Source organism: Zalophus californianus, chromosome 5 (assembly GCF_009762305.2).
Source record: "Zalophus californianus isolate mZalCal1 chromosome 5, mZalCal1.pri.v2, whole genome shotgun sequence".
Lineage (NCBI taxonomy): Eukaryota > Metazoa > Chordata > Mammalia > Carnivora > Otariidae > Zalophus > Zalophus californianus.
This window is the reverse complement of record NC_045599.1, coordinates 106,037,348-106,310,937: the sequence shown is the minus strand read 5'-3', so window position 1 is coordinate 106,310,937 and position 273,590 is coordinate 106,037,348. Positions and strand designations below refer to the sequence as shown.

Genomic DNA, 273,590 nt, shown 5'->3' with positions numbered 1-273,590 from the left:
TCATGGTTACAGAAGGGAGGTGGGCAGGGAGATGGGGGAAATGGGTGATGGGGATGAAGGAGGGCACTTGTCACGATGAGCACCGAGTGACTTATGGAGGTGCTGAATCACTATATTGTACACTTGAAACTAATTTTACACTGTATATTAATGAACTGAAATTTAAATAAAAACTTTTAAAATAAATAAATAAAAGTGCTTGTCAACTTGTGTTTGTACAGTACTTGAAAGCTTTTCTTTATTATATAAGACATACAGTAGAAAATTCTGAAAAAAAATAGGAATATAAATAAATAAATACCATAATCTCAGTAGCACAAAATACCTACTGTCAACATAATGGATCTTTTTTTGGTATTTTTCCGTGTTCATCTCTAAATATACAAACAGGTTCACGTCAGTACGTCTTGTGGGTATATCACCGGAAAGTCTCACCTGTGGACAATTAGGAACATCATGAACACAAGGGGATCTGGGAGAAGGTACAAAACATATCTATATACTCCCCATTAAACCACCTGTCATTTCAAAGACTCCACCTCAGATGAAAGTCCTGTTATTTTTATTTTACGTTCATTTTTGTGGTCTCAGTGAGCTCATTTGTGTCAGGTTGCATTCGGCATTGCCCTCCCCACCAGGCCCCGCACTGAGAGGGCGACTTCAGGCCAGAGATCCTGCATATACCTGATGGGAACTTCAAGGTCTTCAGAATGATGATACATTTACAAGACAACTAAATTTCTTCCTTGCTAGGGACCGCCTCTCATAGCTAGGTCTTAGGTATTGTTCTTGTGCCAATAAACCTATGCCTCATCAGAGTCTTTAGGGTGCAGTTAAGAGAAAGCCCAACTTCAAACTAGCATAAACTAGAAAGTGAATTTATTGACTGACATTATTGAAAAGCAGACTTGACTCAATGGCCCCAGTGAGGTCACTGGTGACCTGGTTTCTGGCTGGCTCCAGTTTGGGCTCCTTCCTCAGATTCTCCATGGTGTCCTTCTGCTGTCCCTGCAGAGCACACAGCCACCTACCATAAACACCTTTTGGCTGCTCTCACACAGGTCCAGTGATTCACGTTCCCTCAAAAGTACATACTGGGTCATAGACTCATTCCTAAACTATGTGTGTCCACAGGCTCAAAAAGGACTAATTGGGTTGAGCCTGAGTCATACTCCCAAACCTTGTGTTCTAAAGTGAAAGAAGGTGGTTCCCTCAAAATTTCAAGAGGAAAAATGGATTCTGGATAGCAGAAGCAATTGTCCACTATAGAAGCCCTCCCAGAAACGGATGGGTTGGAAAGATGGGGAAAGAAAACCTGCCCTTCCAAATATGCATGGTTCTTTTTCTTACAAAAAAAATGGCATTTTACCAATAAACTGCTTTTTTAACTTACAAGGACATGCTCTTCACAACACTGGGGAGATGATAAAGAGCTTTCATGTTTATAGACAGTTTTTATCTTTAGTAACTACAGATGAATGCCAGCAAGATTAAGGTCACTCTCAAACCAGGGCAAGAGCCAGTTAGAGCCCTCTCCAGTGCTCTTTGCACAGCATAGAAAACAGTAGCCTGGCAAGGACAAGTCAGCATTCTGAGAAATCACAGTATTTGCCCAGCAAGGAACTCCTATGGGAAGTTAATGCTGCCCCTGCCCACATAACCAGTCCTCTTCAGAGGAGAGGAAGTGGGTAAGGCTGTAAAATTATTTACCCTCAATAACTCAGTGAGACTCCCAGTGATGAAACTGAAAAATGAAAAGGGATCTGCCATCAAGAAAATTCTGTTGAGCTTTGTATGAGTCACTGCGGGAATTCCTACACACAGTTCCATCTTGAAACTGCAGGGCCCACTACTTCCGACAAGAGACCACACCGGCCTGGGGAGCTGTGTGAGTGGTCACCCCTCCTGAGCATGTTCTCCAGTGGGGCTCCTCTTCTTTCTTTTCTTGGCTTATTAGTCTTTTACTCTCAGGTCAGAGAGGGAAGCTAATCATACTCCTCAGTTCAAGGCACATAGTCCTCATCAATCTGGTGAGCTCTCTATCTTCTTTGAATTTCTTTTACTATTTCCCCCCTTCATCCCTGACATACATTCCCATTTTTCTCTTTTCATAGGCATCCACTTTACAAGAATGTGGTTGAGCAGTTTTCCAAAGCACTTATGCCACCTGACATTCTCACTGCCGGTGAGAATAATAACACTTAGGATGCTCCACGACTTTGTCAGTTACAGTCCCGTCGGACTTTTGAATTTTTTCCAAGATGATGGGTGCATAATGATGCCACAATATAGCTTCTCTTGTCTGGCGGGAAACATAAGAGATGTACAAGACATTGCACATCTAAATTTATAGTGTACGAATATTTATAAAGCAAGGCACCAGGTAACCAGGACCCAAAACAAAAAGTAAAACATAGAGAGCCTCTTCAAGTTCCGCTGACACCCACTCCAAGCCCATGTGTCCCTTCCTGATCACAAAACGTTCCTCCTCTCCTACAGATAATCATTATTCTAAATTTTGCAATAATCATTCGTCCTTTTTATGGTTCTACCACCTGTGTATGCATTCCAAAGTTATATGTATAGTCTTGCTTGTTTTTGAACATCATATGAATATCATATCATCTGTAAGCTTTTTGTGTTGTTTCTTTCACTCGACAGTGTATTTGTAAGGTTCATTCATGCTGTTGTGTATTCCTGTAGGTTGTTCGTTTTCATTACTGAATATTTTTCCAAGAATGGATATGCCTCAAATTATTTGTTCATTGTATTTTAGATAAACACTTCACCTTCTGTTTCAGTTATCATGAACAATGCCACCCTGACCATTCTCGTACACAAATCCTGGTGCACACATACAGAACCTTCTCTGGAGTATACTTCTGAGAGTGAAATTACTGGGTCAGAGGGGATATACATTTTGAAACTTAGGAGATAATGCCTGTTTCCCAAGACATCTACCCAGCAGTGTATAAGAATTTCTCCTATTCCACATCCTCATCAACACTTAGTATTACCAGATTTTTTTCCCCCAAAACTGGTAAAGGATATGATAGCATCTTACTGTGTCTTTAATTTGCATTTTCCTCTTTACTACCAAGGTTAACAAGCACTTTTTCTTTTGTTTATGAACTATTTGGATTTGGGGAGTGCTAGGGGGACAAATGCTTATTTTGCCCGTTTTTCTGTTGGGATTCTCAATTTTTTCTTATCATAAATCGATAATTATTCATATAAATTATGAGTAATTTACATATTTTGGATACTAGTCCTCTGCTGATTTAATCTGCTGTAAATACACTATTTTTCTCCCACTTTGTGGAGTAAATTTGACCTCTTTACAATATTGAGTGTTCCAATCCATAAACATGTTTTAATCTCTTATAACCAGATTTTCTTAATATCCCTTAATAAAATGTTTAAATTTTCCCCATAGAGATCTTCAGTTTATACCTTGACTTTTTCCTGGGTACTTCATATTATTGATGCTATTTTACGTGTATCTTATTTTTAACTTTTTATATTGTTTGTTTTTGGTATTCTGAAATGCACTTTATTTTTGAGTAGTGATTTTTTTCCCCTCCAACCAGTAAACTCTTATTAATAAATTATCTGTAGATTATATTGAGTTTTCTATGTAGACAGTCAGTTTAGTTTCTTCATTTTCAATCCTACTTTTTTTTTTTTCCCTTACCATGCTGGAGAGAAAATCTAGTTCCTATTTTACAGAAGTTTTGATAGCAGGCATTCTGTTTCATTCCAGCTCTTTAAGAAAAGGCTTCAGCTTCCACCTGGGGTATGTATTATGCTTATGCTGTAGGTTTTATGGAGCTACCCAGTAGCTTTGCTGGCAAGTTCTACCAAACCTTGCCAGAAAAAACAAAAACAAAAACAAGTTTATTACATTAAGAAAGTTCTCTTCTGTTCCTAAATATCTAAGAGACTTTTTTTTCTTTTTTTCATGAATGGATACTAAATTTTATAAATGCCTTTTGTGCATCTGTTGAGATGATCAAGTGATTTTTCTCTTTTAATCTACTATTGTGACAGACTACACTAATTTTCTATTCTGCATTCCTAAAATAAAGATTGGCCATAAAACATTACCTTTTATTTTTACATATTCCTGGGTTGAATGTGCTAGTATTTTATTTATGCTAGCCTCGTAAAAAGAGAATGTGCCCTCTTTATTCTCTGAAGGAGTCTATATAAAATAAACTTGTTTTTGTTTTTGTTTTTTCTGGCAAGGTTTGGTAGAACTTGCCAGCAAAGCTATTTGAACTTGAAGTTTTCTTTGTGAGAAGATTTTGACTACTGGTATGTTTTTTAAAAAAATCATTAGAAAGCTATTCAAGTTTCTACTCTTAAACCAATACTGATAATTTTATAAGAAGTTGTCCATTTAGTCTAATTTTTCATTTATTGGTATAAAGTTTTCCATAATACTTTCGTATTATTTCATATGGTCTATAAAATCTATAGGAATGTCCCTTTTTCATTTCTATTATTTGTGCCTTCCTTTTTTTTTTTTTTTATCACTTTCTCGTGTAAGTAGCCCAGGCTCATGCATCACATAAGCCTGCCAGATAACTCCTTAGCCCTTCCAGATCAGATACTTCTGCACAGATGATTAGCAAGCCTGAGACCTAACTGTGTATGTTGCTTGGGGACAAATGAGTTTCAAAAAGAATTAGGATGGGTCTTCTCTTTCATTCTCAACATTAACAGTACCTACCCAATGAGATGGGTATAAGAATTACCATAGTTAAGGAAATTGAGTTTCAATTGGCTACACAGCCAATAAATAGTGGAGCCCCAATTCTACCATGTCTTCTCTTTTCTTTTAAACCTGAGTTTTAATTCTGCCATTTGCTAGCTGAAGTGTCCTTGGTGTATAGCAAGTCACATTCTTAAGTCTCAATGTCTTCATCCACAAAATCATTTTTAATTTTCCAATTTGAATATACATAGATAGACACAAATAGGAACTCAGACTACACACAGACTACAAACTTGCTTTGATCATATCTAGAATATCTTTCCATGTCAGTATTTTCATTTTGAATGGCTCTTAACAGTTGGTTGGTATTTGAAGCAGGATCTTCATGTTTGTTGAATGAATGAATGACAAAATCAGTGAAGACCCAAATGACATCTTTCCCTGTAGTTGATACAATACATTCCTGGTCAACCCAGCCATACCTCCCTATCTGACTCCCATCCTTTGAATATCATCCCTTACTCCAAATCAGAGTGGGGGGCAGGGAACCAGCAGCTTCATAGATCTTGGTCATGTGTGTTAAGCAAATGCGAGAAGTATCGTCATTATTCACTCAGTACTAACCAGTAGTGCTGAGGCCTTCCCCAGGTCTTGTCCAGGAGAGAAAGGCTCTGATCAAAAGACTTGTATTCACAACATAATACTAAGTATTTTGAAAAATTCACACCCTGCTCTCTCCATGAGAAAAGACTTTGTAGGCCAGAGGAACAGGCAACAAGTCTCACTGGTTGAATGAAAACAAGCTCAGTATCATAAGCCGCACCTGACTTTCTCCCTCCTACTCCCTGGCGGCAGCTTCTAAACTTAAGACGAGTGCCACTTACTGTTAGACTAATCACATTGCAATTTGAAAACTTCTTAAATCTCTGGAGTCTAAATGCCAAATGAAGACAAAGGACTTATCAGGAAAGATACTAATTGACCTTTGATAGCTTACTAAATACGACAAATTGTGCTAAATGCTTTGTAGCCATAATCTCATTTAGGCCTTACAACAATCCTGTAGTTTTTATTTCTGTGGCTATTACTGGTTTTGTGAGCACACTCCAGGGTTTTGAATGCAACCACCTAGATCACAGCCTGTGGGCCAAATCGTCAGCTGCCTGTTTTTGTACAGTCCACAGGCTAAGGGTTATTTAAGTGGTTGGGAAAAATCAAGAGTATTTCATAACATGAAAATTATTTAAATCAAGTTTCAGTGTCTATAAAGTTGTATTGGAACATAGCCACACTCCTTTGCTTAGTTACTGTCTCTGGCTGCTTTTTACCATAGTATAGTTCAGTAGTTGAGACAGAGACCTTAGTGTCCTCAATCCCTAAAATATTTACTAACCTGCTTTTTACAGAAAAAGTTTGCCAACTCCTGACCTAGATTCTAATTTGGATACACCACCTGGGCAAGCCACAAAACTGATCCTCAGTCTCACAAAGTGGAAGAACACCTACAAAGAGCGGTTTTTGAGGAAGATTAGCGCTATAAACACAGTATCTCCTTAGGATACCTGAGGAAGTCTAAGACATAAACGCCTTTACTTGTTCAAAGGAAGCTCATCATTTCCATCTACAAATCTGTTCCTCCCTTAGACCAGTATCTTGTAGTGCCTTGAGTATGGACTTTAGGGTCAACATATGGGATTCCACTCTAGGCTCCACTATGACTTATTAATTATATGATGCAGTAGAAAGGCGCTCAAGCATGGAGGTTGAGTGCTTAGGCTTTGAAACTAGATTTCAATCCCGGCTCTGCCTCTCACTAGCTTGGTGACCTTGGGTAAATTACATAACCTCTCTGAACCTCTGCTTCCTCACCTGTAATATAGATGTAAAAAGTCATACTGATTGCATTAGGATGCTGTGAGGATAAAACTAATTTATGTATGTTAAGTGATTACAACAGCGCTAGCAAAGCTCTCTATATATTTGCCATTGATTTCCCATCTAATTAGGATAAAGCAAACTTCTTCCCTTGACCATCTGCCTGTACTCTGCCCTCCATCTGCTTCTCTAGCTCCAACCTCTTACCTCTGTTGCATCCATTAATAGCCTTTCTCACCCAAATCATGCTTATTTCCTCACGAGACACTTGTACTTGCTGTTTTCAGTGACCTCAGAACCTAGCACAGGCCTTTTCTTTGAAATACAGCACAGCACAGATGAAGCTCCCTTCCAAAGCCCTTAACAAATGTGAACATGTAAACCTAACTTGAAAAGATAATGTAGACAAGGAATTTAGAGCAGGCAATAGGAATAAAATTAGAAGCAAGATTCTTCTGAGTGTTGCAATGGCTGGATAGTTAAAACACAAACTTAGAACTTCAAAAACTAATTCATTTGTGTTCTTGTTTATCTTTCTTCCACTTTCCTCCCCACTCTCCATTTCCATGGTAACTAGACCGGTGTCAGGCAGAGGACCACAATTTTCACTAAATGGATACAATTAATAAATGAACAGTGACGGTAGGGAGTTTGGGAATATAAACAAGCACAACCTGCTTATTTTTATCAAAAATTTACATGTGCTCAATTTATAGTGGATATCTACAATTTGACCAACTCAGCACCTACTTCCTGAGAGGTGGACTACCGTCTCCCAAACATGGACATTTTGGGGACTGCCAAATTCTTACAGGATTTAGGCCCCAACTGATTGGCCCAGTTGGAATCAGAAATACCACCCCTGATTCCCCCTCTGGGCTGGTTAGTCAGTCTTCCTTTTTTCTAACAGTGGTGCCCGAAGACTTAACACTTGGGAACTGCTAGCAGCTGTGTTCTCCATCCATTCACAAAAAGGCTGGTTTGTAAAGAGAATGGAGCTAACAGAAAGAAAATAGGAGAAACAATGAAAGGATCTGAATGAAGTTTGAGTCCCAGTTGCCCTGGAAATCCTCCTAGTCCTGATCATAGTTTGGATGTTCAATTTATCCTTCAATCATGAAACAGCAGTTATCTTTTCAAAAAGTTGTTTTTGCTTCAAATAGGTTGTGCAGTGTACTAATACAATATTCCTTTAACCCACTGCACAGTCAAGCCATCTAGAGATTTCTTAAAACCAGTGCCAAAGCCCCACCCCAGAACAATGAAATCAGAATCTCTGCGGTCTGGGAATCAGTAATTTCAAGAGGTGACAGGCTATTCCAGAGATTTAGCTTTGAGGAATCAGTCTATCAGGAATATTCACTATAACTAGGTAGGCAGAGATGTATTTTGACCCTCACAAGATTGAAAGGCTGTAACTTTTAAACTCGCAACAACTATGAGACCACTAGTGTTCCCACATCTCATTGTAATTGCAGTTCACATTAGCACTCTAGTTTTAGTCAGGTGCCACCCAGGCCTCCAAGATCAGATCCTCCCAAATTAGATTCCTCATGGAATTTTAACCCCTAATCCTCCCTACCTACATACACACACACACTCTTACACAAATGATGTGACTCTTACGTGACTCATTTAGTTCTTTCCATAATTGTGAAGCAGCCAAAAATTGGTTTAGTACCTCCTAGCCCAACATCCTCAAAGTTATAAAATGGTTGAGGCCAAAGGAGAGATTTCTTTGAAGAGTTGCTCAAGTGTTATGCAACATCCAGCTGCTCCCCCAAAGACGGGGGGTTCCTCTCCCCCTTCGATTTAATCTTGAGAGCCTGGACTGTGTTCCCAGTGCCCCAAAATCTTTATCAAACACATATAGAAAAAAAAATTGCCCAACTAGCTGCCTGTCTAGTAGAGAGCTATCTACTTGGCAAGTCTACACTCCCAAGAAAAGGATGCATGAATGTTTCATATACAAAATAGGCCTCCGGCCACATTAAACTGGACTTCGCCAGCTCTAGGAATATAAACCTCAATACAGCAAATCCCTGAAGGGTGGTATACTTGGAACCAAGAACTGGGGAAGAATTAAAAGTAGACCTCTGGAAAAGATACTACCTTTATCAGTGATTTTTTTTTTTTTTTGAGAGAGAGGAGGCAGAAAGCACAAGCAGGGAGAACAGCAGAGGGAGAGGGAGATGCAGACTCCCCAGTGAGCAGGGAACCTGATGCAGGGCTCGATCCCAGGACCCTAAGGCCATGAGCTGAGCCCAAGGCAAATACTTAACCAACTGAGCAACCATGGCCCCCTTATCCGTGATTTTTTTATTTTTTAAGATTTTACTTATTTGAGATAGAGAACACAAGCGGTGGAGAGGGAGAAGCAGGCTGCCCATCGAGCAGGGAGCCCGACGCAGGGCTTGGTCCCAGGACCTGGGACCACCACCTGAGCTGAAGGCAGCCGCTTAACTGACTGAGCCACCCAGGCGCCCCTTATCAGTGATTCTTAATCTTGAGTGTGCATCAGAACCTGGGGGCTTTTTTAAACCACAGCTTGTTGGGCCCTACCACAGAGTTTGACTTAGTTGGTCTAGGGTGATGTCTGAGAATCTGCATTTCTAACAAGTCCCCAAGTGATGCTAATGCTGTTGGACAACACTTTGAGAACCACTGGCCCACATAGAGAGAAAGACCAGCAAAGAACTTCAAATACCAAGTACACTCTCCACTAAGACCCTGGTGGAAGAGAGGATGGAGGGCAGTAAAGAAAGTGCAGAAATAAAATGTCAGTGCTCAAAAACAAGCTGCCTTCTTGCCCACATAGTCAGCTAGGGTGGGTGGGTAGTTAATAAACGAAGGGTCTAGTCCAGTCATTTAAAGACCCAACTGACTGAACCTTCATCATCTTCAAATGGCTTCCAAAGTTATCCCAGGTGTGGCATTCCAACCAGCAGCTAAGAAAATGGAGGAAAACGCCAAGAAACTGTTATGGAGGAGGCCTGAATTTTTGCACCCATATTCCACTGCTAAGAACTTAGTTCCATGGCTGAATGTAGACCCAAGAGTGAAAAAATGTAGACCCTGGCATGGCAGCCATATCTCAGGGGAACAAGCATCTCCAGTACACAATCCAACGGTCTCTGTTACCAATCCCCTTCCCATTGCAGGATTCCAGCCTTAGCAAGTCTGAGTATAGCTTTAAAGGAAATGTATAGCTAATTACATAGACATTTTACTAAAATGAATGTAACAAAAAGGGATCAAAGGATTTATTATCTGAGTGACTGGAAAAAAGTAAATAGACCTATCCAGGGCAGGAACAAGAAGCTGAGATAGTGTGTTTACAGAAGCAGTCAAGAGGAAAAATAAAATTGCTGTTTTATAACTCTACGGGGTTCCTCTCTTTTAACATGTTATACTACATTTTTAGAGATCAAGTAAATTTTTAAGTAAATAAATCTAAAGATTTTATAATTTCACATTTATACAACTTGATATCTTTTATTTATCTACCACTCTTAAAGCAAATGACAAATCTACTTTTCAAAGATGAAAGCTTGCTATTACTGAGGATATCTTCGATGTTTTCTGCAACTCCAAATCCAGGAATGTTCCACACAATCGCAGCACTTTCCTTTTTAAGGTGATTACTCTTAATGTATACATATATACTCATTTCCCTATGTTTGCCATACAGTGCAACGCCTGTGACATCTCATAATTGATAAAGCTGGAGTCAAGCCGTTCACATGACTTCTAGTTATAGCGCTTTTAAGACTCTCCAAGAGCAAATTAACGAGTATATACCATTTACTGAAAAGGAAAAGAGAAAAGCAAAAAGAAACATCCTTCATGGTCTTTCATTCATTTCATCAATTAGGACACACAAGGCAGCATCTTTCTCTATAATCTGGTCTCTCCTATGACCTGAATTTTCTCTTTGTTGTTCATTCTGTCCAGTACAATTGTTGCTATCATCAGCATCCATTGGTTCAGTTTTTACTCTCATCCCTGCTTCTGAATGAGGCAAATCATCAGGCAAAGAAGCCAAGCAATTCTGAATCATCTCAATGACTCGTTCCAGATGCTTCTGAAACCTCTCAGCTGTTTCAAGGCGTTGACGTTTCTGCACCTCCATCATGACTCTCAATGTCTCTCTTGCTTGGTGGGGTCGGTATTCATTTATGAGATGATGCACATGTACAAAAAGCAGCTTAAGATCTTCTAGTTTCTCTTCTCGTTTTATACTCCCAGGACTCCTTATCAAGATATCTAAGAGATCTAAGAAATTAATAAGAATAGACATATTGAGTTTTCTCAGTTCCTTCTTGTGATCAAACTGCATAGGATGAAGCCGTTCGATGCCCTGACTTTCTAAAGGGCGGATAATAAGATCATCACATTGGAACTGATTGCCAAACATCATGTAACTGTCTTTTATTGGAGGTGGAGGCTTGGGAGCTAGGCCTTCCTGAATATTTTCATCTGTATATTCCTTGATGTACTGCATTGGAGGTGGTGGAAGAGCACTCACTTGTTGTGGCTCACCCATTGCGGAAGATCAAGAACCTACGGAAAGAAACCAAAGATTAGAGTAGAGCTACAAAATAAACCTGTCACACTGGGTGACTACAGACAGTATTTTCCTTTTTTTTCCTTGGCAGTTTGGGGCCCAGGACAAAATGATCTCCTTAGTTTCTAAAACAACATGGAAAGGCTGCCATCTTTTTCTAATTAGCATTATATCTTCAATCATCCAACTATTTCTCCTTCTCTGCTTAAGACTTTCATTGGCACAAAAAAATGTATGTAGTGTATTTTCATCTATAAATAAAATCTGGATCCCACACCCCTCACCAGTTATATCATTTCTCTACCCCCTCTATAGCTAAATCACACATGCTGTCTCCCCATCTCATATCACAATCACTTTTGTTGTATATTATAGATTGATTTCCAAAAGCAAACACTTATAACATCAACATTGCTATATTTCAGACAGCTGGTGTCATCACCTGAGCTTCTTTGATGAAATGATGATCCAATTCTATACCTTTTCCCCTGCAATGTACACATTTTTTATGGACACATTAACTTTTTTATATCAACGGCAGAATTCCAAACCCAAATGTATCCTCTATACATATGCTCTAAATAGAGGTTCCATTTTAAGCTTAGGTATATGATAAAACGAGAAAACCCTGACTGCTCATTTACACTGATCTTATCAGATTTTCAAGGTATAACACCACCATCCAACAGCAAAGATGGCAAATACACTGGAGGCAGTTTTACTCTGGGAATTTGTGAAGTACTAAGGGCAACTGTGGAGCAGCCCTGAGGTACCACCAAGCCACAGCGGTGAACAGGATGCTGCTGAGAACCAATGAGGCAGTGGTCAAAGGCATCATGATCTACTATAATTTTACCAACTCATAATTCACTGCTTCTGCATATTCATTTTAGTCATTATCCAATTTGGCCTCAACCTCTTAACTCCACAAAAACTGCTCAACAAGGTCATCAACAATCATCACACGAGCAAATCCAATAGATATTTTTCTAAGGTGATTTTACTCAATCTTTCAGCAGCATTTTCTTCTTTTTCAACACAGTCCCTTCTCCCTCAGCTTCTGTGAGCTTCCATTTAGGTTTTCCTCCTACCTCACTGGCCACTCCCTCTCAATCTCCTCTAGCACCACTCCTCTACCCAAATTTTAATGTTGACCTGTCTCAAGAGGGTTGCTCTGGGGCCCTCTTCTCACTGTAAATTAAGGAATCAAAAACTCAAGTGCCAAAGGGAATAGGCAAGCAACTTAAAACAGTTAAGTACTCTGGGGCAGGGATTCATATGAATTAAGCATATGAATGCCAAATCTCAAAACCTCCAGCCATTAGCATTCATGTGATAAAGAAGACTCATTGCCCCTCAGTTTATTTCTTAAAAAAGGGCAAAAATCAAAGATTTTATGCAGAAATCTCTCAATTTGTAAGTACTGGTAATTAATTCCAGAGATCATCAAGTACTGTGGGGTCAAAAATAACTTGTCTACAACAATCTTTGTGGTCTTTGGGCCAATAGTTTTAGACCTCTGCTTTTTATTTTCCCTGGGTTATTATCAGTCAATTCCATGGCTTTTATTAAACACCATTTCTACCAGTGGTTCTCAACCAACGGCAATTTTGACCACCAGGAGACATATGGCAAGGTCTGGAGATATTTTCACTTGTCACAACTGGGGGATGGGGTGCTACTGGCATTGATGAAGGAACAGAAGCCTGGCTGAAAACAAAGTATAAGCCCGACACTCTGCAACCAACCCCCACCCCCCACTCTTGGGTGAGACACATGTGACATTCTTCCAGAAGTTCCCAACTATCTTAATGTTAATGCCTTACTAGAAGGGTAAACAACCTTAACTTGACAATGGCAAAGCCTCCGGTATCCTGTGAATATTCTTTAACATACAAAAATCCTTTTGAAACCTCCCTTTTCCTTACCTTCCCCGACCCCATAGTATATAATCAGCCACCCCTCACAGCCCCGGGGCAGCAGCTCTTTCTGCCCATGGGTCCTGTCCTGTGCTTTAATAAACCACCATTTTGCAACGAAGACGTCTCAGGAATTCTTTCTTAGTCGTCAGCTCCGGACTCCACCCCACTGAACCTCACCTATATTCTAAAACTTCATCAGCATCTAATGGGTAGAGGCTAGGGATGCTACTAAACACAATGCATATGACAGCCCCCAACAAAGAATTATCCAGCCCCAAATGTCAACAAAATATTGTGCCAAAGTGGAGAAACCCTGTTCTGTGTTTATGACTCTGTACTTTCTACCTCCAATCCAGACTGCCTGAACTCCTTCTGGGTGGTTCATAAAATATTCAGACCCCCCTCCCCTCCCTATCATCACAAATTTATCAAATCCTGTTGATTCCACACCTTCACCATCTCAAGTTCAGCAATTCTGACCAAGCCACCATTTCTTCTTGCCAGGAACATAATGGTTTCCCCAGGGCTTTTTTTGCTTTCACTACTGCTCTTCCACATAACAGCCAGCATAACTGTTTTCATCCAACATTCGTTCTCCTTCATTATATCCTAGGAGTACCGTCTTTAATCTAGTATTTCAACACTATTCTTTAACTATACCAACTTCTTCTGCCTTTGGGTCTTTTCATATGCTTCTTTTCCTGCTTCAGGCAGTGGCTTAAAATGTCACCTCTGAAGAAATAACTTAGTTGATTAGTCATCAAATCCAGATCCTACCTTCTTTCTTTTATTCTCTGAACCAGTATTTGACTTCTCTCCCTGGCCAGACTATAGGCTCCATGACGGGAAGGACTCTTATCATAGTTCTATGTCGACAACCTTGCACACACATAAGCTTCATAAGTATTTGTTGAGCAGCTTCATCCATTTCAAGAGGGCTCCAAATCAATGGAATTTGGAAATATGTACAAACACCCTTAACGTGTATTCACTCTTTTGATTCTTTACTGTTTGTCTAATATAGGACAATGAGTATCCAGAGATGATGATTTTAACAACAGATAATATCTGAGTACATACTATGTGCCAGTTTACTTTTCTCAGGGCTGTGAGAAAAGGTGCTCTTTTTCCTTTCTGGAGATGAGACAGTTGTGGCTCAGAAAGGTTGAACCACTAGCATAAAGTCACAGATTTAAGTAGTAAATGATCAGGGAACAGAAGGCAAGCTGATGACAAAGCAGAAGCTGACACCCCACAACCCCCCCCCCCAGGATACATGTGATATTCCTCAGGCACGCCTGGCTGCCCTAAAGGAAAAACAAATAGTTAACTTTGATCACAATCCTACAAGACATGTGTCTCCCTCAGTTTATAAAGGTCTTAGCAACCTACAAGAACAAAGCTTTCCTATCATCAATAACCTAGCTTTCAGAAGGAAATGTAGGTACAATTAAATGCCCTTATAACTTGCAGCCCATTGACAGATACTTGAAGTGGGCAGTGTATATTCCTTCAGGAAGTTCCCAACTACCTTAATTAATGTTAATAACTTACTAGAGGGGTAAACACCTTAACTTGACAATGGCAAGGCCTCCGGTATCCTGTGAGTCTTTAGCATATGAATGAAAGTTCTTTTGGAAACCTCCCTTTTCCCTTACCTCCCCCGACCCCATAGTACCAAATCAGTCACCCCTCAAAAGCCCGGTGCAGCAGCTCTTTCTGTCCACGGGTCCTGTCCCCGTGCTTTAATAAAACGTCATCGGCTCCAGACTCCACTCCACTGAACCTCACCTGTACCCCAAAACCTCATCAGTAAAGGATCCAGAGTCTAAAGATCTCAAACACTACACTATACATCTTTAAAGGATAAACAAAACACTCCCTCCATCCTAGTGTTGCTTAAAATACCCAGGAAAACAGACAAAAAAACTACGAAGTTCTAAGGCTACTACAAAAGACCAACAGATCCTAACTACCAAAAATAAATCTAAAAATAGGAAAATGCATCATAAGCAAAATTAAAAGACAATCCCATTCTTCTGGAAGAAAAATGCTTGCAAGCTAACCAAGAGCAAATACTAGAAATTTTATTTTGACTTTTTAAAAACATTTTTGACTCCACCCCCACCAGAAGGAAAGCACCAGGACTTCAGGAACTGCTTATCTTGTACACAACTCCACTTCCACCATCTCAACACCTAGAAGACTCTCAATAAAGGCCCCCAGGATGGTTTTTTTTAACCTCTATTTTTTAAAACCTAGAAAGAGACAAAAGAGGAAAATGAAAATGCATATGCTGAATAAAGGCAGGAAAATATTCAGACTAATACATTTCTAAAAGCAAATTTCTAAAAAGGATGCTTTTCATCTAACAGACAATCAAGATTTCAAATATTCCATCACTATGGAATATAATATCATATATTATATACTTATATAATATAGAACACCTTCCATGTAACAGGCGCTGGATTCCAGCAGAGGTCACACTATCCTTTTGATGTAGTTCTTTTGGAATGTTTTTGGTGAAGTTTGATGGCGTCTGGAGCTGACAGCCAAGAAAGAATTCTTGTGACGTCTTTGGTGCAAAACGTGGTTTTACTAAAGCAAGGGGACAAGACCCGTGGGCAGTAAGAACTGCACTGGGGTCCTGAGGAGTGGCCCATTAAATACTTTAAAGTTGGGAGGGAGTTAGGGATAGTGTAAGCCTCCCAGGAAACAAGGTTTCCAGGATCCTGAGGGGGCTAGCTATTGTTAGGAAAGGTCATTTATTACTGGTTAGTAAAAACTAAGTCATGAGACCCTTCAGATGTCTATCAGTGGGCCATATACTTCGGGGATGATTGCTAACATGTATCTGGGGGTAGAGACAAAGGAAGTTTCCAACAGAATTTTTATATGTTAAAGTAGACTCACAGGATCCTGGGGGTTGGGCTAAGATTACCTGTTGCCCTTAGCAAAATATTAACATCAAGGCAGCTGAATCCCTAGAGGAATGTCACTCTGCCTGTTTTAAGGACTTGTCAGTGAGCTATAGGTAGTAAGGAAATTTAGTAATTCTTGTTTCCCACATCCCTTGTACCAATATTTTCACAAGATAAAATTCTAGAAGTAGAATTGTTGGTTCAAAGAATATCAGCATTTAAGATTTTGATACTGCCAAATTACATTCCAAATATATATTTGTTTCCTGTCAGTGTGTGTGAGAATTCTCGTATATTCTCTTGGGTAGTACTGGCCTACCACCCAAGAATGTTGTGGGGTGGTTGTGATGATGGCTTCTGTGAGAACTGAGGTGAGTGGGTCCTTCCCACCCCAACCAGTTTCCCTACAGGGCCAGAACAGCTATAAGCCTTATTCTAAAACTGCGATGACCTTCTGAATGAAGAGAATTACAGAAAGTAAGGTGGGAAACAAAGGCGTAAGGAATGTAGTTAAAATTAAATCTCCTTACAACCTGTAGCCCATTGACAAATACTTGAAATAGGCAGATTATAACATTCCTCCAGGATCCCACAAGTCTTTAACATATAAAAGTCCTTTTGGAACTTCCCTTATCTTTACTTCTCCCAACCCCAAGGTATAAAATCACTTGCTCCACATAATCCCGCGGTAGCAGGCACCAGCAGTGGCTTCAAATCCTAAGGTCTTTCCTGCATCACAAGGACATAAAAATGTGTATTAAGGGTGTTTAATGCTGCAATGTTTGAAGAGTACGGAAAGCCAGAAATAATACATGACTTCATCAATATGAGTGGATAAAATATTTCTATATAGTATTATGCAGCCCTTAAGGAAAAAGGGGTAAAACTTCATGAGGGTGGGGTTATACACTGCCCCGTTTCACTAATTTACAACACAGGATAGCTGCAAATAGTGACAATATTTTAACGTAAATTCTGATTTATAGAAAGCTGAATGAAAAGTACAAAGAACATTCCATATTCTTCACCCAGAATTTCCAAACGTTAACATTTTCTCTCACTTGCCTTACTGGTCTCCCCCAAATACTCATGTTCCCTTATAACCATACTACTACCAAAATCCGAGAATTAGCATTGATCTGGTACTTCAAAAGCAATTTTAGACAGCCCAAGTTCCACCCCACTCAGACATTTTTAGTTGGGCGTCCTGTTTTGTGTTTCCTAACACCACGTGCATTCCTCTTTTCAAGCTGCCATTTTCCAAAAGCCAACTCCGTGACAGGTGCGTTTTAAATCCTCTCCGTCTTCCTACAAATTCTTGAGTTAAGTACTACTGTAGATTTCATTTTAGAGAGGAAGTGTTTGCACCAGATCAAAAGGCTAGTAAAAAGCACAGCCAGAATTCTTATTCTGGGTCCTTTTCGTTACACAGTACAAGCTCTCTTGAGTCAATAAACCATGAATCTTTAAAAGGAACTTGACATATTACAGCAGTTATGTTTATTTCTCTATCACTTCCCTAGAATGAACTTTTCCAAAGGCAGGCATTATCCTTAGTAAAACCACCGCCAAGGGTTACAGTCTATTATCTGACTCAAGATTCACCTTCTATAGTGTTAGTTCCAAGCTAGGGGCTTAACCAAAAAAGGAAGGTATTCCAGGGTCCCGCCCCCAGACATGTGATTCGTTTCGTCTACGGTGAATGGGGCAGATGGAAAGCAGCTTAAAAAAACAGACCAGATGAATGTGACCATTAGGCTTGGAATGGGCCAGCCTCCTCCACCCCCACCTCCCCACTAACTCAGCCGGTTTAAGCATCTCTCCCCGAAGAGGGAGGGCAGGGATGGTCACTCTCAGCTGACAAAAGCCGGAGGCTAAAGTACTCGCCAAGTCCACACAGCTTAGCAAACCAGCAGCGCGCAGGACTTGAACTCAGGTCTCCCAACCTGAGGTCCGGCTCGGCCTCCCCACACAGAGGAAGCCCGCCGAGGGCACCTTCTACCCGGCTCCCCACGAGCACCAGAGAGGCGGCAACCTCCGACGGACGAGGGAGAGGAAGATGAGAGAGTATACCCCGCGCCAAGCCTCCCCCATTCCCAGCCCGCCTTGAGGAAGCCGCGAGGTCCGGAAGGAGAAATGCACGCGGAACGAAGCCCCAAGCCATCGCCGCCCACTCACCTCAGCTGAGGGTTTAACACCGGAGCCGCCTTCGCCTCCGCAACCGAAATCCGACTTCCGGCCGCCTCCCACAGGAAGAAGCCCCTGACGGTGTCCTTTGATTGGCTGGAAGAGCTGTCTTTTAGGTGAGGCTCTAGTCCCGCCTCCAACCAATAGCTTGCTATTGCGCCTGCGCATATCTCCCCCACTTTGGAGGTTTAGTCGCCTGCGGCTTTGGAGGTGGGGGCGTATGTGTTAGTACTTTCTATCAGTAGAAGTAGCAACTGGTAGCTTCGCTCCTTTTTAAACAACGCATCCATATGCCTTACATGAAGTTAGAAAATACAGATAAGCAGATTTTTTAATTTTTAAAAATTATATATCTAATCCCACTGTCAAAAATAACATTTATTTTTTTAATCGAAATATTTGTGAACATGATTGGGAATCAATAACATTCTCAGTTTCCATTTCTTCACTATACATTCATATTTATTCTCATTTAGAAATTGAAGCATGTGTAATTATATTTCCAGGTAACAGATTAACAAAAAATGTATCAAAGATTTCTTTCGGAGGTAATTTTCGTACAGACTTATAAATTCGTGGGGATCTTACAAGAGCATAGTGGACATAAAAAATAAGGTTATTCTGATAAAAAGTTTTCAACTTTACCTCTTTAAAATAAGATTATTTGAATTTAATTTTTTACAAAATTATGGGGTTCAAGTATATACAAAAGTAGAGAGAAGTGTACTTACCCACCTTCAATGAGTAGCTACCCATTAAAGCTAGACATTATTTCAACATGCGTCTCTAAAATAGGACTCATTTTCCCCTATAAACACAGACCCATTATTTCATTTAAAAACAAATTAGTAATTACTTAAAATCCTCAAAATCAGGGGCGCCTGGGTGGCTCAGTCAGTAAAAGCGTCTGACTCTTGATTTTGGCTCAGGGTCATGAGATCGAGCCCTGTGTCAGGTTCTGTGCTCAGCCTGGAGTCGCTTGAAATTGTCTCTCTTCCTCTGCCCCTCCCTCCCCACTTCTCTATCCCTAAGGGGAAAAAAAATCATCAAAATCAAGTCATTATTTGGATACCAATTGTTTCAGGACCCAATAAGCTGTTGAGACTGGCTGATGTGTCTTTCAATGACCTTTTAATCTAAAGGCTCTGTTAAGTAATAAAAATTTAACCCAGTAAATTTAAAAGATCTAATGGGCTATATTAATCTAGTCATGAATTGGGCAGAATCCCACCCAGTAAGTAAAGGGGAACTCTAAGGATTTGTATAAAATGGAAGGTTTTTACAGAAAAGAGGGTGGAGCAAAGAAGTTATTAGCAAAAGAAAAGTTTTGTTTCACACAAGGTCACATTGCCTTAAGGGGCAGAGCAGGGGCCTTATTGTGAAGATTACCTCTTCTTCCTTTGAGAGTGAGGGGCAATGTCCCATGCCACAGATTACCTCATTTGGTGCTGACCAGAAAATTCCAGATTGATTGGTTTAAAATCAAACCAGGAGAGACTCTGGACTCAGGGAAACAAACTGAGGATTACGGAAGGGAGGAGCTTGGGGGGACTGGGTAACTGGGTGATGGGCATTAAGGAGGGCATGTGTTGTGATGAGCACTGGGTGTTATAAGCAACTAATGAATCGCTGAACACGACGTCAAAAACTAATGATGTACCATATGTTAGCTAACTGAACATAATAAATAAGTTAATTAAATAATAAATAAATAAATAAATAAAATTCCACTCCTTGCGACACCTGGGTGGCTCAGTCAGTTAAACGTCTGCCTTTGGCTCAGGTCATGATCTCAGGGGTCCTGGGATGGAGCCCCACATCGGGCTCCCTGTTCAGCCAGGAGCCTGCCTCTCCCTCTCCTCTGACACTCCCCCCTGCTTGTGCTCTCTCACTCTCTCTCTGTCTCTCAAATAAATAAATAAAAATCTTTTTAAAAAATTCAGATCAAAAACTCAAAAAAATCTTTTAAAAAATTAAAAAAAATAATAACAAAATTCGGCTCCTGGGAAGGTTGAAACTGCAGTGAAGTCTTAGTTTGCTGTCCTGGGGACAAGTGACTCCACCTTGGACCTGGATGGTTTTTTCCTTTTTTTAAGATTTATCTACTCATTTTAGAGAAAGAGAGCACCAGGAAGAGGGGCAGAGGGAGAGGGAGAGAAGCAGACTCCTGGCAGAGCATGGAGCCCACAGGGCTCCATCCCACAACCCTGAGATCATAACTTGAGCCAAAACCAAGAGTCAGATGCTTAACCGACTGAGCCACCCAGGCACCCCTTTGTGGTTTTCTTTTTAATAGCCTTCTCCATCTCAATTTTCCCCCCGTATCAATGTATTTGTTGAAGAAATCCATTCACTTGTGAGCATTCCCCAATCAGACTTTTCTCCCCAACTAAGACCAATGTTGTTACAAGGTTGCAGGATTCTTGTCTCACAGAGTGGAAGAATAAAAGGGCAAAGTGAAGTGAAAGTTTATTAAGTGAAGGTGAGAACAGAAAGGAAAGGAAAAAGCTCTCTAGAGTGAGAGGGGTCCCAAATGGGTTGCCACTGTGGGCTTTTACTGGCAGTCTTTTATTGAGAAATGACCAGGAAGTTTGTGGCCTTGAAAATCTTGTGCCATCTTGGTTTGAGCAAGGATGGTTGATAACATCCTTAATGGCTTACTTCTTTGAGGTCTGGTCAGTTTCTGTGATTACAATGTAGCTGCAAAAAAACAAAACAAAACACTCCCTAACATTCAGGGCCAGGCAGTCTGATTTGTTCCCTTTATCTCTGGTTTTGTACATCTCAGCATTTCTCCACATCCGGGATTTCTGTGAGCCTGGTCACGTAGCCCCCTCGTGAGCCTAGTCAGGAGAGTCAGGGGCCTCCTATCTTTCCTGCCTGGACCTTAACCCTTTCCTTATTCAATGTGACCTACACCAGGCCCTCCCATGGTTATTCTTAGTCATCATTTTACTCCACGCTCAGCAACATTTGGCACATTTGATCCTTTGAATTGCCCCAGCACTCAGTTCTCACTTCTTAGTGGAATCTCATCCAAGTGATAATATCCAGGTGATATCCAAGCCCTGGCAACACACTCTCCTTTATCCTCGGACACCCTTAACAAACACTATCACACATCCTTTACTCAATTGCACTTCACTCAGTTGCAAAGACTCAAATCAAAGATGTTTTACTCCTCTTTCTCTGAGACTACCATACCTGCCTTTTTGTATTGCTTTTATTTAGAATAAGTAAAAGTCCCAAATATAACCAATTTTCACCACTCCTACTGCTATGGTCCTAGCCCATGCCCCAGGACTGGAAACCAGACTTCTGAAATAGCCTTCTAAATGGTTTCCTTGCTCCTACTTTTGTCCTCCCCTAGCCTACTTATCACAGTCTTAAAATAGAAGACTTATCTTTATTCAGAATTCTCCAACGTTTTCTGTCATATTTACAATAAAAATCTAATGTCCTCACAATGGCCTATATAAGGGCCTACAAAACCCAGTCCTTGGCTGCTTCCCCGATATTATTTCCTACCATTTTTTTCCATGCTCACTATTCTCCAGGCCTTATTTCTTTCCCTCAAAATTGCCACCATAACTCTTGCCTCAGGGGCATTGTATTTGCCTGGAACTCTCTTCCACAGATATTGACATGCCTCACTTTCTCACTTCATTCAGGTCTCTGGTCAAATGTGACCCCCCTCAGAGAGGTCTTTCCTGGTCACTATATAAAATAGGTTCCCTAATCATTCTCTTGGGGGATGCTCCAATCCCTTTACAATGCATTATCCTTTCTTCATAGAACTTATATGTGATATCATATTATGATATCATATTATGAAGTGATATAATATTATGTGATATGATATCATATTATGTATATTTATTTATTTTTATTGTCTTTCTTCTCCATCAGAATACAAGGTTCATGAGTGTTAGGGCCTTTGTTTCATTCACTGCTACATTCTCAGCACCTAGAACAGTGGCTGAAATTGGCAAGTACTCAATGGACATTTATTGTATAAGTAACAAAATGAATTCAGTCATCATTTTCAAATGAATTCACAGTGTGACATGGAAGGATAAATCAGTCTATTTAGCCAAAGCCCCATTGTGTGAAATTATCTTCCTCTAATTTTTGCTATTATTAATACACAGGATGAACATCCTGGTGTATATCTGTTTGTACATATGTCCAATTTTTTCCTTGAGATAAACTTTTCTTGAGATAAACTTCCAATTTCCTAGGAAATTGAATTGCTGGACCCAAAGGTGCAGTGTCTTTCAGGTAATAGCAGGATCAAGGCTAGAATCTAGAACTCTTAACTCTCAGTCTGGTGTTCTTTACAATAAACTACAAATAAATAATGGTATGAAATTCGTATTGTGAAAGGGGCTAGTGAAAATATAGCATGTAATAAATATTTATCTTTGTAGCTATATTTTCAGAATCTGAAAGGAAAGTTTACTCCTTAAAGATGCCTTCTATAGCTTGACAAGGAATATGTCCATTCGACAAATCTTTACTGTATGTCTACTGTGCCAGGCACTTTATAGAAGGTAAAAAAGACAAAGTCTTGCCTTCTAATGGAGAGACACAGACAGCAACATGCAAACAAATATAAGAATTCCAGATAGTGATAGGGCTATGGAGGAAAAAAATAATGCCAAATAATGTGATAATTATGTGGTTTGGGGGGCAGCTATTTTATTGAGGGTAATCAGGGAAGCCTCTCCCAGAGGTGACTTTGAAGATAGGACATGAATGATGACAAGGAGACAACCATGCAAAGGCCTGGAAGATAGCAGGCACAAAGAGCCCCAGGCTGCCATGATCTTCCGGAGTTACAGAGACAGAGGGGGCCTGCGTTCTCTCCAACTAATGAGCAAAGGAAGAGTGGTAGATGAGGGGCAGAAACAGGTGGGGGTCCATGGTGACTGGCATCTTACCTTCAGGAGTTTGGCACATCATAAAAGACATCATTATTTACCATTTGAGCCTAAATGGCAGCAGAAATATTTTCTCTACCCTGTTGATTTTTTTTTAAGATTAGTTTATTGAGGAATAGTTTACATACAATAAAATTAACTTCAGGTTAATTTCAGTTCAATGAGTTTTGATGAATACATACTGTCCTAGAACAACCACCACCAGAATTAAGATATAAAATACTTCTATCATCCCAAGCAATTCTTTTTGTGCACCCTTTGTATTCAACCCCCTCCCTTCACCCCCAGCCCCTAGTAACCACTGATCTGATTTCTGTTCATATGGCTTTACCTTTTCCAGAATGTCATATAAATGAAATCATACAGTATGTGGACATTTCACGTAGCATAAAAACCTTTGAGGTTCATCAGCGTTGTTGAATGTATCAATAGTTTGTCCTTTTTTACAGACAAGGAGAATTCTATTGTGTGGATGCACCAAAATTCATTTCTTCATTCACCAGTTGATGGACGTTTAGGTTATTTTCTTATAAACATTCATATACACATACATTTTCATTTCTTTTGAATAACTACATAGGAATGGGATTGCTGGGTCTTATAATAGTTATATGTTTAGCTATATAAGTGTCAAGCAGTTTTCTAAAGAGGCTGTATCATTTTTCATTTCTACTAGCAAACTATAAGACTTGCAGTTACTCTGCATTTTCAACTGCACTTGGTATTTTCCTTTTACTCTTTAATAGCTATGTAGTGCTTTAGTTTGCACTTCCCTAGTGTTGAATATCTTTTGTGTACTTATTTGCCATATGTACCTTCTTTGGCAAACTATCTGTTCAAATTTTTTGCCCATTTTTCAATTGGCTTTTCTGTTTTCTTACTATTCCGTTGTAAGATCGCAGGTGCATACACACACACCCAGGATGTAAATTCTTTATCAGATATGGGTTTTGTAAATATTTCCTCCCAGTCTGTAGCTAATCTTTCATTTTCTTAACAGTGTCTTTCAGAGAGCAGAAGTTTTTAGTTTTGATGAAGTCCTATTTATCTGTTGTTTTTTTTATGGTTTATACTTTTTTTAGTCTATCCAAGAAATCTTTGCCTAACCCAAAGTCACAAAGATTTTTCCCATGTTTTCTTTTTCTTTTTTTCTTTTCTTTCTTTCTTTCTTTCTTTCTTTCTTTCTTTCTTTCTTTCTTTCTTTCTTTCTTTCTTTCTTTCTTTCTTTCTTTCCTTTTTAAAAAATATTTTATTTATTTATTTGTCAGAGAGAAAGAGCACAAGCAGGGGAAGTGGCAGGCAGAGAGAGACTCAGTCTCCCCACTGAGCGGGGAGCCTGATGCGGGACTCAATCCCAGGACCCTGGGATCATGACCCAAGCCAAAGGCAGACGCTCAACCAACTGAGCCACCCAAGCATCCCTCTTTCTTTTTCTTCTTCTTTTCTCCTTCCTTTTTCTTTTTTTTCCTTTCTTTTTTCTTTCTTTCTTTCTCTCTCTCTTTCTTCCTTCCTTCCTTCCTTCCTTCCTTCCTTCCTTCCTTCCTTCCTTCCTTCCTTTCTTTTCTTTCTTTCTTTTGCATGTGGGAGTCCAATTGTTCCAGTACCATTTACCCTGATTCTGATTTTGTTGGTCTTACTACCTCTCTCATTGTTAGCTGAGTTCATAAATAAAAATCTCTGAGCTCATATTAGTCAATTACATTGTATCTCTGCTTGTTAATCAGCCCAGACTGAAAAATGGAGGCTAGAAAATTAAAATTTCCAGTCCCTGTTTCTTCCTGTCATACGCTTTTTATCAGCTTCATATATATTGTTTAAAGAATGCACTTCGGGTGAGTGTCATGGCTAATGCATTGTTCCCCCACAGTCTACTGTATAGTTTCAATTTGTAATCACCATTTTCGTGTTACTGTCTCTCCAGTACTGCAGACTTTATCACTAACAACCATCTCAACAACCCAGACCTGCCTGTAGCAAATGGGAGGGGAGGATGCCAGCCGTTTGCTTTGCTTGCTACACCTTTCCCTGACAGCAGGGGGCAGCAGTAACCCTGGCATTTGGGAACTATCCCCAGTTTACACTTTGATTTACAACAGCGAGATTTGTGCCCCACATAGGAGGTCCCACTGAGGGACAATTTCAGTTAGCTCTTGCAAGCTGAAGAACTTAAAAAGGATTTAGAATCCTACAAAAAGGTAGGGAAGCCCTTTTGGATAATTTGCTGTAGCTGTTACTGTGGTTAGAGTCCACATTTACATTATGATGTGGAATTTCACCAAAGAAAAAATAGCCATGCCATTATCGTAACTGTTTTTGAGTCATCACAAAATCTACCCATTTCATTGGTTGCTTGATTTATTTCCTACACATTCCCCAAAGAATCTGGGCTATATCCCACCCATTAAAGGTCCTTCTTTAAGGTCCATCTCAAATGTGACCTTCTCCAAAGGGTTACTCAAAGTTCACCCAAATAAAAATGAACTCTATATCCTCTTATAGCCTCTATTCTGTACTTACAGCACCTATCTTCCTTAAGTCGTAATTATCCACCTGCTTTATTTATGTGGTGAGAGCTCAGTTCCTGATTTATCTGGCATCAGCTCTGACAATCCCAGCATTGCCTCCCACATAGCCAGGGCTAAATATATTTTTGGTGAAAAATGGATATTGATCAAAAGCAAAAGAAAGAAGAAAAACCCCATGTCTTCTGAATGGCAAGTGTGTACAATGTGAGCTGCTTGCTTTTGATATCACTTCACATCAGGACTGGGACTAGGGTCAGGTGTGAGGCACTTGCCTCAGATGCAAAATTAAGGAGGGGGAGCAAAACTTAGTAATCAAGATAAATATTACCTAAATGCAGTACTTTAAAGATAAATAGGAAGGCAAAAATCCATCCATGATGGAGAAAATATTACAGTTTTATTTTTTATTATTTTTTTTATTTTTTTAAGAGACTTTACCCATTCATTTGACGGAGAGGGAGACAGCGAGAGAGGGAACACAAGCAGGGGGAGTGGGAGAGGGAGAAGCAGGCCTCCCACGGAGCAAGGACCCCGATGCGGAGCTCGATCCCAGGACACCGGGATCACCGATCCCAGGGCCCCAAGCCAAAGGCAAACGCCCAATGACTGAGCCACCCAGATGCCCCGAAAATATTACAATTTTAAATAAAGACAGGATCAATAGTGCCCATACTACCAATTAAAGAGGAGAGGTACTTCCGAGGGACTCTATTTTTTTTTAAAGGTTTTATTTATTTATTTGATAGAGACACAGCGAGAGAGGGAACACAAGCAGGGGAAGTGGGAGAGGGAGAAGCAGGCCTCCTGCAGAGCAGGGAGCCCGATGTGGGGCTCGATCCCAGGACCCTGGGATCATGACCTGAGCCGAAGGCAGACGCTTAACGACTGAGCCACCCAGGCGCCCCTTTCCAAGGGACTCATTCAAAGATTGGAATTATTTTCCTGAAAGCATGAGTGGCAATATCCTCTTAGACAGATTTCTAGAGTTTAATCATGCATTTGTGTTCTAGTAAATTTATTCATTCCCCAGTATATATTGCTCATCTACTGAATGCCAGCTACTATCCCAGGGGCTGCAGATACAGTGGCCCAATCCACCGCAAGCCCAGAAGCTGTTTCTCTGCAGTTATCTGAGAAGGTCTTTATCTACTTGATTCCACCTTTTTCAGGTCCAAAATGAACTTTTCTTAGAACCTTGGGCCTCCAAAGGGTGGAGACAGATTTTATGAGCCAGACTCCCATAGTCTCCTTTACCCTATGTATATAGACTCCAGTCCTTGTGACTTATGCAGGATTTGGCTATCTTCCTTCTCAATCTACTTTCCTTTGTCCCTTTATCATCTTCCTCCAACTCTGACACCTGAGTCCAAATTTGTCCTCCAGCACATGTTAACCTGGGCTGAGGAACCCTCCAATTTAATCAGAGTTGAGGAGCGTGGAGAAAGCTCTGGTCTGAGAGTCAAAAGACCAGAGTTCAACGCGTCTGGTAGATAACCTTAGGCAAGCCATATCTCTTCTCAGCAAAATGAGACTCTTAGGCGGAATCAGTAGCCTCTAAGTCATGGAAATGCTTTCCAGGTATCTACTGAGGCAAAGGGCAGCCTAACTGGCAGGGCTTTAGCTGGATCCCTCCATCCCCACCTTCAACCAGAGCACCTACACCTTCATCTCTTTGTTTACTGGATTCCAGTTAAGATTTCATATGAAAAAATTTTTTAAAGGTCAAACTGTACCAAAAGTTTGTAAATCACTGAATCAAATGGTTTCTAAGTTTTTTAAAAGATTCGATATTGATTAGTTCTGTTGGTATCACTCTATGTATGTATCATTTAGTATATACACCTTAGAGATAGCAATCTCACACATTTCAAAGCGCATGTGAAGAGTCACGTCCAATGGGGAAAAAAAGGTTTTCTTCCCAGGGTTCAGGAGAAAGCTCCATAATTCCATAACCAAAAAGCTCTGTAAGTACAATTTTTAAATAGACTCTATTTTTTAGAGCTTTCTGGTTCAAAGTTTTAGAGTTTTAGGCTCATAGCAAAATTGAGTGTAAAGTGTAGAGTTCCTGTACAACCCCTTCCCCCAACTACTCATAGCCTTCCCCACCATCAACATTCCCCACCAGACTGGTACATCTGTTACAACTGATGAACCAACATTGATACATCATTGTTACACAATGTCCATAGCTTACACTGGGGCTCATTCTGGTGCTAAATATCTATGGGTCTCGACAAATATATAATAATATGTATCCACAATTAGAGTATCATATAGAAGTTTTACTGCCTTGAAAATTCCCTGGACTTAACCTATTTATCCCTCCTTTCCTCTAAACCCTGGAAACCTCTACTCTTCTTACTGTCTCCATAGTTTTTCTTTTCCAGGGTGTAATATAGTTGGAATCATATAGTATGTAGCCTTTTCAGATTGGCTTCTTTCACTTAGTAATATGCATTTAAGTTTCCTTGATGTGTTTTCATAGTTTGATAGCTCATTTCCTTCTTTTGCTGAATAATATTCTATTGTTTGGATGTACCACAGTTTATTTATCCACTTACCTACTGAAGAACATCTTGGTTGCTTCCAAGTTTAGGCACTTATGAATAAAGCTGCTATCCATGTGCAGGTTTGTGTGGAGTTTTCAACACCTTTGGGTAAGTACCAAGGAGCACAATTGCTGGATCATATGATAGGAGTGTGTTTAGTTTTGTAAAATACCACCACTGTCTTCTAAAGTGGCTGTACCATTGTGCATTCCCACCAGCAATGAGTAAGTTCCTGTTTCTTCACATCCTTGCCAGCACTTGGTGTTGTCAGTGTTTTGGATTTTGGTCATTTTAATAGGTGTGTTGTGGTATCTCGTTGTTTTACTCTGCACTTCCCTGATGACATATGATGTGGAGCTTTTTCTTTTTTGTATGTTTATTTGCCATGTGTGTATATCTTCTTCGGTGAGGTGTCTGTTTAGGTCTTTGGCCGATTTTTAATTGGGTTGTTTGTTTTCTTATTGTTGAATTTTAATTAAGAGTTCTCTATATATTTTAGATTAACAGTCCTTTATCAGATGTGTCTTTTGCAAATATTTTCTCCCAGTTTGTAGCCTGTCTTTTCATTGTCTTACCAGGATCATTCAAAGAGCAAACAGTTCTACTTTTAATGAAGTCAAATTTACCAATTTTTCCTTCTGTGGACTATGCTTTTGGTGTTAAGTCTAAGAACTCTGCCCAGCCCTAGATCCCAAAGGTTATCTCCTATTTTTTCCCCTAAGAGTTCTATAGTTTTACATTTCACTTAAGTTTGTGATATATTTTGTGTTTGTTTTTTAATAAGGTATAAAATTAGGTCAGGGGGTTTTTTGTTTTTGTTTTTGTTTGCTTATGGATATGCCAATCCTCCAGCACCATATTTGGAAAGGGCACTCTTTCTTCCATTAAGTTGCTTTTGCACCTTTATCAAAAATCTGTTGGAAACGTTTGTATAGTCTATTTCTGGGTTCTCTATTCTGTTCCATTTATCTTTGTGTCTTATCCCTCCACCCATGTCACAGTCTTAAGTACTGTAGCTGTGTAACAAGTCTTATACTTAAGTAGACTGATTCCTTCCACTTTATTCTTCTCTTTCATAATGATTTTTGCTATTCTAGTTCTTTCTCATCTATATCTACAAAATATCTCTGGCATTTTAATAGGAGTTATATTAAACCTATGTAAGTATTTGAAGAAAACTGAAATTTTTACTATGTGGACACTTCCAATCCATGAACATATGTCTCTCCATTTACTTGGATCTTTGGTTTCTTTCATCAGCATTGTGTCATTTTCAGCATATAAATTCTGTATAAGTTTTCTTAAATTTACATATAAGTATTTTTTAGCTTTTGTAAATGGTATTGTATTTTTAATTTTTTAATTTTGCATGAGTTTTTGGTAATTAATATATAGAAATGTGATTGGTTTTGTATTCTGCAAACTTGACCTCACTTTTTATTTTTTATTATTATTTTTATCTCCTTTTTATCACCTAGTTTTTGGAACTTTTTTGTAAATTGCTTGGGATTTTCAACATACATAGTCATGTATTCTGCGAACAAAGGCAGTTTTATTTTTTTTTCCTTTCTGATCTATATGCCTTTTATTTTCTGCCTATTGCACTGCCTAAAACTCAAGCACTATGTTGCATAAAAATGGTGAGAATTGACATCCTTGCCTTGTTCCTGATCTTAGGAAGACTTCACCTGGTCATTGTGTACCATTCTTTTTATATACTGCTGAGTTCTATTTGCTAATATTTTGTTAGAAATTTTTGTATCCCTATTCATGAGTGATAATGATCTTCTTTTTATATACTACCTTTGATTTTGTAATCAGAATAACACTAGCTTCATAAAATAAATATCCTGGAGGATATTTTTACTGGGCATAGGCTTTTGGGTTTTCCATTCTTTTCTTTCAGCACTTGAAAAACATTGTGCTCCTTTCTTCCATCCTCCTTAGTTTCTGATGACAAATCCACTGTCATTCAAATTGCTTTCCTGTATAGGTAAGGCATCATTTTCCTATGGTTGTTTTTAATATTTTGTTTTTGGAAATTTAACTGTGATTTGTACTGCTGTGGATTTCTTTAGGCTTTTCCGGTTTGGGAGCCACTCAGCTTTTTGAACCTGTAAGTTTATATCCTTTGTCAAATTTTGGATGTTTTCAGCCATTATTTCTTCCAGCATCTCTTCAGCCCCACCTTTCTTCTTCTCCATCTGGGACTCCAATGACGTAAATGTTGGATCTTTTGTTCTAGTACCACAGGTCCCTGAAGCACTGTTCATTTTTTTTTCCCAGTCTGTTTTCTCTGGGTTGTTCATATTGGGTAGTTTTGATTGTTCTCTCTTCCAGTTCACAGATTCTTTCCTCTTTCCCTCCATTCTGCTGCTGAGGCCAATCACTGAGTTTTCTTTTCTTTTCTTTTTCCAGTTATTGTATTTCAGTTGTAAAATTTCCATTTGGTTATTCTTTTCATCTCCTATTTCTTGGCTGAGGCTTTCTGTTTTTTTCATGTGTTTCAAGCCTATTCCAAATAGCTTTTTTATGAATGTTTTAAAATCTCTGTCAGATAATTCTAACATCTGCTGTCTCAGGGTTGCCATCTATTCTTTTTTTAAAGATTCATTTATTTATTTGAGAGAGAGAGAGCGTGCATGCATGTGCATACACATGTGCAGGGAAGGGGGAGGGGCAGAGGGAGGGAATCCCAAGCAGACTGCCCGCTGAGCATGGAGCCCAACGCAGCTCCATCTCAGGACCCTGAGACCACAAACTGAGCCAAAATCAAGACTTGGACACTTAACTGACTGAGCCACCCAGGCACTCTTGATTGTTTGTTTTTTTCTTAAATCAGTGTGAGGTCCTCCTATTTCTCAGTAAGACAAGTGATGTATCACTGGAAGCCTGGATGTTTTTGTATTATGTTAGCAGACTCTGTGTCTTATTTAAACTTCTTTTAACAAACTTCCTCTGCCCTTCTCCCTCTCTGGTGGGAGAAGGGCACCATCTTGTTACTAGTGTAGAGTCCAGATATCCCACTTGGCCTCAGTTCATATAGCTGAGGTTGGAGGTGCTTCTCACTACTTTCTGGCATGGTGAGATTCCCAGCTCCCTACATGGTCTCCAATGACATGGGGATGAATGAGGAGGAGCTTCGTTACCAGCTGGCTGGATAAAAGCCCTTGCTCCTTACTTGCAGTTCTCTGACAACACCCAGTTGGGAGTATGGGATGCCTCATTAGTCTAGACTCCCCACTTGACCCTTGCTTGCATGGGTGGGGAGTTAGGGAGCATGGTTTTTTCTGCAATGTTTAACTGGACTAGTTCTTGTCTAAAAGCTTTCTTCTTCTTCTCCTTCTCCTCCTCCTCCTCCTCCTCCTCCTCCTCCCCACTCCTCCTCCTCCTCCTCCTCCTTTCTCCTTCTCTTTCTTCTTCTTTCGGAAAGCTTTGTGGTCTTTCTTGGCTACTCCTTGGTCTTTTGGCTAGAGAGATAAAGCTTTTGTTGGGACTTTTTTTTTTTTTTTCAGGATTGCCAGCTTCTTCTGCAGCTCCAAGTCTGGAATGTATAAGGCAAAAAGAAAACTCAAAGAACTCATCACCATGTTGTTCTTCATTTCCTACAATTCCTGGCTGGTCTGTCTTCTTCTCTCTACCTTTCAGAGTCTTCTAATAGATCTTTAGTCATATAAACAATGAGAGGAATAGACAAAAATATGTCTACTCCATCTTTCTGGAAGCATAAGTCTAACTGGTCCCTTTTGGGGTAAGCAATGAATGATCAAGGCAATTAATGGGGCGTTTTCCTTCAATTTCATATCTACATGTTCTAAAATTTCTAAAATAGATACAATTTTGCAATAAGGAAATGTGTTTCATTTTTAAATGATTTAAACTCAAAGCCATGTAGAGTGCATTATACCCTTATTGGCTATCACCAACTATGTTCACAAGGTTAGTGGAATCAGGGAAGGTGATCACAGCACATTACGCTAACACAGCATCACAGGTTGTGTTCTCCAAGAAGCAGATTTTGAGATGGCGTTTTGTGAGAAGGATGTTAAGGAGCACCCTTGGGACCAGCACCTGTGTAAGGGAAGGATGCAAGCAGGAGTGCACTCAGGGCAAAGCCAATCTGTGCTGCAGGCTCCATGGAGAGCTCTTGAACTAGAACAGCCCCTGAGAGTTGGTCTGTGTTGGAATAAGATGGCCAGATCTTCATACTCCACATCAATCCATTCTTATTGTGTGCTCTGGGAAGTGTTACCTTGGGTGAGGGAGTTCTCTGAAGCCAAGGCAATTTCCAGACTCACTGTCAGCTGAAGGACAGCCTCCCAGCAGCTGTGGCTACAAGTCCTTCATTGAAGGAATGACTACCCCATATGGATATTTCAAATGGAAATGTATCTTTAAAACATCCCCTCCAATCTCTTCATTTTATGGGTCCTGTGGCAAAAGATGGGAAATGACATAAGTTCACATATCAACAACCTCTTCGCCAAATATTTCTCTTCAGAGCAACCACAGCACACTTTACAAAGTGGAAATTTGATCAAGCCACTCCTTTATTTAAAACATTTCAGACGAGAGTGGGCGCGTTCAGGGTGGGATGGCCGTAGACATTTCAGGGGCACCTAGGTGTCTCAGTCTGTGAAGTGTCTGACTCTTGGTTTTGGCTCAGGTCATGATCTCATGGGTTGTGGGATCCAGCCCTGAATCGAGCTCCATGCTCAGTGCAGAGTCAGCTTGAAGATTCTCTCCCTCTTTCCTTCCCTCCTACTTGCACGAGTGCACCTGTGCATGTGCACACTCATGTGCACATGCATGCTCTCTCTCAAATAAATAAATAAATAAATAAATCTTCAAAAATAAATAAATGAAACATTTCAGTGGCTTCCCATTACTCTTAAGGTCAGAAGTTAAAATCCTTTAGATGACCTCAAAGCCTTGTGTGGCCTGTCCCTGCTGCATTGTTTCCCATCACTTTCACCCTGTCAGTTTTGACACTGCCTTCAATATTTCGAGGCACCTTGCTTCTTCCCACCATAGCACATCTTGTGTCTGGAGGACTCCATTCAATCACAACAACACCATGAATGACCTTATTTTGCTGCCGGCCAAAGATCCCTCTCTCGTCTTTTGTGTGTGTGCCAGACTTTATGTTTGGGACACTGGTTAGTAATCAACCATCCACTGCTTCATTGCACTTGCAGCAGCAGAATTGCTACCATGGTGATGAATATTGCTGTCAAAAATATTGACTTTTCTGATAGGGTGTATTGACTTGATGCTCCAATTGATATCTTCCAGGAGGAAGAGGTCTGTTGCTTTGAAATACGTAAGTATTTATGTATGAGTCTCTTGATGAGCTGTCAAGGTAGAAAAGGAAATGCAGAGGAAGTGCCTGGCAGAGCACATTGTAGTGTGCAAATCCCCACCTCCATTTTAGTTTGGTGGCGTTTGTGTAAATCATAGGTCTGCTCAGCTAACACCCTGCATGGTGGACAAACAGACTTTGTAGTAAAGAAGCCCTTTGGGATGTAGAAGTAGAACAAGACTAAGAGAAGGACAAAAGACAAAGCCATGGTCTACAGAATCATGTGATTAAGGCATCTGTATCTTCAATATTTCAATCTCTGGCATAGCATAAATTTGGGACTCTGAGTCAAAGACTTTGGAACGAGTCCCCGTTTATCTCTCTGCCATAACCCATAACCTCTCACATTCCCAGGAGCCTTCCACAAAGCCACTGTCAGGTCTTTGATGACATGCTTCTTTTTCTCCTTTTACTTGTACCCACTGCTTCAAGAGTCAACTCCCAGGACACCTTAATCCCCAGCATCTACTGGTCTTTGTATATCAGAAATCACAAGGTGGGATTTTCCAGCCACCTACCAGAGCAACTTAGAAGGACTTCCCCCGATACTTCCAAGCCATCACTCCTTCCAGAGAGTACCTCATTTCTCACCACCCCCACCTCTGCCACACAAATTTGCTCTACAGAGAAAGTCCCCAAGTTTTACTGGAAACCCAACTTCCATCCTAGTAGACACTGTTGTCAGAGAGAATGAGCAAAGAATTGCAAGGCTGGGTGGATGACCCCCAGGCTTATACAAACACACCTGATTCTCAGAATCATTTTTCTCAAAACCGACTTTTATCATCTGTGAACAGTTTAATGATTTTTATAGATCTATGAAACTTATTTACAACTTTTTTTTAATTGAAAAGACAATGTTATTTCTTTTTTACAATAGGCATTTTTAAAATTTATAATCTCATTCCTAATGTAGTATGACTTTTTATTTTTGGAATTATTTTCCACATGCATACATAATTTACACAGTTCATTTGTACACGGCACTTTCGATAATCTGTTATCTCTTAACAATATATCTGTGCCTTTTCTATGTTCCTGAATTCTGAGGATTTATACTGCTTAGAATTTTTATTTTATACTGATTGGAAGATATCTTTCAGACTTAGGTCTTTTATCATCTACCTCTCTTTGCATATATTAATAGGAAAATGTAAGTGAAATTTGTTAAGGTATTTCTAAGGTGGCAACTGCCACCTGGCTAACAACAATTTAAAAACCATCCTGATTTCATGGATGTTAAAATAAAAAAAAAGATTCCATAATAAATTACCATGGACACAGTCCTTTGCTTGATAGAACAATCCCCACTCTGTTGAAGTTCTCTGTTCCTTCCAGATCATCTCTCTCGGCTTTCCACACTATAGATATCCACTATTTTGAATGTTGTTACCGTTTTCTTGTTTTTCTCTACGCTTTTAGTAAATATGTACCCCCAAACATGTTGTTTGATCTTGTTTTTGAATGGTTCTATAGATGGAACTATATCCTATGTATTTTTCAACTGCTTCTATTACTCAATATTATGTGAGATTCATCCATGCTAACATGAAGAGCTGCTATTCATTTTCACTGCTATCTAATATGCACAGTGGTCATATACCAAAATTTATCGATCCTCCTGATTGATGAACATTTGCGCTGTTTTCAGAGTTTTGCTATTACAAATTGTTTTACTGTAAACATTCTCCTAGCTGTCTCCTGGGGAGCATATGTGAGACTTTCTCCAAAGTATATACGTAGGAGGAAGAGTTGTTAAGATTGGATCTGGAGTAGGCAAATCTTTTCTGTAGTGCCAGATAGTAAATATTTTAGACTTTGCAGGCCATAAGGTCTCTGTTGTAACTATTCAGATCTGCCATTTTAATGAGAGTAGCCATAGACAATATATAGATGAAGGGCTGTGGCTATGTTCCGATAAAACTTTGTTTAAAAACCATGCAGTTGGCAAGATTTGGCTCTCTGGCAGCCAATTCCTGACCTAGATGATAAACTCCTCATTCTGATCATCTACAAATGCAGCTACACCCCCCTTTACCTCCTGATTATCCCAAGGAGACAGGAGTCCTGTCTTTAGTGTATGGACTGGACTGAAAGTCCATGTTCAGGGACCTTTGGGGAAGAGAAAGAAGAGCATGGGAACATGGTATTGGTGGTGCTTTCCAACCTATAGTCTGTGACTTGTAGCCATGGTTTTGGGGAAAACAAAGGCAGAAAGGGGTTGAGGCAAAGCATGGCCCTCATCCTGGCTCAGCTGGTCATGGGTGGGGGGTAAGGTTCTGTTTGACTGGATGCTGGGGTCTCAGGCTGCAGCATGGGTCACATCACAGGAGCCACTGTGAGGTCACTACCAGGCTAGGGGATATAGACATTCAGACGAGATAGCATTTCTTTTAGAGTTGCATGGTTTCCTTTATTAGAGAAAGCTAGAATTGACTCCCTAGGGATACTTCCCTGAGGCTGGGTCTCCACGGCAGCTCCCTGCCCGGTCTCCTATTTAAATGGATTTACCTTCAATGATTATGGTCTCCATTGTCTCAGATGTCATGGTACCAGAGATCTCCAGATCTTTTCTGCCCGGGGCTTTCTCTACCTTGGCCTCTATGTTGCGCTTTTCTACTGACTTAGCCACGAAGTCTACCCCTCTATCGTGTGATGTGACCACTGTTTTTGAGCCAGAAGTGACTTTCAAGTTCCTGAAGAAAGAGCCAATTTTACTGGATTTCTTACTTACAGTCCCCGAACTGCTCGTAGATTTGATCTTCCCCAACTTGTGAGCTGTCCTTGACTCCTTTGCCGTGGCGCTGTGGCTACCAGTCCTGCGAGAGCTGTGTTCTCTGCTTCTTCCGTGGCTCGGCCCTTTTTCCTTTCTGTCATCTCTTTTGTCATGGCCGGATAAGGACCGGTGGGAGGATGATCTCCGGGTCGACTTGTCCCCTCCTGTCCTGTGGTGACGGGAACTTCTCCTACTGGAAGTTCTGTCCTTCTTTCCTCTTCTTTCTTTTTTTCCCTTCTGGGTTTGGGCACCAGGCTGGGAGACCTTCTGGCTTCCATCCCGCTCGCTCATGTAGCCTGCACTCTGCAAGGTGGAGACAAGAGGTCCTACCCCTGGGCATGCGGCTTTTTCGGCAGCAGGCGTGCCCGTCGTCACTGCGCCTGCAAACACCACGCTCATGCTGCTGCCTGGGGAGACGCTGGCAGCCCCCGTGGTTAGGGTGGAAGCACTGGCCGAGGACAGGCTTGCAGCTCCCACCGCCACGTTCATACCCTCTGAGTTCATACCCTCTGAGGATATATTGAGAGCACCTGCGATGGCCTTATTTGGTCCGCTTTCTCCTGTACATCTGCCGGTGGCTCCAGGCAGGGCCGTGCTGACCTGGCTTGTACTCGTAGCCTTGGTTGCTGCCATGCTCAGCGCGCCTGATGAAGAGCTTTTTGCCCCTGCCATGGCCAAGCCCGTGGTAGCGCTCGTTGCTGCCCCCGCCATGGCCAAGCCCGTGGTAGTGCTCGTTGCTGCCCCCGCCATGCCTGCGGCTGCCCTGGTAGCTACTCCTTCAGCCCTCCCGGCAGCCCTGGAGACTGCAGGCGAGCCAGGCATTCTGTGGTGGTCGTGATGGATTCCCTCTCCCCCAGCGTAAGCGGAAGAGGTGGCCCTAGACACCTCACGAGGCTTGTGAAGCCTGAACTCATCCTGATCCCCTTCTCTATGGAGCTCTGCGGTCTGTGCCGAGGGGAGGAGAAACAGGTGAGAGAGAGATGATAAAGTGAGACTAGAACCGTCTGCTACTTTCTCAACGTGGAGCTGGAGCTGAGCAATTCAAGGGCTTCTAATTGGAAGGACCTTGGAAATGATCAAATCTACGCTCCCACATGAGGCAAGATCCCATCTATAGCACCCCTATCAAATGGTCACTTGGTTTTTACTTAACAATCCCAGTGCCAGGGAAAGCACTGATACAATTCCCCATCCTCACCTACTTTTCTTTTATACACGTGTGTTTAGATCTCTGCAGGACAGATTCCTACAAGTAGGATGGCTGGGCCAGGGGATCCACACATTTTGCATTTTGGTGGCTGCGAAAATCGCGCATGTGCAGACACACATGGATGGTCCTGATTTTAATCAGCACATGGTAGTCACAGGGATACAGGATGAAGGAAAGAGTTCCTAATTGCTACCAATGTTCCACAGCTGCTGAGACTAACTGGGTTGGGGTAAGTGTTCGAGAAGAGACTGGGGCCATCAGGATGCCCAGATGGATGGAAGGAGTTACCACCTTGGGCCTGATACCAGAACAGTGGATACGTGAGGCCTCTCTGAAATTCAGCCTCGTGGAACAACTGGGAGAAGCACTCAGAATCTCCCCAGGGTGCTGAATCCCCTAGTGGGGGCTCATTTGGCCCTGAGCCTATTCAAGGGGAATGCATTTCCCAGGTGAGCCTCAGAGAGTACCAGAGCTTCTGTAGGACCAGCTTTGAGCGGCTCTCCCAAAGCACCCTGCCCCATTCTCTTGAGACTCTGTTGATGCTTACCACTAGGCCCTTGTCATCCTCTAAGGTGGCTGCGTCCCCAGTTTGCGGGGTCGGGGTACTGCTGCAGCTATCCACTGGTGGTCTCAGGAGATAGACAAGTTTTTCCCAGTAGCAAAAGAGGTCTTCTCGCGCATCTGAAGAGGGACACAGCTGCAGGTAGAAAGTGCGGCCAGTGGCAAGTTTCAGGCGCAGCTGCTGTTTCTCACGATCGTGAATGGAGATCTTGACAAACTTGAGGGGAAGCAGCCTGGTGAGCTCTAGGGTTTTGGTGGGCTTGTGACCTCTCCCCTTGGTGGTCCGGGCATGTCTGGCATGCTCTTCGCAGATTTTTGTCGGTCGAGCCAGCAGCATGACATCAGGTAGCGGGAGGATAGGGCTGGTGGATGCAATGCCCACGGTCACCATTCGGACACGGTTGTGTACATCGATCACCTCTCCTTTTTTGCTGATCTGGATAAAGTCGCTTTCAAACATAGGTGCGTATTTGAAAATGTCGTACTCTCCTCCCTTGTACAGTTGTCGTTGCAGGTCCCCCATGGAGGTATTGAACACACCTATTGAACGGTAGCTGTGGGCAGTGTAATAAGGTAACAAACTTTCACTGCTCATGGTTCTCTTCATTTGAGACAGCTCCACCAGCCACAAATCGAGTCCTTGAGAGAGAGAGGGAGTGAAGGCAACTGCCCATCTCCCTGCAGGGCTCTGCCTAAATCTCCTCTTACCACCTCATTTATCCTCCACAGTCCTTTGTGACCTGTCCCCATCACACACCCCTTTGTCCCAGCCTCCAAGCAGCCACCCCCTGGGGTCAGTGTCACCAGTCTCCCCCCAGACTAACCACCACCTCCCCCCAGGGGACAGGCTGACTCTGCCAGGGTGGGGGTGGAGGTAGGCTGCATATTCTTTCAATCAAAATGTTAGGATGCATAATGTATGAAACCATTCTGCTTTTGTAAATACCTGGGTTGCTCCAGTTGCATTGTTGTTATAGATATCCCTATAGTGATCATCTTCCTGCAAGTGTATTTTTGCATCTGCTAAATTATGTCTTAGGGATCCAGTCCTGGAAGTGGACTGTGTGTTTGCTAAGGTCAGGGATCCTATATGGGATAAGCGTAGAGTGCAGTGCTGGTAGGCATTCAGAAGGAGTTGTGGGTAAATGGCCCAAAGGGACTTCTGCTACCTGTTAGAACCAGAGCTCCATTTGTACAGTGGATTCCAGGATAGCAAGGCTTCTCTCTCCCATTTTTGTGTAGGAAGGAGGTGAAATTTTAAAACCATAATTTTATGGTGATGAACTAAGGCTCAGGATTATCTTGGTCAGCGTCAGAATGCAGAGCTGGATTCCATCCCAGGTCTTGTGACTCAGGTCAGGACTTCTCTGCCTCAAGGTGCATCACTCACCATTAGACTCTCATTCTGCACCAAATATGGAATCATTTGCTGTTAGCAATATGCGTGGGGACTTACTGGGAACCACAGGAATTCATACAGGGCTTTAATCACCATAGGATTTCCCGCACTGGCACGCCTGCTGCTTCACTCTTGATGTCTACCTGATAAACCACTGATGTTTTGCTTCTTTGAAAAGCTCTTCAGAGAAATTATGGCAAAGACATCTTTCTGGAGTTTTTTTTGTTGTTGTTGTTGGTTTTTTTTTACTTTGCACAGGTGATGAATCCAAATTCCCCCTCCCCCAGTTAGAAGAGTACTTCTAAAATAAAAATGTGCCACCCCCAGCTCAACAATTACCATGTGGAGGTCTTGAAATAAATTTCAACCCCAAAATGTTCTTTTTTAAAACTTTATTTATTTATTTATTTTAAGTAGGCTCCTTGCCCAGCGTGTAGACCAGCATGGGGCCTGAACTCACGACCCTAAGATCAAGACCTGAGCTGAGATCAAGAGTTGGACACCCAACCAACTGAGCCACACAGGTGCCCCCAAAATGTTCTTTTTTATATCCCTAGTGCCTACCACAGTACCTGATACATTGCATCCTTCCAATAAATATGAACTTCCTTGTGACCATTGAGATTAATTCTTCTATTTGTTTATTCCACAAAACTGATTGAGCAAGTATTAATTTGGGGACCAGCTAGAAAATGGAATTGCAAAGATAAAGGTCTTTACCTCTGAAGAGCTAAACACTTTTTTTCTAAAGATGTTAAATGACTTCTCCAAAAAAAAAGAACGGAATGGCTTGTATTCTATTCTAAGGAGACAATCACTAAAAGTTAACATGCTCAGGTTTAAAAATAAGAAGTTAGGTTTTTCTATATTATAGTCAACCATATATTCCCATAAGTTTATTTCTGATGAATGATTAATAATGAGAGAAAACACAATCATATTCTTAAGAACTTGTAAGTCAGGCATGTTACTAACCACTTCACATTCCTTTAAAAATTTAATCCTCACAACAGCTCTATAAGTTATAGGTACAACTACTGTCCATGTTTTATAAAGGAGAAATCAAGGCTGAGAGAAGTTAAACAACTTCTTCAAGGTCACAAGAGATCAAAAGCTCATGGAAGTCCCCACATGTGGCAGTGGTTAAACTACACCACACTGAGTCACACAAATAGAACATACATATATGAGTACTGTGCAGCATACATTCATCCATTTAATGAATATTATTAAGTGCCTACTTTGTGCCAGGCCCTGTTCTAGGTGCTAAGAGAACAGCAGTGGACAAAACAGACAAATACCCTAGCTCTCACAGAGCTTGTATATAGACAATAAATGAGTAAAATATTTGGTGTGCCCACTGATGATAAGTGCTATGGAGAAAGATAAAGTAGGCACACTGGATGGGAGTATGTGCAGGACAGGGGGAGTTGGAAGAGGTGGTCAAGAAAAGCTCAGTGAGAAACAATATTTGAGCAAAAACCTAAAGAAGATGAAGGAGGAAGCTGTGCAGACATCTAGGGGTATAGCCTCTCAGTCAAAGGGAATGGCAAGAGCCAAGATTCTGAGGTAGGAGAATTGCTGTTGTGTTAGTGGAACACCAAGGGGGCTACGGTGATGGTGACAAGAGTGGAATGATAGAAAGTGGTTGGAGATGAGGCCAAGAGGCAAGTGTGGTGACAGTGGGGGAGCGGATGGTGTGGGACAGACCTTGTAGAACTGTTAGGTCCTTGGCTTTGCTCTAAAGGGGAGATGATCAGACTGAAGTAGACAGAGGATCATTCTCGCCGCCATGTTGAAAAGAGATTGTAGAGGTGCAGAGGGAGAGAAGGGACTGGGTGGCTCCTGCAGGAGATGATGATGGCTAAGACGAGTGTGGTAGCAACGGAGAAGGGAGAAATGATCAATTGTTAGACATGTTTTGAATAAGGCAACTATTATATATACTGGGATTGAACAATTTTCAATAGATGTTAGTGAATGAGAAAAAAACAAGTTGCAAAAAAGCATATATTGTATGCCATATATTTTTGAGTCAAAAATCTTAAAATGTGTACATGTTTGAGTGCGTGTACATATGTGTGCAAAGATGTGCAAGAAACTGATAACAGGAGCAACCTTGGGGCAACTTGTTCACTGAGGGAAATGGTGGGATGGAGACATAGCTCTTCAGGGCATTCTCTTTTATACCTTTCAGATTTTGTTTCATTGCGTATACTACTTACACAAAAATAGATAATATTCTAAGATTTATAGATTTACAAAAATGTTATTCAGTAAACTCTATTCTTAGAATATTCATTGATTCAGGCCTTGATATAGAAAAGAAGTAAGTAAATAGCTTCATTCAAAGGTAACTCTCTCTAGCACAAAATTTCAGAATTTGAGAACCAAAATATAAAATATCATTCAAAATTTATTTTCTGATTTCTCTTTAAGACCTTTCAAAAATTTATTCTCTCCTCCCAACCTTTAAAAGTCACAACCCCTATCGTAAAAATGGAGATCGTGGCACCTGGGTAGCTCAGTCATTGGGTGTCTGCCTTTGGCTCGGGTCATGATCCCAGGGTCCTGGGATCGAGCCCTGCATCAGGCTCCCTGCTCGGTGGGAAGCCTGCTTCTCCCTCTTCCACTCCCCCTACTTGTGTTCCTGCTCTCTCTCTCTCTCTATCAAATTAATAAATAAAATATTTAAAAAAATGGAGATCAATAAGTCAGGATATATTTACTGATTGGCCATTCCATTGCCCATTTTTGTGCTAAGAGAATTCAGGTTATCAAAATGTAAGTCTTAAAAATTTTTAAACATGACTTTCATACAAATATAGAATGAAAACAATATGAAGATTTAATTAATCCATCAGTGAGGAAACCAGCAGGATGTTAAAGCTGGTTCCAAGGAGAATCAGAGGAATTGTCATTGGCATTGGGAAAACAATGTCAGGTGAACATTGCCAGATCAGTTACTAAACTGGTTAAATCTCTACAGGGCAATAAAATCTTAACCTTTGGGTTACCTTTTTTTACAAGGCAGAAATCATTTGCATCTCTTCTAAACAATATACATTATTACAGAACTTCACAGACTCTCAGACTTGAATCAATAGTCGATAGCCGCCTTAGGAACCAAAAATGTTCTCAAATTACATTGTGATAGTTACAAACTCTGAATACACTAAAAACCACTGAACTGTACAGTTTCAATGGATGGATTTTGTGATATGTGAAATGTATCTCAATAAAGTGCTAAAAAATAGATAGCAATACTTCAGTCCTAACTTACTGATCCAATTCCATTGTCTTACTTCCTTCTCTTAGACAATCAAATAATCTTTGGGCTGGCATGTTAAGGAATGCTTTAATATGGCACTGAAAGTACATGTTGCCTGCTTTTTAATTTTTTTATTTACAAGTTTTAGGTAATTTTATTTATTTTTTATTTTTTTAAGATTTTATTTATTTATTTGAGAGGGGGAGAGCGCGAGCCAGAGAGGGAGAGAGAGCATAAGCAGGAGGAGGGGGAGAGGGAGAAGCAGGCTCCTCGCTGAGCAGGGAGCCCAACATTGGGCTCCATACCAGGACCCCTGGATCATGACCTGAGCCGAAGGCAGATGCTTAACTGACTGAGCCACCCAGGCGCCCCGTGGGTAATTTTTCTTAACAAGGAAGATAGTGAAGCGTGTGTATGCCATGACCTTAATCTCAGAAAGCTCATGATCCAGGAAGAGAATACAGAGTAGAAATAGAGAACAAAACAAGAGGGCAATTAACTATATGCTAGAGTAATAGTGAACGAGTTGAATGAATGGTGAACCTAGTAACACCCATCCCGATATTAGAACCAATAGTAATTGTTCTGTATGAAAAACTGCTGGGGCGCCTGGGTGGCTTAGAAGGTTGGCCATCTGCCTTCCACTCAGGTCATGTCTCCAGGTCCTGGGATTGAGCCCCATGTTGGGCTTCCAGCTCAGCGGGGAGTCTGCTTCTCCCTCTCTGTCCTTCCCTTCCCCCTGCCCCGCTTGTGCTCTCTCTGTCTCTCTCTCAAATGAATAAATAAAATCTTAAAAAAAAAAAACTGCCAAAGCCGCAATTCTAAGCATAATTTTCCATATATTTTTAATTGGCCTAAGATTAAAGAGACATGCAAAGTAAAAACACTATATATAATATACTGAGTATATGTAGACATGCAAGATTATAGGTGGTTGAAGTCTACATATTTATCATGAGAAGAGGTTTCAAGTCAATAACTTTTGTTCCCCATCTATTATTTTGAAAACCAAGGCAAGCAGACAGCTATATATAGTCTTTTTAATGAATATGCCAGCCGAGAGGGCATTGTGAGCTAGGGCAGGATGTGAGGGTGGGGAGATTTCCATACAGTACACAATATGTATCTGCTGGGTAAATCCCCTGGCCTAAAATACAATCCACAGTACTTTTATGTCAGTGCTGCTAAGCAAGGTGGCGTGGGATGTGCTGCGGTTAGCCTTAGGCACCCAGGACTTCAGGAAGTCTACCTGATTTCTGTCTCACCTCTGGCTGTCAAAAAGGCAGTTGCCTTGACTCTTCCCCTGAGGGCCAGTATGCAGATCAGTTTGCTTCTGCCTTGTGTTTAAAAAGAAAATGAGCTGGTAGGCATAAAAGAAGCCAGACAGGTGATCTAAATAATTTTATTTCTCGACGTTATGATCCAACTCACATCACCCTCTCTTCCCCTTTTGCCTTCTTTTCGCTTCCTTCTTTCTTTTGTCCTACGCAGCCACAAGTAGCCCCACGCTGAGTCAAAATTCTGCCCTCATTTTGTCTTAAGACTATTTCCCTCTCAGCTTCCAATTTTGCTCTGTTAATAAGCCAGGAGATGTCCTATCTTGGCTTATATATTTATTTCTTTGAGGTTACACTAAGGAAGCTTGCCATTAAACATACACACAAATACTAAAACAGTTAACAATAAGGATAAAAATGAAGATTAGAAACTGTGTACAGATAGAGGGAGGTAGCCAATTCAGGAGCTAGGATAAGATGATTATTACAATTAAATATTAAACTTAACTCTGAAAAGTACTGGAGGAGTGTACAGTGTTAACATTGATTATCTCTGAGGGGTGACACTAGAACTAATTATTTATTTTGTCTATTTGCTGGTTTGCCTTTTCCAGCAAGGATGTATTTTACTGTTATAACCAGAAATATATATCTATTTCAGAAAATTAGCTCTAAGCTTCCTGGCCACCTGTTATCACTGTCTTCTGCTAATTAAACCAAAGATTTCTGAGAAAGGGCACAGTTTTCTCTTATTTTAAATTGGAGAGTAAAAAGGAATTCTCCCATGTCATTTTTTAACTATATAAATTAAAAAGTGAAACATCTTTCTACCCTTTTAATTCCATTTGCTGGACTGTTTGATATGTAATTTCCCTGACCTCGCCCTGTGGGTATACATGCATATATATGTGTGTGTGTATATATATATTATACACACTAATATAAACACAAAATGTTTTTAGGTAAAAACAGGATCATGCCATACGTACTGGTCTGCACCTTTTCTATCTTAAATATATCTTGTACTTTTTTAGAGTAATACATTATATACTTTAATTTTACTCATTTTCACCATCTTACAGTGTCCTTTCGAATGGATATACCATGGATTATTTAACAAGTTAGTATTTAACAACTCAGTGAAGCACATATAGACCATTTCTGTTACAAACGACACTGCAGGGAACACTTTGTGCATATATATCTATGTGCTCATGCTTTTTTTTTCCCTTTAGGATTAATAGTTCTAGAAGGAATAAAGGTTTGTGAGGTTTTAAAAACACTTTTCAGAAGAGGCTATGTAATTACCAAAATATTCTGGGTATCATTAAAGCAGATATAAATAAACCTGATCAAGTTCAGATGAGAACCACAAGGAAAATAAAGAGCTTTGAAGCCACATCCTAAGAGGACCATTAAAGGATCTCTGGCCTGGACACGGGAAAGGTCTGGGATTACATAAGAAGCATCTTTGCTTATGTGAACGGTTATTCCCTAGACCAGGGAAGATGACTAGAATTGTGGGACCTCAAATGATAAAGCAAAAAGATGGACCTTAGGTTTGTGTAAAGGCAGACCATTTATTTATTGATGAGCCAACATCCATTCCACTTTCTCTGGTGGCAACACTCTGGTGTTCCTTGGGAGGGCCACCCCCCTCCATACTCTCAGTCCATGTGGTTGGGTAGGACGGACTGTATACCCACCCCCAAATCCAGGAGAGGGTACAGACCTAGAAATAGACAACAGAACATTCTACTGCCTTGGCTGTGATGCTGGAGGTGCATGTGATCGTGCCACCCAAGCCAGGTAGAAGACCCACAGTTCTGAGGGGTTTGCTGGAACTGTTAGGGAAAAGAATCCAATTCCAGTGGTAACATGTCAGCCTATAACTCCCGGCATCCACTGTGCTGCCGTGAAGGAGAGTGGTCCTCAGCATGAAGTCAACACAGAACTAAGAAATGAAAATGAACATTTCTGACGTCTGGATCCAGCAATGCCAGACTGAATTGTTTTTTTTCTTTGTTATAGCGGGTTAATTGAGGTTTTCTAACTCAGTTTCAGTCGAGGCTGCAAAGGCCTATAATACTATAATTAAAGGAATCAAGTATCTTCCTATCCTAAAATTGAATACTTTATCATCTGTGACACAATAAGAAGCAAAACAGGTTCTGCCGGTAATAGCATTTGCCCACCTCCAGCTCTTAGAAAACAAGGGCTTAAAAAGTCAAGAGAAAGAGACTTTGGTGCACTATGAATTTCCTCTCACAGCCCCCCGTGAGGGAAGGAGAGTGGGTGCTTGCATCCATCAGAAACCAAGTGACAGGGACTTGAAGGGACTATTCAGTGAACTTGACATAAGGCTCATAGAGTTTAGGAGACATAAGGACTGGTGTCTAAATCTCACTTGGAGAAATGTACTGGTGAAAGTTTGGAAGAGCTGCTTATTTGGTGCCAAGAGGGAGAAGGGGCTGTGCTTGTGGCAAACGGTGTACCCATCAATTGTAGGGCAAGGATCTCTGAGGCTTGCAGTAGAGCCATAAAAAGAATAAATGGCATGCAGTTCATTTTCAATGAAAATTCACCCAAGAGGACAATCAAGATGGGGAAAAGGATCCCAATAGAGTTGGAAAGAGCAGGAAGCACACTGGAGATGCAGCAGCATATGTCCAAGAGCTGAGGGTTGGGCTCATTGGCCAGTCCAAGTGGCATCTCCCACATCAGGAAAACTGCTGTCAGAACCCTCTGAAAATAATGACAACAACAAAACATATGACAAAACTTTCCTATGGAAGAAAAAGCAACAGTTGCATATCCACCACACGAAGAGGGCATCAACCCCAGATTACAACGGTAGCCTCATTGAATGCTGTGCCTTTTTCCCTTCTCTCCCCCAGCCTGAGCCTGAACAGGTGGGTCAGGAGCCAGGCTAATGTGAGGGGAAAGGGGAGGAGTTAAGACGTGGAGGAAAGGTCAACATGCTTCGAAGTTGGCTTATGCTTAGGATGAGGAAAACCGTTAAATTAAATACAAGTTCGGACTTTTGATTATTATGCTGGTCTGGACTGGCCTTGCTTTGTCTTTTTTTAACTTTTCATGATAGAAATTTTCAAACATACAGCAACATAAGGAGAATAGAATAAAGAAGCCCCACCTACCCATCACCCAGTTTCAGTAATTGTCAACTCATGGACAAATATTTTTTTTATCTCTTCCCTACGTATTTCTCCTCCTTCCCTGAGTTAAAGCTAATCTTGAGCATTTTATTATTATTGTTGTTTTTTCTTATGTCATTTTTTTATTATGTTATATTAATCACCATACATTACATCACTAGTTTTTGATGTAGTGTTCCATGATTCGTTGCTTGCATATAACACCCAGTGCTCCATTCAATACGTGCCCTCTTTAATACCCATCACCAGGCTAACCCACCCCCCCTCCCCTCTAGAACCCTCAGTTCGTTTCTCAGAGTCCATAGTCTCTCATGGTTCATCTCCCCCTCCGAACCCCCCCTTCATTTTTCCCTTCCTGCTATCTTCTTCTTCTTTTTATTTTTTTTTTATTTTTTATTTTTTTAAAGATTTTATTTATTTATTTGAGAGAGAGAGAATGAGAGATAGAGAGCACGAGAAGGAAGAGGGTCAGAGGGAGAAGCAGACTCCCTGCTGAGCAGGGAGCCCGATGTGGAACTCGATCCCAGGACTCCAGGATCATGACCTGAGCCGAAGGCAGTCGCTTAACCAACTGAGCCACCCAGGCGCCCCTTCTTTTTATTTTTTAACATACAATGTATTATTTGATTCAGAGGTACAGGTCTGTAATTCAACAGTCACACAATTCACAGTGCTCACCATAGCACATACCCTCCCCAGTGTCTATCACCCAGCCACCCCATCCCTCCCACCCCCCCACCACTCCAGCAACCCTCAGTTTGTTTCCTGAGATTAAGAATTCCTCATCAGTGAGGTCATATGATACACGTCTTTCTCTGATTTACTTATTTTGCTCGGCATAATACCCTCCAGTTCCATCCACGTCATTGCAAATGGGAAGATTTCATTCCTTTTGATGGCTGCATAATATTCCATTATTTATATATACCACATCTTCTTTATCCATTCATCTGTCGATGGACATCTTGGCTCTTTCCACAGTTTGGCTATTGTGGACATTGCTGCTATAAACATCGGGGTACATGTACCCCTTCAGATCCCTACATTTTTGTCTTTGGGGTAAATACCCAGTAGTGCAATTGCTGGGTCATTTTGTAGCTCTATTTTCAACTTCTTGAGGAACCTCCATACTGTTTTCCAGAGTGGCTGCACCAGCGTGCATTCCCACCAACAGTGTAGGAGGGTTCCCCTTTCTCCGCATCCCCGCCAACATCTGTCGTTTCCTGAGGTGTTAATTTTAGCCATTCTGACTGGTGTGAGGTGGTATCTCATTGAGGTTTTGATTTGGATTTCCCTGATGCCAAGCGATGTTGAGGACTTTTTCATGTGTCTGTTGGCCATTTGGATGTCTTCTTTGGAAAAATGTCTGTTCATGTCTTCTGCACATTTCTTGATTGGATCATTTGTTCTTTGGGTGTTGAGTTTAAGAAGTTCTTTATAGATTTTGGATGCTAGCCCTTTATCTGATATGTCATTTGCAAATATCTTCTCCCATTCTGTCGGTTGTCTTCTGGTTTTTTGTTTTTGTATTTGTTTTTAAGATTTAATTTATTTATTTGAGAGAGAAAGAATGAGACCAAGAAAGAGCATGAGAGGGGGGACGGGCAGAGGGAGAAGCAGGCTCCCCGCCGAGCAGGGAGCCCGAATTGGGACTCAATCCCGGAACTCCAGGATCATGACCTGAGCCGAAGGCAGACACCCAATGACTGAGCCACCCAGGCGCCCCGGTTGTCTTTTGGTTTTGTTGACTGTTTCTTTTGCTGTGCAAAAGCTTTTTATCTTGATGAAGTACCAATAGTTCATTTTTGCCCTTCCTTCCTTTCCCTTTGGCGATGTTTCTAGGAAGAAGTTGCTGTGGCTGAGATCAAAGAGGTTGCTACCTCTGTTCTCCTTTAGGATTTTGATGGACTCCTGTCCCACGTTTAGGTCTTTCAACCATTTGGAGTCTATTTTTGTGTGTGGTGTAAGGAAATGGTCCAGTTTCAGTCTTCTGCATGTGGCTGTCCAATTTTCCCAACACCATTTGTTGAAGAGACTGTCTTCATTCCATTGGACATTCTTTCCTGCTTTGTCGAAGATGGGTTGACCATAGAGTTGAGGGTCCATTTCTGGGCTCTCTATTCTGTTCCATTGATCTGTGTGTCTGTTCTTGTGCCAGTACCATACTGTCTTGATGATGACAGCTTTATAATAGAGCTGGAAGTCCGGAATTGTGATGCCACCAGCTTTGCTTTTCTTTTTCAACATTCCTCTGGCTATTCGGGGTCTTTTCTGGTTCCATACAAATTTTAGGATTCTTTGCTCCATTTCCTTGAAAAACGTGGATGGTATTTTGATAGGGATTGCACTGAATGTGTAGATTGCTCTAGGTAGCATTGACATCTTCACAATACTTGTTCTTCCAATCCATGAGCATGGAACGTTTTTCCATTTCTTTGTGTCTTCCTCAATTTCTTTCATGAGTATTTTATAGTTTTCTGAGTACATATTCTTTGCCTCTTTGGTTAGATTTATTCCTAGGTATCTTATGGTTTTGGGTGCAGTTGTAAATGGGATTGACTCCTTAATTTCTCTTTCTTCTGTCTTGTTGTTGGTGTATAGGAATGCCACTGATTTCTGTGCATTGATTTTATATCCTGCCACTTTACTGAATTCCTGTATGAGTTCTAGCAGTTTTGGGGTGGAGTCTTTTGGGTTTTCCACATAAAGTATCATATCATCTGCAAAGAGTGAGAGTTTGACTTCTTCTTTGCCAACCTGGATGCCTTTTATTTCTTTTTGTTGTCTGATTGCTGTGGCTAGGACTTCTAATACTATGTTGAATAGCAGTGGTGATAGTGGACATCCCTGCTGTGTTCCTGACCTCAGGGGGAAAGCTCTCAATTTTTCCCCATTGAGAACGATATTCGCTGTGGGTTTTTCATAGATAGCTTTTATGATATTGAGGTATGTACTCGCTATCCCTATACTCTGAAGAGTTTTGATCAAGAAAGGATGCTGTACTTTGTCAAATGCTTTTTCTGCATCTATTGAGAGGATCATATGGTTCTTGTTCTTTCTTTTGTTAGTGTATTGTATCACGTTGATTGATTTGCAGATGTTGAACCAACCTTGCAGCCCAGGGATAAATCCCACTTGATCGTGGTGAATAATCCTTTTAATGTACTGTTAGATCCTATTGGCTAGTATTTTGGTGAGAATTTTTGCATCCATGTCCATCAAGGATATTGGTCTGTAATTCTCCTTTTTGCTGAGGTCTTTGTCTGGTTTGGGGATCAAGGTAATGGTGGCCTCGTAAAACGAGTTTGGAAGTTTTCCTTCCATTTCCATTTTTTGGAACAGTTTCAGAAGAATAGGTATTAATTCTTCTTTAAATGTTTGGTAGAATTCCCCTGGGAAGCCATCTGGCCCTGGGCTTTTGTTTGTTGGGAGATTTTTGATGACTGCTTCAATTTCCTTAGTGGTTATAGGTCTGTTCAGGTTTTCTATTTCTTCCTGGTTCAGTTTTGGTAGTTGATACATCTCTAGGAATGCATCCATTTCTTCCAGATTATCTAATTTGCTGCCATAGAGTTGCTAATAATATGTTCTTATAATTGTTTGTATTTCTTTGGTGTTGGTTGTGATCTCTCCTCTTTCATTCATGATTTTATTTGGGTCATTTCTCTTTTCTTTTTGATAAGTCTGGCCAGGAGTTTATCAATATTGTTAGTTCTTTCAAAGAACAAGATTCTAGTTTTGTTGATCTGTTCTACTGTTTTTTTGGTTTCTATTTCATTGATTTCTGCTCTGATCTTTATTATTTCTCTTCTCCTGCTGGTTTTAGGCTTTATTTGCTGTTCTTTCTCCAGCTCCTTTAGGTGTAGGGTTAGGTTGTGTATTTGAGACCTTTCTTGTTTCTTGAGAAAGGCTTGTATTGCTATATATTTTCCTCTCAGGACTGCCTTTGCTGTATCCCAAAGATTTTGAACAGTTGTGTTTTCATTTTCATTTGTTTCCATGAATTTTTTTAATTCTTCTTTAATTTCCTGGTTGACCCATTCATTCTTTAGTAGGATGCTCTTTAGCCTCCATGTATTTGAGTTCTTTCTGACTTTCCTCTTGTGTTTGAGTTCTAGTTTCAAAGCATTGTGGTCTGAAAATATGCAAGGAATGATCCCAATCTTTTGGTACCGGTTGAGACCTGATTTATGACCTAGGATGTGATCTATTCTGGAGAATGTCCCATGGGCACTAGAGAAGAATGTGTATTCTGTTGCTTTGGCATGGAATGTTCTAAATATATCTGTGAAGTCCATCTGGTCCAGTGTGTCATTTAAAGTCTTTATTTCCTCGTTGATCTTTTGCTTAGATGATCTGTCCATTTCAGTGAGGGGGGGTGTTAAAGTCCCCCACTATTATTGTATTATTGTCAATGTGTTTCTTTGCTTTTGTTATTAATTGGCTTATATAATTGGCTGCTCCCGTGTTAGGGGCATAGATATTTATAATTGTTAGAACTTCTTATTGGATAGACCCTTTAAGTAGGATATAGTGTCCTTCCTCATCTCTTATTATAGTCTTTGGTTTAAAATCTAATTTGTCTGATGTAAGGATTGCCACTCCAGCTTTCTTTTGGTATCCATTAGCATGGTAAATGGTTTTCCACCCCCTCACTTTCAATCTGGGGGTGTCTTTGGGTCTAAAATGAGTCTCTTGCAGACAGCATATTGATGGGTCTTGTTTTTTTTATCCAATCTGATACTCTGTGTCTTTTGATTGGGGCATTTAGCCCATTTACATTCAGGGTAACTATTGAAAGATATGAACTTAGTGCCATTGTATTGCCTGTAACGTGACTGTTACTGTATATTGTCTGTGTTCCTTTCTGATCTTTGCTGCTTTTAGGCTCTCTCTTTGCTTAGAGGACCCCTTTCAATATTTCTTGTAGGGCTGGTTTCGTGTTTGCAAATTCCTTTAGTTTTTTTTTTTGTCCTGGAAGCTTTTTATCTCTCCTTCTATTTTCAGTGACAGCCTAGCTGGATATAGTATTCTTGGCTGCCTATTTTTCTCATTTAATGCTCTGAATATATCGTGCCAGTCCTTTCTGGCCTGCCAGGTCTGTGTGGATAGGTCTGTTGCCAATATAATGTTTCTACCATTGTAGGTTACAGATCTCTTCTCCTGAGCTGCTTTCAGGATTTTCTCTTTGTCTCCAAGACTCATTAGTTTTACTATTAGATGTCGGGGTGTTGACCTATTTTTATTGATTTTGAGAGGGGTTCTCTGTGCCTCCTGGATGCCTGTTTCCTTCCCCACATTAGGGAAGATCTCTGCTATAGTTTGCTCCAATGTATATTGCCCCCCTCTCTCTTTCTTCTTCTTCTGGGATCCCAATTTTTCTAATATTGTTTCATCTTATGGTACCACTTATCTCTTGAACTCTGCCCTCGTGATCCAGTAGTTGTTTATCTCTCTTTTTCTCAGGTTCTTTATTTTCCATCATTTGGGCTTCTATATCACTAATTCTCTCTTCTGCCTCATTTATCCTAGCAGTTAGAGCCTCCATTTTTTATTGCACCTCATTAATAGCCTTTTTGATTTCGACTTGGTTAGATTTCAGTTCTTTTATTTCTCCAGAAAGGGTTTCTCTAATATCTTCCATGCTTTTTTCAAGCCCAGCTAGTATCTTTAAAATCATCATTCTGAACTCTAGTTCCAACATCTTACTAATGTCCGTATTGATTAGGTCCCTGGTAGTCAGTACTGCCTCTTATTCTTTTTGTTGAGGTGATTTTTTTCCATCTTGTCATTTTGTCCAAAGGAGAATAGATGAATGAGAGATCAAAATGCTAACAGGTTAACAATGACCCCAGAAAAATATACACTAAACAAATCAGAAGAGACCTGAAACTGGGGGAAAGAAAGAAAAAAGGGGGGAAAAAAAGAAAAAGAAAAAGATGAAAACAAACAAACAAATAAAAACCAGAATATGATCAAATATAATCAGGCTGGTGCATAGATCAGTGCCACATGCTAGATTTTGGGCGTATTTTGGTCTGTTAGAAGAAAGTGCCTCCCAAAATTTTAAAGAAAGAAAAACTTATATATGTACAAAAATAAGGTAAATATGATGAAAGGATGGAATATGACTGTAGAGATGAAAATTATAAAAGATTTTATAAAAGAATTGATAAGAAGTTGGTTGAAAAAAGAAAGGTGTTAAAAAGAAAAAAAAATGGGGAGAGAATGTGATCAGGCAGGAGACTAGAACAAAGCCATACACTAGAGATTTAGGGTATATTTTGGTCTGTTAGAGGAAACTGTATCCCAAAATTTTAAAGAGAGAACAACTTATATGTGTGTGTGTGTGTGTGTGTGTGTGTGTGTATATATATATACATATATATATAACAAAAATAAGGTTAACTACTATGAAGGGAAAGAATATGACTCTAAAAATGAAAAATAAAAAAGATTTTTTTAGGAAAGGGATTGATAAGATGTTGGTTGAAAAAGGGAAAAAGAAAAATTAAAAGAAGAAAGAAAGAAAAAGAAAGTTAAAAAAAATTAACTTTGAAAGACTAAAGAATCAGGGGGAAAAAGCCATGAATTCTATGTGCAGTATTCCCCTAGCACTGGAGTTCTCCCACTCTCATTGATCGGTAAACTTGGTCTTGGCTGGCTGTTCTTGCTGATCTTCTGGGGGAGGGGCCTGTTGCCGTGGTTCCCAAATGTCTTTGCCGGAGGCGGAATTGCCCTGCCCTTGCTGGTCTGGGCTAAGTAATCTGCTCGGGTTTGCTCGCCAGAGCTTTTGTTCCCTGCAAGCTTTCCGCACAGCTTTGGAGGATGAGAGTGAAAATGGCAGCCTCCCAATCTCCGCCCCGGAGGAGCTGAGAACTCGGGGCCCCACTCCCCAGTGAGCCCCCAGAGAAAAGCAGTCAATCACTCCCATCTCCCCGGTCTCCGGCCGCACTCCGTGCTCACCCAGCCTGTGACCGAGTGTTTCTATCTCTGGCACCTGACTAGGTGTGGAGTCTCCAAACCCAGCAGATCCCTGCAGTGCGCTCCCTTGCCACTCCTCCTGGGGGAGGAAGGTGAGTCTCCCCGGATCTGCCACTTGTTGGGTCCCTGCTGGAGGAGCAGTGGCCCGACTGTGCCACGGATCATGGTTTATGGCAGCCCCGAGCTGAGAGTCCGCGCCTTGGCTCCGTCTCTGCAGCCGGCTTCCCCGCTCTGATACCTGGGAGCTCTCCCGCACTCAGGCACCCCCGGTCTTTCTGTGACCCCAAGGGTCCTGAGACCACACTGTCCCGGAAGGGTTCCACCCCCCGCTTAGCCACTGGAGCGACGTCCCTCAGCGGAGCCGACTTCTAAAAGTTCCGATTTTGTGCTCCACGGCTCTATCACTTGCCAGAAGCGGCCAACGGAGGCCCCTTCCCCCACCATCTATCCTCCCAAATAGCGCCTCAGATTCACTTCTCCGCACGTCCTACCTTCCAGAAAGTGGTCGCTTTTCTCCTCAGAGAGTTGTTGCTATTCTTTTCTTCGATCTCCTGTTGAGTTTGTAAGTGTTCAGAATGGTTTGATCCCTATCCGGCTGAATTCCTGGGACCACACAAAATTTAGGTCTCCTACTCCTCTGCCATCTTGCTCCTCCCCTGAGCATTTTATTATTTTATAAATAATTATTTCAGTATGTTTCTGTGCAAAATAAGAACATGTAACCGGGCCATTATCATACCCTAAAAATTAATAATCATCAAATATGCAGTTAATGTTCAAATTTCCCAGTTGTCTCATGACTTTATACAATTGGTTTGTTGAACCTAAATCCAAACAAAACCATCACGTGCTTGATATGCCTCTTAAAGTCTTTTCATCTACAGGTTCTTTCTCTTACTTATTTGTTGCAGACACAGGGTCACTTGTCTTCAGTGTTTTGTGTATGCTGCACTCGTCCAATTGCATTTCTCTATGTCATTTGTCATGTTCCTTTGTCTCCTATATTTCCTGCAAGCTTGGATTTAGATCTAGAGGCTTGATGAGATTTGGGTCTAAGTTTTTTTTTCTTTTTGGCAAGACTTCTGCATAGGTGGTTTTGTGTACTTCCTATTGCATCATATCAGGAAACATAATATGTCTGGTTGTCTCTCTTTCTGTGATGTTAAAATTCATCAGTACATTACAGTGTTATCAAGTGAATGTATAAACTATAAATTTTCCTTTTGGCTTTTCACATAATGATTTTAGCAGCCCCTGATGATTGTTGCCTAAATCCATTGTGTCATTGGGATTGCACGATGGCAGTATTCTATCACTCCCTCTTCATGTATTAGTTGATATTCTCCTCTAAAGAAAGACTTTCCCTTATTAAATATTTGAATACTAAACTGAGATATAGCTCTTCAAGAAAGACAGGAGACATGTTTTATTCTTTCTCTTTGTTTTCTGGTTTTTAGAATAATAAATTTATTCTCCAGCATCCTACAAAAGTGATCAAAAGGTTGAGATTTTTTTCTTTTTAAGCATCTTATGAACTCATGATTTTAACATTTGGCTGTTCTTCAATCCATCGTGGTTACTGTTTTTGATGCCCAAATTGTTCCCTCTTTGACAAGGGGGACCTTCTTGAATTTAGCTTCTGTGAATTGGACTTTTAAAAACCAAAACAAAGGGGGACACCTGGATGGCTCAGGGGGTTAAGCAACCAGTTTTTGGTTTAGGCTCAGGTCATGATCTCGGAGTCCTGGGGTCAAGCCCTGCATCAGGCTCTGCACTCGGTGCTCAGCATGTCTGTTTGGGATTCTCTCTCTCCCTCTGCCCCTCCCCCTGCTCACACACACTCTTTCTCTCAAATAAATAAATAAATAAAATCCTAAAACATAACAAAACAAAGGGATTTTGTATTTTTATGAATGTTTTCTGAAAGTTATGAGAAAATATTGGGCCTCTTAAGGCTACATTTAGATGAGGACAAAGACAAATCCCAGTGAGTGGGCTTGAGTGTATTATGAGAAAGAGAATAAAATTACTTATGATTGCACTTCATGAAGACTTGGCAAATGAAAGGCACCTATTACAACAGTTACTGATGATATTTTGCTTTCCCAGATGAGAACACTTTGTGAAGTCAGTAAATCTTTCAACCTGAACCAAATAAGTATAAATCTACACTTCTCAAAGGAGTTTACAGTCGATTTTGAAATATAGTACTATATTAGTTAACACTAGATTTGGTGTTAGTGACAGAACTTCAAAATAACAGAGGCTTAGAAAATGTAGTTTTATTTCTCTTTATGTTAAAAAAGAAAAAGTTTATTCCACGCTGGCATGGAGGATCGAAGGTCATTAGGAAATACGGCTCTTTCTACCTTACCCTCTGTTGTCCTCAACGTGCAATTTTCACCTCATGATATAAAATAGCTCTTCCAGCTCCAACCATCATAGCCACATTCTAGTCAGCAGGAAGGAAGAAAAAGAGAAGGAAAAGAGTATGATGACTGCCATTAAGGACATCCCCTGGAAGTTGCGCTCATCACATCTGCTATGTTCTGTTGGCTAAAAAATAGTCTTGTGACTGAAAAATGTAGCTTTTATTCTAGAAGCCATATGCCCAGATAAGCTTTATGAAGTCAGTTACTCAGAAGGAAGGGGCGGGGGGAGTAGTTGTTCAGAGAAAACAGCATTCCCTGCGTCAAGCCCATATTCAGAGAGGAAAAAAAAATACATCTTTTAGCAGTGTATTTCCACACATGTCTTAAAACCTCAGAATGTGGGAGAGGGGATCATGTGAAGTATCCCCCTTCCCCACCCTCTTGAGTGTCTTGACTATGCTGGAGCATCCATTATATGAAATGAAATTAAGCTGTAGTCTGATAATTTACATTCAAAACAGAAAATTTTAGATGGTTGCACTCCTATCCAGCAATAATGATTATTTTGTTTCATTATTTATCCCTGTCCAGTATACACTATCTCTGCTTCCACTGATATTTCTTGGTTATTCACTTCATGCCAGAAGTAAGGCTCACATATACTTCAACCATGTACTATTTCTAAGGCAAGATATGTGACTAGCACCTACCATTCAGAGTTTATGGGATTCAGTCCTCAAAAGGAGGCTACAAGAAGACTAAGGATCAGAGAGAGTAAGTAGCTTACTCAAAGAGAAGTAACTTAGTAAATAACAGAAATGGGATTCCACCACAATTTCTTTGCCTCAAAGCCCAAACATGTTTTGTTTTTTTATGCCATTCATACTTGTTTTCTGCTCTTCCACTAAGTTTTAGGATAGGAAAGTAATCATCTATTTGTAACTCCTATGGGCTTTCATTTAAACTTTAAAAAACAATAAACTCAATATATTTCTCTTAAGTGTTTTATGGTCATTGTCTCTTAACTGTCTAACCCAGTTTGATGATTATTCATTCGACACATTTTTTTTAACATCCTTTATATGAACCAGGCATTGTGATTGTTGCTGAATATATAACAGTAAGCAAAACACACATAGTCCTTACCATGGTGGAGCTTGTAGAATAGTGGGGAAGAGAAACACTAATGCAAAAATCACCCTCCAGATGTACAATGACAACTGCCATAATGGGTATCAAGAGAAAGGTATAAGGGATCATCTGCATATAATTGGCAAATTTGACTTAGGAAAGCCCGGAAGACTTCCCTGAGGAAGTGACATGCAGGCTAAGACTTGCAGTATCATTTAGAGTTAAAACAGGCAAAGCAGGGGAGAGAAGCTGTTTTCAGGCAAAACAAGCAGATGTTCGAAGTGGTGTAAGGGGCATCCATGGGGGCTGGAATGAGAATGGGTGAGCAAGCTGTGAAATGAGACTGGCAAGGAAACCAGAGAGCAACCCTGCAGTGCCTTGTATAGGGACACTGTTATCCCCTTTCACAGATGAAAAACCTGAGGCTCAGAGCTCTTGAGTAATTTTCCTAGAGTCTCACAGCTAGTTAGGTGGTGGAGCCAGAATTCACACTGTGGTAGATAAATAATGGATCCCCTAAAAATGTTGATGCCCAATCCCTGGAACCTGTGAATGCGTTAGGTTACATGGCAAAGGGGAATTAAGGTAGAAGATGGAATTAAGGTTGCAATAAACTGACCTTAATATAGGGTGATTATTTTAGATTATCTCAGCAGGCCCAGGGTAAAAAGTAAGCTCAAGGGTCCTTAAATTTGGAAGAGGGAGACAGAAGAACTTACGGTTGTATAAGGTGAGAGAACTTGACCAGCTGTTGTTGGCTTTGAAGATGGAAGAAGGAAACCACGAGCCAAGGAATACAGGTGGTCCTAGAAGCTGAGAGGGCAAGGAAACAGATTCTACCCTAGGGATCCTCCAGAAAGGATTGCAGGGCTGCTGAAACCTGAATGTTAGCCCAATGAGACCCATTTGGGACTTCTGAACTACAGAATTATAAGATAATAAACTGTGAGCCATTGAATTTATGATAATTTGTTGCAGCAGCAAGAAGAAACTAACACACGAACTATACCCATTGGCTCCAGAGCCTGTGTCCCCCTACCCCCGTGTGCAACATGCCTTAACTGTCAGCCGGGCTAACCCAAGGACTGTAAAGATGAAACTCTAATGCTTCCCATCATTTTGAGTCTAAGAGTCTTCATATATCATTTCCAAACCATACAGCAAAGGGTATGTATAGATTTTACATACATCTCTTAGTTTTGTGAATTTCGAAAGGATGTGGTTATAGCCTTTGACATCAGAGGAGAAGCTCCACATTGTTGACTGAACACTGATCGAAAGATAACACTGAAGGCAAGAGGCCTTTTAACAGCTCTCTGAAAATCAACTGCCTCCCGAGCGTGTGCCTTGTGCCCGAGGCGGTCTCCACTGGCCGTGCCACGGGGTGATGCCCAGGGTGCATCACTTCCCAAGAATTGGATCATGAACAACTTCATCCTCCTGGAGGAACAGCTCATCAAGAAATCACAACAAAAAAGAAGAACTTCTCCCTCAAACTTCAAAGTCCGTTTCTTTGTTTTAACCAAAACCAGCCTGGCGTACTTTGAGAACCGTCATGGGGTATGTGAGCGCTTTGTCTTGTCTTTTTTTAAACAGTATTTTTTTTTTTATTTAGGGTGGGCTGAATTATGAAGATATACGTGGAATAAAGTAAAGCCAAAGGAGGCACAGACATGCTTGTTAAAAAACAATAAGAGTCATCAGAAGAGAATGGGGAAAAGTCCAGAGGTGGGGTGGTTGTATAGGTGGTTTTAGTTCTAAAATCTGCAAAAGAATAAGTTTAATATTCATTAGTGTTTTTTTCCTGCAAGTTTAAGTTTAATTTAAAATTATAATATTTTATGTGGCAAGTGTTATGATTGGATAGAATTTGAACTTCATCTGAAATATACTAGATTTTATGGGACATAGATTAATAAAATATTAGCATTTAATGGGACCTAAGGGATGGATGATCTAGCCCAGTTTCCTTAATTTATAGTGGGGGAAACTGATACTTGGAATGGTTAAGTGATAAGTTCAGTGTCAATGTTTTTATTAATTTAATTCTGTTTGTCCCAATGGTCATTACTCACTTAATATCTTGGAATAATATTCCCCGGGCATTTAATCATCTAAAATTTGCAAGGTCCAATGGTAAAACTCTTTATCCCTTGGAAAACTTGGCAGGAGACAGGGGCTGTCACAGTGTTATACAGTATAGACCAGGGGTTCTTATCCAGAAGAGTACAGCTGTTTAGCTAGGTCAGTCTTTTTTTATACCTAGAGATATTCTTATATTCCACAACATCAGTGATACTGTTAACGATTGTTCCTGTTGCCCTTATTATCACTGATAATAATACTGTTATTAGACCAAACTCTACTCCTCTCCAGGTGACTGAGCTGGGCAAATATCTCTACCTTTTGCATCAGATTCTTTCCAACATGAAAGATCTGGAAATACTACCTACAACATTCCTTTCTTCTTTAAAAATTCCAGCACCTGTTGAGCCCTTCTCAGCAAATTTTCAAAGCATGTGTGTGACTTCTTACTATGTCATTGTATTATTTTTTTCCATCATTAGGGAGGGAAAGCACGGATTTCACTGATATTTTACTGAAGGGGAAGTGACATTAGGTGTTTGGTGGTCACTTAGAGACAAAGGCATCCCCATTCCTTGTTGGGATCTGACTTGGTAGGTTTTGGCATGAGTTTGGAATCTTTTGAGAGCAGGGTTTGAAGTGTTCAATGAAATGGAGCCCTGGAGGAGGCCAGGCTGGGTATGGAGCCTATGGATGTTGCAGGTGAAATCAGACTGCTTCTTCTTTAGAGGTTTAGACATGCTCATCTTCAGCAGACTCGTATTGAAAACAGTCAGTAATCAATCTGAAGGCATATGGAATTATTTATGGCCTGGGGCCCTTTGCTAGATACTCAGTAAGTATTTGTTGACTAAGTTAACAGAGGGTTAGCAGTCAACTTGGAGGACTTATCATACACAGCTGATAAATCACATGGCATCGGTCAATTTTCTCTCTTCCTGTGATACTAGAACTTCTTGTTTCATATTGAAAGAGCAGTCATTTCTTTTAAATATTTTTTCAAAGCCCATTTTACAGCTCTCTCCAATTAATTTTCCTGACATTTGTTTTCCAGGTATCACCAGCTTTAGTTAGTATTGATTATTTTTGAGCAGTGTTGCTGTTTGTGGGCTGTTTGGTTGTGAATTTAGTACAATATTATTTGCAAATAATCACACAACCAAATGGTCTTGATTCCGAATTTTATTGGTTATAATTTGCATATAGGCAATGTTGTAAAATCACTCCCTTATTCATTTATTTTTTTAAGATTTTATTTATTTATTTGAGAGAGAGAGGAAGAGAGAGAAAGCACAAGCAGGGGGAGGGGCAGAGGGAGAAGCAGGCTCCCCACTGAGCAGGGAACCCCATGCAGGGTTCAATCTCAGGACCCTGGGATCACGACCTGAGCCAAAGGCAGACGCGTAACCAACTGAGCCATCCAGGTGCACCTCACTTATTCATTTAAGTATTAAAAAAAAAATTCCGGGACGCTTAATTCTGGGGAACCTTAAGCTATAGTTCCTAACATTTCCATATGGGATATAGTAGATACATAGTGCACAAACATCAATTTTTTTGTTTTCTAATGCCTATGGCTTATATTCATATACAACATTGATAAAAGCATTTCTTCAAATATAAAAATCATTGGTTAGAAATTTATCCAAAGTCACTGAGAAGTAAGGTATGTGAGCTATTACTATTCATACCCTATGTATGTTCCATTGTTTAGAGCCATTGATTTGCACACAAGTGTGCACTACATATCACCTATAGGTAACAATAGCATAATGCTTATGGGAAGAAACGGTTTTTAAAAAATTAAAGCCTTAGTCTTATCATCTGTGAAGTGGGTGTGATAATAGTACTCATTTCATGAGAATATGGTAAAGATTAACAGATAGAATGCATTTAGACTGAACTATTTGAAATTACTACTCAGTAGATCAAAAAAGGCCAGATATTGGGGCACCTGGGTGGCTCAGTTGTTGAGCATCTGCCTTTGGCTCAGGTCATGGTCCCAGGGTCCTGGGATCGAGCCCCGCATCCAGCTCCCTGCTCCGCAGGAAGCCTGCTTCTCCCTCTCCCACTCCCCCTGCTTGTGTTCCCTCCCTCTCTGTGTTTCTCTTTGTCAAATAAATAAATAAAATTTTTTTTAAAAAGGCCAGATATTAGCAATTTCATAGAGTTCAACTTAATTATGAAGTAGTTAGCATAAGCCCTGACACCTAGTAAGCACCTAATAAGCACCTAGTAAAAAGTAGCCATTATTTGTAACATCATCATGTCTCTGAAGGAGCAAGCAGGGTGGCATAACATACTCATTTTCAGATGAAGGAAAACATTAAAGTATTCTTCAAAGTCAGGCTAACATCAGGGGCCTGGGTTCTTTCTATTTGGTGACTAAACGCCAAGTCTGTGGAGAGAGACATGTATGCATGATGCAATGTGGCATGCTGAGCCAACCACTGTCCCTCTCGGGGTCACAGCTTCTTTTTCTCTTTTCTTGTCTGTAAAATTATGTTCCTTGCAGTTTTAAAATTCTGTGGATTTATGACATCATATGAAAAATAATCCTACCTGCTCAGAAAAAAATTCTGTAATCCTGCACATAAAGTATGTTTTTTCTAACTTTAAATATCCATATGTCTAAACGTCCATCCTGATGGAGCCTCTTATTTTAACATGGATTTGGTTCTGGTGTCTGGTAGTGAAATGTGCAAGCATCTTCAGTGGAGCCAGGAAGCACCTTCACCGTGCTGCAGTGGGCCAGAAGGAAGCCTGCAGTTGGCAGGTCCTGGCTCACTGGCAGGCATACTTGCAGACACCACCCTGTGCCTGCCAGTTTCTTTGCCAAGTGGTCTGTGATGCCTGGCATTCTTTAGCAGACGACAATGAGATCAGGGCCCCGTAGTGTGCTGGTGAAGGTTTAAAACTCTGTGCTGGTCGTTGTGGCGGAGAGTATCAGGGAGCCACAGTCCATAGTGTTTGCTGATTTCTCTGGTGTAAATACTCCCATCATGGCCCATTTCAAACTACCGTTGTGATATCTACTGGCTCCCAGAATTCCTCAAAATTTAACCATCAGCCCCCATGGGCCACAGCAAGCCAACTCCAACACAACACTGGGCAGCTTTATAAGCAAATGATGTCCAGAGAGGTGATCACCGGCTGGGCAACATGCCTCATTGCTCATGAGTGAGACCAGACCCTTTCCAGGGATCAAAGAGAAATGGAGGGCCTTGGGTCCTTCCAGTAAGCATGGGATGGAAGGGGCAGCATAGATGGGGACAAGCATCACTGACTGGTGAGGCCAGTATAGCCAGCTAGAGCTGGATTCAAATTCCAGCTCTATCACTTTCTGGATGTGGATCTCAAGCAAGGTATTTAACCTCTCTAAGCCTCTGTTTGCTATTTGTAAAGTGAGGACCCTGATCCTACCTACCTCAGGCGATGTTGAGTATTTCATGAGAAAGGCATGTGAAAAGCTTGGCCCTACTGGTAGCACCTCAATCTTCGGAAGGACCCTCAGGAGAACTGCAAAGCTTTCCCTGTTTTAATGTCTCTGCACCTTCGGGATCAAGCTTGTGCTGCTCACAAGTGTGTGGGAGCCATTCCATGTATGTGGGGCAGGATAAACTGTCAAGGCCACGTGCTAGTCAGTGTTTGGTCAAGGGTCTCCACTCCGCACGGACTCTTCCCGTTAGCCTGCGGTCTGATCTAGCAGCAGAAACATCTCTTGGAACATGCATCCTTCTTAAATTAAAGATGGCAGATGGGGAGATGGTCCCCTTTCTTTGCTTTTCTTCGCTTTTCCTTGCACATCCGTCAAAGACATAGCTTCAGGTGTCAGGCACATCTGGGTCAAAGACCAGCTCCCCACTTATAAGCTATGCAGCTTTGCGTAGGTTGCTTAAGGCCATGTGACTCTATATAAAGCTATTTACATTTTTTGTAATGATTAAACATTCCGTCTTCATCTTGCTTCCTTTTAATGAGAGGGAGGTTATCATTATTCCAATAATAATAGTAACTAATATTTACTTAACACTTACTAGGTATCAGTCACTGTGCTAAATGTGGATTATTTTCATCTAATCCTTACCACCACCCTATAAATTAGGAAGTACTATTACCCTAATTTACAGAGCAGGTAGCAGAGGCAAAGAAAATTTCAATAACTTCTGTGTTGGAAGAATTTAAATAACTGCCATATATCTCTAAGGCCGACACCCCGCCCCCCCCTCCGATAAATGGTGCTTATTACCATTAGCAGTAGCGACCCATGACCCATGGGGAGTTGTGGCCTCCCCCGGGTTATTGCAGAGTGTGCAATGCCTTCTTGCTCTGAAGTCCTCAGTGGAAAGGGCGGTCCTGAAAATCAGCAAGCCAGGGCATGGATCTTCTGCAGTGACACATGCCATGAGCTCTATCATTTCCACACATAGTCCAGGACAAATCTTTGTCTTCATTGCTCAGGGAGCCCCACTATGTGCTCAAAAAGAAATGAGAGTTGTGGCAAGCTTTGTCTCCTAAATTTCCTCTAGAATCTTCTCTCCATTTTCTATGGTCACCTTCCCCATAAAAGCTGCCAGCATCTCTCACCTGGGACTGCTACCACCTCCTAATGGTCTCCTGCACCCTCTCTGCCCCAGCCCCAGCATCAATCACAGGCCGTCCTCCATATCAACTCATGTCCCTTTTTCTCCCGTCTCTCTGGGATCCAACTACATTAGATTTCCTTCAACTTTAAGGCCCCCGTTTTGAATGTCACTTGCTTGGAAAGCCTTCCCTGATTTCTCTGCACTAGGTCATCTACTCCTATTATCTTCTGCCTTAGCCATCCCTACCCTCTCTTCAGAGCACATCCCAGAGTTGCAGTACCCATTTGTTAAAGCGATTATTGTGCTAATATCATTCCCCCACTCTCCTTTAGATTATAATAAGCATTATGAGGTCCAGCACCCAGTTTGGTGAAGATGGCATCACCAGTGTCTGTAACAGTGCCTGGCAAATACTACTCACTCATTCATTATTTGTGGAAGAAAAGGAGGGAAAGAGCAAGGACATGAGGGATAGATACCATTGGAGAGGTTAGAGTTACACAAATGAACCCCTAACAGAATAGAGCTCAATTCCAAAGGACTAGAGAACAAAGCAAGTTAAAAAGAACTTCAAAACGAAGAGTCCTTGGTGTAGGAGTAAGTAAACAAGACTCCCTGGAGGTAGAAGTTCATGGCCTAGCCTTGAAAGAGGAAGAAGAAGCTTCAGGAGGTTGGAATTTTAAGAGTTGAGTCAGAGAGGCACATGTAGGAACCAGCAGGTGGGCCAGCCCTCCACCCCTAACACACACACACACACTCTTTTTAGGAGAACAAAGCACTCTGTTCTCCTTTTTCCTCCTCACTGTCTTACCCTTCCTTCCCCTCTACAGCTAAACTCTTTGCCAATAATATTCTTAAAGCTACCTGAGCATTTTTGCTTGAGATTTTCATCAGTTATAGTCTCTCCATCTCATTCCTGCGTGATTGAGTTGCCTTCTGGCTGGGCTTTCGCTGACACTTGAGGCTCCGTACAATTTATTATCCATCTAGAACGTCTAGAATGATCTTCTAAAATGATAAATCTGGGCTTACGCCCGACTTTAAAGCCTTCCATGGCTGTTTAGTTTAGCGTATTTAACTAAATCCTCAGCTATAGCCTACAAGATTCTTCATCCAGGGGTCCCTACTTGCCTTTCCTATTTCATTTCACACCACAATCCTTTTATCCCGCAGGCTTCTACCACATCTGCCTTCTTTCTGAGCCTTGAACACTCCAAGCTCATGCTTCTTCTAGGGCCCTTGGACGCGGCCAGAATTAGAGTAAGGCAAGTGAGGGGTACACTTGGGGTTGCTCACTCTCCAGGGCATACAAGTGCAGGGTCCTTGCATTTGTTATTCCTGTGGTCAGGAGCACCCCAGGCTTTTTGCAGGGCTGGTTCTGTATTGTTTCTGTCTGTTTAAATATTTTCTCGGGATCCTGTTTTGTTTTTTTTTTCTTTTCTAAGTACATAGATACGTCAATACATCAGCATCTGCACATATTTATTGTTTATTGATGTGATTCCCTGTTTATTTTCTGTCTGTGCATCCACTGGAGGACCTTGCTCATCACTGCATCACCAACAAACACCTAGAACAGTGCGGGGCACACAGTAAGTGTCAAGTGGTCAATAAATACCCAGGGAAAAAACAAAGGTCACAAAAGTCAAATTGAATTCAGAAGAGCATCGGGGAGCTAAAAAATGTGGGCCATGTGTAGCGAGGCCAAGGGAAGTAAGGATCCAAAGCGAAGTACTTTGTAATTCAGGCCACTCAAGACGAAAAATGTGCGGTTTCAATGTCCACCTTAATGGATTTTCTTTGTGAATTGGCTTTGCCTTTATGTTGTGATGTTGATGTTTTAAGGAGAAAGCCAGTGGATAGAGAGTTTTTGTTTTGGAGGCAAATACTCCCACATTAAAATTAAATTTGATTCCTACTGTTCAGGGAGTGGTGTATCCGTCATCCAGTCTTTGCAGTAAAAATAGGCCACAGAGCAATACTGTAAATGTCTGGAATGCTGGTCTGGAAGGAAGGTTTAACTGGAAAGCCCAAGAGCTCAGTGTCTTGAGGTACGAGGTCCACGTAAAATAGGACGTCTTCATTAAACTCAGAAATGGATCCTGCAGAAAACCATTTTAAAGCTTTTCTCAAGTTTTCATGTGCCAAAGAGTAAATCCTCATCTTTCCATTTTCTTAACCAACTAGTAATAAATTCTTCTACTCCATGAGGTATTAGGCTGACTGAAAAAGTAAATCTTCCAGGACCTAATTTTCATTCAGAGGTCAGTCTGGGTTTGACTTCATGACACTATGGGTCTTCACCTAAAGTGATCCGGGGACAGAAATAGAAGCTCTGAAATGGTTTTCCATGCATATGAAATTCCCTTTTTATTTATTTTATTTTATTTTGTTATATTATGTTAATCACCATACATTACATCATTAGTTTTTGATGTAGTGTTCCATGATTCATTGTTTGTGTATAACACCCAGTGCTCCATTCAATACGTGCCCTCTTTAATACCCAGCACCAGGTTAACCCATCCCCCCACACCCCTCCCCTCTAGAACCCTCAGTTTGTTTCTCAGAGTCCATCGTCTCTCGTGGTTTGTCTACCCCTTAGATTCCCCCCCTTCTAAAATTCCCTTTTTAGATCTAGTGTCTGCTCAGGTCCTTGAAATTTCAGTAAATTTGTCAGTATTTTAATTAAATAAGAACCTGATCCAAAGTCTTATGTCGTCATATAATTCCCACTAACATAAAGGTATTTATAAGCAAGCTTCTCATGATATTTTCCTTTTCTGATATTTAAAAAGTCACAGAAATTATACCTGCTTATGATAGAAAATTCAAATATAGGACTTTCCCCCCCTAAACTATATCTATTTGTGCCAAAGTTAGTATTATTATTATTATTTTAAACCTAAAACTGTATCAAGGAAACATTTCTTTTTTAGTATATAAAGATTCATTCATTTGTTCAGCAAACGTTTCTTAGCATCTACTATGGGCCAGGCTCTGGGCTAGGTGCTAGGAGTACAGTGGTAAGGGACAGAGGAAAGGTGTCTGCCCTCCCCAGCTTACATGCTAGGGGAGAAGGCAGACAACAAGGAAGTATATAAATACATGGGGCAGATAGAGATGGTGGTAGGTTCTGTGGAAAGACTAAGCAGTAATTGGGGCTGAGTTGGGAAGAAAGGTGGCCAGAGAAGGAATTTATATCCAGGCTGAGGCCTGAAGGATGAGAAAGATCCAGTGATAGGAAGAAATGGGGAAAAGCATTTCAGGCAGAGGATACTGACTGTGTAAAGAATCTGAATTAGGAAAGAGTTTGGCCTATGTGAGGAACAGAGACTTGAACATACAGAGTTCAAGACAGGGGTTCTTGTTGACATCTTATAGACAAATATCCCTCTTCTGGGGATACTTTGGAATCATCCTACTCTGTGCTTTGGTGGAAAGGTGCTTGGTATACCAACACTGAGGACCTCAGGTCCAGCACTGAGTTCAGGCGGCCATTAACAGCAAAGACTGAGGACAGATTAGAATCAGTTAAATCCACTTTGATTAATCACAAGAGACAGAGCAGCAAACATTCATATCCCCACACTATTTTTCAAAAATTAATAAAATAATTATACCCAAGGGTTCTCTGTGACTCTTTTGTCTAAAGACATCAACTTACAATATCTGTGGGAATGACCTTTGCTCTTGTGTAGACATAAATTTCATGTAATTATAATCATAATGCATGACAATTTTATATTCTACTTTCTTCATTTGTTCTTTTATAGACACATTTCTACATATCTATGTGGTCTCCAAAGTAATCATTTTCTCATGCATATGATTTTTGTCGTGATCAAATTAGTTCGCTTTGGAGATATACTTATCTATTCTATGTACCTGAATAAATTGATGAAAACTTATCCTCTATTCTTTGGCATTCAGGTTGTTTCCAGGTATGGTGAGAACACTGAAAAATAGTACTATACCTAACATAAAACTGTCTCCTTTTTAAAATCAGCTCCTTACCATCTAGTACTGCGTGTGGGACAACTGTGTCATAGGATAAGATATTTTACGTCCTCTATCATTTGCTGCTCTATCATCTTACAGAAATTAAAGCAATGCATGGGGCCACCACAAGTTGCCAGAACCCTTAAAGAAGACTATGCTTCTAAGAAGGAATCCATGAAAATGAAAGAATCCCATTGTTGTGGTGATTTGCAAGAGCACTATTTTTACAGGCTTTGAATGTGATGGTGAGAGAGAGGGAAGATACATATTTTATACAGGGATAAGATGATTTGATTTAAAGTCAGTCTTATATATATGTAGATGAACCCACCACATATAGAGCAGGATTTAAGGAGTGCCAAAAAGCTTCCTCCTCTGCAAAAGATCCCCATTTTTGTTGATGAGAAAGGAGAGGCTTAGAGAGGCTAACTATGTTTTCCTAGGCCACACATCTGGGACAAATAATAAAAATTGGATTAAATGTTCTTCAATGGGTACTTTCAAATCTAAGCTTATTTGTGTTTGAGAAGTCGTGTAATAGAAACCATCGTGGCTGAGAAGAGACAGTTGGGGCAAAGATTTCATTGGTGAGTTTCCAACTCTGTGTAATGGAGGTCCTGGGTGGGGACCCCCAGGCTTACCTGAATGACAGCACAACATTATCACCAACAACATAACCAGCATCACCGCAAGGAGTGGACTGAACACATTCTTACAACTTTCCTCATGTAATCTTCACAGTTCCCTGAAGAAGATAAAAGTAATATTCTGTCTTAGAGAGGGAGCACTGAGACATGGAGAAGTTAAGAAATTCACCCAAGGTCACAGTAGTGGTAGTAAGTGTAAAAGCAGCATCTCGCCTTGGTACAGTGGTAAGGGACAGAGGAAATTATTAGCCTTGGGCTACAATAATTCCCTATACTTTGATCCCGCTAACATGTGTTTTTCTGGTATCACTTTGGTTGCCCAAGTAGAATCTCCTTCCGTGAGAATTCTCTGCAAAACTGAAACAAGCATCTTGGCCATTCTGTTTGTCGCTGAGACTTTGTGAATTCACCAGTCTCCTGTGACTTTGCAGAGAGTGCTTCTGTCGACCTGGCCTCTGTGGGCTGACCAGAATGTGCTCATGAACTTGTAAACCTGAGGCTCTGCTCCTGGGGTGACCTCTGCCAAGGAAAGACACTGTATAAGCCTCAGCACTGTTTAGTTTACCAGACTCAATAATCATAATAACGGCTACCCCTCATTGAGCACTTTCTTAGAATAACATTCTGGGAATGCATACCCAGAGGGGTATACAGGAAAGACCACCAAATAGGGGTACAAGCCAGGACCAGGGGCCCAGAAAGTGAGACTGAGGACTCTAACACCAAATGCATCCCCTCTTCACAGTCGGTGCTATGGCCAATTTCAGGTACAGTGATCCACAAGGTGCACACTAGATGGTACATGGACAAATCTGGTTTTGATGTAGTTTTAATTTAATAGTTATACGTTTATTACAATTCACTTTAGGAAAGTATTTTTAAATGTATGGTGGTGCTTTAAAACTTTCTTTCAGAATAAATTTATTTTTTTAAAGATTTTATTTATTTATTTGAGAGAGAGAGAATGAGAGACAGAGAGCACGAGAGGAAAGAGGGTCAGAGGGAGAAGCAGACTCCCCGCTGAGCAGGGAGCCTGATGTGGGACTCGATCCTGGGACTCCAGGATCATGACCTGAGCCGAAGGCAGTCGCTTAACCAGCTGAGCCACCCAGGCACCCTCTTTCAGAATAAATTTAAAACTTTCTTTTAGAATAAATTAGAATAAATTTGTTGAAGTGAAAAATCAATCCATTTAAATAATAGCATTAAGTATATGGTACCCGTTGGTAGAACCACATAACGGTGGAAATTTCGTGGGTGGGTTGCAAACTGAAGACTGGAAATACTGAATCCATGGAATAAAAACATGAATCACCTTTCATGATTCTTTGCTTTTAAATAACAGTCTGCTCAGAGAGTGAAATGTAATAACCCACTGGACATTTAGAGACACGGAGGTGCATCCATAGAGACCAGGGCACTTGGAAAGGTGAGCATGGAAGAGACAGGCAAAAGAGATCTTCTCAGCCCCCCTGCTCTACCTAGAAAGCTGCTACTCAGGGGCAAGGGAGGTTCCTGCCCCAAATGTCTGACCCCCAAATTCCTCTGAATTCAAGAGAAAGCTGGTATAATTTTTGAAAAGTCCATTATAAATCTCAATGACATTAGGTTACTGCTGTCCACATTGCTTTCTTCTGTGTTGTAAATTGATATTAGTTCACAAAACAGAACTGTCAGTGGAATGAACTCTTGCCCCCCTTGCCTCTATGCCTATTGGATCTCAGGTCTCTGTATGAATAGCCACTTTTATTAGACCATCTTCTGCAAAATACAGACTAATTTTTTTAAAAATGCTTGAATAGATAATACATTCACATAATTGTTTTAAACACAGTCACAAAATGTTTGTCAAGGGCCGACTCCCACCCTTGTCCTAAGCTACAGCATTTCATGGCCTGAAAGCAATCAGTATAATCAATTTCTTATCAGTTCTCCCAATGATACCTTATGCACATTTTTGTAAATACAGATAAATATTCTTCTTTTCCTCCTTTTTATATAACGATGGCATACTCTACACACACTTCTTAGCCTTTCTTTTGGTTTGTTAGCAATCTTCTTAAAGATCAAACAAACCATACCTATATACAAAGAGCTTCTTCATTTTTTTTTTTGTGGTGGCATAATATTTCATTGAATGGATAAGAAGTTATCTTAATGTTGGACATGTAGTCTGTTTTCCAATTTTTTTTTCATTACAAATGATGAGGAATGAATAACCTCATCTGTATGTTACTTTCTATGTCAATATGTCCATAATGGGTGATTTCACCCATCAATGGCAATGTCTGGAAAATGTTTTAGTTGTCATAACTGGGGAGGGGAGTGCTGACATTTTTGGGCAGATCCCAGGGTGCTGCTAAGCATCCTACAAGGCACAGGACAAACTCACAACAAAGAATTATCCAGCCTAAAATGTTAATAGTGCCACGGTTGAGAAGCCTTGGTCTATAGAAGACCTTTCTAGAAGTGGAATTGCTGTGTCAAAGGATATTTGCATCTGTTATTTTATTGAACATGACCAAATTATTCTCCAAGAAGTTGTGCCAATGAACATTCCCCAGGGCCACATGTGAGATGCTTGCTTTGTCAAAACTTCACCAACACCATTACCATATGTTTTGATCTTTGCAAGTCTGACAGGTTTAAAAAATGGTATCTCGGTATATAACTTATTTGCATTTCTGTTTTTGTAGTAAGTTTGAGCATTTTTTCATATATTTAAGAACACTTTCTATTCCTTTTGCCTGTTTTTCTATAATCTTGTTAGTATTTTCCTTAGTAATTTGTAGGAGCTCTTTATTAGTTTATTCCTTTGTGCAGACTAGTTTTGACCTACATTTTCATTGTTGAGAGATTTGTATCCACCGGCCAATCATTCTGGAAATCTTATTCAAACCATCTCTATTAAAAGTTTTGTCATAGGGTTCATACTCATCACTTTCTGCTGCACACTTATCCTTACCTGTTGTTCCTTCAATCAACCAATTAACAAATATTGATTGAGCATCTCCTTTGTGCTAGGGTTATTTTCTGAAACGCAGTGAAGTTATTAATTTATATGATTTGACTACTGACTCTCCAATGTTTGAAAGGTATATGGAAAAACATACTCTTTCAAACTCATTAAAAACCCACAGAGCCTATTCTGGAAAGAAGGAAGGTTTTGAAAGAGCATTCACAGAGCAGAGACAAAATGTGCAGGGCACCTGGAGGATCTACTTCACCCTGGCATATAGCACTTGCTTCTTGCTCTTACTTTCTACAAAACTCCTTTTCTCTCTGCTTCCCTTTGAAAGCAAAGCTAAACAAACATGCTTTTTTAAGGCTAGGATCACTAATATCTTTAACTAACAGGCCTGGAAATTATTCTTGAATTATTGCTTCACTTCTAAGATAAATATACCCACATAAATGTACAGAGTTGCCTTTTTAGAATCTACAGAGAAAATGGCTATCACTCAAGAAGAAGATGAGAGGACCTGTCATGAACTTGAACTGCCATGGATATAGAAAAGCAGGTGACAGGTGCTGCCTAGCTGCCACTTACTGCTAATGGGGTCAGGAGGTCACAAAGGCAAAGAGCTACATCATTTTGCACAGCCAGTGTTCGACGTGTACCTCTCAGCCCTCTCCCATAGTCATCTGCCAAGGTTATTGTACAGTGTTTTGTTTTTAAATTTATAACTGCTTTAAAATATTATTTTCATTTTTCTGTTTAGTAAATTTACATGCTCACTGCAAAAGCTTCAAATATTACAGAAATATATAATTTACATGGGAAAGTCTGCCGTAGTGCCACCCACAAGTGAGAGCCGGTATTAGCAGTGTTCCTTTTGTATTATTTCCTTGAGTTTTGCATATACTATTATAAATATAATGTAAATATAAATATAATATAAATATAAATAATATGTTTTATTATTTCTTTTCCCAAAAATGAGATGATGCTCCATCTATGGCTCTAAACCTGCTTTTTTCAGTTAATGTATATATTTTCGTTCCTCTGTATAAATTGCTTTCTCTTTGTTAATGGCTACAGAGTAGTCACAGGATAGATGAACCATAAGTAATTTAACCATTTGTCTATTGGTGAATATTTAAGTTTCTCTAGGGTTTAGTGAAATAAATAATGCTGTTGTGAAATCCTTTTCCCTACATCTTTATGTATTTTGAACAAATGTTTCTATAGGATAAATCCTATAAGGGAAATTTTTCTTTCTCTCTCTCTTTCTTTCTCTCTTTCTTACTATTAAGAGTATTACTGGTTTTTTTTGTTTTGTTTTGTTTTGTTTTTAAAGATTTTATTTATTTATTTGACAGAGAGAGACACAGAGAGAGAGGGAACACAAGCAGGGGGAGTGGAAGAGGGAGAAGCAGGCTTCCCGCTGAGCAGGGAGCCCGATGCGGGGCTCCATCCCAGGACCCTGGGACCATGACCCGAGCTGAAGGCAGACGCTTAACGACTGAGCCACCCAGGCGCTCCAAGAGTATTACTGTTTTTAAATACAATAAAAAATATATATTCAGGGTAAAATAGTGAAACAGTATAGAAGGATATGAGGTAAAAAGCAAAGCTCTCTTTCTACTTCCTACTCCCAAACACCAGAACCATTGCTGCAATGTCTGCTCTTAATAGCATCTTGTGAGAAATACATTCATAATTTTAAGAAAGGATCCCAAATTTCCCACTGGAAACTATATGAGAGTATAGTCCATTATCTTTTTTTTTTTCTTTTCTTGCTTTTTCTTCTTTTTTTGAGTAAAATCCCCACTTTTTCCTCTTGAGTAGTCAGGGTGCTACTACTGACAAGATGGCAGACTTTAAGGGAAGTTAGAGTGTTTTCCCCACAGTACAACCAGCCTCATCGAAAACCACATTGCAAAAAGCTGAGGTGAGGAAAGCCATTTGACTCTGGTTTAGCTATGACTAAAAGGGCTTGTAGAAAAGAGGAAAGAAAAGAAGACAGGTGTGGGATGGATCATAGTTCCCTGACTTTAAGTCAGCCCAGGCTGCAAAGTTTTGTGGATATGGGTTAGGGGAAGAGAGGAGCCAGCAACAGCTAATCCCAAATTGCCCTGGTGTTTTAGAAGATGCTACTTTTTCCATTGAGACAGTAATGATCACATCTTTATTGGGTATCAGGCAATGTGCTGGGTGCCTTTCCGTAGCTCAAGTCACAGTGACCCTGCACGGCGGCTGTCAGCAAACCCATGACTCCTCAAGAACTAAAAGAATGAGGAAGAACAAAGACAGCTAAGCCCAAAGAACTGAGACGACTTGCCCTGTGCTACTTGTCACCCCAGAGATTCAAACCATGACTTTTGCAAGCCCTGAATCTCTGCTTTTCTCCCCTGCAGCACGAGGTCCCCTTTGTCATCAAAGACTTCTGTTGAGTTGGGAGACTGGGAGTGAATTCATGGGCTACCTTGAGCATGTTTTGCAGAGAAGATGCAACTAGAATCCAGGAAGACCCCTAAAACCCATTTTAGAACTGGCATTCTGCTGTGTGTGTTGGAAAGGGGACAACCCTCCAAATCAGTCACTTAAGTTTCATTTCACTAGACATAGGTTTTAATTTCAATTGCACCTGGGTGGCTCAGTCGTTAAGCGTCTGCCTTCGGCTCAGGTCATGATCCCAGGGCCCTGGGATTGAGCCCCACATCGGGCTCCCTGCTCAGTGGGGAGCCTGCTTCTCCCTCTCCCACTCCCCTGCTTATGTTCCCTCTCTCGCTGTGTCTCTCCCTGTAAAATAAATTAATAAAACCTTTAAAAAAAATGTGTCATCGTGTGATTTCAGATTTGTTCAATGTACTACAGGCCAGAAGAGGCACTGAGCAAAATATTTGAAATTCCTTTGTTAGAATCATCACCAGAAAGATTTTCCAATCATAAAGAAACTCTGATTAAGGCAGTATGTGGCTACTTTTATAGTGTGATCTGGAAAAGTCTAAAATGCATCACTCCCTTTTGAAAAATACAGCTAATGCCTGAAATTCCATTATTGAAGGTCTTTCTTGGCTTCAGTCTCTAATATCGGTCCTAATCCAAACTCCTCTGAAACAAGCCAAGCTTTATTCTTTCAGTAAGTTAAACCCTTAGTGAATGGCTATTTGGGGAAGGTTTTGACGAGTGGGGGAAAAGCAGAAAGCAAAAGCCCTCTGAGAGCAAATGTAACATAGTCGGGAAGACCAGGAAATAGGCCCCTTTCGTGGTTTTGGCTTGATTTTACAAATAATTACAAATTAAACAAATGACTCCAGAATGTCAAAATCACCGGTATTGCCAGTTAAAAATTAACATTGCCCCTCCCAAATGGTGGTTCCTGGTTGCATATTTGCCCAAAAGAAAATCACCCCCCAAAATGTGGACACATAAAGACAAGTGAACAAGGTCTTATTTTATGTACAGTATTTGGAGAAGGAAAGGAAATAACACTTGAGTGATTGGCTTAGCATTTGAATGAGTTTATTTTGTGAGTAGGTTTATGTGGGGTTTTTTTTAAGTCCTCTAAATTAACCCAATGATTCAGGGACTATGATCATTCTCACTTAAACAAGGCAACTGAGAAGTTGAGACACTTGCCTCAGGTTGCACAGCTGGTCAGGCGGATGCAGGTCTACCGGACCTGAAAGTTCCAATCCTCTCCCACTCTGCCTCTCCAAAGCAAAAAGGTGAAATTCGGCTGTTTTTCAGGAGGGTGGCGATATCTTCTTTCTTAGGTATCAAATACCTAGCTTCTCAGTGACACATTTGTTGGACTAGCCAAGCAGCAAAAGAGCCAATGTTAATAGGAGTAAAGTGGACTTATCATTCTGAGGAAACAGAGAATGTGCTCCCCCTTTCAAATCCAGCATAAGCATTGCACGACCAAAGAGGGCACAGACAAATGTCTGCCAGACCACAGCTCAGAGTATAGAGCATGCAACTGATTGTTCAGCTGGAGTCTGGGGAATGAAAATCTCCTATGGAAAGTCGGGGCAAGTGCAAGAGCCATGAAACATAGTTGTTAAGCGCTCAGGCTCTGGAGTCATAGACTTGAGCTTGTAGCCTTCCAGTCCACTTATTAAGAGACTTGGCCTTTCTGAATGTCAAGGTCCTCACTTGCAATATGGGGCAATGGTACTTTGCAAGATCATAGGTCAAATGGGCGCTGGCCTGTTGAGTGCCTGAAGTATAAGATGTGCTCAAAAATGTGAATTGTCCTTCATTTTGGTTTTGTTCCCTGCCTCTCTCTTTGAAACTCACAGTCCAAAATTCTATTTTATATAATATATCAGCATAAAAAGAAAGGGGATATAAAAGCTGCGTGTACAAGCTTGCCTTTGTGCAAATATGTAGACACTAGCATCTTGTTGGGTTGTGTTTGACACATATCAGGTGTCCAGGCGGAAGCTTTGGAATATGAAGACAGTGTAGCTTTGAACATGGCCAAGAAAAGAGACAAAGGCCAAGTGAGGATGGAATGACAAGCAAGAATGAGAGCAGGTTTTACTTGGTATCTCTCTTTTCCTGATGGCTCTTGTGTGGTTTCCTTGAAAAGTTTACCCTGGCATTTTTCAGAAATAGCACAGTTGTTTGGGATGATTACAGGCAATCACCATTTCTCAGAGATGGAACTGTGTTTAGCTCACTGACCGGCTACTCCCCAGTCCCCAGCTGGGGGGATGCACAGCTGGACTCTTGTTTACCACGTATCAGATCTTGTGAACTTCGAAGACAACCCACCTCAGGGAACTCATTTAAGAAAAAGAGTGAGTTTTGATGGTGGAACATGAAATCCTTTCCAACAGAAGAACAAACCCAATAGCCAGCTCACTTGACAGGCTGTTAACACAGTGTCTCTTAAAACCCATGTTTGAAGTCAATGAATATTAAGAGATTAAGAGAGATAATCTGAGGTTAGAGGAGAAGCCCTCCTTGGATATCTTGAAGCCACACCATCCAATAATGGAGCCATAGCGATGTGTGGCCGCTGAGCACTTGAAATGTGGTGGGTCCAAATTGAGATATCTTCTACAATACACGATTTCAAGGACTTAGTACAAAAAATAATGTATCTCATTAATTTTTTATGTTGATTACATGTTGAAATAATACTTTAGATATAATAGGGTAAACAAATATATTCTTAAAATTAATTTTATTGTTTCTTTTTCATTCCTTGTAGTGTGGCTACTAGAAATCTTTAAGTTACATATATGGTTCCCATTCTGCTGTTCTTGGACAGCATGGCTTTAGAACATCACACAGAATCTTTATCCCTACTCACAACTCTGGTTAATACTTACCTCCATTTTGTACCCTGATTATGATGATCCTAGGCTATTAACAACAAATACATATCCAGAATTTCGCTACCTTAGGGCTTTGCTCTTGCTGTGAACTCAGTGTAGGGTGCTTACCCACCCCCACACCCCCAGACATCATCTCTGGTGCCTTTTCAACTCCTTGATCTTTGCTCATAGGCCCTCTCCCCAGACAGGCCTGCCCTATCCACAAGTTGGTCACATCAACCTGTTCTGTTCTCTTTATGGCACTTGTTTATATTGTCTGCCCTCTCAACAAGACTGTGAGCTCCACGAGAAGATCTACCATGTTCATCTCTCTATTTCTTGCTCTCAGAACAGCACTTAGCTTATAGCTGGCCCCCAGTAAATAGTTCCTGAAGAGTTAAATGCATTAGCCTTAAATCTGACTGAGATTGTTTAAATTGTGTTTCAGCATAGTGCCCTTCATTCGTATCATTCTGACTGAGCACCTGTTGTAGCCTGTCACTATGCCTTAAAAATATGGTGATAGATGTCCTGGTCTCACTCTCAGGGAGAGCAGGACTTAGTGGCTTCCAAGGATAAACATGTCTTGCAAACAGAGTTGTCCTATTACTGCCATGAGCCTTTTGTTGCATTTTACTATGTATACTACTAAGGAAATAATGCAACAGAGGTCAAAAAACAAGATAACCTCAAAGTGCAGACTCCCTGTTTACCCACAGTGGCAGAAGGTTGCTGAAAGGCGGCTCCCTTGTGCTCTTCTATTTTTAAAAAACAGATTAACCATCCTAAAGAACTATGATTATGGGCAGAACCAAGCCATGTATTTCTAGCTGTGGAAGGCTCCAAATGAGAAGATATTTTGAGCTCAAAGGATACATGTTTTCAGAGGTTTTTAAGGGAAAACTGGCCTTTTAATACATCCTTAGATTACAAAAGCAAGCTGTAGACCACTGTGTGGAGCAGATGATTGTTTTTGTTTGTATATATCCTATAAATGTATGTGGGAAGGACAAATGCATTCCAAATGGTTAACCTTGGCTACCTCAAGGTTGTGGAGAAGGGTGGAATGACACTATAAATATTTTCTTAACATACTTCCATGTTATTTGTTACAATGAACATGGATAATTTCTGTACTTTCAAAAATGAATAAAGTAGTTTTTAGAAAGAAAACTTAAAAAGAAACACCGCAAATCATCCCTGTATTTGATAGGGATACTTTTCACATCTTGACCTTTTTCATCTCAGTTCTGGCCCCAGCAAAGACCAGCAACCAGGCTGGGTTTCAAAAAAAATAGGAAGTACAAACTGAGCTCACTTCTGGAGAATTTTATGATGTCATGGCTCTCTTACCATAGTTAGGACTTCGTTAACCTCTTTAACTGGGAGAGTACTCTTTATTGAGAGCACCTGTTATAAGCCAAGTAATTTGTTTACATATGCCCATTCTTTAATCTTTCAAAGGTAGGCATTAAATATATCCTCACTTAGTGGATATAAAAATTAAAGTTCAGGGAGGTGAGATGAGTTTCCCAAAGTCACAGAGCTAGTTAGAGGTTGAGCCAACTTTGCAGAGAACTACAAAAAAAACCTAGAAAACAAGTAACAAGATGGCAATAAGTACACACCTATCAGTAATTACTTAAATGTAAATGGTCTAAATGCGCCAATCAAAAGATATAGGGGGACAAAATAAAAAAAAGCAAGACTCATCTATATGTTGCCTGCAAAAGACTAACTGCAGACCCAAAGATGTATACAGACTGAAAGTGAAGGGAGGAGAGAAGGTATTCTATGCAAATGGACACACACACACACACACACACACACACACACACACACACACACACACACACACACACACACACACACACACACACACACACACACACACACACACACACACACACACACACACACACCTAAATCCAGAGTAGCAATACTTGTATCAGTCAAAATGAGACTTTAAAACAAAAATGGTAACAAAAGACAAAGAAGGACACTACATAATGATAAAGGGACCAATACAATGAGAGGATATAACAATTGTAAATATCTATGCAACCAACACTGGAGCACCTAAATACATAAAGCAGATAGTAATAGACATAAAGGGAGAGATTGATAGTAATACAATAATAGTAGGTGACTTGAATACCCCACTTGTTTCAGTGGATAGATCATCCAGACAGAAAATCAATAAGGAAACAGAAACCAACTTTGAACCTAGTCCTTTTCAACCTTTTGTCCAATTCACTACCATTTGCTACCTCTTTCTAAAAGATAAGGTGTAATGCAGTGTTTTGCAGCTGGTTCCATAGCTGAATTAAACTCTATTATCAATGAAAGTGTAATTGTAGGCACTTGTGAAAGGCTTCTGCTCCACAAAAGCTTTTCCCTAACTAGCCCTGGAGCCTGATAGTTAACAGTAGAATCTATCCCATTGGGTGACATCCCCTGGGATCCACTCTCCAAGTACAAGGACCCTTAAAATTGAGTAACATGTAACATCATTATAAATCATAACCGTCATGTGACTGTAATGTAAATTAATTACCAAGGAAACAAACCTAGCAAATGTCCAAGGAAATGAGACATGAAGCCAGTAAGATGATGGGGGTGTAAAGAGGAGATAGTTATAGAGCAGAGTCAGGAATGTCCTACAGGTATGTCACTGTGGGACTGTTGATAAATATAAGGGACCTAGAGAAACCAAATGTAGAAAAGAAAGGTGCCATTAAAGGTATATATCACCATCCAGGCCAGGCAATGGATTGGCACAAAACAGAGAGAATGGGCACATGTAGTCGGTTTCCATACTGCATTCCCCACCCTAGCTACAATGCTGCTATTTGTCAGAAGGTCACTGAGATATAAGACACCAAGGCTCAATGAGTAAAAATCAGTCACCCCATCAGGAGACAATTCACAGGGCATGTTGTCCCAGGAATCTGCTCAGAACATCTCTCTGAGGCACAGAGGGCCAAGAAGTAGCTTCTGGATATATGGGGGGTTAGTTTACAAAGCTAATGGATCTTATCTAGTAGTGGATTTCTATAAACAACCTGGACAAAAATACTGTCTGCTCTCTTCTTTAAGTAGAATATGCTTTTTTTTCCCCACAGAAAAAACGTACATTGAAGGGCTCCATTGAACTGTCCCGAATCAAATGTGTTGAGATTGTGAAAAGTGACATTAGTATCCCATGCCACTATAAATATCCATTTCAGGTAAGTCCACTACACCTGAGGGAACTAGTTCCCCATTTCTTGGACAATGGTTGAAATCCTCAGTCATTTTATTAGAAGGTGGGACAGGGAGACTCTGATCTATAGTTAGATCTACTAAGCCCGCAACAAAGCTGCTGTGTTCTTTCATTCTTTCATTCATTCATTCATTCATTCATTCATTCATTCATTCTATTCAACAAAGCATAGGGGTGCCTGGGCAGCTCAGTCATTGGGTGTCTGCCTTCGGCTCAGGTCATGGTCCCAGGGTTCTGGGATCAAGCCCCGCATTGGGCTCCCTGCTCAGCAGGAGGCCTGCTTCTCCCTCTCCCACTCCCCCAGCTTATGTTCCCTCTCTCGCTGTGTCTCTCTCTGTCAAATAAATAAATAAATCTTTAAAAAAAAAGCATAAAATCTTGAAAAAGTTTTCATTCCTCATTTCCCTTACTCTCATGTCTTTCCTACCTCAACAAAAATCCCAATTCTCTGCTCCTAGAGGAAGGGAAAAAAAACTATCAATGGCCCCAAAGCTAATATTCTTTAAGTACAATTTACTCATGTTTTGAGGCAACAGATTGTAGTACTTGATTACAAATTGTTTGAAAGTTCTGGGACAAAAAGTCTCAAATTTTATAATCTCAGAACTAGCTAGAGTTGTGTTATCCAACACAGTAGCCACTAGCCACATGTGGATGTTTAATATTTAAATTAAACAATATTAAAAATTTCTCAGTCACACTAAGCCACACTGAATGAATGAACATTTCACATGTTCAATAGCTATGTGTTGAACAGAACAGATTATAAAACATTTCCACCATTGCAGAAAGTCCTACTGGACAGAGCTGGTGGAGGTTATCATTTGTCTTTAGGTCATGACATTGTCCAAATCTTGTCCTCACTCTTGGCATCTATGACTCTGAAGCAGCGGATATCTCCTTGTACATTCTAGGGTACAGTTCCTGTTTGGCAATTTGAGAGGTAAATATTCCGTTTTTAATGTGACACAGAAAAGGACTCTTTTCTTACTAGAAAGTTGACCTCCATGAGTTGAAATTTTTAGTAATGCAAGTAAAATGAATAACATGTATTTTCCTGTCATTAAAATTCTAATTAAAAATGAGTACATTAGGGGACACTGGGTGGCTCAGTTGGTTAAATGTCTGCCTTTGGCTCAGGTCATGATCTCGGGGTCCTAGGATAGAGCCCCACGTTGGGCTCCTTGCTCGGTGGGGAGTCTGCTTGTCCCTCTCCCTCGGCCCACCCCCGCCCCCACTCATGCTCACTTTCTTGTGTGCTCTCTCTCTCAAATAAATAAATAAAATCTTAAAAAAAAAAATGAGTACATTAAAGGGGAACCTGGGTGGCTCAGTTGGTTAAGCATTTGACTCTTGATCTCGGCTCAGGTCTCGATCTCAGGGTTGTAAGTTCAAGCCCTGCACTGGGCTCCACACTGGGCATGGAGCCTACTTAAAAACAAACAAACAAAAAAACAAAAAACAAAAAACAAACAAAAAAACAGAGTACATGAAAAAAAACTGGTGAAATTCAAAGAAGATCTGTACTTTAGTTAGTAGTGTTGGACCAATGCCAATTTCCTGGTTTTGAAACTGTACTATGGTTATGTGATAAGATGTTATCATTAAGGAGAGGTGGGTGAAAAGAACACAGGAACTCTGTACTATTTATGGAACCACTGGGGTGTCTTATATTATTTCAAAATAAGTTTTTAAAATCTCGATTATACATTTTTCATCTAATTTTTTTACTCTTTCATATGCTTTTTTTAATCACTTAAAAGTTAATAAGAGAAATAAATATGCTATCACATGGAGAGGTTTTTGTCCCACTGTTTTAATTTAGCAATGACTTACTAGTAACATGGATTCTCAGACAAATAGTCTGAGCTGTGGAGATACACCCTGTGTCTGCACAGCATTCAAATATCTGGATAAAAAGGACACTGATCTCCTAATCACCCAGATGTTTGCCTTTAATTAATAAACACCTGAGGCCCCACTCTTGGCTCCCTACGCTAGATGGGCCTGCTCTGGGTGCACGGCTCACCCTGGACTCTGTGTATATCTCCAGGTTGTGCATGACAACTACCTCCTGTATGTGTTTGCTCCAGACCGTGAGAGCCGGCAGCGCTGGGTTCTGGCCCTTAAAGAAGGTAATTACTCTCCTTGCCAATGGCTCCCTGAAATTCCTTGATCCTCTAGCAGGCTTGGGGTCCACAGTAAGATAAAGGGCAGCGGGTGGACAAATACTTCTTGCTTTTGGTGGTCGTGTTGGATTCCAGCTTTTCACCCTGGGCCCAAGGGGCAACAATCAGTACAGTGTAAGGTCAGCCAAATCCAGCCTACCACCTGTTTTCATAAGGCTCTGAGCTAAGGATTGTCTTTGTATTTTTAAATGGTCCCATTTTAAAGGATTGGAGAAGTACCTCCATAACATATTGATTTTGCCTGCTGGTGAGCAAAACCTAAAATATTTATTATCTGGCCCTTTCAGAAAAAGTTTGCCCACTCCTGGTCTAGTGTGAAGAATAAGAGGATGGGTCCTCGAGTTGGATGACCTGAGTTTGAATCCCGGCTCTGCTACTTACTAGCTGTGTGTGTGTGGGCAACGTCCTCAGCTGCTCTGTGCTTCAGTTTCCCCATCCATAAAAAAGGAAAGAAGGAGGGAATGATAATAATAGTACCTGCCTCCAGAACTGCTGCAAGGAAAGCCCTTGGAACTAGCCTGGCCCAGAGTCGTCACCCAATAAATGTTAGCTAGCTTTAAAGGTTTTCAGATCAGCAGGAAGGGTATTTCTTAGGCTTGCCTCCCTGACAGCATCATTAGAAGCAGCACAGTGTTTGGGTATACGTGAGAGGCGCAGCCAGGCTCCTAAGGTGAAAATCCCAGCTCTGCCAATTGTTAGTCTGTGACCTGGGACAAGTTCCTCGACCTTCCAGGGTCTCCCATCTCCTCAGCTATAAATTCTGACTAATAACAATCAGTCACACGGTTATTGTGAGAATTAAACGTGTTAAGACATGTCAGATACTTAGAACCATACCCAAAGAAAGCACTCAATCGGTGGTACTGTTATTTTGCCCAAAGCCTTACAGGAGAACTGGGTTCAGATATTAATCTGTCTCTAAGTAGCTGTAAGGACGAAGAGTAAGCAAACCATTTAGAATCTTGGGAGCCATGATGCCTTTATCTGAAAAATGAGAATAAAAATACAGTTCTTATTTTCTTCCAAGGTCATTGTCTCAAATGGGGTATGAACGGGCCAATGCTGGGTAAGCTGGAAAATGCTCTCAAGTCATGGAGCTCGGTATAAACATTAAAGTAAAAAGTTATCAAAGGGACTCCAACTGTGTCCATTGGCTATTCTCCCTCCGTGTAGGGTTTTACTCACAGGATGTTAGAGCTGGAAGGAACATTTGAGATGGCTTCTCTAGATCTCCCCTTCTTATACTTCTTTTCTTCAGCAGGAGAATCTTTTTTTTTTTTATTCTACCAAAATCTCACTTTAAAGCCACAAATCTAGAACGGATAAAAGCAAAATTCCTGTGGTTGAAGGTGGGAGAGATGAAGGGCGAGAATCCCTCCCACTCAGTCTTACCAGTGCCCCTTGGGGGCTTTTGTGGGGCCCACTGATCCAGTCTAGGATCGGAGGGGGTGTTGAGGCTCAGATGAGGGTGTTGTCCAACCTAGGGACATACAATTAATGCAAGGCCAGACAAGAACCCAGATCTGGTAATGCCTAAATCCAACATGTACTATTCACTCAAGTTTACGTGGGGTCCAATCTCAGGGAATTGTGAAGTTGGTAGCCCTTGATAGACTGACCTGAAAATAACTCTTCTACTGGTGCCAATCTCTTTCAGAAACAAGGAATAATAACAGTTTGGTGCCCATGTATCATCCTAATTTCTGGATGGACGGGAGATGGAGGTGCTGTGCTCAGCTGGAGAAGCTTGCAGTGGGCTGTGCCCAGTACGATCCAACAAAGAATGGTAAGAGACTGGGAATTCCCCTTTCTTCTTTGCAAAATGACCTCTCTAATCGTGAGAAGTAAAAGCTCACATCTTACCATCATCAGGGGTGTCAGGGATTGAATACAAAATTTTGCATTTTTAGAACTTTCGGAAGGAAATCATCTGCCTCTACCACTTGCCTGTTGATGTTTTTCATCTCAAACCTTATGCCTTTGTAGCTCCTTTTGCTACTAAAAGTGTCATCCTTGGACCTGTACTGTCAATGTCACCTGCGAGCTAGTTAGAAATATAAATTCTCTGGCCATATCCCAGGTCTGCTGCCCTATCAAAATTTGCATTTTAACAAATTTCCTGGAGATTTGTGTGCATGGTAAAGTTTGGGAAGCACGGCCATAACATTCAAGTTAAAAAATGTAAGTGGCATGGTCGACTTAAGTCTTAAGTTGTAGAGACAGACTTAGAGGTCCATAACATCATTTATTTATTACAGTGGTGTCACATCACACATATATTTAATTCCACTAGCTCAACTTTATCCTCTTGGAGGGGAAGAAAGCAAAACCAAAAACTGTTTATTGTACTCTGTGGCTTCTCTCTGCCTCCCCTTCAAACTCGCCGTCAATCTCTATAATCTCAGAGAAAAGGAGGTCATAGCCTAAATGCAAAATGAAAACAAAAGACAGTGTTTCTGGTCCTTGGAGGGCAAAGGCCCCAGAATGAGGGATTGGGGTGCGACCCACTTTTCCCTTCTGTGATTGCTCTGGGACCTGAACCTTCAATGAAGTGCAACTTCACTTGCATGCACTTTTACACATGGTGAGTTCCCATTCCCCACAGTCATTTGGGGGAGATGGTGTGAGGTCACAGAAGCAGGAGACCTTGAGCAGTTGGGTATGCTCAAGGTCACACAGTGAGGAAGTGCTCTACAAAGCCATTGTTGAATAGGAATGATGGATCCTGTGAATTGTTTTGCTTCCATTCCCCTCTCCTCTCAACCTCTCTTACCCTAGCCAGATTTTCTCATCTGTCAGTTTCTTTTTTGCACTAAAACCGAATACCTCACATTGACAACCCAAGACAGATGTGCTAAATGTAACACATGGCTGGGTTTTCCGTGGCTTCCTGAGTCACAGCCCCTCTTAGTACCACTTTAAAAACTACCACTTCTCACCCTCCACCTTGGGAGAGAAAGTTTAAGGTTAACAGTCCCCTGGCCCAGAAGAACAATATATACCTGGTTTTAGAAGCAAAAGATCTTCTGCATTACCCTATGGACCAAATTCACAAAGGCTAGTATTTCATAAAAAAGAAACAGAAGGTTTTATGTGGGTGAAATCCACCATATTAACAAGATGACATGGGCTTTCACTGGTGCATGAAAGCCCTTTCCAAAGCTAGAGGTCTGCTCTCCAAATTCCTGCCAGCACCTTTGTTGTGGGCCCTTGGACCAGTCACTTGGCCATCAAGGGCCCTAATGTCTTCATCAATCCAATGTTAGGGGAACTTTTAGGGGTCCTATGATGAAACAATCTCCAAGCCCCTTTCCAGTTCTGGAATTCCTTGAGTCTGTGTTTCCATTTGGCAGTTTCCACCATGCATGTTGCAGCTGACCCTCTTCAGGGTGCATAGTACTTCCCTCCACTGAGTGCTAGCACATGACTGAGGGTGATGAGCACCTGAATGACTCACCATCATGACACTTGGAGATGACTGCTCATGCTGAACTGCTCACCCCATGAACCCAGGGCCTAACTACTATACAGTCAGTCTCTTAGTGATCCTACATTCATGTTTGCAACAATGGGCTTGTGGAAAGCTCTTAGCACATCTGCTGGCATTTACTGAGCTCTCAACAAAGGGTAATTATGCCCACTAGTCTTTCTTATTTGTGGACAGAGGAATCTGAAGCTGAGATACAGCGGTGTCTGTGTGTATGTCTGGAAAGCAGCAGAGGTAGTTGGGTAAAAATGGACCCTGCTCTACCCAACCCACAGCGACACTCATTTCTGCAACCAGAACTGGCTCTGATGTCATACAAACCAACTGCACCCACAGGGAGAAGAAAGGAGGGAAGAGCAAGGCTAGAGGAAAAGAGATAGACGTCGCAGAATGTTCAGGGTTGGAAGGGGCCCAAGGCCACCCAGCTCATTCCCAATGGAGCTGAGGAGAGAATGCCAGTCTCCTGGTACTCTGAGTTCAGTGCTGAATAGGATCCATGCTTGCAGTTATGTTTGTTTACTTCTTCTCTGTTAATCACAAACCCAAGTCAATACCCCACCCTGCCCTGGCTTAAGGAGTTAGCACACAGGCTGCGTTCCCATGTCACTGTGTTGGTCTCCTCCTACCGCCTTCCTGAGAGATGCTGTCCTGGTCAGGAAGGGATCAACCCCATATGTGAGTCAATCTCATGCAGAGATGAGGAGCTCACAACCCACTTATGGAGCCTATTCCCATATTATCTCTAATTATTAAATCATTCTTTGAACTGAGCAGAAGCCCATGTGCTGTCTCCCATGCCACACCTACTCCCAGATGTTCCACTTTGGTCTATTGATTCCAGGAATGACCTTTTCAGGGCCTCAGAGGAGAAATGCCAAGAGACAGAGGAAGAGACAAAAGGAGGGAGAGAAAGGAGAGAGCGGGAAAGAAGGTATAGAGGCGAGGTGAAGAGAGGGAGCTGTGGAGACACAAACAGATCAACAGAGAGAGAGAGAGAGGTGTAGTTTGGACGAGGTAGCTGGAACACATGCTCAGAAGCATTAAGGTAACTAAAAGTAGATTCCAGCCCTCCCAAAAAATAACACAATGACCCCTCACCTCACCCACCTCCTCCCCAAGCCCACGGCTACCTCAGGAAGCTGAGTCACTGTTACCCTGAGTCACCAGTTCCCACTCTGGGGTTTGGCAGGTGGTAGGTATGTTTGTGGAGGTCTCCCGGCCCACAGGGAAGGACACAAGCTTAATGCCTCTGAAGCAACTTTTGGTTTAGGCTTTAACTGGGAATACGGAATATTGACGTCTAGAAGTTTCTCGTATCTTCTAGAAAATAAAGTGGGGAACCAACAGGCTAAAAGAGATAAAACATGGGCTCTACAAGGCTGATTTTCATTTCTCTGTGTCTCATCAGCTTCTTCTGGCCCTTTTCTTCTGTTGTTCACCTAAGGGCCCCTTTTCTCTGAAAAGCCCCCTGGCTGCTCGCCTCCAGTTGGGCACATTCGGTTTCATGCTCATTTTCTTTTTCTGTTTTTCTCATTTCAGCTTCAAAGAAGCCTCTTCCTCCTACTCCTGAAGACAACAGGGTAAGTGAGGGCTCAAGCTCTGGGCACAGTGGACACCCATCACTGCAACTGCCTGACTGGCATGTCTCCTTTGCACTTTCCCCATCTGCCCAGATTTTTCAGATCCTGGGCAAATGCAGCAGGTTATAGTAATTCAGTTGAAATGAACACACCGGGTCTCTTGGACCTGACCTGTCTGTCTCATGGGTCTGTTTACGTAAAAGGACCATTCAGCTGCTAAGTCCTCAGTTTACTTTATTCATTCAACAAAAACTTATTGATAACAAACTGTGTATCCAGCCACCTGACCACTTTGGGGTATAATGACAGCTATCTATATAAAATAGTGTATTGTGGCACCTGGTTGGCTCAGATGGTTAAGCGTTTGCCTTCAGCTCAGGTTATGATCTCAGAAGCACTGTACAACAATGAAGCATCAGTACAACAATGGGACAAGCCTGGGACAAGTCGGGCTCCCTGCTCAGTGGGGAATCTGCTTGTCCCTCTCCCTCTGCCCACTCATGTTCTCTCTTTCTTTTTTTCAAATGAATAAAATCTTTTTAAAAAATGAAATAAAATTGTATATTTACTCCACCCCTTACTTTTGATATTTTATAGTTTTCAAAGTACTTCCACACTTTTACTATTTCAAAGATATACATATATATACATCTTTATATATTAAATATATATACACATATATATGAATGTACCTCCTTTCCTCATTGTCTCTTCTAGCCACTTCAGAGGGTTATAGTTTTATTCACATTTTAAAGCTTGGGAAATCAAGTCCCAAGAGAGATTTTAAGTCTTTTCCAAGGCCATTCAACAATTTAGTAGTTAAGCTAGTAGGCAGCAGAGCTTCTGGAGTGGTGCTCTTTAACTCAAGTGGTGGTTCTCAAAGTGTGGTCCCTGGACGAGCAGTATCAGCATCACCTGGGAGCTGGTTAGAAATGCAATGTAAATTCTCAGGCCCCACCCCAGACCTACTGCATTCATAACTCTGGAAGAGGGTCTCAGCAATCTGCATTTTAATAAACCTCTAGGTGATTCTGGAGCACATTGAAGTAGGTAGAAAGACTGATCTAATCTACTGACTTATAAGATTTAGGTGATACCAAGCCATCTCTGGGGAAGTCAACTCTGGCTTGCAGATGGTTTCCCCCATAGTCCTAACTATATAGGGTAGAGTTTGGATCTAGGCTCAGAGTATTATTATACATTATTATTATAAGCAGGTTTCTCACCACATGAATGTCTAATAGGACGTTCAAAAGTTGTACAGGATGTGGGATACTGCTGAGATTTTTTGCATTCTTGGCCCTCTCCCATTAAATGCTAGCAGCACACCTAAACCTTTGTGACATTCAAAACATCCCCATAGATGTCCAAGATGCTCCCTATGGAAAGCTACCACCATGGTTTGAGAACCTTGCTCTTAACTTTCTTCTCATAGGGATTGATCAATTAGTTGGGCCTATAATGGGATGAATACCATGATGTCATAGCCCTCCTTAATCTTCAGGTGCCCTTGAATATAACTCCTTCCTCCATTAGCTCTTGGGGTGAAAGCCTCAGTCCCACTGACTCTTATCTGCAGTACTCCAATACACCATCTCAGCTCCACCGATATCTAGACCTCAAATCCTAATCTGGGCTCAGCTGGGATGACATACTACATCAGTACGACAAGCTTTTCTTTCTAGATCTCCAGGATTTTTATACCACCAAATGCTTCAATGTGCTCATAGAAACTTTGGCTTCTCAGGGCACCTGGGTGGCTAAGTCGTTAAGCGTCTGCCTTTGGCTCAGGTCATGGTCCCAGGGTCCTGGGTTCGAACCCCACATCAGGCTCCCTGTTCAGCGGGAAGCCGGCTTCTCCCTCTCCCACTTACCCTGCTTATATGTTCCCTCTCTCACTGTGTCTCCCTCTGTCAAATAAATAAAATCTTTAAAAAAAAAAAGAAAAAGAAAAAGAAAGAAACTGGCTTCTCAACACCAAATCTCATCTCCACCAGTGATCTCAATCTCTTCCATATTTACTATCTCACAAAATCTGCCAAACTGTAGCAAGTGTGCCCTTCCTGAACTCCCACAATTGTTTGCTTTATCATCTCTTCTTCATGTCTTCAACATATCATCCTTAAAAAGGTACTGAGAAGTAGATTTAGGCAAGAGAGTCCCTAAGAGGAAGAAGGAAATCCATGTGCTATCGTAGAGAGAGCGTTAAGATTAATTCAAGGGTTAAGCTTAGCCATATCTATTTCCCCATCTGGGCCTCTATTTCCCCATTCTAAACAAAAGAATGGATTGAATGATCTCTCAGAGGCATTCCAGCTCCAGTAGTCTATGATCCTATGGATCTGGACAAACCTGCAAGTCAAATCAGAAAAGCATGTACTGAATAACTTAGCAGTGACTGCATCACTTTCATCAAGAATATGATGCTGCCAGTAGAGAGTCTGCAACATGTGACCAACAGACTTGTATAAAAAGCATGTAGCTGCTTGGAATTCACTGTGGTCAAAATTCAGCACACCGAATGAGAGGGGCAAAGAATTCCAGGTACTGATTGTCTTTGTGTCATATTCAGCACTACAGTCTTAAGTCACAAAGAAAGCCAACTAGAGAAGGCAGGTGGTTTCAGCCAATACCCAATGGATTGTAGGAACTGGTGTATTGACCTGGCATAGAACCAGGAGCAAGTTATAATTTAGGGACTTGTTGACCTTGTTCTGCAGTTTACCTCCTTTCTATGTCATAGCTTGGTTTTGTTTTCTACCTCCTCCAGCGATCACTTCAGGAACCTGAAGAAACCATTGTCATTGCCTTGTATGACTACCAAACAAACGATCCACAGGAGCTCATGCTACAACGCAATGAGGAGTACTACCTGCTGGACAGTTCTGAGATTCACTGGTGGAGAGTACAGGACAGGAATGGGTAAGGCATCTTTGTGGTTGCTGTCCCAGGGCTTGAGGGTAGGTGAGAATAGAGAAAACACTGGAATGATTTGTCCTGCCTCCATCAGCATGACCACTGTGCTGAGTTAGGAGAGGAGAGCAGAGGTAAAAGAAAGAGGAAGGCAGAAGTGGTTGAGGGGATCTTTCCACTTCTCAGAAGTGGTGGAGGCGGTCATTTGCTATGTTCGCTCCCCAACAAGCACTCCCAGCCCCCAAGCCCATTTAAAAATTCCCTGGGTTTTTTCACTAACATCCATAGAGTAGGAGATTGGCAGCTTGTTCTACAAGGAAGCACTATTGTTCTTGAGTGTTTAGATGAGACTGAAGGCACATCCCATTGTGAAGTGTCTATTTTCAGTGAAAAGAAAAGGCATGTAGAAATGGTACAGATTGGTGGTTATATTAAAAAGCATCAGGAGGAAGATACTAAAGACTTAGCTACACTACCAGTCTTTGAACTAGCCATCTGCATGATTTAGGGAGAAAGTTGAGTTGTGCTAATACCGGTTGCCCACTATGGGAGTTCTGAATGAAAAAAAAAATCTTATGAGCCCTTCTCTGATCTGAAATACAACAAAATTACTTTTGTTAACTTTCAGAATGCTCTGGGATATATATGACTTAGATACTAGTACTTAGTTTTAAGGCATCGTATTCATACTGTTTTGTAAGGCTTTAGTTTTTCCTTTTAATATGTCAGAGGTATTTACCCAAGCCCTGGAATATTCTCCAGAATATGATTTCAAAGACTGCATAAATCTAACACAAAAGTGTACCATAATTGAGCAATTCCCTTGCTGGGTGCTCAGGTTATTTCCAATATACTGCAGATATTAACAACACTGCAATGAACATCCTTGTATATTAATATTACAGGTTTATACATTTTTAAAGCATGAGGTTATTACCGATTTAAAAATATAAAAAAGAAAAAGAAAAGACTCCATCATTGCAGTGTAGGATGGCCTAAATCGATGTTTTATTTTAAAAAAATAAAAATCCAACCTCCATTTGTCCCCATATCAAATCCAAAAGTAATCACTATTAACACTTTCTTATGTATCCCAAACAAAAAATGTATACATACACAAATGAATCCTTTTTTTTTTCATTCACACAAAGGTGATTCATTCTGCTCTTCACCTTGCTTTTGACCTTTAGTAATATACCTTGGAGATCTTTTCGTATCAGCAATACAAATTTATTTTTTAAATAATTGCATAGTTTTGGAAGGTGTGCTTGTATTATAAATATTTGAATGATCTTAAATGGTAGGATATTTAGTTTCCAAATTATTTGTTTTCTTTGTTATTTTAAACAAAGCCACAATGAAGATCTTGTATTGCTCATGCTCATGTTTCTGGGCAATTTTTTGAAAAAAATTTGCAACATAGATAGTTTTGAAAATATATTTTTCTTTTGAAAAAATATATATCTCCTATTTCTAACTATGGAACTGTTGAGTCAGAGCATGTCTCAATTTAGGTAGATAATTCCCTCAGAAAGGTTGCCAAATTTACATTCCCACCACCCACCAACATCATGTGGGAGCGTCAACACTGGGTATCACTAACCTTAAAAAAAAAAAAAAACAACTAATCTGATGAGTAAAAAAAGAGGCACACAAATATCTTTAGGGTTAAGGCTTTACTTTTTACATAGATCAAAACTTGCTTTGTCAAAACGCCTTCTCTTTAAGTAGCCTTATTGACACCACTACAGGGAGAGTGAAGGAGGGGTGTAAAATATGGTTGGTTCAAGGACTGTTGTCTAGGAGACAGTGTTGCTGGCTAGCTAGGAACAGACCCCAAAGCACCTCATGTGGAACCTCCTTCTCTAGCTGACTTGTGGAGGCAAGTGAGGCCTGTCACATCACCTTCTCTTTGCCTATTATAAGGAGTCCCATATCAGAAACAGACTGCCCGGTTCTACAAAAACCAGAAGAACTTATTCAGAAATTCACTCCTCCAGTCAACTGACATTTATTTAGCACACCTAATGTGCCAGGAAATTTCTTCTCCTAGGTTTCACTTCCCCAAATGACAGTTTACCCTTTGTTCAGTGGCCTATGGAAATACTCAGCTCTGCACTTCAAAGACCATCAAAGAGGACACCCTAGAATCTAATTGGTGTTTTGGGAATTTCCCCAGCGTGCTTTGTAATAATGCAGTATAGTGGAAAGTCCACAAGATGGGGCGACAGAAGCCTTGGACTTTAGTATCAGCTGCTCTTGTTGTAGGTCTTTGGAAAAGTCACTTAAACTTTGGGCATCCATTTCCTTATCTGTGAAACACAGATGATAATATCAGCTCTGTCTATCTTACAAGGTTGAGGGAATCGATGAGATGCTAAACATGAAAGGAGCTTTGTAAATTCTACATCCACATACAAATGAAGAGAATCAACATTTGTGATAATCATATTATCACATAGTGTTATGTGGTTGGCATATTAGAACACAGTTACTCTATTTGAAAGTAAAAATTATATTTGACCTAGTACTAGAATTGCAAACATATGATGTGGCAAAACCAGACAAAATCAAGTGGATTCCAAAAGACAGATATAAAAGAAATAGCAAATTTTAGAATAACTTGACTTCTATCAATTGGCACAGATTGCCTTGAGCACCATATTAGGGATGATTCTGAAGCTGGGTGTTCAGTTCTCCAAAGAAAGCATGTCATGATTGACTAGCAATGTCAGCCATGGGCACAGGATATGAGACAATCTTCTCATATTTGGCATCCCCATTCTTTATTTCTTTACTCCTCAAAACAATTCTGTGAAATAGATTATGCATTCCTCATTAGACACCATCACCAGATTGAAAAATGGCTTTATTATATAAAAATTAAAATATGCTTTATGAAGTAAAGAGCAAGAAACTCTCAGGCATCTTTTCATAGATTGGCAGAGTTGGGAGGAATTTTATGTGGAATCTAGTTTAAGGCCCTCATTTTACAGAGAGGGAGCCAGAGGCCCAGAGAGTAAAAGGGACATTGTTTTCACCATGTAGTATTAAATGCAATAATGAATGTGAACGTGCTTTGAAAAATACAAGACCACACACAAATGTAAAGTATTTTGATGTGCTGATTAGTCTCTTTATCCATATGTCTTTGTTTATGCACAATTATCTATTCCTGCTCAAAAGAAGCTCCTACCTCTAAATCCAGCGTGACTCTATTCTTTTTTCTCATGTTTTACCATTTGTGTCTGAAGGAGTTCAATTAACAACAACAACAACATATTAGGGAGGCCTTGGATTAAAAGCTTATAATGCTGACTGGCAGTATCTTTTGGGACCTGTGGTGGGAAAGTGATTTTTTATATTTTAATTATTTTGGGTTCTTGACTATAAAATAGTAGCACTAAACTGGAAAAAATACTGATTGTCACACCCCAAAGAAAATGTTTCCTTATAGAAAATAGAGACTAAACATTAATCTTTTTTCCACTAGAGGAAATTTCACAACGAGGAGAGCAACAAACAATGCTTTTTGAGTGAAGTAGCCACTTCTTATTTATTATAGTTCATATTTTAGTGGTGAAATCTATTGCCTTTAACAGATGGCAGATTTTTGTTATTTTTAGTGACTCTTTTATTCTAAAACTTTAAAATGTCTTATCATGAATACCAAATAATGTGAGACTCCCCCATCTTTAAATGACTTTTAACGGATTGAACCACCTCTAAAATGGAGATGTGAAAATTTGTCCTATAATAGTCTAAACATGAATTTCTCTTTTAACAGGCATGAAGGATATGTACCAAGCAGTTATCTGGTGGAAAAATCTCCAAATAGCCTGGAAACTTATGAGTAAGATATTTTCTTTGTTTTCTAAAAATATGGTACTAAGGTCCTCCTTAGATTAGGAATAAATTATTGGTTGATTATAAAAGTACCAGGCATTTTTTTTCTTGTACTTTGATCCCTAAGTAAACAGTAGAGGAAAAATTTAAATAGAAGGGGGCCAACATATGTACTCACCTCCCCTTTAATCAAAGAGAGGACTCTAAGATACCCACATAGATTGTGGTAAACGGAAAAGATTCTTCCGGGAATCTTGGTCTTGCCTGAGAAGGAAGAAAACAGTATGAACACTAATCAAATACAAACTCACTTAAAACATACTTTAAGGCAATACTTCCAATACCAAAATAGCAGACAAATAGGTATTAAATATCTGCTTAGCTTGTATTGTTTATTTCAAGTTGTCACTTAGAGAAGAGTTCACATGGATGTAATTTTAATGGAACTACTTAATGTTTAATAAAATCCAATTGTAGTGGACAGTGTACTCACCATGTACGTACGCTCCCTAGCTCAGCTGCTAGAGGGTCCAGAAGCAACAGCCCCATAGCACCGCAACAGCATTGTGTTCACAGATCTTCCTTTCTAAATAGCACTTCCCACTAAAATAGAGTTCTTGAAGAAACAGCTTGGGGATTCAGAGTCGAGGCAGGGAAAGAACAGGATGAACTTGGAACACCTCGCACCAGAAAGTAAAGAAGTACTGCCCCCCAAAATATTTTAATGATGTGGACTTGTGAAAGGGCAAAGAAGCTTAAAATTGTTCCTTCTGGCCAAATATGTGACAATTCCAGTGTCAAAATAAGTAATGACAGTAATGGACTATAGTCCATTGAGTAAAATAAGAATCGATAACAAGCAGATAGTTTGATAGGTAAGTAAGTAAATAAATAAATAAATGAGAAAGTTCTTTCTTACCATAGAGTGCCAGCTAATGAATGTAGAAGGATGATCACATTTAAAAATCACCATTTGGGGCACCTGGGTGGCTCAGATGGTTAAGCGTCTGCCTTCGGCTCAGGTCATGATCCCAGAGTCCTGGGATCGAGTCCCGCATCGGGCTCCCTGCTCCTTGGGAGCCTGCTTCTCCCTCTGCCTCTCTCTCTCTCTCTCTCTCTGTGTGTGTCTCTCATGAATAAATAAATAAAATCTTTAAAAAAAAGTAAATAAATAAAAATAAAAATCACCATTTATAACTCAAAGTGTCAACTAATTCAGGCAAGAAACATCAATGATGTCTAAACAGACATCCCAGGCCTCCTGATATGGCACCAAGAAGGACACATTACTTCTGGATGTTCCTGCCCAGACATGCATAATCTGAGTTTCATCATGAGGAAATAATAGGCAAATCCATATTCTACAAAAAAATTGGCCTGTGCTCTTCAAAAATGTTAATATCATAAAAGACACAAAAGGCTGAGAAATTGGTCCACATTGAAGGAGCTTAAGGAGATGAGTGTTGATTAAATAGACTAGTAATCCTGGATTGGATCTTGAGCCATTAAAAAAAAAATAGGGGCACCTGGGTGGTTCAGTCAGTTAAGCGTCTGGCTCTTGATTTCAGCTCAGGTCATGATTTCAGAGTTGTGAGATCAAGCTGTGTTTTGGGTTCCATGCTGGGCATAGAGCCTGCTTAAGATTCTCTTTCTCCCTCTCCCTTTGCCCCTTCCCCCCACCTCTCTCTTTCTCTCTGAAAAAGAAAAAGACAAAACACATCACTGGGACAACCGATGAAATTTGAATAAAGTCTGAAATTAGATAATAGTATTGCATCAATGTTAAATTTCCTGATTTTGGTAATTGTACCATTTTTATATAAGTATATATTCTATTTCTTAGAAATACATACTGAAGGGGCTCCTGGGTAGCTCAGCCGTTAAGCGTCTGCCTTCGGCTCAGGTCATAGTCCCAGGGTCCTGGGATGGAGCCCCGCATCAGGCTCCCTGCCGAGCAGGGAGCCTGCTTCTCCCTCTCCCTCTGCCTGCTGCTCCCCCTGTTTGTTCTCTCTCTCTCTCTGACAAATAAATAAAATCTTAAAAAAAAAAGAAATACATATTGAAGTACTTAGAAGTAATAGTCTATTCTCAAATGGTTTGGAAAAAATATATATATCTATTCAGAGGGAATGGTAAGGCAAATATGTAAAATATCAGAAATTAGTTCATCTGGGTCAAGTGTATATGGGAATTCTTTTATAGTATTTTATAACTTTTCTATACATTTGAAATTATTTAAAAATGAAATGCGTTTAAGTCCTCTCTGAATGTAAGATACCAGGGTTGAAGAATATTAGCTAATGAAGACTTCTATTAACTCATTTGGGTTCTTATTAGTTCAAATGTGGTCAAGTTATTTGTTGCTGAAATTCTAATAGACTCTGTAGTGAAGAGCTATCATTTTCTGAAGAGTCTCTCAACCTGAGACTGGCTTTGATCAAGTATGAGTGAGTAGCCCCTCCCTCAGCTAATAGAAGAGTCATCAGTTCCAAGAATGCCGAGCTGCAATGAAGTATGTAGGAAATATGCTTAAATAGAATCCTTTTTATAGCCAATGCCTTTAGGGAAGAAAATAGGCATTTATTTCAAATGATCATTAGGCTGGGAAGTTTTGTTTTTGCTTTTAATCAGAATCTCGTCATTTATGATAGAGGGAAAAAACTCAGAATTCCAACAGAGTATAAAGCACTAGAGAATGGTGGAGCCTGAGGCAAATAAAAAAGTGTATTCCCCCTCCCGAAGGTATTTTAGTTCATAAACAAAACAAAACAAAACACTAGACCATATAAGCAAAACAGTCTGTGAGCCCTATTTATTCCACATACTGTTGGTTTGCATTTTTCAGATTATGGGATCACAGCTAGAGAATAAAATGACTCACAAGCAAACATCCAGACATTTAGAAGTATATATATATATATACACAAAATACCCAATAGGATGATTTTTTTCATCCTTGAACTTAATATTGTCTAGTTTCAGGTGACATCTGCATAAGAACTCAAAAATGTACCATCTGGGAGCATAATCATGGTTTGGTACATCCATTGCTTGGCTTCAGGTCTCCTGCCCTGATTTGGGGGCATAACCTTGGGCAAGTTTCCTCACCAGGCTGGATCTCAGATCCCTTTCCCTTAAATTGAAGGGTAGACAAGTTGAAGGAGGCATTCTAGCTGGTATTCCCTCCCCATTCCTGAACTCAGGGTAGACATCACTCTTAGATCGTGACACACTTACCTACTGAGCTCAGGTGCGCAGCTTTAGGCAGCTACGGCTAATTGACCAGAGCTTGCACGTGAGATGAAGCCTATTTGCCATCCCTCAACTAGATAAGTTACAAGAGCCCACTGAGGTATAAAGTACCATTCAGTTGCATGATGTTCAAAAGCTCAGGTGGATCCATTAATTCCCTTATTTGTAGCTACTTTCTAATAGCCACACGAGTTTGATAAGTAGTGTTCCTTCCCCACCCAGAACTTCTCTCCTCTGAGGTTTATACTTTCCTAAAACTGATTGTTAACTGATGATCTTTCTAACTCCTCTTATCTAATAAGTAGCCAGGGAAGCCAGGATGTGGCTCAAGTGTTACCAGCAACATTCAAAAACCTTACCTCTAAAAATCACTCATATAATTCTTACCACTTTTTAGGTTTTTTTTTTCACCAGACCCCAAAATTATAAAAATAATATAATCACTTTGCAGAAGATCTTGAAAACCAATCTAAAAGAGGAAAATACTGCAATTGCTTTACAAGGCTAAACTTTCAAATTTGTGCCCAATTTTTATAGCTGTCCTAGCATCATCCTACTTAAAACCACCCACTGACTTATGAAATGGAGAAGATGAAGGTTTTCTAAAATTTTATTATGGAAAATTTCCAACTTGCACAAAAGTAAGGAGAATAATTTAATGAACCTCCATATACCAAAACCCAGCTTCAAAAATTATTGACACTTTACCAATTCTGATTCCTTTGTTCCCTTCCAATTAAACATTTTATTACCTGGAAATGGCTCATGCCTTTGTTTTTAAGTTGGAAAGCACTGGTACAGACAGAAAAAGACCAAATCATTTTCTCACATTATCTTTTACAAGTAAATAATAAAAATTGTTTAACTCTCATCGACATATGACTTTTTCCTGCTTTCAGGTGGTACAATAAGAGTATCAGCCGAGACAAAGCTGAAAAACTTCTTTTGGACACAGTAAGTCTCCTTTAACCTACCTTTTGACTTAAAATAAATGAATTGTGCTCTTTTTTCCAGCCATGCTATCATTTATGCCAATGCAGTAAGCCGGCATACTGGATTACAGTGGTTTTCAAGTCGAGTGGAAATATTCTGGGGATTTATAGAAACTAGCATATAATAGGATAAGAAATCCAGCGAGGGTTCAAGGCCTTGGTATTGACATGCAACTGTCACAACAGGTATTGTGGCCTTTCTGGCCACGATGACTGACCCTGTGGAGCCATGGGGCTAGTTTGCCTTGCCTGCTTCTCACTTGGGGGTGAGTGTGACTTAGATACTACGTGGTTGGGTTGTGTGTCCAGAAGAAATACATCACTTGGTTTAACTTATTTTTCATGCAGCGGTTCTCAAGAGCCATGCAGTATAAGTAGCTGATCTTGCCCAGGGATGTCAGAATAAAGGGAGAGAGGGATGAGAAGAAAGAAAGCAGGGTGCAGTGGGGAAAGTACAGGACCCAGTCCCTGCTCTCTCACCAACACAGTGCGTGATTTGCGGGATATTTCTTCTTCCTGGACCTTAGTTTCTCAATGAGTACAGGAGGAGCATTGGATTAAATCAGCAATGACAGTTACCCAATACTCATGCTGTCACCCTTTGCTCCTGATCTTATGTGACAGAGTTGATCATGGTCCATGGCTTTGGGATCCTTCTCAACACGGGGCTGCAGGCAGCTACCATCAAGTGATTGGCACTCAAGGTGAACCCTCTCTGCCTGGACCAGAGGGTCATTTGTTATTCTAGAATAGTGCCTCTCAAATATCTGTGTTGATGGATCACATTTTTGTGGCTGGTTTTCAGTTTCCAATTTGTCACAGACTTACATTTTATAAAAGAAATAAAAATGAACTACTAGAAAAAATAAAGAAGCAGACACAAAAAATTCAAGTTCAATTTTTTTATTAGCTTTAGATTCATTAGACATAAAATTACTCTGATTGCTATGAAAAATTTCTAAATGCCTACTCTCGATTTCTCTTTTTGTTTGGTGACGGACCAGCAACAATTTGCCATCTGGCACCCACCCACAGACCACACTTTGAGTAGCACTGAAAAATTGCACATTGACGGCTCTTTCAGAGAAACCAAATGCATGGTGTTATGGAGAAAAAGTCTTCCACAGAGCAATCAATGAATTTACCAGCATATATGCCTAGAGCAGTTGTTCTCAGACCTGTTTGCACACTAGAATCCCCTGGGAAACATTTTTAAAAATACCTGTGCCCAAGCCCCACCCCAGATTAATTAAATCAGAATATCTAGTTGGTAGGATCTAGGCATTAGTAATTCAGAGAAAAATCTCTCCAGGTGCGTCTAATATTTAGACGATGTTAATGACCTGTACCCAACACTAGCCTCACTGGTGACACCAGTAAACCGTTGGTATGAGTTGATGGAAGCATTAATCTCCCTGTGCCAAAATGTCAACCCTATTCCTGCCATTTCACCATATAACATTTCTCAGTTTGGGTCTGAAGGTTTTCTTATCTTTAAGAATTTTATTTTTTAAAAGATTTTATTTATTTATTTGAGAGAGAGACAGGGAGCCGGGGGAGCAACAGGCAGAGGGAGAGGGAGAAGCAGGAGACTCAGTCCCAGGACCCTGGGATCATGACCTGAGGCCGAAGGCAGACGCTTAACCAGCTGAGCCACCCAGACACCCTATCTTTAAGAATTTTAAATTAAATCGCAAATCTTTCCTGCACGGAATGCGGATGAGGCGACCAACTCATCTTGGTTTGCCTGGGACTGTCCCAGTTTTAAAACTGAGAGTCCTGTGTCCAGGAATCCCCAGCCCACTCAGTCCTGAGCATACTGGGACAGCTGGTCACCCAACATGGTGGCCACTATTTGCACAGCGGTTAGGAATGAGCCACTGTGGAGGGTTGATGAATACTGTCAAAGAATAATTTAAAGGCATACAGTTAATTATTAGCATGCTATGTACTTTTGTAGAAAGGGAAACTGGTAACAGATTGATTCATTCCATCTAAGGCAAAAATAGAATTTCTAAAAGAGGAAAAGGGGAAGGGAGAAGGAAAACCCACAGTCATACTGGGAGCAGTGAACTCCATCTTCTTCAGATAAGTTGCCAATTAGCAAGCAGCTAGCATAGAGGACAAGGTGAGATGTTCTGCCCTTGGGCAGCTTGTTCTCATCAAAGAGAGCATGTTCAGTGGTTTATGGATTTCCCAAAAGACGCTGCTTACCAGGGAGGGATGCATCAGAGGCAGCCTGCATTCTGGCCACCGTCTCTGTGAGCAGCCACCTCAGCTACAGTGTGTGGGCACCATTTCCTTCATCACGATTGCTGGCTGGAAACTCGAGTACCTTACCATTTTGCTGAGCACAGGATGAAGCCCTTAGGGGTACTTGAGACAGGATCTTTGACCTCAGTAACTCTAGACTCTACTGGGAAACAAGACAAACTGGAGAGTTAGAGGATAATCCAAGGTAAACTATGAACTTGAGGCAGGCTTTCAGTGACCTTGGAGCTCAGAGAAGATTCTAAGGAGTCACATCTCGTGGGAGGAAGAGGAATTGAGCTGAGTCATGACTGGACCCTGGTTTTCCTTGGTTCCACATCAACTCAGCACTTAATCATTTCCTGTGGTCCCCAGGAGACCATGCATTAGAATCACTGGGAAACATAAAAATCCAGAATCCCCGTGGGCCCTGCCCCAGACCTAGAATCAGAATCTCCAGAGTTAGTTCCTGGGAACCTGTATTTTTTCAAGTTAAACTTGTGATGCCTGGGCAGCTGGCTCAGCTCCTAGTTCCCCAACCTATGTTATTGGATAACATAGTAAAACCTGACTGATGAGAACTAATTGAGAGGATTGCAAAATTAATTAAAAACTTGAATTATAATGTTTAAGTAAGTGCAATTTTGTTATTTTCAATCACACGTTGGTTGATGTAGTGTTACCCATGGAGCCCTTGAAACAGCCCACATGAATGACAAGCTGAAGTGGTTTCCTGTTTTATGGCAGTACTTTGGAGACACTTAAATACATTTTGCTTGCTGGGGCAGTTGAAACATTCCTCCCTGCTCATATTCTGAACTACTTTACCAAATCCTCTTTGCCTCCTTAGGTAATATAAGGGCAAACTTCAGTGAGCCCCTGTATTGTCCGCTACTTGAAACAAAAGCAGAATTGTTTCCTGGGTGTGTTTAGAATCTCTTTATCTAACAAGTAGAGGACACCGAAGAGGTGGATTGATGCATTTTTATTAACTAGACCTCCTGACGTACTGTCCCATCCATAATTCTCCACTAGAATATAAAGGCTTTATCTTCCTGCTGCACCTAGAATCCCAAACTGGATTTATGACAAGGCAGTTCCTCAATAAATAGTTGTTGAGTGAATGAATACATCAAATGCTTCATAAATGTTTTTAAATTAACAACCATGCTTAAAGAGAACCTGGCTGATCATGAGCATCATTGGGGGATCGTTTTAAAAATACAAATTCCAAACTCCAGTCCTCACCAGGCAGAAGCTCTAGAGATGGGACCCAGGTGATTCTGGGACTTACCCAAGTTTGGGAACCGAAGAAAAGCATCTCCTACATCATCCTATCAATTTATCAGATAACACTACCTCTGAGAAGCCTCTCATGATTTCCCTCTCTCTGGCCATGGAATGTGGTGGCCTGGCCTTGGAACCCTAATGGTGCAATGTCATTATTTCTCCAGTGGCACTGTTCTCACTCTGCCTCAGGCCTCAGGAGTTTCTCTTCTGTGTTAACCCATTTAGGTAGAGGGTAAATTCCTTGTGAGCAGGTATTCCATAACTTACAGCATCACACACGTTGGGTGACCTGAATTTTAGGCAGGAGCCTTACTCCAAGTCATTCGTTTATCGTATTTCTATGATTCAAAGATGTCATTAAAGATGCAATGTTGACTTAATAATGGATTTGTTTCAAGAGAAGAAAACAACCAGCTCCTGAATGTGTCAGACACATTCTCCTGAAGTGTAATGCCACATGACAAGGCTATGAATTATCAGTCTGTCTTTTGCAGCAACCTACCCTGTGTGTTGAGATTACCTTCTGTAAGTTCACCTTTAAATCCTGTGGGCAGAAAGAAGGAAATATACTCCTCATAGGTCAGCATATCTCAGATAAAGGCAGACAGTGGAATTAATACTTCCAACAGATGGTGTGCCATAGCCTGTGACAATAATGGCCAGTAAATCCTGTGGGCAGAAAGAAGGAAATATACTCCTCATAGGTCAGCATATCTCAGATAAAGGCAGACAGTGGAATTAATACTTCCAACAGATGGTGTGCCATAGCCTGTGACAATAATGGCCAGTAATAGCCCTAACAGTCCTTGTTCTGGTAGATTCCAGAAGATCTTCTATGTGCTTTAATTCTCCCAACAACCTTACATTTTACAGATGAGGAAACTGAAGCTCATACATTTAATCAGGAAATACCTGGAATTCACAGAATTATAGGCTGGTAAAATAAGAATTCCCTTTAAAGAACATCTGTGTTATGGAAGAGTAAACTGAGGCCAAGTTCAGAGTGTGAATCAGTGGCATAGTTCTGGACCAGAGGAGGGCTGCATGCACACACATACGCACAGGTGCATGCACACACAAATGGTTGATCACGGAATATATGAGTTAAGTTCTATTCTCCCATCCCCATAATTCCCATCCATATACTTCACCACCTCCATGACTTTTCTCCCCTGTTGTTGCCTCTTTATTTTTCTAGGTAAATTAGTAAAAGGTAAACTGAGACCTTGAAAATGTCTCAAGGAATGGGGGCCACGCTTCTGCTGCACTGTATAAGTCAGTGCCCCTTTGCATGGTGGTGATGTGAGCTAAGACCCTTTAAGCTCCAGTATTCTTGGTGGTTGTGACTTCCTGTGAGCCCCTTACAGGAAGTAGGCGGTAACACACATGCTGTGGATGCCTCGTTTTCCTCAGAGCTCTAGACTGCCTCAGCCCCACACCAGAGTTTCCTGTCACCCTCACTGAATGTTACTTAGAGCAACAATGGTGGGGGAAGAGCTCTGAGCCTCCAACGTTCAGCCGAGCTGACTGCAAACCTTACCTCCCCTTTCTCTCATGTCTGTGGATTACTCTTGTTAACAGTTGGGCCCCACCTGATTACAGTTTTAAAAAATAACAACAATAACAGCTTCTCTGGAAGAATAAGAACAACAATAAAACATTCCTAATTAAATAGAAGAGATGTTTGCACGCCCTTCTTTACAGACACTTGATGAACTTCTGGGTTTGTTTTGTTATTGTTGTGGGGTTTTGTTTTGTTTTTGGTTTTTTTTTTTTTGGTCTATTTCTTTCCCTTTTAGAATAACTTAGATATGCAGATAAAATCTTCCTCTGCTGAAGTTTTGTTTCTTCCTGCCTTGAGTTTAACCCATCACATTCCAATGAGGCAAGAGCAAAAGCTTCAATATTTGGCAAAGGGGAAAATCTCTGAAGACAAACTGTGCTACATGTAATGCATGGATGAATATCACAAAGGTGATGTTGAGCAAAAGAAGCCAGACACTGATTCACTATTTACAGTAGCCACAAGGTGGAAACAGCCCAATGCCCGTCCATTGATGAATGGATAAACAAAATGTGGTATGGTCATATGATGGAATATTATTCAGCCATAAAAAGGAAAGAAGTACTGATACACACTACAACTTGGATAAATCTTGAAAACAATATGCCAAGCAAAAGGAGGCAGGCACAAAAGACCACCTCTTATATTATTTCATTTGCCTGAAATGTCTAGAATAGGCAAATCTATAGAGACAGAAAGCATATTAGCGTGACAGGGGTGCAAATAAAACAGAGGTATACTTGGGGAGTAATGGAAATGTTCTAAAATTAGATTGAGTTGCACAACTCTATAAACTTACAAAAATTACTGGATTGTATATTTGAACTGGGAGAATTTCATGGTATGTAAATTATGCTTCAAAAGCTATTTTAAAATCAAATGAACTAATCTGGGATTTTTGATGTCATAAAGATCAACTTTACTTTAGAAATTAAAATAAACTACTGACCCCAAAGGGGGAAAAACTCTAACGCTTGGAAAATCATGTTTTTAAAAGGAGGATTTATAAGCAAATGTTAAAAGAGTCTTTAGTATTTCACTGGATAAATGGTTTACATTTATATCTGAGAAAAGGAAAATAAGACTCTGTTTAGCACTCTTCTGTCCTCACCATGTCCAAGATTCTGCACAGAACACATTGTGGGTAATGTGGGATGCTAACTATAGGCTCAAGATCATATAGTGCTCAAGAAAGATTATAAAGGATTTCTTAAATTTAAAAGAAAATCATGAAATAAAAATTACTAAAATAGGGGAGCCTGGGTGGTTCAGTCAGTTAAGCATCTGCCTTCGGCTCAGGTCATGATCCCAGGGTCCTGGGATCGAGCCCCACATCGGGCTCCCTGCTCTGTTGGAAGCCTGCTTCTCCCTCTCCCACGCCCCCTGCTTGTGTTCCCTCTCTCTCTGTGTCTCTCTCTGTCAAATAAATAAATAAAATCTTAAAAAAAATTACTAAAATACATTCTATGTGAACCAAGAATACTAGGACTGTTTCAGGATATCTTAGAAAAAGGAACATGGTGCCTTTTCTGCATTTCCCTCAATTCTTCCCCTGTTTTCAGGCAGCAGCCCGAGCAGCCCAAACTCACAGCCTTGGGGTAGGGAGAGCATGTCTAAGCAATAGGGGCCTGAAGATTCACATCTCAGCTTCAATTTCTTTTCTTGCCCCAGTTTTATTGTGATATAACTGACATATAGCATTTTATAAGTTTAATGTGTACAATGCAATAATTTGATATATATATTATAATACGTATATTGATATATATATTGCAAAATGATTAATACAGTTTTATTAATATCCATCACTACACATAGTTACAGATTGTTTTCTCCTGTGATGAGAATGTTGAAGATCTACTCTCTTAGCAACTTTCAAATAGAAAACACAATACTGTTAATTATTGTCATCAGGCTGGACCTTACTTCCCAGGTCTTACTTCCCTTATAACTGGAAATTTATACCTTTTGGCCACCTTCATGCAATTCCCCCACCTTCCACCCCCCTCCGATTTTCAAAATAGATCCTTGAAGTCCCAGAAGAGATAAGAGTTTGGCATGTTTCACATTTATGTGGTAAATTATAGGTTTGACAAGAACGCACAATGATGTAAGGACCAGTTGTCCCCAGCCACCCCCCACCCCTGCTCCCAACACACACACCCCTGCAGGTTTAGGGCCAAGTTAGAGGTAGCAGGTTATATACCTGGGCGAATTTTCTAACATGTAATGCTGTTTTGAGAGAGAGACACTACTAGTCAGGACAATTATAAGTAAGAGCTACATGTTCAGTTGAGTCAATGGAGACAGCATCTGGATGTCTGTAAGAATCACATGGCAGGCTTCTAAAAAGCTCAGGAACCAGGGTGGCAGTCCTACAGATTCTAAGTGCGTAGGTAAGAGGTGAAGTATGGTTAACTGTTTGTTGGTTTGGGGTTTTTTTGTTTTGTCTTATTCTGTGCTTCAGGTTCTTCAGGGGATCGTGATAATCAACAAAGTGTGGGGCACAGGGTTATAGGGAGTTAAGCCAGATCCATAGTTCTCAACTGGGGGGGGTGATTTTGTCTCCCCAGCAAACACTTGACAGGGTCTCACATCCAGCTGACAGAGGCCAGGGATGCTGCTAAACATCCTGGGATTCTAGGAGTCAAAAACAATTAGCATGGCCATCCGTGCATATTGTTTTCATTTTGTGTAGACAACCCACTCTGGGGGTTGGGGATGGAGGGGCTTGCATTGTTCCAAATCATATACACTTTGCTCCATATGCTACCAGTATGTGTGGCTCACACATGAGGCTCATGTGTTTCACTGGCCTTCACTTGTGGCCCTTGCCATGTTGAAGTTAAGTAAATAATAGGTTTTGAAAATACTACCGGCACAGATTTACAGTTGGATAGGAACAGAGCGTTGGACATGAAGTACTCAAGACAGAATCCAGATTTTAAAGTTCCCACTAGGAGTGAATACACTGGCATATGCATTTGCTTGTACTTTTTCCATCAGCGCTGGCAAAACTGTTGCGGGGGGTGTGCCCCAAGTACGTTCTTGGGGCTTTCCCTTCTTTCCACTTCCCTCATGAGACCAGGAACTTATGTTTGTTTGTTATTTTTTTCTCCTTTTGCCCACAGCAAAATCAGCACTCTAGAAAGGGCCTAATACATACATTCCCATTAAAGAACTGATGAAGCTTCAAGATCAGAAAGCTTTGTGCCCTTGGAGGGGAATGGAGAACTAGCTTCTAACATGTGTTGAGAGGAGGTATCATGGAGCAGTGGAAGGAACATGGGCTTTGCTCTCATGCCACATTCAAGGTTCAAAGCCCAGGTCTGCCACTTCCTAGTTGTGGATTGTGAGAAAGTCACTCCAGCTCTGTGGCACTCAGCGTCCTCGTCAGTAAACTGAGGACACCAAATCTAGATTGCTATGTTGTAGTGAGGGTTGGATAACATCTGTAAGGAGCCTGGTACATGGGGACCCCCAAAAGGGCAGAGCTTATATTTATCTGTCTTTATTCCCTGCTTACACGTCATCACCAGAAGTCTGTGATCTATGGTAGGATGTTGGGAAATATCTGTTGAATGAACAAATGAAATGGTAGCCATTATTGCAGAACGTCTGCTCTGTGCAAAGCTGGCCTATTGTCTCTCCTCCTTTTGCAGACCAGCAAGTGGAGCTGGAGGCATGAAGCTGGTTTCCTGGGATCACTAACCCTCTGTGTTTTCTAACCATCCCAGGGCAAAGAAGGAGCCTTTATGGTACGAGATTCCAGGACCCCGGGAACATATACCGTGTCTGTTTTCACCAAAGCCATCGTAAGGTATGGTGCTAAGTCAGCTCAGCAAAGTGGGGAGAGACACACAGCAACCTCAGACAGTGTAAGAGGCAGAGAGGTCGCTAGAAATGGTGTGCTTTCCCTGATCCCTCTGAGAAAACCAAGGCCAGGAAGATGAAGGACATAACTGAAGTCATTTCGCTGCAAAGTAACAGAGCTGAGTCCAGACGCCAGGTTCTCAGAATTCTAAGTTAGCACCCCCGAGTGCAGAGCTCTAAAGAAAGAAAATACTTGAGCTGTAGTTGATGATTTATAATTTAACCCACAGCTAAAGGGGAACATACTTTCAACCGAAAGTAGGCGTTTTAGTTCTGGCTCGGCTAATAAAGCTACCTACCATTTATTGAGTCCTTACCATATGCCAGAATGTTATAGACTGTTTCTGATCCTCACAAGCTCTGAAGGCAGGAGTTACTATGCTCCTTCCACATAGGAGAAAACAAGGCTCAAAGAGCTGATGGCACCTCCCTGAGGCAATAGAGCTCAGGTGGTCAAGCCACCGTCATGCTCCAGCTGGCTGACTGCAAGACCCTGCTTGTCTGCCCCTCTCTGTCCCTCAGTTTCCTGCTCAGTAAAACAAATGTCTAAGAGCCTATCTGGGTCTCAGATTCTCTTCTAATTAAAAAATAAGTAAGAATAAAGCAGTTTGGCAATGAGCAATTTCCAGTAAGATTTAAGAGAAAAGAGAAAAAGAATGATGAAGGCGTCCTCAGGGAACACTTCTTGGAGAATGAGGACATGAGCAAGAGCAGGGTCTGGATGGGTGGTGGAGAAGAAGGGTGCTGCCCAGGGATGGGAAAGAAGATGCACATCACAGAGGGGCCATGCCTCTTCCACGGCTGGGGACAGTGACCTGCAGCTCCATAAATTATTATGGAGAAGGAATGAGAAATAAAGTTTATGCTGAGGGTGTCCAAGACCACCTCCAGATTCAGTGATCCACCTTGAAGACTCACAGGACTCAGCATACAGTCGGTCACACTCAAGGCTAAGATCTATTACAGTGTAAGAGTACAAAGCAAAAACAGCAAAGGGAAAAAACACATGGGGCAAAATCCAGAGGAAGCCAAACATAAGCTTCCAAGAGTCCTCTCCCAGGGGAGTCACACAGGACATGCTTAATTCCTCCTGCAATAAGCTTTGACAACAGGGGTAAAATGGTGTCTACCAGGGAAGCTCACGAGAGACTCGGTGCCTAAGGTTTTCATTGGGGGCTAGTCACCTAGGCACCCTCTGCCTAGCACATAGCAAAATTCCAGAGTCCCAGAAGAAAAGCAGGCATTGAACATAAGTCACAATGCTATACAAACAATTTAGGAACAGGGAGCCATCCTTATCAGTTAAAGAATGGTGAGAGCCCTCCCAAAATCCAGATTCTCAGATGCCAGCCACAGGCCAGCCTTGCAAGCAGGACTTTCCAAAGAGAGCATTCAGAGCTTCTGTGTTAACCCTTTGCTTTGCAAAGTCACGTAGTACTAAGGGTCCAGAGTGCTCCTTTATCGTCTGCTGACAGTTAGTGAAATCCACAGAGCAGAGGAGGCAAGCATGTAGCACACACGAGACCATTCCCCACTTCATGGCCATAGAAGAAGCATCACCAACCCATCATGGCACTGATTCTAATTGGGTCTAAATGCAGCCTCAGAGTCCTTCTTACTCCAGCACCCAGGGCCACCCTGTCAAGACCGACACACGAGTTGAAATAGACCTGCCATCCTTCTAAGAGGGTAAAAAAACAAAGCTAATAGGAATCTGATACCAGTAGACATTTTTGTGTCTAAATATTGCTTGTTAATAATCACTGTATACATGTTTCATTTGTTTCAGTGAGAACAACCCCTGTATAAAGCACTATCACATCAAAGAAACAAATGACAACCCCAAGCGCTACTATGTGGCTGAGAAGTATGTGTTTGACTCCATCCCTCTCCTCATCAATTATCACCAACATAATGGAGGAGGTGCGATCTAAAGGACGAGGCCAGAGGGGAACCCTTGCAGGGGAACTTGGAGAAAAATGACAACCACCCCGCCGGGTTTCTTCATCCCGGACAAGCTGACCATAAATAATAACTAAATCTCCAAATAGAAAAGGATGCCAAATATTTGATCATATTACATATTTCCCATTGGCAAATTCTGTTGTGAGACTCATGGGATTTCACCACCTGCCCATCTGTATTTATCACTCTTGTTGGAGGGGGTGTAATGTCAGTAGCTGGGCTTTGGGATTTGTTTTCCAGGATAAAAATAGCTTTTGTATTGGATTATATTTTTGCTGGTGATGTAACTCGAACAGTTGCTACAGTAAAGCTCTAACCACTGCCTTTCACTTTTTAATCAACCCAGGTCTGGTCACTAGACTCCGGTATCCAGTTTGTTCCTGGAGGCAGAAAGCCCCCGTCACAGCAGGACTGAGATACGGTGGGCAGTGCGGTCGGCAATGTTTTGTGTTTGCACTAACTCACATCCCTAAAGGTCTGGGGCAAATTCTGAATGGACTTCCCATGGACCTAATTCTTCCCCAGACTTAAAATAACCATTACGACAGGTCCACTGGATATCTGGAGATGATGTGCACAAAGGGATATTTACAAAGTGTGTAAGAGAGATATATACAGGAGCACATTTATCCATGTCAAATCAGTGTCCATTGGTTTTACTTAAGAGTTCATCTAGTGTTTATTGAGCACCTATACTGTACACAGCACTCTACTAAATGCTATTGGAAAAAAATATTAGAAAATAATGCCTTAGGACCATATTCCCACCTATCTTCTAGAACTTCTGTATCATCTAGTTTGCTGGGTATGCTCCATTCCAAGGGCTGGAAGCTGGAAGCATTCAGAAGTGTTTGTCTGCATAACACGGTGTTAATTTTTTTTCAGTGCCTTTAGGCAAAGCTTGCATCTCCAGTGCCATAAGCCCTGTTACTCCTTATTATCCTTTGGAACTGCCACCCTCATTTTTTATTATCTGCCTGGACCCTAAAGGCATTTGATTTTCCATCCCCTAGTTTAAACTGTGCTGGTTGAGGAGAAGGCTGGAGTAATTTTCATTTTGTGTCTCCTAGATGGGTGGTTCTCAGACTCCAGAGTACATCTAAGTCATCTGGGATGCTTAGTAATAGTGTTGGCTCCTGGGGGCACCTGGGTGGCACCGTCAGTTAAGCGTCCAGCTCTTGATTTCGGCTCAGGTTATGATCTCAGGATCATGAGATCAAGCCCCACATCAGGCTCTGTGCTCAGCGCAGAGACAGTCTGTTTAAGACTGTCTCTCCCCTGCCCCTCCCCCTCCGCCCCCAAAATTAAAAAGAAAAAAAAAAGAAGAATGTTGGCTCCTGGACACTACCTAACACTTACCAAAACACAATCCCTGATAATGGAATCCTGGAGTCTGCATTTTAAACAAATGCTCTAGGTGATTTTGACCCAGGTGATTAGAGAGTCATACTTTGAGAAATACTGCCATGGGCCCTCCATCCCTAACTAGCACCATATCTGTTACACAACAGGAACTCAGCACTATTTTCTCTTGACTCAAAGAGGCAGAAATTGAGCTGTTTATGGTACTAGGGTCAAGTGCCAGGAAAGGGTAATGCCTCTTTAGCCTCCTTATAAAACTAGGGTAATTCTAATAACTATAGAATCCTAATGTATCTATGCTGGATGGGATCTCAGAGATTATTTTATGAACCCGCTCATCTTGTCAATGTAAAAATTGAGAATCGAATTCCTTTTATTCATTTACTGAACATTTTTGAGAGCCTACCGTGTACCAGACTGTGCTGGCAGGTACCTATGTACCAGACCTCTTGGGATCCTTACTCCCAACCCCTGCTAGGGCCAGACAGAGTGCTGTGGAGGCACTTGGTGGATAAATGAATGAATGATCAGCTCAAATGAAATTTGCTCTGTGTGAAAAATGGCAATAAAATATTTTCAGTCAGGAATAGAAAATAGTTGAGACATTAGAAGAACCCTTTCATTTATTTTCTTTGATATCTTGATTAATGCCACTTTCCTTCATCCTTCCATATAATCTCCCCCCACATACATTTTTCATGGTTTTAAATGCATATACTATGTTATTATTTGGGGGGAAGATAATAATTTTACCTATTTACCTAAAGCTGATACTATTTGCCATCTTTGGGTTATATTAACAATAAAGTAACATGCTATCGAGGGCTATATATAGTCTCCTTGTAGCCCTATACCTCATATCTACTGCTTGCCACCCCTGGAAGACCCTCTCTCTCTTTTCCAGGGAAATGGGTGATTGATCCCTCAGAGCTCACTTTTGTGCAGGAGATTGGCAGTGGGCAGTTTGGGTTGGTGCATCTTGGGTACTGGCTCAACAAGGACAAGGTGGCCATCAAAACCATTCAAGAAGGGGCTATGTCAGAAGAAGACTTCATAGAGGAGGCTGAAGTCATGATGTGAGTAGCCAAAATAAGAGTATGCAAAGATGTCTTGGGGAGGATATTCTGTGCTGTTCTTTACATACCATTTTGATGCCATGTTCACCACTTTGCTCCTCAAATCTAGTGATGGTTTCCAGGGGCATGGAGAATAAAATCAAACTCCTCACCATGGTCTACAAGGCCTGTCATGGTCTTGCCCTGTCTGCTCCCCAGTCTCATCCCCTCCTCATCTCTCCTCTGGTCCACAATGCACCAGCCACAGTGGCCTCCATTCATCCTTGCACATACCATCTGACTTCTCATCATCCTTCAGGTTGTTTTTGTTTTGGAGAGGGAGTGCATTTTTGGGAGACTGAATTTAGATCATCTCACCCTTTGCCTTTTTCCTTCAGGAAACTCTCTCACCCCAAACTGGTCCAGCTGTATGGGGTGTGCCTAGAGCAGGCTCCCATCTGCCTGGTGTTCGAGTTCATGGAGCACGGCTGCCTGTCGGATTACCTGCGCAGCCAGCGGGGGCTCTTTGCTGCAGAAACCCTGCTGGGCATGTGCCTGGATGTGTGTGAGGGCATGGCGTACCTGGAGGAGGCATGTGTCATCCACAGAGACCTGGTAAGAGGATGCAGGGACAACATCTATAGGTCTGGGATGAAGGGCTATGTCCCACTGAAATGTGGAGCTACCCAGACTGGGAATACGTTGATAAATAACAAGTCACAAACCATCTCCCTTCCACTCTCAAATTCTTTCTTCTTCCACCCACTAGGCGATGTCCTAGTAGGACTCAGATCTGGGCTCTAATCCCAGCCTTGTTTCTGACTTGTACCCTCTGAGTCTGAGTTTACATTTTTCCCAAATGAAGCTTATGGCCTCTCCTTAACCTCTCTGTGCCTCAGTTTCCTCTTGGTAAAGTGAGGGAAATGGACAAGCACAGTTTTTCTCAAACTATTATCCAAGGATCTACCACAATCACATTGGAGTGATGCTAAACCATCCTCAGAATCTCTGGAGGTCAGAGCTCAGCATATTCATTTTAACATATCCCCCTTGGGATTTGAAGGCATATTTCAAATGTGAAAAAAGAGTGGGGTCTTTTATCACTAAGGGCTCTTCCAGCGCACAAGTCTGTGATACTAATTAGGGACTAGGTACTCTTCCTATTGAGGAATAGTTTTAAGAGGATTAGTAACCTCAAAACATTCTTATTTTCATCAAAAGGGTGACAGTCTCTTCATATCATCCCTGACGTTAACATTTCCTATGCATCAAGTCACATTAGAGCACATTGTTGGTGAGACAACACCACAGATTTCTCTTCTAATTAGGATCTCAGGAATGAAGCTAAAAGACCAAACTTACTCATCCTGATAAAGGATCACATTTTGACTTTTGAGCTCACTTCTGGACACTAGTGAAGCTTAATTAACATCTGTAAAGCCCTTGTACAGCAGCACATAGAAACCCAGAAGACTGAGATTATAGGAGACTCCTTATATTGATTATCCACCACCAGTTTTCCTTTCCTTTTTGTTTGCCTGTCTCCACTCCAGGCTGCCAGAAACTGTCTAGTGGGAGAGAACCAAGTCATCAAGGTGTCTGACTTTGGGATGACAAGGTAATATGGGCATGTGGCGCCAGGAAAGTCTCAGAAGTGGGATTCAGGCCCCCAGAACGTTCAGACATTCTTTCTCCACTCTCTACCCAGGTTCGTCCTTGATGATCAATACACCAGTTCCACAGGCACCAAGTTCCCGGTGAAGTGGGCATCCCCGGAAGTCTTCTCCTTCAGCCGCTATAGCAGCAAGTCAGATGTGTGGTCATTTGGTGAGTGTCATCCTGGCCCCACCCCCACATGATCAAGGACTGCCAAGCAGCTGTTTTATTTGTCAAATCCAGGCAACTCTACTTGCCCAGGACTGGGTGGTGAGGGCACCCCACTGATAGACTGTGTGTGATAATGGCTCTGAAAACTATGAAGAGGTCCTCATTTTTGCATTTGTTCTTTGGGATCTTTGAAAGCATATTTTGTTCAACAGTATTTTCCCGCACATACCCCTCAATAAATATTTTACTCATTTATTCAGCAACAATTTATCGAGCCTCTACTATAAGCCAGGGTTAATCTAGGTGCTTACAATGCAGGGGTGCATAGGATAGAAAAGACTCCTATTCTCTTGGAGGCAAATTTTAGGGGGAGACAGATAACAATCACATAAACAAGTTAATAGATATGTACATAAGACAAAGTCACATAGTGATAAGTAAGTGCTATGAATAAAACAAAACAGTTAATGGAATAGAAAGTGACTGCAATGGAGAGTCCATTTTAAATAGCATGGTCTGGGAGGCCTCTCCAAGGAGGTGACCCTAGATCTGAATGTTGAGAGAGAGTCATCCCCACTTGAGGATCCAGGGAAGATTTGGTGTCTCTGACCAAAAAACCAGCAAGTATAAAAATTTGGTGCATCCAGAGAAAAGAGGGGTACTGTCTTGGTGAGAGAACATTAGACAATGAAGTTGTCAGTCCATGATAAGGAATTAGACTTTCTGATGAGTGCAAATGGGCATGAATGAAAGGCAGAATGAATGATGTTGGTGTGGCAGAAAGTACTAGCCATTCTTGCTGGATTTGTCATATCCTCCTAAGCCATAGTTTGTGTGTGCTAAACTATACACAAAGACATGCCAAACAACCTCTGATTTGGACTATAAGAAGGGTTATACTTTGGAAAGGAATGAGTTGGAGTTTGATTTTGCCAAGTGTATTGACTTAAGAGTAGAAATCAGGGAAAAGCTAATTAGATCTCTTCAGAGAACTAGTTTTGAAGTTTCCCCCACTATTTTAAACGAGCCAATTTCTATAACCGAGTGGTTTGCAAATTTCTAGTTCTTCTAAGCTGTTCCTTAAAACAGCTTCCCTATTTGACAGACCCAGCTAAGATTTTGTTATTCAAATTTAAGTTACAGAATGAACTTGGAAGAAATAAAACTGCACCAGAACAATCTCAGAAGATTCTATTTTCCCCCAAGTCCATATATAATGAGGAAAGGTATGGCTGACATGTGGCCACTCCCTATGGGTGATGCAGCCAGTCACACTGCACCAAGCCCGGTGTCCCATATGGAGATGTTTGCACCCATGGCCACTTTGTCACATTCACCTGCCAACTCTGCATGAGGCTTAATTTGCCAAAGGTTGTCAGCTTGGGAATTTTCTGTTGCATCATAAAATTAGAGTGTTGAGCTCCAGTCCATCCCTGCCTAGGATATACCCCCTGAAGGGTCCGAAAATGAGACTGACTAATGGAAGAAGGGTAGAGAGGGCGAGATAACATGAGTGGCAAGCCTGAGAAACAGAAACCTGGATGGACTGAGAGCTTGATGCCTGCCTCGAGGCCATTGAACTTTGTCATGCATTTTAAGGTTTTTGCCCTAATTAACTGTGCTATTTTAAGCAAGTCAAGCAAGCTCTTTTGGGCCTCACTCAGTTTCCAATCAATGCATTACAAGGTTTGCATGAAAGCAAATGTTTTCATAATCGAGCTTTGGGCAGCAGGCCTCAGTTTTCCAAGGAAACGAAATCTCAATTTCTAAAGAAATTCTGGCAACTTGCGGAGCTAAATAGTCTTATTTACAGGCAGGTTCCAAATTTCTAAAACTGCAGAGGCACCTGTGAGGATCCCTTAGAAATCCTGATCCAGAGGTCTGGGCCATGGCCCAGGATCTGCCATTTGAACAAAATTCTGAGGTGATTTTTATTCAGTTGTTTTGGGAATCATACTTTGGAAAACCCTGCCCTAAGAATCCTTGAAATATGCTTTGAAAACCACTGAAATAGGTGATCTGCAAGCTCTCTTCCCACTCTGACATCCTATGAATATATTAGTACATAATAAAATTGGGTGTGACATTTCTGCTAAAGACAGAAGAGGAAAGGGGATTAAATCACAGGTCAAAAATAGACAACCCGGAGATGTGTTTTTGCTCTGTCTACACAGTATTTTTAAAAATCAAGTTGAGTTTCTATTTCTAAACTCTCAATTTATGACTTCTTTTTAAAAAAATCAGAGAATGTGGCAATCCCAAACCCTCATCCCCATGTGCCCTATGGTGGCTGGAGCTAAATCACAGCTATTCTCTGAAGACAGAACTTGACCCCCAGTTCTCCACAGTCCCCCTAGTCTCCATTATGGCACATCTCATCCACTCTATCCATTTACATGATGTGTAGACATTTTGAGTTTACGTCCCCTGCAACTTTTAGTAGTAACATTTGAGTTAGATGCAAAAAAGGGCTGAGCTTGAAAGTTCCTCACCACTAGGAAGATTGGGAAATCTCTGTTCTTTAGAAATAGTACAGGCCTAAGAAGCCTCAGGTGGTTTGGTACTGTCCTCCCTGAAGGTAGGGACTTGAATCTGAATGTCAAGGAATCTGCAATTTCTTGATGTAGGCTTATTTGTTTGTTTGTTATTCATCATTCGCTGTGCTGCACTCACCATTTCTTGTAGGTGTGCTGATGTGGGAAGTCTTCAGTGAAGGCAAAATCCCGTATGAAAACCGAAGCAACTCAGAAGTGGTAGAAGACATCACTACTGGATTTCGCTTGTACAAGCCCCGGCTGGCCTCTGTGAATATCTACCAGATCATGAGTCATTGCTGGAAAGAGGTCAGTAAAGGAAGTGGTTTCCCCCTACATTGTAATCTATAACTTTAGGGTCTGTTCCCTTCCCTGGAGAAAGAAACCCTCTTAGAGGATGAGGAAGCAGGGGTGACGAAAGTAGATTAGCAAGCAAGTGGCTTTGAGCATCTACTAATGAAAGAGTTTGCCCATCCCTAAAAGAGCTGGCAGCGACCTTAAATATTATTTGATCTGCAGTAGAATGTCACAAGCCATCAACACACTGTTAGAGAGGAAGAGAGGGTGAGATAGCATTATAGCATTATACAGAATAGTTTCACTGCCCTAAAATCCACTGTTTCACCTATTTACAATTCCCTCCTTCTCCCCAAAACCCTGGCAACTATTGATCTTCTTATTGTTCAAGTTTTACCTTTCCCAGAGTGTTATATGTTGGAATCAGATGATACATAGCCTTTTCAGATTGGCTTCTTTCACTTAGAACTATGCATTTAGTTATGCATTTAAGATTCTTCCATGTCCTGGGCACCTGGGTGGCTCAGTTGGTTAAGCGACTGCCTTTGGCTCAGGTCAGGATCCTGGAGTCCTGGGATCGAGGGGAGCCTGCTTCTCCCTCTGACCCCCTCCCCTCTCATGCTGTTTCTCTCTCTCTCTCTCTCTCTAATAAATAAATAAATAAAATCTTTAAAAAAAAAAAAGATTCTTCCATGTCCTTTCATGGCTTGATAGCTCATTTCTTTTTATCACTGAATAGTATTCCATTGTATGGATGTACCACAGTTTGGCTGTTCATTCACCTACAGAGAGAGGGACATCTTGATCTCTTGCAGTTTGGGGCAATTATGAACAAAGCTACTATAAATATCCATGTGTAGGTTTTTGTATGAACATAAATTTTCAGCTCAACTGGGAGTAGTATGATTGCTGGATCATATGATAACAATACATTGGCTTTGTAAGAAACTGTCAGACTCTCTTCTAAAAGTGGCTGTACCATTTTGCATTCCCACCAGCAATGAGAATTCCTGTTGTTCCACATCCTCACGAGCATTTAATGTTTTAACCATTCTAATAGGTGTATATTGGTAACTCATTGTTTTCATTTGCAGTTCCCTAATGACATATGATGTGGAGCATCTTTTCAAATGTTTATTTGCCATTTGTGTATCTTCTTTAATGAGGTGTCTGTTGAGATCTTTTGCCCATTTTTTAATTGGATTATTTGTTTTCTTGCTTTTGAGTTTGAAAAGGTCTTTGCATATTTTGGATATAAGTCCTTTATCAGATATGTGTTTTGAAAATATTTTCTCCCAGCCTATGGTTTGTCTTTTCTTTCTCTTAACAGTGTCTTTTACAGAGCAGACATTTTAAATTTTAACAAAGCTCAACATCAATTTTTTCTTTTATTAATCAGGCTTTTGGTGTTGTACCTAAAAACCTATTACTGAACCCAGTAATTTTCTCCTATATTATCTTCTAGACGTTTTCTAAGTTTTGCATTTTACATTTGGGTCTCTGATCCATTTTGAGTTAGTTTTTGTGAGGGGTATAAGGTCTGTGTCTAGAGTCATTATACTGCATGTGACATCCAGTTGTTCCAGCACTGTTGTTGAAAAGACTACCCATTCTCCACTGAATGACTTTCGCTCCTTTTGCAAAGGTCAGTTGACTGTATTTGTGAGAATCTATTTCTGAGCACTCAACTCTGTTCCATTGATCTCTTTGTTAATCCCTTCACCAATACCATACGGCCGTCGTTACTCTAGCTTCACAGTGAGTCTTGAAGTGGGGCAGTGTCAGTCCTCCAACTTTGCTCTTCTTCAGCATTGTGTTGGCTATTCTGAGTCTTCTGCCTTTCCATGTAAAAACTTCAAAGTCAGTTTGTCAATATCTACAAAATAACTTTCTGGGATTCTGATTGTGATTGTTTTGAATCTGTAGATCCAGTTGAGAAGAAATGACATCTTAATAATAATATAAAGTCTTCCCATCCTTAAATACAAAATGTCCCCATTTATTTAGATCATCTCTGATTTCTTTCTTTAAAATTCTATATTTTTCCTAATGTAGGTCCTATACATATTTTGTGAGATTTATACCTAAGTATTTTCTTTTTTGATGTTATTTAGCACTTATTTTATGATGTATTTTTTAAAAGATTTTATTTATTTATTTGTCAGAGAGAGAAAGTGAGCACAAACAGAGGGAGTGGCAGGCAGAGGGAGAAACAGGCTTCCCGCTGAGCAGGAAGCACGATGTTGCACTCGATCCAGGACCCCAGGATCATGACCTGAGCCGAAGGCAGACGCTTAACCGACTGAGCCACCCAGGCACCCCTTTATGATGTATTTTTAATACATGATTTTATTTAATTCTCACAACCATCTTATGAGGTAGATACTCTTATTTTCCCCTTTTACAGACAACAAAACTGACGTTCAAACAAGTTAAGTAACCTGCTCAAAGTCACACAGTTAATGAATGGAAAAGCTTAGATTCAAAAGCTGGCCATATGATCCCAGAATCCCTGCTATTAACAATTAAGACACAGTGGCCTCGAACAATACATGTGGAAGCATATTTAAAAATCAGCAGAGGGCTATTGAATTCTGGGTGGCTTTGGGATTAACTATGACACATAAGTACAAGGAACTCACAGAGTCCTTTTCTTCCCTCTCTAGAAACCAGAAGACCGGCCACCTTTCTGCAGACTCTTGAGTCAACTGGCTGAACTTGCAGAATCAGGACTTTAGCAGAGACTCAGCACCAGGCCACGGGCTGCGGATCCTCAAAGGGGGAAGCAAATTCTCTCTTCATAGAGCATTAAAAGCTGCCACCAGCCCAGAATTCCCTGGAGGCAGACCCTGACAGAGGCGGGCGTCTCAGCCCCTGACCTGGGAGAGAGGCCCGAGCAGCAGCCTCTTATCTTGTGCGGTTCGCAAACCTCAACCTGACAGCTTTCAGGCACCATTTCTTGCACTTCTTAGAGAAAAGAAGAGACATGGTAGGGCTGTGGATTATTATTTTTATCATTGTTTCAAACATGGATCTAAAGTGTATGGTCGAGGGATTTTCACTTGGCCCGGTAATACAGAATCCTAGGATGTGGGGCAAGAGGAATGAGGAGTGGGGCTCTTTTTCAAGAACTGGTGAGTTAATTAAGGTCAGAAAGAGGAAGCTCAGCCGCTGGGATTCTGTTAGCCACAGCTTCCTGCCGTAGAGGATGATGGGACAGGCGCTCATAGTTGAGTCCAGATAGGCTGAGAAGCCCCTTTAGGAGGTTTTATTCATCGAGCACACTGCCACCTCCCTCCTTGAAGGGACGTGATGGACTGGGGTGAACAATTCCGATCCCATGGTTGGATCTAGCGTCTGGACAGAAAGAGGGCATCAGATGGTGGGGAGCCAACTAGTACAGAGAAAGGCCTTAGGTTGTTACCACTCCAAGGCCCACCTTCAGTACCAAGCCGGGCTGGTGACTGTGCCTCCCCTTCTGCACAGATTGCTTCTGCGGGCATCCGGGGAGAAGATGATTGCTTCTGGACACCGACTCTGACTGAGACTCCACCCTCGGTTTTTCTGGCCTCTGGGATTAGTCCCCTCTCTGCACTCTTCCACCCTCACCAGCAGAGGGCAGCATTGCGTTGGGCAGTGTGGCCTTGCAGAGACCTGGAAGCTGGTTTAGGCCCTAGAGATTTGCAACGTGAAGGCTGAGGTTTCAAGTCTCCTGAAAGTCTAGGAGAGGAACGAGGGGTCTGTTCTCACTCAAACCATCTGGATGGAAAGTGAGTCAAGCACTGAATGGGGTGCTTCCAAGATGCACAAGGCAGCCTACTGTTGATGGAGCGCTGAAATATGCAAAGTGAATATGTACTGAACTACAGGCCTTACGTGCAGAGTTTCGTTTCATCCTGAGTTCACACCACCCCCGTGAGAATGTATTCTTATTCCCATTTTACAGATGATGGAACTGAGGCTTTAAAAAGCCAAGACAGCTTGCCAAAGTGACAGAGCTAGGAAATGTAAAGCCCACGTCTGTCTGCTGCCAATGCTGTTTCTTTATTTCTATTCAACACTTCCTTCTACTGAGGATGAAAGGGGTTGCAGAGGAGATAAATACAGCTGGGGGAAAGACATAGAAAGCCCATAAAGAAGTCAACCACCAAGTGATGTTTCTTCCACATAGGCCACTATCGTTGGCCATGTAGCCCTCCAACTTGGAATAGGATCTTCTTTTTCTCATCTGTCTTCCACCTTTGTTAGAGTTAATGACTTTGGAGTTACTCGGTTAATTAACCCTCTGATTCACCCACCCCTCCAGAGTCATGTTACATGAAGCCATTTATAGGTGAGCTTCAAAGCAGTTTTGAAAGATCCGCCTGCAGGTGTATAAATGCTTCCTTTAATTATCATTTCGACTTTGAGCCAGCTGCAGTATTCTTGGGCACTTTGTGGAGAAGGGTAATCTCTGATGTAAGAGAGATTTCATTTTCCTACAGTGTTCACATAAAACTTTTAGAGAGATTATTAGATGGTGTTACAATTAACTCTTTCTAAATCGTGTGATATTTTGACCAGCTGGAGATTCAGATGCATAACTTGTAACTATAATTATTGTGAAACTGGTTGCCTTAAGATAAAACTCTATCATTCAGAAGATGATCTTACTCAACATATCCAAAATCATCCCTGTTTACTTTCTGGTATTTTGTACATTCTCTTGTGGAACCCTTAATTAGAGATGATTTCTGGAACATCCAGCCTGAAGGAAAACATCAAAATTGGCTGATTTCTGTGGTCTGGTTTCAAAAATTGCCTCTTGCATGGTGTTATTGTGTTCAAGCTCAGATTCCCTGGGGCCTTAACTGAACATGTTAACTCCCCAGTGTCCTATCCTGCAAAATGGGCTTCCTGCCTGTTTTTTCCTACCCCTCTCACATTTTGAAAATGGTACCATGTGTTCACAGGGAATTCCCTCATGCAAAGTTTTGGTTCTAGATGCATTTTATAGATTTTGCATTTTGTACCTTTTGAGAACTATTTATACTTGGATGTATTGAATATTTATTAGTTTACAGTAATTGCTAGTATTCATAATAAAAATGTTACAAATATCTCTAACCATTTATAAAGCGCACTTAAAGGACAGATCTAGCAAATAAAGCTGTACATTTTAATAAATACAGTATATATGACCTGGGTTCCATATTTGCCCAAATGTCAAACAACCAAAAATTTTCCTTAAATAAAAATGATTACACGGCTTCATGTTCTGCAAACAAGTAAAGACTATATATCATTCAACATTTGTTCAACAGGTAAATGTCAAATGCTTCCTGTGTTCCTATGATACACTCTGATGAGAGCTATGGAAACAAAGATGAAAAAAGCAGTCTTTACTTTTTAGAAACTCTAGGTAAGTCATAAAAAAAAAGCAGACATAAAAACAAGTAAAATTATAATCTGGCAATTAGAGCAAGAACAGAAATGTAGTCAAAGAGGAGAAGAGCTCAGAAAAAGTGATGGAATCTCTCGGGAAGGGGGATATCAGGAAAAACTTTCTAAAACCTTGCTACTCAAAGTGTGGTCCCTGGACCATCAACAGCAATATGACCAGCTTATGAGAAATCTGAATTCTCTGACTTCACCCTGAGATTCACTGAATGGGAATCTGCATTTTCGCAACATCCACAGGTGATCATCAGCACATTAAAGTTTGAGAAGTACCGTCATAGAGGATATAATGTCCAACTGTGTTTTGAAGATGAATTATGGGTTTGTTTGGTTTTTTAGGAAGTAAGTGGGCAGAAATAAGAGAAATACTTTCCAGGTAGAGAGAGAGAGGAAATAGAATGTATGGGGAAGCTATTATCAGTTTATCCTCACTGGAGTGTAAGTTGTGGGGGTGGGCGTGAGGTGTTGGCAAGGGTAAGGATAATAGAAGGGGTTAGGCAAATTGAAAACAGAAGTTGTAAACCTAGATAAGGAGCATATTTTATTTTTTTTTTAAGATTTTGTTTATTTATTTGACAGAGAGAGACACAGCGAGAGAGGGAACACAAGCAGGGGAGTGGGAGAGGGAGAAGCAGGCTTCCCGCTGAGCAGGGAGCCCGATGCTGGGCTCGATCCCAGGATCCTGGGATCGTGACCTGAGCCGAAGGCAGACGCTTAACGACTGAGCCATCCAGGTACCCCAAGGAGCATATTTTAAAAGACAAGAAATGTGGGAACTCTACCTATAGATAGAAAAGATGTTATCGAGCAAGGAGAGAAGGTCAAATCTGTGTTTAAAAATACATCCTGGGGCGCCTGGGTGGCTCAGTTGGTTAAGCGTCTGCCTTCAGCTCAGGTATGATCCCAGGGTCCTGGGATCGAGCCCCACATCGGGTTCCCTGCTCCGCGGGAGGCCTGCTTCTCCCTCTCCCACTCCCCCTGCTTGTGTTCCCTCTCTCGCTGTTTCTCTCTCTGTCAAATAAATAAGTAAAATCTTTAAAAAAAAAAATGCATCGTGCAGCAGCATAGTGAGTAGATTTGAGAGAGGAACGCTGATGGAAAAGAAGCCAATGTGAAGATGATTTTTTGCCTTGTTCCAAGTACCAGATTATTGTTCATACTCATTCACTGTCATCTGCTGTGTGGGTGCCATGTAGAAATTGTAATTCGGAGTTCTTGAGTCACAGTTGGACAGCGATGAATAGCTGTCCCCCTTCCTCTTAAAATCCCAGTGGAATAAAGATGGGCTTGTATTTGGGGTGTGCTGAGCTCTCCCAGTAACTTTTAGTTCACCATAGGCCCACGTCCATGGCAGGATCCAGTTCATGCACCAGAGGACCGTTAGGCACAAGTGAGAACGCCCGTGGCTTCTGCACAGTCCTTTGAGGGACTCGCCTTTGGGCTTGACTCCCACTGGGAAATGACCCGGATATGAAACTCCTAAAGCAGTTGGATGAGCAGCTCTGCTCCTCAGAGCATTTATCTTGCAGACCCTACCTACTCGCCCTGGAATCTTCCAACATACAAGTCCACCACCTTGAGGAAGAGACGGAACATAATCCATTCAGCAAGATTTGGGCAGTGTGTATTTGTGTGTGTGTGTGTCTTCAATGACTTTGAGACTCTCTCCAAGTTGACTTGTGGGATCACAGAATCACACAGTAACTGTTAGAAGGAGTTTTAGAGATCATTTCTTTACTTCATAAATAGTAGTTACCGATTCACCTGACATTGCCTGGCACTGTGTCGGGTGTATAAGATGAATAAGATATCTTATCAGTTAGAGACCAAACACTTCAAAATTAAGACAATTCAAGGAGGACTTATTTATGAAAGGGAAAGGATTATTTAAAAGAGTGTGGGTCAGGTTTAGGAGAGCCACAGAAAGTAGTACGGAGGAAAATAACAGCCAAGGAGCAGTTACCTCCTGGAGGCCTGAAGAGACAGGAGTCTTTTCTCCTGTCTCTGTCTCTTCTCCTCACTCTGTCTCAAAGGAAACAGAGTGCTCATTTGAATGTGAAAGCAGTCACTCGGAGAAGGTTGCCTTGAAAGGAGAGGACCTTTAGTAAGGAAGCCCAAGGCAACATCACAAAGAGGAAGCCAATGACCCCACTCTCTTCCCTTACCCCATCAACTGCTGGGGCCTCTTGTTGGCCAAACCCAACTGGAAGCCGGAGGATGAGGAAACCGTAGCAGGGCAGTCCACAAAGGTAAGTCCCCAGGGGAGAGAGCAGGGCACAAAGAGTGGAGTGGGTTTGGAGAAAGCAAAGATATCTAGTATGGACACCAGCCTTCCCATAAGAAGCCCTCATGCTGCTAAAAAAAGTCCAACACATAAACAAATACAGTTAATGCTCATTATTTACAGCTTCTATACATGCAGATTTGCCTACTGGTTGAAATTTATTGGTAACTCCCAAATCAGTCCTTTCCCAGTCATCGATGGCATGCCCAGGCGGGTGCAGTGACAACTGTGAGTTGCCCTACCCACACATCGCCAGCTGAGGTGGAACAAGGTGGTGCTCTGCCTTCCCATTTCAGCTCTCATTCTGTAAACAAGTATCCTTTTCGAGGTCTATTTAGTGCCATGTTTTGCACTTGGGTACTTTCTGTTGGTCATTTTGCTATTTAAAATGGTCCTTAAGCACAGAGCTGAAGTGCCGTGTAGTGTTCCTAAGAGCAAGAAGGCTGTGACATCTCTTTCAAAGAAAATGTGTGTTAGATAAGTTTTGTTCAGGCATGAGTTATAATGCTGTTAACTGTGAGTTTAATGTTAATGAATCCATAGGTATATTAAATAAAGTGTTTTTTTAACATAAATGTGGGTAAAACAAGGTTATATATAGATCAGTTGATGAAAATGTTGTGACCAGAGGCTCACAGGAACCTAACCCTATACTTCCCCTAGGAGCAATGGTTCAGTATTCACTCATTCAGTGTCCATGGCAACTTTATAAGACATAAATACCAAATAATGAGAATCACCTGTGATTGCAAAGGGTTACAGGATGGAGCAGTTGTCACAATATATGAGTGCATAGAGTGAAAATACCTAAGGGATCAAGGAGGGCTTCACAGAGGAAGTGATGTTTGAGCTGTCCTGAAGGGTAAATAGGATCTCCCAAGGAAGAGTGGGTCTAGAAGGACATTTCAGGCAGAGAAATCAGAATGAAATAACAACAACAAATACATCTTATTCCACCTTCTTCCCTTGCGTTATTTTTCAACTAGGACTGGGAACCTTGAGGACAAAGGCCATAGGTGCTAGCTAGCACGGTCATGGGACAATCAGTTGAAGGAGCTGAGGGGACTGTGATTCCTCAGCATCCAGATTCACCTCTACCCCCCCCCCCCACACACCTGTCTATAGCTATGAAGGAGTTTCTGGTCCCTTCCCATTTTCTCAGACTGATTTTGAGTACAAGTGCCTATAAGGTGAGATAAACTATAGAAACATTCATTTGCTTTTCTTTTTTGTACATATCAAAGCACTTTCCCATCTAAGAGGATGTTTGATCTCTCAGCACCTTTGGGATGAGAGTGGGAGTGCATGGGTCTCACTAGACAGACAAGGGAAGTGATAGAGAGCATGCCTGAAGTTGTAGAGCTACTTAACCAAGGTGACATTAGAACTCAGATCTCTTTCCAGGTCCTGCATCCTTCCTAGAGATCACACCAAAATTCCAACCATGTTAATAATAATAATGACAATAAAACTTCCGTTTTTGAGCACCCATGATGACTCTGCTTAGCGTGTTATGTTTATTATTTCATTTAATTTATATATTATTATTATATATATATAAATTATAAATTATATATATATATAAATTATATATATAATTTATTATTTCATTTAATTTCATATAATTTATTATTTCATTTAATCTTCTAAGAACCCAAGGGATAGGTACGATTATGATCATTTCAGTTTTACAGATGAGAACAGGGCTCAGGAAATTAGGGAAACAGTTCATGGCTTGAAGCCAGACCTGTCTGTCCCCAAATTCCATGCTCCCCAACCATTCTGTGGGGCTGACTATGGGGCCACGTTTGCTAGCCTCTTACAGTAGTTCAGGGTCCATTGTGCCTCAGCTACATTGCTGCCTTCCAAATCCTGTACAGAATATGCTCTACCCTCCTTAACAGTTCTCATCTAAAATTATCGTGTATAGAATTTGTTTAAATAAAGATGAAATGTTCTTTGCTGTGAAGTTATGTGTAAAAGATCTGACCTTCATGGGAGACCAGTTCCGTAGAAGTTGTGAGAAATGAGCAAAGTGAGAGGAAGACAGCATGAAGGGGGGACATACATTTCCAAATGGCCCAGGATGGAGCTGCAATCTTTCAGCAGCATACCAGTTATCAATATTTCATTTATAAAATAACAGGGCTACTTCTTAGGATTTCATGAGGATGAAATGAGCTGATCCATGTATAGTACTTAGCATAGAGGCTGACCTCAAATAAACATTTAATAAATGTTAGTTTAAAATATGTGCTTTAACAAATTATCCCAGATTCAAAGAAGGAAATAAGCAATCCAGTTTCCTATGGAAAGAGCTGGGTCTGGGTCCAGCCAGCCTTGAGCAAACCTTCCCGTTTCTGGGCCCCAGTTCTTTCATCTGTAAAATGAGGCAATTTTGAGCAAGAGCTCAGGTTTTATTTAATGGACAACATAAATTGCATAACTGCCCATCAAGTTTCTCTTTTCCTGCTAACTACATGCACCAAGAGTGTGAGCCTACTGTATGTAGCAAGTCCATTGCACTGAGAAACTTCTTTTGTATTATTTACAGTTTCTCTCCATCTCACACCCTTTCCCTTCTTTCTTTTTAAAAATTTATCATTGAGGGGCACCTGGGTGGCTCAGTTGGTTGAGCCCCCAACTCTTGATTTCAGCTCAGGTCATGATCTCAGGGTTGTGAGATGAAGCCCCGAGTTCAGCTCCTCGCTCAGTCTGCTTGGGATTTTCTCTCCTTCTGCCCCTCCCCATGCTTGTGCTTCCATGCTCGCTCTCACTCTTTCTCTCAAATAAATAAATAAATAAAATCTTTAAAAAAATTAATTAGTGATTCTAGGGGCACCTGGGAGGCTCAGTCAGTTAAGTGCCTGACTCTTGATTTCAGCTCAGGCCTTGATCTCAGGGCTGTGAGTTCAAGCCCCATGTGGGGCTCCACACTGGGCATGGAGCCTACTTAAAAAAAAATTATTATTGATTCTAAAATATTTTAGCCATTATTGTTAATATTACTATTAATGTTTTCTCTCTCCAGAATCAATTCTTATACCCATTTCAGATACTCCATTATTGGTTTCTATGAAGCAGGATCTGTGAATTTTAAATGGAGGCCTAGATGTCCTAAGTGATCTGAGACTTTTCTAAAAACAAGGCAATGTTGCCACACATGGAACCACCATGTGTGGACCACAGCTTAGCAAGTGGCAAAGCAATTTTCTCCTAATAGCTTCAATCCCCTCATTGCTGATGGTGCAGCCAGGGGATGGACATGAAGCATATCTAAAGGCAGTAGCCAGATGGCTACACATTTCATTGGTGACATGTAAGCTAAGATTTTACTTTTGATTATTCAACTCACACTTACTGAACTCCTGTTAAGTACTGGTCTCTGAGAAGGTGAAGAGAAGCAAGGAAAACACATCCCTTCTCTCTTTGATTTTATGCTTTAATGATGTATGTGGGCAAGTATGTCAGGAATCACAACACAGCACAACAAGGGGGATGATAGAAGCAGCCAAGGGGACTCTGAGAGCATAGATGACTAACCCTAGCCTGACCCAGACATGGAGGGAGCTTGAAGGAACTGACAGATAAGTGGACCCCAGAGGGACGAATAGAAGTTATGCAGCAAAATGGGGGCAAGGGCAGAAGTGGGAGGGAAAGGAGGATAGATCATTCTAAGCAAAAAGCCCAGCTTAGGCAAAGGCCAATGCAAGAGAGAACCCAGCAAATTTGGGAAACTAAAAGATTGCTTTTAGCTAAAAGCATAGAGAGCTTGCTCACAGAAGAGAATGGAGAGGTAGGTGCTAGGTCATGAAGACCTTGTGGGCCATTGGGCTCCGTACTGAAAACAATGGGGAGCTAGTGAAGTGCTTTAAGCATGGCAGAGGCATGTCCTTTGTTTTAACTCATGTGATTTTCTACATGTAGAAGGATTTTGGAATGTATCCAACTTACTTCATTGTATAGGTGGGGAAACAGGTGAAATGACTTGCCTAGGGTCACTCAGTTGCAAAACTGGGACCAAAAGGTAAGCCTCTGGATTTCCAACACAGTGGTTTGAATAAACCACATTGCTTCCCCTTATAAGCAAATGGAAATCAGGGGTCAGGGAATTATTTTTGCCTAAGACCTAACCAAATATATACGAATATTCTTTTTGTTTCTTTTAAGTAACTTGATCTTGAAAGGTGAAAAGACAGGGAAGAAACAACAGGGAGAAATAGGTCTTCCAGAATTCTACAACATCCAACATAGTTTGCCTTTTAGAATGAAAATCCAACCTCTCTTGTTACATATTTATAATCACTGACACTCAAAATCCTAAGGATCACAGTGGAAAATGAAAAAATTAAAAAAGAAAGGGAAGGAAGGAAGGAAGAAGAAAGAAAGAAAGAAAGAAAGAAAGAAAGAAAGAAAGAAAGAAAGAAAGAAACTCAATTTCTAAAGTCATCCTCCACAAACACCTCCACAGCTTTCTCACAGAAATGTGTGTGTGTACATATATATAAGTCATCCTTTCTGAAATAGCAATTTAAATTAGAATGAGTGATGTAACATCAAACCATAAAGGATCATGAATTCTGAGTGTTTGTGAAATGGTGGGAGATCAGTGAGGGCAAAGATTCCACAAGTCCTTTGCCAGAGACTCCAGTAATGTGGCCCCTCTATAAATAGCCCCTAACAGTAATAGCTAAGTGGTTAAGTATAAATTTGTGGGCCCTAGGCAAACATTTCAGAAAGCTTCCCTTGTAATGGGACTTTATCTTTTAGATCTGTAGTACTTTAAAATGTCTCAAATGCTTTCCAGTGTCTACCCTGTGAGGTAGGAAGGGCAATTATTATTCCTCACATTATAGATATGGTGGCTTTTTAGGAACAAACCGTTAAAGTGATTTGAGTAGGGAGTCTCAGGGTTGGATCTGAAGGCCCACCAGGCTGCACCTCAGTGAGAACCGTTTCTTTGGCCAGCCCTGAATGGCAGATAAGCCTCGAAGAGAAAGATGCCTGTCCTTTCAGGTTCCTCCTCTCACCATGTATGCTCCTTTTTGTCCATTAGGCAATTCTTCCTGAATGAAGTTGAGGCAGGTCCCTGCTTAAGAGACGGCAGCTTCAGGGATTTGGCTCCAAGGAACTGAGGAGGTATTCCTGAGCAGAGGCGCAGCACTGGGGACCAGGCTCAATTGGTGGGAGTCCCCTCTCTCCAAACCTCAGCTTTATTTTCCATCACTTCGCCCTGTTTCTTTCCTTCACAGAACTTCTTCCAGCTGTAACTGCACATTACTAGGTTAATTTACGCCCTGTCTCTCCTGGTAGATAATAAGCTCCAAAAGGGCAGTACACCAGTGCATACTCAGCTTAGGGCACGGGGCTCGAGACAAAATAGCTGCTCAGTAAATACTAGGTAGATAAATGGGCACTTGGAAATAACGTGAGATCGATGAGAACCGAACCGAGCCCAAAGCTTCCGCCTTCCCACTGCCGCAGGGGTGGCTCCAGGTATGCGAGAACTGGGGGCAGAAGCCCCGGGCAGCGCGGCTGGCTGTCCTGGGGCAGCAGCTGGGGTGCACGTCGGGGATGCGCCGACCGCGTAGAAGGGAGCACCGAGAGCCCCTCGCCGCAGCCATTTCCTGCTCTTTGTGTGACAGCCGCGGCGGCGGAGGGGCGGGCACCGCGCGCGGGGGAGGAGCCGCGACGGGCGGGGGCGGGGCCGAGGGCGGGGCCGAGCTCCGCAGCCGGCGGAGCCAAGCGGAGCCCCGCAGAGCATCCTGCGCCCCGGCGCGGGGCCCCGCCGTAGCCTTGGGCTGCTCCCCTGGACTTGCCGCAGACCCAGGTAAGCGGCGCTCGCAGGCCTCGGGGCCAGCATGGGGACCGGGATGCTGCGGGGGACGTCCATGCGGCCGTGAGGATGCGCAAGGGGCCGGCGCCCCTTCTCCCAGCCCGAGGGGGGCGCTCGGCGAGGCGCCCCGGCTAGCGCGGCCTGGGAGGGGGGCCCGAAGCCCCTGGAGGCTGGGCTCAAGGCCCTGCACGGTCTCCTTCCCCCTCCGGTCCACCCCGGGCCCGGCGGCGCGGACCCCCTGCGAGGAGGCGCGGACACTCGACGCAGCTCGGGCGCGGCGGCAGCGGCAGCAGCAGCAGCAGGTGCGCGGCCTGGGCCGGAGCCGCGGGCCGGAGAGGAAGCGGCGCTAATCCCGAGCACCGGAGACACCTGCAGCGGCCGCGAGCCCAGCGGCGGCGACATCCCCGAGCCCAGGTATTGCAGAGCGCCGGCCGCCGCCTCTGCCGCCGCGGCCACCATCACCTCCTCCAGGGCCAGCGAGAGCCGCGTGGGCCCGCCTGGCAGACGCCTGGGGCGCAGAGCGCCCTGCGGTGAACGTGAGATGGGTGGGGCGAGGGGCGAAGCGCCAGTGTTTGGGGGTGGGGGTTTTAATGAGGGAGGAGGCAAGTCTGACCCGCTTTGAAGCCTTCTGGCCTACACTAGCATCACTCTCCCTCCCGGCTGGCTGTGGGCGGGGGAGGACAGGGGGAAGGGGATGAGTGGGCTGACTCCCGGGGAAAAGGTTGGATTTTCTTAAGCTCTAGAGAACCGGAAAGATTGCCTACCTGTCTGTTGTAGCTTCTGCTTTTCAGGACAGCCCTCCCCTTCGATGGATGGGTGAGAAGGAAGAGAAGGGGGTGCTCTCTGTTTGGGAGTGAGGGTGGGGGTCGGGGCAGGAAGCATGGTCGGACAGGAGTATGGTTCTCTGTACTGAGGAGAACCTGGCAGGAAAGGACACCGGCACTGCCCTGGCCCTCCCCAGCTCAGGGAATCTGACTTTGACCTCTGCTTGCCTAGTGTCTCCAGCTCAGCAGAAACACTCACCTAGGGCTGATGGGCCATCTGCTCCCCTTCCAGCCAGGACAAGAAGGTGTCAAGGATCTTTTCTTGCTAGTTCCCAGGTGCCTGTGCCTTCCTAGCATGGGTGAGGAGACTGGGGTGGTCCTGCAGGCATGAGGGACAAATTAGGGGAGTGCTCGTTCCCATACTCATCTTTTCTACCTTCTACCTGTGTCCCCCTTAGGGCAGTGTGTCTTACTTACTTAATCTTGGGCACAGGCCCTGTTGTAAGCAATGCTGGTAACCCCAGAGATTACAGATGTTGGGGAGCAAAATTCTAGGTCCATATCCCTGAACAAGATTGCAAAGGCCATGAAGGCAGTTTTCAGCACCATAAGACCTTCTCTGTGACTCTCCCTGAGGCCTCCCACCTCCACCTCCGTGTTCTGTGCTTTCCCTATTCTCCTGTGTCAAAAATTATTTTCAAGAAAGGAGCCAATGAACATGTTTATCCTTTAAGAGCTAAACACAAAAGAATTTGCCATTCAGTGCAGAGCAGGTCCTTTAGAAGTCATTTAACTGGAAAGGAAACAGGCCCGAGGCATTTGAATGGAAAACAAAGCTTTAAGTCAACATACTTGATATCTCTAATGGTGGAATTTCAGGCAGTGGGCTGTAAGCGGGAACAGGGAACTGGGTAGCAATTTTGGGGAACAGCTCACTGAAATGACAGTATCTGGCAGCTGGCAGCTCTGTCTGCTGCTGGGGCAGAAATACTGTAGGAGCATGTGTATGTGTAACCATCCAGGGGTTACTGTCACTGGAAGCTATGTGTGGAGCACCCAGTATCCGCTTGGGGGGAGGGTGAAACCTTCCTACAGAGAGTCACTCACTGGCACTGGCTGCCATCTGCCTGGGCAGTTACTAGGCCACAAGAAGAGTGTGTTGTTGCTTACAAAGCTGGTGCTTCTGCCTACTTCTGCACACTGAGCCTCTGGCTGGGGGCATTAGCTCTCTGCTCACTAAGCTTCTTTATTATATTTCCTGGCCAGTTCTGACCAGTTCTGGAGGCACCCAAGCCTGCCTTGTTCCGTCCCTGCTGAAAGTGGAAAAGGAAAAACTTGCTTTAGGCATTAGGCCAAGATTGGGATATATGATCCCGTAGGGTTGGAGAGTTTTTCTCAAATCAAGTCAGAGGCTGGCCCAGAAAAGGAAGACATGAATTTAAAATCTGGAAAAGAGCCCCAGGAGAACACTCCATGTCCCCTCTGATAAATTGTGGCCTCTTGGGAGTTCAGTGGGCCTCCACTGCTGTCATTGACCAGCAAGCTGAATGAGGTGATGAATAGGCAACAAGCTAATTAGCATTGGAAACAGCACTCCTAGAAAACAGTACAGGGCTCTGGTCCCCACATTTGAGGATCAGCCTACACTATCACTCAAAGAGGTTTCTTTTGGCTCCTGTTGGCCCCAGGGTTCTACCAAGAGCTTCACAAAATGGCCTTTTGTAGCTTCCATGTGGCCACCATAACCATGAGTCTATTTCTTTACCAGCAAGTATTAATTATTCACTTGTAGTTGACAAAACCAGACATCCGTCACCTCACTGGAGCCTTTGTAACAGGCCTTTGGTCTCGTCATTCTGAGGAGCAAACCCATGTCTAGGGTTTAGAGGATGGACCCTCTTTTGGTAGTGGAGCATGCTGGACAGTGACTGGGAGGCCAGCAGGGGTAGGGAAGGAGCTGGTCCTTCATTGGGTGCTCTTTTTAAGTGAGGGACGCATGAACGTGTTGAGTGTCTAGCACATAGTGAAGTGCTATTTTTTTTGTTTTAAAGATCTTATTTATTTATTTGACAGAGAGAGACACAGCGAGAGAGGGAACACAAGCAGGGGGAGTGGGAGAGGGAGAAGCAGGCTTCCCGCCCAGCAGGGAGCCCGATGCGGGGCTCGATCCCAGGACCCTGGGGGATCATGACCTGAGCTGAAGGCAGACGCTTAACGACTGAGCCACCCAGGTGCCCCAAAGTGCTATTATATTTATGTATTTATTGTCTTAATGTATTAATTACATAATCCTTAAGATTATGGTTCATGTGTGTAGTCAACCCATAGCTCTTCCCAATCCCTCTACCTCCAGAGCCTTCCTGGATTTGGCTTTTCCCAGGGGAGTTGGCTTTGTGACCAAGAAACCTAGCCCCTGCAGGTTTCCCTGCAAAAGGTAGCCAAAAGAGCGATGAGACGTGGTATCAGTAAGGCCTTAAGGTAGGAAGTGCTCTTGAGTAGCTCACTGAAGGTGGATATAACTTGAGTAGGCAGAAAGAAGGGGAGGGAATACACTGAGCAGAAGCCCAGAGGTAGTTCTCACATTTCAACACACAAACAGAGGTCAGGAAGGAACTTTCTTTCTGTGTGCATTTAGCATTTTGCAATCAGCCAAAAATGTTAAGGGCACGCTTCACTTCCCAGGCAGATGGAGCAGAGCCCGTGGCCTTCAGGCACAGGATTTATCCTTGACTTGCTGTGTGCCTTTAAATCCTCCACTACCTCTCTGACTTTAAAAACTGGCCAAGGGAAAGCAGCTTGCCCAGCTTGTTACCTACCTGTTGCCACAGGAGCCTGCAGATGAGATAATGTCTATAAATCCCAGTCTTAGAAGAAAAGACCATGGAAACCGAGAAGAGAAAGAGGTTTCTGAATGTGTGGCTCTTTTGGATCCCTGCCCTTTATTCCTAAAGGAACAATTTATTAATTATATATTGTGTGTCAATTTAGGAAGACAAATCTGTAACCTCTCTGTAACATTGAAGCCAAGGGGAAACTGAAAGGCACTTTGTGATTCACAGATTCTGTCAAGGCCTCTGGATGGCCTTGTCTGTACAAAGACACTTCAGATTTCAGTCAGTGGGTGTGGGATGCCTCCCAGGATGCAGGGTTTGGATATTGGCTTCCTAGCCATGGCCATTATGCCAAGGGTTCTGTGTGGTATGCCTCAAAGGATGACCATTCAAGCCATACTTCTTGGGTCCTGGTAACAGAGGAAGAAACCAACTGGGTACGCATCCTTGAAAGAGATTGTTTTGAGAAGGCAGAGCTTGGGTTCAGGCAGAATGTCTTGCGGGGACCCTTCTGGGTGAGTGGCATTTTGATAGACTCACAGCAACTCAGAGATAGTGCAAGGAGAGAGGAAAGTAAACTTTGACCTTCTGGAGAGCTACCCAAGAAGGACCCAGTGATGACTTCATCAATAGGCCTTTTGATTGTGTGTTTGCATCATTGTTAGGTCATCTTAGAGCTGTGGTTCTCAGATTTTAATCTCTTCGTGGGAGAGAGGGATGTTTAGCATCTCCATGTTGTATGGTCTCTGTCTCCTAAATAAGGGAGGAGATGATGTCCTCTGCAGAAAGGAAAGGTGGTGGACTGGTTAGGAAAGTTCAGGAGACTTCCGGGGGTTTGGAACAGCTGCCTCTGTGGGTGGAATAAGAAATCAGCTGGGGGATGAATGAGAGGATTGTCTAACGTTACTGAGACCAGAGAATCTGCAGGGCTGACCCTCCTAGAAGATACTCAGTAACGCAGGGTTAAGTGAAGGGATACCTGAGAAAGATAGTCAGTTTTTGCTTTTAAATTGTGATGCCTTAAGACTGATTTTGGCAAGGTATGAATGGTGAGAAAAGAATTCAGGACTAGGGGTCGGCCATCGACCTTCAAGTATGTTACATCTTCACGTGGGAAAGAGAAATAAAGACCTGCGTCTTATGGGTTAGTCGGTATGACTGAATGTTCTAAGGAAGTCCTCTCGGAGTCTTAGAGCAATAAGGCTGACTTAGATGTGAGGCCTTAGAGGACCATAATGTTTTAAATTAAAAAACTTTTTTTTTTTTTACGAGAAGACGTGAATTTGGGCCACTTGCTAATGCATTCAACAAGTTGTTCGTGTAGTGCTTATTAAGTAAATAATATGTACCATGTGCCCTGGTCTTTACTAGGGCTATGGGTCAAACTCAAAAAAAAAGATGACTATTCCTGTTTTTGGTGATCCAAAGAATTAGTGAAACATAAAGCAATTTATAATGCAGTAGGAAATTGTGGACTCTTAGACTGAACACTTTCAGAATCCAGAGAAATGAAGGTTTGGTGGAGTTTGGCTGGTCAGACCTTCATGGTGGAGGCCTATCTTGAATTGGGCCTTGACAATGGTCAAGCATAGGATTCGAGAAGGGGAGAGGACAGTCAACTGGAGAGTGGAGGGAGTTGGAGCAAAGGCAAGAATGTCCGTGGGCAGGTTAATGGCACCTCATACATCCTGGCCAGTGTGGGTGTCCGTGTTGGAGAACCGTGGTCTTGAAGGAAGCCCTTTGCCTGGAGGGTCCATCTGCTGTCAATGTCATTTTTTTTTTTTTTTTTTGAGTTGGAAGAGCCCTGTGAGAGCCTCAAGTCCAGTGATTCTTAACTGGTTATTTTTGGGTTTGCTCTCTTTACTTTTTTAGTAATATGATGGACAATATTGACAGGCTCAACACACCACACCTACAGCCAGCCCCCTCTCCACCCTACCCCCACTTTCTCCTGCTCAGGGAAAGAGATATACATGCAAGCAGTGATAGCATGGGGTGCTTGGAACCCTCCCAAACACATAATAAAAGTAGCTGTTTGCAAACCTCACTACTTAAACTGTTACTGGTAAAAGTTGCCCACAAGAACCTTAACAACGGACATTTTGACATCACGGTTGAGAACCACTGCCCGGCCAACAGACAGGGAAATGGCCTTTTTAGAGTGAGTGAATATGTGATTCCAGTCTTCAGAGCCAGCCACAGTCAAGTTGCAACCTCATGAAACTGAGGCCTGTACGCTCTGCTCTGGCGGCTGAACCTGCCCTCTCGCTCTTTGTTTCCACAGCACATGCAGGGTGGCTGGCTTCCCTTCCTGAGTTTGAGCAGGTGCTTCTGAGACGCAGCTCCTTTCCCCAGATAGAGGTCACGTTGGCGCCCCTCCCGTGCTGGCTTGTCACAGGCCCCATTGGGAGCAGATCAGCAAGCTGGCAAGCTGCCCTCGGTGGCATGACCCCCCCCCCCCCGGCAAGAAGATGGGATCTGCCCTGTTGGGTTATCAACGGAAAGGCCCCCTCAACCCTGACAACACAGGAAGCAGCTGAGTAAAGGAGTGGTGGTGGCAAGGTCTCTAACCCTGCCAGGGTCTTTTTCTTTGCTGTAAACAACCAGGAGGGCAGGCCTCCTCCAGAGGCCCAAGACATGGACTTCTCTGCTCCGACCTCACGTCCCTTGTGTGGAGAGAAGCTGCTGAGGATGGGGCCTCTGTCCCAGAAGACCCACAGTGAGGGAGTTAGGTAGCACAGACTGCCCAAAGACAGTGCTGGGGACTGGCCAGATGTCATCAGAGATGCTAGGAAGGAGGCGTTGGGTTATTGTCTTTTAAAGTAAATTTAAAAATTTCCATCAAAATAATGCATGCCTTCAAAAGATCAAATAGTATTGGAAGACACATAATGAAAACAACCATCCAGTGCCCACCTTCCCAGAGAGGCTGTCACTTCTAACTCACTGGTTCTCCCTGCCCTTGCCTCCAGATCTCTCAAGGATATGCTTACGCTGCTGTTTCTTGATTTATCTGTTCTATGCATTGTCTGTTTACTTCCTGCTGTGATAGATGAAGTCTTCGCTTCCTTACACCATCCGCCTCCCTCCCCTGTCCCCATCTCCCAATATAGCCAGAGCTCTGTTTTAACCTAAATCATGTTTAAAGCATCTACATTATTAAGACGTGTAAATGATGATCACAAGAGAGCTAGGTAATGTCCTTTGATTTATCTCCTTTCCTACATGGCTTTTTTGTTTTATTGCAGAATAAGAGTTTTCTCCCTTCCTATTTAATGTTACTCTTTTTTTTTTTAACAGCTCTGCCATATCTGTTACTGTGTCAGATCCTCCTATCTTCTGGGGAAGTTACAGTGTTAACCCCAGCTCCACCCCTAACTAGCCAAGTGACCTTGCACTGGTCCATCTTCTCTCAGCCTCCCTGCCCTCCGAGCAGGAAGAGAGCTAGGGGAAGGAGGAAGTCTTATCTCATCCTAAACCTCAAAGCCCATCCTCCCACCTCAGAGGCTGTTGCTGTCTAAGAAGTACCCCCTCCAGGGTGGGGCAGCTCCCCCCACCCCAACTCAACAGATGGCAGTGCAACAAAGCCTGGGAGGGGGGCTGGGGGTGCTGGTTTGGGCGCTGCCCCACGGTGGTCCAGCTCGTCCTGCAGTCTAGAGCCTGCTCCATGTATCTGTCACACTCTGGTTCTCTCCCATTTCCTCTGGTGATTTTTATTCAACATAGTCTTCTGCTTGTCCAGGGCAGACTTTATTTATTCACACACTCTGCAGTTCAGCCATTTAAAGCATACCGTTCAGTAATTTTTAGTATATTCACAGAGCTGTGCAACCGTCATCGTGATCGAGTTTATAACATTTTTGTCACCCCCAAAAGAAGAACCTTCATGCCCTTTAGCAGCACCATCTATTTCCCAAAGTCTCCACCCTAAGCCTAGGCAACCATGAATGACTTAATGTCTCTCTTGATTTGCCCACCCTGGACATTTCCTTTAAAAAGCATATTATGCTTCTTTCACTTAGCAGATTTTCAAAGTCCGTCCATGTTGTGGCATGTGTCTATACCTCATTCGTTTTTATGGCTGAATAATATTCCATAGCGTGGAACATATACTATGTTTTATTTACCCATTCATCAGCTGATGGACATTTGAGTCGTTTCTACTTTCTGGCTATTAAAAACAGTGGTGCTGTGAACATTCGTGTACAAGTTTTTGTGTGGATGTATATTTTCAGTTCTCTTGGGATAATACCCAGGAGCGGGATTGCTTCATCAGAAGGTAACCCTATGTTTAAAACTTGGAGGGACTGCCAAACTGTTTCCCAAAGTTGCTGCACTATTTTTACCTTCCTTCCAGCAGAGGTTGGGGGTTCCAATTTCACATCCTTACCAACATTTGTTATCATCTGTCTTTTTGATTATAGCTGTTGTAATGGATGTGAAGTGATAACTCACTGTGATTTTGATTTACATTTCCCTAATGGCTAATGATATAATTAATAATTTCTGTGTGCTTATTTGTCCATTTGTCTATCTTCTTTGGAGCAAGGTCTGTTCCTATTGTTTGCCCATTTTAAAGACTGGGTTGCCTTTCTGTTATGAATTTTAAGAATTCTTTATATATTCTATATAAATAGCAGATGACTTCCAGATAGTCTCTTCCATCCTGTGGATTGTCTTTTCACTTTCTTGATGATGTTTTCTGAGATACCAAAGTTTTAAATTTAATTGTGATGCCGTTTATTAATAGACAGCTAATAAAATCGAATAGATGCTTATCTTTTTTTATTTCAGTGCTTGTACTTTTGATGTCATTACATATTCCAGAGTCAGAAAGATTTACTCCTGTGTTTTCTTCTAAGAGTTTTATTGTTTTGGCTTTTACATTTAGGTCTTTGATCCATTTTGAGTTAATTTGTTGTGTGGTGTGGGGTAGAAGTCCACCTTCATGCTTTCACATGTGGTTATCCAGTCGTCCCGGCACCATTTGTTGAAAAGAGTATCCTTTCCCCATTGAATTGTCTTGGTGCCCTTGTCAAAAATCAATTGACCATAAATATGGGGTTTGTTTTTTATTTTCAATTCTGTTTTTTGTCTTTATAACAATACCACACTTTTTTTCACACTTTTTTTTTTAAAGATTTTATTTATTTATTTGACAGAGAGAGAGAGACAGCGAGAGAGGGAACACAAGCAGGGGGAGTGGGAGAGGGAGAAGCAGGCTTCCCGCCGAGCACAGAGCCCAATGCGGGGCTCGACCCCAGGACCCTGGGATCATGACCTGAGCCGAAGGCAGACGCTCAACGACTGAACCATGCAGACACCACCTCATACTCTTTTGATTACTGTAGCTTTGTAGTAAGTTTTTGAAATTGGGAAGTGGGTGTCCTCCAATTTTGTTCTTTTTTGGCATTGTTCTGAATTTCCGTGTGAATTTTAGGATTAGCTTGTCAATTTCCTCACAGACACCAGCTGGAATTTTGATGGGGATCACATTGGATCTGTATAAATTCGGGGAGTACTGCCATCTTAACAATATTAAGTCTTCCGATCTATGAAAATGGGGTGTCTTTCCATTTATTTGTATCTTCTTTAATTTTTTTGACAATGTTTTATAGTTTTCAGAGTATACATTTTATGCTCTTTTTTTGCCAAATTTATTCCTAAATATTTTATTATTTGTGATGCTGCTGTAAATAGAATTATTTTCCTGATTTCATTTTCTGATCGTGCATTGCTAGTGTATAGAGATACAATTGATATTAGTATGTTGATATCTCCTGCAACCTTGCTAAATATATTTGTTCATTCTAATAGTTTTTAGTGGGTTTCGTAAGAATTTTCTACATAGAAGATTAAGCATCTGCACATAGAGATAGTTTTACTCCTTCCTTTGTAACATGGATACCATTTGTTTCATTTTCTTGCCTAATTACCCTGGCTAGAACCTCCAATACAATGTTGAATAGAAATGGAGAGAGCAGACATCCTTGTCTTCTTCCTAATTTTAGGAAAGCATTCAGTCTTTTACCATTAAGTCTGATATTGGCTGTGGATTTTGTTTTGTTTTGTTTTAGCTGTCCATTATCAGGTTGAGGAAGTTCCCTTCTGTTCCTAGTTTGTCGAGTGTTTTTGTCATGAAGGAGTGTGAGATTTTGTCCATTGTTCTTTCTGCATATACTGAGATGACCCTGTGGGATTTGTCCTTTATTCTATGATATGGCTTATTGCATTAATTGAGTTTTGGATGTTATTGTTGAAACAGTCATACATTCCTGGGATAAATCTCACTTTGTCATGATGTGTGATCCTTTTTATACATTGCTGGATTTGGTTTTGTTGGGGAAATTTTTTTGAGCATTCTCTATCTAGCAAGCTGTTTACATGGATTAACTCATTTAATTTTCAAAGCCTATGATGTAGGAACTATTTTTTTAAAGATTTTATTTATGTATTTGAGAGCGAGAGAGAGTGAGAAACAGCATGAGAGGGGAGAGGGGATCATGACCTGAGCCGAAGGCAGTCGCTTAACCAACTGAGCCACCCAGGTGCCCCTGACGTAGGAACTATTATTATTCCTCATATCAGAGATGAGGAAGGTGAGGCTCAGAAACATGATGCCAACTTCCCAAGGTCACACAACCAGCAGAGTGGCAGTCAGGATTCTAACTAGTTCTTCATCCCACTCTCACCAGGTAAACCACCTCTCCTGAGCATATCGATGGTGATGTGAGATGATTTTCAGATGATACCCATTGTTTTCATTGTTTTTATAGTTTCCCTTTTTCATGGCAACTGATACTGGTTCTCTGTTAGTGATTGTAATATGAGCTTCCTTCTAAAATGTATTAAGTGAAAAAAGGTAAGTCTTTTTTTTTTTTAAAGATTTTATTTATTTATTTGACAGAGAGAGACAGTGAGAGAGGGAACACAAGCAGGGGGAGTGGGAGAGGGAGAAGCAGGCTTCCCACGGAGCAGGGAGCCCGATGTGGGGCTCGATCCCAGGACCCCGGGATCATGACCTGAGCTGAAGGCAGACGCCCAACGACTGAGCCATCCAGGTGCCCCAATAAGTCTTTTTAGAAAAAATATTAAGTAAGTAATTGTATAGACAGTTTATGGGTAAGACTGCATATTCCATGTTGATTTAACACATTTATCTGTGTTGTCAGTAGTGAAGGAGAAGGAATGGGAAAGCTAGAAATGAAGACATGGCCAATTCAGGTCATCTCATTTCTCCTGCGTTGTCAGGGGATTCAGATACGGTCATGCAATCATCTGCTACTTCCTCAGTGTGTAATCTGTCTCCAGCACTCTGCTAAGGTCTCTGAGGTTTTCAGTGATGGCTAAGAAATGGTCTCTCACCTCGTGGAGGCTACACATGCGTGCATCATTCTACGCGAGGAAGGGCATCCGTGTTTTCTTTCACGGGCAAATGCAGATTGATGGCCGGTGGCCAGCTGGAGCTCTGTATTTCCTGAAGACGATTCTGAGGCTGCCTGTGCACTCACTGAGAAATAAAGCCATTATCAATTAGTAACGGTGGCCCTGACATAGGAAGAGGAAGTATAGGTACTTGCCACCCTTCCCACGCAGCACGTGTCAGAAGAGAGGTACTGCTGATGGACCGAGGAGTGTAATTGCTGGGTCACACGGTTACTCTTGTGTTCTAAAATTTGAGGAACTGCTACAGTTTCCCAAGGTACCACACTATTTTACTTTCCTACTGGCAGCGTCTGAGGGTTGCGATTTCACAGCCTCACCAGCACTGGAAGGAGCAATTACGTCCTAGAGGGGAGTGACCTTGAAGGATGAGTGAAATCAGGTCACACCGTGAGAGAAGGAAGAGAGTTTATTTCAGAGATAACTGTTTACAAAATATTGAAGCTTTTCACTTTAAGTGCCCACATGTTAACTATTTGAACCATTTTGATGGAGTTCTTTCTAAAATATAAACAGGTTTTTTGCTATTTATATTCCTTTTCCTCCTCTCCCACTTTTAAAATCCTGGTATCTTAGACATAGCAATGGCTTTCTTGATGTCTTGGGCTCACTGGCCATCTACTCATTGAATAAATCTTTTTTTTTTTAACTTTTTTAAAAAAGATTTTTATTTATTTGAGGGAGGGGAAGCACGAGCAGGGAGAGGGGCAGAGGGAGAATTGGGCTCCCTGCTGAGCAGGGAGCCCCACCCGACCCAGGGCTTGATCCCAGGACACTGGAATCTTGACCTGAGAGCCAAAGGCAGATGCTTAACTGACTGAGCCACCCAGGAGGCGCCCCTACTCACTGAATAAATCTTTATGTAGCTACAAATGTGTGCTTGAAACTGCTGGGAGCTGGGTGTGAGTTAGACACACCTCCTGCCCTCAAGGAATTTGTCATTTAGGACAGGAGAGAAGCTGTGGTAAAAGGTGTAATAAAGCATTATGGATGCCACAAAAGTAGGGGCACACTGGGTTTTAAGGAGGGCCAAAGGAAAAAGTGAATTTGGGTAGGGGGTAAGAGAGTCAGAAAGGCTCCTTAAGGAGGTAACCATTCCCTTCAGTCTCCCCCAGCCCTAGGATCATCCTGGCCGCGTACAAAGTGTTTGGTGGGTTCTCCTGTGTACTGTGATATTGATGAGCCTGCTGTAAGCTATTGAAATAGGTAGAGTTCTGCTTCTGTACTTTGTGGCCCAGCCTCCCATGCCGTATGGTCCCTCTCCATCCTGCATGGCTCTGCCTCTCTTCTCCACGAACCACTCTGAGGCTTGCCGCTGTCAGCGTTGGGGCTGCGCCTAACCTATGGCTTTACTTTAAGGACAGGCGATACATTAAAAGAAGTACCAAGGGGCTACAGTGGGGTTTGGAGCCACAAGGTTTCACCACGGGATCAGTGGAGCATTCCTGTCCAACTCTTCACTTCCAGCCTGTTCAGGATAAGCCACATGGTCCATTCTGGTGGAGTCTGTGGAAGTCCTGTAAGATGCACACGGTGACTGTGTCCCTGCTTGGCCCCCACACCTGTGAAGAGCTGCCCCTGACATGTGGAAGGGTCTCAGCTGCAGAGGAAATACTGACCTGTGGAGCCACAACCAACTTGGGTTCCCGCACAATCTCCAACACGCCCAGTGTATACCCATGATGGAAAAGCAGGCTACACTCTGGGTTCCTTCTTTGGATTTTTACTTGCTCAGTCAAATGCTGAGCAAGAACACTTTTTTTTTTTAAGGGGTACAGTCTAAACCTCCCTTGTATTTACCTATGCATTTATTTATTTACATACATAAATATACACGTATTTATCATTTTTTTAAATTATGTGTTTATTTATGTATGTATTTAGTTGCTTTCTAGCTGGAGAGATTTACAGGCAGGGAAAATATTTCCTGGCCTCTTAATGTTTGTGGGACCCAAAGGTGACAGTTACCTAATCTTTCTAGGTTGGCAGAGCCTTGTTCTTCTTGGGGAGGGAAAAAGCAGCCAACCTGGAGGGGAAAAAAAAAGTAAAGTCCTTGGTACCTTTTATAAAGATACAAAAGTAGGTGTGGTCTAGAAGAAAGGGCATTGAACTGGGAGTCAAAGTATCCCCTTTCTGCCCTAGCTCAGCCACCAGCTGACCACGTGACCTTGAAAGAAAGTTTTCACTTCTCAGTAACACTGTGCCCTCCTTAGAAAAACAGCAAAAATAACACCTGTCCTCTCGAAACTGCAGGGTGGTTGTGACTGAGGAAATCAATACGAAAGACCTATAGAGTTGAGATGTTGGAGGTGAGATAATAGTAACACCCTCCTTTTTTTTTTTTTAATAGAATTGTGGCAATGTTTGATTTGTCCATTCACTGTGTTAAAAAGAGGCCACCGGCCTGCTAACATTTCCCAAGGGCTTACTTTGTGCCTGCTATTGGACAGCATTCCACATTCTGTAATGTTCTGTAATCCTCAGAATAAATCACTGAGGGCAGGGACCATTATTAATTATTGCCCTTTTAAAGGTAAGGAAACTGAGACTCAAGAGGTTAAGTAATATGCTTATGGTTATGTAGCTAGTAAAGTGGCAGATGACAGATTTGAACCCATAGCGCAAGCTTAAGTGCTATACTTAGCCCGGTATTCCACTTAAGTAAAAAGATCTTACTGTTTTTCCTTTTCCTTCCAGAAAGTCAAATAGAAAATGACAATGCAGATCTTTTGCTTCCAGAGTAGCCAGGTTTAGGGTGTGGTTAGTCAGAACCTGTGTTCCCCAAGCCAGGTTCTCCTGGCACACATCCGGCATTTGTGGCCACCCCCCCACTTGCTCAGGGTCCATCAGCCATCTCAGCCAGGGTGCCCCTAAAGCCCTTCTTGGAAGCAGATTGCCTTGGAGCCCAGGGTTGTTACTTCTTGGTGAAACCAGGCCACTGCGTTTAAGCTTGTTAGAAAGATGCTGAATTAAAATCGGCCGTGAATGCCCCACCCCGAGAGGCTGCAGCTGTGTCTGGTAAGTGACACTCCCAGAACACTGTTCATTTTTAAATATTTTTATGAATTTCTCTTCCAAAGTGGCAAAAGGGCCACGTGTTCATTGACTGGATATGAAGAATTATTCTCACTTGGAAGATTGCATATTAGGCAGGACACTTGAGCCAGAAAGCAAGTGCTTATATTCATGTATACCGCTTAAAACTTCCAGAATATTTTTTTTCTTTCTCATTGCTGTGGAGTTGGCAGTGACTTACAGCACCTGAGTTAGAAATGTCTGATTTCCTTCTCCCTGAGGCAGTGAATGATCTACAAACAAACACAGGAATCCATTAGAGAAGCTGCATTTACAAGGAGAAAAGAAAGGTTGCATTAACAGAAATAAAGACTCCTAATTTACTGGCTGGTAGGCTGTTCACTTATTGATTCTCTTCAAGGGAAGTGCAGGGGTATTACTGTGTTAAAGGGAAAACCTTAAGGGTTATTCTGGTAGATGGGTTATTTTGAAGTGTGTGAAGTCCAGAAGAAACCCAGGGTGTAGGAGAAAGGGGAAGGGAAAGATGGTGGCAAGTGGGAGTCAGGGAAGGTGAAGGAAGGGGAGGTAGGTTAGAGCTGGTGGTGTATACGCTGAGCCTGAGGATTTCATGAAAATTTTCAAACAAATGTGAAATTGAATAGGAAGATGTAATAAACCCCTATGTAAGAATCACACAGCATTAACAGTTATTAATTCATGGCCAGTTTTGTTTCATCTGTTACTTTTTCCTTCTCTGGTATTATTTGGAAACAAACCCCTATATCATTTTACCCATATTTTAGTAGGTGTTTCCAGAAGATAAAAACTCTTTTAAAATATAATTTTGATATTATCATCACATCTGAAAAATAATAGCACTGTTTCCTTAATATTATCAAATACCCAGTCACTCTTAAATTTTCCAATTTCTTCGTAAATGATTTTCTTACGGTCGCTTGTTTGAAAGAGGATCCAAACAAGGGGACACACTGTGATGGTCTGTTAGTCCCCTATTGGCGATAGCTTCCCCTTCATCTCTTCTTTAACCCCCATGGAATTTATTTGTTGAAGACACTGAGTCATTTGTCCTTCAGAGTTTCCCATAGATTATGTTTTAATACATCACTGTAGTGTATTCTGACATGTTCTTCTGCACTGTCCATTTCCTATCAATGGGTGTCAAAGGCTTGATTGGGTTCAGGTGTTTGGCTTTGGGTCCAGCATTCTTTGTAAGGTGATGGTGTGCTGTTCCATCAGGAGACAGATAATGTCTGATTGTCTTTCACTTAGCGATGTTAGCAGCAGGTGATGATCCGTGCCTATATCCATTTTAGGAGTTAGAAAAATAGGGATGTTTTATTTTTATTTTTTTATTTTTTTAAAGATTTTACTTATTTATTTGACAGAGAGAGAGAGAGAGTGAGCGAGTGCACAAGCAGGGGGGAGCAGCAGAGGGAGAGGGAGAAACAGGGCCTCCGCTGAGCAGGGACCCCGATGCGGGGCTTGATCCCAGGACCCTAGGACCATGACCTGAGCTGAATGAAGGCAGACGCTTAACCGAATGAGCCATCCAGGCACCCAAAATTAGGGCTATTTTAGTTGTCAGTATTTCTGGGGGAAAAAAAGAACTTCTGTATCTGTAGAGATTAACATTCTCCTTGGTTATCCATAGTGGTCAGTTTGTATAAGAAAGACACGTTAAATGTTTGCTTCTTTCCGTTTTTGTACCTATTTTCAACATAAAGGTTGGTTCACTGGCATCCTCCCGCAGTAACAAAGTAATAAAAACCAAGGTTTTATTAAGTGTCTTTATGATTTTATGGATTTAAACGTATTTGATATTGCTTCAGGTGTACTGAGTTATACTAACTGATGCTCACAGTGCCCCTTCTTTGGCCATTGGAAGCTGCCTCAAGAGAGTTCCTGGGTCCCTTAGACACACCCCAGTAGTCATAGATAGAGAGCTGCTTCTTTGCTTTCTGCTGTGAAACTCGTTCTAAGTCTTTCTTATACAATTTCTGTCCCAGACCTGGACTAAGCTGTTTCTTCAAAATATCGATTCTTTTAACAGGAAATGGTATTTGCAGACCACAGCCTGGCAGTAAAGGTGCTCATTGCTCACGGGTTGGTCATTGTGTGCTTGTCTTTTCAGAGCACAAAGCTAGGAGATAAAACACATGTACACATACACAAACATATATATATATATGGTATATTTAAAGTCAAAACACGCGCTGACTTACTACAGGTACCCCAAATTCATATTCACGGCTATTTAGTTTCCTTGGTTTTGTGCATCCTTTCTCTAGAGCATCAAGAATGCCATTCTCAGCACCACCAGGAACGCTAGAGCATTCCATAATCGCTAATTTGTTTTACCTTACACTGCATTCAAACATTCTCGCTGCTACAATTAACCAATATAATTACTAAAAAAAGCTTGAGGTATTTTTTTGCAACACTTCATCATTCTTAGGGTATCTTCTGTCAGAAATTTATGAGTTTTAAAATCACTTGGAATAGGTTCTTTCTGTGTAGCTATGCCAAAAACTAATACACATATACCTTAATTTGTTTTATCTTACTTTTTGGGGGGGAGTAGTTGCTTTTTAAATTTAAATTTTATTTTATAATTATGTAAATATATGGTTTCAAAGTCAAATCTACAAAACAAGGTATATTCAAAGAAATCTTGCCTCTATCCCCCACCCCCTTAACCATATTCCTGCCTATCCTTCTTCCCCGTAAGTGGCCAGTTTTTAAAATTAGATGGTTTATCCTTCCATTGTTTGTTTTTTAATGTGTGTGTGTGTGTGTGTGTGCGTTTGTGCACACGCACATCACTCCTTTCTTAGATAAATGACAGTGTCTTGTATACCACGTATCCTGGAGATCACCCCATACTTGTGTGTATAGATAGATTCCTCATTCCTTTTTACTGCTGCCTAGTATCTCACTGTGCCACTGTACCATAGTTTATTCAGACAATCTTCTGTTGAGGGGTGTTTGCATTTTGCAGAGTTTTGCTATTGCAGGTGGTGCCGCAGTGAATAGCCTTGTGCAAATGTCTTTTTGCATTTTTTTTTTTTTTTTTTTAAAGATTTTATTTATTTATTCATGAGAGACACAGAGAGAGAGAGAGTGAGAGAGAGGCAGAGGGAGAAGCAGGCTCCCAAGGAGCAGGGAGCCCGATGCGGGACTCGATCCCAGGACTCTGGGATCATGACCTGAGCCGAAGGCAGACGCCCAACCATCTGAGCCACCCAGGCGCCCCTTTTTGCATTTTTATCAACGTGTCTTTGGGATAGTTTCCTAGAAGTGATTGCTGGTCAAAGAATGAAATGCTTATACGAGTTTGTTAGATATTGCCAGATTTCCTTCCTTGTGCTATCTCAGATCCTTACCAAGGTCCTAGGGATGGAGCCCAAGCATTTTATTGTTAAAAAGCTGTGCCTGTGCAGGGTGCCTGGGTGATTCAGTGGGTTAAGCATCTGACTCTTGATTTCGGCTTAGGTCATGATCTTGGGGTCATAAGATTGAGCCCCACATCGGGCTCGGCACTCTGTGGGGCGTCTGCTTGAGATTCTCTCTCTCTCCCTTTCCCTCTGCCCCTCCCCCATCAAATAAATAAATAAATCTTAAAAAAAAAAAAAAGCTGTGCCTGTGTAGTATTTTGGCACAGGAAGGACCAACAGGACCACAATCATTGAAGCATAGCATTTGAAAAGACCTAGCACAGGGCACCTGAATTCACTTGGTTAAGCGGCTGCCTTCGGCTCAGGTCATGGTCCCAGGGTCCTGGGATCGAGTCCCACATCGGGCTCCCTGCTCAGTGGGAGGCCTGCTTCTCCGTTTCCCTCTGTATGCCACTTCCCCCTGCTTGTGCTCTCTCTGTCTCTGTCAAATAAATAAATAAAATCTTTTTTTCAAAAAAAGAAAAGACCTAACACAGAGATAGACCTCCTGTCAGTACGTGCAGCCTTGCAATGTGAGCCTCAGCACTTGGAAGGAAGCACAAAATCTGGAGCTGGGGACACCTGGGTTCCAACCCCAGCCCCACACTTACCAGCACTTGACCTTGTGAAATTACTTAAATTCTGAGCTTCTGTTGGCCCTTCTGTAAAATGGGAATAATCATAGCACCTACCTTCACAAGGTTGATGCAAGATTAAAATAGTGGAGTGCTTGGCAGAGTATAAGGGCTAAAGAAATGTTAGTTTTATTATTATTATTATTATTATTACTATTATTATTATTTGAGTTAATGAAGAGAGTTATTAGGGCTTTGGAGCTTGTAGATCATTATGCTCTATAAAATTATTAATCCCTCCTATAAAATGAACATCATACTAATTTAAGAAGGGAGACAATTTTTTGTGTGTTGATTGGCAAATGGTTTTGCTATAGAACTGGATGCTGCCTTTAGAACTCAGGGAAGAGAACAGGAAAAATCATAGGTATGGAGAGGACCTAAAACCACCCTGATGAGGCCAAGTGCCTGCAGAGGACAGAGGGAAGTCACTTCTGAGTTCCCCAAGCCCTCCTTGGACATGGCCTTTGTTGTCGTTAGCTGCTCAGCCCTGACCTGCCTGCCCTCCCAGCCGTGGGCCGGACAGAGACACCGGTTTGGGGCAGCATGCCTTTGGGTACACTCTGCAGCCCCTAGACCCAGCTGTCATGTCTGGGGCCCTTTTCTGCCCTGGTATCGGACACCACATTTCCTGACAGGCAGTCAAGACACGTTCTCCGACACTTCAGAACTCCAGCCTGCAAGCCCATCTCATGCTTGCCTGAGGTCAGAGAAGGGAGGGGACGGGGACTCTGACCGGCAGCACACTGGGCTTTCTCTTTTCCTTCTTCAAGCGTGCTAACGGGGCAGCTCCTTGTTATTGTTAATCTTATGAAGTTCAGTTTTTAGACTTTTGTTCACCTAGTCTACTCTTGGTTTTGCTCGGCCCTGTACTTTGCTTCATTTATTTCTGCTTTTGTAATGACCAGTCCCTGCACTCTCCTTTCTTTGGGTTGATTTCTATTCTTTTTTTAGATTTTTGAGTGAAAATTAGGTTCATTTAGTTTCACCTTCTTATTTTCTGCTAAATGCGTTTAAGACGTTTATTTATGTTCTCTCTCTTTCAGTTCTAAATATTTTATGATTTCTATTTGAATTTTCTCTGCAGCAATGAAGTATGTTTTTTGAAGTATGTTTTCACAAGTCTTCATAGGTATGGGTGTTTTTTTGGCTGCAATTTGCATTATTGATTTCTAATTGTATTCATGGTAGTCAGTGAATGGGACTTCTAGGATGTCATGTTCGGGGGAACTCGTGAGAACCTGTTCTATGGCCTAAATCATGATCTTTTTTTTTTATCAGCGTCTCACGTAGGCTTTGAAAAAAATGAGTATTTTGTTTGCTGGGTGCTGAGTCCTTAAAATAGTAGTTAGCTCCGCTTGGGTAAGCACGTCTTCAGATCCCCTTCAGCTTCACTGCCAGATGAAGCTCTCGTCAAAGCCACTGCGCTTTGCCAGGGTCCGAGACACAAAAATGTCCATTTAGGACTCATTTGTTTGGTGTGCCTCACAAAACCTCTCCAGGCCAAGGAAGATCATGGCGCTTCCATTTTTTTGCAAATAAGGTTAAACGTGTAGGAGTCTGAATTCTTTTAATTCCAGCTTACTTGGCTTGTAAAATGTAGGCCCTGGTTTCAAGTGGAGAATCTCGACTATTTCCATTACAGGTATTTGTGCTGTGCAGTGATTTAGGAGCGGAACGGATGTGTATCCTCATGAAGAACCAAAGTTGGGGGCTGGCTGTGGCCCACGTCCGGCATCAGGCCCATTTGAGGCACCCCTTGGCCTTTGTCACGGTGGTTGTCTGTGTGCCCCATAACTGCGCTGAGCCTTGTTTCTTCATCAGTTCTGTGGCTCTAATACCACCTGCCATGTTGATCACAGAGGATTGTGGTGAGGCTCCGTCCAGACAATAGACAATCAAAAAAAAAAAAAAAAAACCACAACCCCAGTACTTTGTAAACTGTAAAGAGATCCTCCAGTATCAGGTACAGGTTGCAGGCACCTTGTGAAGAAGGAATGAGTGGAAGTGGTCTTCGTGCATGTAAACCATCTTTATTCTCTGGAAGGAGCCTCAACAGGGGGAGGTTGAGAAACCCTTGGAGGCCCCTGATGTCCTTTCCCCTCGGTGCAGAATCCGGCAACCGTAGCCATGACCACCCACGTCACCCTGGAGGATGCCCTGTCCAACGTGGACCTGCTGGAAGAGCTGCCCCTCCCCGACCAGCAGCCATGCATCGAGCCGCCGCCGTCCTCCATCATGTACCAGGTCCGTCCGCCCAGAGCACAGGGGCGGTCGGGAACTCCGGATGCCCTAAGATGGCTTGCCCTGAAGGCCTGGGGAAGGGGGCTGTCTGCCCCTAAAAGGTGAAGGGCCCTGAGCTGATGGAGTCACTTGTGCCCTGGTGGAGCTGAGTATGAGGAATAGATTAGCTAGTAAAACATATACCAGGGCTGTTTCTCCTCTCCAGGGAAGGCTTGTTGATCTGCTCTGACCCCAAATACCTTCCCGGCTATTCTTGCTGCAGCACCAACCAAGGATTTGGCAGCTCTCATCTCATGAATTAAATATTACAATTTAGAAACCCCTAGAGCTTGCCTGGGTAATTACTTTTCCTTCATGTATGTGAAAAGAGCTTTCAGCTCCCCATAGCTGCTAATGGCTCAGGGAAGCCAGTCACCATTGTTTGCTTTTGCCTGAGCTTGTGATAAACCATGATCAGATTGCTTAAAACCATGACACCCCCCCCACCTCAGGGCATGCCGGGAAGGGCATCGGTGTAGCTAGAGTCAGCCTCACAAACAGCCCCTCGTCTGGGTGTGCTGGGTGAGTATGCCACAACGAGGAAAGAATAAGTTAATGCAAAATTTTTAGCTGTGTTTGACCTTTTGTAGGTTCTGGGACTGCTAACTGAGACTAAATATGAATGCATAATATATTTGTAATTTCGTTCAGTAGTTAGATTTTATTAAGCACATTCCTGAAGATTCAAGTCACAAACTTGGCTTATTCACGTTTTCTAACCCAGGTTAAATTTTTAAGTACATAAATATCTTTTTTATTACAAGCAATACAGGGAAGTATAACAAGTAATTTCCCTGTAACTGTGGCTACACACACACACACACACACACACACACACACACACACACACACACACACACATCTTTTTACCATATGTATGATATAAACATGTATTATACATAGATATAGATATATATTTTTCTAACCAAAAGGGAACCATACTATGTATATTGCTCTATGATTTGGCTTTTTTAACTTAAAATTTATTATGGGTATTTTTCCATGACAATACTACAACGCTACCATTTTATTTTTAACCACCACCTAGTACTTATAAGTCCATCACATGGATATACTATTATTTATTTAACCTTTTGCTGTTAATGGACATTTGGATGGTTTCCAGTTTTTCTGTCACAAAAAATGCTGCAGTTATCATCCTTGTACATAAGCATCTGCAGCCTCAGGTGAGTATTTTTGCAACTGCCGGATGAAAGCAATGCACATCTTAACTTTTAACAGCTATGTAGGTTTCTCTAGTTTAAGCATTTACTTCCAAGGCTCGGGCAACCTGGGGAAGCAGATGCGGGTCCTGTCTAGCCGGCGCCTGCCCGGTGTGAGTCAGAGTAGGATTTCCTTGGGGGAAGATCAGAGGACGATGTGGAGATAGGTTTCCACAGAGACCTGTGGCATTCGTTGGCAGCGGTTTGGACTCATTTTTGGACACCCAGCCACCTTGGACTCGTTTTCCAACAAACAAATGTTTCTGTCCTCTAATTCCTACAGGCTAACTTTGACACAAACTTCGAGGACAGGAATGCATTTGTCACAGGCATTGCAAGGTACATCGAGCAGGCCACGGTCCATTCCAGCATGGTAAGTTGGTGTGATCCTGCCAGCACGGGGGGGCCCACCCCCCCCGGTGGGCATGTGCTCAGCTCTCCCGGGAGCTGCCTGCCTCGGTCAGGCCCGTCTCCATAAGCCCCTTCTCATGCCCTGCCCCACCCGCTCCCAGTGCCTGGGGCACGCTCTTGCCCCCGTCTTCCAGCTTTGCAAATCCTACTCACCTGTAGGTCACCCACTTGATCCTGCTCTTTACATCCCTGAACTTCTGGAGCCTTATAGGTTAACATATGATTAGATCCTGCCTTGTCTTATACTCTATAGATTACTGGCTGTGTAGGAATTTACCTCTTGATCAAGTTTATCTCTGAGAAAGCAAAAGGTTTCTCAGAAAGAAGAGATGATGGTTGTAGAATAATACCTTACTGACCCAAGGAAGTTGGTGGTTAATCATTCCCAAGTGGGGTCGATGGTCTAATAGGTCTGTACCTGACCCATCTGTGAGGAATCATCCACTTCCCTCTTGGGCTTTCATTGATTTTATTCTCATGTAGCCCTGGAATTTGCAGATTTCCAGAATCCTCATTCAGAGGCTCTGTCTGCAGCTCATTGGACCTTTCTCACTGTATCATTTATATGCTAAAGCCTTGCCTTACCATCCCTGACCCCATTCATTCAATAAATATTGTGTACCTGGTACCTGCAGAGACTGTGCTAGATGTTGGAGAGGGGGTGTACAAGGACAAATAGGGGCCAGCCTTGATTCTCAATGAGGCAAGAGGGAAATAGACAAGCTTTCCCTTTATTTAACACTTTCTGTGCAGGTATTTTATTTAAAAAAATTTTTAAATTTTAATTCCAGTGTAATTAGCATACAGTGTTATATTAGTTTCAGGTATATAATATAGTGATTCAACACTTCTGTACATGACTCAATGGTCATCATAAGTATTCTTTTCATCCCCATGACCTGTTTCACCCATTCCACCCATCCTCTGGTAACCATCAGTTCTCTTTAGTTAAGAGTCTGTTTTTTGGTTTGTCTCTTTTTTTCCCCCTTTGTTTCCTTGTTTTATTTCTTAAATTCCACATAGGAGTGAAATTATATGGTATTTGTCTTTCTCTGACTGACTTCCCTTAGCATTTTACTATCTAGTCTCTTTAGGTCCATCCATGTTGTTGCAAATGGCAAGATTTCATTCTTTTTTATGGCTGAATAATATTCCATTGTATTAATATATACCATGTCTTCTTTATCCATTCATCTATCAATGGACACATAGGTTGCCTCCATATTCTGGCTATTATAAATAATGCTGCAATAAACAGAGGTACATATATCCTTTCGAATTAACGTTCTTGTACTCTTTGGATAAATACCTAGCAGTATCATATGGATCATATGGTAGTTCTATTTTTAATTTTGGGGGAACTTCCAAACTGTCTTCCACAGGGGCTGCACCAGTTTGCATTCCCACCAGCAGTGCAAGAGCGTTCCTCTTTCTCCACATCCTTGCCAACACTTGATGTTTCTGGTGCTATTGATTTTAGCCATTCTGACAGGTGTGGGGTGTTATCTCATTATGGTTTTGATTTGTACTTCCCTGATGATTAGTTTTGTTGAACATCTTCTTATGTGTCTGTTGGCTATCTGTATGTCTTCTTTGGAGAAAGGTCTGTTCATAAGTTCTCTGTCAGATATTTTAAATGCACTGTTTGAATTAGTTCTCATCTCAACCCTGTGAGACAGGTTTTATTGCAATACCCATTTTACAGACAGGGAAAACCAGAGTTCGGATAAGTTAAGTAAATTACTCAAGATCACGCCGCTGACGAGTGACTTTGCCAAATGCAGGTCTGTCTGACTACAAAATCTGTGCTCTAGATTTCTCTGTGCGGGCAAATAGAAATGCAGGAAGTTAAAGGTAAATGACATGTAAAAGTTCAGAGCTCTGTGTTTTTGAACAGTCCTTGAGGGGATCAGAAAGTTTGATGATGAAAGAAGGACCTTTTGAATAGGGCCTTGTATATTATATGTATACAGACACATTTACAGATGCATTTTAACCATATATAAGATGATTTAAAAGTATAAGATATTCTCATACATGATATCCTTGGAGACTTATAACAACCCTGTGACTTGCAAAGGGATCATTAGGTCCATTTTAGAGATGAGAAAACTGAGACCTGGAGAAGTGAACAAGCAAGTTTCTCATGATCCCACAACTAGTAAATCACAGGGTGGAACCTGGAATCCAGGCTTTTGATTCCCAATCCTGATCTCTTTCCACTCAACTCTGCTGTCCCACATAGTTAGAATTTTATCTGTCAGAGATGAAGTGGGGAGGGCATACTAGGTGGTAGAACCAGCAGAAGCAAAGGCACAGAGACAGAAATTCTCAGAGACTTCCTGGGTCTGGGTGTCGCCATATAGGCACATATATGGTGTCTCTTTCTGTGTCCACATTCCCTTTCCTGAACTGCACACTGGAATTGCCTTGAGAGCATTAAAATATACCGGGGCCTGGCCCCAACCCCGGGAATAAGGATTTAGTTCTGGTGGGGCATGGCCTGGACATCAGGAGTGAACTGGTGATTGAGGCCAACTCTACATGAGAAAACGGTGACATTTTCAAGGTAAAAGGTGAGCCCAAGCAGAGACTGGACCAGGACTTAAGTCTCCTGAGGCCCCACTTAGGGCTCTTTCTGCCACACCGTCCTGACCTCTGTACTCTAGTCATAAAATAGATCTGGTAGATGGGCACCAAAGTATCCATAGGGCAGAGTCTACACCATTATTGTTTGCCATCCTGTTCACCGCACACAGCCCAGAACCTGGGACCTCAAGCGCTCAGTAAACCATTCACTGAGTCAAAGTCAGAATCCTCCCCCTGCTGGTGGGCTGTGCGGTGCTAACAAGTAGACGCACGTTCCCTACGTTACTGTCGCTTCCCTTTTTTGACCTCTGTTCTGAACCAGGAGCAGCAGGAGACCTACAGGCTTGATCTTAGTTGTCTCTGGTCTCAAGGACAACATGTTATTGACTTTACAAGTGCTCCAAATTAAGAATTGAAAGTATGACTCATCACTGACATTTGCTATTGAAAACAAAACTGTAAGAAGTAACAAATTCCAGACTAAATCTGATCTAGCACAAGGGAGATATTATGAAATAGATATAATACGTGGAATAAAAAAAATGAATAAAGGTTTGTTTTTATATCAGCAGACATTTGCAAGAGAGATGGTCTAGTGATACCATTTTTATTGCTTTTTTGTAAACTTCATACAGTATCAAATTCACCATTTAAAGGGTACAACTCAGTGTTTTTTTTAGTATATTTACAATGTCATACCAACATCACTGCCATTTTATTTCTATCACCACAGAGAGAAGCCCCAAGTCTATTAGTAGTCCCTCACAATTCCTGTCTCTCCCCGTCCCCTGGCAGACACTAATTTGCTTTCTGTTTCTGTGCACCTGTCTGTGCGGAGCATCTCCTCTAAATGAATCATGTAGCATGTGGCCTTTGGGGACTGGCAGAAGGTTTTCTGAGTTGACCCATGTTGTGGCACGTATCAACACTTCCCTCCCGTTTACTGTGAAAGATGCTGCACTGCATCGTTATTTATCCATTCATCAGTTAATGGCCATTTGGCTTGTTTCCTCTTCTCTGTGTCAGGACAGCACTGCTGCGAACAAGGGTGCACGTTTCTGTGTGGACGTGTTTTCATTTGTCTGGGATGTATATACCTAGGAGTGGAGTTGCTGGGTCACGGGGTAACTCTGTGTTTCACTTTTTGAGAAATTGCCGGACTACCTTTTTCCTAGTAATACTCTTACTTCCCTTTGCGGATCACCTACAGAGAGAGAGAGAGAGAGAGAGAGTGTGTTTGTGTGTGTGTGTGTGTGTGTGTGTATGTGTGTGTGTGTGTGTGTGATTTAATTTTCATGAAATTCTCGGAGGTTGTCCTTGTCATTATCATTAAACAGATACTAAATGGAGAATTTTAGGTTAAGTGATTTCTTGAAGATCAAAGGACTAAGAAGTGATGAAGCTGGGATTTGAACCCACATATTTAGAACCTGAGTTTAGGGCTCTTAGCACTTGGCGAGGTGAGGTGAGTCATCCCTGTGTTTTTCGGATTCATTTCCCATGCTGTTATTGGTTTTGCCATCTGCTGTATATTATTTTTAAAAATTGAGCTTAATCATTTTCTTGCTCCTGAAATAGTAGCATGGGCTCTTATGAAAGGGCAAACATCGTACTCTATAATATGAAAAGTGAAAGCCCTGTTCATCCAGCCCCATAGTGAGCTTGCTCCTTGTCATAGCTTGATGCATACTGCACCAAAATATTTTTCAGTATATAACAGTATACTTTCATAATTATTACTCTTTGTTTTTTTAACCTACCTGCTGTACATTCTGTTTCGCTACTTGCTTATTTTCTTGCTCACGGTATACCTGAGACAGCTTTTGCTCTGGGAACAAATAGATCTGCCTTCTTTTTTTCTAAGGTGCCTGTGCATCTTTGAAAAATGTGGCCCACTGGTAGCGCCCTCAGGTGTCTGTGGGGGCTCCCTGAAGCCGGGGCTTCTCAAACATTAATTGTGTACCTGGGAATACGAGTCACCTGGGAGTTGCATTGAAGTGCAGATTCTGATTCCATAGGCCCAGGGAGGGGCCCCGAGAGTCTGCACGTCTTGTCAGCTTCCCAGGTCGTGCTGATGCTGCTCACTTTGATGCATGAAGCTCTTGGGGGCCGTGAAGGAGTCTTCCAGCACCAGCGTAATTTCTCCCTGCTGAGTGTGTGTTTTGGTTTTCAGAATGAAATGCTGGAGGAAGGGCATGAGTATGCGGTCATGCTGTACACCTGGCGCAGCTGCTCCCGGGCCATCCCGCAGGTGAGACTGGCCTTGCTGGGTGACTCTCCTCCACTTCGGCCTCAGCCAGAGAGCTGAGCTTGTCCGGGTGCAGGGAGTGAGGCAGGGCCTGGTAGTCAAGGGTGCTTGCTCGAGGCATTTGGAGAGTTTCCCATTACACTGGTGACAACTTCAAAAATATTTGTTCAATTTATTTCAAAAGCGATATGTACTACCTGTACGACACCCAAACCATTGCCCAAAGGTATAAAGTAAAAAGCAAGACATCCCCACCTCCTCGCCCCCACCACCCAAATGCACCTCCCACCAAAGCCTAATCACTATGGTCACTTTGCTGCATATTCCTTTGGATCTTTTTGCTTGAACATCATGAATATTGCTACGAATATTATTTGTAAATTATCATCTATTTGTATTTATAAATGTATATTGTTTATATTTATATGTATATTGTTCTGCCACTTGCTTTTTCCCACTTAATTCCTTTTTAGTAACTTTTTTGTGTTGACTCATGCCAATATATTTACTGTAATTATCAGCATCATATTTATATCCCATTATAACAAAATTAACAAACCACAGGTGTGCAAAGCAAACAGAAACTATTCTTCTCTCTTCCCCCTCACCTTAACCCCCAGAGGTAACTACTTATTAACAGTTTGCTTTGAACTCTTTCAGATTTTCTATGCCTCTATTATATATAGACACACACACACACACACACACACACACACACACACACACACACACACACACACTGTTTGTTTTGTGTTTTGTTTAACAAAAATGGGATTCAATTACCCTTCATGTCCTGCAGGTTTTTTCACCTGGCAGTTTATGGTAGCAATCTCTCCATGTCACTTCACAGAGATCTGTCTCATTCCTTCTAGCACCTTTATGATGATATCATATGAATACATCATATTTTATCCATTTAATCATCGGCTGGTGGGTATTTACCTTATTGCTACCATTTTAAGAATTTCTAAGCAACAGTGTGAAGAATGTCCTCATGCTTATCCTTCGCTCACTGTTCAGTTTCACTTGACCAGTTAGCAGTCTGGGGTGTGCAGGCTATGAAAACATCTGCCATGTGATTCTGATGTGTTGAAACCCACTGGGCAGAGAAAATGGGTTTTTTGATGGGGCCAAGTATGGCTGGGGACCCTCATGCCATGTGCATGTGGAACAATGGCTGGAACATTTTTCTCTGCTTAGATGCTGGTGGGGTCCCCCTGGGGTAGGAGTAGGGGAAAGGCTGAAGGAGGGAGACCTTGCAGATCAAGGTAAATGTGTACAGAGCTCATGGTCAGGGCACTGCAAAAGGATTCTATTAATAAGACAACAGATGTGAACCAGAACTGCCTTGGCAAAGTAGGATGTGTAATCTCCCCTCTCCCCACAGGTGAAATGCAATGAGCAGCCCAACCGGGTCGAGATCTATGAGAAGACAGTGGAGGTGCTAGAGCCAGAGGTCACCAAGCTCATGAAGTTCATGTACTTTCAGGTGAGGGGTAAGGGTGGGTCTGAATCAGGAGACTCGAGAGGCCCCACTCTGCCAGCTACTGGGATCTGGATTTTTGACCCAGGTTATTTGTCCATTGAGCAAATACTTCTTGTGGGCCACTGACATGCCCCTTGGTGAGCAAGACAGACAAGCCTGCCTCTCCCATGTGATTTACATCCTAGTGAGCACACGAGTGTGATTCAGGTAGGAGGAGAGACTGACGGTAAACAATACTCACTCCTTTTCAGGGTGTAGTAAGTGCTGTGAGTAAGATAAAATTTAAAAATCGTAACTCTGGGGTGGAGGGTGTCTGTGACCTGGTGCGGCTTTAGGGATGGTCTTTGCACTGAAATCTGTATGTAACAGTCCTCTGGCGTGTGAGGATTGGAGGAAGAAGGTTTCAGGCGGAAGGAACTGCAAAGGCCTGAAGGGGCACAGCATGTTTAAGAAATACCAGGCAGCCAGGGGAGCTGCAGTGAGTAGGGATGGCTGACGGAAGGTGACCTGGGGGAGGTAGACAGGACCTGATCTTCAGGGCACTGTAGGCCAGGAAGTAGGGTGTGAAAAAAGTATGTGGATTTTACTCGAGCACCATAGAAGCCACTGGAGGTTCCTTGTGACGAGTTCTGGCTTGAGGTTTTGCGGCACCGTTCTGGCTGCTGTGTGGGAAATAGATGGGAGATGGGGGACAGTTACAGATGCGGAAGGTGGGAGGGGAGAAGAGTGACAGCAGGGAGGCCAGCTGGGAAGCCAGAAAGAGGAGTCATTTCAGGAGGAAAAGAGAAAAGAGCGCTGTGGGGCCTCCATGAATGGAAGGCAAGAGGGCAAGCTGGTTAAACAGAAGTGGCAAAGGGAGAATAATGCCAGTCAGTTGGTTATGCTGGTCATGTCAGACGCTGTGCGAGAATGCAGATTGAAGACTTGGAGGCCAGTCTGTACCCTGGGGCGGGGTCATGGCACACGCTCTGTGCCCTCCACAGTTTCCACTGAAGCACTAAAAGCGTCATAAATAGCCTTGCAAGCTACTGGCCGGATGTCCCCCCCCGCCCCCGCACCCAGCTCTGCCCAGGCCTGGGGGTGGGAGATGGGACTGTCTGGGAAAGGTGCAAATGCGTGCAGCCCAGGGCAGGAGGGCTGGCTTCCGAGGCAGAGAAACTCAAGGTTCTGCACACTGTCCCTGTGTGCCTGTGAGTTCTGTAACATCTGACACCTCCGGTTCTCACCTTGGAAATCATGCCTCATCTCAGGTGTGTGGTGAGGATGAAGGAGGTCTGTTTGTGAAGAGCCAAGTGGAGCCTTGGTCACAGAGTAGGTGTGACAAATGGCAGCCACTGTGACTAGCATCACGGCCCTGCCCTCAGGAGCCTGGTTTCTTTGGGAAGGCAGGTCCAAGAGAGAAGAACTATCCAGAGGCTGATGGAGTGCTAAACGAAGGGCCTTCCGACAAAGTATTTAGTGAAGGGAGGATCTGGAGTAATCTAAGACTATGCTGTTCAACACAGTAGCCATTAGCCATATGAGACTATCTACGTGAAAACTGAATAACACTTAAAATTCAGGTCCCCCAGCGCACTAGCCATGAAATGAAAAGTGCTCAGTAGCCACTTGAGATGAGTGGCTGCCATATGGAACAGTGCAGTCATGGAACATTTCCATCATTGCAAGAAGTTGCGTTGTTCTTGGACTCTGGAAGGAGAAAGTAGGGCTTGCCTGGGCTTTGAAGGAGGGGACTGATTCACTGGGGCGGGGTATCCCATGTCCATGGAGTGAAGTTCACATACAAGAGTGATTCCTCTCCTTCCCCTCGCCCTCCTCTTCTTCTTCCTCAACCTACTCCTCTCTCTGTGTCTCTCCAAATTGTTGCTTTAGCCTATTTTTGTTGTTGGTCAGCTGCTTTTTTTGGTAACGTATTTTTTAATATAATTCATATACCATACAATTTATCCATTTAAATCGGACAATTCAACAGTTTTTATTAGTTATATTCACAGAGTCGTGCATCCATCACCATCATCAGTCATAGAACATTCTCACCCCCCAAGAGAAATCCCATACCCTTTAGCTACCACCCCATCATACCCTCTACGTTCCCCACTCCAGCTCAAGGTAACCACAAATCTGTCTTATGTCTCTATGGATTCGCCTCTTCTGGACATTGCATTTAAATGAAATCACATAATATGTGATCATTGGTGACAGACTTCTTTCACTTAACATATTGTTTTCAAGATCCATCCATGTGGTAGCGTGTACCAAAATATATGACCAAATACTAATCTACTGTATAGATCTACCACATTTTATTTACATATTTATTAGTTAATGGACATTAAGTTGTATCCACTTTGGGACTGTTATGAACAAGGCTGCTGTGAATATTCATGTATACATTTTGGGGGAGATATATTTTCATTTCTCTTAACTCTTCTCCCTGCTTCTATCTTTGCCCCCTATAGTCGATTCTCACCATAACAGCTACTGTGACCCTTTTAAAATACAGTTCAGACCATGTTACCTTTGACTCACTCAGTGTAGAAACCTGAGCCCTCACAAAGGCCTGCGACAGCCAGTGGCCCTGGTCCCTCTCTGCCTCCAGTTTCTTCCTTCTGCTCACTTCACTTCAACCGCCAGCTTCTTGTTCATCTTTTAAACATGTCAGGGACACTCCTGCCTCAGGGCCTTTGCACTGGCTGCTCACGTTGTCCAGAATGCACTTCCCTCAGTTATCGCTGTCTTTCTTCTCTTCTTTCAAACTCTTTTCCTAAAAGTCACCTCTGGATGATTTCTTCTCTGATCTTCCTACTAAAGTGTACAGCTCCCCCTGCCCTCCCTATCCCCCTTTCCTGCTTTGTTTTTCTCCGTGTTGCTTGTCACATTCTAATATAGAGTATTTGTTTTGTTTTCTGCCTTTCCTCACATATAAGCGCCTTAGGGCAGAAATTTTTTTTTTCTGTTTTGTTCTCTACTCTCCTCCAGTACCTAGAATGGTTCCTGGCATGCAGGAGATGCTCAGTAAATATGATTTATTGGATGCATGAGCCTCTCTCTCTGAATGTCTCTCTCATTCTTGGTCCCTACCCTACTCTTGCCCTGACACTGTCCTAGATGCTGGGATACAAAAAATGAGTAAGACATAATGCTTCTGAGCAAAGGCATGGTGAATAAATACATTGGTTTGACTCACTCGGCTGCAGGTTCTGGGCTCCCCTCTTGAAATGAGCTCTGGATTTAGGGACCCCTCTAAGAAAGATCTCCTGGCAGATCTGACTTTCTCTAAATGTCCACGCTCTGACCAGAGCCCCAGGGGAGGGAGTCTTGATCCTGCTCTCCGCACAGAGCACAGCGAGCCACCTTCGGGGCTGCCTGTCCTTACTTGCTGCCCCTCCACCTGCAGCGCAAGGCCATCGAGCGGTTCTGCAGTGAGGTGAAGCGGCTCTGCCATGCTGAGCGGAGGAAGGACTTCGTCTCCGAGGCCTACCTTCTGACCCTGGGCAAGTTCATCAACATGTTCGCTGTCTTGGATGAGCTGAAGAATATGAAGTGCAGCGTCAAGAACGACCACTCTGCCTATAAGAGGTCAGGGCACCCTCCCCGACCCCCCTCTTCCTGAGGAGCTGGCCTAGGAGAGGCAGAGGCTAGAGCCCTTCTGCCGGGCTCATCCTCCAGAACCAAACTAACCATTCCCCAACCCTGCAGGGGTGGGCCTATATCTGTCTTTGCAGTTTGAGGAAAAAGATGCAGGGCTGAGTCTTTGGAAAACTGGGCCTTTGTAGGTGTTCTGTCTTAAGATGGGGTCGGAGCCTCATTTTCCCCTACCTGTAGTGGTTTCCCATGCAGTTTGGGACCAGGAAAATAATCATAAGATGGTCACATCAGTCATTTCTTGCAAGATTCAGAAAGCCAATTCAAACTGTTTATATAAAAGAAGGAACTAGATTGGCTCCCAGAACTGAACAGTTTCATTGTATCTGGATCCAGATACTCAGATGTTGTTGGTCTGGTACCCTCTACCTCTCGGCTCAGCTTTCCTGGATAGCAGCTTCATTCTCAGGCAGGCCTGTGCCCTGTGGTGGTCACCAGCAGCTGTAAGCTTCCCTCTGACCAGCATAAGCAGCCCCAGCTTCAAAGGAAAGAAAGGGCGCTTCTTTCACATACTTTTGCAAAAGTCCCATGGAGGATTGTCATCGCGCTCCGGCTTGGGTAGCGTGTGGACACCTCCCTCAGTTCCTGCTGTGAGTGGGGCCTCCAGTTGGGCAGGTGATTGCCAGAGTCAGTTGGGGGTCAGTGTCAGATGAAAGAGAGACTGAGAGTGGGTCAGGAATTATCACTCTCCAGACGTTTAGGATACAGCCACCCAGAAGGTGGCAGAGGACATTTGAAAGCAACAGGTATCTTTCCTGTATGTTGCTGAGGCTCAGATGTGAGCGCTGCAGTGTTTGGGGACATTTCTTGGGAAGGCTTTTCTGTGTCACTGGTGAAGAGGGCCCCTCCTCCTTGAATCGCATCCTCCTGGGGCTCCAAGGGAACTGGAGAAAGCAGGGAGCAGACCGATTCCCACCCTTGTATCCTCCTGAGTGGACTGCGTAACCTGGGGCTCTGTGCCCGCAGGCAGAGCCCCATCTCCAGGCCTGGTTCAGAAACGGCAGCTTGCACAAAGATTTCGGAGACAACTCATGGCATAGTATCTCCCACATCTCCCCGCGCCCCTCCCCCGGTTTCTCCCCAGTTTTGGCCACTCTTTGCATTTGGTCACAAGTGACATGCTCACAAGCCACGTGAGCAAGGTGGGTGTCTTGTCTGTGCGCTCACAGTCGGCCCTGACACAGGCCGCACCGCCACCGGGTGAGGCTGGAACAGCTCAGGCGCCGTGGTGTTCCCCCTTCGAGCCCATCATCCCTTCACCTGAGTCCTGTTAGCTGGAATAGGCTTGTGTTTCCATGCAGGGCTTTGCTTTAGAAACTTGGAGGTTTCCTGTAAATAGCATAGTCCACGCAAAACCAGCGCTTGCCCTGCCTGCGATTCTTCTCCCCATTTCCGCTGTGCGGTCCCACAGCAGGTCACAGCCCGGCGCAAGGATGCTTCTTTCACTCTGGCTTGCCACCTCTGGCTGGTTGATAGGATGCCACATGCCCTTAAACTTGCTGGGTTTGACCTTCAGTGTATTCTTGCCTCTTAATTGTAGGTGCTATTATTTCGGAGTGTGCATGGCCCCCAACGAAATGACTGCAGAATCCACTCTCCTTAGACAGTGGAGTCAGCTGTGCTATTCAGCGCACCTTAGCCTCGGGGGGCAGTGGGGCAGTGGGTTAGGTGGGAGTGGGATCCGTGAGGCCCAGCATGGGCGGGCTGTGCTTGAGCAGTCCTCTCCGCGACCCCGTGTGCAGGGCGGCACAGTTCCTGAGGAAGATGGCGGACCCCCAGTCTATCCAGGAGTCGCAGAACCTTTCCATGTTCCTGGCCAACCACAACAGGATCACCCAGGTGATGGCAGATTCCTTGTTCATCTTGGCCTGGGGTCCTAATGCCACAGGCAGGGGCCTGATGATCAAGGGACCACGAGCAGGGGAGCTCAGTCTAGATGAACATCCCCCACTTTCCTACTCCTGAATTAGCAGGCTTAAATCTCCCCTCCAACCACAGGTGACCCTTTTACCCTCCTCAGATTTTGTTCCCTGAAAGCCTTCTCAGCCCACACGCTGCCCCCATGTCAGCGAGGATTGAGAGCCTGGGTTCTGGAGTTTGATGGCCTTGTTTTCTAATCCTGGACCCTCCACTGACCCCTTGTGAAACCTTGAGCAAGGTCTAAGCCTCAGTTTCCTCATCTGCAAAGTGGAGCTGTTATTTTGAGAATATGAGCATCCGTCTCCTAGGACTGTTGTGAGAAAGGAGACACCATTTCAAAAGCCCTTAGTGAGCAGAGCCTGACGAATGGTAAGAGCATGAGCTGCCGTAGCTATGGTTACTGCCACCACTTTGCCGGGCACACCCATCAGCTATGGCCCTCGTGCTCTGACTTTATGTAATCCATCTTGCTCACCTGTCAGGTCAGCCTAAGCACACACCAGCAAGAATGTGAGCAGGGCCCTGGCTGAGAGGGGCCCTCCATCTTGGAAACGTTTCCAGGCCCAGACCTCTCTCAGGGATGCTGCTGGCTTCACTGGGCCCTTCCTGCTCTTGGTTAACTGCACAAGGCTGTCAGTGTTGACATGTTTCTTTCCTGAGACTCAGCCCCACGTCTCAGCCCCAGGTTGTCTGTAGAGAGCACTAGCCGTGCCTCCCACGGCATCCCCCACAGGGGCCCAGGTTGTCCCTTTGGAAAGAAAGGGCCTGAGGTGGAGACCTCAGACTCTTCTCCGATGGGAAATGCTCCTGTACCACCATGTCCTACAGCAGGGACACACCTGCTGGTCCCTCTCTCCTCTCCCGGGCTGGGTCTTTCTGTCATCATCTGAGATGTCATGGCTAAGGCTATGCCCTCAAAACCAAACCTAGATTGCGACAGGCCTGTTGCTGTAAAGCTGAACTGCTTTTCAGCTCAGCCCAAGAAAGCACTTTCTAACTATCAGAATTGCTGGGAAATAAAAGGGAGGGCTCCAAGGCGGGGCGCGGGGGGTGGCTTCCCTGCCGTGGGGGGTGCACAGGAGCTCCAACCAACCACCATGGGGACTTTGAGGAGGAGACGCAGTCTCCGTCCACCTGAGATGGTCAGGGGGCTGTGCCCTGTCACTGCCAACCAGCTGTGGGCCTTCTGGGGTGGGCGTGGGGGTGGGGCAGGAGAAGGGCTAACGGGGGGGTGGGGCGCTGCTCTTCAGTGTCTCCACCAGCAACTGGAGGTGATCCCAGGCTATGAGGAGCTGCTGTCAGACATTGTCAACATCTGCGTGGACTACTACGAGAACAAGATGTATCTGACCCCCAGCGAGAAGCACATGCTGCTCAAGGTACACCTGCAGTCGCACGCCCCAGCGCCTGGGCTTGCCCTCCACCTCCTTATTGAAAATCATTTTGAAAAAAGGAAAAACGCTTACTTTTTCTTCTTTAAACACTGATACAGATCCCCCTGGACATAATTCTTTGTGATCCTCTTTTGTTTCCCTTTAATACGTCAGCGACACCTTTCCAAATGCCGTTCGGGGTATTTCTGCAATGTAGTTTTTAATGGCCGCTGAGGAGCTTGCGCACGTGGACCTTGTTATTAAACAAATCCTCTGTCATTGGATATTGGTTTGCTAAACTGCACTGGGCATTCTTACTACAGCACAGCTTCTGTGTCCACGCTCTTGCCAAGTCAAACGTCCTAGGGGAGAAATTGCTGACTCAAAGGGAAAGCAAAATCTTCAAGCTTTTGCTGTATTTTGCCAAAATAGGCACATTTGTTCCAGCCATTCGCAAGTTCCATTTCTAAATTATCAAGTAATATTTATTGTAGAAAATCAGGAATATATAGAAAAGCACAGTTTTTCTCTCTCACCATCTTTCCCTCCAGGGGTAACGCTTCTAGCATTTTGATGTATTTCCTTGTAATTTTTCTATGCTTTCGCGCTTTCAGCATACACAATATGCATAAATTATGTGTGTGTGTAATTTTTATCCCATTTCATTAAATGTAGCACGGATGTTATGCAGCTGCTAAATAATGCAGTACGGATGCCCTTGCATTTCTGTGGCCATTCCTCTGCCTCTGGCTGCTTGGGTTGTTCCTGATTTCTCTTGACAGCAGTAGCACTGAGATGAGCAGCCTTCTGCGTGTTCTTCTGACACGCTGCATAGCCCCTTTTGAGTCTTTCTTCTCCAAAGCCTCCCCTTTTGGTGTTCTCCTGGTAGTTTTATTTTTCCTCCTCTCCTCCGTGCCACCCTCACCCACCAAGCACTCCGAGACGCTGCCAGCAGGTTTTCCTTCACTGGCTTTTGAGCCCTCTGCACCTCTGCTTCCCAGCCCTGAGCTCTCCCCTTCTTCCAGCCCGGGCTCCGGGTCTCAATGCTGGCTCTTCCCCCATTCTGCAAGTTTGTGTCCGTGAACTCAGATGCCACCAGGGGCACCTCTCACCTAAGGTGGGAGAGTCTGGCACACACCCTGCAGAGCACGGGGACAGAATGGGACTAAGGGGGATGTGACCTTCGTGGTCCTCTAGTCCAGGCCCTTATGTGTCAGGTGTGACTTCTCCACAGTCACGGCAGCTGTGAGCCAAGGGAAGCTGCTTTCAGCCTCGTTGTTCAGGCCCCCGTCAGCCTTGCTGTGCATTTGACAAAAGGAGGAAAACATGTCAGCATTCGAGAAGCTATTAAATGGACCAGCATATCAAGAGTCGGCCTGGTGACCTGCTTATAGGGCATTGTCAGGCAAAAATGTGTTCTGAATGAAGTCACCAGTGGCTCCTTGGGAATCTGTGTGTTGTTTTAGCTTCCTTGGGGAAAGAAGTGAATAGTTTCATGTTCATTCAACACCAAGCTGGTATTCTCAAGTCCCTGTGATGTGCTAGACCCCAGGGATGCAGCAACAAGCAGCGCTCAGCCCTTTCTCGCAGGAAGCATCTAAATGTGTAGATGTTGTGGTCAGATCTGCCTTCAGACCCTATCTCTGCAACCTATTAGCTGTGTGACCTTAGCAGGCTGGCTAACCTCTCTGGGCCTCTAATTCCTTGTCTGTGCAGTAAGATCATTGTGTAAACTTGACTCATGAGATTATTGTGAGAATTGAAGAAAATACTTGGGAATGCCCTACGCATAGACTCCAGCCCACAGTAAGGACTCAGCAAGCGGCCACCATAATAACCTACTACAGGGTGTTCTGAATTCTACAGAGAAATCAGATTTTTAGTTGAAATTAGATTTATGTCTCCTTTCTTCAATTGAAGACACGTGGGTTTTGAAAGAGAAGGTATTCCTACAGGATGTGCATGTGTGTGTGCACAGACCTCCTTTTTTAATTTTTTTTGTTTTGTTTTGTTTTTAAAGCTTTTCCAATGGTCATGATAGGCTTCTGTGCTCTGCCCCTTCTCACTCTAGGTAATGGGTTTTGGTCTCTACCTGATGGATGGAAACGTCAGTAACATTTACAAACTGGATGCCAAGAAGAGAATCAACCTCAGCAAAATTGATAAGTTCTTTAAGGTCAGTATCTGAGGGTGGGGCTGGGCTGCAGAGTGCTCTCTCTGGGGAAAGGGAAGAAATCAGCTTGTTGATGGAACGGCAGCTCTAAAGACCCCAAGAGGAGGAGGCAGATAGAATGACAGGGCCTCCAGCCACCCTCTGTAGAAGGTGCTACACTATCGAAGGCTGTCGCGTTAAAGTCAAACATGCTCTCGAGTCTCTGGATTTGGCTGTGAGAGGCCTTACAATTTTTTCTGCATATTGCTTTTTCTCTTTCCTGAAATCCCTCGCTATCTAAAGAAAGAGATGCATCCCAGAAAACAGCACCTGCTTTAATTTTCCATATAAATCAGAGCTCACAGAAGCAGGAGGATTAAAGACTGGATTTTAAATTGAAAGTCACAGCCTCTCCTGGTCCACGGGGGGCTCCCTCGGCTCACCCCTGCCTCTGGGCACAAGGCCTCATCACAGTCCATTATATACCCAGACCTTTGCAGTGCCTCAGACATTTGATCTTCTGGCCCCAAATTTTTTAAAATAAAACCTTGGGGTTAAATGAAGCCTTTGAGGTTTTCATGAAGGGATTTCCTGCTTTGAAATTGAATTCCATGGTGTCGGTTTATACTAGCATTGGGCACTCCAGGCATGGAGTGGAGCCTCAGAGGTCAGACATGGAAACACCAGGCTTAACATTAAAAGTGGAACCCCTCAAAAGTGTGGCATGGGGGACACTGGGCTGGGCCTAGATCCCACTGACTTTTCCAGGTTAAGGGGGAAATAAATCACCAAAAGACATCCTGTGGCTTTGCATTTTTTTCAGGGCCAGAACTTTCACTCTGCTCTGGAGCTGCCCCAAATGAAAACAGGGCTCATCTCAGGAGACCTTGCAAAATCTGCCTCTGCCCTCAGTCAGCATGAATGAGATTGGGGTGCAGTTGAGAAATACAACTTTGCCGTAGTCGGTCCTGAGTTTTAGTCTGGCTCTGCCACTTGATAGCTGGATAACTCTGGGAAAAATCACTAAACCTTTCTGAAATGGAGTTCCCCAGCCTGAAAAATGTGAACGCTAAGGTTATCTACTTGCTAGGGTTCCTTTGAGGATTCAGTAGGAAGGACATACGTGAGTCAGAGCCCTGGATTATAGTCCTGGCTCCTTGATTTCTAGCTGACTTGACTTTGTGTGAAAATCACTTGAGCTATCTAAACCTCAGTTTTTTCATCTGTGAAATGGGGATGATAATAGTACTGACCTCACGAAGTATTTATATGGATTGAGATACTGTTTTTTGTTTAATAGACTATTTTTTAGAGCAGTTAAAGTTCACAGCAAAATTGAGCAGAAAGGGCAGTTTTCCCATTTATCCCCTGCCCTCCCCCACCACGCACAGCCTCCCCCATTATCAAAATCTCCCACCAAAGGGATGTGTTCTCTACAATCAGCAAACCTCCACCGACACATCATTATCACCCAAAGTCCATAGCTTACATTAGGGATCACTCTTGGCGTTGTACATTCTATGTGTTCTGATGAAAGCAGAATGACATGTATCCACCACTGTCCTAAGAATCTTCTGGTTTTGAAGCGCTTGACATGGTGCCGACTGCCTGAAGCCAGCAGTCCGCTCCAGCCTCCTCTCCGTTTGTGCTGGTCTTCACTTAGGACTTGTCTGCCCTTTAGTGTTTGGTGTTAGGGTTTCAATTTCTTCACGTTGTAGAGTTTCTCAGGAAGGCCACACCCAGACAGTGGCATCCACGTATCCACTCCTAGTCCAGAGTTCACAGCTGCAAGGATCCACAAATCCCAGGGAAGTTAGAGCAGAAAGAACCTGCCCTGGGAGGCAGGCTGTCTGGCCCTCATCCTTCATCCATTCTGCCTGCTGTGTTACCTTGGACAAATCACTTTGCCCCCTCTGGGCTCAGTTGCTGGAACATGGGTTGGCTGGCGGCACAGGAGGACCTGTATACTGTCTGGGACTCTCTTTGGTTGCAAGATGACCCAGTAGCATGATCAGAAGCAGAACCTAGGGGTTGGCCCAGAGGTACACAAAGGCCTGCTTTCCCCAGTGGAAGGCAGCCTCCCGGCTCCTCCCTCAGTATCTCACGCCTTGTGTTTGCTTCCTTTGCAGCAGCTGCAAGTGGTGCCCCTTTTCGGCGACATGCAGATAGAGCTGGCCAGATACATTAAGACCAGTGCTCACTATGAAGAGAACAAGTCCAAGTGAGTGCCTGCCATAATGTCTCTCGGCTCCCGCGAGGACGCCCAGCCCGGGCAGGGGGCCGAGGGGCCACTTCAGCCCCTCCTCCCTCCCCAGAGCCCTGGGCAGGTGGATTCCATCGCAACACTGGCACCCAGCTGGCCGGAAGGGAACAGCGGAGGGTGCTCTGAGCCCTTTTGTATCTGCCCTTTGCCGCCAGGGTTCAAAAGTGCTCAGAGCACAGCCACGCCCCTTCTCTGTCCTGGCGCTGATCCGTGCTGCCCACAGCGGGACAGCAGGAGCCCTCCTTCCCTCAAGAAGGGGGAGGACTGGCTGGCCCTCAGTGGTCGGGTGGAGCAAGAAGGCATTCTTCAGCATCTCGATTCTCTCCTCAGATTTGTGTCCATGCAGTAAGTATGTGTTTGAGTATATGGTTTGGATGGTTCCACCTGTGAAGTGAGTCGATAGCCTCGCCTTAGACTGTTTTATAAGCCACCGTTCCAGGTAATCTGTGCTAGGACCTGGGATGTCAGTGATGCCATGGCAGGTGGGTGACCACCCAGCTCCAGCCTGGGCCAGCCACTCTGTTGATCTCTGGGGTTGTTAGTAAGGTTCCTTCTGTCTGCATCTTTCCCAAAGCTGATTGAATATGACCTTTCCCTACAGAGAGGGGCTGACTGTCCTTTGGTCAGAAGTGAGGGTTAGCGCCTAAAAAATAGGTAAACGAGTGTCCTTGAACCCCACCAGCCTTGAGCCCCTGCAAGGGAGTCTCACCAAGGAAGCTGGTTTAGTCTTTTCATAACCTCCTGGCTGCTAGTATGTGAGGAGGTTTTTTAGGAAGAGCATGGAACTGAGAAGGCTGAACTCCTTTCCTCAGGTTTCCTGTGTGCATTCTTGACCACCTGAAGTTGGGTGAGAGTGATGATGTGGCCACAGCAGCGTGTCAGAGGTTTGAGTGATAGTGTCCCCATTCCTGTACAAGTAAGCCAAAATAAAAGTCATGCCAAAGTATAAGCATGAGGAAGTCTATCACCAGTCCAAGTATTCTAATGAGAACCACTTCAAGGAGATCCTTTTGAGATATTAAATTTTTTTTAAGATTTTATTTATTTATTTGACAGAGACACAGCAAGAGAGGGAACACAAGCAGGGGGAGTGGGAGAGGGAGAAGCAGGCTTCCCGCCAAGCCAGGGAGCCCGATGCTGGGCTTGATCCCAGGACCCTGGGATCATGACCTGAGCTGAAGGCAGACGCTTAATGACTGAGCTACCCAGGCGCCCCGAGATATTAAATTTTTCCCAAAATGTTTATCCGCTTTGTTTGGTGCCCATGCTTAGTCTGTCTCCTGGGTCACCCAGCACCAGATGACAGAATGAGGGTGAAGGGGGCTATCTTTTTTCTCTTGGGGAAGGAGAGTGAAGACTTTCATTCATTGATTTCCTTTCCATTTTAGGATGGTTTTCCCAATGATATCTTTCCAAAGAGTTAAGGAGAAAGGAGAAGGGCAAGGGGAGCAACGGGGGGTGGGGAGAGAGGGAGGGTGGGAGGGAGAACGTGCCCGCAGTACCTCTCAGAACACACGTTACCCATCACCATGGAGTCCTTAATGTTGCCTGATCACTGTTGAAAAAGAGGCAGGATCCCTGTGAGTTTCCCCAGTCCCACCCTAACGGCCCCACCAAAGCCAGCTTCACCCTCAGGATGCCAGTGCTGACAGTCAGTAGGCAGATTTGGGGAGGTTGCCCACCTTGCCTTTTCTTCGCTCGGTTTCCAGCTCTTTGTAGCCCTAGAGAGGCTCCTCACTCGTATAACTGGTAAGTACTGTGGACACAAGTTACCTGGAAAAGCCTGTGATTGGATCTTAGAGGAGGAAGATTATTCCACTCAGCCTGTGGCAGTCTTTCTTGCTGGTGACTGGGTCACTTGTTGGGTCCACCTAGGGGAGCTGGCCATGCTTGACTGAGCACCAGGAGCAACTAGTGAGTGGAAGGAGCCTATCCCACTGAGGCACGTCAGGCCAGAACCTGCTCCAACCCTGTGATTTTCTGCCCAGGTGGACATGTACCCAGAGCAGCATCAGCCCCCAGTACAACATCTGCGAGCAGATGGTTCAGATCCGGGACGACCACATCCGCTTCATCTCTGAACTCGCTCGCTACAGCAACAGTGAGGTAAGCTCACTCTGGCTGCTGGGATGGAGGCCTGTGGGGGCTCAGGGTACGAAGGGGCAGTGACCAGCCAGGAAGGAAATGATCCCAGGGATGATGGAGAGCAGGAGTAGAGGCAATACACATCGGAGGCAAGAGGGCCGAGGGGCCGAGAGCATGGATTTTAGAGCCAGACAGAACTGGATTTAATTCTGGTTCAGCCACTGACCTTCAGAAGTTATTCACAATCTCTGTGCCTCAGTTTCCTCATCTGTAAAATGGGGGTAATAGTATCTGGAAAGGTTCATTGAGAGGATTAAACAGTAGGATGCATGGAAGATGCATCCTGCCCAGCAGATTACAGTGGCCCAGTAATGGTTCATCTGCACATGATCCCAGCCATTTCCACCCTGGACGGCAAAAGAAACAGTTCTGAACACGCATGCTCAGAGCACTATCTGAGTATTTTAAAAATACACAATAATAAATAATCATTGTGACACATCAGAAAATGCAGTTAGGGACAGAGAAGGCCATGATATCTCTAATAATCCCACCAATTACATTTTTACTGATGTTACATTTTTCTTCTTTTTTTTTAAATATGGAAATATAGTCAATGCACAAACCTCAGAAAAAATACAAATATACAAAGGAGGGAAATCAGTCATGTAAAATTCTACCAACCAGAACAAATTGTGATTAATATTTGGGTTTATATATCCTCCTGGACTCTTCCCATACATACTCTTCTAGTAAATGTATATGTTGGTTTGATAAACACAGCCCCCCCCCACCCCCGCTTGATTTGAACCTGCCTGACTCTGCACTATCCTACGTTTACTCACTGGTTCCACCATGTGGCTGGCAGCCATAGTGCACATGCTTTCCAAACCCAAATTCTGAAAATGTCTTTGATCAAAGGGCAGCATATTTGAAATGAGGACAGTCAGACAAGTGCACACGGTGTGGTCATTAGACAGGTGGCCTATGTTCTTATGAGGGCTCCTGAAAGACATGGACCAAGGTCAAACCCCAACCTTTAGCCTTCTTAACCATATGTGGCAATCATCTGAGCTAAAGCTATGGGAGTAATTTCAGAGCCGGGGCCTCCTTCATCCTTGTCAAGTTTTGGTGGGATCTAAGAGTGAATCTGGCTTCAAGTGGTTTTTTAAGTTGTACATTTTACACATGTGTATCCACAGACAATTCTTGTTACTTGCAGTAATTATATTCTGTATAGTGGGCATGAACATTGGATCAGCAAATACTGAACCATTGCTCCTCGAAGAAGTACAGAGTTAAATTCCTGTGAACTTCTGGTCACAACATTTTCATAGGCTGACCAATGTATAACCTTGTTTTCTGTGTGTTTCTATTTAAAGATACCATATGTAATAGATATTGTTTATTCATAGACATTAACTCACATGCAACAGCACTATGACTTAACGTCCAGACAAAGCTTATCTAAAACACGTGCTTTTCCTCTAAGGCACATCATAGCCTTTTTGCAGTTAGGATCACTACACAGAACTCTAGCACTACATTTGGGGCCATTTTAAATAGTGAAATCACCAGTAAAAAGTACAAGAATATGGAAAACGTGGCATTAAATAAACCATGAAAAGGACAGGTATACAGCATGATTGCTGAAACAAGAAGGCAGAGATTCACCATGTTCACCCTCAGCTGGGACATGACTCAGATTTTTCACCATTCTGCACATAACCTGCGAATGACCAGTAAAGGGACTGCAAGTATTGACTTGGAGATTACAAATAAATTTTAGGGAGACAAATTCACAAATACAGAACCCACAAATAATGAGGACTGACTCTATATGTAGATACATATATGTACCTACATACACGTATGCACGTATACATATATGAGGGTATGCATGTGCGTGCACGTGTGCACGTATGCACGTATGCGTATATGAGTGCACGCACGTGCGTGCACGTATGCGTATATACACATATGCATGGACGTAGATGTATGCACATATATCTATATGCACATGCATACATCCATACTGCCTTATGGAATAATACACATTCAAATAGACGTTTGTCCAGCACTTTTCAGTTGGTGTGTCATATCTAATTAATGAGCTGTGAAATTAATTTAGTGACATGATGAGCATTGTGTATGACATAGAATAGACAATCAGAGGAATTCTCATGTGTTAAGAGTAAAGTTGCTTCATGAAAAGCGTTGGTTCATATATATATATTTAAGATCTCTATGCAGGTATGTGTTCCTGAGTCACTCTGGGGTGTGCACTTCCTACTGTAATTAGCAGTTTAAAAACTTTGAAAGCCGCCTCCCTGCAGTATAGCAGGGTAGTTGTGAGTGGGGCTACGGCGTCACACCACCTGAGTTTAAACCCTCAGTCATTTACAAGCCAAGTGGCCTTCAACAAAGAACTTGTCTGAACCTCAGTTTATCTATCCAGGGGGTATAATAATAGCACCTCCCTTGTATTATTCTTGGGGGAATCAGTGAAATAATGTCTAAACGTGCCAGGCACATACATGGTGAGCGTGACGGCCCATGTTCCCCAGGTGGTGACAGGCTCCGGGCTGGACAGCCAGAAGTCAGACGAGGAATACCGCGAACTCTTTGACCTGGCCCTGCGGGGCCTGCAGCTTTTATCCAAGTGGAGCGCCCACGTCATGGAGGTGGTAGGTGTCCTGAAGGCAGAGGGCCTGCCCCTCCCCGGGCCCCTCCAGCCTGACCTCTGTGCACATGGACTCTTGTCTGCCTCTGCCTCTTCCCAGCACTCTTCTTTTAACAGCCTACTGAGATATAATTCGCACACTGTACCATTCACTCACTGAAAATGTAGATTCATTGGTTTTTAGTATATTTGCAGAATTGTGCAACTACGGTCAAATTTAGAATCTTTTTATCAGTTCCAAAAGAAACCCTGTGCAATCAACCCCCATTCCCGACCCCCACAACCCTAAGTAAGCTGTCTTCTGTCTCTAAAGATCTCCCTCTTCTGGATGTTTCCCATAAGTAGAATTACATACTATGTGGTTATTTGTGTCCAGCCTCTTTCACTTCATGCCTTCAAGAACCATGATCCACGTTAGAGCGTGAATCAGAACTTCATTCCCTCTTATGACTGAGTCACACTCCCCTGCATGGACACACCATGTTTGGTTTTTCCCTTCATCCACTGATGGACCTTTGGGTTCTTCCTGTCTCCCCAGTACTCCTGGAAGCTGGTTCACCCCACTGACAAGTTCTGCAACAAGGACTGCCCTGGCACGGCGGAGGAGTATGAGAGAGCCACGCGCTACAACTACACCAGTGAGGAGAAGTTTGCCTTTGTCGAGGTGGGTGCTGACTCCCTGCATTACGCCCTACCCCGAGGCTGCTGCTTGGTGTTGATCCTGGTTCCGGGAGTGCCTCTGAGCACGATGGCAGCCATGGTCCTCCTTGTGCGTCTACTTCCCTATCTTCCTCCTCCCGCCTGAATTCATCTCTGTCAAAAGTTACCCTTCAAGGGCGCCTGAGTGTTGCAGTCAGTTAAGCGATCCACTCTTGGTTCCAGTTCAGGTCGTGATCTCTAGGTGGGGGATGGAGCCCTGCGTCGGGCTCCATGCTCAGCACAGGGTCTGCTCGGGAGTCTCTCTCCCTCTCCCTCTGCCGCTCCTGCTCGTGCTCTCTTTCTCTCTAAATCAATAAATCCTAAAAAAAAAAGTTACCATTCAGAAATGATTAGAAACTCATTCTGTTCCCAAGAATCCAAGGGAAAGCATTCACTCCACTAGAAAAATGGGCAAAAGGAAACCAACAACAGAAACAAGGACAAAACCAATGACTAAAAGAGATAAGAAAAATGCCCAAACTGATGAATGATCAAAGAACTACAGGTGGAAACAAAGATGAGATGAGTTGTCAGATTTAGTGTCTCATTTTCTTACCTTTTCTGTCTTATTGTCCATCACTTATTTTTGTTCTGTTTTATGGGATATTTCCTGAAGTTCAACTCCTTATTAGTATTTTTTATTGTGCCTATTATATTTTTAATGTCCAGAAGCTCCATCTTGTTCTCTGAATGTTCCTTTTAGAAGACCCCGTTCTTGTGCCATGCGTTTGATAGCTTCATGAGGATAGTATAGTATTTTTATTATCTTTATTGAGGTATAATTTATATTCAGTAAACTGTATCCACTTAAAGCCAAGAGTTTTGATCATTGTATACGCCCTGTGAAACAAAAAAGATTGGATGCAGAACATTCTGTGCTCTCTTTGGCAGCACATGTACTAAAATTGGAACAGTATAGAGAAGGTTAGCGTGAACCCTCTGCAAGAATGACATACAAATTCACAAAGCATTCCCTTTAAAAAAAAAAAAAATGCAGAACATTTCCATCTCCCCTTAAAGACTTCGTGTTGCTTACCATCCATCCTCCCACCATCCTTGGGCCTGATCACTTTTTTTTTTTTTTTTGGTCACTATAGATTTGTTGGCATTTTTTACCATTTTGTTTGGTTGGTATTTTTTTGTTTGGCTTCTTTTACTCACCATCATAATTTTGAGTTTTATCCCTATTGTTCTGTGTATCAATAGTTTGTTTCATTTATTGTTGAGTATTATTCCATTGTATGGATATATACTGTAATTTGCTTACCCATTCAACTGTTGATAAACATTGGGCCATTTCCAGCTTTGGGCTAGTATGAATAAACTTGCTTTAAAGATTTGAGTATAAGTCTTTGTATAGATGTAGGTTTTTATTTCTCTTGGAATGGTCATATTATAGGTGACTTAACTTTTTAAGGAACTGCCAAATGGTTTTCGAAAGTGGAGGTACCATTTTATATTCCCACCAACTGTATATGAGAGTACTATTGCTCTACACCCTCAGTCCTTGATTCTATCATTTTATTAATTTTAGTCATTCTAATGGCTATTTAGTGAAAGCTCATTGGAGTTTTAATTTGCATTTCCCTGAAGACTGATGATATTGAGCATCTTTTCATGTGCTTATTGGCCACTCATATAGCTTCCTTTGTGAAATCCTGTCTTCTGAAATCTTTTGCCCATTTTTTAAATTGGGTTTCTGTCTTCTTCATATTGAATTGTGAGAATTCTTTATATGTTGTAGATACAAGTCCCTAGTCATATATATGTTGTAAATATTTTTTCTAATTGGTGACTTTGCCTTTTCATTTTCTTAGGGGTACCTTTTGAAGAACACTGTTTTTTAATTTTGATAAAGTCCAACTTACCAATTATTTTATGGTTTGTGATTTTTGTGTTCTAGCTAAGAAATCTCTGCCTAGCCCAGAGTTGCAAAGATTTTTCCCTTAGGTGTAACAGATCCGCACACCCTGCTGTATTTGGAATTATTCTGAAACCTCTCCATCATCTCTTCCTTACTTTGTCTCCTTATTTCCTAGTTACGCCTCTAGCCAGGAGCCCAGGTGCTTTTGTGATGTAATCTTCCCTTAAGGCTTCTGTCCCATTGTTTCTCTACAATAAAGCTTCTCTCCCGCGAAACCACTATACTTGTTGGTTCTAATGAAAATCCTCACTGCCTGAACTTTGTTCTCACCATTTCCTCTAACCTCAGATGTTCTATTTATTCTTTTAAGGTTTAGAGGGAAGAAAAAAATCTTAGCTTGTAAACTCATTCATTGCCTTATTCGTTCCTTTTCAACAAAAATGTTCTGACGGCTCACTGCAGGCCCAGGCGGTGGGCATAGGGCGTGCACAGCATTGCTGGGCCTTGCCCCGGCAGCACTTACAGCCTGGTGCAGAGCGTGGAAGTCCAGCACGTCATGATGATGTGTGGTCATGTCATCAGATCTGACACATCATGTCAGGAGGCTAATACGGCTTGTGCTGTCCCCTCTGAATTCTGACTCACCCTAGATATTGGCACTTGTGGCTGACAGGGGCCAAAGGATCAGGCATGTTGCTGGTGACGCTAGACTAGGGATGTGACTTCCACCCAAGACTTCTTATTCCTCCTTCGCCCCATTAAACTCACCTACTGGGAAACCGACAAAGTAACTGCAGAAACACATGCCTCTCTTCCTTGGGATGGGGAGGGAAGGGTGATTGCACGAAGAGAGGAACCCAGAAGAGAAGGCGCATGCTCCAAGGCGGGCCAGGATATACTCATCACAAATACCTGTCTCCCCGTCTCTGCAGCCAGATGAGTAGGTGAAGGGGCAGGGGGGAAGGAGGCAAACAGAAGAACAGAGGTTTTCCCTCACCTGAGACTTCTACAGAGATTTTATGTCATAGGAGGAAGCTCTGTGGACTCAAACAGCAAATGACCGAATTATTTCAAAAGCAAAGATTGTCAAAACCCTATAGAAAGTGTTATGGTCAAACAAAGTTCTATTTGATACGGTCTGTGGGCTCATGGTGTGTAGAGAGGCCTCTGGAAGTCAGAGTGGTCCACAAAGTGTGGTCCATGAACTGGCTGCTCTTTGTCGGCAGTCACACTAAGCTAGGGAGCTGGAGCCAGAGTGAAAGTGAGCTGCGCCGAGAAGCACGCTGTGCCGGTTAGCTAACATCTGTGCCTGTAGTGGACTTTCCTTGTGAAGGAAGCAGTGCACTCATTTCCATTTGGGCACACGTTTCTTACCTTGCTGTGAACTGGCACTTTGAGTAGCGCTGGCCTCTGGCTTCTGGACCTCTCAGGCAGCACCCTCCCTGCAGTGTGGTGAAGGGTGCTGGACGGATAGGTAAAAGCTGAGGCACAGTGAGCCTGACCTTGATCTGTGCCTGGCCAGGTGATCGCCATGATCAAAGGCCTCCAGGTCCTCATGGGCAGGATGGAGAGCGTCTTCAACCAGGCCATCAGGAACACCATCTACGCGGCCCTGCAGGACTTCGCCCAAGTGACGCTGCGCGAGCCCCTGAGACAAGCCGTGCGGAAGAAGAAGAACGTCCTTATCAGGTGGGTCTTCAGATGGCCCTTTCCAGGGGTCACATAAAAAATCAGAGGTGCTATGTGCAGAACACAGGGGAAGTTCCTGGCTCAGTCAGCTTCCAGCACCGCCTCTGCACACACACTGAACCCTTCTAGCAAGTTCCCACAAGTTCTAGGATGCCTTCTTAGGAGACTGGACATTTGAAATGAATCAAACCTCAGTCTCTGGGTTTGAAGCCTGTATCCACCACTAGCTGTGTGTACCTGGTCAAGTAACATACTTTCTCTGAACCTCAGTTTTCCTCATTTGTAAAATGTGGAATACACTGGTTGTTGGGATGATAAAGTGATATAATCAGTGTGTAGACCTGAGCACACAGCAGCACAGAGTAAGTATGCAACAAATGTAAGCTATTATTAAAACTTCAAACATACGGAGATGTAATTGGACTAATGAAGCTCCCCTGGAATGAGAAAGAAAAATAGCCAGGGGGCATCAGAGTCCCCTGTGGTGCTTACTGAAGAGCAGATTTCTGGACCGTGGCTCAAGCCTGGGAAGCCAGCACCTCTTGGGGTGTGGGTGGGGCCAGAAATGAGCACGCTTCCCCAACGCCCAGGAATTCTAAGACAAGGGGTCCTGGGCCATCACAGACTCTAGAAACAGGCTTGCAGGGCCTCCTTCCAATGCTAAAACCAGGTCTGAGTATCCATTCTTCCTTCCCAGTGTCCTGCAGGCAATTCGAAAAACCATCTGTGACTGGGAGGGGGGCCGAGAGCCCCCCAATGACCCATGCTTGAGAGGGGAAAAGGACCCCAAAGGGGGATTTGACATCAAGGTGCCCCGGCGTGCTGTGGGGCCCTCCAGCACACAGGTAAGTGGCTCCAAGGCCAGCCAGGCCATGGTAGCTCAGGGGCTGGGGGGCCTCAGGCAGGAGGGGCAGGGTCCAGCAGCTGTGCTAGTCTTACTCTGCCATCTTGTTTTAATACAGGAGGGAGGACTACCAGCTTAAGATTCAGGAGACCTGGGTTCTAGTCCTAGAAACCCGTGTGACCTCGGGCACGTTACACAGTCTCTTTGTGCCTCAGTTGTCTAATCTGGCAAATGGGGGTCATACCAGGACGGGCTGTCTCCTAGCCCTGTGAAGTATAGATTCCAAAGTGCAGGAGGAATTTAAAGTAGAATCTATATGCATCTCTCCTGTTCCTCTTCAGTGAACCCTGGCCCCCTCACCCTGCAGTGACATCCTAGCTTGGGAATTCACGAGTTCTGCCTCTGACATGCTGTGTGATCTTGGGCAAGCACCTTGATCTCTCTGTACTCTGATTATCTTCTCCATTAAGTGAAAATTTTTAAGGAGATCATGTTACTGACAAAACATTATTATCCCCTCAAGTGCACAAGTACCAAAAGCCCTTGACCCCTTAGAGAAAGTCTAGTAATCAGAGATATCCAGAGTTGCTAACCAAAGCTTCAGAACAAGAGGTCACCTGTGATTTATCCAAAGTAGTCAGTAAATTAGCAAAAAAAAAAAAAAAGTAAAGAATCTGGGCATCTTGGTTGAATCCTTGCCACTTACTTAAGGATAAGCAATTCCTGGTAGGCTTTTTGAGGTATTAGAAAAAAGCGTAAGGGTCCATTGAACGTTCAGGAGTCTTACAGGAACTCCCCCTTGACATGACCTTTCAGCCTGTCTCAGCTCTGCAGTCGTGAATCTGAACCATCTGAGATGAGCCGTCTGAGGCCCAGCACCGCCCCCCTCCCATGTGTGTGTGTCTGTGTCTGGGCAGGACAGCTTCTCAGCACCGTAATTTCCCTTGGCTTCCCAGCCCGTGGGCCAGTGTGCACTAATCTTGCTGGTCTTGGAAATCCCAAGGAAGCTTCTACAGACACTTCTGTGTAATGTCCAGGACCACAGGCCTTTCCAGCCTAGAATATCCGGGAGGGGCTAAGCAGGGCTCTTGGGTGTTTCTGTAAGTCCCAAGACTTGAGTGAGGGAGACACAAGACAAGGCAGAAGGGAAACTGGAAAGGAGGATGAGGGGAAGGGCCAAACAGGCAGACAGGGGGAGAGAAGGAGAGGAGAGGGGTGGAAGGAGTGTTTGTGTAGGTGGTCTGAGAGGGGAGTGTGGCCACGAGTTAACACCCCCCCCACCAAATCCTGTGAGGTGGCACGGATGCATTGAGTAGACTCCTAACAGGCAAAGCTGGAAGAGCCCTTAGAGACAAGCTAGTCCCAGTGCCCTCCTTGTTTTACAGATAGGGAAACTGAGGTCCAGAGAGGGGAAGTGACTTGTCGAAGTCACAAGGTGAGTCACAGGTGGAGGTGGGACAAGAACCCAGGTCTCCTGACTCCCACCCCAGGGCTCCGTGAGGGCCTGCCGAGCACAGTAGACAGGGGCATCTAGCACAGCTGGGATGTTGGCTGATCTGATGAATTAAATGCTCTGTTCAGGTGGAGAAGGTGGGCAAAGAGGTCCCCCTCTTATCGACAGAATGGATTTTCAAATAGAATTTGAAACAAATCAGTCAATTCCACGTGGATGGTACTTGATGAATCCTTTCCTGGATGACTCCAAAGGCCGTCATTAGAACAGTGCTTCTTAGGGATGCTCAGGCCTGCCCCCCGACGGGGTTGGCGAGGGTGGACTGGCCACCGTGGTAGCTCTTGGACCATCACAGAAAGTGCTGTGGCCGGGGCGCTGGGCCCCTCGTCTGTGTGGCTGCACCGCCTGGCCCAGGGCCGGGCGCGTGGTGGGGCTGGTCCTCGAGGAGATCCGGAGGCAGCCAGGGCAGATGTGGTGGCAGAGGGAGGTTGGAGCTCCTGAGAGGTGGTCGGCAAGTGGCCCCTAGCAGTCGCGGCGGCTTCCCCACCGTATACAATACCTCTTGCTTTTCTCTCTCTCTCTCTCTCTCCTCTCTCTCCCTCTTCCCTGTCTCTCCTGCCCTCCCGTGCCCTCCTCCTTTCTCCTACCTGTGTCTTAGGCCTGCCAGTGGTCCCCGCGGGCTTTGTTTCACCCCACTGGTGGTACACAGGGCCGAAGAGGCTGCCGCTCCCTGGTATAACACCGCCTGGCTGGGTTGGTTGGGGTACACTTCTCCAGGAGGCAGCAGGAATGGACTAGCCTGGCTCCTCAAGGCCCTTTCCAGCCCTAAGATTCAAAGGCAGATGATGTGGAAAGATCTAGATTAGCACTTGCACCCTTTGCACTTAAGGCCCTCTGTAAGTGGGAGTTGATTGTCTAGTAGACCTCCTGTGTAAGTACCCATCTTCCCCCGCTTTCCGCCCAGGGTTTTGGTAGGCTGTGAGATGCAGCTGGTGCCACCAGAGGGTGCCATCCCTCGGTAATGGATTCAAAGTGCTAAGGGTCAGAAGCTTGAGGTCGGCTGGGTGGGGGGTTTGCTCTGATCAAATCGCATTTCGCAGTTCCTCAGAATGTTAGAGCTGAAGGGAACTGGTTTGAGAAAGCATCTGGTGCAACCCCTTCATGTTAGCAGATAAGAACACTGAGGCCCAGAGTGGGACTTTGTTGCCCAAGGTCACACAGCAAGACAGCAGAAGGGCCTGGCCTTAGACCCAAGTCCGGGGCTCCACCCATGGTGCCACCCAGCCAACCAGTAAAGCAGAGAGTGACTCCAGAGTGATGTGAACTGAGGTTCTCCTCTGATGCCCATGCCCTTGGCCAAGCAGAGCAGGCAAAAACCTGGGCCTTGAAAGACTTGTTATCAGGCCCTGGGCAGAACTTCCTTCCTGGGCTGACCAGTCTCCCTCAATGAGGGTTTACATGTTCCAAATTCACTTCTCCAACCCTAAACTGGTACTTCCTTAAGACAGTGCTTTTTAAGAGCAGACATCTGCAGAAAAAAAGAAAAATATAAATACAGCACAGAGAAACCTTTACCCCAGGGTGGAGGGCCAGCCCCTGACCTTCTCATCTCACTTTCTCTTTCAAGCTATACATGGTGCGGACCATGCTGGAATCACTCATCGCAGACAAGAGTGGCTCCAAGAAGACTCTGAGAAGCAGCCTCGATGGACCCATCGTCCTTGCCATAGAGGACTTCCACAAACAGTCCTTCTTCTTCACGCACCTGCTCAATATCAGTGGTGAGTCACGGTGTCCGGGCAGTGGGGAGAGGATTAGGGTCCCAGATCCCAGACCGACTAAAGCCACTGGACCAAAAGTTGCCAAAAAACGTGGTCATTGACCAAAAGAGGCACATTTTGCCGCCGAGGTAAAAAAATGCACACTTTCTGGTGGGCTTGGAAAGGCCAGGCTCAGTCCAGCTATTCTCACTCCGCTAACTTCGTCTGGTAGACATTTGTGGTTTATTTGTCATGAAGTCTTTAGTACCCTCTACTAAGGACTTTTTTAAAACCAGCAACATACCCACAGACACAACCAGGCATTTGGTCAGCCTTTTGCTTCTAAGCAGCAGCTCTGAGCTGATTAGTCTTGTTGCTCATAGCAAAGGAGGCTTCCAGGCTGCACCCCAACCGTGTGTCCCCCATTCCTGCGCTCCTGTTAGCAGGATGACTGTGCAGGGGGAACAGGGCAGGGGGAAGGAGAGCAGCATCCAGAGACGTGGGAGTGGTAATGCACCTGTTGGTACTGAGAAGGGTGACCTTAACAAACAATCCAAACTTCTCCATCAGAGTGCAGACCACGGCCCTTCAAGGCTTCTGAGCGGGTAGAAGGCAGAATTATCGTGTACAAGGAGGCCCGACGGTGGATCTTCAGGATGGCTTTGTAGGGGGATGATGGAGGTTGTGGGGGCACCTAAAGCTCTAAAACATCACTGCTCTCCTCCCCCCAGGGCTGCTACTGTGAGCTTAACAAATGCTGTTTTCTAAATAGATGTTAGACTGGCTGTCAGGTACAAGACAGCGGGACCTACTGATCAAGTCGTATTCATGAGTACCTACTCTATTCTCGTTTAGTGGTAAGAAGAACAAAAGCAGTAAGAACCAAGTTAATAACAATAAGAGCAGAGAGCTTTTGGTGCTTCTCGTGTATAAATCACAACTCTTTCCTTTATGCTTTCAGAAGCCCTGCAGCAGTGTTGTGACCTCTCTCAGCTCTGGTTCCGAGAATTCTTCCTGGAGTTAACCATGGGCCGGCGAATCCAGTTCCCAATCGAGATGTCCATGCCCTGGATTCTCACAGACCATATCCTGGAAACCAAAGAACCTTCCATGATGGAGTAAGAGGCAGGATTGGGTCAGCAAGGAGGTTCCCAGGGTGCAGATGGAGGATAGTTTGCTAGGGAGCTCTGTTCTTCCCAGAACTTTCCAGATTAGGCCGCATACCCCACTAGGGAGAACACTCGTGCCAAGGATCAAGTCACACCAGATTTGACTCAGCCTTGCAGATAGGCTTGGGATTCTACCAGCCCAGCTGCCCTTCCTATGCTCTGTCAGTCTCAGGGCAGCCGTGCTTGGAAGATAGTCATCTCTGGGGACCAGGAAGCTAATGTCCTTAACTGCCGCCTGATTTCTTTTGGTCCCAGACTCATTTTTTCAGGTCTTGAATTTATTAGCATCATGGACTTTTGATTTCTACAGGCAGACCGTAAAGTAAGGCATTCCTAGGGCAGGCTGGAAACATCAGAGTGCCGGAAGGCTCTCTCTTCCTAACCCCGAGCTTGTTCACGTGTTCACCCAAGCCTTCGTATTTCCCAGGCCGCATCAGTCGGCTTGCCTTCAGAGGGATGAGTAAGCTGCTGGCCTCTACTTTTCTCTCTTCAGGTACGTGCTCTATCCCTTGGACCTGTACAATGACAGCGCCTACTATGCTCTGACCAAGTTTAAGAAGCAGTTCCTGTATGATGAGATTGAAGCCGAGGCAAGTGACATACTTCTTTTGTTCCTGTAATCTTATTCCGAGAGTCTGGACTTTTTAAATCTTTAGCTCTTGGCACGAAGTGGGCTGTCTTAGTCCATTCAGGCTGCTGTACCAAATAACCACAGACTGAGTGCCTTATAAACAGCAGAAATGTATTTCTCACTGTTGTGGAGGCTGGAAGTCTAGATCAGGGAGCCAGCACTGTTGGGGGAGGGCACCTTTCTGGGTCACAGACTTCTCCCTGTATCCTTGAGTAGTGTAAGGCATGAGGGAGCTCTCTGCGATCTCTTTTTTTTTTTAAGATTTTAGTATTTATTTTAGAGAGAGAGAATGAGCACGTGGGCACACAAGTGGAGGGAGGGGCAGAGGGAAAAGGGGAGACTCTCAAGCCAACTCCAAACTGAGCACAGAGCACAGCGTGGGGCTCAATCTCACGACACTCGATCTCTTGGACACTTAACCGACTGAGCCGCCCGGGTGCCCCCATTCTCTCTCTTATAAAGCACTAATCCCATTCATGAAGGCTCTACCCTCATGACCTAATCACTTCCCAAAGGCCCCACTGTCTATTACCATCGCTTTTGGGGATTAGGATCTCAACATATGAATTTTGGAGCAACACAAACATTCAGACCATAGCAATGCAGGATCCATGACTTGTTCTGGAGAGTGATCTCTTTTTATGACTTTTTTTTTAAGATTGTAGTATAATTGACACCCAGTGTTCCATTAGTCTCAGGTGTACAACACAGTGATTCTGCAACTCTGTATGTCATGCTATGCTCACCACAGTGTAGCTCCCACCTGCCCCCATACAATGCCATTATAATATCATTCCCTATATGGAGAGTGATCTTTACAAATCATGATCATCAAACGTATTAAGGGATGGCCAATGATAGAACTGCATGGGTAAAATTAATTTTCTAATGGGTCTTTTATGGTTGGATTATTTGGTTAACAATAATAATAACAGCAATATCGTGTATCAGTTATTATATATTTATAACTTGCCAGGCTCAGTGCTAAGCACTGGAGAGAGAACGACTTTTTAAATAACCTTTTCAGCAATTTAAAGAGCTATATGCTACTATCTGTTTTACAGATAATAAATCTTAGACTTGAAGTGGTCAGCTTTCATTACTCCAATGTCACACAGCTTCCAGTGTCACTTGCTAGTACTGGTAGGACTAAAGTAACCATCCTTTCAACTATGAAGCTATTTATTAGAGAGACACTCAATGGCTTTATTTCTGTAATGGTCAGGACAAGCTAGGTTATGCTGCAGTAACAAATAATCACAAATTTTTAGTACCTTAAAATCAAAGGTTTATTTCTCCCTTATGGGTGGGTTGGGGGCTCTGGTCCATGTAGTCTTCAATTTGGGACCCATGTGGAACATTCACTAATTGCCATGGCAGGGGGAGGTGTTACTGGTACTTCAAGCTTCCACCTGGAAATGACACGTGTCATTGGTCAAAGCAAGTCACGTGCCTGCACCTCCTTTTCAGAGAGGAGCAAGGAAGTACAATCCTGGCACCTGCATGAGGCCAATGGGAGTGGTGGCTACCGCAGTTTCTCAGTTTTGCCTTCTGGGATCTGGAATGATAGTCCGGGTTCTGCTTAATTGCATGGGGTCTATAAATACAGACTGAGGCCAATTAGGTAAAAATATCATAGAAATATAAAATTCTTATTTATAAAGGAAAGACATGACATTTTAGGATTAGCAAGAAAAGCTAGTAGAGATGCTGCTTGCCTCCTCTACCCTCCGATTTCTATGGGATTTGAAGACCTTGGTGGACCCCAACACAGATCTCTTCTCCTGAGCACAGACTTGGGAAGAGAGATTCTAGGAGACAAGTGAACTGGTTGCATCTCAGCTTTGACAACTCCATGTTCTGACAAGATCTCATATACTTGTGTTCTCCAACAGGTTGAAAACAAAACAAATCTAGGGTGTCATGTGGCCAAGTGAGATTTTTAAAATAAATGGAAAGAAAGCACACAGCCAGGCCCTGGGTAACATTTGAGGGCATGGGGCCAAAGTATACATCGAGACCCACAAGTTGTGACCTGCCCCGTTTCTCTCCCCATCGCCCAACTCTGTTCTGCACGATGAAGGGCCTCGTGTGTATGTGTGTGGATACCCAGTTGTGTCTGCCACCACTGCCCACAAACAGTGACCCCTTAGCTAAACCTCAACCCTAGAGGTGCATACACCTGCTGTGCAGTCCACCCTCAGGGATGATCCCAGGGAAAATACCAGACAGGCCTGGAAGGGGCTTGGGCTCTTGGGGCAAGGATACTCAAGGCTGGTTCCAGAAGGGGAGCTTAGGGTATGACTAGTGGGCACCCCCACCTTGACTCTGCATGTTCTTCAACTGGAGGAAGGCCCAGTGGGGGCCCTTGAAGCATGAATTCCAGAGCAGAGGCCTTGGTCATCTGCAAATGAGGGCAGAACTGCACATAGCTCTGTGTTGTATGTTCAGAATAACATTTGGCGTGTAAAATCAAAGATACGGGAGCTCTTCAGATAAAGAATTAACCTTCCACAGCTGCGAATTTGGTGAGGGAAGCATGGAATATCAGTCACCTAAATATGCTCTGTTCCCTTTGAAGTCCCACGGCGCCCTGCCACCACCACATCCCCAGGTCATTAAAGCCCCACCCTCGGCTGTTTCTTGTCCTCGGTGGACAGTTTGGTTTTGATCCATTGTCTGACATGAACTTCTTACCTAAGCCTCATGGTCTGCCACCCATGTGATGAGACACTGAAATGGCAAGATGATCCCATATTCATTAAGAACCAAAGGTTTCTAAGCTAAGTTTGGAAAAAAAAAAAAAGATTTTTCAGTTTCCAAGCACCATCAACTTCTTCCTTTGTCAAGGAAGGGCAAATAAAATGAAAGGAAAAGATGAGAAAGTCTAGCAGGGAAGAGGGTGGGTGGAATGATGTGAGCAATTGCAGGATATGAAGAGCTATCTTGCCTTCCCCCTGGGCGGGCCACCTTGGAACATCAAGGTTCCTCAACAGCTTTTTGAACTTGGCCTTCTCTGTGCCTAACTAAGGGCCTTGAGAACGAGGGATTAAACTTCTTAACTTACTTAACCACAGGATCTTCTTTTTTTGCTACTCGAAGTATCTTGCCCCACAGCACACAATACTGCCCAGCTGACCCCTTGCAGCTGTGTGCGCTTTCTGTGCTAAAGCTAGAGATGCACCACTGACATTCCTGCTTCCGTGTCCCCAGGTGAACCTGTGCTTTGATCAGTTTGTCTACAAGCTGGCGGACCAGATCTTTGCCTACTACAAAGCCATGGCTGGCAGGTACGAGGGTCCCGGGGCTGTGAGCAACAAACGTTCGTAGCCTGCCACCTGTGAGACATGGTTTCCTATCGTAAAACCTCTCTTCTTTAGCCCCTAAGGAAATTTGAGTGATTCCATGGGCCTGGACTGGGTGCTAAAATATAGGAGAAAGGAAAATAGGCAGGTTTGGTGTTGCCCCTCATGGAGCTCACAGTCTAGGAGGGATATCAGACGTTAATACAAACTGATGAGAGCACAGTGGCAAGGGAGGTTGCATGCTCCCCGTGAGGGAAACATTCATGGGAGTATGGAAATCTATGACAGTTAAACCTGCACTAGTCTTTGGGGTGAGAAACTGGAAAGGCTGTCCTGAGAAACTAACATTTGAGCTCTTACCTGAAGTTGATAGGCATTAAATAAAACTAAGTGAAGGATGGGTCGGGAAATTGCAGGCAAAGGAAATGCTTGTGCAAAGTCCCTGGGGCAGAAGTATTGTACTGACAGCATGCCTATTCCATAGGACAGTTGAGACCATTAATGTGAATCAGTGCATGTAAATGCCTTGTCCACAGACCACAAGAGGAGACAAGTTGCACGATAAAGCTGGAGAGGTAGGCAGGGCTCAGATGATGGGGCTTGTAGGCATTTCCCTAGGAGGAATCGAATACCACAGGATGATATCAAAAGTATGACAGGAACTGGATTCAATTTTTATTTTTAAAAATTTGCCCTTATTAAAAACAAAAATGTGAAGAATGGATTGGTGGTGAGCAAGAATAGGTATATAAAGGCCAGATAGGAGACCGGTGAAGCAGTTGGGGTAAGACACTTGTCAAGTGTTGGAGGCTTGTTGGTAGTGCTAGTATGTGTTGATTGAGTAAATTCCTGGGTTTCAAGAACCCATAACAGTACTGGTCAAGAAAAACCTCAAAATAGGTATCTATCTTCTTATTGGAAATCTAAATGTACAAACCAACAATGTCAAGAATAGTTACTTAACTGTCATAAATTACTTTTCTTTCCACACAGAGAATTTCCTTCATTTTGCTTTGACAGCTAGAATTGCTCTGACAGATTTCAAGTAGGAGGTGACATCAGAACGCACCGGTCTCTGTTAACACAGAATGCGTATTAAATGAAGTGAATGGCTCTTGATGATCGAAAGTACAAAGGATGTACTTTCAGGGAAAACGCAGATTACACAGCCTTCCACAAAGTAGTCACTTAGCAAGTGTCTGGGTTGAATAGGATGCCGTTTTAACAGTGAGCTAGGCTTCCAGTGTCTCTAAGATGATTATCATTTCAAATATGCTATATACACAAACTCTGTAGATCCTCTGGTCTGAAATAGATGGGGCTGGGTATTTGAAAACCATCCCCAGTTATGTTTACTGGCCTTATGTAACTTTTATTCCTTGCAGTGTCCTGTTGGATAAACGTTTTAGGGCCGAGTGTAAGAATTATGGAGTCATCATTCCGTATCCACCGTCCAACCGCTACGAAACATTGCTGAAACAGAGACACGTGCAGGTGCGGTGAAGAAAGCCAGAGGGCAGGTGGAACTGGCTAGAGAGTAGCCGTGAAGTTAGCGGGGAGATTGGAGATCAGGACTGCATACTCTCCGCCCTGCGTGCCGCCCATGTGGACTTCTGAGCATGAGTGTAGCCCAGCCTCGGAATCTTATAAGCAATAAAGAGGCATTGGCATCCTGTGGTTCAATTTCTAGGCTTCTCAGTCCACCTGCAGCTTGCCTCTGGGGAGTCGTGGCCACCAAAGCCTTTGTCCTCTTGTCATAAGCCATGGCTCACTTCCTTCCATGGGGACTGCCGCTCAGAAATGGGTAACTGTTCCTGAGCAGGGCCCTCATGCTGGTCTAAGTGAAGGCGGGCTGCTTCGTGCTTTGAAATGAAGCATGTCCACTAAACCCACGCTAGAAATTAGTGTGTTTTTGTGGAGTTGCTTTTTGTTCACATTTGACCCCAGATGTAGCGGCAATAAATGCTGCCAGGAGCTCAGACACAGATCCCTGCTTAAAAATGTTAGTGTGAGCCAGGCAGGCAAAATACGAGATGCTCCAGCCACCTGACTCCTACACCACGCTATCAGCCACTTGAAGCTGGTATGGCCTTTATGCCGTGACCTCTGCGCTTGGTGTGTGGGCCACGGTGTTTGTAGGGAAGACCCAGGTGAAGGGCCACGGCTGAGAAGTGCCCCAGGTGAAGAGGAAGGGGTTACCCTGGAAACCCTGGGCATTTTCATTACCATGAGAAATCAAAGGGAAATGGAGAATAATGAGAGAGAAAAGAACATCTTCATCTCTCAACAGCAGGAGCTCAGTGCTTTTCCTCCAGCCTCTCAGGAAATTACAGCCATCAGTTACTGATGCAGCCAGAATTAGCCACAGGACATTAAATACTGAGGGCTCCATGTGTGCACAAGGTAGCTGCCAGGGATCCTAGTCAGTTGGTAGAAAATCTCCCAAAAGGGAGATAGAAAAAGAAGTAAAATAGTTAAGAATAATCCTTGGACACCTAGCAAAGTACAATGCACACAGCAGGTACTCAATAAATGTTTATTGCTATTTGCATCACATCTGTGATAATGCCCACACGTGTGTGCCCTGGTGGAAATTAGCATAAGTTCTGTTTTCCATCCAGTCCTTCATTCTCGTGCTTCTGTACTGATCCCCATAAAGGCACGCAGTAGGCCCTTGCTGAGGGAGCTGCTACCCTCTTGTGATTGGTGGGGCACGGGACCGATGTGGGAAGGACCTCATAGCTAAATTTAGGATGTCAACATTGCATGGGGTGCCGGAGCCTGTCCTGAGCCTTTTCCTACAGGCTGGATGAATCCTGTTTTTCCTCAACTTCTTATATTTCAAACTTAAGTTGAAAGAATAACACAATGAACATATATATACTCTACAGGCAGATTTGTGATCATTAATATAGTACCACATTTGCTTTACTTTCTCATATGCATATTTTTTCTTTCTTGCAAATACAGTAAAAAAAATAGTTAAGAATAATCCTTGGGCACCTAACAAAGTGCAGTATATGAATATGTGTGTGTGTAAATATATAAAGTATAGGTAAATAGTATATAAATATATAAGTAGTGTATAGTATATATATTATAAATATAACATATAGTAAGTGGTATATAAATAGTAAATTAATACGTAAATAGTAAATATATGTAGTATATAAAGATATAGTATGTGTAAATAATTTATAACAATACATATATATGTAACATTAAATTATATATACGTTTTAAATATATGTACTCTTTTTCTCACCTGTTTGAGAGTAAGTCGCAGACGTCATGACACTTTACCCATGAATACATCAGCATGTATCTCCTAAGAATGAGGACATTCTCTCATAATCAAGATAGAATGATCATACTCAGGAAATTTAACAATACTGTTTTCTGCATAGAGTCCTCATTTGTCCCAGTAATGTCCTTTTGCTTTTAATCCAATTTCTTATCAGTGCATTGCATTTAGTTGTCATGTGCCTATGAGAACCTTAAGTAACTTTTCTCTCCGTCTCTTCCATGTAGTTGTTGGGTAGATCAATTGACTTGAACAGACTCATCACCCAGCGCATCTCAGCCGCCATGTATAAATCCTTGGACCAGGCCATCAGCCGCTTCGAGAGTGAGGACCTGACTTCCATTGTGGTAAGAGACTGGGGGCCCGTGGGAGTTCTGATCTGGGAGTCCTTAGACCTGAGGCCTAGTTGGAGGTGTTGTTAGCTTAGTACTGAGCTGGTTAAAGAGAAGCAGTGAGTCTCTTCCCAACTGAATGGAGCAGGTAAAAAAAAAAAAAAGAATGAGTGATCTTACCCTCTTCTTGATTGCCTTGAGATCTCTGACATGGTCAACCCTGGGGCACAGTTGCTTGTCCTTTGGGTTACCACAGAGCTGAGCAAGTACAGGGAAGGTCCTGAGAAGCTAGGGAAGGTTGCACGACAGGGTGGGCATCGTGGATGTGCAGTATAGGGCCCAGAAGGGCTCCGTGCTGGGTTTAATTCTCTGCCATTGCCATCTTGAAATTCTTAATTTTTTAACGAGGGTCCCCACATTTCCATTTTGCACTGGGACCTGGAAACTATGTCTTTGGTCCTGATACACAAGCAGGGAGTAGGCCTGCTCCCTTCTAGTAAACAGCAATTTGAGCTACTCTCTGCTAACTCTTCCTCTCCAAGAATTAGAATAAACTTGATTGACCAGTCCTGATGTGAATCAAAGGAAGACTTTAATGCTTTCAAAAGCAGATGAGTAGAAGAAATGAGAGAAATAGAAAATCACCATTAAAATGCCACAGTGACAGTTTTGGGCAAAATCCAGCAATGGATGCTAAAATTAGTAGGCAGACCTTTGAGAAGAATATTTTATGGCTCCTCTTATTACGAGGTCTCTAAAGTAGTCACATTCATAGAGACAGAAAGTGGGATGGTGATTACCGGGGACGAGGGAATTGATGTATGGAGTTTTGGTTGAGGGAAATTAGGTTCTGGAGATGGACGGTGATGATGGTAGCACAGTCATGTGAATGAACTGAACGCCACAGAACCATACACTTAAAAATGGTGTCAGTGGTAAGTTTTCTGTTACATATATTTGACCACAATTTTAAAAATTACCAGAAATTTAAAAAAAAAAAAACACAACTAAGAAGCAGCAGGATTCTTGCATAGTCTCAAACTATCTCCTTCAAGATATTTATTAACTCCAAAAGGAAGATTAGTAACTTTACAGTGGGAACACCATCTTAACCAAGCATCAAAGGTCAACAACACCAGTAATAATATATATTAATGTAACCCCTGCTGGTATTCTTCTGTGGTATTCTTGCCGAAATGCATGTTCTCAATTTAATCCTGAGAAAATATCAGATAAACCCCAATTAAATGGCATTAAAAAAAGGAATGATACTTTTCAAAAGCATCCAGATCATAAAAGACAAAGACTGAAAATGTTAGTGATTGAAAAAAGACTAAGAAGAATGACAACTAAAGGCAATGTGGGATTCCAAATTGAATCATAGAACAGAAAAAAGGACCCTCGTGGAGAATCTGGTGAAATCTGAGTAAGTGTGTCATTTAGTTAATAGAATGGGACCAACGTTAATTTCCTACTTTTGATAATTATGCCATGGTTATGTAAGCTGTTAACATTGGGGAAATTGGGTCAAGGATATGCAGGAACTCTACTTTTTCACTTACAGAAAAGTAAGTCTAAAATTATTTCAAAATAAAAAAAAAGTATTTTTTTAAATGGACAAAGGGGTTAGAAAAGAAAAAAAGTGACTAGGGACTAGGGCTCTAGAGTCAGAAAGACCTTGGGTCCTAGTCTTGGCCCTGCCACTTACCAGGCGGCAATTTTGGCCAGTTACTTAACTTCTACAAGTTCATTTTCCCATCTACATGATGGAGGAATATTAGAAATCATAGTATAACGTTTTTATAAGGATGACTTGCACTTAATAAATAATAGCTTATGAAAAAAATGAGAAAAAGAAAGGAAAAAAGATGAGAGGAGCATAAAAATTTTGGGCTACAGTGAGACATTCTCAGGGTGAATTTTCAGCAGCATTTCCTGTGGGGACTTGCCCCCAGCTACCCACCTAAGTCCTAGGTCAGTTACTTTAGGAGACTATCATATAGCACATGTTCTGGGAGATCTATTTTAAGAAGTAGATTTTTCTTGGAAGGAAGGAAGAAAAAGGAATAGATTTTTCTTTGTTTATGCCAGAATGTTAGCAGTGATGGGATTTTTGTTTTCATCTTTGTTGTTTATCTGTAACTTCTAGCTGTCCAGTAATGAATGAGCATATCTCATGGAAAAACTGGTCTGGGGTGTGTGTGGGTGTCCATGACCTCTTCCCATCCCTTGAAAGGCACTGAATGTTCTTTTAGTTAAGAACAAAATCAAAACAAGCGGTGACTGCCCGTGTTTATCAGGTGAGGGCGGCAACCCCCAGGAGAGCAGGCACTCCCTGTAAAGCCCATGAAGAGGAGACCCCAGGGATGCTCTCTCCTGTGGGAGAGGCCCTACTGGCCTTGGCTGAGAAGCTTCTGCCTCTTCTGAGAAACAGCCCGAGGAATCTGCTCCCTTCAGCCCTTCCCTCCACCTTGGAAACTCTGTTCTGAGATGGGAAGGCGGCTTGATGATGCCAAGCTGGGAGGGTGGCAGAGATTTCTTAAGTCAGCCGTCCTCACCCGACACAGCTGAGCAAACAGATTCTCGGAGAGATCTGATGCTGAATTTGAGGGCTGGCAGCTTGCAGGCTGTGTTTTGTTTAGGCTGCAGAACACATTTGAAATTTTGAGCCAACATTTAACATTTGGAAGAATTTGAATAAAACTGCAGAAGCTTTGGCAACACCACACCAGCCATTCCAGATGGCAGCGATCGTCTAGAAATGACTAGATGATCCAGTCATCCCGGCTGCACTCTCTTCAGCTTGCCGCCAGCCTCACTGGTGCACCTTATTCCCGTGTGGGACCTTCCATGCCCCGCTGCACCTGACTTTGAGACCCCTGGTCTTCTCACCTGCCTGGGGCCACAGAGCTGGTGAGCAGTCCGGTGTGGCTGACACTCAGCTTTTCTGGTCCCCATCCAAGAGCTCTTTCCACTCCTTCACAGAAGTTGCCCTGTTAGGTGTTTTATTTCCCCAGTTCTGCTTCTCTACGTTGCCCCCAGTAAACCAACTCTACTGTAGAAAACTGAGACCCTCTCAGAAGGCACCAGAACCACTCACAAGGCCTTTTCAACCTGCGCCAAGCTTGATGCACTGAGCTCTGCATCCCAGAGGCAAGTGCCCTCTTATGATTTGAAGACTGGAATAACCTGGCTGAGGCCAAAACAGGGCTTGGATTACCTGTCAGAAACCTTGGTACGGTTGTATGGCAGGATGGCAGGAGAAGTGGACCTGCGTTTCCAGCAGCCCCACATCAGCAGCGTTGAGAACTCCCTCCTTCGGTCTCCCTATAAATGCCGACACACATTTGTGAGACTGTTAAAATCACAGAACATTCCCTGGTTTTTTGCTTGCAGTTATCTTCTTGGTAACATGGCACCTCAGTGTGCCATGGGACTCAGGGAGCTTAGAAATAAAATCATTGGCATTTATTCCATTTATTTTATTTAATTCATTTTTTTACCCATCCAAAGTGAATGGGCACAAAGTTAATAGTCCACCTGGGTAGGCCCTAAGAGACAGAAGCAGAGAGGTGATTCGGTATTTCTGCCCTTTGTTTACTTCATGGTGCACAATGACTGGAAACTTATTCTTCCAGCTGCCATTCCAGAATTAAAATCCAGATTTCGACCTTCTTTTGAAAGACTGTGAGCTCTGTCATCACTGAGCCCATTCTGAGGAGGCAACAACTCTATGGAGTTAAGTAGCAGCTCCCCCGTCTCTGGGCAGACATTTTGCCACAGACAGCCCAGCTCTAGGAGTCCCTCCTGCTCCTGCCTGCGTCTCTTCCCTGAGCTGGCTGGCCTCTGCAGCCACTGAAGTTTGCAAGCTTCGATCTACTTCTGCACCCCCAATTTAGAGCCATAGCATCTGAGTTTCAGAAAAACAAAGCTCCAAAATTGGAAGCATGGTCTGGGGCCTCCACCTGGCCACACTCTAGGCCCCAACTGGCGTGAGGGATGCCTTGTGGCTGATGAGAGTAAAATTGATTCCCTGGTGTGGGACTGCACCCTATGACTGACTGTAGACACCTGAGCTCACTCTCCCAGCCATTAAAGCTGGCCCTCTGGCTGTCCCACCTCCTGGCCGCCCTCTGGTCAACTGCCCTTGCCAGCATTCGTGGAGTTTTTATATTGTCAGACCATCTTTACTTTGATCATCATTACTGTTCAAGGGGCTCTCTTAGCAAATTGCTTCTTTAGTCCAGGCAACTCTATTATAGAGGCCCAAATGCGTGACTTGACGTCAGAAGACCTGGGATCACACACTGAACTGTGTTCTATATTCCCTGTGTGACTTTAGGCAAGTTACTTCACCCTCTGAGCCTCATCTGTCCCCTGTATGAAACAGGGGCCGTTGTACCCATCTCAAAAGAGGGCTTGACCACAACAATATGGGAGTGTCCTAGAGCATCACAAAGAGGAATGGCTTCTCTCTCTGCACAAGGCTGTGCTTTGATTCTTTTTCATAGTAGCACAGCAAGGGACTAAAGCCAGCCCAAAGGGTTTCACTCTCCTTTTACTTGCCAACAAATGCAGTGACCTGTTGTGTCTGCATATTGTCCACTTTGGTCCCATTCTCTGCCTGAAGGTAGGGTTCCCAGCAGTCAAGGCCCACAGCTCACGTGAGTCCTCGGTCCGTGGCTTTCAGCTGCACCTTTGCCAACATGTAAGCAACCCGGTGACTGGCAGACCCAGGAGGAATCCAAAGGAGGGGGCATTCTGCCCCCAGCTAGTTTTAAAATTCCTATAGTATACAACGGTTAAGAATATGGACTTTGGAGCTCAACTTCCTGGATTTGGAGTCAAGTGATTCAACTTCTCCAAGCCTCAGTGTCTCTAATGCATAAAATAAGGGTTTTTTTGAGCATTAAATGAGTTAAGACACATTAAGTGCTGAGGATACAGTTCGGCGTATATTAAATTGAATCACATGAAACTACTCATATTCAATGGTGTTTAACCTGAAAACCAGTAGTTTCATGTGGTCTGACCTAGTAGTAAGGCCTTCGCGAGTGATAACTCTCAGGATGGCTCTCTGCACAGCCGAGACAGCTCTCGTGACAGCCAGTCACACCTTCCTTTTGTTTACTTGCAACACTGAGAAGCAAGCTTTCTCCTCACCAGTATGGAGACTGGAAAGCAAGCAGGCATGCTCTCCACCCAAGGGGGTCCAGACAGGGCAATCATACATGGTCTGTGGCCCCCTTCTCAGAGCAGGTACGCAGCTTTCCTCCGCACAATCTGGGAATTCCTCCTCTGAAGAAGGGCATGTTGTCACATGCCACCGCGGGAGCCTAGTCTCCACGTCGGCAGTCGGGAGCTTGTCTGAGGGGCTCTCGCCCACATGAAAGGAATCTGTAAGATGAAGCGGGGCACGTGGGGTGCGTGTGAGGTGTATGTGTACGTCCTCAGCAGCCGTGGGCTCTCTCTGGCAGGAGCTGGAGTGGCTGCTGGAGATCAACCGGCTCACACACCGGCTGCTGTGTAAGCACATGACCCTGGACAGCTTCGACGCCATGTTCCGGGAGGCCAATCACAACGTGTCCGCCCCCTACGGCCGCATCACCCTGCATGTCTTCTGGGAGCTGAACTTCGACTTCCTCCCCAACTACTGCTACAACGGGTCCACCAACCGGTAAGGGAGTCCCTGTGCAGAGGGGGCTGGGGTGGGCTGGGGGCCAGGGAAGGGGTTCCTTCCTGTAACAGGTGTCTTGTGGAGTCCCTCCTGGCTGGAGGCTCTGTGCTGGAGGCGGGGATGCCACCATGAACAAGCCTGCCTCTGAGAGCCTTCAGGCAAGGAGGATGCTGGTGAAAAATGGAAAGAGTGAATCTGCAGATGGAGGAAAGCCCCAGTCATGAGAGAGAAAAACACCACCACCTGATCCAGCCTGGGAAGTGATGGGAACCTCAAGAGAGGCTTCCTCCTCTGACAAGTAATGCTTGAGCAGAGATGTGAAGGATAAATAGGAGTAAATAAGGTGAAAAGACAGGAGAAGAATATTCCAGACAGAGTCTCCAAGGAGCCGAGAGTACGTGGTGAGGGTGGAGCCGATGGGAAGAAGCGGTGCCATGAAAGATAGCGCAGGACCCAGAAGGAAGCAGGAGCTGGCTGTGCGCTACTCCATAGTCCAACCTAGGAGCATGCATGGTGCTTTATGAGCAGATGGTACTTTTATGACAATATCCACATACATGAATACGTTTGTGCAAAATAGGCACACGCACGCATGACAAAGTGGCGAATGTCTCCTGCAGGGTGCACACAGCCCTGCGTCAGCCACCGAGGTGAGGACAAGACCTAATCCCTTATCCTCACAGAAGTTCAAAACCTGATGGAGGATGGGAGATGTGTTCACCCACAAAACAAGTACACTAGGTTACACAAACATGCGTGTGTTTACCGGTCCTCTCGGTACCCTCAGGGCCTGGCTCAATACTATAATTTAATACATTATAGTATTAAATAAATGTGTGCTGAATGAATAGAAGGACCTGGGAGGAAACCACACATGAGCCTGATTCCACACGTTTAGCAAGACAGACTTTTGGTTCTGTAAAGATCTGGGACTTTGAATCCTCTTGAGCAGAGGTCTGCAGGCCATCACCCACAAGCCACATCTTGTTGCCAACTGTCTCTGTACAACCCAGGAGCAAAAAATGCTATTGACGTTTTTGAATGGTTGGGGGAAAAAATCCAAAAAATTATAGTTTGATGACAAGTGAAAAATCATTTGAAATTCGTAAAGTTTTACTGGAACCCAGCCATGCTCATTCATCTACAGTTATTTATGGGCGCTTCACGCTACCAGCACAGTTGAGTAATGGTGACAGAGACAATCTGGCTTGCAAAGCTGAGAATACTTGCTATCTGGGCCTTTACAGAAAGAGTTTGTGGAACGCTGCTCTTAAGAAGCCAACCTGGGTGGGGCGGGGGGAAGGATCAGAGCCCCAGAGAAGGCCATTTGCAGGTCCAGCCAGTTGTCTTTCTTGCCTACTGTCCTTGTGAGCAGCCATAGCCCAGAGGCTAGCCTGGGAATCTGGACTATGGTTTTCCCACCTATGGGAAGGAGACAGGAGGTGAATGAATGGGTGTATGTCATAAGAGTTTAGTACCTTTATAGACAACCACCTAGAAACACTGAGGTTGCACCTGGTCAGGAAGGGCTCCAGCTGGGTTGTGTCCCGTGAAGAATGCTCTCAGGACCCAGTTAACTACCGCCCCTTCTCTTTTCCTCCACTAGTTTTGTTCGAACTGCCATTCCTTTCACCCAAGAACCGCAAAGAGATAAGCCCGCCAACGTCCAGCCTTATTACCTCTATGGATCCAAGGTGAGTAGTCCTGCCTGTGTCCTACTCCTAAGACTAGTGAGCAAAGGCAATTAGAAAAGTGTTCCCCAAATCAGAAAAGTAAAAAGGTGCAGAGATAGAGAGACAGCAGGGAGATCCAGGCAGAAACAACTGCGAGTATATTCATCTTTATTTGTGCACAGCTAGCCAGGATGGGGGTGAAGCAGACCTGGCAGGGGTGGTTCTTGGGTGGGAATTAGTTGGGGGGATTTCACTGAGGTGAGCAGGGACATAGGTGCGTGGGGCTTCTCATCTTCATCCTCTCTCCTCCTGTTGCTCAGTTGATTCATTGCAGTATGGTCGTGTGATTCTGGGATTTTGTGTTCCAGAAAGGCAAGCGTTTTGCCAGCAGGAAGCAATTGGGAAGGTGGAGTTTTGAAGGAAATCCCAGAGGGCTGGAGCTAGAGCCGAGAGACAGGTCTTTTCCCATCTCTTTGCCGCTTTGTTCCCAATACACATCCTGACACTAACCAGGCCTCCCAGATGGTGCCCTGTTCTAGACCTTCCATCCTTTGCCATTCATTAAACAGACATTTATGAAGCGCCCACGATAAGCCAGACATGGGGCTAGATTCTGCATGCTGGGGATATATCAGAGATTAAATCGGACATCATCTCTCCCCTCCTCGAATTTCTACACCCATGGTGGGGACAGGGGGCAGTGTTCACAGAGTCTCACCAACACTATGATAGATGTAGGAGATCTACCTCTTACCCTGTGGGTTTGAAGGGGAAGTATGCCACTGTAAGAGCGAAACGTGTCCACAACAAAGCCAGCATTCTTCTTTGTGATAGAATTGAAATGGCTACCTTTGACCCCATTTTAAAAAAGTAAGCACAGATGGACTCAGAAGAACCACTGAATGCATATAAGAAAAGGTACTCCTCCAGTTTGGGGAGCCCAAGATTGGGAAGTGTGGTGAACCAATGAGCTCCCACCACTTGGGCCTACAGGTGGGCTTGGAAGGTCTTGGGATGATGCTGGGACAGTGTAGATGTCCTCTCCAGGACAGCCAGTCTGGTCAAGGCAGCTTTCTCAACACAAGGGACACTCTGAGCCAGCATTTCGGATAGTTCAGACATGTCATTGAATGACTCTGACTCCAAAGCAAGAACAACACCTCCCTTTCCAAGTCTCTTACAAACCTTGTGATTATAACAAGGAGAAAGACACATTTATGTTGATGCTTATATGTCTTTAATACCTTCTCCTTTCCATTTTCCTTTTTCCTGGAAGCTAAGAGAGCAGACCTTAAGCTCAGAGTCTTTAGTAGGCAATCTAAGTGAATCTAAGTCAAACTTAATGTTATTTTGTTTTCATTATATTTATTCTTATGTCTCTTCTACTTATAGCAGGAGGGTGCTGGTTTTTCATTTATGGAGTCATATAAGTCTGTCTTTTAAAATAAGTTTAAGTTTTAAAAATGAGTCAATTTAAAGAAAAATATTGTTAATAATAGTAAAGATAGTCTGTGGTTTAAACAAAATAGAGATGGGGTACGAGATGGTATGTGATTGCCCGAAAGCTGGAAAACACTGTGAAGCAAGGCTTCTCAATCTTTCCAAAATAGTCCCCCCAACAGCAGAGGGGACTGGACGTCTGCCTCAGCTGACTGAATGCATAACCGGGAGAGCCCATTTTCAACTCAAAAGTTTCCTCAAAGTACTGTGTTTTATTAAGTCATGCAAATTTTGCTTTCTATACCATAATATATTCCTGTTTGTTTTAACATTAAAATAATGTTTTTCATTCTTAACTGGGCTCCCTTAAATGGACACTCCTGAGAGACACCATGTTTCCCCTTTGGCATACCGTGGGGGGTATATGCTTTCCAGCTTGAGAAGCTTTGTCATAGGGCCTTCATCCAACCCGGATGATCCACAAGAGCACTGACAGTTGAGGGGAGGCAAATGGGTGGTCTAGGGACACATTTTTACAAAAGATCTACTGTATGGAGGGCTTTAAGCTACACGACGCACGGGCTGCCTCCTCCCTACGTCTCACTCCCTAAAATGAGGCAGCACGGCAGGATGATCACCACCACCGCCCCTCAGCAAGGCACCCACGTCAGGAACATCCTGATTGGCGGCATCCTGGTCAGCTGCATCATCCTCGTTGGCTTCCCCTTCGGCTTCTGGTTCTGCTTCAGCGCCGGAGTTCTTGCGTGGCATTTCCACCAGGGGGAGCCCTTGCAGGTCTTCCTCTCTCTGCCCAAGCGCAGGGGCCTCCTCTGGCCATCTCACCAACCCATTGGCTTCCTCCATGTGGCCGGCTCGGTAAGACCATCGAGGCTCGTGGCAACGGATGCACCAGAACTGGAGGCAGATGAAAGCTAAGACGGCTGTGAAGCAGGCCAGTAGAATGGCCATCAACACCCACAGGGAGATTTGGGGGTCCACCAGGGAGCTCCCGGCTGCCAGTGGACTCTTATCCAGGGTATGGAACATGGTGCAGTAGTGCCTGTAGGGGAAGGCAGCCTTCTTGCAGCTGATGCACAGGAAGTAGAGAGTGGAAGGCGCGAGGTGTTCCAGCACCACGGAGCTGATTGTTCGGGGCACCTTCTCCTCGTGGTGGAAGCTGTAGCGCAGATAGCCGGAGAAGATGCTGTTCCAGTTGGGCCTGTACATAATATGGTAATAGTCCTCCAGGCAGGGCTCTGAGGACGACCAGGAAATGATGGCTCCTGTATGAGAAACGTTCCCAACCTCGATGTTCATCCTGATTCTAGAACCAGAATCAAAGTGGAAAATGACATCCCCTATTGAAGCATTTACGTACGATATTCATAACCACCGTATATTGAGCATTCACGACGGGGACTAAGATTGCCCCTGTTTTACAAGGAAATGGAGGGCAAAGAGGTTCCGTTACTCAGCGAAGGCATAGCTGAGAGATAACAGAACACAGGTTCACATCAGGGCTGTCTCGTGTCACAGCCTGTGTCCTGCAGGCCTGATGTCCCCCAGCCTCATCCTGCCCTGGCTCCGATCCCTCAGATACAACATTGTTTCCAAGCCTTTAAAAAACGAAGAAAGGCCATAAAAGAAATGAGATAACCCGATTAATGTGCCCACATGAGTCACCACGGCTCTGCGACCTCCAAGTCAGACAATTATGTCACCTACAATATCCCTTCTGGACCTTCTGCTCGCAGTGCTGTGAGCTCAGTCATCTAGAACATTCTGCCCACTGCTTTTTTAGCCTCCCAGTTCTGTTGCCCGTGAGAGGAGATTTGCGTCATCACTCCTTGGCAGCTGATTTCTCCCCAAAGCCTCTGCTCATGTTTTGTTTCTTTGTTTGTTTGTTCAAGGCTGAAGGTACCCAGGAAATTAGTTGTGTAGGTCAAGGCAATCAGCTCCTAATACCAGCATAAACGCTGCTATTTAATACCCCTGGTACTGTGAGTGTTAATAATGATAGTAATCACCAACAGTTAGTGAGTGGTTGCTATGTCACATCTAGTATGTGTCATGCTAGATGCTCACATACCGTAATAAAGTTCCCTTAATCTTCATCAGGCCCTCTGAGCTAGATCCCCATTTTACAGATAAGCAGTCTGAGGTCACTCAGCTAATAGGTAGACTCAAAGCCACTTAACTGCTACATTTCCAAATGCAAGGCTGCTGGGTTTAGTTACAGCACGTTATTGCAAAATGAGGTGCTGGCACTAAGACCCAGTTGCTGTTTTTCCACAAATCAAATTAGCCCTCTTCAGATTAGCAGCGCTCCCACTTTGGTAAGAAAGCACCATCTTCAAGCTTTTTAGTTTCTCTCAAATGCTATCTCTTTGAGAGAGAGAGTTTCCCCTCCACTGAATTTCCCCTGATCTAAAAATGAGGGGCAGCCATGTTCATTCAGCCTGTGTGTCTGTTCATGTACGGGTCTCACCCAGCCCTGTTCTCTGCCCTTCCTGTCTCACGTGAAATGCAGAAGCCTGCATTTTAGATTTTAATGACCCAGTAGAAACCCATCAGCCAGATTTTAACCTGAACTGGATGTGAAGCCAAACTGATTTCTGTTACAAGCTGCGCTCTCTCCTCCCTGCCCCCCTCCGACCTTCTATTTTCATGGCCGTTTCCCTAGAGGAGGTGGGCTGCAGAAAGATGCACAGCACTGAGCGATTTTTCAATCCTTGTTTTTCTTCTCTAAGGATGACAGTGAACTGAAATACTCAGGAAGGGGAAGAGTTCCCTTCAGTTTGGTTGGAAATTTCTTCCCAGAAACATGGGGAATGAAAGGGACAAGACAGGTGTGCTCAGACCCCTCCGGGGGAGGTCATTGCAAAGGAGACTGTTTGCGCCCCCTTCGTCAGTCTCCCTTCTCATGACCTCCCCCATCCACTCCACCCCACCCATCCCTATAAACACACTTCTGACCACAATGAGAAGAGCTTAATTCATTTCTTATAATACAGAGGCAATGGCCTTTGTAAAGCCCTTCCATCAGGGGTGATCAGGAATCCTAGGGTTTTTTTTTCTCTTAAATATTTTCTCCTGTTTGCTTCGCCTCTGCTGCTGGCTGTCTTTGCAGACTGAGTTCTCTACAGCAGACATTTTTAAGAGCTTTCTGGCAAGACACTGTGGCAGCATCTTCAGCTTTGGGGACCAGATCAGTCTCCCTTATTTGCTTTTCTTTCTCTGCTTCTGTTTCTAAATTCCCCCTATTTTTATCTATTCATATTGCCATTGCCTGGCCCTCCGCCAAGCAGAGTGTGAAAGGAAAAACCATTTCCATTTCCAAGAAGAGCCATTTATGTCCCTTACCTGATGCTCGCGGTGGATCTGGTTAGAACGCAGCCTGCAGAGGCAGAGACAGAGTGGACCAAAGCTGAAGGAATGGAGCCTTCTCCCCTCCTCTGCTCTGGGCTCTCCTTGATGCCTCTCTCGCCACTGTCTGAGTAATCCCACTGTCGCCCCCAACGCTCACGTTATTCATTTCTTCAGATCAGCATCATTCACCATGGCAACCAGCAGGCATCTGTACGCACGATGCTCTCAGGGACCAGTCTGGAAAGGATTTTGCCCACTGAGCGGAGCTCTCATTCCTTTGGCCAAAAAAAGGCAAACAGTCCTGCAAACTGATCCTCAGAGGTACTAATTCTTCCAAGGCTGCCAGATTTTCTCTCTAATTGGCTGGTGATCGTTTTTTGCCCCATCTAGACCCTCTTTGGACGATGGTCAAATGCAAAGATGCCCTTCTCAGTTATCCCACAATTAAAATAATTTTATCCCAAGCCATCCCACCCCTACCCCACCTCTATATCACCTTCTTTCTTCATTCTTGTCTCCTGTGGAATTCTCTATTTACATGACCCTGGTCAGGAGTCTTTTATTCTCTGGGCCTCAATTCCATCATCTATAAAGCTCTGGGCTTGGGCTAGATAGGGATGGCAGATGGAAAGCAGGAGTACTGCCCCTGCTCAGTCCTGAGCCCATGTCAGGCTTGCTGAACCGTCACAGCACTGGCACTGGGTTGATCTGAGTGTCCACCAAAATTCTGGTCTACCCAGAACCCCAGAGTGTGACCTTATTTGGAAATAGGATCTTTATACATTGAATTAGGTAAAGATCTTGAAATGATATCATGCTAGATTTAAGGGGAGCCCTAAATCCGATGACTGGTGTCTTTTTTTTTTTTTAAGATTTTATTTATTTATTTGAGAGAGAGAGAATGAGAGAGAAAGAGGGCATGAGAGAGCGGAGGGTCAGAGGGAGAAGCAGACTCCCCACCAAGCAGGGAACCCAATGCAGGACTCGATCCCGGGACTCGAGGATCATAACCTGAGCTGAAGGCAGTCTCTTAACCAACTGAGCCACCCAGGCGCCTGACCGGTGTCTTATAAGACAAAGGAGAGGGAGGTTTATACGCAGAGGGACACGTAAAGACAGAGGCAGAGGTTGGAATGATGCTGCCATAACCAAGGAGCACCAGGTACCACCTGGAGCTGGAAGATGCAAAGAAGGAGTCTACCCTGGAGCCTTCAGAGGGAGCGTGGCCCTGCCAGCACCTTGAGCTGAGGCTTCAGCCTCCAGAAATGCGAGCTATTATGGTATAAAGACACCGTGTTTTTGGTAATTTGGTACAGTGGCTCAGGGAAAACTAATACAGCACTCCTTCAACTTGGGCTCAGAAACACAAGCATCCCAAGAAACTGCTGATCAATCCATCACTTGGGGTTGACACGGGAAGTGGAAACTGCTTACTATTCCTGGATTGGATGGTCCCCAAAGTTCCTTTTCTTTGAGGAATCCTAACTCTGCTTCCATTTCCCACAAAGGTGTATCTCCCTCCGAGATTCTGCCGCTTCCTGGTCCCCTCAACCTTGAAAGAATTTGTTGCCATCACTATTGGGGCCATCACAGAGCATGTCTGAAATATAAAGAGAATAAAGTTCTGTCATCTTCCGCCACCAAGTTTGTGGAAATTGGTGATAGCAGCTCCAGTGCAGACAGATTTAGACCTGAATTATTTTACACAAATTATGTACTTTTAAAAGTCAGGTGTTTTTTCTCTTCTTGGTTCTTGGCCAAAGTATCCAAGTGAACCCATGAAAGTCTCCTTGTGATTCACATGAGTGATAATCAAAAAGTTATGAAGAGTTTCCTAGTGAGCCACAGACCCTCCCCTGGCCAAGGGTCTCTGTGAGGCTTGGCATCTCGGGATGTCCCTTGATTAGACACTTGCTCTGTGGCTTTCCCATGGCATCAGGTCTTCCCGGGGGCCTGTCTAAACTCTGCTGTGATGTGTGCTAATGGCAGCTCCCTGCCGAACATAAACGTGTCCTCTCCACAGAAAGGCCAGTGTGGTAGTTTGCAGGTGCCTTTTGAAAAGGTTATTTTGAGGGAAATAAAAATACCAGACTCAGGAGGCCTGTGGAGCGACGAGATCGAACTCAAGCCTTTGCCACATAAAATGGGAATTTATTTTTAATGCTCCTGGATGCCATTTTTAACACTAAGCTCTTTATTTGAGAAGTTGAGACACTGAGAGAATGCGCGTGAGGCCTGGAAGCCTTCCTATTTCCCAGATCCCAAGAAAGGGGATGGCATTCCTCAGGCCATCCAACTGATTAGTGGCAAAGCCGGGGTGGAAACCAGGTCCCCGACTCAAAGTGCTGGGTGCGTCCTGCCCCTTTGGGCCATCACCATCCACCAGCAAGCACCCAGGGGAGCCAGGGCAGCCCTCAGGGCGTGAGATGAATCTTCCCGGAGCACTTGCCACAGGAGATCACATCCCAGCCAGACTCACTCTCTCTCCCCCTTCAGGGAGAACCCTCCTCCAGGGTATCCAAGCTGAAGCCTCTTCAGCTGGCAGCCCGGGAAGGCCCTGATTGGCTTGTACTGCTGGTAAATTATTGCCAGAGATCAGCCCTTCCTGAAGGTGGCAGCAAAGGGATGATGTGAGGGCATTCCTGGGGCATTCCTAGGCCCCAAAGCTGACCGGCACCCAGGAGAAGGTAGTCCTTCAGAGTGCAGGCCCTAAAACCCCAAGGCTGGGTTCAAATCCTGCCTGTATAGCCTTGGCAGGTCCCCTCACTTTTCTATCCCATGGTTAATACCAAGAATCTCTGTCTAATAGTTTTGGAGCATGAGATGAGCCTCTCTCTGTAAGTGCTGGGCCTAGGAACAGCCATTACTCTTCAGAAGTCAAGGTCCGTGGACTAGAACCATTCCCGAGTTGACTGTAGCTTCATCCAGGAGTTGTAATGGGGAAGGTTTGCACCCTACGGGATGCTTCCTTCCTTCTTTTTTTTTTTTTTTCTTTTGTAAAACAGCTTTGTTGTTTAAAAAAATATATGTGCTCATTGTATATAAATTATAGAATACAGAAAGCCCAAAGATAGCAGTCAAACCTTACAACTCAGCAATAAGCACTGAGAACCTGTGCTTTGTCACTTTACCCAGGCAACAACTCTTTGAGGTAGGCTCCTATCACCATTGTGCAAAGGGGGAAACTGAGGCTCACAGCGGCTTATTACCTTGACCATCATCATGAAGTGGGGTTTGGCAGAGCTGTGCCACCTCCTGGTCTGTGGTCCTTAGAGCTGGAGCTCCTGGCCAGCCTCCCTGACTCGCTGCTCCTCTCCTGCGCCATTCTTCCATCAGGGCAAGTCAGCAGGAACACTCACCTTTGCTCAGCTTCCCTGGAGAAGTAGAGATGGGACTTCACAGTTTAGTGGATTCCAGAATGATGGGAACGGACAAGGAACTAAAAGACCTCAGAGAGACCATCCAACCACCGGAATGCAGCCAGCAGAAGCAGGGAAACCATCAAGTACATCTGGAGAAACGTATTCAGCGACTATTTCCTCTCCCTGCCCTAGAGTCTAGAGTCCACGTACCCCTGACCCAGAGCTTTGTCACTGCGGGTTAGAGGCAACACTCAGTGTCAAAAAATGTCTCACAACTGGTCCAGCAATTGAAACTAATATATGAGCCTAAGTTTTAAACGCGTGGTCATCACTAGCTAAATGATGCCCCCGTCTAAGCCATGATTTGACCTCAGGGAAATTCATCACACTCTTGCAGTGCTTTCTCCTTTAAGTCATAGTCTGTAAGACCTAGAGCCCAGTGCTTTGCTGCATCCAGCTGAGTACATCTCAGCTGGGTCCATGCCTTGCTACCGGCACTTCCCACTGTGGCCTGCCCAGGGATATCTGCGTCAGCCCCACCGACAAGACCACCATCAGCGCCACTGGCTCCGCTGGTGAAATAGCATTTCAGCATTTCATGTTTCTTTTCACTTAGATTCCACCTCTGCTAAATGGGGGTGCTTGTACCTTGCCTTACCTGGTGTGGGAGGCTGATAATGCCCCTTAAAGATATCAGGTCCTAATCTTATAACCTGGAAATATTACTTTATCTGAAAAAGGGCTTTTGTAGATGTAAGTGAAGAACCATGAGATGGGAAGATTATCCTAGATTACCAGGATGGGTCCTAAATGCTATATCACAAGTGTCCTTGTAAGAGGGAGGCAGAAGGAGGTTACACACATCTCAGGAGATTGGAGGGAGGTGGGCTGCAACCAGCCATCAGGAGCTGGAAGAGACAAGGAATGGGGTCTCCCCTCCAGCCTCTGGAGGAGGTGTGGCCCTGTTGACGCCTTGATCTTAGCTCAGTCATACTGGTTTGGCTTCTGGCTTCCAGAACTATGAGAGAATGTATTTCTGCTGTTTTACTAGATTTGTGGTCATTTGTTATAGTTGCCACAGAAAATGGATACACCTGGGTAGTGATGAAGGAATTATCCGTAAGCTGAGCAGCATTATAGACTTGTGTCTCATCGTACGGGTACAGGTTATTTCAAAAGTGATGACATCGGTTTCTTCCAAAACTTTTAGCATCTCTAGGTATTATAGCACTGGTACGATACCACTGAACAGAAGTTCGGTTCCTGTTCTCCCTCTTGCCTTCTCCTCTTGTCTTTATTCATGAGACAAGAAAAGGAGGAGCATCAACTCTTGAGGTCTCTAGAACAATTGCCTTGGATTTTTCGACCTCTGAGCTGAGAAGCCCAGGAAGGGCCCCAGATGTTGGAGACCCAGCCTACGGCTCACCACGTATCAAGAAGGGACAGACAGAAACATCAGCAAGCTATACTGATGCACTTGAAACTGTACCTCAGGGTTTATCAAGTCCTTTAACCCATTTTAGCCTGTGGGCTCTCCCCACAAGGCCTGCATTGCAGTTTTATTCACTTCTCAGTCTTCTTGCCCTGCAGGGATTTCAGAGAGTTGAGCTACAGCCTGAATTTAACCTGAATTAGGGGGCCGTGTTTGTGTCCCTGGGCTGATGGGATTCGGATTACTCAAGGAACATTAGAGAAATTGTAACTAATATAGGAAATTAGAAACAGTTTTAACTCCTCTTAGGATCTCTGAAAACAGGGATTGTGATTCCAGAAAGCAGAGATGTAGATTGCTTGCAAATTCAGTTTGCCAAATAAACAGGCCTTGTTTGGAGGGGCTGGCTGAGTTTACTATCAGTGAGAGGTAGAGCCCTGAGGACTTAAAAGTCCATATACAACACTTACAAATGATAAAAATGGTCACTTTTATGTGATGTATACATTACCAGAGGTTTTTTTTTTTTTTTAATCCATATAATAATACATTACAGCGCCCAGGATCTGCCAGATCAAACTCACCTTATCTTCTCTCCTTAAAATACTGTCCTGCCTTTTAAAAAAATAATAAAATAAAAATGCACATCTATGTCACATATTAAAAATACGGTTCTAGTTTCTGAATCAGGATTATTTCTTGAGATCTCACAAAGTTAGCTATTTTGTGCATTATGGATTTAAACAAGCTTGATTTGAAGTGAGAAATCCTAAATAGGGTACATGATTAGTTTGTAAGGCAGGCCAGTTGGATTTTATGTGAGTCAGCAAGATCAGTTCGGTGTAAGAGATGTGTATCAAGTTTCCAATGTCTCAAGTCCTGTTGCCTTCCTGTTTTTCTTTGCCAAACCTCAGAAAATGGCCAGGCTCCCATATTCCCACATTTTCTCAATAGGGCCCAGCCTCCTATTGAGCCAGCAGGTCAGATGGGTGCCCTGCGGGGGTGTGTGTGTGTGCATGCACTTTGCAACATGCCTGTGTGCTTCCTCTTGCATGGCTCTGGTATATTTTGGGGGTTGAGGGGGGAGTCAGGGGAGCTTATTCACTTAGGGGGACTTGAATTCTGCTCATTTCATGCTGATCCTTCCTGAGTGTGGGCCATCACCGGAGACCTAAATTTCTGGTCTTGACCAAAATCCAAGCCTGATGTCGGCACCTCAACAAGAGGCCTCTTCTGTGCCCTGAGCGGGTGTGTAAGAGGAATTCTTTACACCCCTGTGTGTGTGTGGTAAAACGATCCCAAAATTATTCTCCTTCTCAGCCCAGAACCGGGGAGGCTGCTGAACAGTTTCCATCTACCGGAATATATTTTTATTTGCACTCGCCACACGTGTTAAGGAAGACTTGGTCCTGGAAGCTCCTCGGGTGGGAGTGAAGGTTAAGACTGCTAAGGAGGGGCTCCGGGGAAGCCAGCACAGCAGCCAGGGGCTCTGAAGGGGAGTAAGCACATCTATCCAACCTTGGGCGCAGGCCGGCCTCCCTTCTAGCAACACTGTTTCTCAGCCTCCACTGGGACACTGGCAGTCCAACAACACAGTCTGTTGGACAGCTCCCATTTTTAGAGTGTTGTCAATATGGAGCACAATCTGCATTTTTGATGTGTTCCATCAGCTAGTCCCAGCTATTATGATCTCTGTCCCATCCCCACGTGGGACATGCCATGTGTTGTGTAAAATTGTACCCCACGCATGCACTCCCCTCTCCACATTCAGAGAACTGTGACTGTAGCCAATGCTGCTGGGGGATATTGACCAAGAATCTGTATTTTCTTCGTCTTCACTTACCAAATTATCAAATGAAGGAATATTAATTGCAGTGAGTGCATCCAGTGTGCCAGGCACCACACATAGGGCTTTATATATGTGTTATCTCATCTAAACTTCCAACACCCAGGGGCACGTGGGTGGCTTGGCTGGTTACGCGCCCAACTCTTTTTTTTTTTTTTTTAAGATTTTATTTATTCATTTGAGACACAGAGATAGAGAGAGAGCATGAGCAGGGGGAGAGGCAGAGGGAGAGGGAGAAGCAGGCTTCCCACTGAGCCAGGAGCCCGATGTGGGACTCAATCCCAGGTCCCTTGGATCATGACCTGAGCCAAAGGCAGACGCTTAACCATCTGAGCCACCCAGGTGCCCAACACACCCAACTCTTGAGCTCTGCTCAGGTCTTGATCTCAGGGTCCTGAATTCAGGCCCCACATTGTGCTCCATGCTGGACATGGAGCCTACGTAAAAGGTAATGATAAATAAAAATAAATAAACTTCCAACAACCCCATTGGAGTTCAAATTATTGTCTTTACTTAGGGAAAACCATGGCTTGGAGAATTTAAGTAATTTGCTCAGAATCATCTAGCTAGTAAATTTGTGGACCTAGGATTCAAACTCAGATACACCCACCCCAGAGTCTATCTTCTAGAATCAGACAAAGCAAGACAAAAAGTCAGAGAATCAGACAGAAAAAAAAAAAAAGTAGTTGATTGCTTTTGTGCCCTTCAGGGATACCCATTTGAAAGTGCCCTGCTGCTCAGAAATTCCTTTCATAAGATATTTGAGAAGGGATGAAGGAGAAATGCTCAGAGCTTTACTGGGTTCTGAGGAGAGGTCCAGAGTGCCTGGTGTGGGTGCAGGGATGAGAAGGCGGTTCTAGAAGTCAGTAAGCTCTGTCACATGTCCCTAGCACAGCCAGGTCGTCATTCCCTTGTTCCTGTGCAGGCTTGAGCAGCAGCCCTTTTCAGGAGAAAATTCAAATCATGGTTTTGTTTTTTAATCTTTGAAAACAAATGTTGGGAAGTAAATTGGCCATGGTATGGCCCAGTGGGTTTTTTAAATTTACTTCTATATTGAGTTATAATCATATACAGGAAGTTGCACAGTCTTAATCAGTTCAGGCTGCTGTAACAAGAATATCATAGACTGAGTAGCTTAAACAACATTTATTTATTGCCAAGAGGCTGGGAAGTCTGAGACCATGGCATTAGCAGATCAGGTGTCTGGCCCAGACCCACCTGATGGTCTGCGGATAGCCTTCTCCTCACTGTATCCCACATGATGGAGAGCAGAAAGAGAGAGAACAAGCCCTTGTTTGTCTTCTTACAAGGGCACTAATCCCATTCATGAGGACTCCACCCTCATGACTTTACTAACCTCCCAAAGGTCCCACTTAAGAGTGGACCCCATCACAGCAGGGGTTAGGATTTCAACACATGAATTTTGAGGAGAGACAACCATTTAGTCCATAACATACACAGATCATAAGTGTACATCTAGTACCATGAGTTTTGATAAACGTATACATCTATCTGTGTAGTCAACAACCCAAGCAGCTGGGGCATTTCCATCACCTAGACAATTCTCTCCTGCCCCTTTCTCATCAGTCTCCTTCTCCAACCAGAATCAGCCATGGTGTTTGCTATATACTCCTGATCCCTAATGCTGGAAACAGGAGAATACTAGAGTAGGGCTTTGATTATAGGGCCAGAGCTAAGGTGCACTCACTTAGGAGAAAGAGCATCTCACCTCACCCTGTCCCAGCCCTGTTTGATAGGTGGCCTGTTACAGAGACACTGAAATGGTTTACTTTCTTACGCAGAAAGTGCCCAGCCTGGTTCCATGATTGGCTGAATCAAACTCAACAACTCATTCATATACTTCCAGAGTTTGTTGAACTTTGACTTCGGTGAACATCATACGTTTCAATCAGTTACATTTCCCTCCCTACATGAACCTTCCCTGCCTCATAACATTTAGAAATCTCTAGTAAGTACGTAGAAGATATCCCTCCCCCAGGTTCCAGTAGAATTTACTGTGACGGCACATCAGTGTTGGGTGCAGAGTGCTGCTCCTTCTCACGTTCCAAGCCTCGCCATATGTAGGCATTACCTTACCAAACAAGATATTCAACCTGCTGGATGCAGGGGTGTTCTGATTCCTCACGAGTTTTTATTATTAGTGGGTACTCTAATTGTATTCTTCATGTATCCTTGTTATTAGAGAGTACTATGAATGTGATACTTGAGTTGTAAAGTTTAGAATTCATATATAGTAGAACATACTTACTGCAAAGCCTAGACCAAACAAAATTAAATCTTCCTTCAATGGCTCCAAAGGGAGTTGAGAATCTTACATCCTCCAAAAGCATCGTTACAGTTCCTATTTAATTTATGTAGAATTTCTAATTAGCCAACTAATAGAAAATTTCCCGCTAATAAAATATCAGATGTGGTCTTTATATATTTGCACGCTCCATGTAGAAGATTTTTACAATTCCAGGTAGGAAACTACACTCAGAATGAAGCTTCAAAGTGACACCTTATCTAAAAAATGAGGTATGGTTTCCAATAGAATTCAGCCTCCAAAGCCCACCATTATATATTGAGGTGAAGAACGTGGGCTTTGGAATCAGACCTCTCTGGATTCAGGTAGGGGCTCAATTATCTAAGGACTGTGTGACCTTGAGCAAGCTCCTTACCACCTTGAACTTCAGTCCCCTCATCTGTGAAATGGGGCTAAGAATTATCTGTATGCATGTGTGTGTTGTGAAGATTGAATAAGAACGCACATGGAGGGCTTCACAAGGCCTGCCATGAGGTGTTCTGTAAGTAGCAGCATTTCAAAAATAAAGTCAACTGTAACTCACCAACCAAGTGAAACCAACTTGGGGCCCTATATTTTAGTCACATATTCCCAGACAGAAAGATCTTAAATTCCACGAATTCGGTGAAGGTGTGTCATGGAGTCTAGAGGATAATGGAAGTGGCCGGTCAGTGGCCAGGGCCCTGGGCCCTCAACCAGCAGCCAAACAGAGCAACTCTGCTTTTGTCTGTTTCCCACACCAGCTGCCATGACACCTTTCATTTGGACTGCTCTTTGAAAAGTTATGAAACCCCTGATTTAATCCAGCACCCTCAATTCATAGATGAAGAAACTGAGGCTCAAAAGAGCTTTAGTGATTTGCAGGTACTCAGCACAGGTCTCCTGAGTCCCACCTGTTATAAATGGAGACAAGGAAAAGTAGAAGGAGACAATGTTGAGTCAGCTACTGAGTTTCCACACGGTTCTTCCAGCCAGTTTCTAGTATCAAAGATGTCTCTAGAAAAACAAAATCATCTGTTTTACCACCACCCCATGCCTCAATTTTTCCGAGTCCTAGTTCGTCGGTGGCAGGAGTGCCTGTAAAAAAAGATACTTGCCTGGAAGCCTGTACTCCTTTTCCGCTGGGGACCGCTATTCATGGAGTGGCCTTTGCGCCACCCTGCGATCACTGACCACACCTCTCTCCATGACCATCTTCTTGCAGACATATTTGTAGGGGTCCCCAGTGAGGTCCCACGATCGTGGAGGATGTCAGGTTCTCGTCCCTTTTAGCAGCAAAAAATCTCCCTCCGGGACTCCTGCCAGCATTCATATACTTCCCAGCCTCTTACTTTGCCACAACCTCTGTCTTCCAGCCTCTCAACATTGCCTATAGCCACATCTACAGCTCCTACAGGAACTTCGTGGGTCCCCCCCACTTCAAGACCATCTGCAGACTCCTGGGTTACCAGGGCATCGCGGTGGTGATGGAGGAACTGCTGAAGATCGTCAAGAGCTTGGTAAGGAAGGACCCTCTCAATAAGGCCTGGGACATGCCTTCAGCTCTGTCCATAGGAATCACCCCAGGAGTCCTGTGCCCTTATCCGTGGGTTACTCTTACCTAGCGCTCTGTGACATTTCTGTGTACCTTCTGACCTTGTGGCTTTGCCTCTTATTTTCTGACGCAGAGCTCACTCATTGTACTTGATAACTGAACTCAGCAATCCTGATTTGGACCTTTAGGGCCTACTAATTACTGCTCATCCTCTCCTCCCATGCAGTGTTTTTTAATTTGAGCATGACAAATCCATGACATGCATGTCGCCATTCCGGCGCAGCGCCCCCCCCCCCCCCCCCGCCCCCGCCCCATGCTCAGGGCAGACATCTCTAATCAATCACCATGCCTCTCTCCCTTGGGATTTCTTGCTAAACACTTGCAATACTGCACTGGCCTCAAGAGAATTCTATATCCGCCCCAAGTATGATCATCAGAACCTTTAGTTAATTCCCCATGACACTGCTGAAGCAAAGCTGACACATTTAAACAAGATTTTCCTGAAATTTGAAGATGACAAAAGAGAAGTAAATGAAGTGGTGAATAACCATGTCAGAAATAGGAAACAGCATTCACCTGCTAACTCCAGTCCTCTGGTAACAGCTGTGTAGAGCCATGAGTTGTTAGAGATTGTGAAGCTAAATCCAGAGTTAAACAGGAAAATATAATGGATTAAAGGTGTCTGCCTTGGACAGACCTATGGATTTTCTGTGTTTTAAATGTGCCTCATTCTCCACAGCTCCCTGGCCCATGATATTTTAGCTCTCAGTCTGGATCCTATGTAAGCGCCTCAACCCCAGGAAAGACCCCGTGCCTAGAAATTGCCCTCCTGGAAATCTGTATGCCTAGGGGACTGAGACAACTCTCTCTTCTGTCTCATGAAGACCCATTTTTCTGTATAAAGGAGAATGGGGCTGTGTCCCACCTTTAGGAGGGAACCTCCTCCCCCGCTCCCAAGGAGCCGTGCCTTCCTGTCTTAGGCAGCTCAGGCTGCTCTAACAGAGAATACCACAGACTTCATGGCTTCAACAACAAATGTTGATTTTTCCCAGTGCTGGAGGCTGGCCATCCAAGATCAAGGTACCAGCATGGGGGGCGGGGGGGTTCTAGTGAGGACCCTCCTCTGAGTGTACAGATGCCTGCCTTCTCACTGTGTCCTCACCTCTCTCTCGTCTCTTCTTGCAGGGGCACGAATCCCATCATGAGGTTCCGCTCTCGGGACTTAATTACCTCCCGAAGGCCCCGTCTCCACACACCGCCACATTGGGGGATGGGGTTTCAATATATGAATTTGGAGGGACACAAACATTCCATCCATAGCACTTGCCCACAGGCCGCAGCAGAACCCTGTACACCCCAGTAGCCCAGCATTCAGTCCAGAGATGCACATCTACAGCAGCGGTGATTATTCACTCACGTTGCCCTCTTTTGTCAGCTCCAAGGAACCATTCTCCAGTATGTGAAAACACTGATCGAGGTGATGCCCAAGATATGCCGCTTGCCCCGGCACGAGTATGGCTCCCCAGGTGGGTGATGGGGCTCCTGGGGCAGAGGGTAGTAATAGGAAAATAATGCAGGCCCATCCCCTGGTGGGAGGGGTCTTGGCCATCTCCCTAGGAATGTTCGATTCTCTAACACGCCGACAAGCTGGCCCAGCACTGGGTTTGCGTCCTGCCTCCGCCACTAGCTAGATAGCCTTGACCCATTTCTAATCCCTCCGGGCAATAGTACCATCTTCCCGGGTGAAGGTAAAGGATGCATGCTGGACCTGCCTCACAGGACTGCTGGCGGGCTAGAGAGGACAGCAGGTGTGGGAGCACTGTACAGTCTTCTTGTTAAGGTCTTTCCTAACTCAGCACCTCTAGGATCCCTGCCTCCATTTACCCACTGGTGGGAGGCGCGTGTCGCAGGTGGTGGTACAAGTGACATTTCCAAGGTGAGTCAGGAAATGGGAGTTTTTGTCACTCTGCCTCAGGGCAGAAAAAACCATTCTTTCCTTCCCTAAGAGTGAATGGTACAGGGACTGAATCTGGGGCCTGGGGAATGGGGAAAGATGGAGGCTATGAGTTTGGTGCCAGGTGTTTTTTTCTAAAAACCAAGCTGTCAGGTGCTGAGTGGGTGTGATTCAGAAGAGAAAAGGGCTTGCACTCGAAAGCTCTGGTTTTCAATCCCAGCTGCCCCACTTACTAGCTGTGTGACTATGGGCATGCCACCTACCCTCTCTGAGCCTCATCTGAAAATAAGAGTAAAAGTGCCCAGTTCATGGTATTCTTAGGAGTATTAAATGAATGGTTGTAGAAAAGTGCTTAGCACAATACCTAACATTTATAAATAAATGTTAATTCCTGCCATTATCAGGATCATTATCAGTTTTTGGAGGGGCTGGGAGAGATCCAGGGATGCTGTATTTGTGTGCGTTTGTTTTGCCCCCAAAAAGATTTGAGCCAGCCTCCTGAGCTTTCTTTAGTGCTGAGCCCTGAAAGAAATCTCACCCTCGGCCCAGATATAGAGAGACATGGGTTTGGTTTTTCGCTCTCCCGCCCAGGTCTGGGACTGCTGTTCAGTCAGCACTTCCCATAATCCTGGCTGAGCAGGGTCAGTTTCCCACTAACCGTCCACCTTCGTCCCCCAGGGATCCTGGAGTTCTTCCACCACCAGCTGAAGGACATCATTGAGTACGCAGAGCTCAAGACAGACGTGTTCCAGAGCCTGAGGGAGGTGGGCAATGCCATCCTCTTCTGCCTGCTCATAGAGCAAGCTCTGGTGAGTCCTGAGCCCAAAGGCAGTGGGGACCCCGACCGCAGCCAGATACTTGAGGCCCCTCTACCGCCCCCTGCCCGGGAGGCCCTGTGGCATCAACTCGTGCTCTTCCTGTGCAGGGCACGCCCTACATCTCCATTCTGCCTTCGCACAGCTCCAACCATGTGAACCCTGGGAGGAAGTCAGACACGGGCGTTATAGACCTGGTTTCCTTCCCAGGCCCACCTTCACCACCTGCAGGGTCTTGGCCACCCATCCAGGCTTAGCTTTCCATCCACTCATGAAATAATAACCGCTGGGCCGCTGCAGGCCAGGTGCTGCCCTGGGGGATGTGGCGGTGGCCAGTCCCTGCGCCGTGTCCTGGACAGTAGCAGGGAGACTTACACTGAACAAGTGTTTATGCAGAAATGCAGTGTTTACGTTCCAGCAAGTGCTAGGAGGGAGGAGAGCAGGGTTTCGTGGGAACATAAGATAGAACCTAGTGTAGTCCTGGGGGAGAGGGAGGACTTCCCTGAGGAGGTGACCGGAAGAATGACCATGAATCGGCCTGGTGAAGAACCAGGGACGAGGGTCCAGGCTGTGAGAAGAGCATGGAGCGCTCTCTGCATTTGTTGTGATGGGAGGCGGCCATTCTCCCCCAGAGTAGTTTAGAGGCCGAAAGGAAGGAAAGCGTACAAAGTGCATACAGTAAGAACTAAATAACTGGTCATATTAGCATGCCATGCCGAGGCTTGCCTCGCCATACTCCCACCTCCCAGGCCCACGCAGACCCAGCACACCCTTCACCGCCTGACCTCTCATCTGTCCCCACCAGCCCTCATGGCTTCGGCAGAGTCTGCCTCCTTCTCATTCTCCCCAGTGCTCTGCACTGCCTGCTCCCCTCCTTGTGTGGGGTCCACAGCCCCCAAGCCGTGGGGGAACTGGTGCAGTGGCGCATTGGAAGGAAAGGGAGAGGCATAATCCTCAGGAGGCAGTAGGAGGATCATTCAGCAAAAGGGGACCGAGAGGCTGCACTGCTATTTTGTGGGTGAACGGCCTCGGGTGAGGGAGACAAATTACTACCATTCTTTTTTTTTTTTTTTTTTTTTTTTTTAAAGATTTTATTTATTTATTTGAGAGAGAGAGAATGAGAGAGAGAGAGAGCACATGAGAGGGGGGAGGGTCAGAGGGAGAAGCAGACTCCCTGCTGAGCAGGGAGCCCGATGTGGGACTCGATCCCGGGACTCCAGGATCATGACCTGAGCCGAAGGCAGTTGCTTAACCAACTGAGCCACCCAGGCGCCCAAATTACTACCATTCTTACTCCTGAGAGGGGCACAATCGGAGAAGTGAACAACTAAAGACTGGGAATACAGAGGGTGGTACGTGCTGGAAAGGAATGGAAAGGAAAACAGGATAGAGAGTGATGGGCGTCGGGAGGGACAAGCTGCTTTTGCAGACGGTGGAGCTTGATGTCTTTAAGAAAGAGAAATGACCTGGAATGAGCTGGAGTGGAGAGGCAAGGGGGACAAGGTAGGAGCTGAGAGAGGCAGGTAGCTGTGGGCCTGGGCAGGAAGCCATTGGAGATTCCTGAGGTGGAGAGTGGGGGGGTTGCGTTTACGATGGTGAAAGGCCCTTTCAGGCTTGGGAGATGCACCAGCCGGAAGCAGCTGCCCGGGCCAGGGATCATCCTGGAGGCAGGAGGCCCCTGGAGAGGGGAGGGAAGGAAGGAACTAGGGAGGAGACAGAGCATGGGTAGAGCAAGAGGAGAAGTAAGCTCAGAATAAGAACCGGAAGATTCCTTTTTTTTTTTTAAGTTTTTTATTTATTTATTTGACAGAGAGAGACACAGTGAGAGAGGGAACACAAGCAGGGGGAGTGGGAGAGGGAGAAGCAGGCTTCCCGCTGAGCAGGGAGCCCCATGCGGGCCTCGATCCCAGGACCCTGGGATCATGACCTGAGCCGAAGGCAGACACTTATGACTGAGCCACCCAGGTGCCCCCCCTTTTTTTATTATGTTATGTTAGTCACCATACAATACATCATTAGTTTTTCAGAACCGGGAGATTCCTGCTTCTCACTGTTCTCATCGTGCATGTGAGTGGGCCGGTTGACTCCTTCTTGGGGTCCCCACCTCTACAAGGGACATGTCCCATCTGCCCTCTCAGACCCTTCCCCGCAGAAAGGCTCGGAAACACACAGGGTTTTGCTCCCCCTCCATAAGGAGTAATTGCCTCTCTGTTCCCCTTTAAATAGACTCTTGAGACAGCTAAGTGTTCCTCTTTATGGTAACAGGTTTTGAACACGGTTCAGTGGCCTGAGTTGCCATGGCAACTTAGCCTTCAGAAGTCACAGGGTTAAGATGAGTAGGAAACACTGCTCTGTTCAAGGCTTCAGGAAGATGGGGAGAGGCTCCAGGGGCACCGGGAGGAGCGGAGGTGGGGGAGGGCCGGCCCCTGGAAACCCAGTTACCTACATGTCTCCTCTTGGCACCTTCTTTCATGAGGAGCTGTGACCCGGGAGCACCAATTAAGCTTCCCCTGTACAAACTCCAAGAAGCAGACTATTTATTGATGGGGATACAAGGGGAGGAAAAATTTTTTCTCAGGCATCCCTGCCGGGGTGGTCGCTTGTATATATCACTGAAGCCAAGAGGATCCTCAGGGTAAAAGACCTTCAGAGCTGAGGGAGGCCTCAACAGTTTGGGTTCCCACCGCATCCATTCGTATGTGAGGTAATGGGAACCGGAGAGGGAGTACTCTCCTGAGGTCCCAGGCCCATCAGCAGGAGAGGTGGAAGAAGGAAAGCTTAGGTTTGTTTCCAGAACTGATTCCAGGCCTGGCGGAGGCCAACATAGCAAGGGTTAGGGCTCCCTGGAGCTGTGCGCTGTACTTTCTGCTTGACAACTGGGGGAATCTGCAAACCAAGACAGTGCTTTCGGAGATGAGAATGAGGCATGACATATCAACTTTTCTAATTAGAGAGGGGTACTAAAAGCACAAAAAGAAAGGGAGGGAGGGAGAGAGAGAGAGGGAGGGACCTTAATGACCATCCGCAGAGGAAAGACTAAACTGTAGGACATCTATTCTTACGGAGGACTCAGAAGCAGTTAAAAAGAATAAGGTGCTCAAGTAGCTTTGTATATACCTACATAGAAAATGTTGAAAGACATAATACTCAGTGAAAAAAAAAACAAACTGCAGGACAAGACACACATTATGATGCCATACATATAAAATAAACAAAAAATAAACCCACAAAATAACCCTGCATTGAAGACAAAAATCTAGGGGAAAAAAGGTATACCAGATAGTTCAGTCTTTTTCTCTAGGTAGGTATCAGGGAGGAAACTAGGATTAAGGGTCAACTTTAATTTTATCTGGAATGTCTAATATTTTGCAAGGAAAGTATTTTCATGTATTATTATTGAACTAAAAATTAACTCAAAAAATAAAAGTAGTGCATAATATAGATTACTAATAACAGAAGAACTAGAAAATACTGAAAAGTACAAATTTAGAAGTTTTTTGCCCGCTCATCTCATGTTGTTTTTTTCTAATACATTTGCAGAGTTTCTGATTGTGGGTTCCATATTGAAATTTTTGCTGCAAATACCTTCTCTCATTCTGTGGCTTGCCTTTTTGTTTTTAACTGAGATTATTAATATGTCATTAATTTGTAGGTGGGCAGAATATAAATTGAAAAGATTGATTACTTGTACAATGGTGTCATTTTTCTCTTTGAGTTAGGTGCTTGTGAATATTTCTCAGAATTCAGGATGTGGTATTAGTATAGAAACCTCTACAGCTGTGAATCTGGTTGTTTGGTATTTTTAATTAAGGTCTAACATACATAGAGTAATATATGGAATATGCAGTACTCTCACTGCATAGACTAAGGGAATCATCCATGTTACTGTGGGTGGGCGTTTGGGTTGTGTACGGAGTAAATAGTGATGCTATTAGGAACGAAGATGCCGTGAATGTTCTTGTACATTTCTTTTGGTGGCTCTATGCTTTCGTTTTTATTAGGTACATTTACCGTGTGGTAGAATGGCTAGGTCAGTGTGTGGATACACACTGCCAAATAGTTTTACAAAGTGGTTGTGCCAATGTATTTACTCATTTAGCGATGTAGAACAGTTTTCATTTCTGCACATCCTCATGAACACTGGCTTTGTCTGTCTTTTCCATCACTATCATTCTGGTGGTTGTGTCGTGATATCTCATTATGGTTTTGATTTCGCTGATGACCATGGATGCTGGGCCCCTTTTCATAGAGCACTACCATTGGGACAGCCTCTTTTGTGAAAGGCTGTTCAATACTTTTGCCGGTTTTTAAATCAAGTCATCTTTTCCTTATTGATTTGTATGGATTATTGCTAGATTGTGGATACGTGATTGTAAATATATTTCTGTGGCGTGTCTTGATACACAGAAGTTCTTAAGGCTTGCTGTATTTATCCTTTTTCCCCTTATGTGGTTGGTGCTTTTGTGACTTGTTTAAAAAAAATCTTTCCTACTCTAGAGTCATGAAGATGTGTTATCTTCTAAGAGTTTGAGAGTTTAGCCTTTTGAGGCTTAACAGACCTTTAAGTCTGTTATCCACTTGGAATTGATTTGTGTGCTTCATGGGAGGTAGAAACCCATTTTCCTCTCTTCCCCGGTTGTCCCAGCACCAGCGATTGAATAGACCTTCTTCACTCCGCAGTGATAGAGCCATGTACGTCATTGGTCAAGGGCACGCGCAAAGGGTCTAGCCGAGGTAGCCTCTTAAATATTTGTTGAGTCTAGCCTGAGATGAATCAGCATTTGTTAGGTATTTATTTGTAAGTCCTGTTATGTTTTCAAAGGAAATTCAGTTATTAACAACTAGTATTTCCTCTAGTATCTCCTACCCTGAGAAATCATAAGATGGTTATCAGGGAAATATTGCACAGTGGCCGAGTTTTGGCTCAAATTTTGTGTGGTTTTTGAGCCCTCGGCGCATTGTTCATTGTGCAGACACACGCCGGAAGAGAGCCCTGGTTGTTCACGTGAGTGCGGGAGGGCCCAGTCCCTGGGAAGAAGACAGCCTGTCTCACGGCCTGTCTGCCTTTGATGGCAGGACCTCCCATCCAGGACTTCAGAGTGTCCCCTGCCTTAGGCCCTGTTGTTTATTTCTTCTCTCCTCCTGATAGTTGAGTGGGCCACAGTCAGAATCTGCATAGTCATGAGTGCATTGCTCCCCTTACAGGACACCAGGAGAGTCCGGGCCCAAACTCACATTATGAACACCACTGAGGGCAGGTCTCACGACCTCAGCACCACTGACAGCTTGGCACCAGATTAACCCCTTGTTGTAGGGGCCTGTCCTGTGCATCGTAGGATGTTGAGCAGCATCTCTGGGCTCTACCGTCTCTCAAGATGCTAGTAGCACCCTCCGCTGTTGTGACAACCAAAAAAAAAAAAAGACTCCAGTTACTGCCTATTATTCCTTTATAGGACGAAACCTCCCCCTGTTGAGAACCACTGATCTAGTGCAGTCCCACATTTTGCAGATAGGAAGCCAAGGCCCCAAGAGGGAGATGACTTTCCCAGGGTTACAGCTAGTGTGGGCCTTGCGGCAAGAAGCGAAGATCTTAGTGCACCCAGGGACAGAGGGCTGCTCGGCGGAGCCTTGCAGATTGCGTGGTGGGTTTGGGTTTGGGTTTGGGTTCCAGCTCCACATCTGACCCCTCTCTCTCCTGCTTCCACTTTATAGTCTTTTTCCTTTAATTTTGTTTTTCTTAGTGTATAACTGAAATGAAGTCATGGCTAGAAAACCCAGAGAAGTAGAAAAAAGGAAAGAGAAACCACATTGACACACTAGGATAGCCACTGTGTTCAACATTCCGAAGGGTATCCTTGCAGATGCTTTTATGTTGCAGCATATTAATATTAATTTTTTCTTACTTTTTTTTACTTTGTCTAGTTAAAAGAGTAATGTTCACTGAGCTGGGAAGAGTGGTTACCTGTATGAGGTGTGATGGGAGCAGGAGATAGGGGTCTCCCACTGTTTCCTTTACACTCTGAATTTAGTGCAATAGACATTTTTGCTTTCTTTTCCCTTAAGAGGAAGTACTCACACATTTAACAAATGTCCACAATCCTGATGCGAGGGAAGTAAAACAGCAAAAGCCCACCCTTCACTGTCCATCTCAGACCTTTGCTCCATATTGCCCCCTGTTCTTGATCCAGGGTTATTTTTCCCATTGTCCTGACGAAAGACCCCTCCAGCCACTCAGGAGGCACATTCTGTCCCTACATCCAGGCACCACTAACCAGCGCCCCTTGGTGCATCTGCAAGCAGCGCATCTTCAGCCCAGACTCAGTGCCCGGTGGTGTTCTAGATTGAAAATGAGACAGGCTTTGTGGAAAGGAGGCCCCTTGACTCCCAGTAATACCTTTCCTGTACATGGCTTTATAGTTTTTTTTTTTATTTGTTTGCTTGTTTGTTTGTTACGATTGATTTATTTATTTGAGAGAGGGAGAGCACAAGTGAGAGTGGAAGGTGAGACAGAGGGAGAGGGAGAATCTCAAGGAGACTCCCCACTGAGCACAGACTCAGAGCTTGATCTCACGACCCATGAGATCACGACCTGAGCCGAAACCAAGCATCAGACACTCAACTGACCGTGCCACTCAGGCACCCCATGGCTTTATAGTTCTTATTGACATCCTTTCAGATATGTCCCAGTCTGGAAAACAAACCTGCTAGCTTCATCGACTTAGTGGGTACCTAAGAAACATGGTCCGACAGGTGAGGGTCACAGATTCTGCAGATGTGATTGAGAACCACCCCCACCCCCTGCCATGGGCCAGGCTGTGTGTGCGACTCCAGGACTCAGAGGTCATTGGACAAGATCCCTTCCCTGATGGTGCTGTTCACAGTCCACACCTTCAGTCTGCAGCATAGAAGGTTAGTGATCCAGGGGTTAGGCAGGATGATCTCAGAGTTTTTAACTATTTACTTACTCAAAAAATAAGGAAGAAACTAAGCCCTCCTGTTAGCACACTGTTCAAAAATGACAGCTATCCGGAGTTGATCAAATAAATACATCAGTTGAGGAGTTTGCTCAAAATTTTACTGATGAAAGCTTGTGGTCAAACAAGTTTGGAGACCACCAGCCAAGATCCACAACAACAGAGTGATAAGGCTATAAAAGAGTAGAAACAGGGAGGAGGGGATGAGAGTCATTTCCACATCCTCCACACCTAACACAGGGCTCTTTATGGCCTACATGATGAGGAGAGGGACATTTTAGCTCAGTTCTCAATGACAAGTAAAAACAGCCCTGTTTATCCTCTAACCTCTTCCAAGATAACACCATTGCATTTGAGACAGAGACTGTCAGTCCCCTTAATCCAAAGCCACACCCCAGTCCTTGAAACATGTTGTGCTTGTTTCATTAGCCGTGCCAGTAATTGCCAAGAAATCCAAGCCTTGGTTAGTCAGTTCTGCACAGATGACTCTTCTATGGGGAGCCCCCAAGGATAGAAGGCCTAGAAGCTGAGGGCTCGGGAGTCGTGATGTAGTTTTCTTTCTGGCGACATACTGGAGAGCAGACGTCTGCAAACATCCAGGAGGTAGGGTCGTGGTCCAGCAGCAGCTGCTCAGTAGAGTCGCTCACAGAGCTCTTTCAGTGCCGGTGTTTGTGCTGCGTCCTGCTCCGGGAAGGCCCCAGCTGAGATGCCAGGCCAAGAGCTCCACACGTGATTCCAATGTGCAGCCAGGCTGGAGAACCCCCGATCTAGAAGGGCTCTTCTTAGCCAGTGGTTCCAGAGGTTAGTCATTGATGTGTTGTCACAATTCTTGCCATATCTACAGACCCCTAGTCCTCTCGTTTACAAAATATTTTTATTTAAATGAACTGTTAAATTTATTTTAAAAGGACACTTTATATCACTTCCATTAAAAAAAAATCATTATCTCTTGGCATTATTAGAAAGCAGCCAGAACAATAAATTCAATCAAAATCAAACAAAGTGATGTAATTCCAGCCTCTACATGCCCAGGCCTCTGAGCCAGAGGCCTGCTGTCTCTGTTAAAAATGGAGATGAGCAAATGTTAGAGGTGATAAGATGTGCTGGATCCAAATGGAGACTTTCTCATTAAAGTTGTCAGAAACTGAGAAGAAAAGAACTTTCTCACTGTGACTCACTGTTGTTAAATATCATTTCCCTGCATCCGCAGTTCCCACCTTTTAGGAAATGCCAGCCTTGGTAGACACTGACATGCACCCAGGGGGGTGGGGGGGAGGAGCTACGTCCTAAGCCAGTTTCTTGGCTATAGATGATCTTTCCCAGATGACCAGACATGATTCTGATCCGGAATCATAATGATTTTTCCCCTTGACAATTCAGGGAGTAGGGGAAAGAGCGGGAGTGACACATGGTAATATATAGCATTATTCGAGTGAGGCGCATATTGGTGGGGAAGGACCACACGCGCGCGTACACAAACACACACACACACACACACACACACATGCAGGCACACAGACACAGAATCAGCTAAGATCACGGATTTATCTGGCCAGGTTTACAAAGAGCTCCTGGAAGTGAGGGCCCCACGGAACAGGACCAGATGGACCGTATCACCGTTGAGCTTTGCACAGCACCTGGAATCCCAGTCCAGGGGCTGCTGGAAGCTGTAGCTCATACTTTCTGGACCAAGCTGGGTGTGGGAAGCCTAATTTGTTGCCTGCTTCACAGGCCCTGTATCGCTGGGGCTTAACATCAGCATGCAGGAAACTTCACTAACCATCCACGTGTGTCCATGTAGGCATGTTTAGAATGCTGGGCTGTCTGGTTAGGCCCTATGCCCCCTGACATACACACACACACACACACACACACACACACACACACACACACACACACACACTCCTCCCACCAGACACACTCCTCCCACCAGACACACTCCTCCCACCAGACACACTCCTCCCACCAGAAAACCAGGGTGGAGATTCCTGGGGGGGTCCTCAACCTCCAGTTCCCAGCTCATTTCTCCACACTCGCTTGACAAAGACAGAAACATAAAATATTAGCGTTAGTGTCACTGTCTTTGGGTTGCCTCAAAACTTAGAATGTTAGGAAAATAGTGTTCTGAGACTGGTTTGATGATTTCCCTTTAGGAGATGGGCTAAAACTGGTACATAGTCATTCCGCCCAGAAACGGAGCCTCAAGGTAGCGTCTGATGCTATTGTATGTAAATCTGACATGGTAGGATCACATTGACACTGTTTTGTTTTTAAATATGTATCCTGAATCTGTAGGGTATCCTTTACACAAGAGAAATCAAGTCCCCATTTAGCCTCAGGCTGAGTGAGTTGGGAACATGAGGTTTTGTGGTATCTGGTGGAAATCCCTCATGGTCAGGGGCGCCTGGCTGGCTTAGTTGGTGGAGCATGTGACTCTTGGTCTTGGGGTCGTGAGTTCAAGCCTCATTTTGGGCAAAGAGCTTACTTAAAAAATTTTTTAAATTAAAAAAAAAAAAACTTAAATCAGTGGTTAAAAATATTTCCCCAAAAAATGAAAAGAAAAAGAAAGAAATCCCTCATGGTCCATGAGTTTTAAATAAAATAGCAAAGGAAAATGTTAAAACTGAAACTAATACAAAAAATAAAATACTCATCCCTTGAAGAACTTTTATGAGGTTCCCTTTCAATAAAATATTTTTGCATCCTGATTCTGAAACATCTTCACTTTTATTTGCTCTGTTGATGAAGGGCAATTTCACATAGCTTTTGGTTCTTATTAACCATCTAACGATCACTGCCCTCATAACTGTATGGTGTTAGTAGTTGTCCTAAGCGGTAGGAATAATACACATGAGCGTGGCACTCAGTGAGTGCAAAAGTGACCTGATAGCAATGGACTAGCTCCTTCCAGAAAGAACCCCGTGCAGAGAACCCCATGCGGCAGCCAGCGGGAACATGCAGCAGGCTCCCAAATAAGGAATTCACTGAAGTCCTTTTGTGTAGAGCAGTTAATACTTCTTCACTCTTTAGAAAACCCATTATGGTTGGATCCTGGTTCCAAAAAAAAAAAGTCTATAAGAGGCACGTTTTAGAGACAACTAGGGACATTGTAGTATCAGCTGCATCTTATATGGTATCAAGAATGTCTTTTAATGTAGGCGCTCACAAAACTGAAGATCCTCTTGGTTTTAGGAGTTGCGAGCTAAAGTAGTTAAGGCTGAGGAATGCAATGACTTCAACTTGCCGTCAGTGATTTAGTAAAACTTACGGAGTCAAAGCAGAAATGGGAAAAGAAAGGGTCACTGTGACTATGTCAAGAGTGTAAGGATGCGGATTGTTCTTTCAAACATTTTATATGTTCAGTGTTTTTCATAACACAAGGTTGAAGGGGGGAAAAAGAAACTTCATTATGGAATCTGGAAGGTGAAGAAGAAAAAGGGTCACTTAAGCAGACAAGGTCACAGTGTGTAAGGAGGAAAAAACGTTATGAGAGGTTTTTTTTTTCCAGCTACTTCTGCTAGTTGAGATTTATTTTTGGCAACATATGCTTAGGAGCTACTTCTGACCTCATTTTTTTTTAATTTATAGAGGCATCTGCTAGTGCTGAACTCAGCCACAACTCTCACGCTACTCATCTATTTGATTTATAAACAGGAAAGATCCATGTAGAATTGTGGAAAGGCAGATGAAGTCAGAAAAGCTGTCCAGGCCAAATTAGAAAGAGACCACACGGGATTTGTGAGTGGCCCTGAGTGAATACCCAACAGGCCACTGTCAACTGCCCTCTTCCCATGGGTCACGGCGGGGAGGCTTTCCCTCTACTTCAGGGTCTTTTAGGGAAAAGAAAGCAATAATGCCTTCTCCCTAGGTACCATTTAAGAGAAATGTCTCAAGCCCAGCTTTTTTGAGGGTCACTGCCTTCCCATTCTTCTTAAGGGTGGAATTTACTAGTAGGTAAACATTAAGGAATAAAATGGCCAAGCTGATTTTCCAGGTAGCAGCAAAAGCACCTTCATGCAATTATAAATCAGATCATATTACTGTCTTGCTGAAAACTGACAGGTTCTCCTTGTACTTAAAATTCTAGCTCCCAGCTGTGACCCACGAGGCCCAGAAAATTCAGCCATGCCTACTGTCCCAACCTCATTCATCTCTTATGACACTCTCTCCCTGGGTGCACAGTCCAGCCTCACAGCCGACTTGGAAGGGAAGGGTACAGATAAGGAAATCAAGGTACACTGACGGTCTTGGTCAGGGTACGGCGAAATCCGACTATCCCTGGCTTCTACCTTAATGCTTATTGACATTGACTTCCTTGGTGTTATAATTCAAGGGGCACCAAGAGGACTCCCCCCGCCGCAAGACAAAAGCATCTCTTTCCCTTTCCATCAGGGTCTGAAATTCTCCTATTAGAGACTTTTTGATTTGAAATGTTATCTGATCTTTAAAAGTGCCACCAAAAATACAAAGTCTGCTGAGATAGGTTTGGAGAAAGATAATGCTGTGAGAGCCAGTACTTTAGTGGGTAATCATTTATCAAATAATTTTGAGAAGTAGGATGGTCAGTCAGGAAACGGTGTGGGGAAAGCAAAAGACTCCTCCAGACCAAAACAAAAACAAAGACAAACATTAGAAGAGGAACTCTGTAAGATGTTGATAGTATACACTAAGTGATGAAAAGTGATTACAAAAGAGTAGGTATTTTGTACCCCATTATTTTATTTTTTTAAAGGTTAATGTTTATTAGAGAGAGAGCATGAGTGGGGAGGAGCAGCAGGGGGAGAGGGAGAAGCAGGCTCCCGCCCTACGCAAGGCTCCATCCCAGGACCCTGGGATCATGACCTGAGCCGAAGGCAGACGCTTCAACTTAACCACCTGAGCCACCCAGGTGCCCCTATACCCTATTATTTTAAAATATATACTTGAATGTTATATGTGTAGAAGAACCTGGCAGGATAAACCCCGAAAGTTTATCAGTGATGACCCCTGGGTGATGGGATTATAAATAAATTTCTTCCTTTAAAAAAAGAAACGCATCTGCATTTTCTTTTTTTTTTTTCCAAAACTGAGCATAAATAATTGAGTGACAAAAAGAAAGGGGCTAGAGTAACAACTTTAAAAACATACCTGCTGTGATGTACTGTACAGCATGGTGACTAGAGTTAACAATACTGTGTTGTATACCTGAAAGCCACTGAGAGAATAGATCTTAAATTATCTCCCCACCACTACAACAAAAAATGATAATTGTATGAGGTGAAAGATGTGCTCACTAACCTTATTGTGGTAACCATTTCACAATCATCAAATCATCACAAGGACGCCTGGGTGGCTCAATCAGTTAAGCATCTGCCTTCAGTTCAGGTCATGATCCCAGGGTCCTGGGGTGGAGTCTCATATCTGGCTCCCTGCTCAGTGGGGAGTCTGCTTCTCCCTCTCCCCCTGCCCCTCCCCCCTGCTCATGCTCGAAATCTCGCTCTCGCTCTCGCTTTCAAATAAATAAGTAAAATCCTTTTTAAAAAATCACATTGTGCACCTTAAAGTTACACAGTGTTATATGTCAATTGTATCTCAGTAAAGCCGGGGGGAAATCTGCCAAATTAATAGTTTTTCAGGGGACAGCCCTTGCCTGAATTAAGTTATTGGGTGCATTTCCAGAAGAAAATGACAAATGTCAGATCAATTCACACATATAAAGTAACTGAAATGGTGGTGGTGGTGGTGGTGGTTTTTAGAGATCAAGGATAACAAAATTGTAACTTGAGTGCAATTACCCCTCTGCTAGCGCGAGACAGATGTTCATATCGATCCTGCTGAGGCTGAATGTGTTGTCAAAATCCTCTCCAAAAGCAATCACTGCCTCAGCCGTGGATGGTATGTGAGATGACCCCAGGGCCACTGCTAGCTAGCACATATGTTGCCTGCAGGCAAATCATGAGAAGCTCTCCTTCCTCGAGATGTTTCACTTCTTTCTTTTGAAATATTATCATAATATATTGCTTTTTAAAGAATAAAATACATCTGCTAGAAAATGATCATTATGAACAGTCAATCTCTGGTGTCTGTGGTATGCTTGGCACCCCCTAGGATGGGTGGACCATATACTGTCTTCATAAACCATTCATAGCAATCCTGGGTGATTCTTTTTTGTCATCTCTGCTGGAAATCATTAACCGCCCCCCCAAATAAACAAACCCTGACAAGATGATGTTATCTCCCGATGAAAGCAAAGTGGCCTGAGACCCCTGGAAACTGCTCAGTCGTCCTACCTTCTTGGCACTGGAATCTGTCCTGCTTTGGTATCCAGGAGGCATCTGAAATACCCACTTCCTCTTGGTCAGATGCAAAGTCCAATAGAGCAAGGCGATATGGCAAAGCCAAGGACATGAACTGGATGGTATTAACCAGTCAGCTGTTTCTGTTTCAAGGCAGCATGATTCAAGGAGGACCGTGGGTCTTTGTTCCAATTAAAACTCAGACTTAATTCCATTTTTTTCCAGTCCATGAATTTGCTGATTTCTCGTTCCAGTGATTTGCAATGAACATCATTCCCTGGGGCCTTGGCTGTTGCACTGGCCACATTGCAAGGCCAGGCCCTCCCTCCTAACACCCAGCGTGTGGGTTGTGCAGTCCAGTGGTTGGGAAGGAGATGTGTTGGGTCCACTGGACCTAATGATGAGTAACGGAAACTCAGATGGTAAGGACCCAGTAGTTAGCACCCAGTAGTTTTCAATTGGCCAATTTCAATTAACAACAACAACAACAAAAAGTCAGCATTCCCATTTTGAGACTTGCTACAGGCACTTGCTCCTGCCTTTGTCCCTCAGCAGAAAGATCTGTGTCTCATTCAAGGCTGTATGGCTCAGCAATGGAGCCCAATGAAAGAACAGGGTAAGGCTGGTTTAGGAAGTTGGCCCAGTGGCCAGGCCCAGGTCAGCAGGGGAATTCTGAGAGACTTCAGCTCTTTTACCTATGCCCACATCCAGAAGAATACACAGTGCCTTATGATTAAAGGAGCGTCACTAAATCTGGAGACCATTACACAGAAGAAGACCAGAAATGCATCAAGAGCCAAAGGAAAAGGCAAGGCTGAGTTATATCAGTTTGTCTCAGCCTAATGTCAGCTTGACTCCCAGGCGCTCCCTGGAAGGGGCCTAACTCTGGACTCAGAAATCCTGGGTTCAAGTTTTGCCTCTGTACATAATAGCTGTGAAACTCCAAGGAAGTGATGAAATCCTCTCAGCCTTATTTTCCACACCCCAAAAATGCCAGGGCCAAGTACAAGGATCCCCTGCCCTTTGAAAGTTCGCCACTTCACTTTTACAAAAGACCTGACAATGGGACCTGTTTTCACTAACCACAAGAAATCCAAAGAGGGTACTGCTTTCAGGAAAAAAGGTGAAAAGCAAGAGCAGCATTCTGCTGTTGTTTTGCAGCAAGTTGCTCTAGAGGCAACATGAGTGGCCCCGGCCAAACTCTGTCCCCAGGAACTACACTCAGCATCTCCACATCAGCCCGCCAGCACTCGGCACTGTGCTTTATCTGTGCCTCATCTCAATTTATTTTGCACATCCCTTAGAAAGATGTGTCCTAAGGTAGCAGAGAAGCCTAAGAGAGGTTGTTTTTAGGGGTCTGGGAATGTTCAAATTTTTTCCATATAAGTTAAGGGTCATTTCTTCTTTGCTTTATGCCATTTGGGGTTAGGAAAGGTTTCATTAGGAACCCTCTGCTTCCAGATAGCAGGGGGACACCTATTCCGACTTCATCATCTTTGTCTTAAGTGAGGTGATGAAGGTAAAGTCACCAGAGCTTCATAAGCAGGCCCGCAGCTCCCATGGGTCCCTTCTCCCCTCTTCCCAGAGCAAAGAGGCTTTGGCCCGGCCTTTCCTGCAAGTCCCCAAGACCGAGAGCCTGGCTCCTGACTGCCAGCAGCCCTGTCAGCCCACCCCTCCCTCAGGAGCCCCAGCAGATGGTTTCCTGCTCTCTTCACATTGATCTGGATCTTGTCTCCCTTCTGCCTTTACCTGCCATTGCATGATTACACCTTTCCTGTGGTTCGGGACCTGGCCCATTCTCTCCAACCATCCCAAAGCCCTCACCAGCTCTGTTCAGCACACACCTATCACATGCCTGTTCTCTGCCAGGAACCTGGGCTCATCGTCCCTCCTCCCAGTCTTTAGAGACCTTTGTTTTATTTCCCAGTCGCAGGTGTCCTGGGCTCTTCCCCCATTACATAGGAAACTTCATTCAAATCTAGTTTTTCCTGTCTTATCTGTCATCGTGTTTCCTGCAGCATCAGGAACCCTCTCTACCCTGTGGAGGACACCATCCTATCTCTGTGCCTTTAGGGTGCATGTCGTATCACAGAGGAAGCGCTCAGTGGATGTTTGGTGGAAGGGAGGAAGGAAAGGAAGGAAGGAAGGAAGGAAGGAAGGAAGGAAGGGGCAGCACCAAGTATATAGGAGTGGCCTTCTTCCTCTCACCTGCTTTGCCAGGTGGCCTGTCATCTTTCTTCAGGTGATGTGCTGGTAGACATGGGAGTGCCCAGAATTTATCAGTCTCGCCTTGATCTCTTTGTGCCCTCTCTTTCTTTGGTCTCATAGAGTCTGAAGAGCTGAAGTATGTGTAAGGGTCTGGTCACCTTGAGAAATGCCCACCCATGCCTACCCTTTCACTGGCGTATTTCCCTCTTCTGGAGTCAGTTTTCATCCTCATGCTGATGATTCCCAAGCTCAGACCCACTCTCCAGATTCTAGGGCTCCACACTTTACCTCTGGTTGTCCGTTAGACATGCACAGACATCAGAAATTCACCTTGCCCAGATCTGATCTCAGCTCCCTGCCACCTGCATACGCACTGTGTCCTCAGACTCTGTGAACAGGTGGGCATGGGTGTCATTCCCCTTTCTGTGCCTGTATTCCATCTGACATCAGGTCTACGATGTCTGCTCCCTCCTCTTCGTCTCCTTTGCCACCACTCCCTACCCTCTCTTGCTTGGACTATCCCAACACCTCTTTCCTCCCCCCACCACCCCAATCCTTTCTCTCTCTTGCAGCCAGAAGGTAAAACTGCAAATTTCCCAGATGGAAACCAACAAGGTGTCATTCAGATGCCTGAGAGAAGCTTGTAAGATCCTTCCTGATCTGCCTCCTGCTTACCCCTCCTTCCTCATCTCATACCACCTTCCCCCAGCACTGGAAGCTTCAGTCTTCTTCAGCTGTCAGCCCCTCACCCCGTGTGGTCCCTCTTGCTCTCCAGCCTTTGCAGGAAGTGTTCTTTTTCACCTGTCCAACACTTACCCCTGGGTCAGGTCTCAGCTTCGTGTCCCCTTCTCCGGAAAGCCTTCCCTGTCATCCTCCCTGGAAGTCTGGGTTGGCTGCCCCTCTTATGGATTGCCCTAGCCCTGTGCATGCCCCAACTGCAGCACTTCCCACAATTTTCCATCTCTTTGTTTTCCTTATCATCTTGATAAGCACCATGCTTCAGGTCAGCCCCACTCACTATTGTGTCTCCAGCACCTTGCCGAGAGACTTGTGTATAATAGATGCCTATTATGTGTTGAATGAATGAATGAATGAATGAATGACTTCTTTTCTGCTCAGGCTATATCCTAGTCAGAAAGAAAGTGTTGAATCTAGATCTTGCTTGATCTCTAGATAATATTATACTCATGTTCTCTATATTCTTCTTGTTGGCCTCCCACGTCAGGTCAGGTGTGGGTCTTGAATATAACTGGTCCCTCCAAGAAGACTCTCTCTCAGTCAGTGTTTTCATGGGATGTGAAACACTGCTCTGATTCTTCATCAGAACCACAGACTTTGGGGCCCTGGACTGGGGCTAGATTAGAAAGACAGTTCAACCCACAGACAACTTGGTTGGGGGCCCTGAATTAATAAGGACTTTGATAAGTTTTTAAAAAGAAAGCCACTGTAGACTGGAGCGTCTTGGAAGACTCCTAGGAGGTAAAGCTTGAATGGGGCTTTGAGGGATGGATGAGAATGAGTGGAGGTTGGGAGGGTGGGGAAAGAAGGAATTTATAGGTGTAAATTGACCACATGAGTTGTCTGTTATTTACCTTGGTATCAAGCCAACAGATCTTCAAAAATTAGTGGCCTGCAAAGAAATTTTTTACACAAATCTAGAATAGAGGTTACCTCTGGGGATTAGGGAAGAGAGGTTTCAGTAATTAATCCCTGTTTCTTGGACAAGAAATGGCTCAAGACTTTTCATCTTCAAACTGCCTATATATGTCACAATTTTTTAAGTTTAAAGAATGTTAGTAGCTATGACTGAAAACCCAGTGAATACAGCAACAAATGATATGATCCTATCAGATATGAGTGAGGCTATAAAGTTTCTCAGGTGATGAGATTTTAAGTAATCTTCTCCTGTTTCTATTTTTGATAATTTTACTTTGTTTTTTTCATCACGTGTATGTATCATAAGAGGGGAAAATATTCCACACTTCCTCAGGCTTTGCCCACATGGGCTGCCATGGAGAAACCATGGGTATCAAAGTGAAGTGGCCCTTGCTCTTAATTCTGTCAGCCCTACTGTTTCTTTATCACTATGTGGACCTGGGTAGGAAACGTCACCTCCCCAAGAGTCTCAATGCCCTGACCTGTGGGATGGAGATCGTAAGGCTACCTCATCGGATATCCTAAAGTGCAAAGCAGATGACGGGTACAAAGCACCTTGCACAGAGTTAGTGTTCAGTCAATGCTCATTGCCTCTCCTTCCCTAAAGAACAAAGCAATTATGTTGGTAGAAATTCTCAGTTCTAGGGAAAGACCCTTAGAGACCATTTAATCCGACCTCTTCATTTTGTTCCATTTAAATTATTCTTAATTGCACATGATAAATAATACAGATGAGCTTATGATGAGAAACATCATTCTAGGCTACACTGCACCCTCCCCACCTGTATCCTAGTCCCCAAGGCAACTTGTTTTCATCATTTCTATTTCTAGTTCTTCTCGTGGTTCTCTCCATGATGCCTAGTAATAGGAGGATAACTTCTATTTCTTAATTGGCAGCTCTAGACACGACTTATTGACTCCCTAGTTGGAAAGATGAGATTTTAGCTCATTTACATCTCTCCCCTCACTTTCTCTTTAGTATTTGATTATGTTACTGATTACCTCTGTTGCTTCTCTTGTAATCAGAGATAATATACTTACACCACCATTGCTTCTTTTTGTAACATTATTTAGTATCTCGACTCCTTTCTGTGCAAAATGAGGAAATTAACACCCCCCAACTTCCACTTCTAACGCTTCCACAAACTCTTACCTCGCATCAGCTACACTTTTATTTTTCTATGGTCAAACCTGTATTTTTGTAACATTTGTATTTTCTTCTGCATCTGTAACTTGTCCTTCAATGTAGCTTAAAGAAAACAAAACAAAGCAAAAACATATACTATTTATGTTGTCAAATCTATGCAGATATTATTCCTTGCTAGACCATGTGGCATGCTAGGATTTCATTTCCTTCCCTCTAATGCCAGCTCAAAACCCCCAAAGCTCCATATTTTAAAGCTGAAAAATTACTTTCAGAGTTTTTTCAAATTAATTTTTTAAAGTAATATATGTTCAATATAGAAAATTCAGTAAATATTTAAAAAGTAGAAAAAAAACAGGGAGAAAAAGAGGGGTAGAAAATTAAGAACACCTGAAAATCCAACCACAGGTAACATTTCTAAAAAATGCTTCACATAGGGGCACCTAGGTGGCTCAGTCGTTAAGCGTCTGCCTTTGGCTCAGGTCAGGGTCCCAGGGTCCTGGGATCGAGCCCCACATCGGGCTCCCTGCTCAGCGGGAAGCCTGCTTCTCCCTCTCCCACTCCCCCTGCTCATATTCCCTCTCTCTCTGAGTCTCTGTCAAATAAATAAATAAAATCTTAAAAAAATGCTTCACATAATTTACACAGAGTAATCAGTAAAACTGAAGAGAAAATACTTTCCTTAGTAATACAGGGAAATGTGCAGGCCCACATAAGATGGGCCCACATCCCAAAATAGGAGAGATGCTGTCCTAAGTCTCAGTTCCCTGATATGCTACAGACATTCCGTTTTTATTGCACATATTTACTGGGCATTTGCTATCTATTAGATGCTGTGCTCACTATTGGGAATAAAATATGGTCAAAAATAGACATTGTCCCTACCTTCGTGAAGGTTTCATTCCAGTAGGGGGAGGTAGACAGTAATCAAACAGTCATGGGTAGGCAAGTATAAAGTTCAAAACAAATCGAGTTCACATGTTGAAAGGAAAAGAACTTGATTCTTTGAGGACACCTAAGGAACCTGCCCAGGCTCAGATCCCCCTTTCTTGAGGGGGTCAAGAAAGTCTCTCTTGAAGGAATGATGGTTGAATTGAGATCTGAAAGAAGAGTGGGAATTTACTAAGCAAAGAGAGTGCAGGCAAGAGCTAGGTTTGGGAGCATTCCAGAGAGAAGGTAAAAATTCTATGATGGGTGCACAGATGGTACATTCACATAACAAAAGCTGTTTTGGCTGGAGCAGAAAGAGCTGGGGGCTGAGTGGGGAAGAAACCCACTCTCAGGGCACTTCACATGCCAAGGGCTGGATGGGTGCCTGGGCACAGTGGACAGCCAAGTGTGGATCCTTTCAGACAGAGATTAGCTGAAGAGGAGGTTAGCTGTTAGCACAGATGCCCACGATGGAGGCTTGTTTGGCTCTCTGACCCAAGCCCTTCTGTGCTCTCAACTGGACATTTTTATCAGTTGCAAATGGCCTCATCTAAGGAATGCCAAACAGATACCTTCCCTGAAAGGTGTTGCGGGATATGTAGCCACCTCATTATGCAAATGACCACACAGCTCATCCTCTGGGACCTTTCAGGCAAACTTTCCCAACTCTATTAGGAAACCACATCCTTCTGTCTTTCCTCACCTTCATTAACAAATTGCATTAGGAGGTAGAGAACACACAGGAAGTGTGTGCCAGAAGGAAGTTCCCCTTGCCCCAAAGAACCTCTGGTCCTACAGTTACTAACTGGAGCACAGCAGGATATGCAGAGAGGGATAAATGGAACACTCTTGTCCCTCCCAAAGCTTCCTCCATCCCCTACGGTGGCACCCAACGTCAATTTTATTCACGTTAATAAAATAGAAAGCTGATGATAGTTCATGCAATAGGCAACTTTTCTAGTAAGTTCATGCAATGGGCAAATTTTCCAGTAAGAAGACATTTCTAGGAGCAACTGAAATTTTTGGAAGAAGAAAGGTAGGAAAACTGGGCAGTAAAGCTATCATAACCAGTCCTCTGCTTAGACTACCCCCGTAGTTCCTCACTGCACTTAAGATAAAATCCAGACTTCATACCATGCCTATGACCCCCACATGATCTGGTCCCTCCCTATCATTAGGGCCGTGATCACGGCCGTCTGGACCGTGATTCCCAGCACGGCATCGCTATGCTCCAGCTTACTTTCTGCCCCAGGGCCTTTGTACTGGAATGCTCTTACCTCACATCTGCATAGCTGGCTCCCTTGCTTCATGCCATCTTCTTTCAAATGGGTCTCTCCCTCCAAAAGGTTTTTCCTAACCACCCTACCTCAAACCACCTTCTCCATTCCCAGTCACTCTCTAGCCTAGGACCCTGTTTTCTTTTATCACTATCTGAAATTTTCTGATTTGTTTGCTTGTTTTTATCTGTCTCTATCAACTAGAACATAAACTCCGTGAGGGCAAAGATCTAGTCTAACGTGTTCTACATCATATCTGCAGAGCCTAGGACAGTGCCAGGCACTCAACCAGTATTTGTTGGATGAATGGATGTAATGGTATTCTCATACTTGGAGGTTGGTTATGTGGCTAAATAAATTTATTCATCTAAGAAAAATATGAGCTAACAAATATGCATACATTTTGTTGAGAATATGCCTTCTCAATAGTTATTGAGAAACTGTTACATCCTAGGCACTAGGGAGAAGAGGCAAAATTAGAGACAGCATCCCCACACCTAAGGAGATCAGAGTGTTGTGGTGGCCAGTGGGAAGGAATGTGGAAAGAAGCAAGAGACGTGAAGACTTAATGGTCATGGGAAGTAAAGAAAAGAGAGAAAATGAACCCCGGGTTTTAGACTTGGGCAGATAAGGAGATGGTTGTGCCATTCTGTGAGCAGAGGAACCCTAGGGAGGAAGGGGGGAAGGTCAACTTTGGAAATGTTGAGGTGTGGAATATGCAAGTGGTGATACCCAGCGAGAAACTGGATATCCAAGTCTGGAGCTTGGGACTGGTGAAAGGAACGATGTCCTTGATACGTATAAACCCCCAAAACTCACTCGAGAAAAAAATTGGTAACCTGAATCGTCCTATGGCTATTAAAAATTTTTTATTTCTAATTAAAAAAAATAAAAACTTCCAACAAAGAAAACTCCACATGCAAATGGTTTCACTTGTGAATTCCACCAAACATTTCAGGAAGAAATAATACCAATTCTTCACAGTTGCTTCTGAAATACAGAAAAGAAGGGAACTCTTTCCCAATTTATCTTACAAGGTCAGCATTATCCTAATAGCAAGACCAAAGACATTTAAAAAGAAAACAGCAAATCAATGCCCCTCATGAATATAGAGTAAAAATCCTCAACAAAATATTAGCAAATAAAATCCAGCAATATATAAAAAGGATAATGCATCACAACCAAGTGAGGTTTATCCCCAGAACGCAAGGCTGGTTCATCATTGAAAAATCAATCAAAGTAATTAATAAATTAAAGAATAGCCTGACTGACCAATAAACCAAGTTTTAGATTATATGATGAATCCAAAGACCTAAGTTTGGAAATAGCAATCAATACCAGGTTATTTGATTTAGGGTTACGAGAGAAATAGCTTAAGAAAGAGGGAAAATTTCCCCTCTGGCTAAGAAACAGAATGACACTCAGGCAAGGCCCTTTGAAGGGCTCACTCGTCTTTCCTCTGCTAGCATCACTTCAAGGACTGACCCAGAGTGAAAAAAGGAGTTGGGGGTTCCCCGTCTTGAGCAGCCAGCCTTCCGGATTTCTAGGACAGTATATTCCATCCATGCCCAGGGAAGGAAAGCCAAGGGCACTCACAATCCTGATTTTCTCAGATGCTTAGGATCCAAGAGTGCCAGAGTTGAATGAAGTCTGGATCTTATGTAATCCAAATCCCCACAGTTTAAGGAAGAGAAACCAAGAGCCATGGAGGGTGGCTTCTCTAGGTCCCCCTACCTTATCCTCTGTTCTGAAATCCAGTGATCGTAAATTGGTCCCAGGACAGCAAGCCCATTGGACCCTATCTTCCAGGCCTGTCCTCCCCAGGCTTTTCCCTCTTTTTAAGGTGTTTTAAAGCTCACTTTTATGCATAACAAGTCACTGTCAAAACCTATCTGTTCTGGGTTCTAGTTTCTCTTTTCTCACTAGTTGGTGTCTCTTTTGGAGAAAACCAGACACAGGCCTTTGCGTGGACTCATCTACATCAGTGAATTGGCGGATTGACGCAGCCACCTGCTTTGAGCCTACAAGCCTCACAACCAACCAGACAAACAGAGCCTGGGGCGCATCATCTCTATTTGAGTCCTCTGTCACTCATTTGAAATCTTCAACAAATTCCTCATAAGATAATGAAAATGAAAATGTACTGCACACTCATTACGGGCCACGGACTGTGCTATAGGGCTATGCATTCTCTCACTCAATCCTTACAAAAACTCATTAAATAAGTACTATTCTGGTCCTCATTTTGCAGATAAATAAATAGGCTCAAAGAGATTAAGCGACTTGCCTGAGATGCCGTGGGTAGTAAGAGGAGGAGCCAACACTGAAACCCTCCCCTGCTGACTGCGGTGCTCAAGGTTTGAGGAATGAAAATTCTTTGTAGTTTAAAATGAGACTTGTTTTCCCTTTCTTTCTTTCCATCTCTGTTTGCAGTCTCAGGAGGAAGTCTGTGATTTGCTCCATGCTGCACCCTTCCAAAACATCCTGCCCAGAGTCTACATCAAAGGTAAGAACCACTAACAGCAGCTAAACAGCCAACTTGCATTTGAACTCCATGCTCACTTAATCACAGTAAACTCAGATCTGCAGTCAGAAAGGGAGAAGGTTATATAAAGCTTTGGGCAGTGCTTCAATATTCACAGAATGGCAGAATTGGAAGTGACACTCCAGGCCTTGTTCCTTGGTCCTTCTAGATCATCCCTAGTGCGTTCCTGTCTAGCCTTGGTTTAACTCTTTCGAATGATGGGGAACTCCCCACTCCATGAGGTAGATAATACTGTCACTTGGACAGAGATACTAGAACATTTTTCCTTGTAGTGAGTTCTGATCACACTTTAGAATGAAGGAGAACAGTTCTACAGAGTCCATCTAAGTTTGGGAACACAGATATGTCACCGGTCCTCTGAGAGTTTTCCCTTCCTCAGTTCCCCCAGGGTACCCTGAGTCTCATTTTCTGCTCTGTTTCTCCTTTTTCAGAAGGGGAGCGTCTGGAGGTCCGCATGAAACGTCTGGAAGCCAAGTATGCTCCGCTCCACCTGGTCCCTCTGATAGAGCGGCTGGGGACCCCTCAGGTATGATCCTTCTATCCAGACTCTGAGAACCAAAAGGAACTTTAGAGGGAGAGCCTTTGGGCCAACCCCCTCATTTTACAGGCAGGGAAACAGGCCCAGAGAGAGGGTGGGGAAGAATGTCTACAAAGCCTATTAGTGGCAGGGTCAGGTCTAGAAGGAGATTTGCTGTTTCCCAGGCCTGAGTTCTTTCTTCTACACCCTGTATCCGCTCTTGTGCCAAGAAAGAAGTATCTATTATGCTCCTGTTAGGTATCAGGAATTCTGCTAAGTCATCTCTCAGAATTAAAACTCCACACACCCTGAGAACCAGCAATTCACTTCTAGAAAAACACCTACAGGAACACAGACATCTACTGTAGCAGTTTGTTAAAGCAAAAACTAGAAACAACCAGTAGAGGGTTGACTGAATACAACATGGTAAAGTTATCTAAATGTCGACTACTTGCTACATATTAACGAAAAGGAAAGATGAGGTCTAGGTGCATCAATGTGGACAGATCATAAGCGCCCGGTTAGGGGAAGAAAGCATACAACAAAACCCTATCAGTGAAACTATTCCTAAAACATGATAATACTCACGGTTCCTAATGGCGGCACCCTCTGAAGAGAGATGAGAGAGACAGAGATGGGGTGATGATCTCCTGGGTCAGGAGACTTCACCTTTCTCTGTAATGTTCCAATATTTTCAAAAGTGAATAAGCTAATATGTTAATTCTGTAATTAAAATTAAGTTTTACAGGGGCTCCTAGCTGGCTGAGTCAGTAGAGCATGTGACTCTTGATCTCGGGGTCATGAGTTTGAGCCCCACCTTGGGTGTAGCGATTACTTAAAAATAAAATCTTGGAAAATAAAATTAATTTTTACAAACCAGTACCAGTTGCTATGAACATGGAGATGAGTGGGGCAGGACCCCTGCCTCAGAGGACTCACAGACTGGGGTAGGAGTCAGGAAAAAAGAGAAAAGAGGAGGGAGGCAGCCAAAAGCATGTGTTGTCTCCTTTCACACTGATTTGAGTAATCTGCGCATTTTAGGGAGGCCGGGGGAGGAATTTCGGAGGAAGAGAAATGGGGCACCCTGGCGAGACAAGCCAGGGTGGTCTGTCTCATTCGCCTTTGCCAACTGTGTAAGAGGTTTAGGATTCAAATCTGCGCTGGACTTGCATTGCAGGGGTCCTCTCTGCTCTCATCACAAAAGCTGAGGCGTCTGAAGGACTCAGATCCTCAGCAGAGGGCAGAAGGCAGCCTCTTCTCTCAGAAATCAGGGCAAGTATTTGGAGCACATTGCAGGACCCAATCTGCTCAGGTGTCCCGCCAATGAGCAACTCTCGCCAGACCACCTGCGTGCCACCCACCTCCTCCTGGAAACAGTGACTAAATGTTCAGTGGCATTTGGGTTCTTTGAGTCACCACAGGGAGAATTCAGACCCTGCGGAGTGCACACATTTTCTTTTTTGGCCTTCGGAGGCTGAACAGAGGAGTCTTCGAAAGATTTCCTTTTAGGGATAAATCCCCCAAGCCAGCGACATAGAAATGTGTCTGCTCCACTGTTGGTGTCATCCTACAAGAATCTGGCCTCTCGCACCCAGGGTTTGGCATGTGTTTCCACTTAAGAGACTGTGAATTCCTTCCCTGTTCTGGTGAACATGATTTCCCTGGGACTGATAGAAATCTCAATTTATCAAATGCCGAGTCTTTAACAAACAAAAGCCTAGACGTTCTGCTGGCGAGAAAGTGCCAGTTTTCTACTCACCCCGCCCTCAAGGGATAGTCCAAAACTTAGTCGTCCCCTAGACCAAAGAAAAGTTAAGGAAATATTCCCTTCCAAGCTAGCTGGGGTGCAGGGGACTCACATAATATCTCAGTCCATGACGGGAAGATTCTGCCACATATTTAAAGTCAAGAGGTTTTAATGATATTGCTCTGTTTGCATTTATTTCTGGGACATACTAAGGTGCTATCATGGAAGGCACACTCTGGCAGGAGGTCAGAAGACAGGGGTCTTCGTCCCAGCTTCACACTTGAACTGATGCACAATCTGGCGCTAGATACCTAATATCTCAGTCTTTGTCTCCCCACCTGTGAAATGGGCTAATAGCTACTTTGCTGCCTTCATTGAACTGCCTTTCATGAATATTATGATGAACAAAAATGAGTAAAAGACTTCCAAAAACTATAAAGGATTATATAAAGGTTTATTGAGATATCATTCTCCTCCAGAAGGTACTAAATGTAATCAAAGTATTCCATGCAGAAATTTATTTCCACATTTATATTTATTTTTACTAGGATTTATTTTCACAGATGCTTTTTCTGTTCCCTTGTTAACTCAGAAAAGAACGGCAGAGAGAAAACTCCCCCACTGAGTAGAACAGAAAAGAAATGGATGAAATTTATGTGAAACACACACAATATATATGTATATAACACCAAGTCACAAAGTGGGGGCCTTTGCTGCAAATAGTTCAATGCACTTTTTCAAAGCCAGAAGGAAAGGATAGACCTACCCCAAAGGAAAAAGGACATGGAAGAAAACTCATACCCTAAAAGGTTTAAATGCCAACAAAAACCAGCAAAAGTGTTCAGCCTTATCAGTAATCCCTGAAATGGAAATTAAGAGAAGGGTACAACTTTTCATCCAAGTTGGCAGAGAACTTTTCTTACTGCTAAGAGAGAGCTGGTGAAGATATAAGAAGGGGAAGGGTGTAGAGTGGTTCAGCTTTCCTTCAGACTAGTTTGCTACTATGTTGCAAAAGCCTTTTAAAATATGTATCCACTACAACTGCGGAGTCCTACTTCTAGGATTTTATCCTAAGCACAATCAAAGAGAAGCTTAAAAAGTGTTGCCTATGAGGATGGTTGCTTAAGAATTGTCTGTGATAATGAAAATTTGTAAACACTTTAACCAGTAAGCATAGAAGATTCAATAAATGGTGATCTATCAGTGGCCATTTTCTGTGGCCATTAAAAAATTATGTTACTGAAAATATTCAAGGAAATGATTTTGTAAATTGCTGCTATCTGAAGAGAAAAAAGCAAGATAATCTGATCCAAATTCTGTTAGCTATAGATGTATACACACACTCACATACATTAACACCAATCATAGATCAGTATTTTAAGAAACCTCATTTCTAGGTAGTGGGGTTTATGGGAGATTTTATTTTCTTACCACTTTTTGAAAGTGTTTTTCCATATTTACCCAAGTGACTGTTATTTTTACAGTTCCCAGAAGAAACTGAAGGGTGAACGCTTTTCTGAGGAAGGGCAAAACCCCTGAACCTTTTCCATCAGGGCCCCTTGGTTGGCTCTAGTGGGGAGGTCACCAGATTTCCAAGTCTGTCTGCAGATTTATAAACCCCATTGCCAATTTTTAGTTCCCCGCCATGATTGTCAGTCCCTGGGGATTGATTCAGACTAACTAGATGCACACGAGATTAATTAGTAAACCAGAAGTCTCTGTGTTAATTTACGAAGAAGAATATTCATGACGTGAGAACAAATATGGGTCCTTTATGTATTTACTGACCATCTTCCTTGTACCAGGCACTGAGTGGAGAGGTCTTTCAAGGTCCAAGTACCAGCGTAGAGTGTTGCCTGGTAAGAACAGAACCAAGCACTAGGTTCAGGATTTTTTTAAAGACCTATATCTAGCCAACTGTGGCAACCTGAATGGTCTTGTCTCTTCTTAGGAGCTTCCTCTGCCTACGAAATCAAGATGAGTCACTGTGAATCAGGGTTCCCTCTCCTTCATGCTTAAAACACATGTTGTCACATTCATCTTCCCCAATTCACATTTTTTGTCCTAGACTTCTCTCAGTTTATAGTTGTCATGACAACTAAGCTCCTGGCCCATTTTCCTAACAGCCTCCAGCGTTGTGTTTCCTGATTTATTTCCCTCTGTGGATTAATTTAGAGGTTGCCCTCCTTCTAGGGGCTCCAGGGTGAGAGCTTACAGGGAGAAGTCAGGTAGGCTCCTTCCAGGCACTTGTAACATGAGCTCTCTGGGGAGACTTCCCTCTGGAGAGCTGACCTCACGAGCTCCCTGTGGACCTCTCTGTCTCAGAGGCCAGCCTTCTCTAGCTTTGTCCCTAGATTTGGAGACCCTCCTTTGACCTCAGATTTTGATATCTATCTACTATTTGCAGATGGTTTTGAGACCTCTACCCCTAGACATTTTTACTCATAATGCAGACAGTAATGTGTTTTGATGTGCTTGTCTAGCCAGCTGATTATTAGAGATGCAATAACCAGGACCCAGATATGAAGCCAGTTTAAATTATTAATAGAGATAGTTTACAATGTTAGAGGACTTCTAATGGGAGGAAATGATCCTGTAAAATCAGTGGCAAATTTTAAGAGTAACATTTTTATTGCAGAACATTCAACTGTACAGAAGTATTTAAAGTAAAAAGTGAAAATCCTGCCTGTTTATCCAAGCCCATCTGCTCCCACAGTTGATGTTTCCTTCTAAGCTAGTTTACAACACACACACCCCACATATGGTTTTATTTGTTTGTCTCTGGGATTGCACGTTGTTGATGTTTTTAATAGGTCTGTAGTATACATCCTTTTCTGAAACTTGCTCTATATTCACTTAACAATTTAACCCGAACATCTAGACTATCAGGATTCAGATCCCAGCTTTTGCCAATCAGTGGCTGCCTCTCTGAACCTCAGTTTCTTTATCTGTAAAATGGGGATAACAATGGCACCTATTTCATGGGGTCGATGTGAGGAATAAATAGCTTAGATCACAGCCTGATGTATTATACACCCACTCACTGAGTGTAAACTAGTAGTATCATCTCAGTCTTCTCAGTGGATATATAGCATTTCATTATGTGATAGACTGGGATTTTTTTTAGTTTGACTCTTTGTCCTTGACAGCGCCTAGATTTTACTTGCCACAAGTAAGTCTTACCACAAGACCCCTGCTATTTCACTAGGGCTTACAAAGGTAGTGCCCAGCTCTGGGCAAGACATCTACTCTGGTGAGTGAATTCCAGATACAGCCAGCTCCAGGGCACGGGAATCTCTGGTGAGAGGGGGACGATGGGGTCCGAGGTGAGGATAGAAGGTTTATGCACGTCTGTGTTCCCAGCAAATCGCCATCGCTCGGGAGGGCGACCTGCTGACCAAGGAGCGGTTGTGCTGTGGCCTGTCCATGTTTGAGGTGATCCTGACACGCATTCGGAGCTACCTGCAGGACCCCATCTGGCGGGGCCCACCACCCACCAATGGCGTCATGCATGTTGACGAGTGCGTGGAGTTCCACCGGCTCTGGAGTGCCATGCAGTTCGTCTACTGCATCCCTGTGGGGACCAACGAGTTCACAGCTGAGTGAGTAGCCCCAGGGAAGGGTGGGTCGCCACCCCACTTGCATGTCTCCCCCCAACAAGAGTCTCCAGGCTACCAGGGCTCAACTAGAAAGAGGGCAGGGGTGGGCTGTCCAACAGCTGTTTCTGGCATACCTGTGATGTGCGAGGTACTGGTATGCTGAGCAGAAGTAGATGGTTTCTGGCCTCATAAGAGCAAAGGCGGGAAGGGTGACAGGTGCCTGAGAAGTGAGCTGAGTGGGTTATTGGAGTGTAAATCACACAGTAGAACTGAGCCTTGCATGTTGCCTAGGATTCAACTCTTAGGAGGGGCGGGGGGCACATTCCAGGAAAGGCAACGAGTGGTTGGAGGCAGAGAGGGAGTGTGTGCTTTGGGACTTAGGACCCCTCAGGGCCTGATCTTTCCAAGACCGGAAGCTGCTCCGATTTTGCGGGCAGGAGGGAGCCCTGGGGAGGTTTTGGCATTGAGAACCCCAGCCTCCACCTCACCCCTCACAAAACTGCAGGGTTCATAGAACAGGGAGAGGCCTCCTCAGTAGAGGGTCATGCCCTAACTTGCACACGTGAGCCTAGCTCGTGAGGCCTCTACTCCTGAAAACCAGGAAGCCTCCGAGAGGAACCCAGTCCTGTCCTCAGAGAAGACAGAAGCAGATTCCAGTTCTTCCTTCCCTCGCCCAGCTACACACTGAGACCAGAGTAGTGGAGAAGGCAGACAAGGTCTGCCCTGCAGGAGCCGAGAGCTCTCGAGAACAAGGCCAGAGAAGGCTTCCCTGAGGAAGTGGTGTTGGGACGAGCTGGGCTGCGCAAGCTGTTTTCAGAGCAGCTGCTGGGCCTGCACTTCTAGCCGGAGTGATGAGGAAGCGGGGAAGCTTGCCCACTGGGCTTCAGCTGCTGCTTGAGGATAAGAAAAACAGCAGAGAGATGACCCCACAGCCTCTGGACGTGCCCAGGATGCTGCTGGGTGCTGGCAGCTTGCGGCTGAGCTTCGCCAGACCCACAGCCCCTACAGCCCCCGCGCGTGCCAGCCCCCACTCGCCTGCCGCAGAGGCCCCTCCGCACACCACGCCCCATCCCCTCTTGTCCTTGCCCGTCCCCGCCCTCTGGGCCTACAGCCGCCACCTGGTCTTCTGGTTTAAAATGGTCCTTCCCTTCACAAGCATTTGCCAGCTCCTTGAGGAGACCAGTCTCACCCGAATTCTCATCAGCCACAGAAGTCTCAAGGACTGGTTGAATTTTTTCCCTGCAAATTTATCTTCTTTCTCTTACCTCAGTGGCTGACAGGCTGACACCTCTTTGTGGCTAGAGGGACTTAGGGCACAGTCCCTGGAACAAATGAATGTACGCTCACCTCTTCCCTTGCACCCACGTTACAGGTGAAGAGGATGACCCAGGGACTGGCTTGCCCACTCTCTGTACTCCGGGCCCAAGATGAGGGCCCTTCCCCGCACCCTCCCCTGCCCCTCACTTCAGCTGCTTCCTCTCCCCACCCCCAGGCAGTGTTTTGGTGACGGTCTGAACTGGGCCGGCTGCTCCATCATCGTCCTGCTGGGCCAGCAGCGTCGCTTCGACCTGTTTGACTTCTGTTATCACCTGCTGAAAGTCCAGAGGCAGGACGGGAAGGATGAGGTCATTAAGAATGTGGTAAGCAGCCACGGGCTGGGGCCTGGGAAGTGGGGCCAGGCCTGACAAGCCGGCTTTCATCTGAAAGGGAGGGCGAGCTGCTTACGGAGGCCAAGTTCCTGCACGGGTAGGTACAAAGATGCTCCGCGGCCAGGGACCTTCTCGTCGGAAGCCATGAGTCACTTGCTCACAACCTGCTGGGATGAATCAGGTCACCCTGCAGGGCTGGGCCGAGCTCCAGACCTGAATTAGCCCTTCCCCATGCCGGTCAGACCGCCGATGCTGGCGCCTCGTGCCCACACACTCTCACCGAACCCAGGAGTCGTGCAGGCGCAGGGGTGGGAGGAGGCTGGTCGTGGCGTAAGCGGGGCTGCTGTGGGGGCGCTGAGAGGGGCTATTGAAATTGGGCCGGGGGAACGGCGGGGAGGGGTGGCCAGCGAAGGCTTCGGGTGGAGGCAGCGCTTGGGCTGAGTCCAGAGTGACCACCAGCCAATAACCAGGCGAAAAACGGGATGCAGGGTGGGGAGGAAGTTCCGGACAGAAGGAACAGCTGTAGCTGTCGCAAAGGCACAGAGACCTGAAGGTGTGTGGCTACGACACAGAGTAGGTCTCCAGGGCCAGCTGAAAGGAGGGGGAAGCAGGAGCTACCTCATAAAGGGTTTTTTGTTTGTGTGTTTTGCTGTTGTGGTAGAATATACATAAACGTAAAAGTTGCCATTTTAACCATCGTTAAGTGTACGGTGTGGTGGCATTAGGTACACGCCCACTGTCATGCTGCTGCCACCACCAGCCACCTCCAGAACGTTCTCAGCTTCCCAGAGGGAAAACACTGCCCGTCTCCCCTCCCCCAAGCCTCTGGTAACCACCCTTACACTTTCTGTCTCTAGGATTTGACTAGCACCTCATATAAGAGGAGTCCTGCAGTATTTATTCTCTCATGACTGGCTTATTTCACTTAGCATAATGTGTTCAAGGCCACCATGTGGTAGCTTGTATCAGAATCGTCTTCCTTTTTAAGGCTGAATAATGTTCCATGGTATGTATATACCACATTCTATTTACCCATTCTTCCTTCAGTGAACACTTGAGTTGCTTCCACTTTTTGGCTACTGTGAATATGCTGCTGGGATCATGCGTGTACAGATATTTGTTCAGGTCCCTGCTTTCATTTCTTTTGAGTAGCTACCTACAAGTGGAATTGCTGGATCATGTGCTAATTCTATTTTTAATGTTTGAGGAACTGCCGTTCTCTTTTCATTTTACATGCCTGCCAGCAATGTGCAAGGGTTCCAGTTTTTCCATAGGCTTCCTAGCATTTGTTCTCTGGGGTTTTTGGTAATAGCCACCGTAATGGATGTGAAGTGCTATCTCATTCTGGTTTTGAGTCCCATTTCACTAATGATTAGTAATGTTGAGCATCTTTTCACGTGCTTTTTGGCTATTTGTCTATCTTCTTTGGAGACATGTCTATTCAAGTCCTTTGTTCACTTTGTAATTGGATTGTTTTGTTGTTGTTGAGGTGTAGAAGTTCTTTATATATTCTGGATATTAATCCCTTATCTGGTATTCGAGTTGTAGATATTTTCTCCCATCCTGTGGGTTGCCTTTTCACTGTCAATAGTGTCCTTTGATGCAGACAAGTCTTTAATTTTGATGTGGTCTTTTATTACTTGTGCTTTTGGTGCCACATCTAAGAAATCATTGCCAAATTCAATGTCATGAAGATTTTCCTCTGTGTTCTTCTAAGAGTTTTATAGTTTTAGATCCTATGGTTAGGTCTTTAAACCATTTTAAAGTTTGTTTTTGTTTTTGTTGTTGTTTTGGGTTTTGGGGGGTTTTTTGTATATTATTATAAGGTAAGGATTCAGCTTCATTCTTTTTGCATGTGGATATCAAGTTTTCCCAGGGTTAGGGTTAATGTAGAGCATGAAATCATCCAGAATACTTGGCTTGCTAAAATGTAACACAGAGGCTGCTGGGGGCGATGGAAGGTTTTGGAGAAGGGTGCAGGCCTTCAGAACGCCGAGGCCCTCGTGACCACTCTGCCGTAGGAATGCCCTGGGGAGCTGCCTTCCCCCAGGCTTTCTCAGCACAAACAGCCGCCCTGTGATCTAAGAGACGTATGCATTGTCCCCTAGGCTATGTTTAGCAGAACTCGTAGAATACGCAGATTAGCATATCGTATCTTTCCCGTAAACAGATCCTCCTAGTTCCAGTAAGACCCCTTGTCACACATCACATGCTTGAGAGACGATGCTAAGGATTTATGATTATCCTGAAGGACCAATAAAAGCAGGAGCAAAGAAGGGCAAAGGGTGTTCGTCTCTGAGCATTGACCCCTTGCCTTCTCCTCTCTTTCACAATAACGTTTGGAGTCATCGTTCATCCTTCGTACAGGGATTGCGAGCCATTCCCGGCATCCCAGCACCGTTTATTGAGAACACCATCCTTTCTCCATTGAATGGTTTGGGCACCCTTGTTAAAAATCATTTGACCACGTGTGGAAGAGTTTATTTCTGGGCTGTCTCTTCCAGTGATCTATATAGGTTTGTCTTCATGCCATTGCCATACTGTTTTGATTATTGTAGCCTGGTAGTAAATTTTGAAACTCACAAAGGGTTTTATGGCCAAGTTAACATTTGATTGCTAAGCTCTGGAAACCCACAGAAGGCCTGTAAGCAAGAGAGTGACATCATTGATGCATCGGGACCCTGGACCCCAACCTCACTGCATTTTCTTGCTCTTGCTTTTTATTTCTCTGTCCCTCCTCCTGCCCCTAACCTGCACATCCCTGTCCTTCCACAGCCCCTGAAGAAGATGGCAGACAGAATTCGGAAATACCAGATCTTGAACAATGAGGTTTTTGCCATCCTGAACAAGTACATGAAGTCCGTGGAGACGGACAGTTCCACTGTAGAGCATGTGCGTTGCTTCCAGCCACCCATCCACCAGTCCCTGGCCACCACCTGCTAGGTGGAAGGGCCTGCAGACCCTTGACCTGGACGAGAAGAAGAAGCAGGAGAGAGAAAGCCATGGCCAGCCTGCAACAGGGTCCAACTGGACAGCATATGGGATAAGCCTGGAAGCAAACAAGAACCTCCCCAAACACATCTACACCTCCCAAGGGCTGGGCCTGTGCATGCTCTCCCATGACATCTCCATGGTGGTTTTTCCATAGCGTCAATGAAAAAAAAAATGAAAAGAAACAGGGCAGTATGTGCTTTTTCTTTTCTTTTTTCTCCTCAGCCGTGCTAAGAGCCCTAGTTTCACCCCTTCTCCACCTCACAGCCCCACCCCACATCCATGGTTGCCTCTCAAGACCTCCTCCCAGATGGTGACCTCCTACCCAGTGCCCATGTACCACCTCAGGAGTGAAGTCTCAGAGAAAGAGACAAGAGCATGGGCGTATCCTGAGATAACAGCCCAACCTGACAGGCGTGTTTCCACTTCCTGGCTTCTTCACCTCCTCTGGCTCCCTACCCCCCATTTTCCCAGGCAACACCTCCTCCTACTCTGGATGCCGGGGATTCTACCACCAACAGTGCTTGTGGACCAGACGCTAAGAGCCAGGGGAAACAGAAGACAAGGTTCCTGGTACTGGCACCGGGATAGATGGTGTTGGCTCTGGCCTTCCCTGGACTCCCCAAAACCACGCTCCCCTCTCAGCGCGCTCCTAGAGAGAAATCAGAAATGCATTCACAACCATGTCTCGCTGACTGGAATTCGGGTAGAAAGATGGTCAGGCCTGCTGTGCGGAAGCAGTATTTATTGACATAGCCAGGAATTCCATAGCCCCAAACAGAAAGCTGTGGGACCATCTCAGCTTGATGGTGAGGTGGTTCCTTTATTCGTTCAGCAAATACTGTGAGCAGCAAGGTGCACAGGGCTGAGGACAGTGGGAACACAGCACTGAACAAGTCAGGCACATACTGCCCACACCAGTAGCCGGTGGCCAAATTAGGGACCACTTCTCTGCACAGACTCTCTCATCAAGGAAAACTCCCACGAGAAAGATAATGTTAAGGGGTTATTTCAACAGAAGCCCAAAACATATTGGGGTCAGGGAAGTGAGGAATATAAATAGCACTTGTCAATGAGTTTTTAATATGTGGATACACTCCCAGAAAAGGAGTCCTGTTTTAGTGAATCGGGACTTTCATTGTCGTAGAAGCTGAAAGATTCTTAGGAAATTTATCTTTTGCTCTCAACATCCTCAGTGTTCCTTAACCTAAATTTTGAGGCATGGAGCATATCTCGCAGGGGCCTGTCTCCTTGCATTTCTCCAACTGAACCAAAAGTCTTTGCAGAATCTCCCACCGAGCGTGGGGAGACTGTGTAGAAGGATGGAAGGAAGCCTTTGGGAATGAATGTCTTATTACAGAGCAACTCTTCTTCAAAGGGAGCCTGTGACCCTGAGCTTGTAAGAAAATGTAAAGTGAGACATTTGATATCTCTCCCCCAGTCCAGGGAAGAAAAGAAAAGAGAGAAAATAGAAACAACAACAATGATCCACTCCCTCAGGGCGGATGAATGGAAATGGTTACCATTAATCAGATGGCCCATTTTAACCCAATGGAAAGAGAAAAAACAATCCATAGCAAGAGGTTTGTGTGATACACTCTGCTCACCAGGGAGGAGAGAGGTGGGGCTCACCAAGTGTGGCCCAGAGGCCTCCATCAGGACGTCCTGAGGTTAGCCACATTTGGTGCCGATTTCTGGGCCCTCCCCCAAACCAGTTAAGTCTGCATCTCTGGGAGTCAGGTAGGGAAATCTGTACCTTCCACAAGCTCTCCGGGCTGTTCTGTTGCACATGGAAATCTGAGGACCACTGAGAGGGTCTCTCCATCGCTAACCTGGGCTCTGAGCTCCCTCTGAGCCATGAAAGAAAATATTTGTAGGGTAGGAAAACCATTCAGGGTGGAAGCTGGCGGATCCTGTCTGGAGATGCCACTTCCTATTCTGACTTTTTGTTGTTGTTGTTTATTCCTCTTGATGACCATAGATGTGTCCCAAAGGCAGAAGGGAGAGGCTACACCACATGGTAGAACACGCCTTCCAAACCCACATAAAATCTCTAAGCTCCAGGGTCTTCTGAATCTTCGTCCTGTCTGAGGACAGTGGGTCTTTCAGATAGGTGACCAGCTGTGAAGTCCTAGAGTTTATTCCAGATCCTTGCCCATTGCTTTTATGGAGATTTGGATCATCCATTTGATGGGATTGCTGTTTCAGCAAGCTGCCCCTCAGTCCTGCCTCTGTAACCCTGAATTTGACCCCCTGGGTAGAATCCTTTTATCTTCGAGAGATTTGACCCTGGTAAGTTGAGGTCTTCAGCTTAGGGAGAGACGTTGCATCTCCCTCACTCGCTGGCACATTTATTTATGAATACCAACAGGTGTAATACCCTTTTCTCCCTGGTAGTCTGCCTCCTTTTGATTTGATTTTGTGTGTGTGTCTAAGAACCAGGAAAAAAAAAAATCTTAGGTTTTAAAAAAGTCTAAAAAAAATTCTGTTTCAGAAACTGTCAAATGTACCATATTTGTATTAAGAGTTGCTGGGGATTTTTGTACAATGAATTTACATTTATTTATGGTGACTTATATTTACGCTTGTGATCAAATAATGATGTTAAATTCTTAAATCATATTTGCTATGCAGCTGAAAATGATATTTTGCTTTGTATTTTGGGGTACCTGTGTTGAGTTGATAAACATTTCCATCTCCATTAAAACTGCTTCCAAACCAGCATCTTGGCGGTGATTCCTGGTCCTCCCCCAAGCCTCGTTGATCTGTGGAAGGCCGTGTGAGCACTGATGACTAAGGAAACATCCTGAGGGGAATGGAAGGAGATAGGGTAGAGCAGGTCGGTGCATCCTAAACTAATGGCTTGTTGTGCTTTCTTGCTGGGGCATTACCTTTACTAATTGATTGACACCGGACGAGATTCAGGCAGTAGTTCTGAGTGATTCCTAGTCTCGGAGGGAGGATGGGAACCAGTATTTAATGAGGTCTGATGTGCACAGGCCCCAGGCTAAATCCCATTCCTCCCTTCCATTGAATCAGCTGCAATCACTTTATATGTTATTTCCCACCTTCGAGAGAGAGGCTCTGCGGTGTATTTATTTTCACACAGTAAGCGATGATTCTGATTTGAACCAGTTTCAAAGCCTGAGCTTTTGTTCGCACACTGTAACAAACTGATCCGCCAGGCCAGACCCCGAAACTAGACTTAGGGCCACTGGACTTTTCAGGGCTTTGGGTGAGTAAGGTGGAGCAGAGTCTGGTATCAGGAGAAGGCCCAGCATGGCGGCAGGGAAGTTTCCAGGCTGAAGGTACCTCTCACCCTCATCAGAAAGGATGACACCAGAAGAACACGAGAAGGTTGTATTTAAAACAAACACCAGTGCTTGGAGTCTCACATTTTATGCAGCGGCAAGTTTCCCAAAGACCATCCACAAAGATGAGTCCTAGGGCATTAGTGACTCCCCTTGGCTGTGGCCTTGGGCAGCCAGCCCTATCATCTCTCAGGGCCTTGGTTCCCTCTTCTTCAAGTGGGAAAAAATAATCTGAGGTCCCTTCCAGCTCTACTACCCTGATCGTTGGTAATGTCCCAGTGGGGTACTTTGAGGGGCCTGACTACTTCATAGACTTGAAATCTTTTTCAGCCACGTGTCACCACCTCCAAGGAGTCTCATCATTACGGGTTGTATATTTGAGCTGCTGTAGTTGGGGTGCAGTTGGTATTAGCCCTGAGAGATGCTCAGTGAAAAGAGGGTTCCGTGGTCACATGGATTTGGGGAATGCCTCCCTGCTCTTTCCCTTCTTGAAGATCTGCAGTGCTCTGAGTCCTGCAGCACTAACCAGCCTGGAATGGCACCCCATCACCTAGTGGCCCTGACTTCGGAAACCCCTTTCTCTGCAGCACTACTGATCCTCTCATGGAACATGCTTTGAAAAATACTGGACTGAGAATATAGAAATCCACGTTAGATGTATACAAACAACAAAACTCCCAAGGGAGAAGGGCCACTGCCTCAAAGGCAGTCATAACACCTGGGCACAATCAGGGAAGCAGGGACCTGGCAAGGATTGAAGGGTTTCACATGGAAGGGGGAAGCATTTTCACAATGGGAGAGAATAGGGTAGCAGAGCATATTCATTTGCCAGGGCTGCCATTGCAAAATACTGCAGACTGCATGGTCTAAACAACAGAAATTTATTTTCTCACAGTTCTGGAAGCTAGAAATCCACGACCACAGTGACATCAGGGTTGGTTTCTTCTGAGCATCCCTCCTTGGCTTTTAGACGCTGTCTTCTCCCTGTGTCTTCACATGGTCTTCCCTCTGGCTGCATCTGGGTCCTCATTTCCTCTTGTAGTAGAACACCAGGCATTCGGACACATTCATATGACCTCATTTTACCTAATGTACCTTGTTAAAGGCTCTATTTCCAAATACAGCCCCATTCGGAGGTACTGAGGGTTAGGATTTTAACACACGAATTCTGGGGAGTGGGGGCAGGGGAGACACAATTCAGTCCATAACACTGGAGAAGAGAAAGGCTAGATCTGAAAAAGCCTCTGTCTCTGGGGGCCCTGAACTTGTTTGAAGGCTGGGATACTGTTGCTTTGAGAAACACATCTTGAATACTCACTATCTGCAAGACTCTATATTAAAGATTAAAAATTGATCATAGCCACAGACCTAAAGGAACTCCTGGAGTTGTAGGAGGGATAAAAAAAAAATGCATATAGTGAATAAAAATGTGAAGGAGAGAATATGGTGATTCTAATGACCCCTAGCAATTATTGGGCTTCCTCATGGCAGGCATCAGAAAAAGTGCTATAAACTCTTTGTTCACTTAAATGTCACAACTTGTAGGAAGTGGGTACTGTTCTTTACCCCCATTTTACAGATACAGATACTGAGGCACAGATCTCAAAGAGGGTAAAGGAGCTAGAATTCAAAGTCCAGTAAGTCTGGATCCAGGTCCAATGTCTTAACCCCTAAGCATATAACAGTATGCTTGCAGCACCTCTATCCTAAGGCATCCCGAGAGATGGTCACACAAAGCGTTTCTCAGAGGAAGGAGAGCGTTCTTTCAGCTGGGGTAAGATAGAGTAAGGGCAATATCAGGGAGGACTTCATGGAAGAGGTTCCATTTCTGCCTCAACTTGAAAAAAAGAAAATGGGCATCTGATGAACGCAAGGAGATGCAGGCACCAAGATACTGAAGAGAAAGAATCTTCCAACATCAAATATTGGCCAAGAAAAGGCCCTGACCAGCTTAGATCAGATTAAACATGCTCCTGCCCCTAGCCCTACACTTTACCAGGCCCTGAACGTCACAGTCCTACAAAACAATGCATTTATTAAGTAGCATTATACATCTGTGTCACCCGAAATCCGATGCTCAATGTGGGCCCAGTGCAGCCTATAATCCTAAACATCTACCCTGTGACCAATGCTGTTCAGGACCCCATAGAACCTTCTCCCTTATTTCTTGCCCACGTCCTTGAATGCAGTGACCTCCAAATGTAATGAAAGTTTGTGCATCGTGCTGCCAATGATACCAGGGATGTGTCCTGCTTGGAAAGTGTGGAAGCTTGAGCTGTAGAGGCACATAGGTGAGGAGAGAGGGCAAGCCTATGAGAATGCAACTTTAACCAGAAATCCAGGAGCATTTTTGTGTCCCATTATGCACACAGCTTGAATTTGTTACTAGGGAACATGGGTGACTACTGTGCCTCTAATGAGGTCACCTTTTTTGAAACAAAAAAAAGATTATATACGACAGTGTATGGAGCTGTTGTTCAAAGATAGAATGTTTGATGAAACACATAGCAGATTTCACATTATAACCACTTTCAGACACTCAATGGAACTGCTGACAAAATGCTGTTCAAGTTATTAGGTTTAGTTTAGATAAGATAAAAGATGCACTAAAAATTTAAATAAAGGCACAGAAAATCCTCAAAAAAGTGAGTAGCAGTCTTAAGAGACAATAAAATTCATTTTGAATTTACACTATAGTTATTTGGTCTGCACTATTGCTTACTATTATTAACATTACCCCAAAAAATCAATGGCATCCAGGTCTAATTTGCTTCAAGGGGACTCAAACTTTTTTACAAATTTTAGAGAAATTGGCTTTCCTAAATGAAAATGCATGTGAAGTATGCAACAAAAATGCCATTCCAATGAAATAGAAATCGAAACGGTGAAACAAAAAATATTTTGCATGACTAAGAAGATTCACATGCAAATAATGCCAAATAACTTGTTTTATACACTATTTTTTGGCCATCTTAGGTCCAAGTATAGTCTTGAGGAAGACCAGAGCAAACTGAGCCACAGGCCACTTTTAGGGAGGTTTCCTTACAATATCCCAGAAATGAAAAATTTGAAATAACAAGAAATACTGTATGCTCCAGATGCTGCTTTAAGAGACAGTGAAAATTATATCATAAGGGATATTTATATAATAAAATGAAAATATTTAATATTTTCTGTTATGATAATTATATGTGACCCCATACAGTAGTTGAATATGATATGTAAAATATCTTATTTTTTAATCTAAGTATTGCTTAAAAAATCCTATTGATAATTTCAGGTGCTATCCTCTTATCAGAGCAGAATTTCTTCAAACTAAAAATGAAAACCAAAGAGTTACAATGACTGAAGAAAAGTTGTCTGATCTGGTATAACTGACACTAGAACACAAATGATATAAAACTCCTGATCATACAGAGATCTTGAGTATTCTCACCACACCAAAAATGGAAAGGTAACGTGTGAGATGATGGATGAGTTAATTAACTTGGTTGTGATGATCATTTCACAGTGAACACACATATCCACACATCATCTTGTACCCCTTAAATATATACAATTTTTATTTCAATTATATCTCAATAAAGCCAGGGGATGGGAGGTCTTGACTATAACCTCTAATATTGCTAAAAGGAAGGCAAGAAAGGTAAAATTTATAGTATAAATATATATTGATTTACGAATTTGATTTACGTCTGTGTGTTACCCATCCACACACCACCGGCCCCACAACAGAACATCCAGGAAAATGCAGTGATAATGAATTAAAGTCATCTCTGATATTTTGGCCAGCTTCCTGTCATGTAAAACCCACAACTTGACACGTACCTTCTTTTGTGTCATAAAGGTATATTTCATTGTCAGGAAGACAGAGCATATTTTCTAACAGTGTAATAGTGTGATTTAGAGCTTCTATTCAGAGACATGATATTTGGTACCTTTGACCCAGACCCTGCAGATGGTTGGAGGACTCTGCCTCTAGTAACCCTAATGTGGGGAATAAAGCCAGAAGGGGAAAAGGCCAAAGACCCATTTGCTTCTAGGCAAGGAGGAGAGTAACGAGCCCCCCAAGCCAGTTCCCGCGTCTCCATCTGGTTTGATTTACTCTGATTGCCTCAGCCCACTCCCGCCTTCCCAGATGCTGCATTGTCTCGCTAGCCGAGAGCTTCCGGCAGAACGGGGAGAGTGGAGGGTTTCCCTGGGAAAATATGCCGTGAGATGCTATCAGAGCTAAAAATATGCAGCCCCTAAGCTCCACCTTCATTAGTCAGAATAAAACCCAGGGATTTCTGCCTTCTGGAGTTTCAGACCAACAGGAAAAGGGGAAATCAAAGAGCCTCCTGGTTGGGGCTTTTCTTAAACACTTTCTGGCAAGGAGCCAGGCCCTGAGCTGGAGAAAGCTCACGGGACTTATTGGTGGCTGCAGCAGGGGAGGGGCTGACTCTCAGCAGCACAGCCTCGAGTCAGCCCAGCCATGGCTACCACATAGTCTCATTTAATCAGCATCCCCATGTTCTACTTGAGGATTCTGACTCAGAAAACAACAGAAGTTAAACAACCACACTCCTGACCTTGCTCAATTCATCCTGGACCCAGGCTCTCCCTTGTCCCCCAAGATGCTCACATTGCCCCCTGCCAGCCAAGAATGCTTCCCCCCCCCCCCCCCAGCCTAAGGCTTTCTGTCATCTTTCAAGTCTCACTTCCAATGCCCTTCCTCCTGGAAACCTCAGTCCCAGTCACTCTGTTAAATACTCCGTGCAGTCTGGACTTGATGTTCTTGTCATTTATCAAAACTGTGGCTCAACATGAACTGCGACCACTGAGTACAGTCCATGAGTACGGGGATTGCATCTATCTTGCTCATCATCCACGTGCCTGTGCTTTTCACAACAGGTGACAGACACATCAGAAGTGTTCCGTCTATGTCTGCTGACAGACTGAATTCCCCTGCCCCCTCAAAAAAGTTTGCCATGTAATTGGTGTCACCAAGTTAGCCTGCCTCCAAATGGCAGCTATCATAAAGGAGAGGAAGGAAAAGAGAAGAGGAAAGGAAGAGGAAAAGGAAGAGAAGAGGAAAAAGGACTAATCATCTAGTGTAGGCAGTAAGCATTCTAGTTGTACCCTACAGGGCTGTGGGGGGCATCGTGGAGATGGGCCAGAAGCAGGTGGGCAGGGACAAACACAGGAAAGAAACAGAGTAGTGGATGGGTGGTAGGCTTGGGGGATAGTGTGCAGGCAGAACCTGCTGGGAGCCGTTGGTGGTGGGGATGGTGATTTTCTCTCTCTTGGGACCCTTCTCAGCCAAGAATGGGGACAAAATAGAGTAACTGGTTAAAAGCTCATTTTTTTTTTAAGATTTTTTTTTTTAATTTATTTGACAGAGACACAGCAAGAGAGGGAACACAAGCAGGGGGAGTGAGAGAGGGAGAAGCAGGCTTCCTACTGAGCAGGGAGCCCGATGCAGGGCTCGATCCCAGGACCCTGAGATCATGACCCGAGCCGAAGGCAGACGCTTTTAATGACTGAGCCACCCAGGTGCCCCTAAAAGCTCAGTTTTTGAAAACTCAGCTCTGTCAGGGTCCCTGAATGTCAGGTTCCTTATGGATAAGAATAGTAACAGTGATAATTCCTACTTCTGGGGTTGTGGCAAGGATAGAATAATATTACAGTATCCCCCCCATCTGCCATTTTCATTTTCCACGGTTTCAGTTACCCATGGTCAACTGTGATCTGGAAGCAAATGATCCTCTTTCTGATGTGTTGTCAGAAAGCCAAATGGTAGCCTAAAACACTACGTCACAGCGCCTACGTCATTCCCCTCACTTCATCTCATCACGTAGGCATTTTATCATCTCTCATCATCACAAGAAGAAGAAGGCTGAGTACAGCACAAGAAGACATTTTGAGAGACCACATTCACATTTATTATAGTGTATTGCTTTAATTGTTCTATTTTATCATTGTTGTTAATCTCTTATGGTTTAATTTATAAATAAAGCATGATCATATGTATGTAGGAAAAAACATAATATATATAAAGGGTTCAGTACTATCCACAATTCAAGGCATCCACTGGGGGTCTTAAAACATATCCCTTGTGGTTAAGGGGGTAGTGCTAGATGCACAAATCACCTTAGCACAGCGCCTGGCACATTGTCAGTGCTCAATGACTGGAACTGATTGAGAAAAGGGGGTTCAGCCAGCCAGGGTCATTCATTTTTCCCCTCTGCAGCTGGGGGCCCTATTTCCTTCTCTCCCACCTGGGTTTCCACTCAGGACTCCCCAGGGAAGGTCAAAGCTTCCTTTATCTTGGAAGGTCTCATCACCACTTCTTCCCATTCAGTCCAAAGCTATTTTCCAACAGACTCAAGAACCAAAAAGCTTAGAGGAGGGAGAAGAAACCAGTTGGAGGGTACTGTCCCAGAAATCAGGAAGCCAGGAAATCAGATTGGGTCGTTCCTAAAAACCAAAGGGGAGAAGTCAGGGCCTATTTCCCCATCCCAGCCCTTTTTTTGAAAGGCCCTTGAGTTCCCAAGAGAGACCCAGAATGAATTCACAGGACCTGGAGCCTGAGGCCAGGGGTCCCCAAACAGGTCTTCAATGGGGCCATTCCCCCCACCCCAACAGAGCGTAAGGGCAACCTAGGCGAGGCCTTTACTGCCTGCGGCTGATTGGTTAAGAAAGCTGTCCTCACCTGTACCTTGAAGTGTTTCCAACACCCCAGCTGAGCCCAGAAATGCTTCCCAAACTTTGTCCTCCCTTGCAGACAAAGGATATACAGACCAAAGAGTACCCAGGACCAGGAATCATGTGATCGGGGTCTAGTTCTAGTTTTCCTAGCTCGGGCCTCATTTCCTCCACTCTAAAATGAGTGTGGTACCCCACAAGACCTCGAAGGGCTCCTCCTGTGCCAACAATCTGCTATTTTCCAAACGGAAACCGCAGATATGAATCTCAGCCTGCCTTTGGGAAATTGGCAAGGGAAGAGAAAGCTGAGGCCCTAAAAGGACAGCTCTAACCTTAGGAGGTCCGGGGACAAGCTTCGGGGGGTCCGTGGTTTCTCCGAAATAGTAGACACATACAAGGTGCATTTTTTTTCTTCCTTAGAGATAGTGCTTCATAGATAGCCTCATAACTCTGAAAGGAAATCTAAACAGGTTGACAACTTCTGGTCGGAAGAGGCTGCAGCCGTGAAATAGTCTATTTATTGCTGCTTTAACAAATTACTGCCCATTTCATGGCTTAAAGCAATACAAATTTATTATCTTACAATCATGGACCTCAGAAGACTAAAGCCTTCCAATTTAGTCACTAGGCTAAAAATCCAGACGGCAGCAGAGCTGGTTCCTCCTGGGGTCTGCAGAGAACAACCTGTTCCTTGCCTCTCGTGGCTTCTAGAGCCTGCAGCTCATAGCCACGTCCCTTCAGTCTCTGCTTCCATCCTCTCAGGGCCTTCTCCCCTGACTCTACCCTCCTGCACTCCCCTAAAAGGACTCTAGTAAGTACATCGGGCCACCCAGATAATCCAGGATAATCGGCCCACCTCAAGATTCTTAATCACATCTACAAAGTCCCTGTTATGACATGAGGTATCAAATTCACAGATTCTAGAGATGAGGATGTGGATATGGGGAGGGGGTGGCTAACTAATATTCAGCCTACCACAAGCCCTTTGGGAGGAAACATTTTAAATAAGCAAACTCTTTACCCCAGCAATTCACTTCCAGAATCTCTCCTCCAGGCGTAACTGCCACACGTGTAAAGATGTCTGTTCAAGAATGTCCATTAGAGCAGAGTTTATAATTCTAAAACCAGAAAACAACTGGCCGTACTGATAATCAGTAAAAATGTAGTTAAGTCATGAAATATTCATACATTGGGATATTCTAAAAAGGAGCATTCCAAATATAATGAAGTATAATCATATATACTAATATAAAAAAATCTGCAATTACCTTATAAGGTGAAAAAGCAACTTGAAATACGATCCGTATAACATGATCCCATTTTTAAAATGAATGCACACTTTTGTGGGTATGTGCGCCTCATTTCTAGATAGATACCAGAGAATCTGTTAGTGGCGGTGACTGCCTCTTGACTACAGATTAGCCAGTGGGCTTTTATCCTTCATTTGATACCCTCCTGAACTACAATTTTTTAATAAAAAACTATTATGAGTTTTATAATTTAAAAACCATACATTTAGGGGTAGGGACGCCTGGCTGGCTCAGTGAGTAGAGCATGAAACTCTTGATCTCAGGGTTGTAAATTCAAGCTCCACACTGGGTTTAGAGATAACTTTAAAAAGAAATAAAATCTTTCCCCCAAACCCGATACATTTCAACTGAAATTCAGCCCTTTGAGCAAAAAATGAGGTGGGAGCAGGGTCACAGCTCTGAGGGGATCCTTAGGAAGCTCTGAGCAGGAAGCATGAGGGAGAGCAAGAATTTCCTCTTCCAGGCGCCTGGGTGGCTCAGTCGGTCAAGCATCTGCCTTGGGCTCAGGTCATGATCCCAGGATCCTGGAATCGAGTCCCACATTCTCCCTCTCCCTTTGCCTGCCACTCTGCCTACTTGTGCTCTCTCTGTCAAATAAATAAATAAAATCTTAAAAAAAACACACACAAAAACTCCTCTTTCTTTAACTTCAGCTCCCATCCTCCGCCTGCCCCACCTCCCCCTGTGACTCGAGCCAAGAAAAAAGGACAGTTAGTATACAGTTGTGGAGCCCTGGTGTCCCATAGGTCTGGGGTTGCATTCCAGTGTGACCACTAACCAGCTTTGTGGTCTTGGTCTTAACCTCAGTAAACCTCTGTGTGAAATGGTGATAATACCGCTTACCTTTGATGTGAGAGTTTAAGTTATGTTAAGTGCAGCACAATGACTTGAAGTTGTGATTATTAGTAAGAGTGACTTAACCAGAAGAAGGCAGCTTCAAGGCTCAACATGCTAAATGTGAAGATAAATGGATTTGTACATGTGTATACAGTCTTGAAGCTGTCATCCAGATTCTATATGGAACACTCCCAGCCTTCACTATTTTTTATGAAATGTACATTCAGAAACTTAGGATTTTTTCCCCTTTGGCCAAAAGCCAAGGGTTATTAACCTGAGTCCCCCTGAAATTCAGTGAGGAGTATGTACAGATAGGCAGGTGCATCTTTCTGGGGCAAGTATTCACCATTCTTGTCAGAGTCTTAAAGGGATGTGGGGGCCCCTCAAAAAGTAAAAACCACCAGTCAGGCCCTTCCCTAAAATGAGGACCACTCACTCTTGGTTCAGCTGGGGTGTGACGGACTAAAGGTCCGACCACCCTGTACAGACCAGCCTTTCTAGGAAAGCAGGATGCGAGCTGGGGAGGCACAAACATATTTATTGGACTGGTTGCAAAATAAACATCTACGTTTTTCTTTGCAGAGCTAAAGGCAGATAATTATCACCAGTTTGATCTTTAGCGCAACTGGAAAAAAAAAAAGGTGTGGCTTTTTATTGGCCAGGCGCCTTGGTCTGCAGTCAAAACGGAGGCGCGTGGCTCTGCCCACACTCCCTCCCCCACATCTCCATCCCTGTCCCCTTGAGGCAGAGGTCCTTTGGTGGAGGGGCAGCGGCTGAGTCCCCTCTCCCACCTGACAAGTCCTGGAGAAACCTTAACCCACGCTCTGGATTCCTTTGGGGCTCCTCATCCAGGCCCGGCTCACAAACCAGAATTTCCAGCGTGACTGTGTTGGCATTAAATTAACGAGCAACAGAGGAGGAGGCTTGGGTGCCCACTGCAGTGGATCCACCCACGGGAGGCAGGCCAAGACTCTGGTCATTGGTCTTTCTCTTGGAATGAGACAGATGGGGGAGGTGCAGCTCAGGGAGTGGAGGCCAGCATTGAGAATGAAGGCCCTGAGGGCAGGAATCTGGACACTGAAATCCCAACCCCTAAATACATTCATCACTTGCCTATATTGAGTGCATGTTGGATGTACACCAGGCCTTGGGCTATACACAAGCTTTACGTCAGAGAATGGGGCTTGAATCAGAGGGCTAAGGTGTGGAATCGCAGCTTGGCCACTTTGTAGCTGTGTGGCCCTGGGCCAGTTGTGTACTCTTGTGTGTGTGTGTGTGTGTGTGTGTGTGTGTGTGTGTGTGTGTGTGTGTGTGTTAGGATCCTCTTCTGTAATGATGGACTTAACAGTAGTATCCACCCTAAACTCCTAAGCATATCTTCTAAGCTGGCCCCTGCCTAGAATTCCAATTTTTTTAAAACTTGAGATACAATCCACTTACCATAAAGTTCATCCTTTACAAGTATACAAGTTAGCAGTTTCTCGTATATTCACAAAGTTGTGCAACAATCACCATCATCTAATTCTAGAACATTTTAATCACCCCCAAAAGAAACCCCATACCTATTAACAATCACTCCATATTTCTGCTCCCCATCTCTTCCCAGACCCTCACCCCAGCCCCTGGACATCATTAATCTACTTTTTGTTTCCATAGATTTACCTATTCTGGACCTTTCATATAATATGTGACCTCCTATGTCGGACCTCTTCCACTGAACATAATGTTTTCAAAGTTCATGCATGTTGTAGCATGTATCGGGACCTCAGTCTTCCTTATGGCCAAGTAACACTGCATTGAATGAATGTCCCAAACTTGGTCCATTTATCAGTTGATGAACATTTGCAATGTTTCCACTTTTTGGACATTGTGAATAACCCTGATATGAACAGTTCTGTACAAGTTTTTGTGGGACAAGTTTTTGTGTTTTTATTTCTCTTGGGTCTACACTAGGAGTGGATGATTTTATTTTGTACCATTCTCCTCCACCTTGATCAAAAGGGTTTTCCTTCTGCCCCTCAAACAAACCAAGTTTGCTTGCACCTCAGGGCCTTTGAACTAGCTGTTCCCTCTGTCTAGAAGGCTCTTCCCCCAGATTTTTTTAATGGTTCACTCCTTGTCTATCAGATCTCAGTTTAAATAATGCCACCTCAGTGAGGCCTTCCCCGACCATTTCATCGGTCATTCTCTGCCCCTTACTCTATTTTATTTTCTCTATATTAAATATTATACTCTGATTTATTATTTATTTATTTATTTGTTGACTTGTTTGTAGCATGTCTACCCCTTCTAGAATGTAAGCTCCTTGAGAGCAGGATCTTGTCTATTATGACATTAGCCATCTCGGGCTGCTAGAACTGACATGTAGCAAGCACCTATTAAACATTAGTTATTATTACTTGGTACCTCACAGCAAAGTTAGAAAGTAGGTACCATTAGTATCTCCATATTACAAACAAAGAAACTGAGACTGAGAGAAGTTAAGTGATTTGGCTAAAATCACAAAAGTAGAAAATGTCAGAGCCTGACCCAAAAGGACTGTCTGGCTCCAAAGCCAGTGTCTCTTGCACGAAGCTTACTGCTTACCCTAGCTTTCCTTCCTGGACCTGTCCGCTTTGCAAAGTGTCAGTTCCATCAAGGATTCCTTTGAGCTTAGACAAGAGACAGGGAGAGAAGGCGGACACGTGGACTATTGGGTCTGGCAACACGAAGAGGCCTAGCTCCAGGGGAAGGTGGGAACTTTGGCTGGAGCAGGGGCTCCTGAGAGCTTCCAGCAATCCCTGGCCTCCCTTAGCCTGGCCCTAGTGAGTCCTGGCTGCAAGCAGCCGACTCTCTAAACTAGCAATGGACCCCCGCTCCGGGGCAACAGATACGTGTAAACTTCACTTTATGCAAACTCTAGTAGGAACAGTGATCATTAACTACGTTATGCCGGATGCTCTTCTGACCACCCTTCTTGTATCTACTCGCTGAATCCCCCAGTTTGCCTGATGAGGTGTATGCCCTATTGTCCCCCATATAACTGATGAGGAAATTGAGGCCGAGGGAAGTGAAATAACCTGTTCAAGGACACTTGGCTAGGAGATGGTAGAGGCAGGATAGAAACCCAGTCTGTCCAACTCCAGGTTCCTGCTTTCAACCACTATTATGCCCTGCATGTACCTCAGTAGTGAGTTTGAGAATAGAGCTTCTACCCTCATAGCTGTATGACTTTGGATAATCCACATAATAAGCTCTCTGGCCTCTAGTTACCTTATCTGCATAAAGGGAAAGAATCAGCTTCCCTCCCAGGAGTGTTCTTTAGAATAGATTGTGAACAGGTGTTATGTTAATAGGATATTAATAGGGGTGAGGCATGGGAATTCCATGGTCAGGGGGATATGGAACAGTCTGGGTTAAACGAAATTGAGCAGGATTCTTTACAGGCAGGACCTCTCAGTGCCTTTAATGTGCTAATAGGCAATGAACATCTCCAAGAGGAGGGTTGAGAGTGTAGCATTTACCAACCTTTATTGAACATGGGACAATGTGGAATGGTGTTTCATGGATCATAGTTTGGGAAACACTCATTAAAGAAGCATTTTTTGCAGGAGAAAAGTAATTTTTCTTGAGACCAGGTAGAATTATCTTCCCTTTCCCTACTTTGACTTGCTAGGAAGAGAGGGACTTGTAGATGGACATTCACCAACTCTTTCTGGCTTGCGGGAGACCTTCCGGGCATTTAGCAGATGAGGAACCAGAACCCATTTACTGAGCACCTACTACATGCCTGTGATTATGACGTAGGGTTCCTTTTGTGATTCTCAAAACAGCCTTCTGAGGCAGGCTTAACTTAAGACGGCAGTATAATGTGGCAGGTGAAAATGTTGGCTTTGGAGTCAGAAAAACAAGGTTTGCCTGCCATGTGAGAGCTGTAGCTATGTGCCTTGTGCAAGCCGTCTAACTTCTCTGTGCCTCACTGTCTACATCTATAAAATGGATCCTGCAACACCCACCTCATAAGGCTAACGTGAGGATTTGCTGTGTTGTAATAGATGAGACGCACTTATATAGAATCTACACAGAGCAGGCATTCAATAAGAGGTAACTTTATTATTATCATTATCATTGTCATTATCCTTGTTTTACAGATAAGACAACTGAAGCCCAGAAAAGGTAAGTGACTTGCCTCAGGCCACACAGCCATTGTGTGTGGTGGAGGTGAGACCCATACACACCCCAAACCTGCTCTTCCTCCCCAGAAGCCCTGAAGGAGGCTGAGCTATTCACAGGCTGGCAAATAAAACACGTCTCCCACCCCACACCGCCTACAGCCCTCTCACATGGAATGCCACTCCAGAGTGTGTGGGAATTTCCCCCCGGGACTCAGACTGTACCACCCACGCAGGGGGGTTCAGACCCACTTGGCAACAACGTGACTGTGTCTCAGGACCCTTACAGATGGGCCTGGAGAACAAAGGTCCCGAGCCCACAGGCGTCACTTCAAGAGCTTCCCCATGCAGTAAAGTCTCTGGCCATTCTTCTGAACCCCAAACAGGCTCTGTGGGAGCATCCCATAAGATGCAAATACTGTGTGCTTCAGGAGGCCACACAGGCCCCCCACTATCAACATGGGATCTTCCTAGTCCTAGCATGGGTGGGGGTTGTCTCAGTGGCTGTTGCAGGGGAAGGGGCACTGGGGAGACGACATGGAGGCCGAGGTGACAAGGTTCCAGGCTCCTGGCCCGAGTCAATGAAAGAAGTGCCTCTTAAAGGACATGTGTATGTTGTCCTCCCATTTAACTTTCTCCTTGGGAAAGAAAGTTTGGTATCTACCCCCATCTCATTTAAAAAAAAAAAAAATGCTTTAAAAACCACTCTCTAGTCCTTCATTTCCATTGCACGTACTGGGGAGACTGAGACCCGGAAGGGAAGGACCCGTCTCTGGTCCCAGTATATTAGTGGCAGAATGGGGACTAGAATTCACATCACCTGACCCTTTAATACCCACCTCTCAGATATCAAAGTCTAGGATGGGTTAATTTATTAAAACTCAAAAGGGAAAACAGAGCCTAAGTTTGTCCTTCCTTTTCAAGGTGACTCCTCCCACTTTAAAAGCAGGCCTCCCTCTGGCCACGGAGCGCACTATGCCCTTGCCCTCCCTGTTCCCACATAACAAATGTTCCCACAAGCAAACAGGTGCAGGAGAGGAGCATCACTATGGTCCCCCAGATCCCCTGCCTTGAGTTGCCAGCCTGAGCAGTGACTCAGATGAGCAAAAGGCAGGGAAGGAGGAAGAGACTGAAGTAGAGCTTTGAGGACCTGCTCAAATCCCAGCTTAGCCACTTATTATCTGCGTGACCTTGAGCAAGTCACCAGCCCTCCCAGATTCTCTCTATCATTGGCTAGCTGTAAAACTAGGGTAACTCCATGGCCTCGTGGGACTGCCTTGAGGATCAGAGTTAATACATGTAGAGAACCTGAGCAGCAATAGTTCATTTTAGTAGTATGTGAAGGATAGCTCATTTTTTATAAGATCGGAAGTTCTTTTCCATGAATTAAGTGCATTAGGCTCTCTGCACATCCACACCAAGGCCAAGCAATGCTGCACTTCCAAATATATTCCTCCCAGCGAGCTCTGCCCTCCATAGGAATTTGAAATGTCTTCCACCTGTGGTCAGATCCTCTGATAGGGGATCCCCTAAATGCAGTGTGATAAGCCTGAGGAATGCGGTCAAGAAATGGCTCTAGAATCAGTCTGCTGGGTTTCATCTTGGCTGCACTGTTTAATTGCAGACAAGTTCCTTAGCCTTTCCGAGTCTCAGTTTTCTCACCTCTAAAATGGCAATTATAGCAGCACCTGACTCAGAGGCTTATTGTGAGGTATAAATGGGACAATGTGTGTGAAATCCTTGGTGCACTGGCTCATCCTTAAAAAATGACCAAAAATAATAACTCATTATTTGCCCTAAGGTCAACCCTTTCTGCTCATAAAGAAAGCATTGTGGGAGATAAAAGTGCTGGCTTGGGGTTGGAGTAATTATCAGTAAAGTTCTGATTCTGCCACAAATTAGCAGTGATGTTGGGCGTGACCTTTCCCCTCTCCAGGCCCAGTTTCCCCATCGGCAGACTAAAAGGGCTAATAGTTCAGCTCTCACTCTGAAGGTTGTGTGGCCGCCCGTGTGGCTTCTGGATAGCCCCAGTCTTCCCAGCTGCCCATACAGAGCAGGGCCAGGAAGAGGTCTGGGAGGAAGCCTCTGACCTCCCTAAACCAGTGCTTTGGTGAAGAGAGCTGCTCTGGGGACACACAAGCCCAGCTGGAAGTTTTGTCTTTACTTTACCATTGAGTGTGACCTTGGTACAGTCACTTCACCTCTCTGAGCCTTAGTTCCTTCATCTGTAAAATGGGACCTAAAATGGTATCCAGTTTTGAGCCAAGGCCTGCACAGCGCTTAGCACACAGAGGAAGAAGTCTATAATTGCTTGCTGTTTTAATCATCATGACTGATGCCAGCTTCATGTGGACTCATCCCTGGGCATGTGCTCAGAGCCAGTCTGAGTGCACCTGTGACCGTTCCAAGTATTCTTTCTAGTGACAACAAAGCTTTTTATGAGAACAGTAGCCATCCTGGAGACCCACCCAAAGAAGAGGAGTTGGTCAACCTCTGCATGCCAAGAGGCAGGATTCCCGTGATTCCAGGGCAGTCTGAAGGAGGCGATAGCCATCTGTCCTTCCCCACCCTGCCCAGAAAACCAGCTCTGCAGGGCTGGAAAGGACCACAGCCTACATCTTGCCCAGCCCTTCTACCTGGGCTAAGATGCCAGAAGGGGAAGTAACCTACCCAAGTCCCGTGGGATGTTACTAGACCTAGGACACTTAGCATGTGTAGTATTGAAAAATTTATCTGTGTTTGATTCTTGGCTTCTCGACTTACAGGCTCAGTGACCTCCCTGACCTTCATTCCTCATCTGGAAAATGGGGATAATAATAAAACCTGCTTCCCAGGATTGCTGCAAAGATTAAATGAGCATGCATATACATATATACAGATAACTTCTATGCATGTTAACATATAACAAGGCCTCTATAAATAGCAATGTCCAATAGAAATATAATGTGAGGCACTATATAATTTTATTTTATTTTTTTAAAGATTTTATTTATTTATTTGACAAAGAGGGACACAGCAAGAGAGGGAACACAAGCAGGGGGAGCGAGAGAGGGAGAAGCAGGCTTCCCGCTGAACAGGCAGCCCGATGTGGGGCTCGATCCCAGGACCCCGGGATCATGACCCGAGCCAAAGGCAGACGCTTAACGACTGAGCCATCCAGGCGCCCCATATAATTTTAAATCATTCTATAGCCACTTTACAAAAAGTAAAAAGAAGGAGAGAAAATTAATTTGGGTAGTAAATTTCATTTAACCTACCATATCAAGATATTATCATTTCAACATGTGATCAGTACTAAAAAGTTATTAATAGCTTACATTTTTTTTTTCTTATTAAGTCTTTGAAATCTGGATGGGTTGCAACCTGGGGAGATTTTGGCAATTGTCTGGGATGCTTTTGGTTGTCACAACCAGGGGAGCCTGGGAATGGGCAGCAGTGTGTGCTACTGGTGTGAGACCAGGGACACTGCCAAAAATCCTACAGTGCATAGGACAGCCCCCCACAGCAAATAATTATGTGGCCCAAAATAGTCACAGTGCCTGTTTTACACACCTAGCATAGTTCACATTAGCCACTTTCCACATCCTGAATAGCCACATGGAACTGGTGGCTACCATATTGGACAGTGCAGTTCTAGAACATAAAACATTCGGACATGCACTTAGAAAGGCCACATTTTTAGGAGTTTGGGTCTTGGTAAATTAGTTTTCCTGTTCATCAGGAATAACTGGCCACAGGAGATGTGACTGGTTCACCAGAGCCTGGCTGGCTAAGGACAGAGCCCATCTGTCTCTGGCTGGGCAGACCCTTCCAAAGTCGCTGCCCTCCCCTGGCAGACGAGCCTGGGACTGACACTGAACCCTGTTGTTCCTTTCTGGGGAGACAATGCTGCAGGCCCTGCTACCTGCCTGACAGTGCTATTGTGGCTTGGGCAGAAAAGGGCTTTGTCAGGACAGCAGGCCAGGAGACTGCGGGTCAATGGGGCTCATTATATCTGCACTCCCGGGATGCTGATGCCAGCCCTGGGGAAGCCCCGCCTCCTGCTAGAACAAATGGGGAGCCTGAGGCCCAGAGAGGGTGTGGAAGGCCCTTCAGTAGATCCCAGCTCCTTCCCCCTCAGCCCACTGCCCTAAAACATGAAACTCCCCTAACTCTGAAAAGCCTTGTCCAAAGCACAGGGGGAAGGCAGTAGTGCCCTTAACCCAGGGCGAGGGAGCCCCTGCCCGGGACCCTAAAATGTAGCGGCCCCACCAATCACAAGCCCAGCCACAAACATATATATTAAAGAACACAGGTGGTTATCTATCTCTCAAGATCTGGGCTCAGCTCTGGCGCAATGTGACCATGATCTAAACATCCTCTCCTGTGATTAGAAAAGCCCAGGCCAGAAAGAAAGACCACAGATCTCTTGTTCTGTGTCCTTGGAACAAACGCAATCCGAGTTTGAAGGCAGTGAGTGTTTGAGGACGGCCCTTCTGCCAGCCTCAGAGATGGATGCTGTTTTGTAGCATGTGTTAGATCTGAGCAGCAGAAATGCTTAGGTAAGAGAAAAGGCCAATTAAATTCTCGTGTCTGATCTTCCGTCTCAGGTATCACAGATGCTTCTGTAATGAACTGTCATTTCCGATCACCCAGTTTCTGGCTTCTCTGTGTTCCAATTCATACTGGACTTGGAGGTACTCACTTCCCTGTGAACTCTGGTGCCACATCCCCCCAAAGTGAGGGGAAGGTCTGGGTGCATTAGGGCCCCTTGAACTTGAACTTCTAAGCTCTACCTTACCCACCTTGCCCCCAAACCCATGGTCACACACACACACACACACACACACACACACACACACACACACAGAGAGAAAGAGAGAGAGAAAGAGAGAAAGGAGCTCTCTTATTTGACAGATGAGGAAACTGTTTCTCCTGGAGAGTATGTGACTTGTTTAAAGTCACCCAGAAAGTTAGGGGAAGCCACACGCTGGGAGGACCCACCCCTTGTATCCCAGCTAGAAGTGTATTATACTCTACGTGTAGAGGGTGGAGAGTGATGGGGGGGGACAGGCTTGGGGGGCAGAGCCTGTTTACTCCTGATGCCCTCGCTAGCTGTGGGACCTCCGGAGCAAGTTTCTCAGAGTATTTCAAATATGGGCTTTTGCTATTCCTATACAAAATGTCAACATTAAGGAGGAACCTGGGAACAGGTATATGGGAACTTTCTGTACTATTTCTGTGACTCTTCTGTAAATCTAAAGTTATTTTAAAAGCATAAGGTTTTTTTTAAGTACAGTTTTCTCTCATCGGTACCATGGAGATGGTAATGGTATCTACCAAATGAGATAATGTCTGTACAGGGTTTAAAGATTTTATTTATTTGAGAGAGAAAGAGAGCACAAGCAGGGGGGAGGGCAGAGGGGGAGGGAGAGGGAGAGTGAGAGAATCTTTCAAGTGGACTTTGAGCTGAGCATGAAGCCTGAAGAAGGGCTCAGTCTCACAACCCTGAGATCATGACCTGAGCCAAAACCAAGATTTGGAAGCTCAACCAACTGAGCTACCCAGGCGCCCCTCTATAGGGTTTAGTACAGGGTCTCTCTCATAGTGACGACTCCATAAGTAACTATTTTTAAAAGCTACCTCCTCCAGGAGGTCAGTGACCACCATTGCTGGAACTGGCCACTGCTTTCTTGGTGGTCCCATGTCTTCGCTACCCAGGAGCAGGAGTGTATTTCAGTCTAAATGCCAGGCATTTAGTGTGGCCGCTGGGAGCATGCTCTTAATCTTCACTCTTCCACTTCCTAGCTGGGAAACCTGGCAAGTTCCTTGATTGCTCTGTGCCTCAGTTTCCTTTCTGTAAATAATAAAAGTCTGTATTGCATGTGGTTGTCATGAGGATTAAATGAACGGGGATTTTTCAGCACTAATAACAGTGCCTGGCCTATAGCAAGCACTGCACAAGTGTTTTTATGGTCCAAGATAGGGTTTCTCTAATTTATTTTTACTATTACCTGTAGTAGCCAATATACTTTCCATAACCACAGGTTTTTTTTTCATGGTGATTTGGAAGACACCGGTTTCTAGATAGTAAATCCCATTTTGTTTCTCTCATTAATATATAAGGTTCTCCAGGGACAGAGAATATGTCTAACTCATTTTGGTCTCCGATCGCTTGGAAGAAGAAATATACTTCTCTCATTCATTACCAAGCGTCTATCATCCATTCATTCCACATAGACATATTGACCATTTTATGGGCACCTACTTACTGTGTGCCTGTGGTATACCAGTGCCCAGAACAGATCAGACCTATGTTGGCAGGGAGGCAGGGAGGCAGGCAAGAAGGGAAAAACCCAGGGTCTCCGACACCACCCCCGCCTGAGAGGGCTCCAACTGGCAGCAGTGCCTTTT

At 43.7% G+C, this 273,590-nt stretch overlaps 5 protein-coding genes and 1 non-coding gene across 9 annotated transcripts; 3 read left to right on the top strand and 3 right to left on the bottom strand.

Annotated features, from left to right (window-relative positions):
• Positions 1 to 9,844: 9,844 nt before the first annotated feature.
• On the bottom strand, positions 9,845 to 18,289 carry MED7 (mediator complex subunit 7). The gene is made up of 2 exons (XM_027606179.1): positions 18,187 to 18,289; positions 9,845 to 11,158 (listed from the first exon to the last, which is right to left on the bottom strand). The coding sequence occupies exon 2, from the start codon at positions 11,139 to 11,141 to the stop codon at positions 10,440 to 10,442; it is 702 nt and encodes a 233-aa protein (XP_027461980.1). The 5' UTR covers positions 11,142 to 11,158; positions 18,187 to 18,289; the 3' UTR covers positions 9,845 to 10,439.
• Positions 18,290 to 35,978: 17,689 nt separating this feature from the next.
• FAM71B (family with sequence similarity 71 member B) lies at positions 35,979 to 38,796 on the bottom strand. Its single transcript, XM_035727741.1, has 2 exons — positions 38,108 to 38,796; positions 35,979 to 37,295 (listed from the first exon to the last, which is right to left on the bottom strand). The coding sequence occupies exons 1-2, from the start codon at positions 38,726 to 38,728 to the stop codon at positions 36,072 to 36,074; spliced, it is 1,845 nt and encodes a 614-aa protein (XP_035583634.1). The 5' UTR covers positions 38,729 to 38,796; the 3' UTR covers positions 35,979 to 36,071.
• Positions 38,797 to 59,023: 20,227 nt separating this feature from the next.
• Positions 59,024 to 122,337, top strand: ITK (IL2 inducible T cell kinase). 2 transcript variants are annotated; one of them, XM_027606175.2, is made up of 17 exons: positions 59,154 to 59,291; positions 80,454 to 80,558; positions 82,647 to 82,728; positions 84,440 to 84,568; positions 87,809 to 87,849; positions 90,620 to 90,771; positions 94,550 to 94,615; positions 98,760 to 98,814; positions 107,694 to 107,776; positions 109,619 to 109,752; positions 110,141 to 110,215; positions 112,061 to 112,232; positions 112,610 to 112,826; positions 113,765 to 113,829; positions 113,920 to 114,038; positions 116,724 to 116,881; positions 119,536 to 122,337. In XM_027606175.2, the coding sequence occupies exons 1-17, from the start codon at positions 59,154 to 59,156 to the stop codon at positions 119,605 to 119,607; spliced, it is 1,863 nt and encodes a 620-aa protein (XP_027461976.1). In that variant the 3' UTR covers positions 119,608 to 122,337. The 2 variants fall into 2 exon arrangements, with proteins under 2 accessions (XP_027461977.1, XP_027461976.1); XM_027606176.2 differs by lacking the exon at positions 80,454 to 80,558 and having other exon boundaries at positions 59,024 to 59,291; positions 119,536 to 119,607.
• Positions 122,338 to 130,309: 7,972 nt separating this feature from the next.
• Positions 130,310 to 253,625, top strand: CYFIP2 (cytoplasmic FMR1 interacting protein 2). Of its 3 annotated transcripts, none has more exons than XM_027605133.2 (32): positions 130,310 to 130,422; positions 150,684 to 150,818; positions 152,361 to 152,450; positions 157,251 to 157,328; positions 158,713 to 158,814; positions 162,209 to 162,390; positions 164,199 to 164,295; positions 165,627 to 165,755; positions 167,821 to 167,925; positions 170,031 to 170,122; positions 172,153 to 172,270; positions 174,817 to 174,936; positions 175,471 to 175,596; positions 179,018 to 179,184; positions 179,882 to 180,029; positions 182,140 to 182,214; positions 183,109 to 183,262; positions 184,203 to 184,359; positions 184,904 to 185,000; positions 188,255 to 188,331; positions 189,732 to 189,840; positions 191,878 to 191,997; positions 197,460 to 197,659; positions 199,266 to 199,353; positions 214,442 to 214,585; positions 216,056 to 216,146; positions 217,253 to 217,383; positions 240,287 to 240,359; positions 240,830 to 240,924; positions 246,026 to 246,264; positions 247,754 to 247,901; positions 250,686 to 253,625. In XM_027605133.2, exons 2-32 carry the CDS (start codon positions 150,702 to 150,704, stop codon positions 250,851 to 250,853), a joined length of 3,837 nt encoding a protein of 1,278 aa, XP_027460934.1. In that variant the 5' UTR covers positions 130,310 to 130,422; positions 150,684 to 150,701; the 3' UTR covers positions 250,854 to 253,625. The 3 variants fall into 3 exon arrangements, with proteins under 3 accessions (XP_027460934.1, XP_027460935.1, XP_027460933.1); XM_027605132.2 differs by lacking the exon at positions 130,310 to 130,422 and adding an exon at positions 130,710 to 130,842 and having other exon boundaries at positions 250,686 to 250,853; XM_027605134.1 differs by lacking the exon at positions 182,140 to 182,214 and having other exon boundaries at positions 250,686 to 250,853.
• Positions 176,507 to 176,613, top strand: LOC113930056. The gene has a single exon (XR_003522427.2). It is a non-coding gene; the product is annotated as a U6 spliceosomal RNA (small nuclear RNA).
• On the bottom strand, positions 199,484 to 204,352 carry FNDC9 (fibronectin type III domain containing 9). The gene is made up of 2 exons (XM_027605135.2): positions 204,136 to 204,352; positions 199,484 to 202,096 (listed from the first exon to the last, which is right to left on the bottom strand). Exon 2 carries the CDS (start codon positions 202,087 to 202,089, stop codon positions 201,373 to 201,375), a length of 717 nt encoding a protein of 238 aa, XP_027460936.1. The 5' UTR covers positions 202,090 to 202,096; positions 204,136 to 204,352; the 3' UTR covers positions 199,484 to 201,372.
• Positions 253,626 to 273,590: the final 19,965 nt, after the last annotated feature.

What these genes read in the sequence shown, in the direction of transcription:
- MED7 (XM_027606179.1), bottom strand. Translation starts at nt 11,141, where the DNA reads ATGGGTGAGCCACAACAAGTGAGTGCTCTTCCACCACCTCCAATGCAG.
- FAM71B (XM_035727741.1), bottom strand. Translation starts at nt 38,728, where the DNA reads ATGAAGAGAACCATGAGCAGTGAAAGTTTGTTACCTTATTACACTGCC. An exon ending in AGGATGACAAGGGCCTAGTG is followed by an intron (nt 37,296 to 38,107) that starts GTAAGCATCAAC and finishes CCCTCGGCACAG; the next exon opens with ACCGCAGAGCTCCATAGAGA.
- ITK (XM_027606175.2), top strand. Translation starts at nt 59,154, where the DNA reads ATGAACAACTTCATCCTCCTGGAGGAACAGCTCATCAAGAAATCACAA. An exon ending in TTCACCAAAGCCATCGTAAG is followed by an intron (nt 107,777 to 109,618) that starts GTATGGTGCTAA and finishes CATTTGTTTCAG; the next exon opens with TGAGAACAACCCCTGTATAA. An exon ending in GAGGAGGCTGAAGTCATGAT is followed by an intron (nt 112,233 to 112,609) that starts GTGAGTAGCCAA and finishes TTTTTCCTTCAG; the next exon opens with GAAACTCTCTCACCCCAAAC.
- CYFIP2 (XM_027605133.2), top strand. Translation starts at nt 150,702, where the DNA reads ATGACCACCCACGTCACCCTGGAGGATGCCCTGTCCAACGTGGACCTG. An exon ending in GACCACTCTGCCTATAAGAG is followed by an intron (nt 162,391 to 164,198) that starts GTCAGGGCACCC and finishes CCCCGTGTGCAG; the next exon opens with GGCGGCACAGTTCCTGAGGA. An exon ending in AGGACCTGACTTCCATTGTG is followed by an intron (nt 191,998 to 197,459) that starts GTAAGAGACTGG and finishes TCTCTCTGGCAG; the next exon opens with GAGCTGGAGTGGCTGCTGGA.
- FNDC9 (XM_027605135.2), bottom strand. Translation starts at nt 202,089, where the DNA reads ATGAACATCGAGGTTGGGAACGTTTCTCATACAGGAGCCATCATTTCC.